This window comes from Mustela putorius, unplaced genomic scaffold (assembly GCF_011764305.1).
Source record: "Mustela putorius furo isolate JIRA1106 unplaced genomic scaffold, ASM1176430v1.1 tig00003870_pilon_pilon_pilon, whole genome shotgun sequence".
Taxonomy (NCBI): Eukaryota; Metazoa; Chordata; class Mammalia; order Carnivora; family Mustelidae; genus Mustela; species Mustela putorius.
This window is the reverse complement of record NW_025422022.1, coordinates 4780150-4987541: the sequence shown is the minus strand read 5'-3', so window position 1 is coordinate 4987541 and position 207392 is coordinate 4780150. Positions and strand designations below refer to the sequence as shown.

Sequence of the window (207392 nt, the reverse complement as noted above, 5' to 3'; positions counted from 1 at the left end):
AATCATACAATATTTGTTATTTTTTTGGTCTGGCTTATTTCACTTAGCATAACATCTTCAAGCTTCACCCATGTTGTAGCTGGGTTAAAACCCCCCTGCTTTTTAAAGGCTGCATAATATTCCACTGTATGTAATGAGCACATTTTGTTTACCCATTCATCTGTTGATAGCCTTTAGGCTATTATGAATAATGCTACAGTGTTGTTTTTTAAGTAGTAAAATTATTATAAACTTATTCTTTTCCTTACAACTTCCCCCTCCTCCCAGAATTCATCTGTACTTTTTTTTTTTGCTTAGTTATCTATTATCATTAATTTGTTCCTCAACTCTCCCCTAGTTGAGTAATATTTTCTCAACACAAAGATTCACACCAAATATTCTATTAATTTCATCTGCTTAAAAAAAGTCCTTCCTGGGGTGCCTGGGTGTCTCAGTGGGTTAAGCATTTGCCTTTGGCTCGATCATGATCCCAGGGTCCTGGGATGGAGTCCTGCATTGGGTTCCCTGCTCAGCAAGGGAGTCTGCTTCTCCCTCTCCCTCTATCCCTGCTCATGTACTCTCTCTCTTTCTCTCACTCTCTCTCTCAAATAAATAAATAAAATTGTTAAAAAAAAAAATCCTTCCTGGTTGGGGAGGTGGGAGGTGGGTGAAATCAGAGAAGGGGATCAAAATGTACCAACTTGCAGATTCAAAATAAATAAGTCATGAGGATGCAAGGTACAGCCTGGTGACTATACTTAATAATACTGTGTCACAATTATAAAAGGTGCTAAAAGAGTAGATCTTTAAATTTCCCATTGCAAGAAAAAAAATTTTTTTGTAACTCTGTGTGGTGATGGCTGTTCCGTAGCTATGTAATCAGAAAAAAAAAAAAAAATTCCTTCCTGAAATCTTCTGACTTGCTCTAATCTGAGCAACAGCTCTTCAGACGTGCTTCTCCACAGTCTACCTGGGAGCTCCCTTCACTTCTTTTCCCTGCCATGTTTGTTTGTACCATCTGTTTTCTGGATCCCATGCGTTTCACTCTCTTGTTTTATTCCCTCGTTTTGATAGCACTCACATTCCACCAGCTTTACTGAGAAGAAGTGCATGGGAAATACCTTCCTGGAGAACTTGTGTGTCTGAAAATATCCTTATTCCATGACATACTTGACTGATTATTTAGCTGGGTATAGAACTCTAGACTGGAAATCACTTTCCCTCAGATTGTCAGAAGCATTGCTCCTTTCTGTTTGCAGAGCTGCTTTTGGAAAGGTCCAAAGCCACTCTGGTTCTTTGTATGTTTTATGAAACTTTCGGTAATCAGGACATTCTCCAGATTTTAGATAAGAGATAAGATTTTAGATAAGAGCATCCCTCCTCCCACTCTTTCCACCAACACTCTTCTTGTTTGGTCCCCAGTGTAGGAAAAAAAAAGTGTATTATGGTTCTCAGAGAGTTACTGCAGAAACAAAGTCAGCGGTCAGTAAACATGGTGTTTATTAGAAGAGGAAAGTAGATATTTCTTTTAACAGACATAGTAAATAAATGAATGAATTCTCCTAAGGAGAAAAGAGTGCACTTTACTTTTTTCTTTCCTCCCTCTTTCTCCCTTCCTCTTGCCTTCCTTCCTCCCTCCCTCCCTTCTTTTTTCTTTCTTTCTCTGTGTTTCTTCCCAGAGATGGTTCCTTTATCTGGGAAAAATAATTTCCTCCACAGAGACAGACCTCTTTCTTGGAAATGTAAGAAGAACAAGCAGCTTGCTCTGACTCTACTTCCCAGGCTCCATCTGCTTGCTTCTGGTCAAATGAAAACAGAGTGGCAAGGAGAGGTCTACAAGACGACCCTAGTGACAGGAGAAGGAGGAGTGGCCCAGTCTGGCTCTCACCTCACCAGGCTTCACTTGTGCCCTCTATCACCAGAGAAGCCATCCAGCACCTGCTGTAGAGTAGATTGTGCCATTCCTTTCTCCACTCCAACCACACACCAGCACCAGACTAACCTTCTGGAAAGTTCTCCCCATATCATTATCAAACTCTTCACCGACTCCCCACTGTCAGCAGATAAGATACACAACCCCCAGCCTGGCATTCCATGCCCTCTACAACTGTATCCCAATCTACTCTCTACAAATATTGTGTTTTCTCACTTCTGTACCTTGGTTCACACCCATCCCCCATTCCAATGCCCTCCCACCTTTTCCACACATTCTTCTAAGTTCACCTTAAATATTGCTTCTTCATGAGCCCCTCCCAGGTCACCAAAGCTTGTAGTTCCTTTTCAAAATTCATCTCACCATCTACTGTCTACTCTTCCATTCCTTCATTCAGCAAACACTGGTTGTTTTGTTTTGTTTTTGAGTACTTATTATGAGTCTGGCATTGTGCTCCTGCTAGATTCTAGGGAAGCAAACATAAAGAAGTCATCCTTCTGATGCTGGCAGGATTGACAATCTAATAGAACAAATAGTAGCTACCGTTCACTTGGCAGATACTGTAGACTGGGTGTAGCAGAATGCATTGAAAACACTTCGTCATGGTCATCTTCACAATAACACTGTGAGGGAGGTATTAAAATCCTGATTTTATTGATGATAAAATGGAGGCTTAGCAGGGTCAGGTTATCTGTCCATGGTCACTCACATGGTAATTAGCAGAGCCAGGAATAAGAGTCTGTAAAAACCTGTCCTAACGTCCACACTCCTAGGTGACACACTCTCTCTCACCACATTACCCAGCTCTTTCTCTCTCTCTCTTTCCCCATTCCCTCCTCCCACTCTTTCCTCTGAGCTCAAAGCGTTCGACAATTGATCATGTACTACACGTTTTTTTCTTTGCATTTTCTTAGCTCATTATTTAATTTTTTTGCATACTTCTCCTATCTTTCCCCAATTAGAGTTGCAAATGCCAAGAGACAGGGGGAATTGGGAAACAATGTGGTAAAAAAAATATTGTGACTTTTACCCAGTAGGATTAATATATTTGTTCCATTTGTAATAGTTTTGTAATGTCAGCACCTCACTATTTTATGGAGCTGAGAGGAGCTCATCCATGAAATAAATATAAATCACTCACACTTCCAAACAATGACCGCCACACTTTTAAATTATGAGGACCATTTTATTGTTAAGAATTGCAAACCAGCACGTAAGCAAAGTTATGCTTCTGATAGCAACTGATGGAAGAAATACATAATGACAAAAAAACCTCTATGAATTTAATAATGCTTTTAAACTTGTGTATATTTTATTCATCACAATTTCATATCTTTATACTTTTGAAAAATAATATATGTAGGTATAAAACTTTCTTTATGCCATTATAGATAATGCTCGCAAATCCTTAACACACACTTCTCACCTCTGCGGGCATCCACATCCCACAGACTAGAAACCACTGATCCATGAGTTTGCTGACCCTGAGCCACAAGTGGACAGGATCATGTCACCTTGTAAAGGAGGATTCTTCCCTTCTGAGTCCAGAATTCTTTTATGGGGAGGAATCTTAACTTAGGGCAGAGCTCTGACATTTATCTGTCTTCCATATTCAGCAAGAATACAAAAAGGGCCTGGGGTCTCAATTCGCTGATTATCCAATACAATTAGTAGAAGTGTTAATGGAATTAACAGTAGTAGATTCAGTGGGTCGAATTTATAGACAATTCACAAGTTCATTTGAACTGGTGCTTACCTCTCCATGGTGCAGATCTCAGAAAAATCTGCCCTAATGGGTATGAGTTCAGTCAAGCCTGACAATGGGCCAGTTGTCAACTAATAACTCGCCACAGGAAGAAGAGAATCAACCCCCTTCCAACTCGTGCCTTGTGTTGAAACTTTCATCATCAATCTTTGGATTTTATCTAAAGGCAAGTCTATATTATCTGGCTAGAGAGTGTTTCTGAATGGACCAGCAAGAAATCATTGCAAGAATCAAATATACGATTTACTGTATACTAGGAAAAGTTTATTCAGTACTTTTTCTCGTACGGGAACCTAATACTTCCTTAAAGAGGCGTAAAGATCCTCCTCACATCAGACTTTAAACCATAGACAACACCCAAATGTAGACTGTGATTCTGACTATCCTGGTAGAGCTGAAAGTAGTACATCCAGTAAGCGTTTGCCCCCACAAGGAATCAGGCCCCCATTCATACAGGGCTGCACTACAATGTTGTACTTAACTGAGAACTGAGATGAGGTTTACTTTTAAAAGTAATAATGATAGGGTTTACTTAAATCTAACCAACCCAGAGCTAATTCTTATTTTTTTTTTATAGAGAAACGTGCACAAAATTATTATCTTCATCCCAAAACTGTGTTTAGACCTCTCATCAGGCGCATGTCATAATGAAAAGCAACGATCCTCTATTTTAGGAAGCCACGTGTTTCTTGTACTCTAAAGGTCAGATCTATAAATAATCCATTCAGGGTTCCAAGTCTCTGTACCATATGAAGCGCTAAACCTCTCCTTGGGAAGTCCAGCCTTAATGCAATGCCTGGCACATAACAGGGCTCAGAAAATGAATTAATGAATGAGCTAATGAATGGGATGCTTATGGTTTCAGCAAAGAGATGTATAAACACAGACATTGCACCATCATTTAAGAGCAGAGGCTCAGACTCAGGCTGATAAAACAAAAAGCCATACATGCTAAAAGCTGGTTTTCTATTCATTTTCCCCTTCGAGCCTTCCAGGTATAGATTTCTTACAGTTTTTTAAAAAACAAGTCCTTCAGGGTGCCTGGCTGACTAAGTGGGAGCATGCAACTCTTTTTTTTTTTTTTTTTTAATTTCTTTTCAGTGTACCAGAATTCATTGTTTATGCAAGGGCATGAGATTCTTGATCTTGGGTTATGAGTTCAAGCTCCACCTTTGGGTGTAGAGATTAATGAAAAAATAAATAAATAATCTTTAACATATGTTTCTTTCTCTTGTATGAAAATATACTATAATTAGTTTTAAAATGACACCATGGAATATTGAATTCACTGACTAGTTTTAATAATAGGGATTTAGACTAATCAAAGGTTGTCATTTTAATTGGAAAACTTAATTGATGGTGACATAATGGGTTTTCGTAAAACATGGATGATAGTTTTTTTTATTGAGGTATAATAGGCATAAATATCTCATTAGTTCAGGGGTACATCATAGTGTTTGAAATGTGTACACACTATGAAATGCTCCCCATGACAAGTCTAGTTACCACCTGTCACCATACAAAGTTATTAAAATATAATTGACTCTATCCCCTATGTGATACTTTTCATCCCCGTGACTTATTTTATAATTGGAAGTTTACACTTCTTAATGCCATACACCTATTTTGCCCAACCTCCCACTACCAAATTGTTGGTAGCCAACAAATTTGTTTTCTGTATCTATGAGTCTGTTTCTGTTTTGACTGTTTGTTCATTTCTTTTGTTTCTTAGATTCCAACTATAAGTGACATCATACAATATTTGTTTTTCTGTCTGACTTCTTTCAGTTAACATAGTACCCTCAATGTCCATCTACATTGTTGCAAATGGCAAGATTTCATCCTTTTCTATGGCTGAGTAATATTCCCTTTTCCATATCCTCACCAACACTTATTTTTTGCTAGTAGCCAATCTGACAGGTGTGAGGTTATATCTCATTGTGGTTTTGATTTGCATCTCTCTGATGATGAGTGATGGTGAACAACTTTTCATATGTCTGTTGTCCACCTGTATCTCTTATTTGGAAAAATGTGTATTCAAGTCCTCTGCCCATCTTTTTCAAAATTGGATGGTCTGGGTTTTTGCTCCTATGTTTCATAAGTCCTCTTTATATTTTGGACATTAACTCCTTTTAGGTATAAGATATGCAAATGTCAGATAGTCAGTTATCTAATTGTTTCATTGGTTTCCCTTATTGTACCAAAGCTTTTAAAATTGATGTAATTACATTTGTTTATTTTAGCTTGTCTTGCCCTTGCCTGCTTTTACATCAAAAACAGAAGTAAGGGGCACCTTGCTGGCTCACTTGACGGAGCATGCGACTCTTGATTTGAGGGTTTTGGGTTTGAGTCCCACACTGGGTATAGAGATTACTCAAAAATAAAATCTTAAAAAGAAAAAAGCAGAAGTTAAAAAAGGGGTTCCCCGAGATTGTATGTGTCTTTTGTGTGAGAAATAGTAGAATCGACTCAAGGCAGTGTATGCAATTGTGATTAATTCCAGAGAGCAGGATGTGTTGAGGAAGGTTCGTATGCAAGGACAGCACAGGGTAGAAAAAACTGTCTACTGAGGACATAGAAAGAAAAAAGAGAAGATGAACAGGAAAAAAATAGGAAGGTACACACGTGTGCACATCTTGCTTCCTCAGTGGCCAAATGATTAAACAAAAAAGACTGACCCCATCTGTGGGAAAGACTTTTCTTAGCCTTTGTGTTCTTCAGTTTTATATCAAGCTGGTCCAACTTACAAGACACAAACAGAAAGCAAAATAACTAGCATTCTATAGAATTGAGATTGCTAAGGTAAAAAAAAACCTAGGAAATTCTCTGTCCACAGGACCAGATTGAAACTGTTAAAATGGAAAAGTTCAATGGTAGAAATATTAGTATACGGTGTTAGGATTAGGGTAGTGGTTATTTGGGGGAGTAACCAAGGGAACATCAGAGAAGAGGCTTCCTCGTGTGATGGTAGGGTTCTATTTCCCTGGAAATAGAACTCAGTGTGTACGTGGGTGTGAAAATTCATCCAACTGTAACTCTTATGATTTGTCTATATTTATGTATGTATACTACACTTCAACAAAAAAAAAAAAACTTTCTTAAAAGCTTATTTCAAGACATTGTGTTGGTAATTGAATCCATATAAAGAATAAGCAATTTCAAAGCTATACGTATTTTTCTTTAAAGAAGATGCCTGAGGGATAGATACTAACAATTAGGATAAAAAGTGCCTATTCATGAATCAGGCATTTTGAGCTTCCCAAGGAGATGAGAAACTAGTCCCACGTAATTAAAGGAAGTATGGAGCTACACTTACTCTAGGGCCAAAACTGACTGTAGAGAGAAAAGTCTATGCCTCTGTAGGTCACAGGGTCAGCTAACCTGAACTTCCCTAATTGTTTTCTTTTCTAGTATTATTAAAGGCCTTTTGATGGTGCTGGTAAACAATGAATACAGATTAGAGGCCATTAATCAGGGACGTGGATCCCCTAATGGGGTTGGCTCGGGGGTAGTTTCTGTTAGTCTTATTTAGCAGTTGATTGATCATCAGGGATGACTGAGGTATGACTATAGCTATACCACAGCCATGTTCTCACTCTGAGAGAAGCATTTCTCTCACTCTCCACCCCACACTTAGTGGGTGAAGAAGGCAAAGGCAACATAGCAACACAGAGGTCCCACACTCGGACCTTCAGATTCGATTGCAGCCCTCTTCCAAGCTGTTCCGTACAGAGCCCTCCTTCACTGACCTGAACGGCAGCCTTGGAACAGCTGTCCTAGCTAGAAGCCTTCCCTGTCAGACACACCCCTTTACCTTGTTTTCTCCAATCTCAAGAATTGATAGAAGTAAATTTTTAAAAAATTTTTTAAAAGAACTGGCAGAAGAGACAAGTCATTCGTCTTTATGGAAAAAAAGAAACTCTAAAGGATTTTTATTATTTTCATACTTAAAAGGTAAAAATCGTTGCAATATTACATGGTGGGGAGACTTTCAAGGGAAGTTTATCAGCATTCCATAAAAGCATACACGCTTCAACCCGGGCTTCTTATATGAAGATTCTGTGCAAGGTTTCATGAATATAAAGGAGTTGAGTTATGTTTTTACAAAGTTTGAAACCAGTGACTCCGCAGATGCTGCACTGTCCCTACAAATACCCTGGTGCTCCCCAGCATAGCTTCTGCCAAGATGCCCAGAGAAAAAGGCAGTGCAGCTCAGAAGGCAGGAAAGGGAGAGTTCGAGAACCGATAGGCCAGACGTCATCTGAACCTTCTCATGCAAACATTGAAAAAAAATTTTTCAAGCAAAAACAAACAAAAAATACAGACAAAAGGAAAAGGGGGGGGGCAAAAGGGAAATGAACCAAGAAATTGAAGACTTTCAGGCAGTAAACAGAAACACTAAAGTCAGGGCAGGTTGGCCTCTGAAGAAGCAGGAGAGAAAGAAGCCAAATCTGATGAACGTCATGAACCATCAGTTTCAGTGGCATGTACCACCATTCTTGTACAATCCAGAAGAATAGTAGTTCATAAATAAAACCCCTTCATAAATGAAAGATTTTAATAGTACTAGAACACCACATTTAAGAAGTAAAAAACGATTTTTTTGATAAGTGTAAATACGTCTTTTTTTTTTTTTTTTAAAGAAGTGAGTTCGTTGGCTGGTTGTTTCTTTTTTAGTACAACTAGAAATTAAGAAGATATCAAATTAAGGGAGGCTTTGATCATCAGCTGGGGCAGCCTAGTGCATTGGCCTTTTATAATCCTGTAACAAGAAAAATAACCAAATGGCGATTTGAAATCATAATCACACATTTAACTTGTCGTAAATATCTGCTGTTACTTAACCTTACTCCCTTGTTGTCTTTGAGTAGAATTATTTCTAAAACTGCTCCCTAATCTTGGCTTCTCCTACAGAAGTGGATGTCCTCTGAGACCTCTTGTTCTCAGGTAACTCAGCTTCTCCTTATAAATGTGTTCATGTGCCGTGAAAGATGGGAAATGTGTGAGCATGTAACGTATGTGATATGATGTCATGAACTTGTGGAACTTGAGACCTAGCAGATTATCAGTGTTTTAAGATCATGATATTTGAAGGCCTCTATTTTTTTCCACATTTACTGAACTGTAATCAACATACAACATTGGGTGAGTGTAGGACACACAACATGACGATCTGATACACACATACATGGTGAAACGATTACCACAACAGGGATAGTTAACACCTCCATCATCTCCCATAATTACCTTTGTGTGTGTGTGGGGTGAGACTATTTAAGATCGGCCCTGCTCTCTTAGCAACCTTCATGTACACGACCCAGTATTGCGTTTGTGGCCACCATGCTATACGTTAGAGCCCCAGAACTTATTAATCTTATCACTGGACGTTCGTATCCTTTAACTTACAGCTTCCCATTTCCCCTGCTTCCAGTTACAGGGCAACTGTACCTGGAAAACACAACTGGAAAAACATAACTCAACTCCTTTCTATTCATGAAACTTTGCACGGAATCTTCATATAAGAAGCCCAGGTTGAAGCGTGTATGTTTTTATGGAATGCTGATAAACTTCCCTTGAAAGTCTCCCCACCATGTAATGTTGTAATTATTTTTACCTTTCAAGTATGAAAATAATAAAAATCCTTTAGAGTTTCTTTTTTTCCATAAAGACAAATGACTTGTCTCTGTTTCTACCAGTTCAGCTTTTTAGATTCCATAGTGTGGATGAGATCCAACACTATTTGTCTTTTTCTGACTCATTTCACTTAGCATAATGTTCTTGAGGTCCTTTTAGAGCCTCTTTTAAGAACAATCTGTCCCCAGATTTTAAGCTGGACAATCAGTAGAATAACTGGGGAGGGGAATTACAATCATGTAGCTTTATATAAATATATATATGTATTTATGTCTTTAACTTATTTATTTATATTCAATTATATATTTACAAATATATTAAGAAGTGTAGTAAATATATCTTTTGTGAGAAAAGTCTTCTTTTTCAAAACTTGAAATTGAATATGAGATACATAAAAAAATCTTAGCCTATATAAATTCATTGAATTTTTTTATTTTAATTATATATTTTTAAAGATTTTATTTTTTAAGTACTTTGTATACCCAACATGGGGCTTGAACTTACAACCCCAAGACCGAGAGTCACATGCTCTACTGACTGAGCAAGTCAGGCGCCACTAGCTTTTCCTAGTTTCAATACTCATGCTAAGAACTATATATAAGTTGATCATCCAGTTTATGTTCTGATCACAAAATAAAAACCAATAAAGCATCAGTTAAGGAAGAAAGTCTAAAAAACACTAGAATAGTAGCCATAATAAGCAGGTGGAAAGGGGCTCCTGACCCAGAGAGGTCAACCTGACTTGTCCGACATCACATAGCAAACGTTTTATAGCAAACCAAGACTAAAACCATGTCTTCAGTTTCCTTCATGACCTCTCAAGCCTGGGCCATTTCCATTACCCCAGATGGCCTCCTCGGCATAACTCGTGGTCCTACGCCAGCCATGCATGACTTGCAAAGCCAAGCAATCAGAAATGGGTTCAAATCTCGATTTTCCGCCCCCCTACCTAGATTGTTTATAGTAATGATTCCTACCCTCACTGGGTACCAGGGCATCCAAAAGAGCTTTGAAAAAAATACAACTGACAGATTCCTTTTCTGAAGATTCTGACTCCTTTGCTTTGCGGTGGGCATTTTAATTTTTAAAAACTCTCCCCAGGTGATTCTAATGTGTAGCCAAATCGATGAAAATCACTGCTCTGTGGCACCTGTTCTCATCCCTGGGTACATACTGGAATCCTTTGTTGGTGCTCTGAAAGCCAATCCCCTGTGTAGCAAGGGACGAGAACCATCGCTCCTGGGCTCCCCAGCCATCCATCTCCCAGGGAGGATTTTGGGAGATCTTTGCCATTCTTAAATTCCAGTGCTATCAAGCTTCCCATAAATGCTTGTTGATAGAGTTGCCGAATGAGGATCGGTGCTAATGGAAGAAAAAAGCTCTCTGAGCTGCAGAAACCTGCACATGTAATAAACAGAAATAAAAAACATTTATCAAAATATTAACCTCATCTTTGGATACAGGGGATTATGGTGACTTCTATTTTCTTCCTTACACTGTCCTATTTTTTCTTTCTTTTTTTTTTTTAAGATTTTATTTATTTATTTGACAGAGAGAGATCACAAGTAGACGGAGAGGCAGGCAGAGAGAGAGAGAGAGGGAAGCAGGAGCCCGATGCGGGACTCAATCCCAGGACCCTGAGATCATGACCTGAGCCGAAGGCAGCGGCTTAACCCACTGAGCCACCCAGGTGCCCTGTCCTATGTTTTCTAAGTTTTTATCAAGAGTGTGTAGTACTTTTTAATAAGAACAAAGAAATCAGTCTCTGCTCTATGCCATTGGTACCTACCCTGGGTACACATGGGAATCACTCAGAACAACTTTAAAAGTCACCTGCCTAAGTCCCATCTTTTTAAGAATTTCAAAGACCAGAGACCTGTTTCAAGAATTTACTTGTGCTGAAGCTTGGGGAATGATGGTCAAAGACTTTTCTCAACCTGTTGGTACACTGGTGAGGAGGGGCAGGTTTGCTCTGCAGTCTGAAAATTCAGCAGGTCTGGCCGTGCTTTCATAAGCACTTGGAGGTTTTGCAATCCTGGCCATGCATTTGCCAGGCTCAGCAAAGCTGGTATCAGACAGGGGAGGGACGAAGAAGAGGCTGCCACCAAGCAGGCCCTCTATCCATGTGTTGCCACCTCTGACAACAGAGCAATGAACTAGACACTTTTCATATGGGATCACCACCCTTGACTGATAATGTGAAGAACTCGGAGATGTAAGGAGACCGTGCTTGTAAAGATTCCCGGGCCAGTATCCCTAGACATTAACATTTGACCAAGTTGCCCACAACATGTGTAAATCAGGATGCAAATAGCATATGGTTTGAAAATCAGAAGATGCAAATGACACGTGGATGAGCCTTTCAGAGAAAATCGAGTGCTGAATTTATGTGCTTGGTTTATCTGCTAAGCACAGTGAATAAAATGGGCCAGTGAGGGGCTCCCGAAGAAAACCTCAAATTCAGGGGAACCTGGATGGCTCAGTGGGTTAAGCCTCTGCCTTCGGCTCAGGTCATGGTCTCAGGGTCCTGGGATGGAGCCCTGCATCGGGCTCTCTGCTTGGCAGGAAGCCTGCTTCCCCCTCTCTCCCTGCTTGCCTGTCTGCCTACTTGTGATCGCTCTTTCTGTCAAATAAGTAAATAAAATCTTAAAAAGAAAAAAACCTGAAATTCAGAGTGAGGTCCTCTTACCTTCAAGAAACAAGGTTCTCCTTCCTCAGAAATCTCTAAATTATAAAAGCCATCTATAGGCTACTTTAAAAAAAACAAACAAACAAACAAACAAACACCCTAATGCTCAGTTTCCTTTTCCTGTTCATTTCTTCCACCTCTTTCCAGAATTTTCCAGCCTGCCGTGTTACTTCACACAGACACTCTTCATTCAGTACTTTCCTGAAATGAAACTCTTTATCTTAACATCTTCACCCCAAATATCCCCCCTTGATACCCACCCCCCACTTCATTGCCATCAAGAAATCTTACAGTCAGGAAGTTCTATTTTCTGCCTAACCAAATGCCATCTATTACAAATTGAATTGTAAGCAACTTAAGGGCAGGAATCTGCTTACTCATCTGTATCCCTCCAAAAGCACATAACTACCGTAGGTTATTATATATCTGTTGAACAAGTGAATTTCAAACAACAACAGTAGCACTTGATAATGACATCATGTGTTTATTTATATGCCGCCATTTTGAAAGCACATGAAACTTGCAGCTCCAAATGGGGGCATCTCCCAGAATTGTGCAATTGACATGTTTTGGGAATTTCTCACAAATGCAGTATCTTAGCCTCCTGCTTCCTCTCTCTCCTCCCTCCCCCTACCCACCTTTTACCAAATCAGAATTTGAGTTTTAACAAAATCCCCAGACAATTCCTATTACATTGGAGTTTAAGAAACATTGGTCTCTCAACTTTGACTGCACACAGGAATCATCTGCGGACTCTAAAAATAGAAGATGCGCCAGTCCCCAAGATCCTGATTCAGTGCGTCTGGGGTGGAGCTGGGAATTAGGATTCTTAAAAGTGGTCCCAGGGGGAGCACCTGAGTGGTTTAGTCGGAGAAGCATCCAATTCTTGATTTCAGCTGAGGTCATGATCTCAGAGCTTGAGATCGAGCCTGGTGTCAGGCTCTGCACTAAGTGTGGAGTCTGCTTGAGTCTCTCACTCTGCCCCTCCCCAACTCACTTTCTTGCTCTCTCTCTCTCAAAAAGAAGAAAGAAAGAAAGAAAAGACAAGAAAGGAAAAGAAAAAGAAAAAGAAAGTGGCCCCAGTGTGCAGCCAGAGAGAAGAACCATTCTGAGTGTCCTTGCTGAAGCTTCCCCAAACTCCTACGTATTTTGTAAGCCCAGAGCCTCACCTATGCAGTGATTTCTTTCTTTACAACTCAGCCTTCCCTGCAGATTGCATTGCTTCTCATCTTCTTAAACATACCTCATGGTTTCATTTGTCTATACATGTGTATCGCACACCTAGAATCTGTGTAAGAACCAAGCCTGTCCTTCAACTTGCTTTCACCCTGGATTATCTAAATTCACTTTTCTGGTTTCTTTCCTCGCTACGCTGGTCTCTAATTTTGCAAGCATGTTCTGGTGCTAGTGTAAGTAGGGCTTGTTGTTTCCGGAGCAGAGGAAAAGAAAACAAATTACCTTCCTCCAGTTTTGAAGCAATGCAGAGATTATTCTGAGTCCCAGAGACACCAACAAAAGCGGATTATACTTAAAAGGAAATATATTCTGTTCTTTATAAACATGCCAGGGCTCGGCTTGGCCATCCTCCCTGTAATGGGTAGCCCTTCTAGAGAGTTTACAAGGCCCCCCAGCACTGTGCTTTCCCTGTCTTAACGATCTCAGTTCATCCACCCAATAACGCCACCAGGTACCGGATGCTGTTATCCTGATTTGGGGGCCGAGAAAATAGCAGCACAAAGAAGTTCAGAAACTCGCCCAAGGTCACACAGTTTGTCTCCTGAAGACAGGATTGCAATGCAGGGGATACAGAGCCTGCTCAGAGCCGCGCTGTTTCTTCTTGCGAGGCTGGTTATCGGGAACATACGACGATGTGGTTTCGGGTTCCAGGGCATGGGGAAGCCTCTTATTCTGCCGTGGTTCTCCACAGACCATTTAGTGCCTTTTTCCACACCTTTTTCCCACTTTAATCTGAGGCCCATAAAGCTGTTTCCCAGGTGTAATGCATTGTCAGGTTTAACAGGATTACATGTTTGGACAAATTCCTTCCGAAAGTTGAGCAAGATAAGAAACAAGTTCTGACTAATACAGTGAAGGGCTAACTCAAGAAGCCTTGATCGTTTATAATGAAAATTTCCCCTCCTAACCAAATCCACTTTTAAATGTTAATTGGGAAAAAAAGACGATAGATTAAGGTAATACACGTAGCGTCAGCTAGGAGATGATTTCTTTTCATCTCTTCCGGTTCTCAAAATTACATCTCTCAACCTTGGCACCATTGGCATTTTAGGCCAGATAATTCTTTATTGTGGGGATTCCTCTGTGTACCCTAAGATGTTTACCAGTACCCCTGGCCTCTACCCACTAGATGACAGCCGCACCCTCCCCAGCCTGTGACTTGCTACGAGCCCTCTGGGGGTAAGGAGTAGAGGAGCGAATCCTCGCCCCCACCCCAGTTGGGAACCATTGTTCTGAAAATATTCATTGGATTTGCAATACTACAATTCAAATTTTCCATGGTTCACCCCTAAGTTTTGTCTCAAAGCTCTCAAGTGTCCATAGTAGGTCTCCCTAGTATTTACCTGCTTTTCTCTTTGTCCTTGGCTACTTGAGTCTTCATCAGATGAACTGCCCAGGCAATCTGCAGAAGGCAGTGATCGGGCTGCTGCAGCAGGGAGCAGTGAGATGGCCGTGGAGGGTCCACAAATGTGGTTCCAGCGGGATGGAGGTGGGCTCTGCCATCCCTGCTGCCCTGACTACAGACCCAGCCTGATCTCTGGGGGCCCTCCTCCAAAGCTTACATGGACAGCATGGCAACACCTCAGACATTATTCCAGCAGCTCCTGGTAGAAAACAGATGTCTAATCTTGGATGGTGTTGATACATAAAACATCTCTGCCCTAAATGCCATCAGCCTAAGGGCCAAGCCAGACTCTGATCTTTTAGCAGAAAAGGCCACATTGGACTATACGAAATGAGTACGGTGAATGGAGATGTGGTCATCTTTCCATATGCGTGTGGGCCCTCATGGTGCATATATTTATGAATACGAATGCATGTGGTGGGAAATCACTGGTTCCCTGCTTTGGAGCCAGTTGAAAAGGACAAGTTACACAAGGCTGCCCACAGCCAGCTTCTAGTTGACCTTCAAGCATGATGCCTAGCACCCAATGGTAGGAGCAGCTACCACTGAGCTCTATGTACCAAACATGGGCTGAGTGCCTCACCTGGGATGTCTCACTGAAACCTTACAATAGCCCTGAAAAGTCAGTGTCACTGTCACCTCCATGAGACAGATGACAAAGTCTTGGGTTGGTCAAGTAATTCGACCAAGCTCATATTTCTAGCAAGGTATGAAACGGGGATTCAAACCCAGATAGGTTGTACCCAGGATGTGTGTGTGTGTGTGTATGTGTGTGTGTGTGTGTGTGTGTGAATTCTCCTTAATTGCAGTAACATGCACATAATATAACATTTGCATTTTAACCATAAATGGCAAATAGCCTTATAGCTCAGTGGCATGAAGCACATTCACAGTCCTGTGCCAACGTGACCACCGTCCAGCCACCGCAATTCTTTCATCTTCCCCAACTGACACACTCTATTAAGCACTAACTTCCCATCATTCCTCCCTCCCCTCCAGTCCCTGACAACCACCGCACTGTTCTCTGTCTTTGTGAAATTTGAGTCCCCTAGGTCTTCCCTGTAAGTATTTGTCTTACAGTGTTTGACAAACTACACAGCATTTGTCTTTTTGTGACTGCCTTCTTTCAAGTGGCGTAATGTCCCCAAGTCTCCCCTGTGTCCTAGCCTGTGTCAACCTTTCCTTCCTCTTTAAGGCTAAGTAAGTTCCATTGTAGGTATGGACCACATTTTGTTTACCTCTTCATCCATCAACGGACACTGGCGTGCTTCCGCTTTCTGGCTATTGGGAATAAAGTTGCTGTGAACATGGGTGTATGAATATCTCTTTGAGATCCTGTTTTCAATTCTTTTGGACCTACGTCCTACAATGGAATTGCTGGGTCATGCAGTGAGTCTATGTTTAGTATTTTCAGGACTCATCATACTAATTCTCCAGTGGTTGCACCCTATTTTTACATTTCCTAGTTCCACTTTCTCCACATCCTCACAAAGCCTCGTTTTTGTTTTTGATCGTAGCACCCTGATAGAAGTGAGGTGTGACCCCTAGGGTTTAAAGTTAGTCCTATGCCAAGTCTTTCCCTTCTAGACCTTTTCTTTGTCTTCTTTTTTTTTTTTTTTTTAAGATTTTTAATTTATTTTAGAGAGGCAGTGGCGGGGAGGGGCAGAGGAGAGAATCTTCAAGCAGACTCCCCACTGAACACGGAGTCTGACGTGGGGATCCACGTGGGGCTCGATCCCATGACCCACGAAATCATGACCTGAGTGAAACCAAGAGTTGGAGGCTTAACTGACTGAGCCACGCAGGCTCCCCTAGACCTTTTCTTCTTAATCCGGTAGCAGTTGCATACACACATGCATGCATGTATACACACACACACACAAATGGAAAGATTTTGATCATAGTCTGGTAACTCTTGAAGATTTCTGCCCATTACCCTCCTCACTGCACTCAGCTTGGCGTCTTGAGCAAGCTGGTTAGAAGGATGGGAGGGCAGGAATGCGTCATATAAACCCCCACCCCCACCCCACCGCCTCACCCCACCCCACCCCTCCACCACACACCCCCACTCCCCCACCAACCTCCAGCCTCCCAGATGTCAAAGTATGCTTCTTCCTCTTTTCTCTCTTCTACAATTTCAGGGTCCTCTCTCAATGCTTAGGAAAACAAACAAACAAACAAAAACAAAAAAAATCAAAAAAATACATAAACCACATTTTAAGATAGATCAGCTTATTTTGATTCCATTCATTTAATGGGAATGCTTTCTCGGGAAACCTGTTCTGACTTGATCAAGGGAGCTCGGTGTAGGCAAATTCTCCACCTGGCATTCAGAACTTGGGCCAAAGGTGTGGCTACCCCGGGAGACGGGAGTGACTCACACCTGCTTACGACTCAGCGGAGGCCCTACCCTAGGCAAGTCCCTTTCTCCTCCTCTCTGTTTTTCCTCTGTCTGCTCCATGCTCTCAGGCCTTCCTTGCTTCCAGGCATCCTGGGAAACAGTGGCTGAAATCACATGGTGATGAATCATAACCCATCCGACCACTCAAGGGAAGGCAGGAACCACTCTAGAATGACTCCTGCAGTTTCAAGATCCAAGGTCCCAACTCCCAGGCCATGATAACCTCAGAGCTCTTCCAGTTCAAAGGCCTTGGACCAGAGCTGCTTGTTCAAGAGAGAGGATAGCTCTGAATCTGGACCAAAGCCAGGTTCAATCAGGATGCCAATGAACTTACGCAGCAAGTGAGCCCTGTGAATTAGGTTTTGGATGTAACCTGACAATTTTTCTAAAACATCATTCAATGTCTGTAGCATTTTAAGGCCAAAAGGGACTTTTAGATCTAAATATAAAAGAATTTTAGGATTAAAATATGTGTATTATTGATCTTATCCAAAGTTGGAACTGACTGGTACTGTCTTACCCGAACCCATTGTTAAATTTTTAGGAAATTTATGAGCCTGTTGACTTTGGTGGGATAGTCACACCACAGAAATTAACAAACACTACAAGTCAGGGCTTTTTTCTCCCCTCTTCCACCATCAAGAGCTGGTTGTTGAAGATTTACCAGCACCTCGCTAATCTTATCCATGCCTTTCATTTGCAGGTGAGAGAACTGAGCCCCGTAGAGGGGACATGACTTATCTAGGGTCATAACTTGCATTAGCATCAGAATCTAGATTCCAAATGTTTTGCATCCCATTTCCATGAGTGGTTACCTCAGGCGTAGCCCTGACACCCAAGACCCAGCATTCTGCCAAAAAACAGAGCCACAAGGATGTCCGCAGCAATAAAGCACAGGAAGTAAGAGACAAATAGTTATCTTGAAAATAGGTTCTTGGAGGACAAAGACTGTCCACTACGGGACCCATCCTGAAACTTCCTGCAGGAACGAGGCTGAGTCATGAACACTCTTCTTGTCATACTTCCGTGGAACTCCACAGGGAAACCTGGACACAGTCCCTTCTTTGGAACGTCCTCACCAAGAAGAGGCTTGGTAGTTCTGGGAGCAAAAGTGGCATGTTTGGTAGATGGGGGAAACCAGCCTGGCTTCAGAAAGAAGATGTTAAGATCCGTAGCCTGAACATCCATCACTTGGTATACGTTATTTGATTCGCTCTACGTCCCTTGTGATAAAAGTGGTTCCAAAACAGAAGCAAATGAACATTTATGTTTGCACCTTTTTCCCCCCAGTGTGATTTTCCTGTCCTCGCACAGCTGAATTCGAAGACCTGGTTTAGGCCTTTCACAGGACAGCAAAGGTAGAGAAAGCAGGGCTCGCAGGGGAGGGAGAGTTGGAGAGATGGAAACCCTGACCGGGACGCACGTTCCAAATGGGCCTCAGGAGCTGTTTGGTGCTCAGAAAGGCAGAGGGCAGGGAGTCCGGAAGGCACAGCAGGCCTCCCTTTTGCCTGGCTGTCGCACCCAGACTAGTGACTGAGTAGGGACTGGGAGCCACATTGTATGGGATGAGGAAGAAAGAAGGAATCACAGTTCTTCCAAGGTAGGAGAGGAGAGATCAGATGCTTCCAGTCCATTGCCTCCACACTCCCTCTGAAACCCCTTAAGGTCGTTCTGATCAATCCTTCCTTCCCACCGGTGCCCTTATCACTTTCCAGAGGACGTTTCTCTGTCCAGGTCTCCTCAACCGCAACAATGTTTGCTACATCTGACTCTGGGAGAGCCCTGCCTTGTGCTCTCAGACACCCCAAGCCCACACCGTGTTATTTCATCCTTTCTAAGGTTTTGCTCTCTTTAACCCATCACTGTACACTTGGCCCCGAGTAGAGTCAAGGTCTCATCGGAAGACCGACGTGATTCCTAGGGTCACTGATCAAGGTGAGACATCACTCATGATGAGCAATGGAGGAGAGGACACAGGCCTGGGGTGGGCAGCCTTCCTGTCCAGATTCCAGATGCCAAAAGCCAGAGAAGGGACTCCTGTGTGAGGCGGGCAGAAGGAAGCCAGTCAAGTGGAAATAGCCAGGCCAATCCTTGGAAGAGAGAAGCGCACACAGAGACCCGAAGAAGCTATCCCACCGTTGAGGCCCTGCTGTGGAGAGCCCTACTGCCCTTTGGGAGGAAACCTATCAGGCCCTCAGAACAACCTGGGTGTGCTGGGTCAGAACCTAATACCTTGCAAATCTGCTGTTTGCCATATTCTCTTTTGGTCTCTGTTAGTACTTGGAAAAGTCTTTTTTTTCCCCCCAAACAATGGGTTTCACATATATACGAAACTACTGGTGCAGAAGCAGAATAACAGAAAAATCATTTCCCTGAAGAAAAACAAACAAACAAACAAACACGTTTGTTTTTCGGTAGCTATGACCTTTACAAAGTATAGAATAGGAGTCCATGACATTTGTGCAGCAAAAATGCGTGTGCCATCTCATGTACAATCCGTTATAGGCCCAGCTGGGGTCTTCTCCCATGTCTCCCCTTGGAGTTGTACCTGACTTTTTTTTTTAAAGACTTTATTTATTTGACAGAGTTTACGTAGGCAGAGAAGTGGGGTGAGGTGGGGGCAGGAGGAAGCCCGATGCGGGGCTTGATCCCAGGACCCTGAGATCATGACCTGAGCCAAAGGCAGAGGCTTAACCCACTGAGCCACCCAGGCGCCCCATACCTGATTTTATTAGCAGAATAAATTCTGCCCCAGTTCTCCCCTCCACCACCTCCTCTATCCATGGGCTGCGCCACAAGGCTGTTTCTAGCCCTTTGCTCTGTGTCTGTCCACTCTGCCCTCAACAATGCAAGCCCTTGGCAAGACTTCAGTTATGACCACCAGGGGGATGACCCCAAGACTTTATCTCTGGTCTTGAACTTTCTCTGGACTAACTTTCAACCTTCCTCTGGGCCACACTGCCTGGAGAGGTGATTGCTGTCATAAGTCAGCATTGCCAAAACCGGACTGAATTCTTTCAACCTGAGCTCAAAACTTTCAAAATGTGTTGGAGGGGATGTGGAGAAAGGGGAACCCTTTTACACTGTTGATGGGAATGCAAGTTGGTGCAGCCTCTTGCAGTGTGGTGATTCCTCAAGAAATTAAAAATAGAGCTTCCCTATGACCCTGCCATTGCACTCCTGGGTATTTACCCCAAAGATACAGATGTCGTGAAAAGAAGGGCCATCTGTATCCCAATGTTTATAGCAGCAATGGCCACGGTCGCCAAACTGTGGAAAGAACCAAGATGCCCTTCAACGGACGAATGGATAAGGAAGATGTGGTCCATATACACTATGGAGTATTATGCCTCCATCAGAAAGGATGAATACCCAACTTTTGTAGCAACATGGACGTGACTGGAAGAGATTATGCTGTTGAAATAAGTCAAGCAGAGAGAGTCAATTATCATATGTTTTCACTTATTTGTGGAGCATAACAAATAGCATGGAGGACATGGGGAGTTAGAGAGGAGAAGGGAGTTGGGGGAAATTGGAAGGGGAGGTAAACCATGAGAGACTATGGACTCTGAAAAACAATCTGAGGGTTTTGAAGGGGCGGGGGGTGGGAGGTCAGGGTACCATGTAGTGGGTATTAGAGAGAGCACGGACTGCATGGAGCACTGGGTGTGTTGCAAAAATAATGAATACTGTTATGCTGAAAATAAAAAATAAATTAAAAAAAAAACTTTCAAAATGATCTTGGATGACCTCCTCATCTTTAGTCTCACATCTGGTTCTGAAAGCACATCGACCTCATGTGCACGGATCTCTCACACTGCCCTCTTCTGTCCCACATCCGTGTCCCCACCCAATCCAGCCTCCCGCCCCCTTTCCCAATGCACCATTGCAAACCTCCTAGCTGGTCTCCTCGGGTCCATTCTCTACCCATCCCAGATCAACCTAGATCAACCCTGACAGATTTCCCTTCCCCAAGCCCAGCCAAGGATTTCTACTCCTCAGCCCAAAGAGCCTTACTCTGGCTGCCATTCAAGGTCACAGATGGTGAGCACACCTTCACCAAAATCTACCGCTGTCTCTCCCTCAGTATAACCTCCTGCATGCCTGTCTGTTTCTTCTCTCTAGAATGTTCTCCCTTGCAATGTCACCTGCCCAAACTGCTTTTATCCTCATCTACATTGACCTGGCCTGCTTGGTTGGACCTTTTCCCCAATACCCTTCACCAGATGCCCTGCCTCACTCTTGCACAACTGCTGGGGGCTTTGGGCTCCCCATGTCATCGACCCTTTTCTGCCCTGTATCAGCACACAGCTTGTGCTCCCTTCCTTTCTCCGGCTCCTTCTTCCTTTCCCCACCACAGCAAACGCCACCACCTCCCACAGTCCAGGCCAGAAACTTTGGACAATTCCAGATGTTTTCCTCTTTTTCACCAAGCACCTGGGTCCTCAAAAATCTGCCTCCGAGGTAGCCCTCGCATCTGTCCTCACTGGTCATCCTCCCTTGCTCTATGTTAGCTCTGGACACCCCCATCCAAGGAGCTGCCCTGAGGCAGGCAGCCTGCCGTCTCTGCCCTGCTTGCTACCTGCGTACCTCTGGGGAGGTTGCTTCAGCTTCTCTGAGCATCAGTTTTCTCACCTGCAAAAGATTAAAAAATTAAATGTTTATGAATTTTTTTGGATTGAATTAATAAAGCAATTTCCTGCCTGGCCCCTGGCTGCAGGACACAAGAATAAAGTCCAGTGCTCTCAACGTCCCCCATGAGTTTGATAAAAACCCGTGTGATCCCACCACAGAATAAAATTTTGTTATTGCTTGTGGGTTTTTTTTATTATTTTTGGTTTTTTCAGTTTCAGGTTTTGTTTTGTTTTGTTTTGTTTTGGGGGGTGGGGTTTTGCTTAGACTGTAAGGCCGTGCATGCCGTGGCACAGCTTTTCCTCTTACTGCTCTGAGGAGCCCCCCAAGAGAAAAGCAAGCAGTCCGCCAAGTGTGGCAAGCCCTTGCACAGACCCAAGCCTTGCACCAGCTGTTCTCCAGGCCTCTAATCACCCTGATCCACCTCCACTTCGCTCCCTGACGCTTTCTGCATCACCTCCTTGTGTTCTTCAAGACACAGCCCAGCCGTCACCTGCCTTGTAGGGTTGAAGCCTGTAGGGAGCTCTTCTCTGGATTCCAATCATCCCACACTTAGTCTGAGTGTGAGTCCCATGTGGGGGGGCTCGATCTCACAACACTGAGATCACGACCTGAGCCAAAACTGAGAGTCGGACCCTCAACCGACTGAGCCACCCAGGTGCCCCCAGATTTATGATTTTACAGTAAGGCCACATGCTACACGATTTCATCGTGTGACGTATTTATCATGTTCAGAACCCTCCCCAGGAAACGCTCAGTGTGCTCATCTATAAGATGATGTTAGACCAGCTGACCTCCAGGGTCACGTTTAGTTCTATGTTTTATGATTTCTTGTTAATAAAAATGACTCTTAGGCTAAAGGAATAGAACCCAGCACAGCAGTCCCAGGAAAGGGACCTCTGGTCTCTGTTTCAGCAGCACCGGGATAGAGTGGGCACGACACGGGAGGTTTGGATTCTTCACCGGTTTGAGCAGTTACCACTGCAATGACCTTAGAAAAGTCAGTAAAGCCCACCCAGGTCTCTGTTTCTGTGTGTCTAAAGCATGGGAGCTCCAGGGGTGGCTTCTGTGGTCCTTCCCATTAGAGAGTTTGAGCTCTACCTCATCCTTGCTTTCTGAAGGCAACTTAGACCAGTCTTGGAATAAAATGTATATTCACCCACGTCACAGATTTTAAGAGTTTTAGTAAAATTAATGCCACTGATGTTTTTCCTGCTAAAAATACATGGAATACTATGCATATTAAAGAGAATGTGGTGGCTTCTTGTCCAAGAAAATACGGAGTGGTGGATGATGCCAGTGCTGCACGAAGGAGGTCTGGAACAAGAGGTCGCAGAGGCAACACAGAGGACAAGGCCAAGGACCATCACCAATCTGGGTCACCTGGTCAAGGACATGAAGATCAAGTCTGTGGAGATCTGTCTCTTCTCCTGGCCCATCAAGGACTTTGAGATCATTGCCTTTTTCTTTCTGATTTTGGAGAGTATGCCTGTGTCAAGCAGACCCATGCTGGCCAGGCAACCAGGTTCAAGGCATTTGCCGTCATTAGATTTTACAATGGACATGTTGGTCTGGGTGTTAAGTGCTCCAAAGAGGTGGCCACTACCATCCATGGGGCCATCACCCTGGTCAAGAGCTCCATCATCTACACGCGGCGAGGTTACCAGAGGAACAAGATCGGCAAGCTCCACACTGTCCCAAGCAAGGTGACCAGCTGCTGTGGCTGTGCCAGGGCGCCTCCCACCCCTGCCACCAGAGGCACTAGCATTGTCTCAATCCCTGTGCCCAAGAAGCTACTGATGATGGCCAGTATAGATGACTGCTCCCCCTTGGCCAGGGACTGCACTGCCACCCTGGGCAACTTCGTCAAAGCCGCTTCTGACACCTTTCCAAGACCTACAGCTATCCCACCCCTGGCGTCTGGAAAGAGACCGTGTTTACCAAGTCTCTCTATTAGGGACTCACTGACCATCTTGTAAAGACCCACACCAGTCTTCACATAGAGGCCCCAGGCTCCAGCTGTGGCCACCCACAGTTTTTTTTGTTTTTTTTTTAAATTAAATTTTCTATTTAAATTCAATGTAATTAGCATAGACTGTTCTTATTAGTTTCAGAGGTAGAATTTAGTGATTTTTAAAAAGATTTTATTTATTTATTTGAGGGAAAGAGAGCACACAAATGGGTGCGAGGGGCAGAGGGAGAGGGAGAAGCAGACTCCCCACTGAGCAGAGACCCTGACATGGAGCTCTATCCCACCCAGGACCCTGGGATCATGAACCAAGCTGAAGGCAGCCACTCAACCAACCGAGCCACACAGGCACCCCTAGAATTTAGTGATTTATCAGCTGCATGCAACACCCAGTGCTCATTACTTCAAGTGCCTTTCTTAATGCCCATCACCCAATTACCCTATCCCCCACCCACCTCCCCTCCAGCAACCCTCCAATTGTTCCCTAGAGTTAAGAGCCTCTTCCGGTTTATCTCCTTCTTTGTTTTCATCTTATTGTTCCTTCCCTTCCCCTATGTTCGTCTTTTTATCTCTTACATTCCACATATGAGTGAAGTCATACATGATAATTGTCTCTCTCTGACTGATTTCACTTAGCATAGTACCTTCTAGTTCTATCCATGTCATTGAAATGGCAAAGCTTCATCTTTTTTGATGGCTGAGTAATATTCCATTACATATATCTATGTGTGACACACACACACACACACACATACACACATAGATATTTATCCACATCTTCTTTATCCATTAATCTGTAAGTGGACATCTGGGTTATTTCCATATTTTGGCTATTGCCCCCACATAATTCACATAAAGTGAATTAAAACTGGTAAAAAGAAGAATGTGGTAGATTTGTAAATACTACTTGGAAGATGTCATATGAGTATCGCTAGGTTAGAAAACTGAGTTACAAAACAATATGGACTGTAGTCCCCCCCTTATCTGCAGTTTCAGCTTCCCACAGTCAACCTCAGTCCAGAAGCATTTGATCCTCCTTCTGATATGTTGGCAGAAGGCTGGTAGGAGCCTAACGCTACATCACAATGCCGACATTCCTCACCTAACTTTATCTCCTCGCATACATATTTGATCATGTCACACCATCACAAGAGGAAGCAGGATGAGTACAGTAAGATATTTTGAGAGACCACATTCACCTAACTTCTGTTACAGTATATTCCCATAATTGTTTTATTATTATTAGTTATTATTAGTCTCTTACCATGTCTAATTTATAAATTAAATTTCATCATAGGTATGCATGTATAGAAAAAAAACATAGTATATATACAGTTGGGTACTATCTGTGGCTTCAGGCATCCACTGGGTTTCTTGGAACATATCTCCAAGATATGTTCATGGATAAGGAGGGACTACTGTATAGCATGATACAATTTTTATAAGAAAATAGTTTATACACATATAAGTACCCAAATCTTTTCCTCACTCATTCTTTACTATCTCACTGTGCACCACAGTCCACACAGCAGCTCAAGGCAAACATGCAGAAATCAGTCACTCTTGATTCCTTTCCTTCCTTCACAACTTTGCTCTCTCTCTTTGAAGGAGGTAAGGGGAAAGTCACACGAGCATTGACCTTGGGAAGTTTTATGAGCTTGAGGGAGAAGACAATGCACAAAAGAGAATGTGAGAATAAATTGGGATGGATGTTATGACTGAAGGAGAGAGAGCCCTGCTGGTTGGGGTGGTCAGAGAAGAGGCCTGAGGGGTTGAGCTGGGCTTGAGGAGGAAGTTGGTCTAGATGAAAGCAGGCAGAGGAGCAGACATGTGAGGGAAGTGGAGGGAATGAGTATGGCATGTGAAGGGAGAGGTGCCACTACTGAGGGACAACTGGCAACATGCCTGTGTCCAGCCTCTCGGGCTGCCACAACAGAGTACCACAGATTGGGGGGCATTTAAACAACACACATTTATTTTCTCCATTCTGGAGGCTGGGAGTCCAGGATCCAGGTGTTGGCAGGACTGGTTTCTCCTGGAGCCTCTCTCCCTGGCTTTGCAGATGACTTCTGCTCTCCAGATCCTCACTTGGTCTTCTCTCTGTGTCTATCTGTGTCCTAACTTCCTCCTCTCATAAGAACACCAGTCAGATTGGATTAGAGTCTACCCTACTGAATTCATTTTAATTTAATTGTCTCTTCAAAGATCCTGTCTCCAAATACAGTCGCATTCTGAGGTCCTGGGGGATAGGACTTTGATGTATGAATTTTGAGGGCACACAATTCAGCCAATCACACTGTCTGTGCCTAAGGTGTACCAGATGGCCAGGAAATGGGTGAAAAGCTGAAGAAATGTAACACATTTTAATGGCATGTTTATGGTCCAGCAGGAAGTTTGCAGGACACATAAAGTGAGAAAGGTCATGGAGATCCAACCTCTAAGACACTCTTGAGCAAAGGAACACCATGATGTTGATGTCATTGTAAGCACATTCAATGGCAATGTTCTGCCATGTGGTTTGGAGCAGAGGTGAGCCTGGGGCCAGACAGAGCAGGTAAAAGACCATCTCAGTCATTCCGGGTGTGGGGTGACAAAAGAGTCTTGACCAGGGTGGTGACCACAGAATAAAAGCGAGACAGATGGGGGATTGTTTCAAGCACCTGCACCCAGTTGATGTGACCATGAGGGCCAAATGCTGCCTTGAGAACAATGAGCCCTCTGGAAACTGGCTACCAAAACCTGCATAAGATGATTTCATAGGTCCTGGGACAACAATGACTCCAAACAATTCCTTCTGATTCAGGGCCCTCTTAATTTGTCCCCACCCTGCAACTTGGTCTACTCTGCACTTGAATATGAGTGGGCTGCACTAAGACAGATTCCTATTAGTTGGCAGAGGCATTAAATTCACTCCCACCATGTCTTGGATTTTGTGGTTATCTCCCCTAATCATATCTCTTGTACCTACAAGGAGCTCCCCTCCCTTCTTCCATACTTTTGGAAATTCTACCTGGCTTTCAAGACCTAATTCATATACTTACTTGTCCACACAACTCTTGGTGGTGCTACAGCTCCTGGGGCACTCTTGACTGAGCCCTAATCACATGTATTTATACTACAAGATGTGTATGATATTAAATAAAGTATCATGCTCATGTTTGAGATGTTTGGAACATTTATATGCCATGCAAACTCCCCTATGAGATTATAAACTCCTTGAAGTTATGAATTTGGAACTTCTTATGTATTTGTTATACTACAAAACCTAGTGCATATTAAGTGCTCAACAAATTCATGCTGAGACAATAGCCAACACCCCAAAGGTCCATGTAAATGGAGTTAGTGGATGAAAATGGCAGAGATAGAATATAAGCATATTCATTTCAATTCATAGACATGGCCTCTAAGTCCCAATCCCACCAGTTTGCTCTGCACTTCCTGAATACTGCTCAAAAAAGCATTAGCCCCAAGTCAGAAGAGATTCTTAAATCTCCAAAAAGAGCTTCATGGGTGGGAACTCAAAGTTGCCTCATCCTCATGTGTATAATGTTGATAAAAGGGTTGAGGGAACCAGACTCTTGGCAGTCTGCATCCAAGGAGATGATTAACCTGTCCTGGGAAGCAAGTGGGACTAGAACCTGTGATAAGGATCATGCCTGAGGGGAGCTGGCACCAGGGTGGCCCTCGGGGAGGAAGGCAGTTGTTCGAGTGCTCCTCAAGGGAAGAGAACAAAGGAAAATCAGCAAGGGTTTTTTGGAAAAATGTAAAAGTTGATTCTCAAGTGCATATGGAGTTGCAAGGAGCCATGAATAATGAAAAGAAACGTGAGAAAGAAGAGCTTATCACAAAACTTCAAAACTTATCACAAAAGTACAGTAATCATTTGAGTGTGGTGTAGGGATAAGGACAGGCAGATCAACCAACAGAATAGAATGGAGTCTAAAGATAAGTTCATGTGTCTATAGTCAAACACTTTTCATTGAGGAAGCCAAGTCCATTCAAAGGGGAAAGAACAGTCCTATCAACAGATGTTGCTGGGGAAAATGGATTTCCTTCCATATGCAAAAAAATGAAGTTGGACCATTGTCATACACCATACACAAAAATTAACTCGGACAGATCAATGACCTAAATTAGAAGGTCTAAAACCATAAAATTCTTAGGAAAAAAACACAGGAGTAAATTTTTACGGCTTTGGATTTGGCAATGGATTCTTAAGTATGACATCAAAAGCACAGGCAACAAAAGGAAAAAATAGATAAATCAGATCTCGCCATTAAAAAATTAAAAATTAAAAAATTTTGTGTACCAGAGACATTATCAAGAAAACAAAAAGACAAACTCTAGACTGGAAGAAAATATTTTCAGATTGAATATCTGATTAAAGGTTTGCTATCTAGATTATATAAAGAACTCCCAACACTCAACAAGACAAACCACCAAATTTAAGGAATGGGTAAAGGACTTAGACATTTCTCCAAAGAAGATACACAAATGACCATCAAGCACATAAAAAAATGCTCACCATCATTAATCATTAGGGAAATGTAAATCAAAACCACAGTGAATTACCATCTCCCATCCATTACGATGGCCATTATAAAAAATGAACAAATAAAAAAATTTAGAAAACAACAAATGTTGGTGAATATGTAGAGAAATTGGAATGAGAATGTAAAATGGTGCTACCACTGTGAAAAACTGGTGTTTCTCTCAAAAAACTAAGCACAGAATTACCATATGACCCAGCAATTGCACTCATAGGTATAGACCCCAAAGAACTGAAAACAAGTGTTCAAACAGATACTTGTCCACCAGGGTTTACTGCAGCATTATTCAGTAGCCAAAAAGTAGAAACAACCCAAGTGATTAGCCACAAATGAATAGATAAACAAAACATTGTATATATATACAATGAAATATTATTTGGTCCTAAAAAAAGGAATGAAGTTCTGATCCAACATGGAGGAACCTTGAAAACGTTATGTAAAAGGAAATAAGCCAAACACAGAAGGTCAAGTATTGTACGGTTCCACCTCTAGGAAACATCTAGAATAGGAAAATTGAGAGACGCGGAAAGGATAATCGGGGTTTCCAGGGGATGGGAGTGGGGGAATGGGGAGTTATGGCTTAATGCTTATAGAGTTTCTGTTTGGATGGTGGAAAAGTTTTGGGAGTCAATAACAGTGATCCTTCTACAACATTGTGGATGTGCTGAATGTGATTGAATTGTACACCGAGAAGAGGGTAAGATGGCAAATGGTGAATTCTGTTATTTACCTCTATTTCACCACAATAAAAAAAAACGTATAAAGTGAAATGAAACAAGAGTCGGCAGATGCAAGGAGGAAAGAGAAATGCAACGTGGATATGGTGCTCTTCAAATGGTAGTTACTGGGACAGTGTATGGTGATGGCCAGCCTTTTGGTTCAAAGATACTTTATGCTAGGCACTACATACAAAAAAACTAAAATAAAATAGGCAGAGAAGACTTGCTCCAGCCAATGTGGGAGAACATTGACCCTTGAAGCTATGAGACTGACCCATGGGCTCTCTGGGCCACCCCAAGATGCCAAGATAATGACTCTAAGGTCACTTTCTATCCCAAGTTTTATCATTCTGGTAGCACTTATTTCCTCTCTCATGCTGAAGCTAAAGTCCCCTATCAAATATGGGAGTATTACTTAAAAAAAAGTCTCAGCTAACAGGTGCCTGAAAACGTGCTTAGCTCAAAAATGTTTATTTTCCCAGCCTCTCCGAGGTGTCTGGGTGGTTCAGTCTCTTAAGCATCTGCCTTCGGCTCAGATCATGATCCCAGGGTCCAGGATCAATACCCATGTAGGGCTCTCTGCTCAGCAGGGAACCTGCTTCTACCTCTTCCTCTGCCTGCCACTCTGCCTGCTTGTGCTCTCTCTCTCTCTGTCAAATAAATAAAATTTTAAAAATACATATTTACTCTTCCAGCCTCTCTTCTGCACAAAAAAAAAAAGGAAAAAAGAAAGAGGCAGATGGCTTGTATACTTTTTAAAATTTACGTTTTAAGTCAAAACACGTCTGCTTTCTATTCTACAGCATTACAAACTCTGCTATCATGAGAGACAGTGACACAGAGGCATGCTCCCTTCATGATGGGATGTGACTTTAAGTCCTCCCCTGAGGGATTTCAGGGGTTCCCCAGCTTTATCAGGATAGCGCTGCTCTACTCCTCCCTCCACTCCTGGCACCGGCTCCCAGCACCTCAGTGTTGCAACCCGACTCTAGGATGCCATGAGCATCGAGATAAAGTCCTCTGCAGCGCTTGGCACACACCATCCAGAATCAAAATATGTCCATGGAATACAAACAATCTCAGCCCCTCTGAGCTGGGGAAAGAAGCAGGAGGAGGAGATTGGGAGGAGAAAAAGTGACCTCCGCAGAATACTAATGAAGTCTAAGCTCAATTTTAAGACGGGACACGTGTTTAAAAGAGAGCACACGTGACCCTTCATTTGCTTCAAGCTTCTTTGAATACATCTGCCCTTTCATCTGAATGATTTTAAACCTTCAGTTGGATCGGGAACCGATCTTCAAGGGTATCCACCGTAGAACTGAGGAGAGAGTTGCCTGCAAATCGCCCATGCCCTTAAATGTTTAAACGTCCTAAATGAAATAGGACACCTGCAGGGCGCTCAGCTGGCTCTGTGGGAAAAGCATGGGACTTGATCTCTGGGTCATGAGTTCGAGCCCCAAACTGGGTGTAGAGATTACTAATAAATAAAAAAGCAAACTTAAAAAAAAAAAAAAACCAAATGAAATAATCCACCTGGGAAGCATAAATAAGAAGTAATGAATCGAGCCATTATGATGAAAAATTGAGAGAGACTTAGAAAAAGATATATACGTCTGTGCAAGTGACATTTGGGTAAGTTTGATGTGATGGCTGGTTTGCTGACTTTTCTTGTGTGTTCATTGCTTTCTTCTGATTTAAATTGTACTGTGCCTATACCCCACAGCAGGTCCTAAATACTAATTGCTAAGAGACACTCTTGCGGGGAGATGGATTCAATTAGCATCACATCTTTAATGACCCGGCATATTACATACTTCCCATGTATAATTATATATTTTACGGCATCATGCCATCCTACAGATAAACAAAAAACTTTGAGAACATTTACTAGCTTTTTCGGGAGTGTCCCCCAAAGGGTGTCATTTTCATTTGAACCAACCACTGAGATGGAGTAACTCCACTCTTGAGGTTAACTTGTGGAAGTACCTTCGTTCAGAAATTTCCCTCATGAGTTTTTTTTTCTCTTTTACCATAAAATTGCATAAATGCCTATCACGCCCACTTGTACAAGGGACAGCATTTATATTCAAATATATTCAAATCTGTATTTGAGCAAATACATATACAGATTTGAATCATTTGTATTCAAGTGATTCAATGATATACAAATTTGAATAATCCAGAGATTTTGTATTCAGGGAACTCAAGATAAATCATGGGGTATTGGCCTATGAGTAAACCATTAAAACAAAGTCTGACAAAGGCACAGAGAGCAGAAGTGGACAGGGGTTGGAGGGTGGTGATAGCCTTCCTGAGAAAATGGAATGGGAATATTGAGCACTGGGTAGACATTTTCATGGCATACAGAAGTCGGGACATTGTTCCAGAAGAGTGAGCAGTGTGTGCCAAGACATGAACAGAGTGGCGGGTTTGGGAGAACTCCCTAGAGATCTAGGTTGCGATGAGAGGGAGGTGAAAATAAAAATGGAAAACTTGAGGTAAAGCCTAGGATTTTTCCTCATTACTTAATAAAAGATGTCACCACCCAGGCAATTCATCTTCATCTTAAAATACAAACATAAATTGGGTTATTGGATTGTAAAAAGTGATCGAGGTAGAATGAGCAGTCCTAGGAACAACCGAACCAAAAAATCTTCAAGCTCAGCTATACTCTTCTGAGAATCAGTAACCTCAAAAGAAGAATGTCTCTTGCCTTACCAACCCCCATCTCCATTTTTTAAACATTTTGTCAGTTTAGGAGTGCCTAGGTGGCTCAGTCGGTTAAGCATCTGCCTTCGGCTCAGGTCATGATCCCGGAGTCCTGGGATGGAGCCCAGAGTTGGGCTCCCTGCTCAGCACAGGGTCTGTTTCTCCCTCTCCCTCTGTTCCTTCCACCTGCTCATGCTAGCTGTCTTTCTCTCTCTCTTTATGGTGCATGGGCACACCCGAGGCACGCACCCACACACACACATACACACTCTCCCTCTCTTAAATAAATACATAAAATCTTATTAAAAAATTGTCCGTTTATTACAGGCAAGCCTGGCAGAACAAGGACAATCAGAAGTGGAGGATATTGGGGCAATTCCTAACGGGCCGAGAGACGCTGCTATTGGCAGCTGGTGTCCGGGGTCAAGACTGAGAAGGTGTGGGAGAATAAGGGGTGCGGGCAGGTAGATCTGAAGCACAAGGAAATGCAATCTGGAGAAGGGACGGTTTTTAGGCAATCGAGTTCTCTTCTCTGTTGCCTATTGGCTCTTCTGCAAGAAAGGCTGCTGCTGGCAGTTCTCATTCCACACCTCATTGCTTCCCCTGCTATGGATCTATTTTCTCTTCTAATGTCTTCCAGCACAAACATGTTTCTGGGTGCCTGGGTGACCCAGTTGGTTGAGGGGCCAACTCTTGATTCTGGCTCAGGTCATGATCTTAGGGTCATGGGCTCCAGTCTCAGCAAGGAGTCTGTCGGAGATACTCTCTTTCTCCCTCAGCCTGTCTCCCCTCTCAAAATCAAGAATGTTTCTGCTAGTCAAGGTCTCAGAATGACGATTCCACACAAAGCTTCTAGTGTCTAACCTGAGCCACAAGGGGTTTCCTGCTTCTCATTCCCTGTCCCCCATCTACCCCTGCTACTTCCTACCAAAAAAAGATTAGAAATTCTCTCTGACCAGGCAGGGCAAAGTTCATTTGCACATTCAACAAAGTCCATTCTTTTTGTATAACAAACATAGCTTTAGGAAGTTATCATAGCATCTAATTGAAGAAAGGGATGAGGAAAGGAGATAGTATTTACAAACCTGCCTGTGTTACACTTTGGTGGGTACTCTCAACATATTATCTCGTTTAATCTTCTCAAAGTTCCTGTGAAGGAGGCTCGATCAACCCATTTTACAGATACGAAAACAATCACCAAGTCCACAAACTCCAGCAGCCATCCTTACCCAGTCCAGTTTTTTAATACAGTGGCTTAGGCAGGTCTCCAGCACAGGAGATGACTGATAAATGGTAGTACTCCATGGGATCCTTGTCCCGTGGAGTAGTCCTGACTGAGTTGACCAAGGTTTACCTCGCTTTTCCTGCCCTGTGCTCTCACCCCAAGCCAGTTATCATGTCTCATCTCAGCACTCAAAACATATATTAATGGAGAACAGAAAGTTCTTCCTACTATCTTTGGCTCTCTAAAGGAAAAGTCAAAGTCTTACATGCATTTATTAATGGCCCACTTCTACCCACAAGGGGTTTTAAGTGATGTACCACAAAGAGGAGCACTTGGCTGGCTCAGTCAGTTAAAGCATGCCACTCTAGATCTCAGGGTTGTGAGTTCGAGCCCCATGTTGGGTGAGGTGCCTGCTTAAAATGAATAAATAAATAAATAAAGTGATTTGCCACAAAGATAGCTACAATAACATGACTGAGTATAAATAAGAATAAAATAATAGGATCATAGATAAAATAAATATAAGTAAAATAAAAGTTAATAACAGACAAGGAACAGAAAAATCATAAATTGCAGACTATAAGGAATTATATAGTTACTGTGATTAAGCCTGAATTTTTACTTTTTTGTTTACTACCGGTCAAACGGAAAAGGGAAACCTGGTCAGTTACATAGTTCTGATTGTTAAAGAAGAAAAGAAACTTTCTCAAGGGAAGCTTAGCTTTTCTAAAAATTTAGATTTAAAATATATACCTTATGTGTAATTTCATAGTCACGTCTACCCTCCCCAACTCATGATAGAGTACACACCACCCCTATCATACATTCTTATAGCAAAAGTGAAGCATTAAAGTAAAACTCTCTAGAAAAGGTTAGACCTTCTAAAACACATTGCATATCCATTATATACTGCTGTGTAACAAATCAGCCCAAAGGTCAGAACCACCACCATTTTATGTGCTCATTCTTCTCAGAGTCAGCAAACTGGGTTGAGCTTAGCTGGGCAGTCTTCTAAGAGTCCTCAAGCCTCATACTACGGAGGTTCTCACTTCACTGGTGTTGGATGGAGCTCTTCACTGGCAGCTCCCTAGATGATTCTTGGACTGCGAAGCTTAAGAACCACCGGCATTGTGCATAACCCTAACTCACAACTCAGCAAAGGCAGTTTCTCCCAGGTGAAGTGAAGTTAAAAGGACTTTAAGAAAGGCCAGATCCAGGTGACCGAAAACAACAGTGAAGACGAACAGACTCGTATTTCCTGATTGCAAAACTTATGGCAAAGTTACGGGATCAAGTTAGTGTATGGCATAAGGATCGAAATATAGAACAATGGATTAAGAGTTGAGAGTCCAGAAATAAACCCTACTTTATAGCCAATGGATTTTCAATTAGGATGCCAAGATCTTTCAATGGGGAAAAAGAGTCTTTTCAACAAATGGCATTGGGACAACTGGATATCCACATGCAAAGTAACGATTCTGAACCCTCTTCCTTCCATCATATAGAAAAAGGAATTCAAAATGGATCAAAGACCTTCAGGTAAGAGCTTGATCTATGTAACTCTTAGAAAATAGCACAGGATTCTATACCATGACCAAGTAGGATCTATCCCAGGAATGCAATGTTGTTTTAACATCCAGAAATCCAAGAACAAAACTCACTATATTAATAGGATAAAGGACAAACAAACAAACAAACAAACACATGGTCCTCAATACCTATGGAAAAATCATTGCTCAAAATCCAATTATATTCATGATATAACCTCTTAATAAACTAGGACTCAAAGGAGGCTTCCTCAATATGCTACAGGGCATCTATGAACACTTGACAGTTATCACTATACTTATTAGTAAAGACTGAATATAGCCATGAAATACGATTCAACCTTAAAAGGAAGGAACTTCTGACACATGCTACAGCATGGAGGAAACTTGAGGACATTACGCTCAGTGAAATAAGCCAGTCACAAAAAACCACAAATGCAGTATGATTCTGCTGATACAAAGCACCTAGAATAGTGTAATTTTTTGAGGCAGAGGGTAGAATGGTGGTTGTCCAGGGCTGGAAAGACAGGGAGATGGGGAGTTAGTGTTTAATGAGCACAGAGTTCCAGTGCAGGGAGAGTAGTAAGAATTCTGGAGATGGATGGCAATGACGTGTTGGAAAACATGTGACATTGTACAGTTGATGTGTATATTGTACATCACGTTGTGACAGTCGTACAATGTGAAGATATTAATGTTGCTGAACTGTCCACTTAAAAACAGTTAAAATGATTCATTTTATTTTATGACTTTTCTGTTTCACCACAAGTGAAAAAATAAAAATAAGTAAATACGACTGAAAAAAATTAATGTTTTCCCGCTGAGACTGGAAATGGGGAAGGATATTTTCTGTTGCCACCTTTATTCAACTAGACACCAATCTCTAGCAAGTGAAATACTCAAGAAAAAACAAACAGAAGGGTATACAGATTGGAAAGGAAAGAAGTATAACTGTCTTTGTTCACAGACAACATGATCCTGTATGTAGAAAATTCCATGGAGTTTCCCCAAAACCCACTAGAATTAGTAAACCACATCAAGTCTAGGATAAAAAGGCCAATACATAAAACTAATTGTATTTCAATATACTAACAATAAATAATCCAAAACTAAAATTATAAAACAATTGTATTCACAATAGCATCAAAAAAAATTAAATACTTGGGAATAAAGTTACAAAACAAGTGGAAGAACTATGCACTAAAACCATAAAACATTGCCAAGATATCTATCTAAAGATCTGAATAAATGGAGAGATGTACTATGTACATAGATTAGAAAGCTCAATATTGTTAAATGGGTGATCCTTCCTAAACTGATCTAGAAATTACATGAAATCCCTATCAAAATCCCAGCATTTTTTCATAGAACTGGATGACATGACCCCAAAAGTTATACAAAATGCAAAAAAAAAAAACAAAAAAAAAACAGTCACCTGGGTGGTTCAGTCAGTTAAGTCTCTGACTCTTGATTTCCGCTCAGGTCATGATCTCAGGATCCTGGGATTGAGCCCCATATCAGGCTCTGTGCTCAGCAGGGAGCCTGCTGAAGGATTCTCTCCCTCTCCCTCTGCATTCCCCTCTCTATCTCTAAAATAAACAAATAAATCTTTAAAAAAAAGAAATGTAAAAAACCTAGAAAAGCCAAACCATTTTGAAAAAGAACAAAGTTGGAGAACTTACACTACCTGATTTCAAAACTTGCTATAAAGCCATAGACATTAAGACAGTCTTGTATTGGTGTAAGTACAGACAGATGGGTCAATAGAACAGAACAGAATATCCAGAAATAAACCCTTACCTTTATGATCAATTGATTTTCAACAAAGAGGTGAAGGATATATATGTCCTTCACATCTTTGTTCATAAATATAAATATATATATGAACAAAAATATATATATATGAACAAAGATGTGAAGTATATATATATATCCTTCATATATATTCATATATATTATATATGTGTATATATATGCACATATATATACACATAATATATACACATACACAGTTTAGAAAACATATATACACACACATATATAACATATGCACACACACATATATATAATATATATACACATATATAAGAACATATATATATCTTATATTTGGTTATATATATATAAAAGAACAAAGATGTGAAGGATATATATATTTATATATTTTATTTTATTTTTATTATATATTTTCTTATTTATATATATTATATATGTGTATAATATATGTATATGCACCCTTAAATCACAGCATACACAAAATTTCATTAATAGACTTAAAATTTATGAACTAAATATTATCTATAAAGATGCCAAAATCAGGACACCTGGGTGGCTCAGTGGGTTAAGCCTTTGCCTTTGGCTCAGGTCATGATCTCAGGGTCCTGCGATTGAGTCCTACATCGGGCTCTCTGCTCAGTGGGGAACCTGCTTCCTGCTCTCTCTCTGCCTGCCTCTCTGCTTACTTGTGAGCTCTCTCTCGTCAGATAAATAAATAAAGTCTTTTTTTAAAAATGCCAGAATCTAAAAAAAAAAAAAAAAAAATCCTGACTTACTGCTCTTTGCTTTATTTCACTCAGGCAAATGAAGGAGGCTAAAGATGGGCCAAGTATCTTGCACGGCATTGTCTATTATTTTTAACACGTTTACCAATATTGTTGTTTCTGTGGCCAGATTTGTCGAGCTGAGTCCCTTGGCAGGAAAACCCCATCCCAGCACCCTGACAGACAGCTGCATTGAAAAGAAAGTCAGTGGGATTGTTATGTTGACCCTGAGATACTGAAAAATCCTAGATGGGTTCTAAACTCAGATTTTGTGTTATAGAAGAATAAGTTGTTTTCCATCGAGAGAATTTAATTAAGAGTTACACCAATAAATGCTCAAACGTAGCTGTAATCATTCACCCGAGTTTATTACGAAGACATCACAGGAAAGGAAGGGTTTACCCAGAGCTTTGGTTACTGTGTTTCTTAGGCCCAAAAGTGTTGAGAGGATCCACAAAGCCCCAGGTCAGCAGCTGTGGTTGGGGGGATTTTACCCACGAGGTTCCCAGGTGGGTATAATGTATGTCTCTCCAGAGAGCCTGGAACATTGCTGATCCAGGACTGAGCCTGCCTCCCTGAAATGCCTCCGAGGCAAGCAGTCCCTCAATTAATCTTCTCAAGGCTTCAATAGATCTGAGAAATGAAAGAACACAGTTCTCTCTCAAGAAAGACCTGCAGGTTTGCCCATGTCTTCTGGATCCCTTCCAGTTTCTGAGGAGACTTTCTTTCTTGCAAGTCTGGAATGGGTGTGGAAAACAGCAAGGCCCTCTTCTCCACCAGTGACAGGATGTGCGTTTGCTTGCCGACACAGGCAGCCACCTGTAAGACCAACACCTTGTTTCTTTTGTTTGGAGATTTGGTGTGAAGCAAAGCAGGTCCCCTTCCCAGGAGCCTAGTAAGAGGGAATTTGTATTTAAAACAAGGATCTGTGCCCCAAATACGATTTCCCTCTATCTCCCTACCAACCCACAAACACTCATTAAAACTAAATTTTAAGATTAGCCATGCATGTCTTTAAAGGATTAAACTCCCCTCTTAGCAAATTAAACTTAAAAACTCTATTCGGGTTACTAGTGACCTTTCTTCTTTTTAGAATATGTCATTCTCTCATCAGAGACATCAAATCTTCTTCTTTTCATGAATAAAGATGTCAGAATTAAGGGGTGCTGGGCGGGGCAGTCAGTTAAGTGTCCGACTCTTGGTTTCAGATTGGGTGATCTTAAGGCTGTGAGATAGAGCCCCAAGTAGGGCTCCCCACTCTGCGTGGAGTCTGCTTGAGATTCTCTCTCCCTCCTACTTGTGTTCTCTCTCTCTCTCAAATAAATAAATAAATAAATCGGGTTTTTTTTTTTTTAAGTCACAACTAAGATTTAGAACTCTTAATATTTGTTTGTCCTCACGCTATAATTTCAAGATGAAATTATCTATTACATTAAAGAAGTCATTTTCCAGTATGGTATGTGTGCGCACGCGTGCACACACACACACAGACACACACACACACCTGTCTCTCTCAGATCTATTCCTCAATTATATGATAAATAGTTTGGAGAAAATGACAGGATTATTCCCAGTTTGTGACAAAGTTAAGCTTGGCGTATGATCCCTGCTTATCCAGTGTTATTTCTGGATATTTCTCCTACCAATATTCAGTTTCCTACCATTTAAAAAAAAAATACAACATTATTCTCATCATCCTGCCCTTTTCTCATATTTCCTTTCATGTTTTAAAAATAGCATTTTTGAAAGCTGAAAATAGAGCTACCCTACGATCCAGCAATTGCACTACTGGGTATTTACCCTAAAGATACAAATGTAGTGATCTGAAGGGGCACATGCACCCAAATGTTTATAGCAGCAAGGTCCAGAATAGCCAAACTATGCAAAAAATCTAGATGTCCACCAACAGATGAATGGATAAAGAAGATGTGGTATATATATAAGCAATGGAATACTATGCAGCCATCAAAAGAAATGAAATCTTGCCATTTGTGACAATGTGGATGGAACTAGAGGGTATTATGCTGAGTGAAATAAGTCAATTGGAGAAAGACAACTATCATATGATCTCCCTGATACGAGGAAGTGGAGATGCAACATGGGGGGTATGGGGGGGGTAGGAAAAGAATAAGTGAAACAAGATGGGGTCAGGAGGGAGACAAACCATAAGAGACTCTTAATCTCACAAAACAAACTGAGGGTTGCCAGGGGAAAGTGGGTAGGGAGAGGGTGGTTGGGTTATGGACATTGGGGAGGGTATGTGCTATGGTGAGTGCTGTGAAGTGTATAAACCTGGTGATTCACAGACCTGTACCCCTGGGGCAAATAATACATTATATATTAATTAAAAATTTAAAAATTTTTAAAAATAAAAATAAAACTAGCATTTTTGGGGTGCCTGGGTGGCTCAGTTGTTAAGCATCTGCCTTGGGCTTAGGCCGTGATCCCAGAGTCCTGGGATTGAGCCCTTCATCGGGCTCCCTGCTCAGCGGGAAGCCTGCTTCACCCTCTCCCTCTCCTGCTGCTTATGTTCCCTCTCTCGCTATCTCTCTCTCTGTCCAATAAATAAAATAAAATCTTTTTTAAAATAGCATTTTTTCAGATTATAAAATTAATACTGTTTGTTATAAAATTTTAAAATATGAAAAGTTATGAAGAAGAAAATCAGGTTATAACACCTATTCTCCTGAAGCTGTTTCAAAAAATTGAAGCAGAATGAAAACTTCCGGACTCTTTCTATGAAGCCAGTATTACCCTGATCCCCAAACCAGGCAAAGACCCTACCAAAAAGGAGAATTTCAGACCAATATCACTGATGAATATGGATGCTAAGATTCTCAACCAGATCCTAGCAAACAGGATCCAACAGCACATTAAAAGGATTATCCACCATGACCAGGTGGGATTCATCCCTGGGCTACAAGGATGGTTCAACATTCGCAAATCAATCAATGTGATAGAACAAATTAATATGAGAAGAGAGAAGAACCACATGGTCCTCTCAATCGATGCAGAAAAAGCATTTGACAAAATCCAGCATCCATTCCTGATTGAAAAGCTTCAAAGTATAGGGATAGAGGGAACACTCCTGAACTTTATAAAATCTATGAAAGACCCACAGCAAATATCATCCTCAATGGGAGAAAGTTCACAGCCTTCCCACTGAGATCAGGAACACAACAAGGATGCCCACTCTCACCACTTTTGTTCAACATAGTATTAGAAGTACTAGCAACAGCAATCAGACAACGAAGAGAAATAAAAGGTATCCAAATTGGCAATGAAGAAGTCAAACTCTCTCTCTTCACAGATGACCTGATGCTTTATATGGAAAACCCAAAAGACTCCAACCCCAAACTACTAGAACTCATACAGCAATTCAGCAATGGGGGATACAAAGTCAATGTACAGAAATCAGTGGCTTTCTTATACACTAACAATGAAAATACAGAAAGGGAAATTAGAGAATCGATTCCATTTACTATAGCACCAAGAACCATAAGATACCTGGGAATAAACCTAACCAAAGAGGTAAAGGATCTGTATTCAAGGAACTACAGAACACTCAAGAAAGAAATTGAAGAAGACACAAAAAGATGGAAGACCATCACATGCTCTTGGATCAGAAGAATAAACATTGTTAAAATGTCTATACTGCCTAGAGCAATCTATACTTTTAATGCCATTCCGATCAAAATTCCACCAGTATTCTTCAAAGAGCTGGAGCAAATAATCCAAAAATTTGTATGGAACCAGAAGAGACCCTGAATCGCAAAGGAAATGTTGAAAAACAAAAATAAAACTGGGGGCATCATGCTACCTGATTTCAAGCTTTACTACAAAGCTGTGATCACCAAGACAGCATGGTACTGGCCTAAAAACAGACACATAGACCAGTGGAACAGAGTAGAGAGCCCAGATATGGACCCTCAACTCTATGGGCAAATAATCTTTGACAAAGCAGGAAAAAATATACAGTGGAAAAAAGATAGTCTCTTCAATAAATGGTGCTGGGAAAACTGGGCAGCTATATGTAGAAGAATGAAACACAACCATTCTCTTACACCATATACAAAGATAAACTCAAAATGGATAAAAGACCTCAACGTGAGACAGGAATCCATCAGAATCCTAGAGGAGAACATAGGCAGTAATCTCTTCGATATCAGCCACAGCAACTTCTTTCAAGATATGTCTCCAAAGGCAAAGGAAACAAAAGCGAAAATAAACTTTTGGGACTTCATCAAAATCAAAAGCTTCTGCACAGCAAAGGAAACAGTCAAGAAAACAAAGAGGCAACCCACGGAATGGGAGAAGATATTTGCAAATGACAGTACAGACAAAAGGTTGATATCCAGCATCTATAAAGAACTCCTCAAACTCAATACACACAAAACAGACAATCATATCAAAAAATGGGCAGAAGATGTGAACAGACACTTCTCCAATGAAGACATACATAGGGCTATCAGACACATGAAAAAATGTTCATCATCACTAGCCATCGGGGAGATTCAAATTAAAACCACATTGAGATATCACCTTACAGCAGTTCGAATGGCCAAAATTAGCAAGACAGGAAACAACATGTGTTGGAGGGGATGTGGAGAAAGGGGAACCCTTTTACACTGTTGGTGGGAATGCAAGTTGGTGCAACCTCTTTGGAGAACAGTGTGGAGATTCCTCAAGAAATTAAAATAGAGCTTCCCTATGACCCTGCCATTGCACTACTGGGTATTTACCCCAAAGATACAGATGTTGTGAAAAGAAGGGCCATCTGTATACTCCAATGTTTATAGCAGCAATGGCCACAGTCGCCAAACTGTGGAAAGAACCAAGATGCCCTTCAACAGAGGAATGGATAAGGAAGATGTGGTCCATATACACTATGGAGTATTATGTCTCCATCAGAAAGGATGAATACCCAACTTTTGTAGCAACATGGACAGGACTGGAAGAGATTATGCTGAGTGAAATAAGACAAGCAGAGAGAGTCAATTATCATATGGTTTCACTTATTTGTGGAGCATAACAAATAGCATGGAGGACATGGGGAGTTAGACAGGAGAAGGGAGTTGGGGGAAATTGGAAGGGGAGGTAAACCATGAGAGACTATGGACTCTGAAAAATAATCTGAGGGGTTTGAAGTGGCAGGGGGGTGGGAGGTTGGGGTACCAAGTGGTGGGTATTATAGAGGGCATAGATTGCATGGAGCACTGGGTGTGGTGAAAAAATAATGAAAACTTTTATGCTGAAAATAAATAAAAAATAAATTAAAAAAAAAAGAAAAGAAAATCAGGTTAACCATAATCCCTCCACCAAGGGTTACTCTTGTTAATATTTTTGGTGTATTTCCCTTTTGTATTTTTAGTTATGACTCCTCCCCCCCCCAAAAAAAATTACATAGCAAATAAATCTGAGGCAATTTTCCCATTCTTAATCCATATCCATTTGGCATAAGACCACTTACGTTTGGTCTTGAGTTTGTCCCACACTGTCTCCAGCCCTGATATTTGGGTCCCTGCCTTGTGTTCTGTTTCTCCATCCACCCTGACCCTGAGTTCCTCAGCTGGGGCCCCACTTACACTGGATTCCAGGTTTGAGTTTTGACTATTTGACTTCAATGCTGTTTGACCCCATGGGCCTTTGGGAACGTGAATTCTCAAGGCAAAAACTTCATGTATCTCTGTACCCGATATAACAAAAATCAAGTAAGACTTCATGAAAATCTACATTCTTTATTATTTTTGCCGCTTCTGAAACTAACTTAGAGTTTTACTTTGCCTTTTCTTTTTTAAAGATTTTATTCATTTATTTGAAAGGGAAAGAGAGAGAAAGAGTACAAGCAGGTGGAGAGGCAGAGGCAGAGAGAGAAGTAGACTCCCCACTGAGTAGGGAGCCCAACGGGAGCCTTTATACCAGCACCTGGAGATCATGACCTGAGATCTTGACCTGAAGATGGTTAACCATCTGAGCTACCCAGGTGTCTCTTACTTAGCCTTTTTTAAAAGCAGGCATTTCCAAAGACATGACATGCTAGAGAGCAGGCACCACGCTCATTTATAACTCCAGCACATGCCCCATAGCAAGTGCTCAATAAATGACCACTGAATGCTTAAATGACATTGAACTCTTGCTTCCTGTCTGAGGAAATATAATCAAAGCAACAGTAATGACTGTGGTCAGTGTCTCTGCATCCTTTATCAGCCAGAATCACTGAGCTTTAATCACTTAAACTTCTCCGTTCCTCCAGGCAGGGTCTCCCTTTCTTGGCCACTGGCCTCCTCCTCCTCCTGCCACCTTCATGCCTGCTGCTTCCCCCCTCCCTACCTCCCACCTCCTCATATGGACTGAGTTCCCTGGCAAGTAGAATGAGGTACCCTAATGTGGTTCCCATTGCCTTCAATTAGCCTTCAGCGACAGTCTTCATCAGCCTGTAGGTGTCTGCCACGCTATTCCACCTGCTTCAAGAGAGCTAAGAGCAAAGCCTTTCCACCCTCATACAGTGAGAAAAGGACAGGTGAACAGTGAGGTCATTAACAGAAAGCTATTTTCAAAAATTTTTAGGACAATTGTGACCTCTGATGAGTTACCTATGTTGGTAACTCAGTAGTCATGGGGCATCTGGTTGGCTCATTCAATAGAGCATTCGATTCTCCATCTCATGGCTGTGAGATCAAGCCCCACATTAGGCATGGACTCTATTTAAAAAAAATTTTTTTCCTAAATACTAAAAAACAACAACAACAAAAATAACTCAGTGGCTGCATCACATCGTCTGTGGTTGGAGAGGACAGAGCTGCGAAGGGGACAGGGATGGGGAAGGGGAGAAACACAAGAGGGGCCTTGCAAGACTCAAAATGAGACTGACCACAAACTTGGGCAAATAACTTCACCTTCCGCACCTAAGCTTCATCCCACCTTTAAAGTATCACCGAGAGACCCTAGAGATTTTATTACATCTTTTGATTCATCCAGTTATTTAAATTTGGGGCCCAAATTGCTTTTTGATAAACAGAATCACATTTTTAAATATTGCTGCTTGAAAGAACCCAGACATCTCACACCCATTAAAGTGACCTGGTTAAGAAAGAAAGAAAGAAAGAAAGAGAGAGAGAGAGAGAGAGAGAGAAAGAAAAAGAGAAAGAGAGAAAAGAACATGTTGGTGAGGATATGGAGAAACTAGAACCAAAACATTATAGTGGTTTCTCAAAAATGAAACATAGTATTACTTCCGGATACTAGAGTTCCGCTGCTGGACATTTACCCAAAAAGAATTGAAAAGAAGGACTCAAAGAGGTATTTCTGCACCCATGTTCGTAGCTGCATTATTCTCAATGCCCAAAAGGATGGAAATAACCAACATGTCCATCCACAAATGAATGGATAAATAAAATGGAGTATAATATTATGTAGTCTTAAAAAGAAAAAAAATTCTAGAAGAAGAAGAAGAAGAAGGCAGAGGAGGAGAAGGAGAGGAAGGGGGAGAGGAGGAGGGGGAGGAGAGGGGAAGAGGGAGGAGGAAACCGACACACGAGGTCTCTAGAGTAGTCATTCATAGAGACGGGAAAGTAAAATGGCGTGTGCTGGGAGATGGTTATTATTTTTTTTAAAGATTTTATTTATTTATTTGACAGAGATCACAAGTAGGCAGAGAAGCAGGCAGAGAGAGAGGAAGGGAAGCAGGCTCCCTGCTGAGCAGAGAGCCCGACGCGGGGCTCCATCCCAGGACCCTGAGATCATGACCCAAGCTGAAGGCAGAGGCTTAACCCACTGAGCCACCCAGGCACCCCGGGAGGTGGTTGTTTTTAACAGGTGCAGGGCTCCTGTTCTGTAAGGTCAAGTTCTGGAGACAGATGGTAAAAAAAAAAAAAAAAGGAGCCCTGAATGAGTCCCTTTGTTTTTTGTTTTTGGGGTTTTTTTTGCTTTTTGGGTTTTTTTAAAAGATTTATTTTATTTTGTTTTATTAAAGATTTATGTATTTGTTTGTTTCTTTATTATTTGAGAGAGAGGGAGGGAGATGAGGAAGTGAGAGAGAGAGAATCCCAAGCAGACTTTCTGCTGAGCTCAGAGCCCAATGCAGGTTTCGATCCCACCATGTCCTTGAGCTCATGACCTGAGCCCAAATCAACATCAGACACTAAACTGACTGAGCCACCCAGGTGCCCCTGAATGAGTCCCTTTGTAAAACCAAAGTATCCTGTGTAACGTGAGGAATCACAGCTTTTCCTCCTAAGCTGTTTTGGGAATTCAGGTTTATGTGTAAACCTAAAGTCAGTCACCCCTGAGATGTTTTGCTCTGCGAGCAGCCTGTCTGCAGTCACTTCTCCAAGAAGATTCTGTGAGAGCCATTCATATACCAACATTTGATTTCATACTTTTCTCTAAAGAATTACTTTGAGAGTCATGGCCATTCACTCACTTCCAGTGCTACACAAAGGGCAGCTTACTAACATCATTCTGTCATTGCCGCCACCACAGGGAGATGAGGGGACATGGATACACGACCCTCCCCCACCCCCACACACAAGACAGAAGTGAAGTGAGAAATTCCTGCTCCTCTCAGCCTGCGGTGGGAATGCTGGGTTGGGTGAATAATGGCTCCGCTGGCCACAGATGAAGCTTCCTCTGACTCATCGGGTAAATGAAGCTGCTTTATCTCCCTTGCCCCACCTACCTGCCTTCCCCATCCTTTCCTCCGGAGCAGCCAGGGACTGAGATAAAAGTGAACGTGCTGGACTCCTAGTGCAAGAAGGCTGCTGGATCAGGAGCGGGCCCAGCCCTTGCAGCATGGCCCCAATAACGCCTAGACCGTGCCTTTCATCCGAGGACCTCAAAGTCCTCAAGAGCATAAGCTGGTGAATCCTGGTGCAGGCCCTGGGAAATGATCTGGGCTATTTCCAAGTTAGAGAAACTAAGGCACAATGGGGGCCACGGTCGCACTGGGTATCAGCACAAGATCATGGTCCAACGAGAACTCAGGACTTCCATGTTATTTTTAACCACTACCCTCCCTCCTGCCTTTTTTTTTTTTTTAATTTTTTTGGAATCGAACTCACATATTCTAATGGGTGAGAAGAAAAGGAATAACAACTTTGTACAAAACGTAATCTGCAAATAACGCAGTGATTTAGGACATCTCAGAGAATCCCTGTTTGTGTTGCTTAAGCTTTTCTGCCTGAACGTCCCTGGGAGTGTCTCCCCTTTTGGAAAACCTTATTTCTCAGGATGCCAGCGCTCTTTTGGAAGGCGGTCACCCCAGGCTGTAAAACTGAGTATTTCCCCAAACCGCGCACTGTACAGAAGAGTCACGTGGGGGATCTATTAAAATGCAGAATCCAATCCAATAGTCTGGGTGGGGCCTCAGATTCTTGATCCAAGGACCACACTTTGAGTAGCAAGGAGCTAGACAGGGCAAGCTGCTCTCAGACAATGCCCTTCTTGAAAACGAACACTTGGAGCCTATCCATTCCCCCGCAACACACACACCCCTCAGCACCAGCTTTCTGGGCGCTTAATTATTCTGAGTCTTTAATCATTCTGAGTTTAGTTATTCCCGCTCTTTCGAGCCTAATTTGCAAACCATGCCAAGGTTGGCACATCGAGGCACTGGAGGGAGGTGAGAGAGTGGTGGTTGTTTAAAGCTTAAACAAACTAGAGAGACGCATCGTCTCTGATCATACTTAACCTTAGTTAACAGACACCATCCTTTAAGAGCGTGGGACCACATATAATTGTGTGCTAAGAGCATTCCAAGGCAACACTCCGAAAAAAGGAGAAACATTAATAGGAGGTCACTTGGGGGTGAAAAGAAAAATTACTCTCCAACCAGCCATCCGGGGTGTCTCAGGTACATAGTCCAGACACAGGAGAAGCTGAGCTGGGGATACTTATCAGTGTTTGACTTGACCTTTCGCCTCTGCAGTGTTATTCCTGGCCCCCACTGTTGTCATGGTAACGCTGATAACCCGGTGAGGCTTCTCCACGCCTCCGGAACGTGGGAGTCCTGCGAGCAGTCTCCGTGTTTGGGTCTCCCAGCCTGTAGACGAAGAGGTAGTTGAGGCCCCGGGGCACAATTTCTAAATGATAAGGTGTATGGCAAAGTCTCCATTCTTCGCAGACACCGCAGAGTTCAACCCACCATGGTCAGAGACGCGCGGGAGGCAGCCGCTGCCGGAGGAGCCTTACCCGGGTTTCTGCTGACCAGACATCAAGGATCAGAGCAGAGTGTGCCTCTGGCAACGTCTACAGCCCGCGGGGCGGTCCATCCGGTGTCCGCCCCCCCGCCGGGGAAGGGGGTTGGGGGATGGAGGGAGCAGCCCCTCCAGCTCTAGCTCCCGCCCTACAGATTCTCCATCTTTCCCTCTCAGCCTGGCAAATATTTCACAAGTCCTGAAAAGGGCAGATCATATTGCAAAATGTATATGCCAGCTTTCTCAAATATCGCCATTAAATTTTGAAAGAAATCCATGTACAGGTACAGTTAAAATGTTGGCCGTGTGCTCCTTCCTGGTCCTCTTGGTCCTCCTCTTTCCAGAGCTGATCATCATCGTGACTTTGCAATTTGTCATGTCCCGTGTTCTTTATCCCCTCACTCGACATGCTGCATGACGATGAACGTCTGTCACTGGTTTTGCGTGGCTTTCTATCCATGGCATCCCACTGAAGTCATCATCTTGAAAATGTGTTTTTTTCACCCAACATTATGTTTGGGACAGGTTTTCATGGAGGTACGTGTAGCTGATTCATATTAAGTTGGTGTATAGTATTCCGCAACATGGATTGAATTGTATTTATCTGTTCTTCTGTTTGTGGGCATTGAAGTCCCTTAAAATGTTCACTCTTACAGATAAGGTTGCCATTGAAAGACCCTTCCCCCCAGTTGTTAACTAATTAACTGCTCTTTTTGCCTTTCTGTAACCGCTTGGCTTTTAGGGTGTGAAATCCTGCACCACCCCAGCCTGGTGTGCTCAGCTAGCAGGAGCTGCTGACCACGCGCGCTGACCACCTGCAGGCGCCTGCGATACAATAAAGAACCTCTTGCTGTTTGGATCCTGTGGCAGAGTTGAATTCTTGGGTAAGGGGATCCGCAGGTCTTTCACCATGATCATTCTTGCAAAGGCTCCTTGGGTGCATGTCCCAGATTCTTTACCTAGGAATGCAGTTGTTGGGACACAGAATAGGTGTGCCTTTAACTTTACTAAAAGCAGCCAGTGTGCTCTTCCAAAGTATCCCAGCGGACATGTCCCAAAGCCATGGGGCAAGCTCCTATCTCTCCCTGCACATCTTCCTCAACACACGAAATAGTCAGAGTTTACTTTCTTGTCGGAAGGAAATGCTCCCCATTCTCCTTTAAAACAGCCTTATTGAGATACAATTGGTATACCGGACAATTCACTCATTTAAAGTGTGTAATTCAGGGCACCTGGGTGGCTCAGTTGGTTAAGCATTTGCCTTCAGCTCGGGTTATGATCTCAGGGTCCTGAGATCGAACCCCATGACCGGCTCCCTGCTCAGCAGGAGTCTGCTTTTCCCTCTCCCTCTGCCCCCACTTCCCACGCTTGTACTCTCTCTGTCAAATAGTCTTGAGAAAATAATGAAGTGTATAAGTCAATGTCTTTTAGAAGTATATTCAGAGTTGCCTATCCATCACCACAATCACTTCTAGAATATTTTCATTACCCCAGAAGGAGCTTTGGCTCCGTTTAGCCATCACCCCCCATTTTTAAACCCCTCCCTGTCTCCCTCGCCCTGAACAAACACTGATCTACTTTCTGTCCCTCTAGATTTGCCTTTCTGGACATTTCATACGAGTCACACTTTCATTCTTTTCACAGGTTCCTATAACCTGACAACATAGCACTTTGCCTCATGTCTTTTAATTCTGAAATATTTCAGTATGTGTTTGGTGCCCATCTTAATTTGAATGTCCCTAATTATTAGTTAAGTCTCGTGAGGTTTTCATATGTTTATTGGCCAACTAGAATTCCTCTTCTGGAAATTAGCATCTTCCCTTCTTTCATCCATAGGATTGTTTGTCTTCTCCTTGCTTATTTGTAGGAGTTAAATATTCTGTATATGAATCCTTTTTTGGTTACATAGGTTATGGATATTGCTGGTAGGCAATTCTCCCTGGATGTCTCAGTGTTCCTGTGCTGCCCAGATCTTTCTGAGACTCAGATATTGACATGCTACAAAGACAGAGACTGCTCTCTTTCTCCCCAGACCCATCTTCTCATCATTTTCCAAAGGTGATAAACCCTGAGCCACTGTTTACATTCTGGATGGTTGTAAAAACCCAGAGACCTTCCTTGCCTCTCCCCAGAGTGGATTTGTTGACATTGGAGAGCAAAGGTCTCTCCTTCCACCTCCAGGGTGGGAGGAACAGATGTGTCTGAGATCCATCATATTCGAGTTCCTCACTGCGTTTCAAGCCCCGGTACATGCAGGGTGCATCTGGCCCTCACTGCATTGTCTGTCGGGAATTGGCACCGAGACCAATATGTGAACAAATCATCAGTCCGTTCTCAGATCCAGAAACTTGATGTTTCCAGCCAGTATAAATAAACGTCTGCAGATAGAATAACTTAACAGATATCTCCTCCTGGCCTTTTCCCTTTGTGTAGGCTATATTCTTCTTTTTTTCACTGTGGTAAAATATACATACATTAAATTCATCATTTTGGCCATGTTTAGTGTACAATTAATTCATTCAATGACATGATAAATTCACAGTGTTAGGCAACTACCGACGCTATCCATTTCCCGAAAGTTTTCATCTTCCCAAACTGGAACTCTATACACATGAAACACTACCTCCCCATCTCCTCTCCCTCCAGTGCCTGGAAACCACCATCTACTTTCTGTCCCTCTGACTCTGACCATTCTAGGAAACTCTTGCCAGTGGAATCTTAAGAGTATTTGTCTCTTTGTGAGTGGCTTAGTTCACTGAGCGTAAGGTCTTTAAGTCACATCTATGCTGTAGCCTGCGTCTGAATTTCCTTCCATGTCTTTTAATTGTAAGGTGCAAAGAACATGAACTTGAGCCCCTTACCCATTTTTAAATGCATGGCTGAGTGGAAAGAAGTGGATTCACACTGTTGTGCGACCATCACCACCATCCGCTCCCAGAACGCTTTTCATCTTGCAAATCTGAAACTCTGTCGCCATCATTTAAGGGTACTTAAGCCCCATCCCCTCTCCCCTCCAGCTCACTCCTGTTTTGTGGCAGAATAATATTATAACCTCTCTTTAACCATAACATATTTCTTGAGCCATTCATCTGTGAGTGGATACTTCAGATGCTTCCACCTTTTGGCTAGTGGGAATAACGTTGCTATGGACATGGGTGTGCGCTTATCTGATTCTCCACTTGCTTATGCCTTCTTTTGATGAAAATGAAACTGAAGTTTTAACACATTTCTTTTCACCCTTTCCAGTAGGGTCTGTGTTTTTTATATTCCATGAAACACCATTTAAAAAATACACCATGCTTGGGGTGCCTGGCTGGCTCAGTTGGAAGAGCGTGCAACTCTTGATCTTGGGGTCGTGGGTTTGAGACCCAGGTTGGGTGTAGAGATTACTTAAAGAAAATTGTTATAATATATATGTGTATACATACATATACACATATATATTTATACACACACCCTATATATATACATACCATTTTATATATTTAAATATATAAAATATATAAATCATATAATTTATATTATATAAAATTATAATAATATAATATATGAATAGTATGTAAATGAAAATATTAAATATTATAATTTATATATGTATAAATAAGCATGCCATGTGTGTTTGTATAAATAACCATGGCGTGTGTGTGTGTGTGTGTGTGTGTAAATAAGCATGGCATGTGTATATACAGCTTGCTTGCTATAATGGCCAGCCTGGTTTCTGGCTCCCATTGCTCTGTAATCACAATGCTGAAGCTGTTTATCTCAACCTCAGGCTCCGGGTCAGCCTGCCCAAATCAGGACAGACGGAGAGCTTGCCTTCTGCCCTAGGCCTCCTGTCAGCACTCTGTGGGCCCAGCCCCAGTCCAGGGGCCCCAGCCTCTTCTCTGATTCATCCTGCTTAAGTCCTGTGCATGCTCATCGACTCTTCTAAAGAATGGAGCCTTGTGCCTGAACTCAGTTTCGGGGTCCAGGTCCTTGTTGTGTCCTCTGCCTGGACCACCAGCTTCCCACTCAGATCATCCTGTTGCCTGAGTCCTAGTCACCTGCCACAACTTTCTCCAGCTGCTTGTTTTAGGGATCTTTTGCAAGGCCCTCCTCAAGCCACTGACGTCTCAGACGACCAGTTGGGGTCAATGCCTCTTCCCCAGCACTGTTTAGATTACAGCCAGATGTGCGGACATTCCTTGTGTAAACAAACAGATCATTACTCCCTCTGGTCTTTTTTTTTTTTTTTTACCACCTACTATGCGCCAAGCACTGCTTGGATACAGACGGACAAGCCCTCTATCCCCATGGTGCTTACAGAGACCAGACCATAAATGGAGAGCAGACAGTAAATAAACATGGGAACGAATGAAACAATTCCAACCTACAATAAGGCTCTAAAGGTTAGGAACAAAGTGTTACACTACAGAGTGAGGTGGCCAGGGGGCTGCCGTGGTCATCGGGGAAGGCCTCATGGAGGAGGAGATAAGAGATCTCAGATATAAAGGAAGTGAGAGTGTTGCAGAAGGAGCTTGTGAATGAGGCCAGCGAGGGATCAACAGGCCACTGCCCGGAACTGAGCCTCAGTGAAGGGATCCTACCTCTCCAGCTGGGCCCCTCAGCTCAACGACCAGCTCTGTTACGCCCAGGACACTGACTGTGTGGTCCCCTTGGACCTCTGGGAATCTCTCCATGGTGGGCCTCAGCCAACTTACTATGGCCATTCCCACTGCCAAGGAAGTCACTCAATAAAATTTTTTTAACAAGCATTTATTGAGGAGCTAAAAGAGGACCAGCCCTGAAGATGCAAAAGTAAATAAGCAAAATAATTGAGAGCAGGGTCTTGAAGCAGTATTTGTAAATTTTTATGTTCATAGCAGCACTAGTCACAAAAACAAAATGGTGGAAACAAAGTGTCCATCCGTGGAGGAAGAGGTAAACAAAATGTGGTCTATACATACAAGGAGATGAACTGTTATTCAGCCTTAATAAGGAAGGAAATTCTGACACAAGCTACATTATGGATGAACCTTGGAGAACATTATGCTCTGTGAATTGAACCGGTCACAAAAAGACACTGTATGATTCCACTTGTACCTGGAGTCATCAAATTCATAACGACAGAAAGTGGATGGGTGGTTGCCAGGGGCTGAGGGGAGGAAGGAATGGGGGGGGGATTAGTGTTTCATGGGTACAGAATCTGTTTTGCAAAATGAAAAAAGCTCTGGAGAGGGATGGTGGGGATGGGTGTACTCCATGCCACTGACCCGTAAGGACTCCCATCAACTCTCTGCAGGAGAGACACCATTCAAACACCTGCACCAAGAGACTTGACCAAACCCTGACAGGGCTTCTGGCAGCCAAGGCCCTCATCTCTGGGCCAACCCAGCCCTCCCCTTGAGATCCTGTCTGGAAAAACTCAAGGTTGTCAAAAGAATTCGCCCTCAGTTTCAGCTAACACCTAATTAATACCTCCCTTTCTTAGAGTATGTACCAAAAAAAAAAGCTTCAAATTGTAAATCTTTCCTCCGTTGAGATGTTGAGATGTATGTTTCTGCTACAACCCGGGAGTCTCCTTCTCTAGGACCTAATGGCTTTTATTTATTTATTTTAAGATTTTATTTATTTGAGAGAGAGACAGGAAGAACATGAGCAGGGGGGAGGGGCAGAGGTTGAGGGAGAAGCATTCTCCCCACTAAGCAAGGAGACAGCAAATGGGGCTCGATCCCAGAACCCTGAGATCATGACCTGAATTAAAGTCAGACACTTAACTGACTGAGCCATGTAGGCACCCAAAAGCCATTTTTTTAAATGTCATCATCAAGAAGGATAGGGCCTCTGGTTTCCAGTCTTTAGAGAAGTAGAAGCCTCCAATAAATGTGATTCAAAGACACAGCTGGCCTAACTCCAAGTTCATTGAAAAATATTCTTACCAGCTTTTTGTAACATTTCACTTCCCGGCCCCTGCATGATTCTCTGCTGGCTTCCCTTCCCCACTCCTTCATTCTCCCTTTATTTTTATTTTTATTTTTATTTTTATTTTATTTTAATTCCAGCATAGCTACAATACGGAGTTATTAGTTTCAGGTGGACAATATAGTGGTTCAACAATTCAGCATATTTCTCAGTGCTCATCAAGATAAGTGTACTCCTGACTCTCTCTTTAAAATCCTGGGTCAAAAAATAAATAAATAAAATAAAATCCTGGGTCATCCCTGGCAAATTGGGAGGGAGGCTCAGCTGTTTCTCTAACCACAATCATTAGTGAATAAGATCTGTGAATAAAAATGCCCAGCTGTGTTTAGCTTTGATGACTGTACACTTACACATGTTTAAAATAGTAAGTTTTGGGGCACCTGGGTGGCTCAGTCATTAAGCATCTGCCTTTGGCTCAAATCACGATCCCAGGGTCCTGAGATGGAGCCCTGCATTGGGCTACCTGTTCAGCGGGAGTTTTAAGTTTTGTATATTTTACCACAGGAAGAGTTCAATTAAATTAAAAAGTCATAGTGGTAAAAAGTTTTTTTAAAAATTTTTAAATAAGTACACAGGTGGCTTTTATTGAAAGAGTTTGCTTTCCTGTAGAAGAAATACAAGGTCTGAGGAAGATCATGAAAAGTGTCATATTTGAGGTACAGAAAAGGGACAAAGGTGTCTGGGGGGTGGGAGGGAAGATGACCACTTCTAGTGGCAGGGTGGGGAGAGGGACAGAAATCAGGGATGCAGCCACAGGGACGTGTGAAGGCAGGAGAAGAGTACTCCAGGCCAATGAATGCCTGAGCCAAAGCTCCGAGGTAAGAAAGCTCCAAGGAAGTTCAGGTATAGCAGGTGCTTCTACCTGGTTGGAATTGGAAAGGTTCAATTTAAAAGTATCTACCAAGGGTGCCTGGTGGCTCAGTCACTTAAGCAGCTGCCTGTGGCTCGGGTCATGGTCCCAGGGTCCTGGGATAGAGTCCCTGGTTGGGCTCCCTGCTCAGTGGGGAGGCTGCTTCTCCCTCTCCCTCTGCCGCTCCCCCTGCTTGTGTTCTTTTTCACTCTATCTTTCTCAAACTAATAAATAAAATCTTTAAAAAGAAAAAAAAAATGTATCTACCAGAAGGAAATTTTTAAAAGTAGCAGAGAATCAAATCAGAAAACATCTTGATTTTGCTCTACAGGCCAAAGGGAGCCACTAATGGTGTTTAAATGGGAAAAGGAGTGATCTAAAGTCATACAAAAGACAGAGAAAGCCCGCCGCCTCCTGCTCTGTGCTATATGGAGTACAGAGGTTGGGGAGGGTGAAACCTCACTAAAACTGAGTCAGTGGCCAGCAGAGAGTGCTCTCACACACAACCACGCTCCACCGCAGACCCCCAACAAGGAGCAAGGATAGGACTTTACTGCCCTAGCACGAGGAAGAAAGCTTTCCTTCTTCCCCAGCAACAGCCCAGCCAATGGGAGGCTGTCACGACTCAGCCAGTGAGAAGCCATCACACTGGGAACTTACTCCAATGGGCTTTTAGTTTATAATAACTCCCAACCTCACCCCACCTTTTCTCTATAAAAGAGGGATCCGCTCCGTGCCCACCCTTTTCCAGTGGCTAGGGCGTCCCAAGTTGTGATTTTCTTCTCTCTCCGAATAAACTCGTTTTTGCTGGTGAAAAACTTTCATTTTGAAGGGTAACGGAAGAAAGTTTGAGGGCTAACACCATTGTCTAGGTGAGCTGATGGAAGGGAGCATAAGGGAGCATAGTGAGAAAGGCCACGGCTCAGCCTTCACATGTAGGTGATGGGAAAGATGGCTAAGGAAGGTGGAGCCAAAAGGAATGCCTGGGTTGAGGGCGGGGCAGTGATAGCTCCAACTGGACGATGAAATCCAAAAAGAGGAATATCTCTGAGGGGAGCTGAGCAGTTCATATTTAAACTGGTCGAGCTAGAGAAGCTAATGGGAAATCCATTAATTTATAATAGAAGACTAGTACTCATTCACCGAATAAGTTAAATCTGCTTTATTTCTGAAACTGGAAGGGAGAAGTCCATGGTAGACTCTGGAGGGTTAATGAATCGAAAATCCCTGCCCCCTCTACTGAAGCTGGATCCCCTGGAAACTGGGTTCATACTCCAGATTGAATGAGACACCCCCCCCCCAAAAGGAACTATACAATAACTGTTATTTGTAGGAGCTGCACTGCCAGTTCCTGAGTCAGAGAGTTTGGAGTTGTGACTAGACCTGTGGTTCTCAGGTAGAACTAGAGTCTCCTGGGGGTGATGCAGACGCTGCTTGGGTAGGTGGGTGGGGCTTGAAGCTCTGCTTTCCAGAAAATTCCCTCCCTGGTGATCTCATGCTACTGCTCTGGGAACCCTCGAGTAGTAAGACGCTGGAACACACTACTGAGATGTTGAGCAGGCAGGAGGGGAAGGGAAGGGACCTAAGAGGAAACCTACCTGCTCCGCCCCAGAAGTCACCTGAGCAACCTCCATCTGGCAATGCCTCTGAGTTTGAGAAAGCCCCCAGGGGGCTTGTGGACAAGTGGTGGGAGGGAAAGAGTGGGAAGAGCTCTGAGGTCAGACAGATCTGGGTTTTGGATCCCAGGGTCTGAGACCTATTACCTCTGTAACCTATGGCAAATTACTTCTTCCTCCAAAATGTCAATCTGTAAGGGACAAAGTCATGGCTACATCCAAGGATGTGAGGTATTTGAGGAAATAAGCATTAAGCCCAGTTCCTGGCATGTACTAGGGATTCTGCTGTAGCGAAAAGTGCTTTTCCTTCGAAATCTGAGAAAAGCCTATTGTACACAACCCCCAATAGACTTGTTAATAGACTACAAACAGGGCCAGGGAGATGTGGACAGGGGACAGATTAGATGCTGGCTAAGCTGGTGAGCTCTGGAGCCAGCCCATCGGGGTTCGACTTCTGAACTCTTGTCACTTATTCACCACCAAGCGCTCAGGCTTCAGAGCTAAGTGGAGGAGGAAAGAATGACGCATCCCTCAGAGACCCGAAATGAGCATGAAATGCACCATGCCCTTCCAGGTAGAAACCCCTCAATACATGAGAGCAGTGGTTATTGTTTGTTTCAAATTAGCACAAGTGACCTTTCAGAAGGAAGTAATCAAAGACCAGATGCCTTTGTGCCCTTAGCGGACCACTTGCAATTCTAGACAAGACTCCCAAAGGGAGTTGGAGATTGGAGAGATCAGATTAGCCCAAGAAAGAGTAGATCCTTCCTTTCCCAGCCCATGCACTTCTCAGCCACCTTCCTGGTGTCCTCTCTCCTCTGTCTGCTGATCCACTCAACTGTCCTTCCCCCCTGTGCATTCCCCGTACCCCCTTCCCCACACACCCTTCTCCCTCTACCTCCTCTTTTACCGTGCATTTTCCATTCCCCCTCTGTTTGCCAACATGAGCAATCATCATTGCCAAATTAATTCATCCTGGAAAAAGTTTAAAAGTTGGCACACCGAGCTTTCTTCGAATAGTCATTTTTGCCATGAGCTCTTTGCCTGCGGACCAAGAGGTTTGTTGAAACCTGCCCCATCCCTCTTCTCCCACAAGTGTGGATTCGTGGTATTTTTCAAGCCCAGGTTTACGGAGCACCCCCCACCCCCCGCCCCGCTGCCACTTCCAGACTCTCTCAACAGAGTTTAGGATCAGCTGCAGCTGGACAGTGTTTAGCTCTAGATAAGATCTGGAGAAGCAGGAGGGAAGTCACATCCACAAGCGCTGGGCAGTGGCGAGGGGTAGGGGTGTGTGTGTGAGCATGCACGCGCACACACACTCAGACTCATATTCCCTCCAGAAAAACCTCTTTGCCAGGAGTCTCCTGAGAGTCAGAGTAAGCACAAAAGATAGGAAGGAGCTCAGACTCCCCACCCCTTCCCCATCCACCCATTCTCCAGAGAGAATCCTATTGAAGTGCAGAGAACTGGCCTCACTCACAGGGCTGGCATCCTTAGGAGTGAAAGGTCAGAGTTTCAGATCAATCCTTGCTCAGAGGCTGAGATCATTCTATCATAGCCTGAATGAAACTTGTCTGGGTTTTAAAATTATAAATGTCATTGTCTGATTAGTGGCTAAAATGCTCTTTAGTGGAATATAGACACACACACACACTCTTACTGTATCTTTGCCTTTCTATTCCCACTCTGAGAATGGCCAGCACCCTGTCTTGAGTAAATATTTGCCCATCCCATCATCCCACGGTGACCCAGGTTGAAGTTCCACCCACGTTTCCCCGATAGCCAGCCCCCTGGTCTAAATCCTCCACATCTCCCTGTCCCAGCAGAACCAAACCCTGAGCCTCAGCCTGCTGCATGGACACGCAAGATGTGCCCCAATTGGATCCCTGTCTGTCTTTCACTGTTTCTCCCCCACCCACCCTCGACTCCAACCGAACAGGTTGATTCACTGTCTTCTGAATCACCCAAGCGCATTCCAGCCTTAGCTCAGACCACGCTCCTACTCTCTGTCCCAGAAGGCTCTTTGTTCCCGGCTTCCACACACGTTGACCAAGTCCCCACTATGTGCCAAGAGAGGAGACTTCCCATGACGTGGCTAGGGAGGGTGGTAGAGAAGGGGTCAGACTGTCCTGACAGTGTAAGAAGTGGATGGGGTGGGGAGCTGGGTTCCGGAGTGGGGGCGGGGGCAGAGTACAAGCCTGTGAGGGCGTCATGGAATGGAATGGGAAGAGTAACATCAGCCTTACTTACTGTTTCCAATAAGTGTGGGATACCCCTTGTTGTCCCCGTGCTGGAGAGGAGGAGGGTGAGAGCTTGCAAGGGGCAGGGAAGGCCTCCTCCAGCACCAGCACCGCCAGATCACACAGGGCTAAGGGACCACTCCAGGCAAGCAGGAGCTCTTCCCTTCTGCATTTCACTTGGCAAGCGATGGCACGGGCCCGTGTTCTTTGCAGTGTTTTTAAAACTTCGTGTGCATGTTGTATCTTGTCTCCCCAGCTGGCTGTGCCCCTGTGGGCAGGGCACTATTTTGCACAGAGTAGGCAGCCAATAAATACTTTCTGAATGAATAAGTGAATGAAGGTACTCATAGCACCTGGTTATCGACCCGAATCATCTGTCCCCAAAATTGCTCTACAGAACAGAAAACTGCTCTTTCCGACTTCAGAGGGAGGACGGCATAGATGGAGGTCATTGGTGTCCCTGATGAGACTTGAGATACTTCGGGTGAAAAAACACTAAATCTTCCTGGCTGGGGGAAAAAAAACAAACTTACAAAGTAAAATTGATGTCACTGGGGCCTTGATCACCCTCCTTTATGAAGCATAACATCGCATTTCAACTCAAAACGAAGAAAGTGGAGAACAGAGAATACAGGGGAAATTTCCATTTTCTTCTTTACTGTCCTCTCTCTCTTTCGCAGCCTCTAGAAGGATTTCTGAGTGCTGGGAGCGTACTCCCCAAATCAAGAGAAAGGTCCAGCAATGCACAGCTCAGAACTGGCCTCTTTCTGAAGAGTGGGTGGCCCGCCTCCCTCAGGGCTGGGTCACTCAGCAATTAGGCTGCTGGGGCTACACCCAGGCCCCAAGCACCCTCCAGCTTTTGTCTCAGAGAGAAAACGCTGCTGAGCCCTGACGAATCTGCGAGAGATTAAAAATAATTGAGGGAGGTCTCTAACTCTGTGCTCCTCGCCTTACCCTCGGGGCGGTGGCTCCCCCTCCCAGGGTGCCTTTGCAGAGTGGGAGGGGCCTTCTGGGGAGACACCCTCTCAGCGGGCCACACCTTGCTTTAAGGCTGTCCTCCCTGTGTGGAGGACTCTACACCTTTCCTTTTCCCCATTTCTCAGCTCCTTGGCGGTTTGCCAGTCTCCCGCACCTTCTCACACCCCATGCTCACTGTCCTACCTGGTGGCAAGGCTGAAAGCAAAATTCTCTTCCTTTGTCTACTCCTCCTGTAACAGAACCCCCAGACTGTCCCTCCCATCGAGTTTATCCAAATGGCCACCAGAGGAGGGGATGGGGGGCAAGAGGCTCAGAGCCGCCTCTGGAAAGGAAGAGTCGAGGATTTTCTTCAAGGCAGGAGGAACAAGGTCCACAGGAGGGGGATATAGAGGAATCAGATAAGGGAAGTTACTACATCAATGTGGGCTGGTCTCCTTTCTTTGGTCTCTAAGAGGAGGGGAGTGGTCCCAACTGGTTCCAGCTGGCTTCTTGAAACCCTGACTTCCCACAAAACCACTAAATGAACTCTTGGTTATTGGGAGCCTCAAGCAAGAATAGGATTCTTAGAGGCAGAGAGCATTCTGGGAAGAGGCAGAAATGGGAAAGTTGCAGCTTTGCTCATCTGCCCTGTTAACTCTTTGGTTACTGGTTTCCCTCACACTCTGAGCAACTCAGTTATTTCTGGGTTCAAATACCCACCCACATGGCAACATCTCTTTGCACACTTGTCCCCTGAAAGCACCAGCTCATTGGGCCCCCAGAGTATCTGGTTCTCTTCCCCCAAACCTGATTCCATTTCATCAAGATGGGTTGGGTCACTGTCTACCTTGCTCCTGTGGGAGCCAGAAACCCACACACTCCTCTCCTTTCTCTGAGCCACACAGCCTGCACAGGCTGCCAAGTCTAATCCCTCCCATTCAGACCGCCACGGCCCTAGGACAGGTGCTCCTCTCCGTCTCACTAGCCTCCAGACTGGCTTCTCCATCTGCAATCTCTCCCGCAGTCCAACTTCCACATTTTGGCCAAAGGGATATTTCTAAAATGCCAATCCCAATATGTTCTCACCCAACCTCAATTCCTTCCATGGGAATTGTACTGCCTAAAGCAGTTGTTTCTTTCTTTTTTTTTTTTTTTTTCAAATTTATTTTTATTTGAGAGAGAGAGTGAGAGAGAGCATGAGAGGGAAGAAGGTCAGAGGGAGAAGCAGACTCCCCATGGAGCTGGGAGCCCGATATGGGATTCTATCCCGGGACTCCAGGATCGCGACCTGAGCCGAGGGCAGTCGCCTAACCAACTGAGCCACCCAGGCACCCCAAAGCAGTTGTTTCTAAACCTGAGAGCTTTTGAAAAGATAGAGCTTGAGAGGACCTGAGAAAAGCTGAGTCAGGATCTCCAGGGACTCCTAGGCAGTGAGCCCTGCCAGGGAGCTGATACTGAAAATCACTTGCCCAAAGAATCAACTTCAAATTCCTTCAAAAGACTTGGCTCCAGCTGTCATCTACTCTTCAGACATTTTTTTTTTTTTTTAAGATATTCTTTATCCACTTGACAGAGAGAGAGAGAGAGAGGTCACATGTAGTCAGAGAGGCAGGCAGAGAGAGAGGAGGAAGCAGGCTCCCCTGCTGAGCAGAGAGCCCGATGTGGGGCTTGATCCCAGGACCCTGAGATCATGACCTGAGCCGAAGGCAGAAGCTTTAACCCACTGAGCCACCCAGGTGCCCCTACTCTTCAGGCATCTTTAACAATTTCATTTCCCCAGCGGGTGCCCCCAGGCTCTGCCCTGCTGTTCTGCTCTCCAAACACCCTCCCCACCTGAAGTCTTCCTTATGCCCAGGACAAAATCAGTTTCATCCGAACCTGGGCCTCCTCTGGACCTTGTAGTCAAGAAAACCCCTACTGTGTCACTTGTCATATTGTACCTAGATTGCATTTTTAAAGGATTTTTAAAGATTTTGTTTATTTGAGAAAGTGGGAGCACAAGCTGGGAGGACGGCTCAGGCGGAGGAAGGGGGAGGAGCAGGCTCCCCGCTGAGCAGGGAGTGGGATGCGGGGCTCCATCCCAGGACCCTGAGATCATGACCTGAGCTGAAGGCGATGCTTAACCCGCTGAGCCACCCAGGCATGCCGCCCGCCCATATTGAGTTTTAAAAAGATGTTTCTCTTTCCAGTTACACTGCAGACTAACTCCCTGATGAAAGTCTTAACTAGCTTTGCGTCCCTCGGCTCCCAGTACAGGGTTGGCACATCACTGGTTCTCAATAAATATGTATTAAAGGCATGACTCCATGGAGATGAATAGGAGGAGACCCTTCCTTTCCACATGGAGAATTTTATAGAGATAGAAAAATATGAAGAGTTGTGGACCATTTCTGCAGTTACTGCAAACTTCCCTGTGCTGGCAAGTCTAATCGATATGAGTTTGAAGGAGATGATGCCCTTCGTTTTCCTTCCATCTCTCTAACTGCTTCTTGCCAGTTTTCCTGTCTTCTTGTGATTCTTTTTTTTTCCCCCCTACCATCATAGGTGAAGATATGTATGATCTTTAAAGCTTTCTCAATTAAAAAGAGAGTGACCAGAAAAAGCTGTTGACTGACTTCTCGGTGCTACCTCTCCTTTGCCTTCCTTGGCCTGCTTGAAAAGATTCTTGAGAGATCATGAAGATGAAAGAATTAGGCACTCATTCAAATATAATATTTTTTATTTCCTTTCCTCAGGGGCTCACACCAATGAAATAAAAGATTTCTAGGCCATTTCTGCAGTGTTTGTATCTCTCTAACTAAACAACTCTGTTAGAATTTGCAAGGTAGTTCTGGGTAAAGATTGTGATAAGCGCGCGGGCACACACACACACACACACACACACATCTTATTTTGTTCCCTCCTGAAACATTAAAAACAAAGCAAACAAAACCTGCACAGGAACAAGGAGACAGAGAGGGGAGACAAACTAGAACTTTGGAAGCTGGAAATGGACCACTGGCAAGTGACTTAGCTGACCTGAAAAGCTGAACACTGAACAAATGGGAAATGCTGAGCACAACCTGATTTACACCTCAAGAATCCTAAAACACTCCAGAAATGGCAGCACCAGGTATCTCAGAAATTAGGGGTGAAGGAGGTATAACTTCCATCTGAGGGACAACTAGGTGAAAGCTGTTTAGGAAGTGGTTAAATCCATGGATTCCCCTTTCCCGCTCTCCAACTCTCCCCCTCCCTACCACCATCACCACAGCAAAATGTGGGAATTCAGGGGAAGGCAAAAAAAAGTTCTCTGGACTGGGGGACACCAGCCACAGTTAGGGGTGAGGACACTCTACCGAAGGGGGAAGATGGTGTGAATGTTTACACACTGATAATGAAACAATTAAAGGTGCAAGGCTTCCAGATGCTGGGAGCCAGGTTCTTACCACCAAGCAGGATGCTGGACTGTCCTAAGGGGAGATCAAGATATCATTTGTCAAGACAGCATCTTTTTGTAAACTATATTGCAGAGATATGGGGGAAAAAAAGTATATTCATGAAAGAACAAGATCATATGAAAAGCTGTGGTGAGAGAATTTTTCAAAAGCTATTAGAAATCAGGATGTTTTAAAAATGAAAACTCAATTTAAGATTGGAAACCTCCCAGAACAAAAAAGGCAGAGAGATGAAAAATAAGATGGAACTAGAGTTCCAAGGTAGGAAAGAAGTGAGGGGAACCCCAGGAGACAACGAAGAGACCCCAGGATGACAGGTGTGCACCTGCACAGGGGCAACCAGGCCAAAGAACTTTCGTGAAGATGAAATTGACAGGATATTTGATGAAAAGAAATATTTGGGGGAAGGGACCTAGACAATTGTAGAGAATTTGGGATGGAATTAGTCATAGCCAAGGAGACAAGTAAGCAAAAAAAAATTTTTTTTTAAAGATAGCTGTTAATATTGGGGAGGAAAAATTTCCTACACCCTTTAAGATTCTTTTGGCTGGTCTAAGAGTTAAATTGGCATGAGGCCAAATGTAATTACACATGCAAAGAGAATCCATATAAACAGAGAAGGTTCCAAAGACTGTCAGGCAAAATGAGGTATAGATCATCCTGAACAAGGAGAAGGGGGGAGGGGTCTGGAACTTCAAAGACAGGGAAGACAATTCACAGGAAGATGAAAAAGAATAAATGTTTGGTAAACACATGTTTGCTGCCGCCACTCAGAAACATTGGGAAGTGGGGAGGAATTTTAACAAACAGACTTTGCTAAGCTCCTTCCTGTCTCCTACACCTACTTTATCTTACATTGTAGTCGTCAGTGTTGACACTTCCCTTCCTGGAGCAGGTCCTCTGACTAAATACTTCCACGCAGTTAGGAGAAAGGCCAAAGGTTCTTCCCGAGCCTTCTGTTTCTTAAAAATAATAAGCCGAAAATGATCCACATGCCAAAGAGACACATTAGGGGGTGGCCAATTTTGCTCCTGTGCATTAGCTGAGGGAAGAACTAATAGCTGGAAGGGAAAGAAATATGGTTCAGGCTCTGCTCTGAACAGCAGATAGCCCCCCTAGCACACATATCAGAACTCATATGAACGAGAACTTTACTGGAGATGGGGAGAAGAAAGGAAGTGTGAGTGTGTGGGCTGAGGGAGCAACAAGACCTAATTCCCATCTCTTATAGAAGAAGGACAATAACGAATGCCTGGATCTGAAAATAAAGCAATAGAAATACAAGCTTGTTAACTGGAGAAATGGGGGCAAATACCCAAGAACCGACTTAAAAAACATAAGCAAATACCAAGGGAGGAATAATAGGGGAGGGGGAAAGCATAGGGCAAGTGAGCTACGACTGTTTTCTGTGTAACATGATGATTTACCTAACTTTTTAAAATAAATACTACATACACTTGACAAAAGGTACAACAGGTTGATTAGAGGAAAATATGTTTAAACTAAAGCAACTGATTAAAATAAAGTTTAGACTTTTTTTAAGTAAAGAAAGAATCCTCTGGCTAACACCAAAGTGAGTCAAACTCCTCACCTTAACCAGGTTGAATTATTCATTCTTTTCTTTTTTTAAAAGATTTCTTTCTTTCTTTCACAGAGGGGGAGGGGCGCGGAGAGACTGAGAGAAACAGATTCTCTGCTGAGTGAGGAACTCAAACAACCAACCAACAGACTAACTATGGGGCTGTGTCTCACGACCCCAAGATCATGACCTAAGCTGAAGTCAAGAGTCAGGCACTTAACTGACTGAGCCACCCAGGCACCCCTGGAATTATTCAATTGTAAGAAATTCACATTTTTGAAAGAATGGTAAAAATTACATAAACTATCTGTAGAAAATGCAATTCATGCTTAAGGAAGCATACTTTCTACTAATGATTTTACAGAACTAAAAGGCTTTGTAAAGTCCAATTTTTGAAAAGGCCAATTTTCCATATTTCAGTATATACATAAAACAGGATAGTCCTTAGGAGTTTTCAACCTTGAAAGAAAACTCTCCCCAAATCTCTTGTCCCAGTTGAGGTAAAAATTGACTTTCAAACTTCAAGAGTTAGAAGGGCCAGACTCTTTGAGCTATGAGTCTCCCAGCCAGGATTTGGGATATTGTGTCTTTGACCAAGCTTTCTCTGAAGAACCTCACAGCAAGCATGGTTTACCAGCCATGCCACAAGGCAGATGGAACTAAAGCTTTTCTTTCTTACCTTCGGATCAAGTAATTCTCAAGACTCACATGTTAAACTGGGTTTTGGATTGGTCTTCCCGCCTCACACCCTGCATCCGTTCCTCTTAGTTCAGAGATGTGGTCAAATCTCCCCCACCCAGCCATATTGTTACTCCCTGTCCTTTCCATACTCGGAGCTCACTCTCCCTCTGAATGACCTCTCTCCTTCCTTCCCCATGCGGCTCCCCACCCCCACATCCCACAAACACACACCTGGCACCTGGGACTATTTCTCAGACCAGTTACTCACAGAGCAAGTTTGAGAAACTCTGTAGGATGATCTCCTTCCTTCTCCCTTAAACCCAAGGCTACCTCCAGAACTCTAAGAACACAGTGACAGTTCTGGGGTTCATCTGCTTCTGCATATCCAGACCTGATAACTTTTTAATTTATTTCTTTTTTTATATTTTAAAAATTTTATGTCTTTGAGAGAGAAACAGAGAGAGAGAGAGAGAGGAGTGGGGAAGGGGAGCAAAGGGAGAAGGAAAAGCAGACTCCCCACTGAGCAAGGAGCCTGATGAGGAACTCAATTCCATGACCCCAGGATCATGACCTGAGGTGAAGGTAGACGCTTAACCGAATGAGCCACCCAGGTGCCCCAACTTCCTCATTTTTTAAGACTTAAAGCCCCCTCCACAAATTCAGAAGGCTACTTTAGTCTCTAAACACCAGCATTCCGTGTGGGAACCCAAGAACCTAGCGTTCTTGCGTTTTCAGGGAAGTTTCATAATTTGGCAATAAGATCCATGTTCCCTACGTGCCTATGGAAGTGGTTCATTCTTAGGGAAATGTTTGAAGAAGTGATGGCCACAGCATGGGGAAAACTACCAAAAATACTGTTTGATTCTTGGGGAGTTTGCCCTTTGGAAGAGACTGGAGACCACGTGGAAGACAGAGGGGAGAGACAGAGGTTACGCTTAGTCCAAACACACCGGGGTCTTGGAAATGCGTTTCTTCCTGGCTGAGAGGTGGGAGTGAAGATGAGGGTAAGGTGGCTGCCCTCTGAGCCAGCCCGCAGGGCCTGCCTGGTTTCTGCTGTGTACTGGAGAGGTTTAATCGTGACTCCGCCAAACCAAAGCAGCTGCGAGAACTCAAAGGGGATGCGGTGAAGTAGAATCCCCTGCTCGATTGCACTGACTTAAAGGTTTCTTAGCCATGTGAGCCAAGTGTGACTTAAAGGTTTCTTAGCCATGTGAGCCAAGTGTGTTCCTAAAGGCAACCCACAGCTATTTCTTCCTGAAAGGACCAAGTCACACACTGACCAACATTTTGGTCTAAGTAAGAGTCACAGATAAGGCCATTTGACAAAAGCATGGAAGTGATTATATCTAGAAACTGAACACTAACAGAACAACAAAATCCTCCATCCTCAAATCCTGCTGGGCTGAACTGGGTTGTCTGCAAATTTGGGAGCACCCCACCACCAAGGCTTGCTCCCCTCACCAAGCCTGATGCCCCAGAGCCATGTCTCCAGGTGGCTCCTGGCCTGGGACAGGAACCCCTCCAGAGGGCAGAGCAGCACACTGATGCCCCCATAAATATGTGCAGAGCTGACGACAGTGCCCAATGGTTTCAAGCACTGATGGTCATCCATTAGCATCCATCCATTAGCATTGCTCATCCATCAAAAACTCTGTTGGAACCTTACACTCACTTCCTACCCTTCCCCCTCATCCTGCCCCAAGTGACTAGCAGTAGGAATTGAGGCAAAACTTTTAGTGTAGGCATAAACGGGATTTTATTTTTAATGGAATATAAAATGGTTATAATACCTGTAAACTTTTAAAGTCATCCCATCCAGGAGGAAATGGTAAATTATATGACCCTCGCTTTAAAAGAATAAGTCAAATAGTTCCCAACCCTAATAGCTACCTGTCTTAGTCTGTGCAGGCTGCTATAACAGAATACCATAGACAGTGTGTGGCTTATAGGCAAAAGAAATGTATTTCTCACAGTTCTGGAGTCTAGGAACTCCAAGATTGAGGTACCGAAAGATTCAGTCTCTACTGAGGACCTGCTTCTTGGTCACAGAACATGGTCACACTGTGTTCTCACTGTGTCCTCACATGGTGGAAGGGACCAGGAAGCTCTCTTTTGTGAAGGCACTAACCCCATTCTTGAGGGCTCTGTGACCTGATCACCTCCTAAAGCCCCCACCTTGGAATACCATCAACTGGGGGTTAGGTTTCAACATATGACTTCGAGAGACTCAAACATTTAGTTTACAGCACTTTCTTTTTTTTTTTAAGTTTGTTTTTATTTATTTATTCATTTGAGAGAGAGAGAGGAGGAAGGAGCAGAGTGAGAGGGACAATCAGACTCCATGCTGAGCATGGAGTCCAACTCGGGGCTTGATCTGAGGATCCTGAGTTCATGACCTGAGCCGAAATGAAGAGTCAGACGCTTAACCTACTGAGCCACCCGGGCAGCCCTCTATAGCACTTTCTTAAACGATTCTTACAGGATTGATTAACTAACTGAAATACCCACTGCCTTACTCTCTTCCTCTCAGTAGTCCAAGAGAATAGAAACATTTCCTTCACCAAACCACTGGCATAGCTCTCTGTGAAGACCAGATAGGAAAGAACCACTATCCTAACATTGCACCAATATTTAGGATAATGATCTTGCTTTCTTTTTTTTAATTTTTTTTGTTTTTTTAATTAACATATAATGTATTATTAGCTTCAGGGGTACAGGTCTGGGAATTGCCAGGTTTACACACTTCACAGCACTCACCACTTGCTTTCCTTTATTTTACCATAGTGTACTAAATAATAGAGTTCTGCATCATTTTAAACTTCATATGACTGTACTGTCTGAGGATCCATCTGTGTGTATCTCCATGTCTTATTTCTTTTACTTAATCTTTTTGTGTGCTGTATACACCTCTCTTTATTCATTTTCATTTGCATCATATTTCATTATACAATTCCCAATATTTTGGGAATGAGCTGCTTTCCCCATTCTACTGCTGGTAGATAGTGAGCTACTTCTAGTCTGGGGTTAGTTCGAGCAACAGGGCCAGGAACATTCCTGTATACGGCTCCAGGGACACACGTGCACAAGTTTCTCTAGGGCAGTGCTATCTGGTCAAACTTTCTGCAATGATGGAAATTTCTATATCTGTGTTGGCCAACTCAGTGGCCACCAGCCACATGTGGCTATGGGGTATTTGACATATGGCCAATGCAACCAAAGAGCTTAATTTTTATTTATTTAATTTTACTTAATTTAAATTTAAATAGTCACCCAGAGCCTAAAGGTAACAACATCAGGCAGCACAAGTCCAAGGCTGTACCTAACACTGGAATTGGTGAGTCATCAGTATGGCAACTTTGACTCTTCTAGATAATGCCAAACAGTTTCCAAAGCTCCCGGTCTGGCTATCTATTCATGTATGTGCAGAAGAAAAATGGCAACTTCTCCAAGCCCCAAGTGGCAGCCAGACTTCTTCAGAGAAATACGGATGTTGAGTCTGCAGGACTCTCAAGTGATGCATTAATGTTGGTTTATGAATAACATGTTTTAGTGACATTTGCTAACTCCCTTAGCAGGTTATAGTGAGTGGCCTTTACCATACTAAACAATAGAAAATATTGGGAATTGTACATCATTTGCTCATGAAATCAAAGAATGGATTCAAGTTTTGGGATTAGGAAGATATCTGAAAGTGAACTAACAATCATTGGTATAGCAAAAGGAAATCTATGTCGGATCCAAAAACCTGACTTCCTATTCTGATGCTGCCTCTTGGTAGTGGTGCAACTTTGAGAAAGTCATGTAACCTGTGAGACTCTGTATATTCTCTCATTCATGGTCAGGCATTTGTTAGACACTAGGGATTTAAAGGCGAGACAAAGTCTCTGAAGTATCACACTGCGTACTTGAGGAGAGAGCCACATGAAGTATTTATTCAATCATCAATCTATTCAATTGCAGTAATGAGGATTAAAAAATCTTACACTAAGAAACAATCAGGAAGTGAAAAGAAAGCCAACAGAATGGTAGAAAACATTTGCAAATATCTCTGATAAGGAGTTAATAGCCACAATATATAAGGAATGTAACACAACCATGAAAATATAAACAATGTGATTTTAAAATAGGCAAAAGATTTGAACAAAGAAGCATGTCTTCTCCAAAGAGGACACACAGATGGCTAGCACACATATGAAAAGATATTCAACATGACTAATGATGAGAGAAGTGCAAACTGAAACCACAGAGAGATCATACCTCAGACACATTAGGATGGCTACTATCAAAAGAATAGACTAACAAATGTTGGCGAAGCTGGCATCCTTCGTGTACAGCTGGTGGGAAAGTAATTTAGTACGGCCATTACAGAAGACCGTATGGAGGGTCCTCAAAAAATTAAGACTGTAATTGCTGTATGATCCAGAAGTCCCACTTCTTCTGGATATATATCTTTAAGAACTGAACACAAGATTTCAAGGAGATATGTCCCGCCCTCCATGTTGACAACAGCACTCTTTGCAATAATCAAGAGGCAGAAGCAATTCCAGCACCCATCCACAGAAGAATGGATAAAGAATATGTGGTATGCATACACAATGGAACTTATGCTGACATTCTATTTATTTATTTAGAGATTCATTTATTTTTATTTGAGAGAGTGCACACTCACATGATGCAAGTAGGGGGGCAGTGCAGAGGGAGAGAATCTCAAGCACATTCCCTGCTGAGCACAGAGCCTGATGCAGGGATCGATCTCGCGACCCTGAGATCATGACCTGAGCCGAAATCAAGAGTCAGACACTTAACTGACTGAGCCACCCAGGCGCCCCTTATGCAGGCATTTTAAAGGAAATCCTGGCATATAATAGAACTTGAGGACACTATGCTAAACAAAACAAGCCAGAAGCGAAAGGACAAACGCCGTATTATTCTACTCCTATGAAATATCTAAAGTACTCAAGAGCACAGAAACAAAAGGTTAAAAGGTGGTTGCCTAGGGCTGGGGAAAGGGAAAAGGGGCATTAGTGTTTAGTGAGTATAGAGTTTCAGTTTTACAAGATGAAAACATTCTGGAGATCTGTTGCACAACAACGTAAATATACTTAACACTACTGAATAGCACTCAAAGATAGATAAGATGATAAATTTCATGTCAGGGGTTTTTTCACCACAATGGGATCCTTGTGAGAATGAAGTAATTAAACAACATACGCTGCCTGGTGGAGTGCATCACATTTAACAGGTGCTCACGATTTCATTTCACAGCGGTGCCTACCCTCAGCATATCTGCACATTCTTCCCAGAGCTCTCTAACTGGTACCTGTGCCATCAACCTCTCTCCCTACCTAAAGTTTCTGTGCAATGCTGAACCCAAATGTCACTTCCATTAACTGGCCTGCTCTATCACTCTCACCGTTTGCCTGTGTGACTCGTGCGGGGTGTGTAACCTCCTGGTGAATTCGGCATGGTAATGCACTTGACGTCTTTGAGCGGCACACCTAGTCAGTGCTCACTGACTGGTCGCCAACATGACTCTGATGGCTTTGCTGATTAAGACCATGTTTCTGCACTCAGAGAAGGCCTTCTGTAACCTGAGTCCCTCTTACTTCATGTAACCTCACTAGGCACACCCTGTTGACTGCCGACCCAGCGCCATTTCCTCTTTCCCCTTGAAAGAACCCCAAGTGCATCGAGTAACACGTCTTCCTCTGGGTGGGGAGGGGGTGGCCATGGGATTCGGAAAAGTGACCCAGCCCTAATCCCAAGGAGAGAACCACCATTAGTCCTAGCCATCTCCTGAGCCAGTGACTGGCAGTGAAATGCAATTCACATGGAAATCTGCAAGACCTCTGGTGAAAGTATTCTTAGCTGATAAAAGAATGATGGGGAAAAAGTCCTTTCTACCTCTGGGTATTGTAGTGAACATGCAATACACTGCTGATAGCAGGATGAGAATACCATGAAGAACCAGGTCCTGGATGAAGACTTTGGATGGCCAAGGGAAGCATCCAGAATGGGCCTGCCTCTAAACACACATGGGAGATAATGCATCAGGGCTCCTTCTCAGCACGTGTGTCTTATTCCATAAGGAAACAGTAATATTAAGGGCAGGAGCAGAGGTATAACCCTGGTCTATCCCCCAGTAGCATATCATCTGCAGGCTTAGAATGCTATTCAGTTCAGAAACACACACACGTGCGCGCGCGCGCGCGCACACACACACACACACACAATGAGCAAATGAGTAATACAGCTACTGTTGATTTTCATTAACTTTCTATTTGTTTCTAGGGGGATTTGTTTTTATTTGTTTGTTTGCTTGTTTTTTGGTGGGGGAATTGGTGTTGGAAAAATAAATCTAAAGTATGCAAGTAAATGTTTGTGGTAAAAATGGACTCCAAGCTCTCCAACGTCCCTTGTGACCTCAGAGCACACTTCACGTGGCCAAAGCCACTCTAAGAATGCGACATGAATGATACATAAACCAGAGCCCCAGGAAGGCTCTGGATGGCATATCTTTCTGCTGTCCACATCTTCTACTTCAAAAAAACCACCACCACAGAACCCAGAACAGACTCAGGGGGCCTAAGAGGCTTGTCAGGGAGTGAGGGAACCAGCCACCGGGCAGCCTGGCCATCCTTGGGGCGGGGCTGGGGATAGGGGGATAGTCAGGCCACAACAGCTGTTGCCCTCAGAACTAGAGCGGAGTGCTGGCAATCACATCTACAACTTTCCACTTTCCGCTGGCCTTCCTGGAATTGTGAGTGACAGAGAGCATCTCAAATCCCTTCAAGAAGCCTCCAACAGGCCACTGGAAAGTGGACCCCCTTTCCACAGCTGGGGCATAGACCCTGTGACCCGCCTCCCCTGAGCTGGGGACAACAGCCATGGCCAGGAGGTGCTTCAAGGCTCTCTCAAGGGCCTAGATCTCTGGACCTTCCTGGCCTGCTTCAGGGAGGTGACGTGATAGTGAGGAGCACGAATACCAAGAGGGAGCTGGGGGGCCAGACCACCACAGGCTGCCAAGCTTTGTGCACTTTCGACTCCTGCGGGCGTCCGGGAGCACTGGCTGGGCATGTTCCTAAATGCCAAGGAGTCCCGACGCATCCAGCCCCACCCATTCACAAACACCGGCGGGCCTTCTCTGCTGTCTTGTCTGGGGACACGTGGGTCCCCGTGGTGCACAGTCGTGCGCACGCCGCCTCCACATGACCACAGCATGTGCCCCGGCAGTGCCCAGCCTTCAGTTGCAGCAGCCCAAGCGCCCCGGAGACATCTGCTCTGATTCCCACCCCCCTCAAAACACCTGGTTCTGGAAAACAGACTCCTGTGCTTGCTGGGCTGCTGATGCTGGCGCAGCAGCCACGGTGAGGAGCCCAGGGCTCCCGGGGACGCGGCTGGACCAGACAGTGCCCGCAGAGGCTGGGCGGGGCCTCCTTGGGCTTGAAGATATATGGAGCTGAAATCCCAAACCCCAAATACAACCATTCCTTTTCTGCACTTGCCTTCTTGTAAAGACTTGCCCTTTCTTTGTTACCAAAATGTTTTCCCATTGTTAAGGCTGTTGGATTTTTTCCCCCTCTTCCTCCAGACTGCCTTGTTGGCAGCAAGCGCGTCTAGTCAGAGATCTGGATGTCCATCTCTGGGACACCTTGAGAAGGGGCTTCCCTCTGGAGAGCTGTCCCCTGAGAATCTGCTCTTTGTGGCCCAACCCTGGACTTCAGAGGCAGGAACATTTAAGCCCACTCTGGCCCACCCCGGGGACTCAGACCCACTCCCCAAGGTATAAAGTATCTCAGAGAGCTCTGGGAGAGTGAATCCAACCGACGCCCAGGTCGGCTCACTGCCTTTTCCGTGGAGACGCTTTCTTCCCTGGCAGGCGCAGGCTAAATTTAAGCAGCACCCACCATGCGTACTCACTCTGGAATTGGAGAAGCAGGATGGAAGGTGGAATCCTAACCAGAACCGGGCTATCCAGCCAAAGGGAGAGCTACTGGCTTTCTACCTCCCACTAAGCTATAGAACAGCCATGACCGAAACCAAACAGCCAAAAAGCAAAAACGAAAACCAAGCAAAGAACCCAACCCACAGCTCTACTGGAGAATCCCCGTTACAGCCTGGCCCGCATGCCCAGAAGGACTGGCGTGGGGGGCGGGGGGTGGAGGGGAGAAGAGGGCCAGACCGGGGTGTGGGGGTGCCGAGGTGGAGGGACGCCCTCTGTGCAGCTGATTTCCCCGCCTCCGCCACACAGCCAACCCTCTGGGGTGAGCACGCGCTCGGGCACCTGGCTGGGAAGGCCAGCTTCTCCCAGCCAGCTGTTGGGCGTGGGCTTCCTGAAGCAGCTCCACCTTACCCAGGAGCGCAGGCTGCCATCCCATGCTCCAAATTGGGAGCGGTTTCCTAACAGGATGAGCAGGTCCCCAAAGTTAACTGACTCCTCCCACTGTTTTAAGGGAGGGCAGGGCCAACCCCAAGTAAAACTGTGAAGTCAGTAAGTTTGGCTCTTGGACTTCCCCACCCTCCCTGCTCTGCACATTTCCCACTTCCCACCACACCCCAATGCCCTCCACCTCATTAAAATCTGCTCAACAGAAATTAGCCTTTTACAGTTGGGTGAGAATTGGTCTTGAATTGAAATAAAATCCCTCACCTGCTCTTAAAAACACAATCTCAGAAGCAGTGTTGGCGGTATAGGTCATTTCCTCCGAGATCCCCCTTCCTTCAAGGGCTGTGCCACGGCCGCCATGACCACTGGCTCTGGAGATCTTGACTTTGAAGTTCCAACTTATCCTGTGTGTAAAATTAAATATTTATTTTGGAAAATGGCACCAGAGCAAAACTGTGGCGCTGTCAGTCAACTTGCATTCGAACTTCCTAGAATTCTTCTGGGAAACCAGCAGCGATCCCTTCCTAAGAGTCAAGCATTGGACTTTTCCCCGACACCACATTTGATTTTCATACCATCTTCCTTTCAGGTGAAGGAACAAGTTCAGAAAGTTCGGTTTGTTCATCCTCTGATGAACACTGGAGGTGGCACTTGAACCCATCAGGATTTGTCTAACTTTGCAAGTGCTGTGCTTAGAAATGTGAAAGCCTTAGCAATCACCTGGTCCACTGGTCCTCCCCATTCTGGAGCTGAGCAAGACAAGAGCTTACAGCAAATGACTTCCCCAAGCTCACTGATCCTTCTGCCCAAAAGCTCTGGAAATTCAGCCGGGCAACAAGTATCTATCTACCCATAGGTTTTTGCCGTGACGACCTCTCCCTTCCTCCAAATGGCTTTGCCCTTTTTATTGCTAGGACTGCATATGCTCCTTACTGAAACCATTTTGAAATTCTTCATAGATGGGGTATAAAGTCTAAATAAAATAAGGAGGAATATTATGTCCCAGCCTAGAATTCAGTTTCTTTTCTTTTTAAGATTTTATTTATTTATTTGACAGACAGAGATCACAAGGAGGTAGAGAGGCAGGCAGAGAGAGAGGAGGAAGCAGGTTCCCTGCTGAACAGAGAGCCGGATGCGGGGCTCGATCCCAGGACCTTGGGATCATGACCTGAGCCGAAGGCAGAGGTTTTAACCCACTGAGCCACCCAGGCGCCCCTAGAATTCAGTTTCTTTATTCAAATCTGGGACTTTCTCAGTTACACCACGTGGCCGTCTACCGACACCTGTAAAACATGAACAAAACAAAGAGGGAAGCAGGTTTCCTACACATGAGGAGTCTGGATACAGTGCTATAACTTCATGTATGCTCTCCCAGTATGGCTTACAATTCCCAAGAGAAATCCTATAGCCTCTACTCCTTCATTTTATATGGAATGGGCACCTTTTAGGAACCACAAGAGAAAAATAACCAATACTTACTTTTTCTTATTAAACATTTATTGTGTGCTAAAGGACCTATCTGCATTTTATCTCATTTAATCCTTACTTCAATATAATGGATACTATTATCCTACAATTTTCAAACAAAGATCCTGCCGCACTGTTCTCACTAGCAACGGACTTTCAAATACAATTATGATGGTCCACAGGGGAACCTCAAGTTAAACTCAGGGCACAACTTCCTGGAGCATTCATGTTAATTAATTGTCATTTTAAACTTTCAAGAAAGTTTTTAGCAGGAATTTAGTATGAAATAGAATATAAAATTCACATGGATTTTTTTTTTTTTTTTTAAGCTAAAACGAGATTTGAAAATGTCGTGTCTGGCGGCAGTGTGGAAAGCAGCGTGGGGTCATGTTCTTCTGTCCCAGGGAGTACCTGCCGGAGGAAAGTGTTGGGAGCACACTAAAAAGCTAACAAAATACTGTGGGGAAAAAACAAGTATTTAATGCCTCCTTGTATTCATTTATTGAGAAGTCCCATTTTCCCCCCATGCATTATATATATTATCTGTATTTAAACCAAGTGGAATGGCAATTTTTTCTTCAGAAATAATAAATATTCCTGAATATGGAATTTTAAAAATATCTTCTAGAAGATTGATTTTGACAGATTTGGGGGAGTCCCTTGCTCATTCCTTCCTTTGTAGGCTGCTCTGTCCTACACACCACATATTCATGTATACAATTTAAAATTTTCTACCCCACAAAATATAGGTGAATTTAATTTTAATCTATTTTCTTTGACCCAATATACTGCAGTCCCCCTGGCCTGTATATCCACAGGGAAGACATTCCAAGACCCCCAGTGGATACCTGAAACCACGGATAGTACCAAACCCTGTAGGTATCCTCTTTTCCTAGGCATGTGTGCATATAATAGGTTAATTTATAAATTATGAATTAGACACAGTAAGGGATTAACAATAATAATGCTGTAACAGAAGTTATTTGAATGTGGTTTCTCTCCCTCTAATATCTTATTGTACTATATCACCCTTCTTATTGGGATAATGTTTGATGTTAATAATAATGTTTGATGATAAAATGTCATGTGAGGAGAGGGAGGGAGGTGAGTGACTCAGGCATGGTGACCCAGTGCTAAGCCACTACTGACCTTCCTAGCATGCGTGGGAAGGAGGACCACCTGCTTCTGGGCTGCGGTTGACCACAGGTAACTGGAACCACAGGTATGGGCTGGGGGTGGGGGGTGGCTACTGCATGCAAAAGATTAGCATTTCAACGTGTAATCAATGTTAAAAAGTTACTTTACATTCACTTTACATTCCTCTAGAATGTCACTTACATTCTTCTTTTTCCATACTGAGTCTTCAAGATTCAGCGTGTATTTTGTACTTACAAGCCCGCCCAGCCACATGCAAGGGCTCAACAGTCTCCCGTGACCAGTGGTGACCGCAGACGCAGCTCTAGGACTCCGGAGTCCTCATCAGTCCGATACCTTCCCTTCATAGATGGGAAAGCTGAGGCCCAGAAAGAGAAAGTGAGTCCCTAGCAAGTTCACAGCATGCCAGACTCCCAGTCTAAGGCTCTTCAGGAGTCTGTGTTTGTGTGATTGTTACTCTTTTCTCCAAGCCTGTGTGCTGTTTAAAGGAAAGCAACTCCTCATTAAAGGAGCTACCACTTCTGGAAAAAATGCGAACTCCTCAGTTCTTTAAGAGAACGGACTCAAAACTCAGCCGCCAAACATGCACCTGCTGTCAACAAGATGGGTTCATTTAATCCTTCTTGAAGGGGTACATAAAGAGATGATCTTGACCGGTCCTGGTCCTGTGCACCCTGGGCAGTCTGAAAGTCCTGGCAATCAGCAGCCTAAAGGCCTTTCATGCAGCTTACAGGACGGGTTAATAATTAGAACGCAAGAGCACAGCTCCCTCTAGAGGTGCAAACGTTATTGCAGGGACAAGGAACAGAACTCTATCCGGAAATTCGCATGGCACACAGTAAGAAAATGGGGCCTTGACATCATGCTTCATATAAAAAGCAAACCTGCCTTGTGGGGTCACTGGCCCCTTAAACCCACTGATTGTACCTTTAATAAACAAACTCTTTTAAGAGATGCCATTCTAGCTTGGTCCCTTGGCTTTGAAAGTTCTTTTCTAAATCATTGATCTACTACACTTTTATATATAATGGAATTGTAAATAAAAAGTCTTATGACTATGTGGTCTCTCAGTCTACAGATTAAAAATTTCCTTCCAAAGGAAAGTGACTCACCCTTTCCCCAGCCAAGAGAGGGTTCCCCTCAAGCAAGCCTTGACAATGTTCACGTGGTGGGGCAACAGGAGACAAGCTCCCAAGTAGGAGACTCCTGCCAGTACTGGTATCATTTTATGATGAACTAGGTTGGGCAGGACGAAAAAATAACAATCACACCAGTGTCTTGCAGCTGGAAAACTATTTTATGCCCTATTGAAGAAAAGGATCAGGACGGTGCTTCCCTGGGGTAGTTGTCGGCCTGTCAAGCAAGCAGAGGTCTTGTTTACACTCACAACCACCTTTGAAGATAAATTTATCGGGCCCCTGGGTGGTTCAGTCAGTTAAGCGTCTGCCTTCGGCTCAGGTCATGATCCCGGGATCCTGGGATCGAGTCCCTCCGTGGTGTTCCTGCTCAGCAGGGGGCCTGCTTCTCCCTCTGTCCACCATTCATGCTCATGTTCTTTCTCTCTCACACAAAAATGAATAAATAAAAATCTTTAATAAGATAAATTTATCTTAAAAACTCTCGGTCTTTATTTGGGAAAAGATGGCGAACTGTATAAATTCTAAGCCTTAGTTTCAAAGACTTCCACTGTCATTTATTGCGGTGATTTAGAATTGAATATTTCATTAGTCAGTCGAATTTTGGCTGAGCATTTTGGATAATGGTCAAACGGTCTCACACCTTCAAAATCAAAATAATGATCTAGTTTAAAACCCATCATTTCCATCGGCTTGAGTGCCACGGGGGCCCACAGACAAAGCTTAGGTCAACCACCTTAAAATGGACACCACTGGTCAGTGTAGGGCTAGAGTGGTACAAATCAGTCCACATCAACTCCTGCTTTTCACTGTTACAAACATGCAGGGTGCATATTGATGTAATACCCTCTTTTTTTTTTTTTTTTTAAAGAAACACAACCTACTAATCACTTACATATTTACTGAGCATTTATTCTGTTCCAGAGAGCATGCTAGGTGCTGGGATACAAAATTGAACAAAGGTAAAAATCTTTACCCTCATGAAGCTTACATTCTAGTTGGAGTTTGGGAGGTGAGCGAAGACACATGATACATATATCTGTAAATTCAGTACGTAAGTTTGTTAGAGGAGCCCTAGGAAAATAATGTGGAGAAAAGGCAGTACAGGTGTGTAGGGGCCGCTGGGAAGGGGGCAGACTGCAATTCCAAACCGAGTGATCAGGACAGGCCCTCTGAAGATGGAATCAGATTTTAAAACAAGGATCAGGCTTGACAAAGCTAAAACTTCCATTAGTCTTTGTTCAATATACAAGTTCCCGAACTGCATCCTACGAGTAGCATCTGGATTCAGAGCCAAAAGGTCATCTCAAGTGACACCAAGCAAGGGAAGCATCAGGAAGGCATTACGATTCATATATAGACACTACTATTACGTGAAAAACCTTGTGTGTGACATACTTTAACTCCTATAAAAAAGAAACCTTTTCTTATGGAAACTTTAATACATCAAAATAGAATACAATGACTCCCTATACACTGATTACTCAGCTTTAGCAATTATTAATGTCCTGTTGATCTTGTCTTGTCTACTCTAAGAATAGGGATAAAGATGAAAGTATTTTCTGAAACAAGACGGGATCGGGAGGGAGACAAACCATAAGAGACTCTTAGTCTCACAAAACAAACTGAGGGTTGCTGGGGGGAGAGGGGTAGGGAGGTGGTTGGGTTATGGACATTGGGGAGGGTATTCGCTATGGCGAGTGCCATGAAGTGTGTAAGCCTGATGATTCACAGACCTGTACCCCTTGGGCAAATACATTATATGTTAACTAAAAAAATGAAAAAAAAAGATGGAGTATTTTCGAGCAATCCCAGACATATTTGTTGGATGCATAAAGACTTCAGTCTATAGGAGGCACAATTTTTAAAATGGAACACTACTACTACTATCATATCTAATAAAATTACAATCCCGTCCTATCATCTAATACCTACTCCATTTAAAATTTTTTGTCTAATGAACAAAACAAGTCCATTTTTAAAAAAGATTTTATTTGTCAGAGAGAGAGAATAGAAAGAGGCAGGCAGAGGGAGAAGCAGACTTCCCGCTGAGCAGCTAGCCTGATGAGGGGCTCGATCCCAGGACCCCGAGATCATGACCTGAGCCAAAGGCAGGTGCTTACCAACTGAGCCACCCGGGTGTCCAAAAAAATCCATCTTTTTACAACTGGTTTGGTCTAATTGGGATCCAAACGAAGTCCCCAGCACTGGGATGCAGGTCTCTTCGACTGCCTTCACGTTTTGCACTAGCTCTTCCTTTTCTGAGACAGACCTTCTGACTTGGGTTTGGCGGACCGATTGCTCCCAGCATCAGTTATCCCGTCCCGGTGAGCAGTGCATTTCCTGTCACTGCTGATGACATCAGGAAGCTCCCTGGATTCGGGTTCGGTGGCTTCTGCAGGAGGCAAGGGAGTTCACGTGGTCATGTGTGCTTCTCCCTACATGGCAACAGAAGCCCCCATGGGCCTGGCTGCTCCCTTTCCAGTGACTGAGGCGGGGGTCCCGGCCTCCACAAGCTGCCTGCAGCTCTCCTCAGCGTCCCTCACACCAACTCTGTGAGGTGGGCACAGCTACTGTCCCCACCACAGTCACGGCATGTGCCTACTTAATGGAGCAGGTTCTGCGAATCTGAAGCCACCAACACCACCAAGGGGCCTGCACCTGAGCTCAGAGGCCCCTTCACACCTTTCTAAGTCCTGAAATACTCCCACAGGGCCTTTTGGAACTCCTGGTCAGACACCAGCAAAGAGCCCCGTGTCTTCGGCATCTTCTCTGCGGGTCCCCTCTTCCTTGTCCTATTTATACTCTGGCTCTCCCGAGGGCGCTGCTTGCCCTGCCACCCTGAATCTGAGGTCATCAGACACCACTCACCTCCCGGGGCAAGCATCAATGCCACCCACTCCTGGCCCACTTCCCTTCTTGCTCTGAGGATTCAAGTAGGGCCCTTACTGATGCTCTAAAGCGAGGCCTGTCCTAACACAGATGGTCCTGCCCAAGCCCTGGCCTCAGGTCCTTGACCTTCCAGTCTTCAGTGCTCTTGTCTGCTCCCTTCCTGCGGCCACCGACAGATACTACGCCAAGGGCAACCCTCCACGAGCATGACCTTCAGTATCTCTCACCTCCTCTCTTTCCAGCTTCTGCACTCCAGCATCCTGATTCCAACAATTCTTTGGCCTCAAGGATCTTTTTCAACGACAAATCTAGAACCCCATGACATTCACATACAGGATTTGTAAAGGCTGAAATTTCACCCGAAGTAGATGAAGTTGGTCAGCCTTTGAACAAAATTACTAAGTAGCACTAATGAGACATGAAAACCTCTCTAGAGAGCTAGAGATAGCTCTGCTTGCACATTAAATGACCCCCTTACTATTCTGGGGGAGGGGGGAACCCCCGAGGACAAGGACAAGGCTGTGTGATTAGACTACCCATAGGAAAGCCACCTGCTCATTCATAATCACGGCCTGCCAGCACTCAAAGCAGGATGTGGAGTGATGCAGAAAATGAAGGAAAGGAAAGCCAAAACCAGTCAAGAATTCCATCAGTTCAAGTTTTGGTTCCCCACATTCAAGTCCAGAGGTTTCCACACCACTGTCAACGGGGACTGAGATCTCTGGAGGACACAGATGCAAGAAAGGCATCTTCTCCTTTGGAAACTAGCTTAAATGATTTGATAGCCTGAACTACAATTTTCCCTGGGACAATTTTTTTTTTAAATGTTATTTATTTATCTGTCAGAAAGAGAAGAGAGAGAGAGGGAGCGCACAAGCAGAGGGAGTGGCAGGCAGAGGGAGAAGCAGGCTCCAAGCCCAATGTGGGATTCCATCTCAGGAACCTGGGATTAAGATCTGAGCCAAAGGCAGATGCTTAACCAACTGAGCTACCCCGGCGTCCCTCCCTGGGACATTTATAAAAGCCTTTTTATCCAAGGCAACATAAACTCAAAGGCTATGGAAGTTAAAAACTGCAAGCAAAATGTAGGGAATGTGATAACTCAATCTGATTGGAGACAAAACATAAAGAGCTCCTGCTTCCTGATCGCCCACGGCTGAAAACTGTGTCCATCTGATGTGGTCGCCAAACATCTTTCTAGGAAACTAAACTTGGAGAAGCTGCTGATCCATGCAACTCTTTCATCATCAAAAAGTAACCCCCAGAAATCAAGGCAGAGTTCTGAATGGGCATAGTCTCTACTTACTATGTACAAACAATGAAAAGTTAGAGAACCTGTCAAGCTTTTGAAAATGAAAGGATTTTAATGTCCTCATTTGGAGTCATGACATTGGAGTTATCCTGAAACTGAACTTTTACCAGCTTTTAGAAGAATTTTTTTTCAACTCTTCATTTTCTGAGCCAAAAGATTAATGAAATCATAGCCACAAAACGGGATGGGCCTGCTACCAAGAAACAGCAAGCTTCTTGCACTGAATTCAATGGAACATTCATGAGAAGAAGAGATGGTCTCAAACAACTTAGTACCAAACCATAGAGTTTTCCAACCTCTTGAGTCCATCTCCATTGAGCAGAGATAAAGCAGAAGGAAACCTGACAGCAGCCCAGAACCCTGGGTCCCCATTTGGTCAGACTGAGGCAAAAAGCTGCCACAGTCCATGTCTCTTCGCTGCAAGGCCACGCTCAGATGCTGGGGCGGTAGAAGTTCTGTGCCCAAACTGCTTTAGCAAAGGAAGAAGGACAACTGGAGTGGCACAGGTGAAAGCTGTGATTTTGTGCTTTAAAGAAATGGCCCCAATTTCTCACAGTAAACAGAAACACATTATGTGGAAGGATTAAATATCAACAAAATAGGACAGGAAATCAGACACATTGACAAGCTACAAAGTTATGCCCTAGCCTTTGAGTCAAGACCCAAACCCCACCTCCCCAGATGGAAGGTAACTGTACCAATAATGAAAATAATGAATCCATGGGCACTTCAAACCTGTCAAGCACTCAAAATTCAACTGCAGTCAAAGTCAGCAAGTAGCCCTCTAAGTTTGCTTAAGAAGAGGCTCCTTCTTCCAAGCCTTCAGGTGAGAAAGACAGGAATGGGGAAACACGGTTTCAAACAAGTTTGCCAGGAATATCAGCAGTGGTTACTGGTCAGTACAGCCTGCGGCCCTGAATCCAAACAAGGAAATGGACTATCAGCAAGACAGTTACCAGAAGAATGTTCCTCAGATTAGAATCCCCCAACAGTCCCAAATTTTGGGGTCTTACAAGCCACTTCCTCCCCGCAGCAATGCCAATGAGAATGTATTGTTCCTGTTATCTTGCTAACACTACTTCTGCCCAGGAGACATGGATTCCAAATTCTATAACTGTATTAGATTCAGAAAAAGAGAGCACTGAGGAGCTTGACCCCCCCAAGACCCCCCAAACACACTGTGTCCGAGAGTAAGATCAAACACGTGCGAGAAAGGGAAGATCCTGAAGATAAAACCCGGAACACGTAGAGGATTGCTAAGTCAGTTTCTCTCTGGCTAACTGTAGGCTATTTCAGAGGGGCTACTGTTGTAGCCCCAAATTTACATTTTGGATTTTGAACTTTTTTAAAGTCAGGAGGGGAGGAGACGACCTAAAATCAGCTCAGCTGATCGTGCCCCGCCCTCCCCTAGTAGCCCACCAACCATAAAACCACCAGGTGCAAGCTTCAGTTTCAGGGAAACTCAATTTATTTGTAGCAATTGTTTCCGATGCAAAGGCTAAAGTAGGCATTTCCAATAGAAAATATACGGTAAGAAAAATTAAAAGTTGATCATTTCTTTGGACTTCCATGCTCTGCTGCCCCAGCCACATAGCTTCCCAGCACCGGAAGTGACAACTGCGGTAGTCTCGCAGTCGCTTGGGTCATAAACCCTGACACCGTCCCTCAGTCATACGCCTCCCATATTCCCTTAGCGCATCCAGTTCGCTCCACTCTGTTAAACCTAGAATCACGCCACTGTCATGTCCGCTGCTATCCTGAGAATGGAGCCATCGCCAGCTCGCACGTGCGTTACTATAGTAACCGACCCGTCTCCCACCCTCGCTTCTGACTCAGGCCCCCACCAAGGCCAGAGAGAGCAAGAGCCTTCCAAAACACAAGTCAGAGCATATCATTCCTCTGCTCGAAACCCTCTAAGAGCCTCGCACCACCTGATCTCTTTCTCAGTTACGGGAACCTCTTGTTTCTGGAACATTTCAGGCACACTTCTGCCTCGGGGGCTTCACACTTGCTGTTTGCTTTGCCCGGAACAATCCTCTCTCCTGACACGCACATGACTCACATTCTCCAAGTATTTGCTCGAATGTAGCTGCTCGGTGCGGCCTGTTTTTCAACTGCAAACTCCCACCTCCCCAGCATTCGCTCTGTTCAGCTTTATTTCTCACCACAGAATTTACCCCCTACTGATATTGGTTTTTTTTACTTATCTGTTGAATGTCTTGCTTTCAAAATGTAAAGTACCTGAAGGTGGTAATTTTTCAGTCTTGTTTCCTGCTATATCCCTAGCTCCTAAAACACTCAAATATTCAATGAATGAGCAAACAGGCCAAAGAGCCGATGTGAAATAGCTCATAGACTGCGATGTCTTCACTCAAGAGAGTAATAAAGGCGATGAGTAAGGGCATCCCAAACGAGCAAGGGCACAGAGTCCCAGCGGATGATGACATCAAGAGCCAACTGAATCCTCTTACAGGCGAAACTCTCTTCTACAGAAACTGTAGCCCTGGGATCAGGGGATTTCAGATGGGTCCCTGGTAGGTACGAGCAAAGCGAAAACGATCTGCCCAAGTCTGTCCAGAGTGCCTTGAATTTTACATTTAGACTACAGATGCTGGTCACATTCAAACATTCATGAGGCTTCCAAAAACATATTGCAGGAGAAAAAAATACATATAAAAATAAAATTATAAAAAGCTCTTCATTAAAATAGTAGTTTAAATAAATCCTCTGTCAGTACCACCCGGAGGCAGTGAGAGGCTCTAGAGAGGAGAGCTTAGAGCTTGTTACGTGATTACATGAGAACACGTGACCCCGTCTTCACGACACCGCCGTGAGAACCCCTTCCAGACGCAGCTCATCGCGCGGGCGGGAAAAGCGACTGTGGAAGATTATTCTATGTCTCGAGTTCTCGTTCTATTTGCCCTTTTTCATCTTAGCTGTCTTCTCCTTTCTTTTTTTCACATGCTTTGGAATTTTGTTTTTTCTTTTCTCTCTCTGGGCTTCCTTGACCATCTTTTTTCTCTCCTGTAAAACAAAACAAAATAAAAAAAGAAAGGAACCTGCAGATTTCACTCAAGAGTATTCATTTTACTATTACAACTAAGTAAGAAGATACATGTGAAAGGATAAAAGTGAGTATAACAGGAAAGATGAAAATAATTAGGATGGGGCGGTACAGTTTGGTTCCAGATTTGTCTCTAGCATTTCTTAATAGAAATTTGAAGAGTGCCCAACAGAAATATCTGGGAGGACTCTTAAAGTTTGCAGCTGTTTCTTCACAAGCTTCATATTCTAATAGAAATAAAGGTTGGAAAGAGACAAAGTATTTGCAATAGACATAGAGAGAAAATGTGAGCATTAACTTGGGTATGTCTCTCAGAAGTTTTAGGGACCAGAACACTGTAGGGTTTAAAGACTTAAGCTAAGAATGAACAGGAACATTTAGACAGCAATCACGTATCATTCGTCTCATGCCAATGACTTAAGAGTGGAATCAATCTTTTAGATTCTGGAAATACCGGCTTAGTTGCAAATCCCCTGCGAAACAGCCGTTCAGTATTTCACTACGAGACAACTCCAACATCAGTTGTGTTTCAAGTGAATGACAATCATTCCTAATCAATGAATTCAGTGTGTCCTCTCTCCAGGCAGTGCCCGGGGAGCTCCTAACAGAAGCCCAATCTCCACACGATGTGACCTCCAAAGGCAAAGCTCACACGTAGAAACTAGCACTACAACTACAAGTACTTACTGATCAATAATGTTTCCAGCCCTTACAATCTACTAATCTAATCATCTAATCTTGAGCACAGATATATGAAACTGGCTTTGCTGCTATGCTGAAAAACAAGAGAAATTCCATCCTCGGCTCACCTTTTTATCAACTTCGGTGTCAACATTGGGTTTCCTGGAGCAGGCCTGGTCTTCCTGCTCTTCAGCCTCTGTGTCAGAACACTCAGAGCTTCTAGCATCTTCTGAATCAGAACAAGCCTCTCCCTTAGCCTGATTGTCTAGAAGGGCAGGGACCTTGAAAATATTACAAAACCACGTTACTCTAAACCACTATTGTCCAAAGCGTTAATGCTAAAATTCAGATTTTTCAGCCTTCCAGTTATACGGTGAACAACCACAACCTGTACTGAAACATCGAGAACAACAGACTCGACATCAGAGAGGAAGCAAGGAAGCGGCACATCGAGTGAGGCTCCAGAACACACCCAGATGAAGGAACCGGGGCTTCACGGGGTGACCCAGATCACCGACAGAACTGAGCTGCGGTTTGGAAGGATGAAAAATACAGATAGAAGTGAAGAAATAAAGATTTATTTGGATAACTTCACAGCTGTTTTCCTATGAACTGAATTTCAAGCAACACTTACTATTAATCTAATCGAGAAGGAAAACAATATTTAAATAAGAGAAATTTGTGCTTTTTCTCCCCGAGGAAGTTTAGCAGTTTTTAAACGAGCAGGAACCATTTTTTAAAAAACAGATTTTCCTTTTATAAGAAAAAATGATCTTTAAAAGGCAATTGTACAGAAAGGTTTTCTAGTCAGTTTTCACAAAACCTTCATGGGCTGGAATTCAAGGCAGGACCACCCCATAGCACTTACTAGATGTAACACATACCAAACGTTTGAGTTTTCCTAATTCAATTCTTCCAAAAACAAAGACACAGTAAATTTTTGAAAAGCAAACTATGATCCTTCATATTTAAGCCTTTAATTAAGAATATTAAAATAGGGGGCGCCTGGGTGGCTCAGTGGGTTAAAGCCTCTGCCTTTGGCTCAGGTCATGATCCCAGGATCCTAGGATCAAGCCCCACATCGGGCTCTCTGCTCCACAGGGAGCCTGCTTCTCCCTCCCCCTTTGCCTGCTTCTCTGCCTACTTGTGATCTCTCTCTGTGAAATAAATAAATAAAATCTTAAAAACAAAAAAAGAATATTAAAATAGGTTCGCCTGGGTGGCTGAGTCAGTTCAATGTCTGCCTCTTGATCGCAGCTCAGGTTTTGATCTCAGATGAGTTCGAGCCCCACAATGGGCTCCATGTTGGGTATGGAGACTTTCTTTAAAAGATTTTATTTATTTACTTGGGAGAGAGAGAGAGTGAGACAGTGAGGGGGAGAGAGAGAGAGAATGAGTATAAGCAGAGGAAGGGTGAAGGGAGGGGCAGAGGCAGAGGGAGAAGCTGGCTCCCTGCTGAGCAGGGAACTCAACTTAGGACTTGATTCCAGGACCCTAGGATCATGACTTGAGCCGAAGGCAGATGCTTAACCAACTGAACCACCCAGGCGCCCCACATGGAGCCTATTTAAAAACAAAACAAAACATTAAAATAAGCAAAAAGTGCCTTTATTTTTGCTTATATTAGTTAATCCACATAATTCTAAAAATGTAAAGAAAAACAAGATTGTTTCAAGAAAAAACACTACAGGAATCCAGGAACTGTAAGACTGCTAAACCCGTGAGAATGGTCTGCAACAGGTTTTATACTAGTAGGAGACCAGATTTCCTTGTTGTTGTTAACTGTGAAAACCTCAAGAAACACCTGGTTATCATTAAACATTCCATAAATAAAGACCAGGATATAAAAAGTATCAATGCCTCAGCAACAAAAACAGAACAATTGGGAGACAGAAATAAACCACAAGTTCCTATAATTCACTTTTATAGTTAAGAAAAAAAGTGAACACAGGGCACCTGGGCGGCTCAGTGGGTTAAGGCTCTGCCTTCGGCTCAGGTCATAATCTCAAGGTCCTGGTATCGAGGCCCGCATTGGGCTCTCTGCTCAGCAGGGAGCCTGCTTCCCCCTCCCCATCTGCCTGCCTCTCTGCCTACTTGTGATTTCTCTCTCTGTCAAATAAATAAATAAAATCTTAAAAAAAAAAAAAAAGTGAACACAAATACAGCATTTCTGAAAATGCCCATAACTTCGAAAGTATCTATAATAGTAATACTATTGTTAGTTTAATTCTAGCATGCAGTAGCTTTTATATGCTTCCAGAGAGTATTTGTGTAAATGAGGAGCAACACAAGTTCTTATACCTTCTGAACTCCAGACAGATCTTTCTTCAATCCTGTAACCGTCTGGTACAGAATCTTAAAACAGGAAAGACAAAAAGAAGAATCAACATAAAGCTAGACAGTGAAAAACACACATTGCAATATTACAAGTGAACACTCTGGGCTCATAATCTTCTGTGATTATTAAAAGGTGCTTAAATTTATCCCCTGGCTAACACAGCAAGTTCACAGTGTGGTGTATCATTCTTGCCCACCAAGCATATAGGCATGAGCAACGGCCCACAGCCCACACACAGCCTGACGGTTTTTACAAATGAACGTCTGCAACCAATTTTATAATAGAAAATTCTAACTTTGATTCTCAATTAAACGGAATGAATGTATTCTCCTCCCCCAAATAACTCCATTCTTCTCTCAGTATTCGGAATCATGAAAAGCTGTATTCAATTATTATTAAAGGACTTTTAATTTCAACAATTTTTGGAGAAAATTTTTTTCTTATCTTATAATGACCTATATAATAGCCTCAATTTTGCTTCTTAGCCTGCAAAGTCTAAAATATTTACTATCTGGCCTTTCCACAGGAAGAAATTTTGCAAACCTTAAAATATGTATGTTAATGGACCTAGTGTAATAATTATTTACAGCCCAGACTTTACACAGATCTTCCATTTTCTGCAAATATAGTCTGTTGGACTCAAATGTGCCATTTTCTTTCACAAATACCAGTGAATTCCCTTTACATCCAATGTGCACAGAGGATCTATTAATGCAAAGGGAAACAGCCATCTCAGTAGACCAGAAGCCAAGATTCAAGATGGCAGGTGTGGGACAGGAACTTCCTCTATAAATCTGCTTAAAGATAAATCTACGTACAAACCAAGCTACTCACATTGTCTTGTTGGGCATTCATGGCCATGTCCTCCTCCTTCAATTTCATCATGATATCCATATCCCTTTCATAATTCTTTACTTCATTCAAGGTTCTAGGAATATATGCTCGCTTAAACACCTAACAGAGAAAAGGAAAATCAAAATGGTTATTTACACGCCTCTCTCATTCCCTGAGCATCCCATCCCCACCCCGTCAGAGCAGTCCGTCACCATCTACAGCACTGATTCTCAGCCAGGCTCTCTGCACACAGGGGCGTTGCTGTGTGGCATCCCAAAAAGACTTTGTTACTAATAATGAAACTGAAATGAAATGATTTGAAGTGCCCTCTTTCCCCTCGTGTGCATTCCCAAAAGCTTTTGAGTGGGAAAGAAAGGAATGGAGCTGCAGTTAGCAAGTACTGCCCTGGCCATGCCTTACAAAGGAACATATTCTTACGTGGAAATCTCACCTACTATAGTGAAAATTCACAAGTGCTGATAAATACAGGGTACCTTATATTCATCCATCACACTAACAGTCTGAGAACTTTTGATAAAAAGTCCACTATAGGGGCACCTGGGTGGCACAGTTGATTGAAAGATGGACTCCTGGCTTCAGATAAGGTGTGCTGAGATCGAGCCCCATGTCGGGCTCTGTGCTTAGTGTGCAGTCTGCTTGATGTTCTGTCTCCCTCTCCCTTGCCCCTCCCAATTGTTCTCTCCCTCTCTCAAACAAATAAATAAATTTCTAAAAAATACCCTGATCCCCAAGATTAAAATAATTTTCTTTTTCACCACACATAAATATTTAAAGTCTACAATGGTACCAAAATCAACATTTAAATCATTTAAAAATTCACATTTGTGTATGGAAATGGGCTTTTCCTTCTTGAATCATGTTTCAATGGGTTCTTTAAAAATGTTCTCTATCTGAAGCGTGATATGCCCTAATTTCAGACTACACTGCAAAGCTATAATAAGGGATACCTGGGTGGCGCAGTCAGTCAAACGTCTGCCTTCAGCTTCGGTCGTGATCCCAGGGTCCTGGGGTCAAGTCCCCCATCGGGACCCCTGCTCAGCAAGGAGCCTGCTTCTCCCTCTGCCTGTCGCCCCTTCCAACTCCCCTGCTGGTACTCTTGTGCTCTCTCTCTCTCTCTCCCCCTCTCTCTTGCTCACTATTTGGTAATCTGCTGGCTCTCTGGTAAATAAATAAATAAAATATATTTTTTTAAAAGTTGTAATAATTGAAACAGCACATAGCACTAGCACAAAAACAGACATGTAGATCAATGGAACAGAATAAAGAGCCCAGAAATAAGCCCATGCATATATGGTCAATAAATTTACAACAAGGGGATACGAACATGTAACGGGAAAGGACAGTCTCTTCAGTAAATGGTATTGGGAAAACTGGACTGCCACGTGCAAAAGAATGAAACTGGACGACTATCTTACAAACAAAAATAAACTCACAAAAGAGCAAAAACCTAAATGTAAGATCTAAGACTTTAAAATTTCTAAAAGAAAACAAAGAAAGTAAATTTAAACACAGTCTTAGTAGTATTTTTTTGGACCTTTCTCCTCAGACAAGGGCAACAAAAGCAAAAATAAGCAAACAGGGCTACATCAAACTAAAAACCTTTTCACAGCAAATCAAACCATCCACAAAATGAAAAGACAAACTACCAAGTGGGAGAAGATAATTTGCAAATGATGTATCTGATAGGGAGTTAATATCTAAAAGATCTAAGGAACTCAAAAAACTCACCACCAAAAAAATAAATCGATAAATAAATGATATAAAAATGGGCAGAGGACCCAAACAGAGATTTTCCCAGAGACATACAGATGGCCAACACACCCATGAAAACATGCTCAGCCTCACTGTAGAGATACAGATCTAAAGCACAATGAGAGATCACCTCGCACCAGTCAGAATGGCTATTATCAAAAAGAAGTAAGTGCTGGCAAAAATGTAGAGAAAAGAGAACGCCCACTCACTGCTGGAGGGAATGCAAAATGGTATAGCCACTATGGGAAACCTTACAGAGGTTCCTCAAAATATTAAAAATACAACTACCACAATATTCAGCAATTCTATTTCTGGGTGTTTATCCAGAGAAAACAAAAACACTAATTCGAAGAGATACATGCACCCCTATGTTCAGTGCAGTATTATTTACAATAGCCAAAGTAACGAAGAGCCCATTAATAAAGAAAATGTGTGTATACACACACACACACACACACACACACAAAAACATTACTCAGTCTTAAAGATGAGTGAAATCTTGCCATTTGTGACAACATGGATGGACCTCAAGGTTATTATGTTTAGTGAAATAAGACCAAGAAAGACAAGTATCATGTGATTTCACTTATATGTGGACTCTTTAAAAAAAAAAAACAAATGAACAAACAAAACAGAAACAGGCTCAGAAAAAGAGAACTGGTGGGTGCCAGACGGGGAGAGGACGGAGGAATGAGAAGGAGGTCAAGAGTAGAAACTTCTATGTCCTGGGACAGAGATGAAATCACCAAGAGTGACAGATCGTCTCTAGCCATCTTCCCTTGGAAGCAAGAGCAACAACTGTGCTATTTAGTATATATGACTTGTGAATTTTCAGTCTCTGAGTTACAGTTACTCTATTTTAACTATTTTACTTTAAACTGATCACTACTTTTTATACAAATGTGTAAACATATGATTGTCCTTATGTTTTGTTTTATAAAAAATACAATTTAATAAAAAAAAAGAGTATAAACCTCTAGGTTTAAGATAAATAAATCACAGGTATTTAAAACAGCACAGGGAATATAGTCAGTAACATTATAATAATATATATGGTGACAGCTGGTAACTAGACTACTCAGTAATGTACAGAAACGCCGAATCACCGTGCTGCACATCTGAAAGTGATACAATACCGTGCGTGAACTATTCTTCAAACAAATAAGTAAAGGTCTCCGTCTAGGACAATGTGCTAATAGGCTGCTGAGTGGAATGATGTAATGAAATGTAATTTATCCAATTTGGTTCAGTTCAATTATGTACAAGGAAATAGTCTCATCATCTGAAAACTGCTTCTCTCTTAAAAATCAAGTTCATGACCTAGCATGTCCTTCAAAAACAAAAACTCAAAAGCATTTCCTGCGACTGTGGATAGATAATCCACCTTACCTCTTCATCCACATGCTCTTGGCTGGACCGTTCTTCCTTGGTCCTTTGAGATGCTATTTCCATGGCCTTGGAAAGAAATCAAAAGTTACATTCCTTTATATTAGACCTACAGAAGATGCATCCATTTCTGCGTTTTAGGATAAACCTGCTCTCATCTTTCTCAGTTTCACCTCTCACTTCTGAGAAAAAGGACTCCGAGGCCTGGGAATGGCTCTCTCTGTCAGACCTCACCAAACAGGCTGCTCTCAGCTCGGAGGTAACAGCGTAAACCAAACTATTTAGCCCTGGGGAATCCCTACCCCTTTCCTCAAGAGTGAAACTGCCTAATTTTCTTTTTCAAGATTTTATTTATTTGAGAGAGAGTGCAGGGGGAGGGGCAAAGGAAAGGGGAGATGCAGATGCAGATGCCCTGCTGGGCAGGGACCCCGGGACCGACACCTCAGCCAAACGGAGATGCTCAACTGACTGAGCCACCCAGGCGCTCCTAATTTTTTTTTTTTTTTTTTTTTAAAGAAGTCTTCACACCCCGTGCAGGGGGTTGAATTCAAGACCCTACTTTTCCTAATTTTTAAATGATTAGCAAAAATATTTACTAAAAAACAGCTGAGACCCAAAGAATGGAAGAACCACCCTTTAATTCTGTAGTAGTCAATGAAGGGAATCAAAGAGGAAAAGTGGACTGTCCTCTAGTTTCGAGCATGTGTGTCTAACGCTGCAGAAAAATAAAATGCCAGAGGAATCTCTTTGAGCAGTGGCTGCAGCTAAGGTGACAAAGATTCTATGAGAGTCTCTGGTCTTGGAAAACTGGAGATTTGTTCTCTACTTGGAATACATAGAAAAAAAGAATTGTACTAGGGTTTTTGGTTTTTTCATTCAGACACTAAAATTAGTGCTAAAAATTTTAGGAATAAAAACAGTATGTATTTATTCAATTAACACACATAATTGCTTAGTGAGTGCAAGGTACAGATTTGGTACTGGGTAATACAGGAATCAGCCTGCTGCCCCTTATGGGCTCGCAGTCTAGCAGAGGGTGACAACATTAAAAAGAATTTAATAACAAGAGTGCCAGGTGACTCAGTCTGTTAAGTGTCTGACTCTTGATCTCAGCTCATGTCTAATCTCAGGGTTGTGAGTTCAACCCCACGCAGTGGGGAGCCTACATAAAAAACAGAAAAAAAAAGTGGAAAAAAGATAACTTAATGACAAGTGAGGCAGTTTGACCACTTCTACTACTTAATGACAAGTGAGGCAGTTTGACCACTTCTACTATAGGCTCACAAGATCTGGGAAATACACCTGTAGAAACAATGATTTCTGCCTGATTTCTCCCTGAAAAAGTTCTGTGAATAGAGCTCTAATGTGGCCAACAAGCAGGTGAAAAGATGCTCAACGTCACTCATCACCAAGGAAATGCAAATCAAAGCTATGATACTCCACACCTCTCACCCGTGAGGACAGCTCAACACAGGGCAACACAGGGCACCTGGGTGGCTCAGTGGGTTAAGCCTCTGCTTTCAGCTCGGGTCATGGTCTCAGGGTCCTGGGATCGAGCCCTGCATTGGACTCTCTGCTCAGTGGGGAGCTACTTCCCCCCCTTCTCTCTCTCTGCCTGCCTCTCTGCCTACTTGTGATCCCTCTCTCTGTCAAAAAAAAAAAAAAAAAAAAAAATTAAAAGAAAAAAGAAAGAGCAACACAAAAACAAAACCAGAACACGGTGAGGATGTATGTGAAGAAACTGGAACCATCTGCACAGTGTTGGGCTGGAATGTAAAATGGTTTCACTGCTAAGGAAGACAGAATGGCAGTTTCTCAAAAAAAGTAGAACAGAATTACTAGCTAATGCAGCACCTGCACTTCTGGGTATCACCCAAAGGAACTGAAAGCACGGTCTTGAAGAGAGACTGGTGCACCCATGTTCACAGCTGCATTATTTGCAACACGCAAGGGGTTTCAGAAGCACCCCCAGTGTCCACTCGGACGGATGGGTGCACAGGTGTGGCTGTTCACCATGAATGAATCTTGAGGACACTATGCTAAGGGAAACAAGGAACCAGAAAAAGGAAACAAAACAGCATGATTCCACTTACGGGAGGTACTTAGAGTAGACAACCTCACAGGCGGAAAGTAGAAGGGGCTGGGGGCAGGGAGAAACGGGGTGTTAACGTTGACTGGGTACGGAGTTTGTATTTTACAAGATGGAGAAGTTCTCAGGATGGACAGTGATGATGGTGGCACAAGAGTGTGAATGTACATGATGCCATAGGACCATACACTTACACGTGGTTACAATGGTATGTTTTACACTATGTGCATTTCGCCACACTTGCAGAAGTTCTAGGATTCAAAAAGGCCTCTGAGAAACAAGGGAAAGACCAGAAGCCAAACAAGTTTCTCACTAAAGGTTCATGACCTTTGGTGGTCTATGTGACCTTGCCCAACACTTCAAGTCAAGAAACCTGGCTTTCCCACTGGCTCTTCACTGTACTTCTCATTCCCTATGTGTGAAATCAAAAGAAGGTCTCAAGAAGCTGTTGAAACGAACATACGCTGAGCAGTTGGGAGTCCCTGGAAGTGCCACGTGAGCACAAATTACTATTTCCTGTTCTTTCCTTTCCTCGCCCCATCTCACCTTTGAGAGGTAAGCATCCATGTTCTCATGTGTGATGGACGGATCTGTGACAAATTCAAAGAGTTCCCGCACCGTCATCACGGCAACACCGTGCTTCAGAAAGAAATCTGTTGGAAGGAAAATACAGTACAGCCTTAGGAGGGGAAAGATTATTATTCCAACTACTTTATGGAGAAACAAAGAGAGGAATAAAAATATACCATCTCCCGATCACAACTAACACCAAGGAAGTAGAAACAATCATCAAGTTATTATCAACAGTTATATGCCAATAAGCTACGCAACCTAGATGAAATGGATGCATTCCCAAAATTGAACCAGGAAGAAATTGACAACCTGAATAGACCAATATCTAGTAACGAGATTGAAGCAGTGATCAAAAACCTCCCAAAAAACAAGAGCCCAGGACCTGACAGATTCCCTGGGGAATTCTACCAAACTTTCAAAGAAGAAATAACACCTATTCTCCTGAAGCTGTTTCAAAAAATTGAAGCAGAAGGAAAACTTCCAGACTCTTTCTATGAAGCCAGCAATACTCTGATCCCCAAACCAGGCAAAGACCCTACCAAAAAGGAGAATTTCAGACCAATATCACTGATGAATATGGATGCTAAGATTCTCAACATGATCCTAGCAAACAGGATCCAACAGCACATTAAAAAGATTATCCACCATGACCAGGTGGGATTCATCCCTGGGCTACAAGGATGGTTCAACATTCGCAAATCAATCAATGTGATAGAACAAATTAATAAGAGAAGAGAAAAGAACCACATGGTCCTCTCAATTGATGCAAAAAAAGCATTTGACAAAATCCAGCATCTGTTCCTGATTAAAACGCATCAAAGTATAGGGATAGAGGGAACATTCCTGAACTTCATCAAATCTATCTATGGAAGACCCACAGCAAATATTATCCTCAATGGGAAAAAGCTTGCAGCCTTCCCGTTGAGATCAGGAACACGACAAGGATGCCCACTCACCACTCTTGTTCGACATAGTATTAGAAGTCGTAGCAACAGCAATCAGACAACAAAGAGAAATATAAGGTATCCAAATTGGCAATGAAGAAGTCAAACTCTCTCTCTTCGCAGATGACATGATGCTTTATATGGAAAACCCAAAAGACTCCACCCCCAAACTACTAGAACTCATACAGCAATTCAGCAACGTGGCAGAATACAAAGTCAATGTACAGAAATCAGTGGCTTTCTTATACACTAACAATGAAAATACAGAAAGGGAAATTAGAGAATTGATTCCATTTACTATAGCACCAAGAACCATAAGATACCTGGGAATAAACCTAACCAAAGAGGTAAAGGATCTGTACTTGAGGAACTACAGAACACTCATGAAAGAAATTGAAGAAGACACAAAAAGATGAAAGACCATTCCATGCTCTTGGATCGGAAGAATAAACATTGTTAAAATGTCTATACTGCCTAGAGCAATCTATACTTTTAATGCCATTCCGATCAAAATTCCACCAGTATTCTTCAAAGAGCTGGAGCAAATAATCCAAAAATTTGTATGGAATCAGAAGAGACCCCGAATCGCTAAGGAAATGTTGAAAAACAAAAATAAAACAGGGGGCATCACGCTACCTGATTTCAAGCTTTACTACAAAGCTGTGATCACCAAGACAGCATGGTACTGGCATAAAAGAAGACACACAGACCAGTTGAACAGAGTAGAGAGCCCACATATGGACCCTCAACTCTATGGGCAAATAATCTTTGACAAAACAGGAAAAAATATACAGTGGAAAAAAGATAGTCTCTTCAATAAATGGTGCTGGGAAAACTGGGCAGCTATATGTAGAAGAATGAAACTCGACCATTCTCTTACACCGTACACAAAGATAAACTCAAAATGGATAAAGACCTCAGTGTGAGACAGGAATCCATCAGAATCCTAGAGGAGAACATAGGCAGTAATCTCTTCGATATCAGCCACAGCAACTTCTTTCAAGATATGTCTCCAAAGGCAAAGGAAACAAAAGCGAAAATGAACTTTTGGGACTTCATCAAAATCAAAAGCTTCTGCACAGCAAAGGAAAAAGTCAAGAAAACAAAGAGGCGACCCACAAAATGGGAGAAGATATTTGCAAATGACAGCACAGACAAAAGGTTGATATCCAGGATCTATAGAAAACTCCTCAAACTCAACACACACAAAATAGACAATCTATCCAAAAGTGGGCAGAAGATATGAACAGACACTTCTCCAATGAAGACATACAAATACAAAAAAAAGACATACAAAAGACATACTATCAGACACATGAAAAAATGTTCATCATCACTAGCCCTCAGGGAGATTCAAATTAAAACCACATTGAGATATCACCTTACACCAGTTAGGATGGCCAAAATTAACAAGACAGGAAACAACATGTGTTGGAGGGGATGTGGAGAAAGGGGAACCCTCTTACACTGTTGGTGGGAATGCAAGTTGGTGCAGCCTCTTTGGGGAACAGTGTGGAGATTCCTCAAGAAATTAAAAATCATGACCCTGCAATTGCACTCCTGGGTATTTACCCCAAAGATACAGATGGAGTGAAATGAAGGGCCATCTGTACCCCAATGTTTATAGCAGCAATGGCCACGGTCGCCAAACTGTGGAAAGAACCAAGATGCCCTTCAACGGACGAATGGATAAGGAAGATGTGGTCCATATACACTATGGAGTATTATGCCTCCATCAGAAAGGATGAATACCCAACTTTTGTAGCAACATGGACGGGACTGGAAGAGATTATGCTGAGTGAAGTAAGTCAAGCAGAGAGAGAGTCAATTATCATATGGTTTCACTTATTTGTGGAACATAACAAATAGCATGGAGGACATGGGGAGTTAGAGAGGAGAAGGGAGTTGGGGGAAATTGGAAGGGGAGGTGAACCATGAGAGACTATGGACTCTGAAAAATAATCTGAGGGTTTTGAAGGGGTGGGGGGTGGGAGGTTGGGGTACCAGGTGGTGGGCATTATATAGGGCACGGACTGTATGGAGCACTGGGTATGGTGCAAAAATAATGAATACTGTTATGCTAAAAATAAATAAAAAATAAATTTTAAAAAAGTTAAAATATATGTATGTATATATACCATCTCCCAGCAAATGGTAGACGTACCACTACATGAAATGATTCAGTGCCATGATTTGGTATCAGCAGAACCAACAGACACAAACAACTTGGTAGGAAACTCCAATTTCCACTCACCGTTGACGTTGGCACAGTCCTTTCTTAAGAACTCCAAGGCATGTGGGTGGTCATGCTCTACGGACTGAGAAACATCAATGATGTACACACCTCCGCTATGGTACCTATGGGCCAGACACACAGGGACTTGGGATCGACTACTTTCCTGCATTTTTTTGTTCAAAAAAATTCTATCTTAAGAGCAAAGGAAATAGTCAATAGAACGAACAAGGTGGGTAAGGGTAAGAGGCCACTCTGACTAGCAGGAGATGAAAACTGAAACAACTTCCAAAGTCCTGTAAATCTGTTAAGGATCAGACGGTCAGTTCTGTGACTAAGGCCACTGTAGGGCACAGAACACATCCTACACTATGACCATGTGAAAGCCAACTTGAAAACTCTAGAATTTAAAAATGACTTGTTGGGGGCGCCTGCGTGGCTCAGCCATTAAGTGTCCGCCTTTGGCTCAAGTCATGATCCCAGGGTCCTGGGATGGAGGGCCGGGTTGGGCTCCCTGCTCAGGTGGGTGTCTGCTTCTCCCTCTCCTCCCTGTTCGAGTTCTTCCTGTCTCTGTTTCTCTCTCAAATAAAAAAATCGAAAAATAAAATAAAAATGACTCCTTGCTTTGGACTTTATTTTCTTGAAGGCCATGAAGTGCTGTACAGGAGGTTCCTAGGGGACAAAACACACTCACAGCATGTTAAATTCACTGAGATCTGCGTGGACGAGTCTGGCATCTTGATACATTCTTCTCATATACTGGATGAGCTGTAGATATAACTCCCGAGCCTTGGATTCTGATAACTGGACATTTTTCAACAGTGGCGCTGGCCTTAAATACAAATAAAACAAACTAAGATAAAATGCCCCAGAACGAGTTTTCTTGCTTTGTACCACACATGGCTACATGGACTTCTTTTCAACAACTCATCACTGAACAACTATATCACTACAGATGTACCAATCCAAAAAGCTGTCGAGAAACAGGTGTTCTCCCAGCTTACTGTGGAAAACATTCCTCAAATTTGTTATTCTGAAGTATTCTGAGACTTAAAAAGGTAGAATAAATGAATAACTCTCTGCACGAGTACAGTGGAAAAGATTCACAAAAAAAAAAAAAAATTCCAAGATGAAAGGAGCTATTTCAATGGGAAAGAGTCCTATATTGGATAATTCAAAGCACTTAAAAATATACTTCTGAAAAAATTTTTTTAAAAAAAATACACCTCTGAGCATGTAATTCTTAGCCTTCTACGTACTCACATGTCATCTTTACCAATGAAGCCCATGACAAGAACATGACTTCTCAGCAGGATAGGTTCTGGGCATGGGATCTGCGCTGTGTTCAGCCTGTGGTATTCAAAGACAAAAGGACAAGGGAAAAGGTGACCCAGTATCCAAAACAAATGACAGCAGCTATAGCACACAAGATTAATACAGCTGTTAGGAAACAGCATCAACATGTCTCAACGGTGTTACTGCATTTCAGAAACTTGAAGATCCCAGAGATTTTGGGTAGCACCATGATGCACAACCAAGAATGACAAAACACTGGGAATTAACCTACATCTCATAACCTCTAAGGCTCAGCCCAATTCCAGAGATGTGAAACTGTGAATTGTGCATCCTGGAATTGGTTAACTACAGCAGATCTGTCTTCTGAGTTGATTAGCCTCAACAATGATTAAAAAAAACACTTGGATTCAGGGCACCTGGCTGGCTCAGATGGTAGAGTGAACACGAGACTCTTGATCCTGGGGTAGTGAGTTAGAGCCCCACCCACGGTGGGTGTAGTTTACTTACAAAACAAAACAAAACAGTTGGATTCATACATAATAGCTAGCTGAACACAGGAAGATTTCAAAAGTACTTTCAAAACAAGTATTTAATACTAACATATCCAATGTATGTCATTAATGCACTGCAGATAAAACGCCAAAAAGGTATTTGAAAGAGGGGAAAAAAACTTCAAAAAATATTTTTTAAGATTTTATTTATTTATGACGGAGAGACACAGCAAGAGAAGGACACCAGCACAGGGGAGCTGGTGAGGGAGAAGCAGACTTCCTGCCGAGCAAGGAGTTCAATATGGGGCTCCATCCCAGGACGCTGGGATCACGACCTGAGTCACAGGCAGACAGCAAACAACGGAGCCACCCAGGCACCCCAAAACTTCAATTTTTTGAGAAAACTTGGTCTCAGCTCGATAAGTTGCCCTCACCTGATATAAAAGTGTCAGCACAAAGAATGGATAAATATGTCCAAGACTGGACTGAAACCAGAAAAAGAAAACCATGACAGAGTTGAGGTCTTAACAAAACTGTCTAAAACTCCAATGCCTATAAAAAATGACACATCAGTCTCAAAACCCGACTGTGCATTTCCCTATTTAAAATCTTGCAACAGCCCCTATCATCCTCAGTATAAATTTTAAATGCTTTCACATGGCTTCCAAGGAGCTTGGAATGACCCAGCCTTGCTAAATAAATGTAAATTTTTCCCAAAACAGAGTGGGAAAGTAATGGGTTCCCAAAACAGAGAAGACAAGGTAGTTCTTATTTGTCCAGGAATGTGCTGGATCTAACAGAAATGAACAGCACTCCAAGTACCCACTTTTGGACAGAACCACCCTGGGATTTGCCAGCAGGAAGGAGAGAGGGCCAGTATGGTTGCCGCAGCACAGCCACACACCTCCCCCCCGCCCCCCTCCCTGACAGTCACCTGATTAAGTTCCTCATTTCTTTTTCTGCCCAGGTTTTCACCATTTTTCTGGGGTTTCCTTTACAATAGCCATGACGAAATCTTGAACGAGAAAAATATTTGTTATTCCAATCATTCCATTATTCCGGTCTGTATTCTAGGATGGAGAAATTAGGCCAACTAGAAAAAGAATCGGAGCTTACCTGAATTCCCCACTTACATACTTATCCCGATCTTTGAATACTAAAATAGAAGTTTTGTAAATTTTGATTGCTCTGCTCTCTCCGTTTGCTGTGCTAGCGTGGTACACATTCGCCTATTTTGCATCAAAAACAAAAGGACATTTGTGTTAAATAGCTACACATGGCATTTCAATTTTTCACTCTATTTGATTCTATTCTCAAAAGTTAGAAAAAAAAAAGTCAAGCGAACTGAAGTAACACATATGAGAAACACCATCTTCTAAAACATCGTCACCAAACGGTACAGTAAGTAGGGCTCTAATTTACGTATATAGTAAGATCCAATTGATGTACAAGAAGCCGTTCCAAACATTTTTGTATCTCAAGTAGGTGAAAAATATTTTAAGACACTCTTACATCTCATTTATAAATTGAGTTTTACTGAGAAGTGCTTCCCATAGGATGAGTTGCTAATTTAAAAATGCTGTGTCTTTCTCCATATCCAAGTGCAAAGGAAAAATGGGAAAGAGATTGGCTGACTCACAGAAACCAGATTAAGCCCCTGCCCCCATTAGTAACTATGCAATAAGGACTCGGGCCAGCAGGAATCAGACCATCTGCACTGACCCTGGCACCCCTGGACCCAGTGATCCAGTATTGTGACGGAGGTGAAAAGGCACAGTTGTGTGCCCAACTTCCTCCCCACCCATAAATATTAATAAAGCTGTTTCTGGAAAGAGTAAGCTATTCTGACTTGTGTGTTTTTTTTTCCTTTCCTTTACTTTTTAAAGGCACCATTTATGTACCAAGTGCCTTAGTTCCTTTTGGAATCTGAAGTAAGAAAACTAACATGAAAACACTCAGGCATCCAAAGAAAAGCTCACTTCTTTTCCTGTGCTTATGCAGCCATTTATCTCAGATATGATTCCTCTAGTCAACATCTTGAATAATATCATTCGTGTTCTAGGATCCAACACCTAAAACATTGGAAAAAAAAGAAAAGTTCAGAGAGACAGTACCAAATATTTCTCACTCAAACAGGTGACCATTAATAATCTGAAGAGCTTAAGTACTAGGCCATCCTGGCTGACTCAATGAGTATCAACTGTGGTGTTTTTATTCACTCAGAATTTTAGTAAATAAAATGCGACATAAGAGCCAGAGAGACAAGAGATGAACCAACAAGTTCAGTCACAGAAATTAAAGTCTACCAACCAAGTCAAAAGGAAGCGGAATTGACCGTAGACTGACATTAGCTAAGAGAATATAATACAAGTCACATAGCTAGGTTTACATTTTCTAGTAACATTATAAGGAGTAAAAAATAGCAGGTAAAATTTGTTTTATTTTATTTAATCCAATATATCTAAAACACTATCAATTTCAACATGCAATTGATATAAGAAGTTACCAGCGAGAGATTTAACACTGCATTTTTTACACCAAGCCTTCACAGTCCAGTGTGTTGACATGGATGGCACGTCTCACTTCAGACTAGCTACATCTCAAGTGCTCAGTGGCCACTGTCCCAGACATGCAATTTTAAATCAGGGGTCAGCAATGGGACTGGGAGGGAGACAAACCGTAAGTGACTCTTAATCTCACAAAACAAACTGAGGGTTGCTGGGGTGAGGGGGGTTGGGAAAGGGGGGTGGGGGTTTTGGACATTGGGGAGGGTATGTGCTATGGTGAGTGCTGTGAAGTGTGTAAACCTGGCCTGTACCCCTGGGGATAAAAATTCATTATATGTTTACAAAAATTTTTTTTAATTTTTAAAAATTAAGAAAAAAAAGAAATCAGGGGTCAGCACCCTACAGCTCATGAGTCAAATGCAGGCCACAGCCTGTTTTTCTATAGCCTGAAGCTAGGAATGGCCCTTACATTTTAAAATAGTTGTTTAAGGAAAAAAAAAAAAATTGTGAGCCATAATGCTTAAAGTATTTATTTAACCCTTTAAAGAAGGAGTCTGCACACCTCTGCTACAGATGAGTAAATCAGGGAAAGGGTCCCCTTTGAAGTCAGCGCAATCAGTCTTGAGGCGGCTGCAGCAATGTTCTGACCCTTTCTATCACATTTTCACATCAAAAATCTGGGCAAATGCTAACATCCAATCACAATGTCTACATATGGGAAAACAAAGAAAATTCTTCTCCACTCTTGAATAGAAAGAATAAAAACAAGTGTAATTTCTAAACCAAGTAATGAATTTCTAATTGAAAATTACACACACACACACACACACCCCCACTTTGTGGCAGATACCTATCCTTTGTGAAAGCTCAGAAAAATTCCTGCTGACCTTAAGACAAGACAAGAGATTCCGATCTTACAATGAATTCTGCTTCCCCACAGAAGAGGGAAGCACTGCATGATGGCCAGAGCGGGACATGACTCTAATTTATCTGTTAACAGTCCTATTATAAATAAAGCAAAATGTAGATTTCTAAACTCAAAAGTACAGGAAGGAGTAGTTTTAGATAACATCAGCATTAAGCAAGAAGGATGAATGCAAACTATAACCCAAGAGAAAAGTAATGCTCATTTAAAATGAGAGCCTGCAGGGCATTTGCGTGGCTCAGTCAGTTAAGCGTCTGCTTCTGCTCAGGTCGTTATCTCAGGGTCCTAGGATGGAGCCCCACATTGGGCTCCCTGACTAGCATGGCAATCTGCTTCTCCCTCTGCCTCTGCCCAGCTCATTCTCTGTCTCTCTCTCAAATAAATACAATCAGAAAAGAAAAGAAAAGGAAAGGAAATGAAATGAAATGAAATGAAAGTGAATAAAATAAAATAGAGAGCTTGCAGCACATTGAAATTTTACCTGTTCCACAGTTGCTCTGTCCGCCTTATCTTTGATGCGATACCTAAGCAAAACCAAAAATGTATATGTGACATTCAAAATTTAGAAGCCAAAATAAAGTTTCCAAATGTATCATTCCTTGAAATTCCTATATGGGTAGTTTCTTTAATAACAGATTTCATAATCTCATTGTAGTTTCATTGCTCAATGATGATTCCTTCATGTCCCCTTAATCATCAATTCAGTTCCCTACAGCAAAAGGAGCACATCTGCCTATTTCATTCATATTTCTGTCCATATTTCAGAAGGGTTAGATAAAAAGAACAGCTGGGATAAAGTGAACTACACTGCAAAAGAGAAAACACCAAGTCTATTAATAATTGCCCTTAAATCTTTAATGATTCTATTAATACAGATTAAAGTCATTGATACTGCCTTCTCTTTAGAGTTCCTTTCTACAAAGACACAAGGTTTTATCATCTTAAGTTATTTCCTGGGTTCTACATTAAAATGCAAACTCTGGTTGGTTTCAGCTCATACACTTAGTGACTCTATTAGCACTCATCTAAACTCACAAAGATCCAAACAAACACTTCATGAAATAACAAGTGATTATGGCAGTTCTCAAAAAGTCTGTATCTTGGGGCGCTTCGGTGGCTTAGTCAGTTGAGTGTCGGACTCCTGGTTTCAGCTCAGGTCATAATTTCAGGGTTCTGAGATCGAACTTCCCCCTCCCCCCACCCTCCCCACCCTCTGCACTCGGCTGGGAGTCTGCTTGAGATTCTCTCTCTCCCTCTCCCTCTCCCCCTCCCTCCACTCCAGTGGGTGCGCACGCACTCTCTCTCAAAATAAATTTTTACAAAAAGAAAAGAAAAGCTGATTATCTCTTAGGTATAGCAATATAGCTCAGCATAGCAATAAACCAGAAGAATAAAACTGATTTTTAAGTTCAGTTCTTTTTTTTAAAAAAGATTTATTTTAGAGGGAGAAAGTGCACATGTACATGCACAGCCAAGCAGGGGGAGGGGCAGGGGAGAGAGACTCCGCAACCAGACTCCCACTGAACCCAATGAAGGGCTCAATCTCAAGACCCTGACATCACAACCTGTGCCAAAATTAAGAGTCGGACACTTAACTGAGTCACCCAAGTGCTCCTTAAATTTGGTTCCAACACTACTAGCTGTATAACCTTAAAATCACTTTTTACAATATATTGTCAATGCCTTAGAGCTACTACGATGGAGAAGTTAGCCAGATCTTAAACAACTGATTTTGAGAAGAATAAATAAAAACTGTTCTTAGATATATCACTATTCAGTTTGAAATCTTCCCTTGAATTTTTAAAAATATTTCATGGAAAGGAATAAATTTTAATAAATTCTTAAAAGGGAATATTTTTATGCTCTAACATTTTACTTTAATCTAGAATCTAGATTTTAGTTTAAAACCATTACCCTCTTGAGAGTATATTTGTGAATTTCACAAAATTATAGTTTGACCATACATATCTTAAGACTCAGTATTTTCAACTTATAAAGGAAAGGATACCCTCACTTAAAAAAAAAAATGAAAAAAATGGCTTAAGTATACAAAGAAATATCCTTTCCAGAAGATTTATAACCAAGATGCTACTTTGTCTCAAATTAGTCCCCATCAGCCATGTTTTATAGCTAAAATATTACTTACATATCTGCTTCCTTTTGTCTAGACTTTTCAGTGACTTTATTTATGACAGAATCAGTAACATTTAGCTTATCTGAAAATTAAAAAATACACAATGTAAACAACATTGAAGACAAAAAGACAACAGTCTGAATAGAATACTTCCTCCCTCTTCCTTATTTTCTAAATATTTTGTTGTATAGAGTATCTTTGAATACTAAAAAAATGTTCATGTTTTCAGAGAGGAGCACGATGCTGTGTCTCTGTAGTGACAAGCACGATGCTGTGTCTCTGAGTACCCCAATAAAAGGTTAAGAATCAATCACATTTGTGTAACAAGTGACAAGCGTTATCACTGTCATCACCACGGCTCCGATTTCTGAGCCACAGAAACTCGGACCCAGGGATCCCCCCCAAAATACTTCACCTGCATATGCTGTATTTCAGACACTTGTTCATACTTTACATGACTAATACAGACAACATAACTGCTTGAATTCCAAGTCTAATTCTAAAAACTTCAAGTTTCATTTTAAATTATAGCTCAATCATGGGCTTTGAGAGATGTGCTAGGTTTATAATGAGTTATCAGTGTCTGTGAGACAAAGATGACCCTGCATTTTTCAAGAGCTGGTGGTTCAAATCAGCATTCAACAGCTCACTAAATGACTGACACCTACACACTGAGTGTCTAGTAAAGCCAAATGTACTTAGGTTCTGTATTCTAGCACAGCTGACTCTTGAACAACATGCGTTTCAATTGCCCAGGCCCACTCACATGCACAATTTTCACAGCAAAGGACTGCACATGTATTTCCTCTTCCTTATGATTTAACATTTTCTTTTCTCTAGTTTCCTTTATTGTAAGAATGAAGTATATAATACATATAACATACAAACTATGCGTCTATCCACTATTTGTGTTATCAGTGAGGCTTCCCGTCACCAGTGGGCTGTTAGTAGTGAAGTTTTTGGGAGGAGCCAAAAGTTATACATGGATTTTCAACTGTATGGAGACAGCATCCCAACTTACACATTCCAGGGTCAGTATATTTTCAAGATCCTACTATTGGATAATCTTACCATAAAATCTAATACAAAACAGACAAAAACTTGAACAGGCACCTGTAACTTTATAATTCTACAACAGAGAAAAAAACAGAACTAAAAAAAATCTAAGCTAAAGTCTCTTCCTGAAGCCAGGCTTTTAAGTCACTGAGTTTTTATCTTCTGTAAACGTTATCAGTCAGCAACACTGAATACTCTCATTTCTTGATTTAACAACATTTTAATAACACTATGGCTTCTGAAGAACTTCCTCAGAGCCCAAATGTATTTTACGAACTCACCTAGATTAATTTTATTCTCAAATTTCCGTAAGACCTTGTCTGCTGGCGTAGACATTTTGGCTGAATTGCAGTTGGAAGTCTGTCGATTTGCCTAGAAGAAATGAGTTTCGGAGTTGAAAGCACTAGTTTTAAATAAAGACCTCGGGGTTCTTTATCACATCCCGTTTTCCTTAGCTCACAGTTAACTATTAAAGCATCAATACTTGAATGAGCACCCCAATAAAAGGTTAAGAATCAATCACATTTGTGTAAGAAATTTTTTTTTTTTTAAGATTTTTATTTATTTATTTGACAGAGAGAAATCACAAGTAGATGGAGAGGCAGGCAGAGAGAGAGGGGGAAGCAGGCTCCCTGCTGAGCAGAGAGCCCGATGCAGGACTCGATCCCAGGACCCTGAGATCATGACCTGAGCCGAAGGCAGCGGCTTAACCCACTGAGCCACCCAGGCGCCCTGTGTAAGAAATTTTTAAAGACATCTGAAATAGGACAAAATTAGTGGTTAAAGGAGTGTGTACCATCTGACTCTTTTTAACCTCTCTACAATGTATTCCTCATTATTAGAAGTAACAAATTAAAATTAAATGTATTTTTTTGTTTGCTTTATAGATTCAAAATTTGAAAATGCTCATTTATACCCGAAGTGTATAACAAAGAGCTTAGACCAACATGAAACTGGTTCTAAGAATCTCAGTTTGGGTCTACTATCTTAAGAAAGGGAAAGATTAGGTATGAGACTTTCTGGCACTATGCACAAACTTAAGTAATAGCAAAAAGAGAAGAAAAAACCCATAAATAAGAGAATATAGTACAGATAAAAGGCGCCCATAATAACTGCTGACTTAATCCTGTTATCTCAACTTGGAAGTGTGAAGCTGACTTGTTTCTTGTTTGCACAGACCTCTTTAAAGTTTTCTACTAAATACAATTTTTAAAAAATTTCTAAATACAGGTTCACAGTAGAAATCAAAGGTAAAATTTTAATCATGTATAATTCCCAACACCCAAGACAACAGTTAACATTTAAAGACGTATAATTACTTGTATTACTAGCTTTGCTCAAAGGGGTTACACTATTTCAAAGTTGAAATAGCTCAGTGTCTCACCAACAAATCAATGAAGGAGTTACCAAAACAAGACCACAAGTGTGAAATTCATCTGGTTATTTTTAATTGCTAGCATTCTAGTCCACAAAATAGCCTCAACAGTCAAAGAAATATTTTTGGCTTTCTCCCCCCTCCATCTCTTTCAGAAACTGGTATGTTCCAGGAAGATGTACCAGCTAATCCTAGGACTCTGCAAACTCCTAAAACATTAAGTACTTCCAGTTGAGATGAAGACTTTATGTAGTCTGGGAACTCACATTTTGTACATAGCAGAGACGGTAGATCATAAACATGTCATTAATATAGCTTTCCACTGCAACGTATCTTAAAGTCTCATAACATCCCATCAGGGATCCTATGAGGGAAATCAGTCCCTCAGTAATTAATCAAGTTTACTTCCAATGCTTCTGTATAAGCAATACTGGAGGATCATTCTTTTAACATTATTTTTGGCCCAATCCTAGAAGAACTGCTGAGTCAAAGCACTTATTTTATGTTTTAAATACTTTTTCTCATATACCAGTTTATCCTCCAAATAACTGTGCTTATTTACTCAATCAGCAATTATAATTTTGGGTCTTGGTCAGTTTCATAGGGGAAAAAAATGGCATCTCTGCGTATTTAATCTGCACTTCTCTAATTATTAAGCAAGTTGAACTTTTTTCTCCATGCTTCCTAACCATTTGTAGTAAACTGCCTGTTTACATCCTTTCCTGTGCACATTTTAAAGCTCGTCATCATAATTTAAATGACTCTTTTTAAATGTACTCATTATGAAAGGAATCTACATCCAGGAAATTACCAGAAATACGAAAAGGATGAAGAATGAAAATGGTTAAAACCTGGGGCTACAGGGCAACATAACCTGATGGAAATCTTTCAGTTAGTCAATCCGAGAATGACAAAAAGTTCTTTGAAAAAAAGATAACGTAAGCAGTAACAGATGCATAAAATCATTCATAAAATACCTGGGAGTTACTCCTTGCATTTGAGATGCAATTCTTGGTGAGCCTCCCAACTCCATCATCCCAGTCCCAGTCGTCATCATCATCGGACTCCTCCTCCTCCTCCTCCTCCTCCTCCTCCATCTCACCTTCCCCCGTCTTCTCAGACACATTGTGCAGGTCTTCAAACAGAACACCATCTTGTTCTCTGCTGGTCTTCAAGTCAATGCTTTCACTAGAAATAACAATGTTTCAGCATGTTTACACAGACCTCTAGTAGGATCTACACATGTAATTATTTGCGATACAACAGACTAAATCTATACCAATAGATGTAAAAGTTTTCCTTCCAAAGTACTTCCCCATAAACTCAACACCAAGTTGTTTTTCACAGTGCCATTCCCATTGTTTGCTTCTTCTCCTGGTCCTACTAAAGAAGAAATACACCCGGTATGAAACCCACTTTGAAGTTAGGATTTACGCTGTCACTTTCTCTGCTGAACAAACGGACTCTGACCAATACACCAGACCCGCCTCTAGGAAAACCATTCGCGGATATGCCTTAAGAGGGGGGAAAAAGGCTTTTTGACAAAATTTGAGAATAAGTCTAAAGCAGCCTTACCTTGAGCTTAGTGCCACTCCAACAAAAGGAGCTGTATCAAGATCTGGGTCACACAAAGAACTTCAAATCACCCTTGTTCGTGAAGGGAAGGAATGAACAACACAAGCGCCACAAATGAGACTGGGAGTATGCGTGTAATTCAGTATGAGAAGTGGTGAGTCTTGAAACCAGAGAACAGGTCCAGAGTAAAAAGGGAGCACAACCAATGGGGTGTCTTCTTGCCATGGGAAAATTCAGACCAAGTGCTACTGTATCTTCTTAGTTATTCAAGAGAAGCCAGAAGTGTGGATTTTTGCAGCAAATCCTACTTAACTGGTACATTTAATTTTAACAAAACATTGCATACCAAACAAAATATGTGTCCGCAGGTCATAGTCATTAGAGGAACTACCAGTTTTGACCTCTCATGTAGAGAACAAGACAGAACCACATAGAACAGCTGATAATGTGAACTACTAGCTTAAAAAAGTCAGACGAGAGTTTAGTAAATTCAGATGATCAATCCTGATTATTAATTAGTCACAGCTTACAGGGCTCCAAATCTCCATAAATATGGATGGGAAGAAAATAATCATTACACACCTGCTATCTATAGTTGCTATGATTCTGTAAACACAATCCTTAATTTGATCCTTTAATTGCCAGTAACCTAGAGTGGCATGTCTAAGTTACACTTCATTTGTACCAGAACTTCTCAACCTTGGCTGGACAATTTTTTCATTCTGGAAGGTCGTTCTGTGCCTCGTAGGATGTTTAAAATCCACTGGTTTATCCTCACAATATCCAGCCATGGTTGGTAAGCCAGTGCACACTCATTACCGTCAACTATTCACCAGCAACACTGGGCTGGGTTTCACCTTTCTACTTCTTCCCTAAAGCCTTATACATGTTTGTCTGGCAACAAAAATCTGCAATTAATTTGAAATAAAATCTTATTTTTCTGGCTAAATCCAATGTAACCTCCCAGTAATGATAATTTGCTCACGGAAGTCTTCCTTAATCCTCATCCGTTTTTCCTCTTTACTAGTTACCCGATTCTAATACAAATATCAATTGTCTAATCCTTTAATGTTTCCCCTCCTACCATGAAAGCCCTGTGTCAATCAGGGTGGTGTTTATCAATGCATCCCTACCCACGAATGTTAGATCTGACACACAGAAAATGATCAACATATATTTACTGAAAAAAATCCCCAACTGATTAATAAAATGTATATGTAAAGAATCCTTACTGTAAACACAAAGTAAAATCGGTACTCTTGGAATTCCAAAGGAACTCTCTATGTTTCATGTAGGAATTATCCTTAATTCCTTTTGCCTCACAGGGTAGCCCACATTCAATACACCAAATCTTATCACTTCTACCTAAAACATAATCCTGTTACCCTATATCTAGCTCCCATCAAGTATGAACTGAATTACTTTTGTCAATTTTTTTTTTTTAAGAGAGAGAGTGTACATGAGTTGGGGTGGGGGGTTGCAGAGGGAGAGGGAGAGACTCTTAAGCAGGGTCCATGCCCAGTGTGGAGCCTGAGCGGGACTCATAACCCTCAGATCATGACCTGAGCTGAAATCAAGAGTCAGATGCTTAACTGAGTACCCAGGCACCCCTACTGTATTAATTTTGAACTGCTTCCATCCATGCCTTCCAAAACCACCCTCTCCATAACAGAGCAATTCCTTTAAATCATAAGTTATATTATGTCATTCCCCTGCTAAAATCTCTCATATGGCTTTCTATTAATACTTAAATATCCCAACTCCTCAACACTTATAAAGCTCTACACCATCTGGCCCCATCTCACTTCTACATCGTACCTAGCCATCTTCTCAATCACTTCTGCTGTGCTCTAGGTACAATGGTTTCTAAATCTCCCCTTCACAGCCAAGAGCGATACCAACGTTAAGCCTCTGCACTGTTGTCTTTTGCTGAACGTCTGTTCCTTCTGCTCTGCTTGAGATTAGTTCCTTTTCGTCGTTCAAATCTTGACTTAACTCCCTCCTGACATTGTCGTTAGTCTACCAACTGATTTTAATTATTTACATAGTGTCTTTTTTTTTTTAAATATCTCTAGGTACTCAACTGTCAGTCCCTCCCAAGTACAAGGTAAAATTCACTGACAGCAGGGACTTAAGTCTTGTTCATCACCATCTCCAACGCTAAAGACAGAACCCGGCACACAGTAGGTGCTCAAATATTTCTGAAGGCTGAATAGAGTTAAAGAGCAAAAATCTGTGTTTCCTAACCGCTATCCCGACTGTGCGTGCCCGCGATGCTAATTCTGCCGCAAAGCAGGTTATAAAAGACCCGGCTGGGATGGAGAAAGAAGCGGAACAACTACTGGTCTCCCTCAAAAGCCCAAGCGGGCGGTTGGCGGAGAAGAGAGCAGAATCCCAGCGGAGTCAGTGTCCAACCCGCGCCCACCTGTCGGAGGCATCCGCGTCGTCGAACTGCCCCGGGACCACCCGACTCATCAGCAGCCGCCGGTAGTCCATGACGGAAGCGCGCAAAGCCTCGACGCCCGGGGAGGCCGTCCGCGCAGCGTTGGAACGGGAACCCCACAGGGACAGTCCTACCCGCCGCCTATCAAACCGCCTTTCGGCAGATGCCCGCCTAGCAAACCACTCAGAAGCTCCGAAGCTAAAAGCGAGCGCCACGTGCTAAAAAGGAGATACACCTGCTACGGCAGGAAACAGGATCTCCCCGACCGGAAACTCCCGCTCAACCGGATGTCTCAGTCCTGCCGGAAGTCCCGCCCTCTACAGCCCCGCGCCGGAGGGCGAGAGGCGGGGACGAGGGCGTGGGAGCCCGGGCGGCTGAGTTCCCCGCGGAGATTGGCTGGCGCAGCGGACTGACGTCACACAGGGTCGTTCCAGCCCGCCTGCCTGTCTTCTGCTAGGTTTTTAAAACGCTGAATACAGTTAAAGAGCATCTCCCATCTCTTCGGTGGGAGAACCCTTCAAGTGTCGGTCTTCCTCGCGCAAAACCGTACGCGGAGGGAGGAAGAACGAAACCGTTACTGCGGATCCAGAAGCCATGGACCCTGGAAGTGAGCACGCTTTTTAGACTTAAGGAGTTTGGTGCATTGTTTTGAGGGGAAAATAGGATAAGTGACTTTAAAAGTTTGTGATGCGACTGAAAAAATTTTAAAACAAAACTAGAATTTGGAGCGGTAACTCCCAATGACTTTTTTTAAACACCCATCTTAAAACAGCGTTAGACTGTCCCGGAATATCTATCCAAATATCTGAATAAATATTTTTAAAGTGTGGCATAAATCTGGTAAGGACAGAATGAAAGTGGAAAGCTTAACTTAAAATGTCAGCTGACAGATGGTGCCATATGAACAAAGTTCTAAAACTGTAATCGGAAGTGGTGATGTAAGAGGTGGAAAGAAAGCATGGGTTAGAAAAAACACTGTTAAAGGAGAGATGGATACGGCTTGGTAACTGGATAGCCCAGATGATGAGGTAGAAGGATACCAAAGGTGTCTCCCAAGTTCTCCAATCCAAGTGCCTGAGAGAATAGTGTCGGTCGGGAAAGTGGGAGAAAACTGATTTACAATGTTGGATTTGATTTAATAATGACATAGTAGTATCAGATTAGTAGTATAATGGAACCCGAGAGTCCTCGGATATTATTTTGAAAATATGTTTTAAGTAATTGAGGGGGCCCTTTATCCTCCTAGGTCTTTTAGGAAATTATTGGATAGTAGCCACATGTGTATTGACGTGTTTTTGTTCAAATCAGTATTTACTACCACACGAAGTGACCATGGTATACTCAAACTGAACATTTTTATTTTTCTAATAAGCTGACAATGGACATTTAAAATTTTAGGAAAAGGGGTATTGCTGCTTCCTTAATGCAAGGAGGGATGGGGGTGGAATCCTTAGTTTGCATATTCTAATAAACATTAAAATTATGTGTTGTTTTTTTTTAAAGAAGCCTTCCATCATTCAACAGTTAGGAACAAGGACTATCAAAAAGTTTGGTCGTCATCTTCAGATCCTGTGCATTTTGAAACGGATGTTTCTCATGAAAAATTAGAAAGCGTGTCAGAAGCAGAGGCCATCAATATCAGCAGTCTTTCTCAAGACTTAACCCACTCACATTCTCCCATCTATATGGAAACCAACAGTACCACTTCAGACTTGCCTCAGGTGTGCATTGCTTATAAGTTCTAGGAGGTACAGATGTATGCAGCTTTCACATTTTTTCCATATGAAAATTTCCTCAAAAATATGGGGAGGGGTACCTGGGTGGCTCAGTGGGTTAAAGCCTCTGCCTTTGGCTCAGGTCATGATCCCAGAGTCCTGGGATGGAGCCCCGCATCAGGCTCTCTGCTCGGTGGGGAGCCTGCTTCCTCCTCTTTCTCTGCCTGCCTCTCTGCCTACTTGTGATCTCTGTCTGTCAAATAAATAAATAAAATCTTTAAAAAAATATGGGGAACAATAAAAGAATTTCCAGTGGAGGCTCAGAGGAGGAGAATACAGGGTTTGGTTTTCCCAGTTCCCTTAGTGTACAAAGAAAGAGAGAATTGTACAAATAATGTTAAAACTGATCCTTTCAAACCTCCATGTGAAGTCTTAAGTGTGCAACCAGGGGACATGGCCATGACAACTAGTGACAGGGGCAAAAAAAGAGTCCAAGGGACCGGACATCTGGTCTAGAGGGTGTTCTAACACATCAGCATGCAAATGATTCAAATGTCATTCCTAATGGCATTGACAAGACGCTACATGTCAATGATTTTCTATCTTAATGAAAATTACAAGTGCCCTTTCTCACAAAATAAAAGGTTAGACTTTCCCAAATCAGTATTTAGTATCAGTATTTAGAACAACTGGATGTTGTTCTAAATGTTCCACAATTATTAGCAAGTATGTAAATAATAGGAGTGAATTAAGTTGTGCCATATGTAATTGACTTTTTATAGTTCTAAAATGGACAAATATTAGCAATTTCATGTGGGCTAACCCATAAATTGGCATAACCTGTCTAAAGGGCTATTTAGTGATAAGAAAACACGTGTTATTTTTCATTCTACCTCAAGGAAGTATGCAAATGAGATACATTCAGAATTACCCTTAATCAATAAACATTAAGGGTGCCTGATTGGCTCAGTCAGAAGAGCGTGTGACTCTTGATCTCGGGGTCGTTAAGTTCAAGCACCAGGTTGGGTGTAGAGATCACTAATCATTTAAAATAAAAAATAAATGAACATTAGAAGCAACCTAATTTTTTTTTTTAATTTGACAGAGAGAGAGATCACAAGTAAGCAGAGAGGCAGGCAGAGACAGAGGGGGAAGCAGGCTCCCTGCTGAACAGAGAGCCCAATGCAGGGCTCGATCCCAGGACACTGAGATCATGACCTGAGCCGAAGGCAGCGGCTTAATCCACTGAGCCACCCAGGCGCCCCAGAAGCAACCTAAATTTTTATCAGTAGGGGCCTAGTTAAATTATTTCACTGATGTACACCTTACATATGTAAGGTGTAAACCTTAAATATGGTAATACAAATAGAGTTAACCCCTGAACAATGCAGGACTTAGGGGTACTAGCTCCCCTCACAGTCGAAAGGCTTCATGTAACTTGAGGCACCCCAAACCGAAGTACTGACAGCCTACTATTGAATGGAAGCCTTAACAATAATATAAATAGTTCATATATTTCATGTGTTATATTTATTTATATACTGTATTCTTACAATAAAGTAAGCTAGAGGAAAGAAATGTGATTAAGAAAATCATGAGGAGGGGCACCTGGGTGGCTCAGTGGGTTAAAGCCCCTGCCTTTGGCTCAGGTCATGATCCTAGGGTCCTGGGATGGAGCCCCACATCGGGCTCTCTGCTCAGCAGGGAGCCTGCTTCCTCCTCTCTCTCTTTCTCTGCCTGCCTCTCTGCCTACTTGCCATCTCTGTCTATCAAATAAATAAATAAAATCTTAAAAAAAAAAAGAAAATCATGAGGAGTGGGGGTGCCTGGGTGGCACAGTTGGTTAATTATCTGACCCAGTTTCAGCTCAGGTCTTGAGAATGGCATCTGCTTAAGACTTTCCCTCTCAGTCTGCCCCTCCCCCCTGTTTGTTTTTCTCTCTCTCTCTCTGTCAAATAAACTAATTAATTTAAAAAATCATTAGGATAAAATACATTTACAGCACTATACTGTGTTTCTCCAAAAAAAATCTCTTTATAAGTAGACTTGGCCAGTTCAAACTCATGTTGTTCAAGGATGAAGTGTATATTTGTTGATATAGAAAAATGATCACATTGCTTCTCACTGGGTTGTGGGATTCTGAGTGGTTTTTTTTTTTTTTACTTTATTTTTAAAAATAATGTTAAAGATTCTTTTTTATAATGATAATTTTATCATATTTCTATTTTAAAAGAAAATTTGGTTATAGTATTATAATCAGGGTCTAACATTATATATCAAATTATAAAGAATGAGTGTCTTAAATTATGTAATGAAGTTCTTTTTCTTGGAATTCACTGCGTATTTTGTTCTTTATAAAAAATTTACAGACTAAAAGAACAAAAGGCCTATTTTAGTTAAAAATAGTATTATCATAGAAGGCTAGAGTTAGAAGTGAGCTCTGAAATTTGACAAGTAGTGGAGGTCCAAGAAATTATGTAAATATAACATCAATACATGTGAATAATGCTATTTTATTTTTCAAGTATATTGTTCTTGGTATTTTAAAAATCTCATTAGCAGGAATGGTCTAAATTAGCAAGAAGTCTAAAAAACGAATTGTTGTAAAATATAACTCAGTTTTTCTTGTACTTGAGGTATATTCAGAAACTGCAACAATGTTATAAAAAGCATGATTGAATAGAGATTTGTAACCAGCTGATGTTAGTAAGAGATACAATTTTTTTTAGAGCATCCTCAGGTCTCACATACTTGATACACTATCCATGATTAAACCAATGCTTTCCTCCAAAGTTCAAAATAAGACTTTCTTTACTATCCTACTTATACTATTAATTTACTTCACAAAACCTTTATGCTAGATAACATTAAGGTAATTTTGAGAATAAGCCCTCTAAGAATTTTTTAGATTTCTATCAATTGGAATCATATTTCAATTCATTACTGGAACCTTGTATCTTCACTATCAAAACCCGAATAACAAGTATACTAGAAGTTGTTTAGACCAGATTTAGCAAACTTCAAAGGATGAAAAGAGATATATACATTATCAAACATCCCTATATTTATAGTAACATGATTTGACTTACCAAAAAAACCAAGATATTAAAATAGCAAGATACTTGCTTAATGTCATTTAACATCATAACCCCATTAGCATGGTTTTACTAAAAAGGAGTTCAGATACACAGTAGGGAAGGGTACCAGAAAGTACATTCTACCCATGCAACAAAAAATACTAACAAGTTACATATCCATGTTCAGAAGAGGCTTATGATATTTATTTGAAATAGTAATATTAGTGCATTTTTTATTATTAATACAGAATGAAACAAAGAATGCTGAAAGGGAAGTTGAGTCTAAATTCACACTTTGCGAAGAAATGTATGGCACACTAGATGATTGGTTAGGCGGTGAGTATCTCTTTGTTGGCAGTATGCAAACAGAGACACTAAGATTTTGATATGTGTCCTGTGATAACAGCAATAATAGTAATAGTAATAGCCAAGTGCTAAATTATGCTTTAAATGCACAATTACATTTAATCTACAAGCAATCCTATAAAATAGGGCTTTTTTTTCCTTTTTGAATAAGGGTTGTTTTGTCTCTATTTTACAGATGAGACACCTGAGGCTCAGAGAGTAGCTTGAAAAGTAAAAACCATAAGGAACACATTTGACCCCATTAAAATTTTTTAAAGTTTCTATGTGACCAAATGATAATCAATAAAATAAAAAAACAAGACTCAGACAGATACCTGCAATATGTACATTGTCAAGATTCGTATTCAAGACAAAAACTCCAAAAAGAAAGAGACACATATAACTCAATAGAAAAATAGGCAAAGAATTCATATTAGCTTGCTAGAGCTGCCAAAACAAATCACTACAGCACAGGTGACTTCAACAATGGAAATGTATTTTCTCACAGTTCTAGAGGCAGGAAGTCTAAGATCAAGGTGTTAAAAGAGTTGGTTTACCCTAGACCTCCCAGATAGCCATCTTCTTGTGTTTTTACGTGGCCTTTCCCTGTGCCTCTCTGGTGTCTTTTGTTCCTTTAAGAACACTGGTCATGGGGTGCCTGGGTGGCTCAGTGGGTTAAGCTGCTGCCCTCGGCTCAGGTCATGATCTCAGGGTCCTGGGATCGAGCCCCACATCGGGCTCTCTGCTCAGCAGGGAGCCTGCTTCCTCCTCTCTCTCTCTGCCTGCCTCTCTGCCTACTTGTGATCTCTCTCTGTCAAATAAATAAATAAAATCTTTAAAAAAAAAAAAAAAGAACACTGGTCATAATGGATTAGGTCCCCAGTTTTATAACTTTATTCAACCTTAGTTACCTCTTTAAAGGCCCTACCTCCAAGTATATTTACATCCTAAGGTTCTGGGGGGTAAGCTTTCAACAAAATAATTTTGAGGAGATGCAGTGCAGGCCACAACGTGCCTAGCAATAGGCAGATCACAGAAAAGGAAACCTGCATGATTATTAAAAAGACCACAGAATTCCATTTCATTCATATCCGTTTAGCATGCCTTGAAGGATGTAGCAGAGCAAAGAAACTTTTCTGCTATTGGTGAAAGTATAAATTGGAATGGCCACTTTGAAGAGTAATTTTGCAATGTCTTGTGAAGTTGAAGATACATATTTTCTATAATCCAGCAATTCCACCCAGAATCTAAACAAAAATTCCTAGTATACATTGAAACTTGTACAGGGATTTTCACTGAAGGGTTGTTTTTAGTAGCAAATAGAAATGAATGTCTAACAAAAAGGAAAGAAAGTGTAATCCTTCAGTCAAATGAACGAGATCTACATGTATTTACATGGCTAAATCTGAAAAGCAAAATTTTAAGTGAAATAAATACCCTTATATGAATATACATATATATATATATTTTTGTATGTAATAGATAGGTTAGAAATATAATTTGATTCTAATTACAGAAAATTTAAAACACAGGAAGTAATACTATATAGCCACAGTTCACCCAGTGTGCTGCAGGATCTTTTGAAATATTTAGGAAACAGTGATATTGGACATCTGTGGGACCCACAAAATACTGCCTTGAGTTCATTCTTTCAATGTAAAACCATACTACAGCCCTTTCCATAAAATATCATTTGTAAAGCTGGGTTTTTGGAGGTTGCTACGATAAAAAGCAAGTATTATATGAAAATCAATGTGGAATAGAAAATGAGTGCTGATGTCATCCTATTTGATTCCAAGATTTGAGACGTGGTATCCAATAGTTCATCCAAGTAGTAAGTTCAGTTGTATAAGAATGGTATAATACATTGTGTTTTTCTTTCAGTTTATGTATATTTTCAAGTATCTAGTCAGGGATAATACTTACATTGAGCTTAACTACTTAATATAATGGAACTGTTAGGTATTTCTTTTGGTCTTTTGGTGCTGTGAAAAAACTACTGAGACAGTGAGATGTCACAAAATGAGATATTCTGGGAAGTTGATATGTATTATTTAAGGAACATGGGAAAGTAGAAAAATAAGTTCATCTGTAGTTGTCTCTGGGGAGGGGGGAAGGAGGGAATTAAGATAGAAGGGAGACATCATTAATTTTGTAACACTTTATTTCTTTCCACTTTATTTGCTTCTGAGTTTTGAAAACTTATTAAGTCTGGATAATTTATCATATTGAGAAACAGCATAGCGTAGCATTTAGAAATAGTATTCTAGATGGCTAAAATCAACAACACAGGAAACAGATGTTGGCAAGGAGGCAGAGAAAGGGGAACCCTCTTACACTGTTGGTGGGAATGCAAGCTGGTGCAGCCACTCTGGAAAACGGTATGGAGATTCCTCAAAAAGTTAAAAATAAAACTACCCTACAACCCAGAAATTGCACTTCTAGGTATTTATACAAAGGATACAAAAGTACTGATTCAAAGGGGCACATGTACCCAATGTTCATAGCAGCAATGTCCACAATAGCCAAATTATGGAAAGAGCCTAGATGTCCATCGACAGATAAATAGGTAAAGAAGATGTGGTATGTAAATACCCTGGAGTGTTACTCTGCCATCAAGAAAAATGAAACCTTGCCCCTTGAAACAATGTGGATGGAGCTAGAGGGTATTATGCTAAGTGAATTAAGTTAGAGGAAGACAAATACATGATTTCACTTATATGCGGAATTAAAGAAACAAAACATGAACATAGGGGAAGGGAAGGAAATAAAAGATAAAAACAGAGAGGGAGGCAAACCATAAGAGACTATAGTTGGGGAAAAAACAGGGTTGCTGGAGGGGTGGTGTGGGTGATGGGCGCTAAGGAAAGCACTTGTTGGGACGAGCACTGGGTACTGTGTGTAAGTGATGAATCACTAAATCTACCCCTGAAACTAATACTACACGATACGTTAACTAACTTCATGAGAGACTGTGGACTCTGCGGAACTAACTGAGGGTTTTGAAGGGGCGGGGAGTGGGGAGTTGGGTGAGCCTGGTGGTGGGTATTATGGAGGGCACGTATTGCATGCAGCACTGGGTGTGGTGCACAAACAATGAATTCTTGAACACTGAAAAGAAATTTTAAAAATAAATGAATAAATTTAGGAAAATAAAAAGAAAAGAAACAGTATTCCAGAATTGCGGCTGTACTGCTTATCTACTCTGTGACGTTAGGCAAGGAAGTGACTTAATATCTCTTATGTCTCAGTTTCCTTATCTGTACAACAGGGATGCTAAGTTCATGGGATTGTTGTGAGATAAAACAAGTTTATATGTGTTTGTTATCATTCTATTGTGCTTGTGTATTCTTTGGAAACATAACCAAAACTTTTTAAAATTACAGTATAACAAAAGAATTTTGAAGATACCTTAGGGTTTGTTGCAGTGGTATTTGACCAGAATCACTGTAACAAGCTTTTTTGTAGCAGTCATATGAGAACTTCCAGCCCCCATGGAAAAGTAGTTCTGTTTTGTTTGCTAGCACAGAATCATGCTGAAATCCACTCAATAAAAAATGCTGAAATTAATGTAATTTTAAATAGATTCCAGCAGTTTCATAAATGTAAATATAACTGTTAACATATAAGTTTACAGTCAGCTAATTCTTATTTCCATCTTTCTCTTTCTAATGAGATGTCAGCATTGGAAATGATTCACAGAACCTACTAACTCAGCCAGCCGACATTTCCTCCTTCAGGCAATTTGAACCCTTTTGCAAATTTCATCTCAGAGAAGCACTTAATAATGGAATGATAATATCTCAAAATCCAACAGAAAGCTTACCTTACACAGAGAAACCAGAAAGGCAAAGTTGTGTGTGTAATTGTGCAAAAGACACCAATGTGAAGGAAAATTTATTTAAGGAAGAAAATCCAGTGGGAACTAGCACCTCCACAAATGAAGACCAGCTTGCTCACGAGTGTGTCAGACAACCTTCTAGAAGCCCACCTCTAGTCCACAGCAGTGAAGAAACACTGAAATTCAGGGAAATGTCACTGCCTAAAAGTGCTCACATGGAGTCTAGTCAACCTCAAAGCTTCCTATATGAGGAGAATGTGCACAGAGATGTTGAAAAACCATTTTATCAAGAGAATAGCTTTAACCTCTTTGATCTGAGAACTAATTATACAACAGAGGAGGTAAGATTTTTGGTGGTATAATTTGTAGAGTGTTAAAATATGTGCTTTCCATATTATGCAATATAATCTGAGACTTGAAGTACTGCTAGATAATTAATCACAAGGGACATTGCTTCTCTGGGAAGATGTCTTCTGAGATCTTAATCAATTTAGAAACAAAATTTCGCAAATAAAATCAAGTCCATATTGGAAATTTAGCTCTACCAAATGATAATTTCCTTGAGGATCAGTATGTCTTGCTCATACTTTTTTGTATCTTAGCATCTACATAGTGCCTTGAATATAATAGGCTTTTATGTTTGGTGAATCAAATTGACTGGAATTCAGTTTATAGAAAGGAAGAGGTTGAAAAGAAGGAGAGTGATATTAGGTCATTTGACAAGAAAACCTTAAAATTTTTCTGATGAGGGATTTCTGTGACAAGCACAAAATAGTAATTTTTCTACCCAAGTGAAAATATTAATTTGTTTTTTGACCTATTCTTTCCCAACACACATGTAGTGTCCTGAGAACTCTGAAGATGCCAATAGTATAAATTCTACATACTCTGAAAATTTTTAAAAGGTAACAATTTTAAGGGCACCTGGGTGCCTCAGTCATTAATCGGCTGCCTTCAGTTCAGGTCATGATCCCAGCATCCTGGGATCAAGTCTCTCATCAGGCTCCCAGCTCGGTGGGACGCTTGCTTCTCCCTCTCCCACCCCCCTGTTTGTGTTCCCTCTCTCACCATGTCTCTCTCTGTCAAATAAATAAATAAAATCTTTAAAAAAAAAAAGTAACAATTTTAAGAATTGGTATGGGCAAATAGGTATAATCCTAGAATAGCAAAAATAGTACCTTTTTATTTTAAGTCTGATGAGAAAAGCTATGACTATTATGTTTCATTTGCAAGTATGAACTGTTTTTTTGTTCATTTATTTGGAAGCAGTATGTAAAAGAGAACTTTATTTCCCTGTATTGATTCTGGAAAAAGACATTTTAAAAATCTGTTTAATTAGTGTTTCTCAAGATTGCTCTTTCCTATTTCCGCTGCATTTAGTTATTTCTTCAGCCAATAAATTCTTTCAGGTATCTATTATGTGCTAGGCCCTGTGCTATGTGTTCGTTAATTGTTTTAAAAAAAATGTGGTTTTGTCCTCATAACATAACAGCTTACTAGAGGAAACTCACATTAATCATAAAAGTAAATATAAACTTTCATCTATGGTAAGTGCTATGAATAGTAATATAAAGTGTATGTAAAGTTTGTGTGTGTTATATAATATTACATATAAACTTCAAACTGTAAGTGTGGTAAATGCTATGAATAAAATGATGGGAATCTTACTGTTCCTAAGGTAGTGGTAATTGAACTTGGCTCTGAAGGATGAGTTAGGTGTTAAAAGAGTTCTATGGGTAGGATTAGCATTCCATGCAGAAGTAACATGTGGCTTCAGGGAGCATGGCACCCCCTGGACCTGGCATGAGCCCAGTGTTTTGGGATCGAAGGTGGCAGATAGTAGATGAGGATGGACAGGTAGCAGGGGTCAGGCATCAAGACCAGACATGAGCATCTTGTAGGCCTCGGTACAGATAGTTACCTTTATCCCAGAACAATGGTAAACCATTAAAATACAGGGATCCAGTATCTCTAAATTCTAGAAAGTTACACAGCCCACACCTGGAGATACCTTTTACAGGGTTTTATTTTATTTTTTAATATTTTATATATGTGTGTATGTATGTATTTCTTTATTTATTTGGCAGAGAGAGGGAGAGAGAGAGCATAAGCATGGAGAGCAGCAGAAGGAGAAGGAGAAGCAGACTCCCCACTGAGCAGAGAGCCCAAAATGGGGCTTGATCCCAGGACCCTGGGATCATGACTTGAGCTGAAGGCAGATGCTTCACCAACTGAACCACCCAGGCACCCCCTTTTACAGGGTTTTAAATATCATACTCATTAGAACATTTTCTTACTATCACTTATTATCCTTTGAAAAAGCCCCCAAAACCTGTACTGTGGGAGAAAATCAATCACGAGGCATGTTCATCTGACATTCTTACATTCACAGGAGTCATAGCAATGAGATAATGATTTCATGAGCAGCAAAAGAAGTCTTCATTCAAAAGAGGCATCACAGACTCTAGGGTAATTGATAAATTTCTTTGAATTCATTTGAAGTTAAAGAAAGTACCTCACATGTGTTCAGAAAAGTTGGTATCAAAGCTGAGTTTTTCTTCCGAACAAGTAAATGTGATACATACCTCTATCATATAACTACTGTTTGTGCTCTTCTGTGCTCTTGGGTGCTACATATGCATGTAGCAGTTACTACTTAAGAATGTCTGTTAAGTAGTTATTATTATTGGGGGCGCCTGGGTGGCTCAGTTGTTAAGTGTCTGCCTTCGGCTCCGGTCATGATTCCGGGATTCTGGGATGGAGTCCTGCATTGGGCTCCCTGCTTGGGGGGAAGCCTGCTTCTCCCTCTCCCACTCCCCCTGCTTTTGTACCCTCTCTCACTATTTCTCTGTGTCAAATAAATAAATAAAATCTTAGGGGAAAAAAAGAAGTAGGTGTTATTTTATTAGAAGAAGACATTATCACTGCTTTTTTATGACTGAGGTTTTAACTTTTATAACTAAACTAGAGGCTTAGGATTCAAAGCCAGTTATATTTGATATCAAAACTCATGATCTTTATACTCTTTTTCACACTCGTTTACTCTAATTTATAGATCTCAGTGTCTTCGAGAGGAATACAGACCTTTGGGGATATTCCTGAGATGCCAGTCTGTCACCATAAGGAGGTCGCTGTGGAGGGAATGGACAGGCCACGGATGGGCTCACCTTGGTCTCCTGCAAGCAGTACTTGGGGTCGTGGATCATCTCCAGATGAAGGCAAGATGCCTGACACAAAGCAGAGCTTGGAAAGCTTACAACTTCCAGAAGAGGATATGGCTTTAAATGAAGTCTTACAGAAATTACAGCACACTAACAAACAGCAACAAACTCGGATCCAAGACCTGCAGAGTAGCAACAAGTATTTAGAGAAGAAGGTCAAAGAACTACAGAAGCAGACTACCAAACAGCAGGTGTTCGTGGACATCATAAATGAGCTGAAGGCCAAGGTGGAAGAATTAATTGAAGACAAATACAGAGTGATGCTAGAGAAGAATGACACGGACAAGACACTGAAGAATTTGCACGAGGTCTTAGCTCAAACCCAAAAGCATCTTCAGGAAGCTGGGCATGAAAAGGAAACCTTAAAGCTGGAGCTTAAGAAGATCAAGGGCAATTACATTCACCTACAGGAAAGGTACATGACTGAAATGCAACAGGAAGATGAAACCGTCAGTCAGTGCCTAAAGATGGACAGAACCCTAAGGGAGAAAGAAGAGGAGGTGGAGAAACTGAAGCAACTCAAGGGGGAGCTGGAAAAGGCCACCACCTCCACTCTGGACTTGCTGAGAAGGGAAAAGAAGGCCCAAGAACAAGAGTTCCAGTCTTTACAGGAGGAATTTCAGAAGCATGAGGAGGAACACCTGGAAGAAAGACAGAAACTGAAAGCAACACTCAAAAAACTGCACACTCAAGTTCATCATTTGCAGTTCGTATCTGAAAACGAGAAGGCAAAGAACGCCCAACTCCAGCAGCAGGTCAACGAACTAAAACAGGAAAATGCAAGGTTTCGGCAGCAGGTGGTGAGGAGCCAGGAGCCAAACGATGCCCCTGGGTTTGACACGGCCTGGTTAACGGAGCACTCTGGAGAAGCGATCAAGGCCGATATCAAAAAGGTACCAGCACAGATTCGGAATTTCGAGCGCAGAATTTCATGAGTTGCTGGCAGTCTGCTGATGCACATTTAGACACTGCACTCACATTTGTTGGTAGAAAGAATTATTAACGAGAAAAAGAGAGAATGGAAAATGCACCACAGGTGTACAGAAGCTTCTGCGGTTCTTGGGTACCCAGATAAAGAAGAGCCATTTCTGGCCTATTGTGATTATTTTGGTAGAGGTGAAAGTTAATGTGGGAATTTTCTGGGTACCTGTGATCAATCATCTGAAGCATCCCTTGAGAAAGGATCTTCTAGGTGGGGATCTCGGTGTTTTCATGCCACATCTGCCTAAAAATGAAACTAAATAATGCAATTACATAGTTGGCTTACAAGGTCAAACAAACCAATATTATATCACGTGTTAATTTTGTGACATTATAAACTTGGTGATTGAGATGTAATTGACATATAAAGTTAGTTTCAGGTGTGTAGCATGATTTGATATTTGTATATGTTGCAAAATGATGACCACAATAAGTCAAGTTAACATATGTTTAAAAAAACAGCCTGGTTGGGGTGCCTGGGTGGCTCAGTGGGTTAAGCCTCTGCCTTCAGCTCAGGTTATGATCTCAGGGTCCTGGGATTGAGCCCCATGTTGGGCTCTCTGCTCATCTGGGAGCCTGCTTCCCCCCCCCTCTCTCTGCCTGCCTCTCTGCTTACTCATGATCTTTCTCTCTCTGTCAAATAAATAAATAAAATCTTAAAAAAAAAAAAAACAAAAAACAGCCTGAAAGCCTCATATCAGTAGGTTTGGAGAGGATATAATATTGTATTCTCCGCAGTTCAGATGGCTTTTTTGGAAGATGAGATCTTTTTCACAAGCCAGAGAACATCTATTGTTTTTATACTATTATAGTTTTGTAGGCCTGTTTTAAATTATTTACAGTTTAACCTTATTAATTCTGACTACTTAGAAAGAGGGCTAATCTTAACTAGAAAAATGTATGTTTATTTTAAAACTCTTAATAACAAGTTCAGCTGATTGTGTTCCCTTGAGAATGTCCTTGGAGGGCTTTTTTTCAGGAATCCTTAATTAGTATAAGTACTATTTGCAAGTAAATAGTTCTGTTATTTTTTAATGATTCTCAGGAAAATATTGTTCTCTTCTGTTTAAAGAATTCTCTCTGTAATCTTTTCTCCAGAGAGAAATTAGGGTTATCTAAGCCAATGCTCCTCAAACTTTAGCATTCATCAGCCTTACCTGTGAAAATGCAGATTTCTGGGGCCTGCCTCAGGGTTTCTGATTCAGTAGGTGTGCCATGGGGCCCAAGAATGCATGTTTCGTTGTGGGTTTTTTTTTTTTTTAAGATTTTATTTATTTATTTATCAGAGAGAAAGAGCACAGGCAGGCAGAGTGGCAGCAGAGGCAGAGGGAAAAGCAGGCTCCCCACCAACCAAGGAGCCTGATGTGGGACTCAGTCCCAAGACTCTGATATCATAACCTGAGCCGAAGGCAGCCGCTTAACCAACTGAGCCACCCAGACATCCCAAGAATGCATGTTTCTAACAGATCCTGAGTCTCCCCAGTGTGCTGGGCCAAGGGTCACACTTTTGAGAACCACCAACCTAAGCAGAAATGACCTTAAGTCATCTTAAGAGTCTGTATTTTGTCTTCCAAAATAGCTGCTAACCAAATCCTGATAAATTTAGTATTGGTTAACTCTGAATGAAATAGCACACCAGTATAGAAGTTTATCACAGTACATTATTTTTTTGGCGCTTTCTTTAAAAAAAAAAGAAAGTTCTTTGTTTTATCTTGACAAAATCAATTTCTTTAATAGCCCCAAATCATCCTTACTCTGCTTTTCGTTTTACTTTTATGAACTCTAGGTATGTTTTCTCAAAAGTGTGGCCTGGTATATCTATGAGGTCAAAGTATTTTCATAGTAATAGGAAGAATTTGTGAGCCTGCTACTCTCATTTTCAAAAGTGCTTCCAGTGGAATTTTCTAGAAACTGAATGTCATTCATTGCTTTTATGTCTGACCAATGTATGAAGCAGATGTGAGGATTTTACTGTTTCTATGAAGTCAGCATTATAGATATTTACAAAAATATAAAAAGTGAAACTCTTTTCATGAATTTTTTCTTTTGGAAAATGTGGTAATTTGATATTAAAATTGTTATTTATATTATACAAGGGATTTATTGTTATTTGAAGGGATTAGTAAGCAAATTTTTAAATGTTCTCAGTTGAAATATCTAATACAATAAATATTGGTAGGTATGACCCACATAAACAAAAGCCTTTTAGGATTCTTAAAGTTTTTGAATCTATAAAGGGGTCCTGAGAATCCAAAGTTTGAGAACCACAGCTCAGAGTTTGTTTGTTTTTTTAACATTTAAATCTATACAAATTTAAATTTGAGTGCCACGTTTTTAGGGCTGCTCAGAGGTTTTGGGGTTTCCCCCATTTTTTAAGTTTTTTTTAAAAATTTAAATTCAATAATTACCATGTAATGTATTATTTATTTCATGGATACAGGACAGTGCTTCATCAGTCTTATATAACACCCAGTGCTCATTACACCATGTGTTCTCCTTAATGTCCATCACCCAGTTACCCCATCCCCCCAACCCATTCCCTTCCAACAACCCTTTGCGTCTATGATTGAGAGTCTCTTATGGTTTGTCTCCTTCTCTGATTTTGTCTTGTTTCATTTTTTCCTCTCTTCTCCTATGATCCTCTGCCTTGTTTCTTAAATTCCATATATCAGTGAGATCATATGATAATTGTCTTTCTCTGATTGACTTATTTCTCTTAGCATAATACTCTCTAGTTCCATCCATGTCATTGCAAATGGCAAGATTTCATTTTTTGATAGCTGCGTAATATTCCAGTGTGTGTGTGTGTGTGTGTGTGTGTGTGTGTACACACCACATCTGATTTATCCATCTGTCAGTGGACATCAGGGCTCCTTCTATAGTTTGGCTATTATGGACTTTGCTGCTATAAACATTGGGGTGCATACACCCCTTTGGATCACTTCATTCCTATCTTTAGGATAAATATCCAGTAGTGCAGTTGCTGGGTGACAGGGTATCTCTATTTTCAACTTTTTGAGGAACCTCCATACTGTTTTCCAGAGTGGCTGTACCATGTTGCATTCCCACCAACAGTGTAGGAGGGCTTCCCTTTCTCTGCAACCTCAGGAACACCTGTCATTTCCTGATTTGTTAATTTTAGCCATTCTGACTGGTGTGAGTGGTATCTCACTATGGTTTTGATTGTATTTCCCTGATGCCAAGTGATGTTGAACAATTATTCATGTGTCTGTTGGCCATTTGTATGTCTTCTTTGAAGAAATGTCTGTTCATGTCTTCTGCCCATTTCTTGATTAGGTTATTCTTTGGGTGTTGAGTTTGGTAAGTTCTTTATAGATTTTTGGATACTAGCCCTTTATCTGATATGTCATTTGCAAATATCTTCACCCATTCTATTGGTTGCCTTTGGGGTTTTTTCTTTTTCTTTTTTACTCTTTCCTTTGCTGCACAAAAGCTTTTTATCTTGATGAAGTTCCAATAATGCCTATGTTTCTCTGGTCTTTGGAGATGTGTCTAGCAAGAAGTTGCTGTGCCCAGGGTCAAAGAGGTTGCTGTCTGAGTTCTTCTCAAGAATTTTGATGAATTCCTCTCTCACATTTAGGTCTTCCATTCATTTTGACTCTATTTTTGTATATGGTGTAAGGAAATGGTTTAGTTTCATTCTTTTGCATGTGGCTATCCAATTTTCCCAACACCATTTGTTGAAGAGACTTTTTTTTTCCCCACTGGATATTCTTTCCTGCTTTGTTGATGATTAGTTGACCATAGAGTTGAATGTCTATTTCAGAGTTCTCTGTTCTGTTCTATGCATCTATGTGTCTGTTTTTGTGCCAGTACCATGCTGTCTTGATGATTACAGCTTTGTAATAGAGCTTGAAGTCTGAAATTGTCACACCACTAGCTTTGATTTTCTCTTTCCTATGGCTATTTGGGGTCTCTTCTGGTTCCATACAAATTTTAGGATTATTTGTTCCAACTCTGTGAAAAAAAGATAATGGTATTTTGATAGGAATTGCATTGAATGTGTAGGTTGCTCTAGGTTGCATAGACATTTTCACAATATTTGTTCTTCTAACTCATGAGCATGGAACATTTTTCCATTTATTTGCATCTTCCTTAATTTCTTTCATGAGTATTCTATTGTTTTCTGAGTATAGGTCCTTTGCCTCTTCGATTGGATTTATTCCTGGGTATCTTATGGTTTTGGGTGCAATTGTAAATGGGACTGACTCCTTGATTTGTCTTTCTTCTGCTTAATTGTTGGTGTATAGAAATGCAACTGATTTCTGTGCATTGATTTTATATCCTGTCACTTTACTGAATTCCTGTATGAGTTCTAGAAATTTTGGGGTGGTGTCTTTTGGGTTTTCCACATAGAGTATCATGTCATCTGCAAAGAGGGAGAGTATGACTTCTTCTTTGCCAATCCAGATGCCTTTTATTTCTTCTTGTTTGCTGATTTCTGAGGCTAGGATTTCTAGTACTGTGTTGAACAGCAGTGGTTACCGTGGATAGCCCTGCTGTGTTACTGACCTTAGGGGAAAGCCGTCCATTTTTCCCCGTTGAGAATGATATTCACTGTGGGTTTTTCATAGGTGGCTATTATGATATTGAAGTTTGTACCCTCCATCCCTATACTGTGAAGAGTTTTAATCAAGAAAGGATGCTGTCTTTGTCAAATGCTTTTTATGAATCTGTTGAGAGAATCATATGGTTCTTGTCCTTTCTTTTATTTATGTATTGTATCACATTAATTGATTTGCAATTGTTGAACCAACCTTGCAGCCCAAGAATAAATCCCACTTGGTCAGGGTGAATAATCTTCTTAAGGTAGTGTTGGATCCTCTTGGCTAGTTATTTTGGTGAGAATTTTACATCCATGTTCATCAGGGACATTGGTCTGTAATTCTCCTTTTTGGTTGTCTTTGTCTGGCTTTAAGATCAAGGTAATGCTGGCCTCATAGAATGAGTTTGAAAGTTTTCCTTCTATTTTGATTTTTTGAAGCAGCTTCAGAAGAATAGGTATTAATTCTTCTTTAAATGTTTGGTAAAATTCCTCTGGGAAGCCATCTGGCCCTGGGCTCTTATTTGTTGGGATATTTTTGATTACTGCTTCAATTTCCTTGCTGGTTATGGGTCTGTTCAGGTTTTCTATTTCGTCTTGGTTTAGTTTTGATAGTTTATATGTCTCTAGGAATGCATTCCTTTCTTCCAGATTACCCAATTTGTTGGCATAAAGTTGCTTATAATATGGTATTATAATTGTACTTCTTCAATGTTGGTTGTGATCTCCTCTTTTATTCATGATTTTATTAATTTGGGGCCTTTCTATTTTCTTTTTGATAAGTCTGGCCAGGGGTTTATCAATCTTATTAATTCTTTCAAAGAACCAGATCCTAGTTTCATTGATCTGTTCTACTGTTTTTGTTTTGGGTTTCTACTTCATTGATTCCTGCTCTAATCTTTATTATTTCTCTTCTCCTGCTAGGTTTAGACTTCATTTGCTGTTCTTTCTCCAGCTCCTTTAGATGTCAAATGCTGTGCAATTTGAGACCTTTCTCTTGAGAAAGGCCTGTAGTGCTATATACTCCCCTCTTAGGACAGCCTTTGCTGTATCCCACAGATTTTGAACAGTTGTGTTTTCATTTTCATTTGTTTATCTGAATTTTTTAAATTCTTTTATTTCCTGGTTGAGCATTCATTCTTTAGTAGGATGCTCTTTAGCCTCCATGTATTTAAGTTCTTTCCAACTCTTCTCTTGTAATTGAGTTCCAGTTTCAAAGCATTGTGGTCTGAAAATATGCAGGGAATGATCCCAGTCTTTTGGTACCAGTTGAGACCTGATTTGTGACCCAGGATGCAATCTGTTCTGGAGAATGTTCCATGTGCACTTGAGAAAAATGTGTATTCTGTTGCTTTGGGATGTAATGTTCTGAATATATCTGTGATGGCCATCTGGTCCAGTGTGTCATTTATTACCTTTATTTCCTTGTTGATCTCTTGCTTAGATGATCTGTCCATTTCAATGAGAGGGGGGTGTTAACATCCCCTACTATTATTGTATTATTGTCAATGAGTTTCTTTGATTTTGTTATTAATTGGTCTACATAATTGGCTGCTCCCATGTTAGGGGCATAGATATTTACAATTATTAGATCTTCATGTTGAAAAGACACTTCAGTTATGATATGGTGTCCTTCCTCATCTCTTATTACAGTCTTTGACTTAAAATCTAGTTTTTCTGATATAAGGATTTCCATCCAGCTTTCTTTTGATGTCCATTAACATGATAAATCGTTTTCCACCCCCTTCCTTCCAACCTGAAGGTGTCTTTGGGTCTAAAATGAGCCTCTTGTAATTAGCCTATCAATGGGTCTTGCTTTTTTATCTGATACCCTGTGTCTTTTGATTAGGGCATTTAGCCCATTTACATTCAGAGTAACTATTGAAAGATGTGAATTTAGTGCCATTGTATTGCCTGTTCATTTCTGGTCTGTGTTAGTTTTGGGCTCTCCCTTTGCTTAGATGACCCCTTTTAATATTTCTTGTAGGACTGGTTTGGTGATCACAAATTTTTTTAGTTTCTGTTTGTTCTGGAAGCTTTTTAGCTCTCTATTTTCAGTGACATCCTAGCCAGATAAAGTATTCTTGGCTGCATATTTTTTCTTGTTTACCACCCTTGCTCAGAGTCTTTAAGAGTTGTATTTAATTCAGCATTTTACTTAAAGAGCAACCCAGATTCTTTATCTTTATCCTGACATGTCTGAATTGTGTACACATAGGATTCTAATTTGTTCCTGAACTGCTCACCTGGTGAAAAAAACTTGAGTCCCCCAGATGTGAAAAGGACTTCTCAGCTGGTCTCCAAAATTCACAGTGTTCCAACTCTGATGGTACGATTTCTCACATCCCAAGTAATTTTTAAAAATTCATATTTTTTATTGGGGGAGGGAGAAATATCAAGGTCAGACTAAACCAAAGAGGTAATCTAAAGCCACAGAGTTAAGTTATGGGATCAAAAACTGGAAGAACCTTCATTTAATACTTTTTATATGTCCTAGAAAGTCTATCAGAACAATAGTCTTGTCTGGCTCAGTCTGCTTCTAGTGATTGGTAAGTGGTCCTATCAGCAAGCTGCTCACCCAATCCAAAATTTAGCTTTGGGGCAGAGGGAGGGCAGTAGGGAGTTGTGTACATTGGTGGAATAAAGAACGAAGTTGGTGTCAGGTGAGTTCAAATTCTGCTTCACCACTTCCTGGCTGTGTGACTTGGCCAGCCTCAGCTTCCTTTTCCTAAGTAGGAGAAATGATACTTGCCACTGCCCTGGGAGGTGACAAGCACTGCATTTAACGAGAGAACATGTTACAGGGCATGGCATATGCTAGCTTCTCAAATGAACTATTATTTTTCTTCCTCTTATATTAATGTCCATCTTTCTGATTTTTTTAAAAGATTTTATTTATTATTTATTTGACAGACAGAGATCACAGGTAGGCAGAGAGGTGGTCAGAGAGAGAGGAAGGCTCACTGCAGAGCAGAGAGCCCGATGCAGGGCTTGATCCCGGGACCCTGGGATCATGACCTGAGCCGAAGGCAGAAGCTTTAACCCACTGAGCCACCCAAGCACCCCTCTGATTTTTTTAAACATTTATTTGAGAGAGAGCAAGGAAGAAAGAGAGCATGAGCAAAGGGGAGGGGCAAAGGAGAGGAAGAAGCAGACTCACCGATGGCAGGGAACCTGAAACGGAACTCATCCCAGGACCTGAGATCATGACCTGAGCCCAAGGCAGATGCTTAACCTACTGAGCCACGCAGGTTCACCATTTCTTTGATCTTAAGTGCAGTCATCTGAGCCAAATTTGGGGGGGGGGGGGCATGGTCTGTGATGTTCCTGATCCAACAGGAACTTTAGTTTCAGCTTAAGTTTGTTGAACAGTGCATTTATTTAGTGCTAAAACTGAGCCAAGCATTTTATGCAGAAGATTACAAAGTGGTGGCCCACCGACTATATCCACCTGAAATTTTGTTTTTACACGTGTGAGTCTGAATGTGGCACAGACCCTTCTTAGCTACAAACCTTCCCATCCCACTTTGTTCCTTTGAACATTTGCTTACTCACCATAAACCTTCATTCCCCACCCCCCACCTACATCATTGGAGGCTGCTATTCTTTCTGCCTCACTTGCACGCTGCTGCTTCTCAGTCATACCTCTTAAGGAAAAACGTGTCCTCAGCCCTCCTGTCAGTCTCATCCCACATCAAACAAACATTATGTTTGCTTGTTCTGGGTCTCCCACACCCACTAGAATGGAAGCCTTCAACATCAGAGACTTGGAACATTGTATGCCCTGTCCCTAATACAGGTTGAACCCTTAATCAGCACTCAACCTGTCCTTGAAGACTTTCAAGTTTACTGCTCCCTGCTTTTCATGGGTTATCTCCTCCAGTCCTTATACCGTTCTTTATATCATCAGGCTTTTTTTTTTTTTTAAGGGAAAAAATAAAAACAAAATAAAATAAGGGGCACCTGGGTGGCTCAGTGGGTTAAGCCTCTGCCTTCGGCTCAGGTCATGATCCCAGGGTCCTGGGATCAAGCCCCACATCGGGCTCTCTGCTCTGCAGGGAACCTGCTTCCTCCTCTCTGTCTGCCTGCCTCTCTGCCTACTTGTGATCTCTGTCAGATAAATAAAGAAAAAATCTTAAAAAAAAAAATAAAATAAATAAAACAATAGCATAGAATAAAATCAAATAAAACATGGAAAAAACAAACTGAGGCTTAGAACAGTCAGGTTTCTTATCCAAACTCTCACATAGGGTGAAACAGCAGAACTCAGACACAAATTCAGGCAGTCCAACTGATGCACACATTTTTGACCCTGAGATTATACATACAAATATCTTCTTTCTGGGTACCCTTGAAATATCTAGAGTTTCAGTGTTGTTGAGGATATCTGGCTCCTCTGGTGTCAGAGCAATTTGGCTGAAGTTTGGCTTTATAAACTGACCAAGCTAGGCTAAGCGGGATGTATGTGTGAATGTGAAAGCATGTATTGTTATTACAGATGAGTATTGACTTCCCAGCGATTATACTAGTCTGGCCCAATAACAGCTTATATACAAGTGTGAATCTATAAGAATTCTTTCCACACTAACCCTTTACTGGATGTCTTACGAGTAACTGAAGAATTGGGTTCAATATTTTATCTCTTTTGGTTTGGTCACTTATTGTGGAAATTTTGTGCGTGTGTTTTCTGTCCTCCCTTTAGCTTTACTGAAAACTTTTTAATACAGCTTCTCAAACTGTTCCTCTTAGGACATCACCACTCCCGATGTTGAACAAAAATTGAAGCACTTCCATCTTAAGAAGGAAAGTTTAGATAAAGAGGTACTGTATTTCTTGTTTATTCTAAAAATTGTATCATGTTTTGTGAAAAAAAAATCAAAGAAAAAGATAACATCACGGTATAAAGAAATTCTGCAAATTTGGGATTTTTTTAAAAAGAGTTGTTTTTGGCAGGGCACTTGGGTGGCACAGTTGGTTAAGCATCTGACTCTTGGTTTCCACTTGGGACATGATCTCAGGGTTGTGAGATTGAGACCCATGTCAGGCTTCTTGCTCAGCTTCCGGGTCTGCTTGAGATTCTCCCTCTCCCTCTGCCCCTCCCGCTCATATTCTCTCTCTTTCTCTCACTCTCTCACTCTCTCTCTCTAAAATAAAAGGCAATAGCAGGATGTTAACTTACACCAGTTTTAATGTGAGAGGAATACAGAAGTGGCAAGTTTATCAGCTAATGGAATAAAAACATTGTGAAATATGGGATCTTTGATTGTAGAAACAAATTCAGTCCAGTGTCATGAGGAAATTATTTCTCTGAACTGAAGTGGATAGAAAATTTGTTATGGGTACCCTGGGGAGTCTCTTTGTCTCCTAGCTAACCTGAGGAAGGAACAACAGGTACAGAGAAATTATTGTCCTCCATTTCTTAAACCAACCTTCAAAAATAAGCCCCATTGAGGGTTGGAGCATGATGTTAACAGAAACACAATTTCAGATATTTGTGTTGATTTGATAAATTCACTGAAATATTGCCAGGTGAAATGATGTAGTGTCTGTAATTTGACTCCGTGAAGGGGGATTGGAGGGAAGAGGGCATGGTCGGGGGTATAAATGATACAAAATTGTCCACTAGCCATCAGTAGTTGAAGCTGGGTGATAATTACATGGAGGTTCATTCCATTTCTTTTCTGTGTTTTTTTTAAATATTGGAAATTTTGGGGGTGCCTGGGTGGCTCAGTCGGTTAAATGTCCAACTCTTGATTTCAGTTCAGGTCGTGATCTCAGGTTCATGAGATCGAGCCCCAAGCCCTGTGTAGGGCTCCACACTCAGCATGGAGTTTGCTTGTCCCTCTCTCTCTCAAATAAATAAATAAATAAATCTTTTTAAAAATTAAAAAATAAAATAAATATTAGAAATAGTTCATAATAAAAATAATTCTGTGCATCACACTTTACCTTACTGATTTGGGGAGAAATATGAATACTTAATATTAAAATTTATTGTCATTTTCATAAAGGAGCAAATGAACAAATAAGAAATGATTATAAATTACATCTAGGAAAAGTTGGTAGTTTTTTTCTCCCCCTTTAAAGAATTCTGATAGCCTAACTGTAAAAACACCTGAATATTGGGATAAGCTCCCAGAGATCCCAAGCCCACCCTCAGGTTCCGTGATCTGCTAGGACCCAGTGATAGTCACAGCTATGTTTCACCATGAGAAGCTACAGAGCAAAGTCAGCAGAGGGAAAAGGGGCTTGGGGCACAGTCCAGAGGAAGCCAGATTTAAGCTGCCAAGAGCCCCTCCCCAGTGGAGTCACACAAGATGCACTTCATTTTCCCAGCAATAAGCTGTGATAATACATGTGAAATTTTTACCAGGGTCTCATTAGAGACCCAGCACCCAGGGTTTTTACTGGGGGTTGCTCACATAGGCATGTCCCCCTAGCGTGTACCAAACTGGACTTTCCAGAAGGAAAGAGGCATTCAGTATAAACGACACGTTCTGCACTGATAGGTTAGGCACAACGAGCCATTCAGATTACAGAAGGATGGGGCACCTGGGTGGCTCAGTGGGTTAAGCCTCTGCCTTCAGCTCAGGTCATGATCCCAGGGTCCTGGGATCGAGCTCCACATCAGGCTCTCTGCTCAGCAGGAAGCCTGCTTCTTCCCTCTCTCTCTGCCTGCTTCTCTGCCTACTTGTGATCTCTGTCTGTTAAAAATAAATAAATAAAATCTTTAAAAAAAAGAAAAGATTACAGAAGGATGGCACTCCTCCTGCAATGCACATTCCCAGATACCAGTCAGGGGGCAGCGCGACGAGCAGGCCTTCCTGAGGGGGTCAGTCTCTGATCTGCTGTGTGAAATTTCTTCTGCACAAGAACTATAAAAACAGTAGATCTTTGGAGACCAGGAACTGGACAGGGCATGGTTCAATGATTTTATTATCAATGTTATCGAATGTAGTCTTATTTCTTCTCCTTTTGTGAAATATAAAATGCTTTTTTCCATAGTTATTGGAACATAAAGACAAAATCACAGCTTTTAGAGAGCTAATTGCAAAAGAAAAAGCATTTCAAGATCAGGTTTTTGAGGTGAGTTTAACATTTCCCACGTACTGTCTTTAACATGCAAAAATACGATTTCAAATATTTATGTTCTCTTGGTATATTTGTCAAAGTCCTTCTAGCTCCAAGTTCTACATTTCTATTATTCTAGCCACTGAAGAGCTCTTTGATTGTTAAGCTTATAAGTATTTATTATCAAATTTCTCAAGGAATGTGCAAGTATTGGAAGTGAGCACAAATGTATTTAATCTCAGTTTACAGGTTTTGATTCAGATGAAGCCACAAGTGCTGGAGATATACCCGTCTTACTGGGAGCCAAACTGAATAGGTACCACAGTCTGAATGAAGAACGTGATTTCTTGATAAGACCTTTTGTTGATTTGCTGGCATTATTATCCACAGCACCATTTTATTAACAAATTTAAGCCACCACCATTCTTACTATATCAGACTGTTCATTAAAACAGTCACATACAGGCACTGTGGCAGTATCATTCGACCATAAAAATATAGAATTAAAGTTTGCATTTTCAGGTTTTGAAATTTTATATCTTGTTCTACCTGACTCTTGTTTAGACTAATCAGATTTATTTCTTACCAAATGCAGAAATCAAAAAAAGGGGTGCTGTTTTTCACAGAGATTGAAACACATTTATGCTACCCCCATTCTTTTTTTTAAAGTTTATTTATTTATTTATTTATTTATAATCTCTACACCCAACATGGGGCTCTAACTCACAGTCCTCAGATCTAGAATTGCATACTCTTCCGAGTGAGCCAGCCACCACCATTCTTAATATCAGTAGCTGTTTATAACAACTATGATTAAGGAGTACTTAGGGTAATAGTTCACTTTAGATGCCGTCTAAAGTTGAAGACATCAGTACAGAAAAGAAATGGTCATTATGTGATTTAATGGAAACGTTAGCTACTGCTGTGGTGGTGATCATTTTGCAGTACAGAGTGCATCAAATCAGCATGCTGGACACCTTAATCTTACACAGTACTCTGTGTCAGTTATATCTCAATAAAGCTGGAAAAAAATAAAGGCAGATGGAACAGGAAAAATATGTTATAAGAAAGGAAAAATGTGATCTTGGGGGCTGAGATCCTGGGGGTGGTTCAGTGGGTTAATGCCTCTGCCTTCGGCTCAGGTCATGATCCCAGGGTCTCGGGATCCCACTTTGGGCTCTGTGCTCAGTGGGGAGCCTGTTTCCCCTCTCTCTGCCTGTCTCTTGCCTACTTGTGATCTCTCTCTCTCTCTCTCTGTCAAATAAATAAATAAATAAAATCTTTTTAAAAATGTGATCTTGGTATCTAGGTAGTTACAGAGTTGCAATCCAACTGGATCTCACATAAGAAAAGGTGATTAATTAATATAACTTATTTTTAATAGCAGTTAGAGAAGTCTACCATATTAATAAATTGTTAAAAATTGGCATTCCGCAATAAATTCATAGCATAACCATTCCTCTTTGAGAGAAAAGAAAAAGTCCAATGTGGTGAGCGCTCAAAAGCTTCTCATAATTCACTATTCTTTTAAATTTAACAAGTAATTATTGACTTCTCACAAAAGGCTAAAAATGCTAGTCACTATGGGGGCAGAAAGCCAAATCCAACATGATCTTTGCTTCTAAGAAACCTGGAAAAGAAGATAAAATACATAAATAACTGTTCAGGAGGGATAAAGGGGAAGTTCCTTAAAAAGTGACACAGTGACCAGTGTCTAACAGGGGCAGTGTTTGTCTAATGAGAAGCTCAGATGAGGAACAGATACTGTCCAAGTCGGGGAGTCATGGAACACCTTATGAAGGCAACTGGACTTTGAAGACTAATAAAATCTGAGCACAGGGAGATGAGAGGAGCGCGCTCAATCTATTCTGTTGTTCATTAGTAGTTTCTGTGCTTTGGGCATAAAAATTAATACAAGTGGACCTTCCTCTTCCCAGCAGTGGGAGGCTGGAATGAGAAAGAGGACACAGCTAGAAGCAGGTCAGGCACACTATGTCGTTTCTAGAATGTGCCTCAGGCTACTTGTACAAACTGTCTCTCAGAGAAACCAAATAATTGATGAGGGAGGGAGAGCTCCTCACTGAAAAGGTAAGCTACTAAAAGCAGAAAAGAAAAGGGATCTTTTGGGGGCAATTATAATGGCTGCTAAACCTTACATTCAAGACTGAGGGGGAGCTTTATGCTTTTTTTTTTTGAGAGAGAGTGTTGGTGGTATTGGGGAAGCAGAAGGAGAGGGAGAGAGAGAGAGAATTCCAGGCAGACTCCAGATCCTGCACAAAGCCTGATGCAGAGCTCAATGCGAGGTTCAGTCTCACCACCCTGAGTTCATGACCCGAGCCAAAATCAAGAATCGGATGCTTAACCGACTGAGCCAGCCAGGCGCCCCTGAGGGGAGCTTTTAATGAATGGGTCAACCTGACCAGCACCTGAGCTTGTTAATCAATCTCAAGGCGCTAAAGGTGAGCCACGCACACCCCCCTGATGTGACGCAAAAGGACCGGCATAGCAGATCTATGAAAGTCTTCTCACCCAAACAGCTGGATCCAAAAGCAGCCTTCTAGACCGAACTACCTTGACCATGGATAAATATAGATGACACCATGAGTGGGGAAGATCTGCATCAGTAAACACTTGGCATGAGAAAAGAGAGGGAGAGGAAAGGTATAGTTGGTAGACAGTGGAGACAACGAACACATCAACCAAATGCAGTGTGTGATCTGTGTAGGCCCTGATTTGAACAAATCTACTCTAAAAAGGTATTTGTCAGATAGCAGAAAAAGGAACACATTCTGGTATTAGATAATATTTTAATATCATTATTAAATTTAATATTGATATCATTGTGCTTTTAGTTAATTTTTTTAAGTTTTATTTATATAATATCATAATACCCAATGCGGGGCTCAAACTCACAGCCCTGAAATCAAGAACTATATACTTCTCTGACTGAGCCAGCCAGGCACCCAAGTATCATTGTGTTTTTAAAACCCTTTATGTGTTACATGCAGAAAAGTATTTATGAGTGAATTAATAGAATATTTAATTTTGCTTTATTTTTTTCTTTTAATTTAAATTCAACTAATTAACATATAATGTATTACAAGTTTCAGAGGTAGAGTTCAGTGATTCATGATTCTTTTTTTTTTTAAAGCTTGGGTATAAGTGAAGAGGGTAACAGCCAGTACAGCTTCTTAGTTCTGGTTTTTTTGTTTTGTTTTGTTTTTAAGATTCACTTGTCAGAGCAAGAGAGAGAGGGAGAGAGCACACAAGCACAAGCAGGGGGAATGGCAGGCAGAGAGAGAAGCAGGCTCCCAGCCAAGCAGGGAGCTCAATGGAAGATTTGATCCCAAGACCCTGGGATCATGACCTGAGCCGAAGGCAGACACCCAATTGACTGAGCCACCCAGGCATCCCTCATCATTCTCATATAATACCCAATGTTCATTATATCACATGCCCTCCTTAATATACATCACCTATGATTGAGAGTCTCTTACGATTTTTCTACCTCTCTGATTTCGTCTTGTTTTATTTTTCCCTCCCTTCCCCTATGATCTTCTGCACGTATAAGTGAAACCATGTGATAATTGTCTTTCTATGATTGACTTATTTTGCTTAGCATAATACCCCCTTGTTCCACCCACAGTGTTGCAAAAATGGCAAGATTTTATTTTTTTTGATGGATGAGTATTCCATTGTAAATGTATACCGCATCATCTTTATTCATTCATCTGTCAGTGGACATCTGAGCTCTTTCCATATTTTGGCTATTGTGGACATTGCTGCTATAAACACTGGGGTGCATGTCCTCCTTCAGTTCACTACATACATATCTTTAGGGTAAATACCCATTAGTGCAGTTGCTGGGTCATAGTGTAGCTCTGTTTTCAACTTTTTGAAGAACCTCCTTACTGATTTCCAGAGTGGCTGCACCAGCTTGCATTCTCACCAACAGGGAGGAAGTCTCCCCTTTCTCCACATCCTCGCCAGCATCTGTCTTTTCCTGACTTGTTCATTTCAGCCATTCTGACAGGGATGAGATGGTATCTCCTTGTGATTTTGATTTGTATTTCCCTGATGCCAAGTGATGCGGAACATTTTTTCATGTGTCTGTTGGCCATTTGTAGGTCTTCTTTGAAGAAATGTCTGGTCATATCTTCTGCCCATTTCGTGATTGGGCTATTTGTTCTTTGGGTGTTGAGTTTGGTAAGTTCTTTATAAATTTTAGATACTAGCTATTTATCTGATGTCATTTGCTAGTATCTTCTCCTATAGAATGGGTAGGTTTGCTTTTAAATACTCCAGGGAAATGAAAGGATGGCAGAATTGGGGAGGCAGGAGGTTGGAGACAGATGAAAAGACGATGGAAAAATATTGATAATTGTTGATGTTAAGTGATGGACACACAGTGCTTCATTATTTGCTCTACTTTTGTATGTGTTTGGAATTTTCTGAAGTAAAGAGTTTTTGAAATGCAGAAGCGTGCTCCAGAAGGCTCACTTCTCATTCTCTAAGGAGCTCTAGGCCGGCCAGCAAAACGTGGTCTGCTGGAGCGAAATTTGATGGCTTATGTGTACCTTTACTATTGTCATGTGCTTATCTTGTGGCCCTTCTGACCCCTTGCTTTTGGTTCTTCACAATTCTGAACTTCCTGTTCCTTTCACCTCCTGACCTCCTCCAGCTTGAGACAGTCTTTGAGCCCAGCTTCACCTACTGCTGGGCTCTAATAACACCGCTGGTATTTAACCGTCAGGGACAAAAATGTCTCCTGATCCTAGGAGCCTTGGATAAAGTACACCAAAGTCAGGGATTTGGTCAGAGTGAACAGACGAGAGTCTAGTTAATAGTGCTGTGGTTTAGGGTTCAGGTTAGACTAATAATAATGATTCCTCAAGGTCCTCCTAAAGCCCATCTTCAGTAAAATAGTAATCTTTTTATAAAAATAAAAATTTTTAGGGGCACCTGGGTGGCTTGTCAGTTAAGCATCTGCCTTCAGCTTAGGTCATGATCCCAGGATCCTGGGATGCAGTTCCAGCACTCAGCAGGGAGCCTTCTACTCCCTCTCCCTCTGTAGCTTCCTGGCTTGTACGTACTCTTTCTCCCTCTTTCAAATAAATAAATAAAATCCTGGATCACCTGGGTGGCTCAGTGGGCTAAGCCTCTGCCTTCGGCTCAGGTCATGATCTCAGGTTCTGGGATGGAGCCCCGCATTGGGCTTTCTGCTCAGAAAGAGAGAGAGGTCACAAGTAGGCATAGAGGCAGGCAGAGAGAGAGAGAGGAGGAAGCAGGCTCCCTGCTGAGCAGAGAGCCCGATGTGGTACTCGATCCCAGGACCCTGAGATCATGACCTGAGCCGAAGGCAGTGGCTTAACCCACTGAGCCACCCAGGTGCCCTAATCTTTTTTTTTTTTAAAGTGGGCCAAAAGATTTTAACAGATAGCTCACTAAAATGATACACGGATAGCAAAGAAAGAGAAACTCGCCATCATTGAGATGCACGTTAAAACCACGATGAATACCACTACATACCTATTACAGTGTCTGTTAAAACACTGACCACGCCAAGGATTGATGAGGATGTGGAGCACCTGATGGGAATGCTGTTGATGGGAATGTAATATGGTACAGCCACTTTGAAGAACATTTTGGCAGTTTCTTAAAAAGAGAAATATATACCATTGGTCTACTCTTGGGTATTTACCCAAGAGAAATGAAAGCATATGTTCAGGAACTGTCCAATAATTGTCTGCCTTGGGCTCAGATCATGATCCTGGGGTCCTGGGATCAAGTTCCATGTTGAGCTCCCTGCTCAGTGGGAAGTCTGCTTCTCCCTCTCATTCTCCCCCTCCCTACCATTTGCATTTTCTCTCTCTTTCCCTCAACAAAAAAATTTTTTTTAAAAAGCGTATGTTCATATGAAGACTTACACATGAAGTTTCTTAGCAGCTTTGGTTATAATAACCGAAAACTGAAAGCAACTCCAATGCTAACCAACAGATGAATAGATAAACCAACTATAGCAGGTCCATACAGTGGAATACTACTGAGCCATGAAAAAGGGATGAACTACTGATACACATGCAACATAGATGAATCTCAGAATTGTGTGGAATGACAAGAGCCAGACAACAATAAATACTGTTTGCTTCTATTCCCTAAAATTCTAGAAAAGACAAATCAACAGTGATAGAAAGCAAAATTGGTATTTGCCTGGAGCTCGCATAGAGGGTGGGAGTTAGGGAAGATAGGCAAGCAGGAGGGAGGAATTACCAAGAGGCAAGAGGAGAGGCAGTGATGGATATGTTTATTATCTTGATTGTGGTGATGGCTAATCCTGAGATCAAGCCACCCTCTGGGCTCTTTGCTCAACACAGAGTCTACTCATCCCTCTCCCTTTGTTCCTCCCCATGCACATGTGCACGCACGCGCTCGCTCTCTCTGTCAAATAAATAAATAAATAAAATATTTTTTAAAAAGTAAGAATAAGAAAGTTACTGTTTCTGCTGGAAATTTATTTTGCCATTGCTTCTCCTAGGGGATTTCACTACAGACACATATGTATATCTAAAATATTAGAGGATTGATGGCCATTCTTTTTTAAAAAGATTCCATTTATTATTTGAAAGAGAGAGATCATAAGTAGGTGGGGGGGGGCAGGCTCCCCGCTGAGCAGAGAGCTCGATGCAGGGCTCGATCCCAGGACCCCAAGATCATGACCCGAGCTGAAGGTAGAGTCTTAACCCACTGAGCCACCCTGGTGCCCCTTAACATCGGTATTTAATGGGGACATTTTTGTCATTTTTCTTCTATAATTGAAAATTAAAATAACTGCTAAGGGAACTTGTGAATACCCTTTCTTGATAATCAATCTAAGATGTCACTTTTAGAAATACAATTTTTTATTTTTATTTATTTATTTTTGCAACTAAACATTGGATCTTAGGTCAGAACGTGACATATGAACTGAAACGTTTTTTTTTAAGACTTGCTGTCATTAATGCAAGTTGAGAATATTTATCAAGCCTGAAAATGCATCCTCAAGCACATCAGCACTTCAGACAGAATCAAATGTGTTTATGTATTGGTTATAAATGGAAAGAGGTTAAAAAAAAAAGAAAGAGGGTAGTAGGGTAGTAAAGATTTGGGTTGACATTTGGATTCACTAACAAGTGTTAAATTATTTGCAAAGCTGTTTCATAGTGTTAAACTGGAGAGAATTTTAACTAATTACAAAATTATAATTTCTGCTTATCTGTTCTAAATGCAATTTAACTAGGATTAGCATCTATTGATTCACTTACGGCACAACTTGGTTTAAGAGAGTCCTGGAATAAAGATTAGGTCACTGTTTTCATATATTCTCAGCCTATGGTTTCCATGACAGTTTTTAGGTTAGTATTTTTACTGATGTTTCTCCTAGATTGCAAAATTGGGAAATCTTCTAGAATCAAAAGAAGACCGTTGCAGCAGACTCATTGAAGAAAATGACAAATATAAAAGACATTTAGGCAACTTAATAAATAAGGTACAAATTTTCTTATAGAAATCTTGGTCTTTAAAAACTATGCCGGCTCAGTTGGTTAAGTGTCTGCCTTTAAGCTCAGGTCATGATCCCAGGGTCCTGGGATCAAGTCCTACATCAGGATTCTGCAGGGAGCCTCCTTCTCCCTCTGCATCTCCCTCTCTCTGTCTCTCAATGAGAGACATTCATGAATGAATGAATGAATGAATGAAGTCTTTTAAAAATAATAAAATTAAAAAACTAAATACTAAATGCTAAAATACTAAAATAATATGCCAAATACTAAAATAATAGAATTTTGGTGCTGCAAAGCATCTGAGGAGTGATGGAAATATTTATATTGATTCCTTTTACTTCTTAATGACATTATAAAACCCTCTCATTAGCTCTTTTAGCTGACAACCTAGCAAAGAACATTCTGTGTATCTTTACCTCTGCCATCAGCAATTTCAAGTCTTAGTATTGCGATTTCATTTTGAGGGTAATTATAAATTTTGCCAACTTAACATTCTAGTTTACCTCCTAAAAGCTGCATTAAATTTAACCAAACAAGCTCTGACCCTTAGTGGATACATCCACCGCTTGTAAGGAAGACAACTGGATTATAGTTGACCCAACAGTTATCCGCTTTCTGACACTTCACTCCTTCATGATGAGTAGGCACTTTATAATTCTATTTCTATTCACAGTCCTGATTTCAGAACTATAGGAAAGTTGTTTTGCCTACTGTAAAACTACTGGTGGGAGTCACATAATTGAATGTCAGTATGTAGAGATTTTTTTAAAGCCCAAAGTAAAAACTCTATGTCAGAGAATAATTTTTAGCTTCTTTTCTCAAGGTTACATCCTACGAAGAAATCATCGAATGTGCTGACCAAAGGCTCACGATATTCCACTTCCAGATTGCACAGTAAGTTGACAAAGCATAATTTTTAATTTTGTAAACATGTACTCATATTGGGTTTGCTCTCTGGCTTGCCAAGTTTCTGTTCTTAAACTCCTAGGAGGAGGGAAAATGTACAGTTTTTGTACATTAAGACCATTTCTTCAATGAAATAGTATGCGTAACATCTGACTGCTTGAATCACTGGATTTTCATCTTTCTTTCTCAGAGCTCCCTTTGATTTCAGGGAGGTGGGAGGTGACGGACTTAGTGAGAGATATCCAAAAATTTCAGAAGCTATTCCCTGGTATTCAAGTAAAATAACCTTGCAATGCTTAGACTTTATCCACAAAAAGTTTCTGAATGCACACTGAATGAAACATGCATGTATGTTGATCAAGAACAATTAAACTCTCACTAGAATGGGATTCAGCTTGAACGTACTCCAAAATTTGTGTTTTTAAATTCTGCATATTTTTTCACTCATTTCTTATTCTCATTTCTCATAAGCTGTTTCCTCATCCTTTCCACAATTTCATTTAGACTGTGCTAGCTATCACTAGAGCTTAAGCAACAGGTCTAATCTTAGATAGGAAGATACCCCAAATATGAAATTTCTACATGGCTAACTCACATTTGAGAAGATATAACATCTCCACTGTGGCTGAAAGCAAGGCAAGATGCAATGAGAAAAGCAGGCAGAAACCATATCCTGAAGATATGGCAGGGAGCCCGCTTCCCTTCCTCTCTCTGCCTGCCTCTGCCTACTTGTGATCTCTGTCAAATAAAATAAATAAATCTTTAAAAAAATTTTTTTTTAATTTTATTTATTTTATTTGACAGAGAGAGAAATCACAAGCAGGCAGAGAGGCAGGCAGAGAGTGAGTGGGGGAAGCAGGCTCCCTGCTGAGCAGAGAGCCCAATGCGGGACTCTATCCCAGGACTCTGAGATCATGACCTGAGCCGAAGGCAGTGGCTTAACCCACTGAGCCACCCAGGCACCCCTAAAATAAATAAATCTTTAAAAAAAAAAAAAAAGAGGGCTCTGTGATGAGCACTGGGTGTTATATGTAAGTGATGAATCACTAAATTCTACTCACCTGGGTCTGTCTTTGGCTCAGATCATGATCCCACCATCCTGGGATCAAGCCCCACATCAGGCTCCCTTCTCTGCAGAAAGCCTGTTCTCCGTCTCCCACTCCCCCTGCTTGTGTTCCCTCTTGCTGTGTCTCTCTCTGTTAAAAAAAAATTTTTTTCAAATCCTTAAAGAAAAAAGAAAAACAATGTAATCTTAACATTAAAACAGACAAGGACAGCCTGAGAAATAAATGATAAGCTAATTTCATCATAAATATAGATGCAAAAATTCTAAACAAAAATCATAAATAAACTGAATCCGGCAATGAAAAGAAAAACCGACAGTGCATCCTGAGCAAATTGAATTTATCGCAACAAATCTTTCAGTATTAGAAAGTCTATTAGTAAAGTCCACCGCATTAACTGATTAAAGGAGAAAATATCATTTCAATACATTCAGGAATTCTACAGCAGTATACAATAAGAATTTTTTTTTTTTAGAACTCATAACAAAAATACAAGAAAGGAAATCTTCTACTTTTTGATAAAAAGTTACATTCCCATCCCTCCATCCAAAAAAAAAACCAAAGCCAATATAATAATCAATTGATACACTCCCAAGTATTTCATCTAAAAATCAGCAACAAGATAAACCCATAGTTGTTGCCAATTTTATTTAGCGATATGCTAGCAGTCCTCACCAGTGCTATAAGAAGAGAGAAAAAAAAATCCTAAAGGTTGGGATGAAAGTAACAAAACTCATTATTTTCCAACGATATATAATTGCCTGCAAAGAAAGCCCAAAACAATCTACAGATAAATTACTGACATTTATAAATGACTTTAGCAAAATTGACAATTACAAGAAAAACTTCCAAAGTCAATTGAATTTCTGTACATGAGCAACATGTTGTAAATGAGTCCAATTTTTAAAACTCTCTTTATAATAGCAAACAAAAGTTCCCTACAAAAAAATATGCATGAACTTTGGGAAGAAACTTTCGTCCTTATTGGAAGATTAAAGAATAAGTTAGTGGGACACAGTATAATACCCATGGAGTAATAGGTAGAGGGTTATTTAAAAAAAAGTCTGTTCATTTCCTATCCTGGCCTCCCATATTCTCCAGCCATGCTACCTTGTTATTCTAGGTGATCTTCCATTTTTATCATCTGCCCATCGTGGTCCATCGTGGACCATCGTAGTCTATAGGCTTTGAAGGCATTTGTCAGTGTCCTTTACATTAATGTATTCACTGTTTATCATCCAGAGTACCTACTGCATCCTTGAAGCATACTTCCAAGGCCATGCATGTCTCTTATAGACAACACTGCATTCACAGATAAAAGTTCCTGCCCTTTCACAGCACCTGTGGTTTCTAGCCATGTGAAGTCCCTAGAAATGTTTTCCTGTGCAAAACCAAATCAGAAGTCACAGAAAATTCCAGAGTGTAAATCCATAACCTTTCTTCCTAATTCCATTATAGTCTAAACACAGTGTGATCAATAATATTTTCTTGGCTTGAACATGCGTTTAAAAATCCATAGGTTTTTTTAAATGCCCATCACCCAGTTAAAAATCCATGGGTGGCTCAGTCAGTTAAGCATCCGGCTCTCGGTTTCGGCTCAGGTCATGATCTCAGGGTGATGCTATCGAGCCCTGAGTCAGGTTCTGTGCTCAGCATAGAGTCTGGTTGAGATTCTCTCTCTCCCTCTCCCACTCCCCCTCCCCTCCAAGTAAATAAATAAATAAAATCTTTTTAAAAATCCGTGGTTTATATATCTTGATCACAGAGAATAAAGTGAACAACTGTTAACCTTTAAGACTTGTAACCCCAACAAAATAGCCACATTCATATATGTACATATTAAAAGAGCATTGACACTGCTCTAGAATCACAATTCCATTGTATTTCTTTGACTTCTTTTTTCTTTTTTTAATGAGAAAATGTTGGCATGAGAAAAAGAAGAGGTAAAAGTAAATGTCAGAACAGTAATCATGGCAGAGAAGAAATGGCTCCCTACAAGATAAAAACATCCTGATCCCTAAACCTGTGAATGCTACCTTATATGGGCAAAAATGGGGGGGGGGGTCAGCTCTATGTGAAGTAATCCAGTTAACATAGGACAACACATGAAAAATTAAAAAGGAAAAAACATGTGATCATCGGACAGAAAAATCATTTCACAAGAGCCACTCCTGATACAAACACCAAACGAACTAAGAACAGAAGGGAACTCATTCAATACGATGAAGAGAGTCCATAGAAAAAAATACCATTAAAGTCCTACTTGAGGATGAGAGACTGAATACTTTTTCAAGCTCAGAAATGATTTCTATTCATATTGTACTGAGAAGTTCTGCCCAATGCAACCGGAAGGAAATAAAAGGCATTCAAGTTAAAAATGAACAAGTAAATGAATTTTTTTAATAATAATTATTTTTTTAAGATTTTATTTATTTATTTGACAAGCAGAGATTACAAGTAGGCAGAGAGACAGGAGGAAGCAGGCTCCCTGCTGAGCAGGGAGCCCGATGTGGGGCTCGATCCCAGGACCCTGAGATCATGACCTGAGCGAAGGCAGAGGCTTTAACCCACTGAGCCACCCAGCCACCCCTGAATTTTTTTTTTTATAGTTTATTTATTTATTTGATAGAGAGAGAGAGGGAACACAAGCAGGGAGAGTGGGAGAGGGAAAAGCAGGCTTCCTGTAGAGCAGGGAGCCAGATGCAGGGCTTGATCGCAGGATCATGGCCTGAGCTGAAGGCAGACACAGTGACTGAGCCACACAGGCGCCCATGAATTTGTGGTGTTTTTTTTTTTTATTTTTTATTATTTTTAATTTCTTTTCAGTGTTCCAGAATTCATTGTTTATGCATCACACCCAGTGCTGCATGAAATATGTGCCCTCCATAATACCCACCGCCAAGCTCACCCAACCCCCCACCTCCCGCCCCTCCAAAACCCTCATGAATTTGTTTTTAAAATGACCTGATAATCTGTGTAGAAAATCTGATGAAATCTACAAAAAAGACTATTTTTTTATTTTTTATTTATTTTTATTATTTATTTGACAGAGAGATCACCAGTAGGCAGAGAGGCAGGTAGAGAGAGAGAGAAACAGGTTCACTGCTGAGCAGATAGCCTGATGCAGGGCTCAATCCCAGAACCCTGAGATCATGACCTGAGCTCAAGGCAGAAGCTTAACCCACTGAGCCACCCAGGCGCCCCTACCTACAAAAAAGACTATTAAGAGATTAACAAAGTTGCAAAACATGAGATCAATAGTATTTCTATATACTAGCAATGGGCAATCAGAAATCTAAATTAAAAAAATAAAAGTATTTCTAAAAGCACTGAAAATATGAATTACACAGGGATAAATCTGACAAAAAATGTGAAAGACTATACAAAGTATAAAACACTGTAGAGAGAGGATAAAGAAGACTGAGCTAAATTAAGAGATACGCCTTTTCATGGCTCTTCAGAATCGTTCTTGTGAAGCCTTCATTTCTCCTCACGCTGATCTACAGATTCAATGGAATTTCAATAAAAATTCAGCAGGCTTTCAAAATAGAAATTGACGAGCTGATTCTGAAATTCATATGGAAATTCAAAGGACCATAGAATGGTCAAAAGAACTCTGAGAAAGAAGGACAAAATGATAGATTCAAGCTGTTTGGAAACAGAAGGCCTATTTAAGATTGTCATCTCCCCCTGGATTGGACAATGTCTCCTCTCTAACCTTGGAAAACAAAAGCCTGATATCTCTGGACAGTAATACAGAAGCTTCAAAACGCCACCATGCATGTCTTATCCTGAGACATATGCTTTGTTTTGCCCAAATAATGCTTGTTTTTGAAATATTGCCAATATTTAAAAAGGAAGATTTCCAGGATGTCTGGGTGGCTCAGTGGGCTAAAGCCTCTGTCTTCGGCTCAGGTCATGATCCCAGGGTCCTGGGGTCGAGCCCCGCATTGGGCTCTCTGCTCCGTGGGGAGCCTGCTTCCCCCTCTCTCTCTGCCTACTTGTGATCTCTCTCTCTCTGTTTCTCTCTGTCTCTCTCTCTCTCTTGCTCGCTGTCAAATAAATAAATAAATAATCTTAAAAAAAAAAGGAAGATTTCCTATAAAAAAGTTCGATTTCCATCTCCTCTTTAAAAGTAAGATCTGCCATTGTTGCTGTAACATTCCCACTAGGCAACATCAGGCAAGAGGCAAGGAGCAACTCTGTCCTTCAGGCAGATAATAGGTGTGGTGTCTCTCCCCATCAGATGGGAGCCCCCAAACGTGGGGTGACCTGATATGGCGGAAGCTGGGGCTCTCAGGCTGTGAAGGAATTCACTGGTGGCAGAACAAAGGAGACAGGAGTTTATTCAGTAAATCCAACTGAATACACTGCAGAGAAGCAATAGGCAGGTCATCAAAGCAGAGCCTGCCTGCCATGGGTGGGAGCCGTATTTAAAGGAAAAAGGAATGAGGTATGGGACATTTGGAATTTTCCCTTTTTGGGAAACTGTGTTTGGTTGTAAATAGCCCATTGGTTAGTGAAGGCTTATGGATATTTCGAGGTGAATTGCCTCCTAGGCTTGTGTGTATTCATTTCAGGGGTTGGGGTCGCCTCGGGCCCTTTTGCCTTGACCAATTTTCTGTTGCTCAAACCTGTTGTCTAGAAGAGGCCTCTACAATAGGGGGATATGCTCTCTGGGTTTCCCCAATCCTCCCTTAGCTGGCTGCACTCATTTCACATACTTGCCTGACTCTTCCATACGCATTTGCATTTGCGGTTATGACTTCAGCAAGAGAATTTCCTATCTCTGTGGTAGGCTGAGTAATGGCTTCCCAAAGATAGCCACACTCCCTGGAACTTGAGAATGTGCCCTTATCTGGCAAAAGGGACTTTGCAGACATCATTAAATGATGGATCTTGAGATGATAAGATTATCCTGGATTATAAGGGGAGCCCTAAAGACAGTCACAATTGTTGTTATAAGAGGGAGGCAGAGAGAAATTTGATGAGGGAGGAAGGCATATGACCAAGCAAGCAAGCAGACAGGCCGAAAAGGCAATGTGCTGACGAGCCAGGAACCACGGAATTAGGACGGCAGCCAGACATGTTGGAAAAGGCAAGGCCAAGAATACAGCTTCGGAGCCTCTGGAGGGAGCAGGTCCTTGCTGACACCCTGATTTTAGCCCAGCGCATCTGATTTCAGACTTCTGACCTCCCGAATAAATGTGCTTTGTTCCAAGTCACCAGGGTTGTAGAAATCTGTTCAGCAGCCTCAGGAAAGTGATAAACTGTCTCTGGCTGGGAAAGCGAGTTTGGGAAGAGACTATTTTAATTAATTTGCCCTCCTAGAGGCAAGAAGGGAACCTGCTAGTATCGCTCTTATTGGAAGGCATTAAAGTAGAACACAAGTAAATCTCCAGCAGGCCCCCGAGTGCTGTGATCCTTCCTATGACACTGTTACGTATTTCCCCACATTCAAGCAGTTCACAATTCAGGGGCTGTGCTTTTAACATGCTACCCCCAGGATTATGTTGGCAGGGATCAGTTCTCTACCCACAGTGTGTATAAATGAATAGGATATCGAACTGTCACTTCATGGGTTTCCCACGGTCTGCTTTCCCTCCTCACTACTGGAACCCCTAAAGGGAGAGACGGATTAAATCATTGGAGTGGCTAGGAACAAATCCCAGATTGTCGTATACTGAAGTAGATGGATGAGAGACTTTGCCAAAAAGCTACCTTCACCATTTATATTCATCTCAAATCCTCCAGTGCATCCAACAAAATATTACTTTGGAAAAGTCAATTTTAGTCATAAAATTCAATTGTTCTTCCCTTCAGTTTAGAAAAGAGAAATAAACATTTGGAAGATTTAATTAGGAGGCCTAGAGAGAAAGCAAGAAAACCACGGTAAGTTTTTTTCTCTCTCTTTTTTTCTAAATAACAATGTCTTTAACTTTAAAACGTAAGTATAGGGGCACCTGGGTGGCTCAGTGGTTAAAGCCTCTCCCTTCGGCTTGGGTCATGATCCCAGGGTCCCGAGATTGAGCCCCACATTGGGGTCTCTGCTCCGTGGAGATCCTGCTTCCTCCTCTCTCTCTCTCTCTCTCTCTCTCTCTGCCTGCCTCTCTGCCTACTTGTGATCTTGGTCTGTCAAATAAATTTTTAAAAAGTCTTTAAAAATAAAAATAAAAAAATAAGTACATAGATAATACATTAAAAAAACCTTTTTTCCTTCTCTTAAGATAAACTATATGCAAGTTCTTGGTATTTTACCTAGCATGAAATAGTTGCTTGATAAATGTTTTTGGTAGGACTTGAATTGGAAAGTCAGAATACCTACCCTCATGGAATTTATAATCTCCTCTAAGGAAGATACCATAAAGATTATGATCTAAGATTTCATCTACAGCAAAACAGCTTACATTTGTATTTTATGACCAGACTTTCTTATACTAATGTTAAACTTACCACCCATTATTTCTGTGGATTTGATGCTGCAAGGGATATGCACAAACTGTATGGGGTTGATTAAGACCACAGTAGGATATTAAAATGGGATTCTTCCTGGCCTAGTCCTTGAGGTGTTAATAAAATAGTCACAAGTTGGGTTTTTTTTTTAATATTTTATTTATTTGAGAGAGAGAGCATGTGCACAGGAGAAGTGGAGGGTCAGAGGGAGAAGCAGACTCCCTTTTGAGCAGGAAGCCTGATGCGGGACTCCATCTTGGGACTCCAGGATCAGGACCTGAGCCAAAGGCAGTCGCTTAACCAACTGAGCCACCCAGGAGCCCCCAGTCACCAGTTCTTAAAGTGAGAGTAAGTTTTCCCCGTATGTAGGGTTTCTAAAGGAAATTTCAAAGAACCTGTTTTATGACTTGTATCTCTTGGCCAGATCCCATATATAAAAATTGTGGAGAGTAGGGAAGACTAGAAAAAACATTTCTTTGAATCTGTCATGTTGTGGACTCCCATCGCCCCCAAGTAATTCTACCTCTTATTGAAAGCCTGGTGAGGGGGTTTCCAGAAGATCACCTGGAGAGCTTTGATCTGCATTTCTTAAAATTTGGGGAACAGGGAATCAGTGATACACCCTGCCTGAGAAAAACAAAGCAAGCCATGGAAGCCCCCCAGAGGTGCTGTGTGGGGTGACCTGTTCTCTCTGAGCTTGTCCCCAGGACAAAAGATGTGTGTGATAGTTTGTTAAGAACCAAGCAGGAGGGAGTTGAGTTATCTTGGGCTCTGCCCAACGCCACCTGGAAGAACACCAGCAGCAAGAGGCAGCAAGGGAATACCAGATTCTTATGGGCTGATGAAGGAGTATCAAGTGACCACCAGAGGAGAGATGCATCAGCCTCAGTCAAGGGCAACTGTAGGACAGAGGTCCTTCGCCCTGGCTAGCTGCACAGAGAAAGACTCAGCTTAGCTACTTTCCAGGCCCAGGGACTCTGAAGCCACCAAGCCAAATAAAACTATCACCTTGCTGCTTCTCCCTCCTCCTGCAAATGGACAAGGTCAAAAACCTAGAGAGAGCAGAAGTTGACCTCCCATAGCAGATGGTGTCCACCAACTACAAGGCTTAGCTTAGAGGAGGGGATGAGAAATCCTACTTTTGAATGATGATTAAAGGATTCACGTTTAAGTCTTGGACATTCTGCTTACCAAATTGAGACTGTGTGCCTGCCTCACAGGGAAGACTGACCTTATCTCAGAGTAAGCAAAACCTCACTAGGCCTGCTGCACATTCAGCCGATGGCAAAGGAAAGTCTCCCCTGAGTGCGGAAAGTCTTCCCTGAGTGCAGAAAGTCTAAAGTAGAAACAGGAGGCAGACATTAAAGTTGCATTTGGACTTCGTTGCAAGTCATGAATGTTCAGCATACTATTTTGCAATACAACTACGTTTTGAAAATTAAAACTCCTTAGCAGATTTATACTCGTGTTTGCAAAGTGATAGGTTAACTATGAGGGGTTTTTTTCCCCTAAGATGAAAGAACATGATCTGATGCCTGGCATATTACAGATGCTCAGTAATTGCTGATTTAAACTGAGAATGAGTCTTCTCTGAGTTGCTGACAGAAAGTGTGGCATATTTTTCCCCCAGAATCATTTTAAAATAAGAAAATTAGTATATAAATTCACACATTTCACTAGTTCAGATAGTTGTTCACTGATACTTAGCCAATTATAAAGTGGATTTGAGGCCCTTTTGTATAGATTTAGACTGGCCTTGAAGCGCAGGCATGGGGGTGGGGAGGAAGCTGAGCCAAAGACCTCGCAAGGCCCTTTCCAGCTGATCAAAGCTGTTTGTTAGAAAACTGGAGACTTAGGGGAGCCTTCAGCCACCATCCTTGAAGCTTCTCATGGGTCTCAGGAAATTCAACTATGGGAACGCGCTTTAGACTACTTCCACACTGTCTCAGAATTACGGTACTCCTGGTGCTGATTGTGTTTAGGAGTGGAAGACTGGGAAATAGGGAGATAAGAGCGAGCCCAGCATGTTAATAATTTCAGATATTTTTTATTTATTTATTTATTTTTTGCCTCTAGTTCTTCATCACTTTCAAGGAGCCATAATCTTATGCTAAAGAAATCCATGAGAATGTTAAAACATAGCAAGACCGTGGCTCAGTATGTTTATTCAATTGCAATGAGACTGATCCGTACATGACATACACTGAAAAGCTTCATCTTTTAGGGTCTGATAGTTCTAGCCTAAGTGGCAATTTCTCCTTGAAAGTGAGGGCACGGATTTATCAAATAATGCGGTCCTTGTTCATTAGGTTCACTGTTTAAGCCCTTCTTGCCACCACCTGGTTTTTTGTTTTTTGTTTTTTACCTCATTCTCCTTCTGTCTCCTACAGGCCCAGAAGATTAGAAAATCACCCAAAGTCCTTGACCACGGTAAGTCATATTGATGATTGCTATAAAAAATGTTGTATCTCCATGTAATTTGACAGTAGCACAAGATTAAATTTCAGGAATGTTCAGCTTAGCTTTCCTTTCTGCCCTCAGACGAGGCCTCTTCGGCCTCTGATCATCATAAGTCCTGTAACTGGGAAGCCCTCCCTCTGAAATTTTCCTTGTATGTCTTCACATCATCCCTACAGCTTCTGCTTCATGTCGGGCCCTCATCATTTCTTATCTGGCGGATGACAGTCATCTACTGGTGCTTCTGCCTCCAGCTGGGGGCCCTTCCTTCCATCCTCCACCGAGCAGACTGCGATCTTTCAGAAGCAAATAAGATGAAGCCCCTTCCCTATGTAAAACTCTTCGATGGTTCCCTGTTGCATTCCGGATCAGTTTGTGCTCCCTAACACAGCACATAAGATCCTCTATGACCTGGCCCTTGCCTTCCTATCCAGTCTTCTCATTCACTGCTTCGTTCTCACCTTCTCACCGCCATACACCCAACCATATCAAACCACTTGCCCCTTTCCAAACTAGCTAGGTTATTTTCATGCCTTCCTGATATTGCCTATACAGCTTCCCCTGCCAAGAATGCCCCCTCTCAGTTCCTTGTGTCCCCTTACTTTAGCTCCCACCTTACAAACTTATCTGCCAGCTCAAGCTCGACTTGACAGGAACCCTTTGAGTGCAGGAATTATCTCATATTCATTTTGGTATTCCCAAGCACCTACCCCAGAATAGGTATGAAATAGGAGGGAGTGTTAGGCAGACTCAGGACCCATTACCAATGCTACCCATGCTGGAGTAATTCTTAATAGAAGTTACAGCCACTGTTGCCCTTGTCCCACCCTGGGTCGAGCGCATGTATTCATGAAAACCCATGATTTATATCTGGCATAGCTTTGTAGAAGAGGGTACAATCCAAGGGTATGTCTCTATATGCCCCCCTGAGCCCCAGCTGTTCTAATAGTTGAGTTATGAGAATACCTTAACACTACCAGCTCTCCGTTATATTGTACTGATGAGTCACTTCCTGAATCACATAGATTCTTGGTTCTGTTCCTTTGTCTTCGTTCTGCCAACTGGCAACCAAACTAAGGAAGAGGAAATTCAACCATCCTTGTTCCTTGTCATGTTCCTTAATGGAAAAAAGGTTGAAACAAACAAAAATCCTTATTAAAATATAGTATTGGTATTATCTGAGAAGTTCATCTATCTATAGGTTGTACCCCTTTTCCATGTGTTTAAGAATTAGCTGTTTATGGAATAAGAATTGTATGTATAATCAAGAGTTCCACATGGAATCAAGAATCAGCTGTTCTATCACTGAATGCCTGTGTTTCCTAAAAATTAAAGATATACTTTTTTCCTTTCATTTTTAGATGCCAGTTGTTTTAGAAGAAAATATAAATTATTTAGATTAAACAGGACTGAAGATTAAACATTAATCATTTTTGTCAACCAATCCAGGAACAGAGTCATTATTACCAAGTATAGAACCCAGGTCCATCATATAAATAATACATTAAAATCTACATAAATGATAAAAATTTTACATTCCAAAAAATGTGATTACTTTTCTTCTAATTTATTCCCATGAACAACAAAACATATTCTACTTTAGCACAAACAGGGGAATATGGTGGCTTCTTTTCCAAATGTCTATTTTCATTCACACAGAATAGCACTTCCATATTATCAATTCTCGGATGACACATAAAAATAGTAATTTATCTCATTTCAACTGTTTGTTTCCCCGTGGAGGAGATCCTTTTTCCCTCTAGGCAGGCAGGCTCTTCCTACTACCAACCAAATTTTAAGACACCAATCCTGAAATCCTCTGGAATTAAAACCCAGATGAAAGGAGAGGACTGGTCTAAGATGTAACCCTCATAATTCTCCTTTAACACAGTTTTTACGAATTAGTTCTGAATTTAAACAAAGGAACTGGCAGCAACTGATTTTGTGAGATGTATCAGAAAAACAAATATACATGCATGTGTATTATTCTTTTGATAAATCTTAAAGCCAGGATGGCGAGGTAGCTGTTGAATCAACTATTGGAAGGGAAGAGATGATTATAGCTTGCTGAAATTAGTTTTGCACTTAAATTACTCAGGTAAGTACAAGAGGAAAATATACAGAGAATATATATCTGGCCTTAAAGGAAGTACTGAATAAATAAAAGCTATTATTATTATTATTATCATTTTTGCTGAGGAATTCTGTAAGACAAATCTTAAATGTGAACTTCACAAAATTCAGCAAATTGCAACACCTTTTAAGATGAACGATGAGAAATGCATAGCCCATCTCAACTGCGACAGTGCTGTGTTTCAGAACATTAAGCACTGAAAGTTTTGGAAGTGATTCAAGTTTAAAAAAGATACACTATTGGGGCATCTGGGTGGCTCAGAGGGTTAAAGTCTCTGCCTTCAGCTTGGGTCATGATCCTGGGGTCCTGGAATCAAGCCCCACATTGGGCTCTCTGCTTGGTGGGGAGCCTGCTGCCCCCCCCCTCTGCCTGCCTCTCTGCCTACTTGTGATCTCTGCCTGTCAAATAAATAAATAAAATCTTTTTTAAAAAGATACATTATTATTAATAGTTTTAGGAGATCCTCTAAGAAAAATTAAAATACGATAGGAGAAGGGCAAATATTAACGTAAGGATGGCTAAGGCAGTTCTGGGATCCACACACAAATGTGATGAAGCACTTGGAAAGGAAGGATTAAGATCGGTCGTCTGCAAACGAGCGCATGCATAAGCTTTACATTTGCCGTGTACATTATTCGACATTTATGATCTTTTACCCACAGGTTGTCTCAACATGAATGTACCTCCTTTGGTACCTGACTGAAGGACACAGAGTCTAATTCTGTGCTTCTTTCAATAAACATTTAGAGACTTTTCAATAAATGATGTGACAGCATCAGTGTTAGATGCCAAGGACACAACATAACCAGGCAAAGATACTCAAGGAGTACGTCATCTACTGAGGGAGACAGACTCTATTCTAGAGTGGGGTGCAGGCGTACCTGCCCAGGGTGCTCTAGAAGCATAAATGAAATGGCTCAGGACTATGTATGGGAAACTCAGAAAGATTTTCCAGAGAGGGTGACACATGAGCCAGATCTATCGTGACTGGATAGCCCCCAGTCACGAAGAGGAAAGCCACAGCACACTCAAAACACAGAGGCACACTCAGAGCACGCTGTGTTACATCCCCTGAACCACAAGTCGTGTCTAAAACCTAGGTTTGGGACACCTGGGTGGCTCAGTAGGTTAAGCGTCTGCCTTTGGCTCAGGTCATGATCCCGGGGTCTGGGGATGGAACCAAGCATCAGGGTCCCTACTCAGTGGGAGCCTGCTTCTCACACTTCCTCTGCCTGACGCTCCCCCTGTGTGTTCTTTCTCTCTCTCTGACAAGTAAATAAAATCTTAAAAAAATAACAAATAAAACTCACGTTCTTCATGTGGCAGGAGATGAAGATGATGATGAATAGCATTGTATGCCTTGCCAAGAAATGTGAACTTTATCCTTATGAGAAGCTCTGAAAGATTTTAAGTCAAGGAGTGATGTGGTCAGATATGCCTTTTGAAAGTTCACCCTAAAAGTGGGGTGAAGGGTAGGGTGGTGACGGATGATGCCAGAACCGGGAGCACCTGTTGAGAGACATCTACAGGGCTCCAGGCAAGGAAAACAGATACCAGAAACTAAACTCATGACGGTGAAAATCAAGAGGAATATATGGATGCCCGGTGATGTCAAAGGTAAAGTGAAAAGGATTTGGTAATTGGTAAGCTGCAGAGCTAACAGACAGAGGATCCTGGGAAGCCTAGCAGGGTTCTGGTTGTGTTGTCCTAACTGAAGTAGAGAACCCAAGAGGGACAGCTGATTTGCAGGGAAAGATAGCACGCGTGTGAGGTTGCCGTGAAACATGTAGGAGAAGGATCCAGAGGTCAGAGACGGGACTGAAGATAAAGGGGAGAGCAGGGTTAATTGAGTCAAGTTTTAGGAGCGGAAAGAGAGAGACTCAGTTCACCAGCACCTCAGAAACAGGGACATCTCTTCTGCTGAGCATGGAAGAAAGAAAATCAGGATAGGCATACGCAGGGCAGCCAGGGGCTGTGCTGTCGTTAAGTGGGAGCTCATGGCTGAAAGCTTCACTCTCTTCTTGCAGCTGGAGGCTCAAAAGAGGAGGCGAAGTTTTGAAATAGGCACAGCCTCTACCTTCACAGAGCACAGCTTTGGGTCTCATCACAGGATATGACAAGGAGGTACAATTTCCTCTCTGCCTGACAATTTCTGTTTTTCTCTCCACTTGGTTCTCCTTCCCTCTAGTTCCTTGTTCCTGTGATTTGGACCCATTGCATCTTCTTCAGGACTTGCCTCGTCCACTGTTTTGATTCTCTCCCACCTTTAGTTTGTAACTCGTCACTAAATTCTTGCTCTCACCTGAAAAACATCCTGCCTGCAGTCCTCTAACCATGTCGTGGTTGCTCTTTTCATGCCCTGTTATACCTTCTGAGAAATGATTGACAGTTTACAAGGCACCTGATTTTAGCCAACCAGGCATCTCGACTCATCGTGTTTCTGGATGAATGTTCTTTTATATTGGCTCTCTCAATATGCCAGTCTCAATTTTAAAGGCTGTATAATATTTCATGGAGTGTGTGTGTGTGTGTGTGTCGTGTGTACCATAATTTACTGAATTATATTTTAAGGACGCAGTTTCAAATTCTTACTTTGTAATCCCACACCTATTGCTTTACGTGCTCTTGCCCCATCCTCCTTGTGTGCCTTCGCCCATCTTGTTACCTTTTCTGGGAATGCCCTTCCCTGCCCTAACTCAGCGAAACTTCCTCCGTTCCCCACCCCCACCAACCAGTTCCTCGTAGTTAACACATTTGTACCCTTCAATGCCTAATTTAAATATCACCCTCATCCTTATCTGAAAGCAATCAGTGTATTTATTTGTTTGTTTGTTAAAGGTTTTATTTTTAAGTAATCTCTACACCCAATGTAGGGCTCGAACTCACAACCCCAAGATCAAGAGTCGCATGCTCCACCGACTGAACCAGCCAGGTGCCTCTCCTCTATTTGATCTGAGACCCTCTTCTCTAAACCACAGCACATGGAAGACCGTGTGCTTCAGGAAAAAGAGCCCTCACCACGGAATCATAAGATCTAGTTTCAAGACCCAGCCTCCCCGTAATAGCTGTTGTAAGAAAGGAGTTCATAGTGACATTATGTTAAGAACAATTATAAGACTGTGTTAATATTATTGCAAAAATGTAAATATTTTGTATATTATATCTATCTTTAAAAGATATTGATATTTGCCTATAGAAACAAAACTCTGGGTAGGAGCCAGTGATGTGTGTAATTCAAACCTAGCAGCTCCACTCTGAAATACTTACAAAGGACTCTGAGAGTCAGTATGAATTCATGATGGTACCTCAGGTAAGCTGTGAAACTAAACACAGATCCTCTTGTATTTAGCAAGGCCAAGCTTGCACAAAGAACAATTAGAATATATATATTTTAAAGGTTTTTAAAAAAAGATTTCATTTGTTTATTTATTGAAGGGAGTGGGCTGGGACAGAGGGAGAGAGAGAATCCCAAGCAGAGTCTGGTCTGAGCACAGAACCCAACGAAAGAATATACAAAAGTTTCCGGTGCTTTCTGCCAGAAACCAGGGCAGAGGCCAGTATATATAGTCTCTATTATTTCACAAGTAAGTATAAAAACTACAGTGCATAAATGTACAAGGAATTACTACAACTAATAAATATATCTTTTCAAATATACTCTCCCTGGGATGCCTGGTTGGCTTAGTCCGTTAAGCATCTGCCTTCAGCTCAAGTCATGATCCCAGGGTCTGGGGATCAAGTCCTGCATCAGGCTCCTTGCTCGGTAGGAGCCTACTTCTCCCTCTGCTTGTGTTCTCTCACTGACAAATAAATAAAATCTTTAAATATACTCTTCCTTTTATTGAAGGATGATTTACATACTGTAAAAATTCTCTGTCGTTAAGTGTAAAATTCAGTGATTGACGAAGTAAATTTAAGGTCATGCAGTAAACACCATAAACTAGTTTTAGAATATTTCCATCACACGCCGCCCCCCCTCCACAAAGCTCCTCAAGCCTATTTGCAGTCAGTCACTGCTTATGGCTCCTTTTCCTCAGGATTCTGGTCAATCTTATTCTTGGGGAACATACAAGAGAAGGGTTAATAGGACAAACTATGATCAGCTGCGGAGCTAAAGCATGAGGCCCTGGGGCAGCTACTTGGTGACTTCTGTACTTCACTGTTACCTGCCACAATCCATCTAGTTCTCGGAGCGGCCAGCTGGCAAACTAAATTGGAACTTGACAGAGCCCACCACCACTATGGGAGTGGCACACACCTTCCCCTTCCCCTGGGATTGGATGTGCCTTTTTTTTTTTATATACATATGTATTGTATATTTTCAATCAGTGTAACCACAGTTTAGCATAAACTTTTGCATTTTTACATTGTTTCTATAATTATTTTTTTTAATTACATTTATTTTCAGCATAACTATTCATTATTTTTTCACCACATTGGGTGTGCTTTTAATTTACTATCTCTGTTGGAAAGGGAAGTGGTAGTGTCAGTTTGAGAAGCTTCCACTTAGCTTCTCCTACTCATTATACTCTTTTTTTTTCCTAAAAAAAAAAAAGATACAGCATGCATGAATGGGGGAGCAGCCAAGGGAGAGGGATCTCAAGCAGATTCCACACTCATCATGAGCTTGACTCGGGGCTCGAATTGATCTGAAACCAAGAGTCGGACAATTAACCGACTGAGCCACCCAGACACCTATCCCAATACTTTTGATGACTCCCCTAGGAACCAATGGAAGGGTTCTTTCAACCACTAAGTATGCCCATTCCATTTGTACTTTGAGGGACCAAATATGGGTGGGTCTGAGAACCTAAAGGACCCACTGTTGGCTGGACTCAGGCTGGGAATCCATTTACTGCCTGGCTCCCTTATACTTCTACCCTAAAATGGGGCTGTGTTGGTTCTAGATATAAGATCAGTTCAGACTGTATGTCCAACAATCCTCCAAAGGTCTGGGTGTTCCCCTTTACTCCATGCACGATTACTGTGAGCAAATGTCCATAGGCCCCCTTGAAGAAAGATGGCGCATTCACTAAATTGTGGTGTTTCAGGGCTCCTCATCATAGCACCCTGGCTTCTCTTCAGTTACAGGATTCTGGAACTGAAAATTGGCTCATGCCCTGGTGAGGAGGGGATCGTGACTTTACTGGGCAACTGCCCTCAGCCTCCTCTTTATCTTTCTTGATTTCTTCAATGGTATAAGTTAACATGAAGTTGGGTAGTATTATTGATCTTAGTAACCACTGTCTTTCTCCAGATTACTCCTCCTGCCTGTTCTCCACTCTTCTCCCCTGTTCAGACTTTGCAGCTCCTGGTGATTACTGAGCCCACCTTGTTTCTGATGGTCAAGGGGGGGTCCCACTTGGCCTCCATTCATTTTCATCCTCTCGTCCTCATTGTAATCAGCCCCATTCTGTAACAGCGTCTCTAACCCTCAGTTGGGCCCCAGAGGTCAGCCCACCACTCATCTCAGTGAGGCTGGAGCCCTTCTCACCTGTGCATTCCCTCTTTCTTTGGTAGACGGAGTGTCTTCCAGGCCCTCTCAGAGAATGGGAGCTGATAAGTTTTCCAGCCTTACACAGTATATCCGTTCCAACAAGCCTACATTTAGGGGGCAGGCAGAGGAGAAGGAGGGCCCGGTGAAGTGGGAAGAAAACTGGGGAGAGTAAGTTTGCACTGCACCTAGAAAAACAAGCGTGAAAGACGGCAGGGCTCAGATGAAGACTTTGGGGTTTAGCAAGATGGAGACGTTTTAGCGGTGAAAATAAAAGCCTAATTGGAAAAGTGGAGGAGAAGATTGAAAGGTGAGATAGTGATGTTTTACTGAATCAGAAAGCAGAGAAATGAGGCTGTTGCTGAAGGGGAACAGGGGCCACAGGGAGTTTTGTTTAAGATGGGTATGTTTGGATGTTGACCGGAACGATGAATTGGAGAAATAGAAATTTATTATGAGGTAAAGAAGAGAGAGCTAGTCTTAGAATCACACATTTCTGAGCAGGAGATAGGACAAAGACTACAGATGGTGGGTGCCCTTTGTGGGACTATAAACATTTCTAATCTTAACAGAATGGAGGTCAGAGGCCAAGTGTACAAATGGAGGTAAGTGGCGGGTTTTGTGGACGGTGATCAGGTGACTCAGCTTTTGTCCATCCGTTCTTTTCAAGGAAATCTGATCTGGGGAGGTCTGTGAATTGTGTAGAAAGAGAACCAGATGGGACGAATGCCTGAGAGGCCAGAGAGGGAATACAAGCCGGGCTGGAGAGCCAGGACTCCTTTGAAAGTCTTCCTTATTTTCTATTTCTTTTTCCTGTAGTGTCCTTTTTGCATGAGGATTTTCTTTCAGGGATAAAGGATAGCACAAAAAAGCCAATTCTTTTCTTCAGCCCTTGCTAGGTGAAAGAACACTTAAGTCTTTGCTACCATGCAATAAACATAACTTTTTTTTTTCCTTGATTTTTTTTTTTTTCATTTCCTATTAAGCCTTCAACTAAACTCAGTTTGTAAATTTGTGGAGAAAAGATGTCACTTGTTGCAATACAACAAAGTCAACAAATATTTTCTGAGTTACTACAGAGAGAGCACTCTTCTGTAACATTGACTCAAAGGCACAAAGATCCCTGGTCTCAAGATGTTTACAAACAGGACACATAACCAACTGTATATATTGTGTGAGAAATTAACAAGTGCTATGAATGAAGGAGAATAGAAAGAAGGGAATAGAGAGTGTGGGGGAGGAAAGGTTGGAGAGCTGTGATTTTAAATTAGGCAGTGAAGGTAAGTCCCACTAACAAGGTAACAGATGAGCAGAAGTTTATGGGGCATGAGAAAGTTCCTCAGCTATGTGGTGATCTGGAGGAATATAACAGAACAAAAACTGGTGCTTAATGATCCATTTGCCAAAGATGCTGAGGGAAACTCTTAAGTAATCAGGGGAAAAGATGGCTCTGCTTCTACAAATTCCAAGGGAATAAAATGCCAAAACTGGAAAATCAACTGTAGATCCGCCTAAGCCATAGGAATGAGAATAACCAGGATGTGGTATATTCCCGGAAAATGAAGATCTTTAGAGAGGTAGGTGCAGAGGTGAAAGAGCGGGAGAGCATGGGAAAATATTTGGAAAGATCTAAATAACTTAGTAGAATTTTTTTAAATTTTATTTTTAATTAATCTCTATACCCAACATGGGGCTCAAACTCACAACCCTGAGATCAAGAGTCACATGCTCTACTGGCTGAGCCAGCCAGATGCCCCTTACATTAGTGGAGAGATTCTTAATTCCACGAATCAAGGATTGGAACCAACTAAGTGGGAGAGCTCTGGGTGGGTACCAAGGGAATGCTTATTATAGGGAGACTGAAGATCATAATACAAGGTTTTTGAGCATGCAGATAAGGGTATTTTACTTCCCTGATGCACAGGCAACTACTTTTTATTTTTATACCAATTGGATAGTCACATATGTTTGTTTTCTGTTTGTATGTTTTTATTTTCCTTAAATTCTGCATGTCTATCACATCCGGAATAGGCACATTTTATTTGTCCCTGATGATCATTTAGCAGATGGTTATCTAAAATTCAAGTCCCAAATGAAGTCCATTAGTAATCATTTAATACCTGGTGTGGCAGTCCCAGTTTAAGCCTGAACTGGATTATCCTTACGGGTTCGGGCTCTGTCTAAACACGTCCTGAGAACTGGGGAGACAGACCTACTAGGAATCTCGTTTTAATTATAATGAGAATCCTCCCCACTGGAAATAAGTCCACTGAAGGGAAAGGAGTCAGTGAGCTATCCTTGGTCCAGAAAGGAGAGAAGAGGTAATTCTGAGTACTGTATAATGTCTATTTTCTGGAGACAGCAGCAAGTTAAATAGAAGGCTGTCAGACATCAGGCACTCAGAAAAGGCCTGATCTGAAACTCATGAAACAGAAAGCTGAGGAGGGAGGGTCTTCCCTTGCCTGTTGAGTACTCGGCAAGGTTCAGCACAAAGTAATGGCCGAGGCCTTTGTGGCTTTGGCACAGAGTGGCAGCTTCGGCAGCCGAGCATAGAAATGGAAGCAGCAGCCGAGTGGGAGGGTGCCCTCCGCTTCTGCCAGCTGCCTTAGCCATGTTAAAAAATCAAAGCTGAACTAAGGAAATTCAAAGATCTACTTGGCTTTATTGTGATTCATGAATTGGGCAGCATTCCATCTAGAAATAGAGGGTAGCTCTGAGGAGGAATTATTCAAAATGGAAGGTTTTTATAGGAAGGAGGGTGGAGCAAGAAGCTACTAGCAAAAGAAAAGAAAGGATTATTTCAGGCACAGTCTCTGGCTCCTTAGGGGGAAGGACAGGCCCTCTTATTAGGTTGATTATCTTCCCTTCTTTTGGAGGTTGGAGAAGGGCCCAGGTGGACAACATTCCTTATTGTTGCTGATCAGAAAATTCCTGACTGGTTAAGACTCCATTTCTGGGGGAAATTGAAACTGCAATTAAGTTGCTAATCAAATCTACATTTGGTGATTTGGCCTAAGTGATGCCATTTGGAGCCTGTGATTTTTTTCTTTTTAACAGCAGCAGGGGCAGGTCAGTGGCACTGGTGGCCTGGTGGAGTGGCGTGGAGCTGAGTTGGTTCAGCCCAGCACGGTCAGGTTGTGGTTTTAGTCAACAGAATTAGTGGCAACAGCAGCCACAAGCTGCTTTTACAGGGTCCCCAGGCCAATGAGCAGAGCCCGTGCAGGAGAAGAACAGCAGATGGTTGTAGGCCACGCAGTAGGAATCTCGAACCAGACTGCTACATTCAAATCTTGCATCTGCCTTCGACTAGCCTTTAAGCTTGGATAAATTACAGTGTCTGTTTTCTTCTCAGCAAATAATATCCAGCTCATAGGGATTATATAGATTATACATGAAAGCACAGCTCTAAGAGTGATTGACAAGAGGAAGCATGCAATCAAGGTTTATTTATTCCATTATCCGTATGACATCTCACACTGGCACAGTCCAATAGTACTTGGTTCACATTGCTTAGTGGCATGAAATGCTAGAGTAGCAACCTAAGGCCCAACCAGATGAGAAGGAAAGTGAAGGACAACGAACAACCATTGTTACCTCTATTATATATTTGCCAAATGTTTACCATATGCCAGGCACTGTTCTAGGTGATTTATAGTTCTGGAATGTCAAGAATTTAAGTACTAACTGTTTAACTGTGGGTGTGAGTGTGGGCAGATAGGAGTCAAAATTTTCCTCTGTTTTTTATGCTTTCTGCGTTTTTTGAACAATTCTATATTACAAAACATTTTTGCTTTTCAATGTCACATACGGTAGTTCACGTTCCTCTTACCACTTGAAATTATACAAAGACTACCGCCGCCAGGAACCAGGCGCATCGTCATTCAAGTAAAGTAACGGGCAAGCGGGGTGGGCCAAGCAACAAACCTCAGGTTGCCAGCCCGCGTGTACCGCAGGAGGCGGACTTTCGGGGGAATGTCGGAAGAGCGCGGCGGCCGGTCACGTGACTCCTGGTGCCGCCCGCGCTCCCCACCCCTCCGACCAAGCAGCCACGTTGGCGGCGTTCCTCGGCCAGAGGAGGGGGCGTGGCAAGGGCCCGTGCGTGATGCGTGCCCCGCCCCCTCCCGGAGCCCGGATGAAGAGTAACGCCATTACCGCCGGAGCCGCGGAGAGCACTGGCGGGCGGTGACTGGACACCGGACCGGCCGCGCCATGAGACTCCTCTCCCGCCTGCTTCTGCTGCTCTTGCTCGTATTCCCCGCTACGGTCCTGCTCCGCAGTGGCCCTGGAGGTGAGGCGAGGGGGGTGGGCAGCGGGTCTTGGCCGGGAAGAAGCCAGCGACAGCCAAGTTTGAAGCCGGAGGCGGCAGCGGATCCTGGGTCCGTCATCCGCTCCGCCGGCCTCTCCCCACCCCTTCCCCGACCCCCGGCTTGTAGTTGGGGGGTCCCAGCGCGCGCGGGGCGAATCCCCGCTGGGGCCTCCGCCCCTTTCACGCGGAGCGCGGGGCAGTGCCGGGCGACCTTGCTTGGTGGCCGCCCGTAGCCTTGCGTTTCTCTGTCCCGGGACCCGCGCCTGCTGCTGTGGCCGGAGTTGGGGGGTCTTGGGCACAGGGAAGGAGGCGAGTGGGCAGTGGGCACAGCTGCACCCGTGCGCGCCGCAGCCGTTGTATTTCTTCTGGCCGCCTCCGCTCCACCCCCTCCGCTCTGGGCTGACGTGTCTTTAGCTTCCACGTTGGGAGCCCTCCTTCATTCATTTGCTGAACCCGTGGTTTCTACACACCTAAACTCCTAGAGCATCTCTTCCCGCTCCCCCTTCGTGGTCCTCTCCCTGCTTATCAGCCCCTGCACCCTGTGTGTTACCAGGAGGCTTCATTTCAGAAAAACTCCCCATCTTCGCCTGCACTGTCCACCCCTACTCCCAGGCCAACTGAGGAATTCCTGTTACTTGAGCCCTCGTTTTCCTCCCCCCGCCCTTTATTTCCTGTAACTGTTTTTTGTTTTGGGGAAGCATCACATTTCCCTGGGGAAGAAACGTCGAATTCGACATTATACGTTTGTTTGTTCTTTCCAGCAGTTAATCTGGTGTGAAAATAACTTAACCCGACGTTAAAGATGGGGAACCTTGTCTTTTTGTCCTGGTTCTGTTACGAACTTCAGCTTTCTAATCTGTAAAAGTCAGTCTGACTAAACGATCACTAGAATTCCTTTCAATCTGTAAGTTTAAGCAAACTGTGTGAGAATGATACGATATGAATGATCATGGCAGGTATCCACCAGTGCTTTTGCAAAGAAGAGTGAAGGGACTGGTTGCTCTTTAGTGGATAAAAAACCAAGTGAGAGAATTAATCAAATCTCTTAATGAATTCATTTGCAGGCTTAAAGAGGGATTCTTTTTCTTTATGAGTTGCTTGCTGGTTTGTTCTTATTGGCTTTTTAAAAAATACTGGGGGCTCTTGGGTGGCTCAGGTCATGATCCCAGGGTCCTGGGATTGAGCCCCGCATTGAGCTCCCTGTCTGGCAGGAAGTCTGCTTCTCCCTCTCCCACTCTCTCTGCTTGTGTTCCCTGTGTCTCTCTCTGTCAAATAAATAAATCAAATCTTTAAAAAAAAAAAAAGTAAAGAAAATTTAACAATTGTACTTAGAATCTATTTTTTCAGTTTTGAAAACCTTTTTTTTTTTTTTTTTTAAGAAATGTCAATTGTATCTAAACCTAACTGGATAGCTTTAAACATTTTTTTGTGAGGAATGGTCTTTCTTTCAAAGGATATTTTTAATTTTTGAGAATTGCTAAACTTTCTAGGCACAGAATTGTTACTGATTAATATTAGTATCTACTGAAATGCAGGGTGAAAAGCCGTTGTACATATTGAGAACTCCTGAAATTTAAGTCCAACTTAAAATTATTATGTCAGGATAGGTATTTTTCTTATTGGTTTTACAAAGTGACTTGTAAATTATGAATGCGCTGTCTTTGTGCAGCAAACAGTAGAGGCTGTTTTTCAGTTCATGATGTGTGGTTCAGTGTTCTTTAATGTTTTACATAAATCTTAACAGCCGGTAAAAATTCAAGGAACTGGAAAAGGCTTAAAATGCAGAGTCCTTAATATATACTGTTTTTCCTGGGTATTGTAGCATGTACACATGCTTCCTTTCCCACATTTTTTTTCCCCATCTGAATTGCCACATCATCATTCTTTCTGAGAAATGTTGGAAGAGTCAGTAGAACTTTGAAATTTCTTTAAGTGACTCTCTTGTCTGAAATAGATTTAATATGACTTATTTAGAGAACTTGTGCCTATAAAATTGTTTCTTGGCCTTAATTATGCTTAATTTTTCAATGTAAGAGAAATTTTAAAAAGTACTTAAGACATGTTTGGGGGCACCTGCATGGCTCAGTGGGTTAAGCCTCTGCCTTGGGCTCAGGTCATGATCTCAGGGTCCTGGGATCGAGCCCCACATCAGGCTCTCTGCTCAGCAGGGAGCCTGCTTCCCCCCTCTCTCTCTGCCTGCCTCTCTGCCTACTTGTGATCTCTCTCTGTCAAATAACTAAATAAAATCTTAAAAAAAAAAAATGTTTGAAACCATATGCAAAAATAAGTGCATGCTTTCAGTGCTTTCAACCCTGAAGTTACCAGTATAGCTTTTATTTTACTAAATGTGCTTTATGCAAGCTAGTTTTTACCGTGGATGCCACACAAATATTTGTTCCTTGGACTTACATTGCTATCAAGTTCTAAGAGTTTGAGCTGTAGTTAACTTTAATAACAAATGTTTCTTGCCTAGTTACCGAGATTGCTGTTTTCCTTTAGACCCGAACAGGGTTTTGTTTCTTGTATGGTTAATAACAGGGATTAAATTCTGGAGCTTCTTTCTTTTATTTTTTTGTGAAATTTTATCTTTTGACAGAGAGCATGCCTGTGTGCACATACAGGCATGTGCGTCCAAGCAGATGGAGGGGCAGAGGGATTGGGAGAAATTAGGCTCCCCTCGCAGTAAGGAGCCTGCTCGGGGGAGGGGTAGCTAGGTACATGGATGTGGGCCTTGATCCCAGGACCCTAGGACCATGACCTGAGCTGAAGGCAGATTCTCAACCAGTTGAGCCAGCCAGGTGCCCCTGGAGTGTCTTAGTTTTAAAACAAACTTACTTGAGGCTTTTTATTCGAGCTTCAAGGCATTTTTAGTTTCAGCAGTTCATTTTCCCCAACAAGTAAGTGCTTTTGAAAATTAAACAGCATTTCCCATGAAAGTTAACATACAGTTTATAAGACTATTTTTTAAAAAAGTTTATTTATTTATTTGAGAGAGACAGAGAGAGAGAATACACACAAGCAGGGAGGGCAGAGGGTGAGGCAGGCTCCTTACTGAGCAGGGAGCCTGATGTGGGAGTTGAATCCAGGACCCTGAGATCAAGACCTGAGCTGAAGGCAGATGCTTAACTTAAGACTGAGCCACCCAGGTGTCCCTGGTAAGACTATTGCTAAGATAAAATCATGAATATTCTAGATGCATTGTAATTTGGCATCTTTCAAGGGAACTGGGAGATTGAATTACTCCAAGGGGAAAGGTGTATTGCCTATACCGGGGACTGAAAAACATCAGTATGCCAGCGGTAAAGCTTAACTTCTAATTTGTGTTTTATTGTTAGGCTCATTAGCTGCAGCTCAGGATCTCACAGAAGATGAAGAAACGGTAGAAGATTCAATAATTGAAGATGAGGATGATGAAGCAGAGGTGGAAGAAGATGAACCCACAGATTTGGTTAGTGTTCTATACAGTGTTCTATACAGTGTAATTCATGTTTATATCACTTCTACAATTTATCTTTTTTTTTTTAAAAAAAAAAAAAGATTTTATATATTAGGGAGAGGGAGAAGCAGACTCCCTGCTAAGCAGGGAGCCTGATATGGGGCTTGATCCCAGGACGCAGGGACCATAACCTGAGCAGAAGGCAGGCGCTTAACCAACTGAGCCACCCAGATGCCCCTAGAATTTATCTTTTTATAGACCAATTTGGGATTAAAAGTCTTGCGTTTAGAGGTTTGTTACTGTGATCAGAGTGGATTGAAGTTGGGAGAAACAGGCCAGTGACTGAGGATGGATCATGAATATTTTCTTGCACAAGGAGGAAGGCATGATACAAAGAACAATTAAAGATCATATAGACATGAACGTGAGAGGGTAACAGTGGGAATGGCACTGAACCAGTGTTGATAGATTTGGGTAGCATGCTACTTAGTTTTTTTGAGTAGCTTCTCGCTCTAGATCTCATCTTCCTCCTCATTTTTTCCTTCATTCAGTAAGAATATATTTACTGGGTCCCTACTATGTGCTAGGCACTGTTCTTAGTTCTGCAGTAAACAAGCTAGGTATTCTCTCTGCTCTCATGAAGTTTCTGTTCTTAGGGCGGTATATATGTGTTTTGGTGGCAGACAGTGAGGAGCAAGGAGTAAACAGTGTATAAAATGTGCCCTGTGAAGAGGAAGGGGCTTAGAGAAGATCTCTTAAAAAGTCCAGTTCTGAAATTTTTACTATAAAATTACAGTAAAACAGTAAGAATGTTGGGCTAAAATCAAGATCATTGCAGCATGCTTCTAGCTCATTTTATTTCCTCTCTTGGACTACTATAATTTATCCTGCACAAATTTTTACTCCAGAATCAGTCCTCTTCATGGAATTAGCAACACATTGCCTTCAGTGTCCGAAAACGAAGGGCATCGAGTATGAACTGTATCAAATTTCTACTTCTGAATATATTATTCATTCATCCTTTTTACGTTTTCTTCTTTAAAAAAATAGTGAGTTGTCTGTCTTTACTCTTTCTAAGGCTAGGCCTACCACCTGTGTTCTTGTCCCCATCTCGTCCTGTGGGATTTTGTATTATTTCCTTCTGTAACTTTATTGTTCTTCTCAGTGACTTGATTCTGATAAGCTATGCGTGTATTTCCCTATGCCACTTCATATTCCTCCACTTTAAGTTGCTACACGTTTTTTCGTTACCAGCACGTTGAAAAGAATAAATTGTACCACTTCACATTTGTAGTGTGGTTTCATCTGATGTAACCAGTAAAACTGTTCTTGCTAAATCACCATTGACCTAATTGCGAAATTCCTGGCCTGTTTTTCGTTGTTATCTTGTTTGAGCTCTTGGTAGCATTTGCGGAGTACCCCTTCCTTGAGTTCCTTCGTGTTGGTTTCTGTCCCCCTGCCCCTTTAGTTTCCTCTGCCCAGTTGCTGCTGCGTGGTCTCGCTACCACCTTTTCTCCCTCTGCTTGGCTCCTTCATGTTAATGACACCGTGGTGTCAACCAGCACCACCTTTTCTCGATTACCTTCAGATCCTATCTCTCTAGGTATTTACCTTCCTGAGCTCCATACCTTTATTTCCAGCTCTCCGCCAAATAGCACCATCTGGATACTCCATTCGTACCTGAAATTTTATATGTTCAAAATGGAATTCAGCTTTTACCATCCATCCCACCTCCGTAACTATTTTCTGTTTTGATACGGCTCTAGTGATTCAAGCTCTTGCCTCATGACTTTCTTTTTATCCCACACCCCATTAATCAAATCTTCAGGGTGATTTCTCTGAACCATTTCTCAAGTGTACTCCTTTCTCCTTATTACAGTTTATGATTCCTGCCTTCTTGTCTCTGGTCTCTTTCTATTTGTGGGTCTCTTTTCTCAAAAGTAGAAATTCACTAACTCTTACTAAATGAATAGTATCATTAAGGATATTTAATATATAACATCAAACAATTGCCCAGTCATCAAACAAATGTTTGTGTGTCTTCTCTTAAGTATACGACCTGGGTTTGAAGAATGTTTAAAGTATAAGACAGTCTTTGCCCTTGAGAAGTCTGTCTATTGAGGGAGAGAGTGTTTTACATAAGTGAGAGAAGCAAAATGCCAGTAAACAGTGGTGCCCTTAAGCATCTCAATTTGTTAAAGACCCGAACACTTCAAGTATATGACTATCTCTGTAATCCTGATTGATGAGTAGAGAAGTGCTGCACCAAGGATTAAAATTTTAAAAAAATTTTAAGGTAATTTTTTTTTTTTAACATTTTATTTATTTGACAGAATGATTTGGGGAAAGAGGCAGAGGGAGGAGGCGAAGCAGGCTCCCCACTGAGCAAATAGCCAGATGCTGGTCTTGTAAGCAGGACCGTGGGATCATGACTAGAGCTGAAGGCAGACGCTTAACCAACTGAGCACCCAGGCGCCCTAAGGGTTAAATTTTACATTAAAGTTTGTTCATATTTTTTAACTACTGTATGAAGATAGAATTTACATATCATACCATTAACCTGTTTTAAACATAAAATTCAATCTACAGTAAATGTACCAAGTTGAGCAGCTCTGAATTTTAGGACCTTTCCATCATCCCAATGTGATCCTGCTCACTTTTTTTTTAAACCACTTCTTCCAGGGCGCCTGGATGGCTCAGTTGGTTAAGTGGCTGCCTTTGGCTCTGGTCATGATCCCAGGGTCTGGGATGGAGCCCCACATTGAGCTCCCTGCTCAGCGGAGAGCCTGCTTCTCCTTCTCCCTCTGCCTGTTGCTCTGCCTACTTGTGCTATCTCTCTGTCATCTAAATAAATAAAATCTTTAACAAAAAAATAATAATAATAAAACCACTTCTTCCAAGTTGTGACATCTTCTCACAGGAAAATTGTTTTATTAATTTGGGATGATGACAAGGTTGTCTAGAACAAAAGTCAGCAAAATGGCTGCAGGCTGTGTCTAGTTGTTCTTATTGTTGTACATACGGTCTGTGGTTGCTTTCATACTGAAGCCTCAGAGTTGACCAGAGGGACCTCGTGGTTCCCAGAGCCAAAAATATTTGATATCTGGGCCCTTGGGTTGGTGCTGCTTTCAGAGTCCTATTTCCTTCACCCTTGTGGGAAGATGGGGGGGGGGGGGTGAGGAGACTGAGTTTGAGACTTTTTCCTATGAGGAGCTATTCCTGGCATTTAAACTGAGAGGGAAAATAAATACTGTTTAACTTGTGAATTAAGTGTTCCTCTGAAAGATGCTGTTTTTAAAATTTTTTCAAACTTGACAGATAAAGTTTACCAACCCATGTTCAAGAACCTTATAGTTCTGAAGTGTGGTTTGAGTACCTGCAGCCTTGGTATTTCCTGGGTGCTTTTAGAAATAGGGTTTCAGGCTTTCCCTGGAACTGAATCAGAGCTGCATAAAAGCCCCAGGGGACTGGTATGCATATTATTCTTAGAAATGACGACTATGGAAGTTTTTATGCTAACTGATAAGATACACTGAAATCCATACCACTCCTAATCCCTAATCCCAGCAAAGCTTGGGAGAAGCAATATTTTGTCCCAAATCTAGTGAAGTCGTTACTTTTAAATGATGTATTTTCCTCCAAAATTATCTTTTTAATGTTGTTTTTGTTAGGCTGAAGATAAAGAGGAAGAAGATGTATCTGGTGAACCTGAAGCTTCACCAAGTGCAGATACAACTATCCTGTTTGTGAAAGGAGAAGGTAATAGGGAAATGTTAGTTTTAACTCAGACATGGGAATTTTTCAGATGACAAGCTCACTTTTTGGGGGAAGCATTAGTACTGTTTAAAATCTTTATTCATTTTCCTCTTTCTTACAAGTATGGTATAAATACATATTTGAAAAAAATCCTCTTACATGTGTGATTACCCATATCCATAAGGTAGTATTCCTGGCATTTAAACTAAGGGGGAAATTAAATAGTATCTCTTTTAATTAGAAGTTAAATATTCTTTTGGAAGATACTGTTTTTAAACTTTTTCAAACTGCCACAGTAAACTGACTCATATCTTGAGTGTATAAATATTAGTGAAATATTAAATCTGTATAGTTAGACCTGGATTAGAGCCTAGTTTCATTAAAAGAAAACATAATGTCTTATATTTTTGGGGAGCTATAAACCAATACTGTTCTCAATATTTTGTGTGCATTCACTTTATCTTAACAGAAACTGTATCAGGATAGTTACTGTTAAATTGAGATTTAGAGAGATGTAGAACAGGTCCAGAGTTACTGCTCTGTTAAATAGATTATAAAGATGGATTCAGATGTGTCTGTCCCAAAGCCTCTGCTAACTGGGTAAAACTCAGTTCTGTAGGCCACATATAATTATTGAAGAATTTTCTTTTTGATGTTATTATCTTGGTCTTCTCAAGTTTTGTTTTATTCCCACATATATTCAAATTTTATGCCTACAAAAAGTATGATTTGATTAAGAGATTTCCCCTCTTTTTTATAGCTTCCTCATTGGGTTGTTACTTCAAATTTTGTGTTTTGATTGATTGCTTAAAATGGTATGGGTTACCTGGTTAATTTTATTTTTTCAATATTTTAAAAGATACTACAGTTTTCAGGTGGACCTCTTAGACTTACCTTTCTGTCATTCTTTTCTTGTCTGCACAGATAACAGATATAAGTTGGAGGTGACTTCAAGACAAGTAGTCCCACTGCAAGTTAATCTGACTGCTAAAATACACAGCTCTTTCTTTGACCACATAGCGTGGAAGTGATGTAGTCTAACATATAGATTCTGTGTTCAGTTATGAAGTTGGAGTGCTAGAGTACAGAGAAGCGTTCCAGTTTATACACCAACTGTAATCAGTTACTAGTTAGTAGGAAACTGGGGTGCTCTACTGAAAAGGTTCTGAAACCACGTCCATTTGTAGGAAAGTTTGCTCAGATCCTTAGTTATGTCTACTTATTTTGTGTGCTTTGAACGTTTTCTAATCTTCTGGTTTCCTTTTTTTGTTTCTTAGATTTTCCAGCAAATAACATTGTGAAGTTCCTAGTAGGCTTTACAAACAAGGGTACAGAAGATTTTATTGTTGAATCCTTAGATGCCTCATTCCGTTATCCTCAGGACTACCAGTTTTATATCCAGAATTTCACAGCTCTTCCTCTGAACACTGTAGTGCCACCCCAGAGACAGGCAACTTTTGAATACTCCTTCATTCCTGCAGAGCCCATGGGTGGACGACCCTTTGGTTTAGTCATCAATCTGAACTACAAAGATTTGAATGTAAGACCTGCTAAACATTTTTTTTTTTTTTTAAGTTACAGATGGATGAGAACAATTGACATTGTTAAATGAATACTCTTATATTTATTCATTCAGGCACCTATTTATGGTTGGAGCTGAGATGGACAACAGGGAGGCAAAAATAATTTGGTCATAGTTGTCTGCAGGTCTAGAATTCAGCAAGGCAGATAGATATGAACAGGTGATAGCCCAGCATAACTGAATCAGACTAGAGATAGGTAGTAGCCTATAGTAGCAAAGAGGGTGTGACTTGAGCTTGAGCTTAACAGGACAGTAAGCCACGCAGTGGAGTCTACTTCTTACTAAGATGGTAAAATATATAGAGTAATTTGTTTTGTACCTCCGTTCATTGCTTCTATTTTTCCCATTTTACTGCTTTAATTTTAAGTCTTAAGGGCTTTCTGTAAATTTTTCCATCATTTTATATACTCGTAGATAAAAATATAATTAAATATTTTTAGGATAGAACAGTGAGGTTTATGGTTTATGAGAACCAAATAGTCTTATACAAGCTCTGTTGTCTTTTTTGTGGTTTTTAATATATATATAGTATGTCCAATGAATGAATGAGAGAATCCCACTAGAATTTTACTGCTGGGAGTTGACCTCTAGGTGCCAGCTATTACATCCTTCAGATGAGAGCACATTTAAACCATTCCCTTCTCAAAAAGTTCTCAGAGAAGGAAATTCATTCTCTCTTGGAAGTTTACTCAACCTTTTTCTTCACGTAGTGTTAACATGTCTAGTCATGTCTAAGGTAAATCTCTCATGTTGCAATTAAGTTTTCTTTTGTTTTTAAATTAGTGGGTTTTTCATCCTTCAAAATAATATATTATTCTTCCTCAACATTATAGTTATGCATTTGAATAATTATATATTTTATCTTGTTTTCAAGCAGAATTAAGCTTAATCCAACAGACACGTTGCAGTTTTAGTACCATTTTGAATGTTAGTTTATATCAATGTATTCTGATTCTTGGAATTGTCATTGGAGCAATGCAGGTAGAAAGATTTTGAAGTAAAACTTATATTATTACAGTTTAGCAGTAAGTGACAGTTCTGAAGAGTACTGCCTTTGTGTGAAGCATCAAACACTGGAAATAGCTATCTATGTATTATCCCACTGATTCTTGTATTTGAAAACAAGTTCTGCTGAACTGACAAATTGTTCCAAGACTGCCACAGAAAAATATTTTGATACTGAAAATTACATTTATTGTAAATTGATTTCCAGTCCATTATAAATTTAGAGCATGGATTTGACTTCTGTTCAAGTCTAGTTCTTAAAATCTGCTACTGCAGCTGCTACTATATACGTTTTCATACTCTTCCCTTCTTTTGTGGAGGATTATACTCAGCAGAAGTTATGGTTTCTAGTTTATGGGTATTTATGGGCTTTGTTTCTATCTGTGCATTTTATCCCCTTTTTATTTTAGTTCCCTGGTTTCACACACATTTCCCCTTTCCCACCTTCACAAAAGCAGAGGACAACTTTAGCAAAGAAGGAGGCATTTTTTATTTTGTGGAAGAAAGTAATATTATAATGTTGAGTCTGAATTACTTGTATAGTGCAATTACATGTGACTTTTGAGTCCTACTGACCTAAGTGATGAGAAGGCTGTTTTATATCTATTAGGGTAACAGTTTTCAGAAATCTTATAATCTTCTATTTTTTTTCAATGCCGTTGACATTTTTGTGATTTATTAATAGGGCAATGTATTCCAAGATGCTGTCTTCAATCAAACAGTTACAATTATTGAAAGAGAGGATGGGTTGGATGGAGAAACGTAAGTGAAATTTGCAGTTTGTAGATCTTGATCTCACAGGGCAGGCCTGGAAGGCTTGCTCCTATCAACTTTTGTTTTAATAATGAAAATAGACCAAACTAAGATTCCTGTGAAATCCTGCTTATGTAAATCTGTATTTTAGGATTTTATATTTTATAACTATTAATAATGAGTTAAGAAAGATAATAGAAAATGACCAAAATTGTTTTAAAAAGGTAGTTGGCTTTCTGAATGTCCCTTCTTTCTAAATTCCTATCTATCTCATGCTCATGAGCTGATCACCAGCATCATCTAAGTTACATACCTCTTCAATTGCTGTTAAAAATATAAACTAGATGTTCTCTTAGAAACTGTGTTCTTGAAGGATAATGAGTCATTTGTCACTGTATACCCAAATACGTAGTTGACCAAAAGCAGTTTTTAAGTTAAATTATGCAAAATAATTTAATATTTGAGGGAGACAAAACCTAATGCAGTTATTTTAACTGAGCTTGAGCTTGAGTGTAATAAATTGTAATTTTATTTATTTTAGATCATATAATTGCTTTTTTTGACCAATTGTTCTTAAAGATAAATCTGTGAAACTTACTACCTAGACTTAAGTAGAATATAAAATATTTTTTTCCTTTGCTCTACAGTTATTTGGAAAGCATATATTGTGTTAGAATTTTAGTTGTGATTACAGCTATGGTATTGTTTGAGTTAAAGCAGGATTGTAGTTTTAATTAGTTGTGATGTTTCTTAAGAATTAAAGCCAGTTTGCTTTTTCCTTTTATATCAGAATCTTTATGTATATGTTCCTTGCTGGTCTTGGGCTCTTGGTTGTTGTTGGCCTTCATCAACTCCTGGAATCTAGAAAGGTAATTCTAGATGAGTGACTCTTACAGCCATACTTTAAAAGTTGTTACCATACTAAGTATAATCTGGTTATTTGTGGCTTTTTGCTCTCAACTGTGGGTTTGTGCATTTACAGGTTTATTGCACCTTTTTAAAAATAAAACCTAAATATGAGATCTTGGATACGTGACTTGTGTCTGTTCAGACTTCCATACACAAATGTATTAGGGTCTTTTGGCTACATCTTCCAGAATAATCTTTACTTTCATATTGTAATTCTAAATTATGTTAGAATTTTCATTCCTTAAACTCAGACATAAGATTTCATTGTTCTATTTGCTTTTTCATGGATGCTTCTATACCTTTAAGCAGCACAGCTTTTACATTTGCCTTAATACTATTAACTCTAGGAATAATTTCCAGTTAGCAATTAATTGAGGCTTTTCATTTGAAGAAGAAAGAATGAATTTGGCCGTATTCCATCAAACTTCTGCTTTCTTGTTAGGGTAGTAAAGTGGCAGCACTAATGGACCTGCCATAATCCTGGTTTCTCTTTCACTGTGTCTTTATCTGTCCTCCCTCTAAAGAAAACAGAATAGCCCATGTTCCTCTCAATGGAAACTATAACAAGATTTGTTTCAAAATTTGTATTAAGTACTTTAAAAGAGAAATACTTAGTGCTCAAGTATTACTTTCCATAACTTTCTTTACCTCATTTTCATAGTAGCATTTTTGCTATAAATTCGTGTTAGATACAAGGACATCTCCAGTTTTTTTGTTTGTTTGTTTGTTTTAGGGGGTTTTTTTGTTTGTTTTCATTTGAATGAAGCCAGTTTTTAGTTACTTTTCATGTATTCATGTAGTCCAGTTTTGGATGATATACCTAATACTCTTACATAAATGATTAGGTTTGTTGTTTAAGAGCAAGACTGAAGAAGGAATTGAATCACTTTCTCCCTAGTAGTTTTTTGTTTGTTTGTTTTTTTAAGTTTTATTTATTTATATGACAGCCAGAGATCACAGGTAGGCAAAGAGGGAAGCAGAGAGAGAGGGGAAAGCAGGCTCCCTGCTGAGCAGAGAGCCTGATGCGGGGCTCCATCCCAGGACCCTGGGATGCAGACCTGAGCCGAAGGCAGAGGCTTTAACCCACTGAGCCACCCAGGTGCCCCATCTCCCTAGTAGTTTTGATGCAAATACTCCAGGAACAAAGTTTGAGGTTGTTAGCTTAAATGAGATTTAAAATTTTTTTTTTATCTGTGCCAATTGTTTGTGTTTAGTTAGCTAACAGTGCAGAAATCTACCTGCCTGCGTGCAGCATTCCAGTAATTATCTTGAATTTTGTTGGATGTTAAGATAAATTTATGATTTGATTCCTAAAGGGAGAAAAAAATCACTGTATAAGTAGAAGTTCTTAGTCGGTCCACCAGCCCACAGACATACAAAGTTTTATAGCAGAGGAAATGTCCTTTAAAACCTGAAAATAAATCATTGTTATGAAGTTTTATTCCTTATCATCTATTCTTTATAATTGGAGTTAGGCATGAATTTATCCTTCTAATTAATAAAATACTTGACTAGGAATATGTTTTGAAGAGGACATATTTGTTAAGATATTTAAATTAGGTAACAATACACTTTCTTAAAAATTATAGTGACCATTATAATAGAACTCCTTTAAAATGTTTTTATGCTCTTTTAGCGCAAGAGACCCTTACAGAAGGTAGAGATGGGTACATCAAGTCAGAATGATGTTGACATGAGTTGGATTCCTCAGGAAACTTTGAATCAGATCAGTAAGTACTCAAAACTTAGCTGGAAAAATTTTCTCTTAAATGCAAATTAAGTATTTTAGGTATCAAAATGCTTGGTCAATGCTACTTAACACTCATCTTTTTCATTACTTGTGTAGAATCAAGTGTAATATTAATAAACACTTTAAAATTTTATTCTGAGTAGTATTTTTAAGCTTTAATTTAGAATGCTTCCAAATCAGCAGTTTTATATACAAATGTGTGAATTGTATGTATTCCTAATCCTTTCCTATCTCTTTTTTTCTGTTGCTTCAGTGCAGAGTAGAAGAGGTGAGGCAATTAAATTTTTTAATGGTGTTTGCTACGTATAGTACTGGATTTTGTAGAGCATATGAATACTTTACAGGACGTTTAATGAGTAATAGAAGAGTTTTCTAGCACTGTATTTATTAGAAAAACTAACTACTAACTGCCCACTGTAGTTTGAAAGAATAAAACTGAAACATAACTTGGTAGTTTATCTAACATATATTTCAGTTTCATTATGTATGTGATTACTTAAAATACTAATGTTTATGAAAGAATGAAAGACTTTTTTCCTCCAATTGTCAGTGGACTGTTGTTGTTTTATAAGATTTCTTTATTTACGTTAGAGAGTGAGCAAGTAAGCTAGTGCAAGAAGGGGCAGAGGGAGAGAGAATCTCAAGCCGACTCTGTGCTGACATGGAGCCTGATGTGGGGCTCAGTCTCACGACCCTGAGATCATGACCTGAGCTGAAACCAAGAGTCTGTTGCTCATCTGACGATGCCACCCAGGGGCCCTGTAAATGGACTTCTAAGAAACATTCATTATAAGAGTACTATGGCCTCGTATTAAAAACATTAATAAATAGTACAGAAATGAAAAACTGAGATCACCTCCTGTCTACACTAATTGCATTTTCTATAAATAATAGGTGTTCATTATTCTAAGTATTTTCTCTACATTTACCAGTACGTATGTCCGTTGTTTGTGAATATTTTATACAAATGACATTGTATTGCAAACACTGTTCTACTTTCTGAGTTTTCATGTCTTGGATTTTTTTTTTTTTTTTAAGATTTTATTTATTTATTAGACAGAGATCACAAGTAGGCAGAGGGGCATGCGGGGGGGGGGTCAGGCTCCCCGCTGAGCAGAGAGCCCAGTGCGTGGGGCTTAATCCCAGGATCCTGGGATCATGACCCAAGCCGAAGGCAGAGCTTTAACCCACTGAGCCACCCAGGCGCCCCTTGGATTTTTTTTTTTGGTAGTGCTTTATTTACCTCATTCTTTTTAATAACTGGATAGTATTCCTTTATCTAAATGTGTCATGATAAGTTAAACCTATTCTGTATTGAAGGATATTTAGTATTTCCAGTTTTTCTTTCTTAAATTAAAACTATAATGAACATTTTTATATAAAAATTTATGGGATAATTTATCATTTTTTAATTGAGTTGGTTGACATATAACAGATTCACATGCACAGTGTAATGATTCAGTATTTGTATATATTGTAAAATAATCACAGTAAGTCTGTTACCACACATAGTTAAAAAACTTTTTTTTTAGAATTTACTTGAATGCATGCTCACAGGCAGGGGGAGGGGCAGAGAGAGTGGGAGAAGCCGACTCACCACTGAACAGGGTCTCCAACTCGGGCCTCTATCACAGGATCTGGGATCATGACCCTTAACTGATTGAGCCACGTGGGCACCCCAAATCTTTTTTTTTTTCTTGTAACAAGAACTTTTAAGATCTACCCTCTTAGCAAACTTTCAAATACATAGTGCAGTATTAAAAACTATAGACGTCATGATATCCATTACACCCCCATGACTTAGTTATTTTATAGCAGGAAGTTTTGTACCTTTTGACCTCCTTCTCCCCTTTCACCCACCCCTGTACCTGGGATCCATAATTCCTTGAAAGTAAAATGGTTGGGTCTAAGGTTACATACATTTTTATTTTTATTTTAATGAAAAGTCCTATTTCCCTTTCAAAAGATAGTTTATATTCTCAGCAGTGCACAATATTGCCTGTTTCTTTTTCATTCTCACCAATCTTAAGTATTTGTTTTTAAAGATTTTATTTATTCATTTGAGGGAGAAAGTAAGAGGGGATAAGGTCAGAGGGAGAAGCAGACTCCCCGTGGAGCAGGGAGCCCAGTGCAGGACACGATCCCGGGATTCTGGGATCATGACCTGAGCCAAAGGCAGTCGATTGATCAACTGAGCCACCCAGTTGCCCACCAGGCTTAGGTATTAAGTATTATCAAATGTTTTAATTTGGCGGTATGGTATGGTACGAAATGTTGTCTTTCATACAGTTAATAAGGTTTGACTTCTTTACACATATATATTGGCCACTTAGTATCTGTTTTCTTGTGAATGGGCAGTTCATGTCCTCTCCAGGGTTATGAAGTGAATTGTTTTATTGTTCCTTTCAGGGAGCTTTCTCTGTTGAAACATAATTATGATATGGTAGTTCCTTTTTTAGAAGTGGGTACAAAACAGTAACAGCATAGGAGGGAGGGGCCTTCGTTCTCTAGGAGAGAGTAGGGGAGTCATTCATGAAAATGGACTTTTGACCAGAGTCTTAAGAAGTTAGGTGAGGGGCGCCTGGGTGGCTCAGTGGGTTAAGCCGCTGCCTTCGGCTCAGGTCATGATCTCAGAGTCCTGGGATCGAGTCCCACATCGGGCTCTCTGCTCAGCAGGGAGCCTGCTTCTCTCTCTCTCTCTCTCTCTGCCTGCCTCTCCGTCTACTTGTGATTTCTCTCTGTCAAATTAATAAAAAAAAAATCTTTAAAATAAAAAAAAAAAAAAAGAAGTTAGGTGAGAAGGAGTCTTCAGTTTTATGTACCAGGCTAAGGACTTGGCTTTTCTTCTTGATAAAAGGGAGCCATCAGATACTTTGAAGCAGAGAATTAAATTCATATTTTTTTAAAAAAATTATCATAGTTTTGTGGTGTATGGTTTAGCAAGCATAGCAAGCAGGAGCCACTAAAAGTTGGGATACCAGTTAGATGATTTCAATATAGCATCTGAGAAATCTTTAGGGCCTAAGCTAAAGCAGTAGTGATGTGGAGGAAAAGAAACTAGAAAGGTTTTTCAGGATTGGAGCAGATTGGGCTTTGGGTGGCTTTTTGGATGTTTGAGGGAGGAAGGAGGGAAGAGTTAGAGTTTTAGGCATCTGGATGGAAGATGATCCTGTTAGGGAATACGAGAAGAGTGGCACAGTGCATGAGGGGAGAGGAATTAGAACTAGGTCTTTTGATCGTGAGGAGCCCTGATAAGGATGTCCAGTAAGCATTTGAAAGTTGTATTTAGAGCAGAGGTGTATCAGGATTTGGAGACATTGATGGGGCACCTGGCTGGCTTAGTCTGTGGAGTGGGATTGTAAATTCAAACCCCGCTTTGGGTGTAGAGACTATTTAAAATTAAATTAAAAGATTTGGAGACATTGGGACATACAGCGTAAGTGGTAGCTGAGATCCCATGAAATAATTTATCTTCAAATTTAAATCTTTGCTGTTTAAGGACAAGTTTTCCATATTATCCTGATACGAATAGCAAAATATGGAATCGGGTTGTAGGGTAAACTGTGGTCTCTTTATAATGCATCAGAATTCCTTATGTAGTCTGGTATGTTTAAAATAAGGGTTCTTCATGAATAACTAAATTTTAAATATCTTACACAGAATTGTTTGAAATGTTGAAAAGCATTAAAAGTCACAATTGAAAAGTAAAGTCACTATAAGCTGTGGAGCCATCCCTCCCAAAGAATTTCTGCATGACAAATAGATTGTGGGTAGGGGAGTGGTTTTATAGTATCTTTCTCCCTGACATTGTTGTTCATGAACTTAAAGCTGAGAATTATTACACTTACAGAGTGTTTGTATTTATGATGGTATTTTCATTAGCAGGTATCAGGTGTTTAGTCTGTCATAATACTATGCTGTGTTCTCAGTGGGCATGTTGAAAAGAAGAATATTACTGTTTTTTTCAGAGTTTACATTTCCACCTGAGGAAAATAAAGCACATTTATGAAATATTTGAGTAATCAGAGATGGTATCTGATATGTGATAGAGTGAATTATATGGACAACTTCTAAGTTAGGAAAGGGGACCATACTAGGATCTAGGGAGGCCTTGTTGAAGGACTGTTTAGCACCTCCTTATACTGGGCATTCTAGAACACTCTGCAAGGTGAGGTGCTGTCTCTATTTACTGATGAGAAATTGCTACTGAGAAAAAATAACCTGCTAAGATCCTCAGCTGGATTGTCACATTCTGAAGCCCATGTGCTTTCCCAGGAAGACTTAAGACTCAAAGAAGGATAGCGTTAAAGTCCCTAAATGTTTTTTAATGGTACTGGTCTTTCTTGCTCAAAATCTGATTTTGTTTTAGGTCCATGTCTTAACCACCAAAGATACTTGTATTATTCCTTTTTCCATTTACATGAAACCCCTCATTTTGGAAAAACTTCATAAACAACAGTGAAACTTCTGAACAGCATTGATATAATCTGATTTTCCAGTTAGGAAGATGAAAGTTTTTATCAAAATCAGGGTTGTGATTCATTGCCGTCTACAGACTTATTGAGAGGCATGTTATCTATAAATTGTTACTAGAATTTGAAAATAGGTGGAAAGCATGTCACACTCTCATACATAATCAGTCCTTTTTCACCATTACTATTAGCAAAGCCTGGGAGCTAAGAGGTGCTAGTTGGAGCCTCATCCTGTGAAATCAAAGGAGTCCTGAGACCATTTCAGAAATTGGGTGCACAGTGACTCTTAATGATAAAAAACAAACGGAGGGTTGATGAAGGGCGGTGGTGAGGGACAGGTTAGATGGCAGATGGCCATTAAGGAGGGCACTTGTGATGAGCCCTGGGTGTTCTATGTAAGTAATGAATCACTGAACTCTACTCCAGGAGCCAGTATTGTTCTATATGTTAACTACCTAAAATTTAGGTTTAAAATATACATATATATTACTTTGAATAAAAGAAAAAAATCTTCAAAATTGGGAACACAAAAGTTAAAAAGGAAGAAGGGTATAAAAAAATACATGTGATTAATAAAAACATGATTATTTACCCCCCCTTTTAAAGTAGTCTCTACACCCAACATGGGGGTTGAACTCACAACCCTGAGATCAAGAGTCCAATGCCTTATTTATTTATTTATTTATTTGACAGAGCAGGCAGAGAAGCAGGCAGAGAGAGAGGAGGAAGCAGGCTCCCCACTGAGCAGAGAGCCCGATGCGGGACTCGATCCCAGGACCCTGGGATCCTGGCCTGAGCCACAGACAGAGGCCTTAACCCACCAAGCCACCCAGGCGCCCCGAGTCCAGTGCTCTTTTTGCTCAGTCAGTCAGGCATTCTAATTATTTGCTCTCTTAGAGTTAATTTTTTTTTTTTTTTTACAGTGCCACACTACTTCCAAAAAAATTCTGATTTGCAAAGAAATAACTCCCTTCCTGGTAGAAATAACATCACATTTAAAGAGTAATTAATTATTTTATATATTAATAAATAATCATGTCAAAATATCTTCAGTGGTTTCATAAATATCATTTACAATATGTAATTGTTTTTCCAATATGGGACAATGCATTGCACCTGGTAGCTCTGTCTTAAGTACCCCCCCCAACCTTTTTTTTAAGTCCCTTTTAATTTATAACAGTTCAAAAAGGTTGGCTTTTCGACCTGTGGAAAGTGGCTTTTCATACTTTAATATGTGTAAAGATCATTTGAAAATCCTGCTGTGATGCAGGTTCAGGTAAAGTTTCAGATTGGTGCAACACCGAATGGTGTTTCTAACAGGCTCCCAGATGGTGCCAGTGCTGCTGGACCCAGTTATCACCCTGAAGGATGAGACTCGAGAAAGTCCCATGTTCCCGATTTCTCTGATTGTTTTCTCTTGATGCCTTTTAGTTAAAATTTCTTTAACTTGGAAGATAAATCTATAGGTTTGATTAGATTGAATCATTTTTGTTTCATAGCATATATCATGAGTACTTCTCCCTGATCACATCAAGAGACAGTCTTTGATTGTTCCACCATTAATGATCCTGAATTGAGCACTAGATTAGGGTAGGAGCCACATGACGTTCCCATGTAACCAGGAAAGGGTAGTGGTTTTGCTTGTAACCTTGAAGTTTTCTCTGTGGCATTACTTTGGAATCACACAGATCCCCAGTTCAAACCATTCACCAGCTTAAATCCTTTCATGAATCAGTGTTTCAGAAGTTGTGTTGATTTTTTAATGAAATTTCTTTAATTTTTACTAACTGCCATTCTTTTGTGAAGTAGAGCTCTCCATCAACTGGGGCTTTTTGGTTACATTATAGAAAGTAATTACTGTTAGAAGAGGAGGATAAGTGCTTAATTTCCCTTTACTTTCCAATTTTCAAAGAGTTAACTTAAAAACCACCCAATGTGACAAAAGAGTTTTTCTAATTTTCTCTTGTTTTTTGATTATCATGTACCAACTCAGCTTTATACTTTTTTTCATGCTCAGATTGTTACAGTTTTGACTGCTGGCTGCCTTTCTATGCTTTATCTCAACCAAAGGGCTGAGATGGGTTTACCAGTTGCCTTTTTTGAACCACCTTCATTCTCACCCTTTGGATCTTTGAATGATCCCTTCCTTGCTGGCTCATCAAGATAATCCAGACATTTTGTGTTCCATGCTCTAGGCATGGAACAAGCTGTTTCTCCAAGGACTCCTGGATGATACTAGAAATGAAAATCTAGGCTTTAGGAATGTCACTGATACTGGGTGACATTTTTTCTAGGCCTGTTCTGTGAACTGAGCTAGAAAATACATATTTTTTCAAACCCTGAAATCATACTGATATTTGCAGTTCAACTTAAAAAATACTTTTACTTAATTTTGTATGCTTGTATTTTGTTTCTCTTAACACTTGATTCCTTACAGCAGTAGTTCTCAAAACTGTAGCACTCAAGAACCACCTGGCCAGCTTCTTACCCTTGCTAGGCCTCACCCCCTAGAATTTCCAGTCAAGTAGGTCTGGGTGAGGCCCAAGGATTTGCATATCTATTTTCTCAGGTGATTTTTGAGGCTGCTGGTCCAGACCATACTTTGAGAACCACCTTCGAACATGGTTTTCTCAGAGTAAAGGGGTTGAGCCAAATTAAAGATAATTTAGGAAAAAATAGCCCTATCTTTCAAAGATAAGACATGTGCTTTTCATATTTGAGGACAGAATGGAGAAAACCAAGAGAAAATTTAAAGATAATGAAACAGGAGGTGTGCATGGTAGTGGAAGTCTCTCAGGCTTCCAGGAATATTGGAGGGGGGCGGGTAGTGTGAGAACAGACAGGTTTCAGGGGCCAGTGTTTAATTTGGCAAGAGATTTTTCTCGTCTCCGTCTCACTCATCAGAATGTAAAGAAAGGAGGGGTGGTTTGAAACGATTTGAGCCTGCTACAAATACATTTTCTCCTGATATGTTGTGCATTTCAGATTAGGGTGCTTCTGTTTCCCTCAAGTCTTTTTAACTGTAAATGACAGGTTAGGTGCTATTAATAGAAAATTATAGGTCCTTTGTTTAATACTAGTGTTTTAAATGTATACGTAAGGCAACCTGATCAGAAACTTAGAAAGATGAAGTCTTTCATGTAATTTGACTTTCTTTTAATTTGGGGATCCATTAGAAAGCTTGTAATTTTTATATCATTAATTTAAGAAATTGATCTGACAGCTATTTATGTAATATGACTCCCCCAGGTGTAGTAGGAAATGGGATAGATTGTGCAGTCTGAGAAGGGGTTGGTGAGGGCAGGTTTAGGTTTCTGCTGACATTTTGCCTTTGTCTTTTTAAAAAAGAAAAAAGTTGCAGCTTTGCCACAATTAGGTGGTTTTCTATAACACCTTTCTTTTTAAATAAGGACAGCTGGGGCGTTTTCAGATCTGCCCCATTTACTGAATCTCATTAACATCATTTCCAGTGTTTTTTGTTCTTTCAGTTAAGTGATTTCTTATTTCATATAGTTTTAATCTTTGCTCTTAAAAGTTGAAGTATTTTGACCTTAAATAATATATTAGGTTTTTGGGTTTTTTAAGTATTTTTTTAAGGTTTTTGGTGGGGCAGGTGGTAAGAGGGGGTTGTTTTTTTTCTTGGGCTGAAAAGCATTACACACATCAGTTACTGTTTTTTGCTGAAGTAAGATAAAATGCTGCTTTCTAGGCCCTTGAGGAATTTGGAGCCATTATCCCAAAAGCCGAATGACTCTAGAATGCTGTCTTACTCTGTTGCTCATGTATCTGCTTCTTAACTTGGCTGTGCTGGGCTGGTGGAGGTTTTTAGATTTCTTGTTAAGGTAGGCAGAGTTGGCTGCCTTACTAGAGTCCAGTTGGGGTGTTGAAACAGGCATTAAAGGTCCTTTGTGGCACTTTTTCATGTGTTCTATTGAAAACCCTGCCGCAGATGGTTGAAATTGTTGTGAAGTGCTGATTACTGACTTAAGTTTGCATAGTAACCACTACATTCACACAGAGGGCTGTTTGATTCCAAAGTCCTTTTTTGGGGCATCTGGGTGTCTCAGTCAGTTAAGCATCCGCTTTTGACTTGGGTCATGATCTCAGGGTCCTGGGATCGAGCCCCACATCAGGCTTCCTGCTCACCGGGGAGTCTTGCTTCTCCCTCTCCCTCTGCTGCTCCCCTGCTTGTGCTCTTGCTCTCTCAAAGACATAATTAATCTTAAAAAAATAAAGAACATTTTGAGGAGTGCCTGAGTTGGTTAAGCGTCCAGCTGTTGATCTCAGCTCAAGTCTTGATCTCAGGGTCCAGAGTTTGAGCCCCACATGGAGCCTACTTAAATAAATAAAGCTCAAAGATAATATTCAGCATATTGTTTATCTTAAAATATTATCTAATAATTGGTCAGTTGCATAAAGGCAGTAGTTTTAGTCTAATCTTTCTGAAATCTGATGAAAGTTGCAGGCTTTTTCCATCAGAAAAATGCTTCTGTGCTCAGTTTTGGGTGAGTTGAGACCGCCCCCAAACACTTCATTAACTAACCTATCTTAATAAAGTATCGGGGTCAGTTTTCCTATGATTTGCAGACTCAGTATTTCATAGTCATTAAAGCATATTTTTGAAAAGGAATTTAGCTGCTAAGTATTCTTGATAGACATTTACTATATATTTTTATATTACAGTTTTGGGATCTGGCAATTTTAGAAAAATTAAGATTCTCTAGGTAAATTTCTTTTCATACCATTGTTCATGAAATGCTTACAAAACAAACCCCATACTTTGGTGTTAAATATTTTTTCCAGCCCTTCATTTTTTTTTTTTTTTTAAGCTGGAAAAATAATTTTAGTTTGTAACTTGTACCACGAAGGGTCTTACTTCCTAATATATAAAGTGCTACTAGAAATTAAAAAAGTAGTGGTCAGAGAAGAAGATAGCCTTACTTAAAGAAACATACAGGTGACTCCTCTTACTGGATCAAAGTAAAAACTCACCACCAATTTTAGCTTTTGTTTAATAGAACCCACTAGGAAGATAATGTAAGGAGATAAAGAGAAAAAAGTGTATATACAAAGAAGGCTTACGTTTGCAGGATGGTTTTGATACTGATCTTCTAAAAATTTCCTTTAACCTGCTGTTTGTTGCAGCTAAATTTGTGGAATTGCCAAAAATTAGCAAACTGCATGGCTTAATTTGTAGGCAGTATAAGTGTTTTTAAGCTGCAAATTTCGTACCTTTGACACTATCTCTAAAGCACTTACTTACACATGTATAAACATTAAATTGTTGAATTTAAGATTTTGCTTGGTTGCTTAAATATTCCAGTAACCAAGAGGAGACCTTTTCCTACCCTGGTCACAAAAAAGTTTTGTTTGAATTGAGTTACTTCTTGAAGGATTATTTTAAAAGTTAGTTTAACAACCTGTACTACACAAGAGGCATTTATACTAGGGTGTTTTTGCATGTGTGTTCTTTTGTTTCTTTGTAAACTTAGTGGTAAAGTTGAAGGAAAATGCTTTTTAAAGGTCTTTTGCATCCATCATATTTACAATAAGCAAGTTAAAACTTTCTCTTTTCTTCCAGATAAAGCTTCACCAAGAAGGTTGCCCAGGAAACGGGCACAGAAGAGATCAGTGGGATCTGATGAGTAAATGTTCCTTTGTGCAACAATTCAGTCTTTACTTAACCTGCCCTAATGTTTTTCGGCCTGATGGGAATTAGTGCAGAGAAGCCATATCACCATAGAAGGCAACTACTACTTATGTGTGGACTGAGCAATCAGAGTCTGTGGCGATAATATTACTGAAAATGCACTGCATTCATTTTTCTAAAGTAACAAATTTGGTTTTTTTTAAGCCATTAAAATCTATGTGTGTGCGTGTGTATGTATGTGAGCAGTTGGTGTTACCAGAATCATTGTTGAACTACCTGAAGCCTGCCTTTAGAATACTAAATATAATGCTATTGTGTCTCTTTTTGACATTTTCTGGTACTCCCCCCCCCCGCCCGCCAAAACTCAATGAATATTTGTCCAATATGATTGTAAATGTCCTGCCTTAGATTGTTTTAAAGAAAATAGTTTGTTTCTCTTTGAGAATTGCTCAAATCCAGTTGATGGAGCAAATTAGTATTCTTGTTGTTGCTGTTTTACAACTAGTATTCTAAAGGCACAAACAGGAGTAGCTGCTTTTTAGCAATAGAATTGTTTTGGTATTTTGCTGCTGTTTACCATAATGCGCATCTTCAGAAAACTTCCCAAATGAGTCCAAGGAATTTGGGGATTTCTAGCAACAAAATTGTGAAGCATGAGAATTCTGCTGATTTTGATATATAAAATCCACCCCTTTTTCTTTTTTTACTTTTTTTTTTTTTTAAGAAAATGGTACATTTGTGGGACCTGAGTTGTGTTATCCATTGTTTTTTTTTCTGATCCACTTAGGTTTTTTTTGTTTTTTTAAGAGATCATATTTTTCCCTTAATAGGAGTATCTTGCTTGAAAAAAAATTGCCTTGGTCTATAGACTAAGCAAAAAGTCAGTTTATAGGGGCAGAGATATATTACAAGTAATACTAATCTGTAAAAAAAAAAAAAAAAAGGAATTGGATATTTTTTTAAGTAGTTAACCATTTGGTTTTTATCTAATATTTTTGGGTAATTTGTTCAGAAAACCTTTTTTAAATAAATCTGAAGAATTCCAAAATTTTAAGCACTTAAGATCTCAGTACCAAAATTAGATTGGACTTTGTAAAATCCTATTAGAGTCACTCTTGTCCCAGGTAGTAAATGAAGTTTGGCATTATTGTCAGACTGGATAAAGAGTAAAGTAAAATAGTGTGAACAGATAAGAGGCTTTTCCCCTCTGTCTTTAAGCCATATTCTCCCACATATATTTTGTATAAAGAAATGGTAAATGAAATTCTAGTGGCTGTTTAATTCCTGATCTGTCTTTAATACAATGGATTTACCCCTCCTGCCCTCTTCTTTATAATCCCCGCCCATTCCCACACGAAACAACAGCAAAACAAGACACACAAACAAAAAAATCTTACCAAGTTCTTTAAGTATTTAAAAATCTGAGCCAAAGCCTATGACAATAGAATAGAAGTTATTGTTGTATAGTTGTTAATCACTTCGCAAGTAGGGGCTAAGGTGTCAAATTCTCTATATTGGCATTGCTGAACTATAAACTTTCTATATCTGTAATATAAAGTGTTTTGAGTTTTTAATTGGGCTGTATGATCAGTAGCTTATTTTGAAAAAGCTCTATGAGCTGTAAAAACTGCATGTTTTTTTGTTTAATGTAATATAGGAGACCCTCCACCTTCTCAAGGAATATATTTCAAAACATTGTTTTGTGAATTCCTAAGTTTTTGAAACTCCTAGAACCATAATGCAGTGAGGTGTAATTACAAAATTTAAATGGTTTCTGGACAGTTTCATTGACTACTTGGTGGTACTTAGGCAGTGGCAAAGCCACCGAGGTACAGGTGCCAGCCCTTCTGATTCCTAAGTAATTTGCCTTACATGCTAGCCTTTCCGCTGCTGAGGTTCAGATTAGTACCTCAGAAGTTATTTGTCATGTTGTTTCGTTTTTTAGCATTGATTGGGAACAGTTGAAAACTCTTAAATCCTCAGCTGCCAGGGTCTTCTATAGTATCAGTATGTGTTTAGCAGAAAACTAACTCCATAATGAATGGAATTCAATTCCACACATGGTTTGTTCAAGCACACTTAATAAGTAGCCTATTTTTTAAATGTCTTTTTTAAATGTAAATATTTGGATGAAGTTTTTAAAGTTTGTTTTGATATATTCATTTGCTACACCAACCATGGTTTCAGAACTTACCTTTTGAGCAAATTGGTTTCAGAATCTGTAAAATGAACCAAGAATCTTGTGTACCAAACCTGTCACTCAGACATGTGAGAATAATGTGTTCATAAAGCATGGATCTTGCTTTGGTTGTATAGCTTCATCATTCATTTCACGGTCTTACGTAGTGAGTGAGTTTTCAGAGCACCCCTGCCCTCTGAAGTGTTGTCTGAACAGTGGGGTGGAGCCGGAATGGGACCTGCGAGGTCCTGAGGAAGAGAGAAGTCAGAAGAAGAGGAAGGTGGGCTTGACTTTGGTAGTTTTTAATATTAAGTCAGTTTCAGGAAATAGTGACTTTGATAGGAGGGAAAGGCAGATTTAGCTCTTAAAAAAAGAACAACAACATTGAAATCCACTGCCTTAAAGGTATATTTGCAGTGCATTAGCCTCTAATTGTATTTGTCTCCGTTGAGGAGTAGTCAGTGGTGGTAATGTGACCTTGAAATCTTTATTTAATGACTTAACATTATTTTGGAGGTACAGTAATAGGTAAATGTAATATGTCAGTCTCATATAACATTCATCTTTTTTGGTAGAATGATTTCCATACCCTTGGTTGGAAGAAAAAAGAAACTTGGTTAGTGAATTTAAATAATGAAGTAATTTTTCTTTTTTTTTTTAAATCTTGAACTTGGCAATACACATCGTCTCTCACTGGGGTTTTGATCGGTTACAATTCTTGGTCTTTCATTTTTTATTTTAGTTCCAAAATTAGATGTTAGCTTAAATTTAAAAATTATAATCTGTATATCCAGCTACACTTGAAATATTCACCACATTTTTGGACGGCATGATTTATAGCTGTAACATCAATACATTTATTCTAGTTTTACTAAATAAAATCCTACTTTGAACTAATCTCTCCAGCTTAGTGAAGAGCAACCTTCAACTCCTCACTGCTAGCATAAGCAGCATTTTAGTGTAGTACGGGGCAAGAACAGAGCTGACCTGCAAACTTTCCAGCAATTTTAGGCCTCTTACAGAACTTTACCAGTTAATATTTGTATGCTTTTATTCTTTGTTTACACAAAAGCCTAGACTTTTATAGTAATTAATTCTATATATAACCTGAAGTTCTGGAGATTTTCCCTTTTTCAGACTTTGGATTTATTTAGGAGTATGGCTCTGAAGTTCAGGTACCAATAGCTGCCTTTTTAAAGGCAATAGAAAAGGAACTCATTTATTAAACATCAGCCGTGGACTGTTCTCTTGGGCCTCTCCTTTCATCATCTAATAAAGCTTCACAACAACTCCCTAAAGGAAGGTGATTCTCACTTTACAGAAGGGGAAAAAAAGGTTACAATTTGATTTTAGATTCAGAGCTTTTTCTAAAACTCCCACATTCTTTCCCCTGCACCATGTTTAAGATGGAAATTTTATAAAACCAAGCATTTGGGCAGCTTACTAATACTTGGTTTTCCAGAATTCAGCAGCCGAAAAGCTCTAATAAACTCAACATTACTATATCTCTACTTATACTATACAGTAGTATATAAATGCCACTCAACTCCAGAATACTAAAAAATAACCCCAAAGAGACTCTGAGCTGTTACAAATTGATTTTTGTGTTAGTTTGTGGTGTATCCATGTAATTCAAAATTTATATATGATAATTGAGTCATCCACAGAAACCAACTTAATCTCAATAATGACACCTCTTTACACTTGATTAACAAAACATGGTCTTTAAAAACTTTTTTTTTAAGATTGATACACTAGTTTGGCTGGATTTTTAAGTTTTAAAAGGTTGAAGATTCATCTTCATGTTAAAAGAGGAATGTGAAGTCCAGGTGACCTCTGAACAATGGGTTTGAACTGCTTGGGTCCACTTATATGTGGATTTTTTTTATTTTTTTTTTCAATAAACCCAGTTCTGTAAATGTATTACCTCTAACGATTTCAATCTTTTTTCTAGCTTTATTATGGGGGGTCGTATATAATACACATACAAAATATCTGTTGATCACCTGTATTATTGATGAGGGTTCTGGCCAGCAATAGGCTAGTAGTAGTGACATTTTTGAGAAGTCATAGGTAGTGGATTTTTGACTGCAGGAGAATCAGTACCCTGAAGCCTGCATTCGGGGGTCGGCTGTACTCGTGCTTTGGTTATACAACTACACAAAACTGGGATTGTAGGTTAAGCTTCTGTCTTCTTTCTGTTCAAGTGTGGATTTCCCTTAATGGGCACCATGGAGCATCAGAAAGAAAATCCAGTATTCTCTAGAAAACGTGAAGAACAACCATTACGTAGATTTTTCTAGTGCCTGTGATGATCTGTCCCTTCGGTTCTCTCTCTGTTTCTCTGCGGGCTGTGAATTCTGCATCTTATTTGACTTTTATCCCCGGTTTCTTGCTTGCAGTTTTCATGTGGAAACCTAATCACAAATGTTTAAAGAAAGAACGAGAAAATGTGGGCTGGTTTTCTTTTGTCATTCTTCCGTGGAATTGTGTTCAGAAGTGTTCTTAGTGATAACCCGGGATCATTGGCCATTCTGTGAGGCTGAACAGAGAGAGGTGGTTTGGTGTGCTAGCCTTTGAACTGGGACTGTAGTCCACCCTGGCCTCTAAGCCGTGTGAACCTGAGAAGGCAGCTCATCTGTGGAGTCTTAAAGTCTTTGTTCTTTTTAAATTGAGAGATACTTGAAGTGTCCAAATGGATTCTGTTACCTATAAACCCTTAATACAGTGTTACTAAATGATTCTTGAATTTAGTTAGCAAAACCAGAACTAAGGTATGGAATGGACTCCTCTATGGCTGCCTGGGTTCAAATTCAGCTCTTATTTAGACTCAAGTTACATCATCTCGTTGGCTTCCATTTTGGGTGCCTACCTTTTAGAGTTGGTAGCTGTTCAGAACTTTGCCTAGTGCCTCAGAAGCTACGTCAGTGATCGCTTCTGCTAGTATAAAGCGCCATATTGTAACATCCTGTGAAACGTGTCACTGGGAGGTGTACATGGTACTTTTTGGACTTCAACATGGACAGTAGTTAAATTCTACTGTAGAGGAAAGCTAAATAGTGGTATTTTCTTTCTTTCTTTCTTTCTTTTTTTTTTAAGCTAGAGAGCGAGCGTCTTAAGTTGGATGTGTAATGGAGCTCACGCTCTGGATGTAATGAGGAACCAGAGCAGTAGGGCCTCCAAGGGGAGTTTTATTATCATCTGTTAGAGCTTGCCCATCATACTGAGAATTCTCTTTTTCAGAACACTTGGAGCAGCTGCCATGTTTTCCAGTGATGGCATTGCTGTTCAAAACACTTTATACATTCTCCTCATAATTTCTTTGAGCTTCACACAGAGCTACCCATAGAGAATCAGTCTTAGCTGTGTATTTTCAGAAATCTATTTGTCTGGTCATCTTACATTTGTCAAAATAGGCGCTGAGGTTCTAAAAGCATGTGAGAAAGGAGTATGAAATATTTTCATCAAGAATAGTGTTCAGATCGAGCAGGTGTATGTATATCAAACATGTGCTCTGTGTTCCACATACATTCCTATTCAGTCCTCACAACTGCCCTAGATAACTCCATTATCCATCAGGCAGCTGCTTCAGGGAGCCCAGAGGCATCCATGGTGCAGATCGGGTCCATTGCTGCCTCCAGCTTTGCTGGAACGGGACCTGTGACGACTCGGAGCACCTTCGCATTCACGCACAGAATCTACTTACCTATGCTCTAGCTGCTCAGAGTCTAGTTGGATTGCTCGATACTTCCCCTGAAGCAGATACCTTCTTCTGTCTTTCTGTGTTATCACAGCCAAAAGTCAAGGTAGATTTATCAATACTCTGGACAGTGGCTTTTTTAAAGAGGACCTGTTGCCATCATCCAAGGTAGAAAATGTAAAGTCGTTGGTCCTCAGTATGCATGAAAACAGGACTTCGTCCCTTGAACTCTCCTGGATGGTTTATTATTGTTAGAGTCACGTGTGTTTTAAGGTCTTGTATTTAATACCTCAGACTGTTCATGATTGAGTGAGCTTTTCGTGGCTAAAAATATTGGTTACGTATTTCAGTTTACCCCTGCAAGTTGCTGGCATTCTGTGTCTCCACTCAGCAGGAAGCAGGATCTAGAGCAGGCTGTGGTCTGCCTGTCCTGAAGCCGCCTGCAGAGAAGGTAGTGGCCGAGGAAGGACTCCGAGGTGGTCTGAAAGTACTCTAGCTTGACGCAGTAGTTGCATTCCACCTGGGTAACCCACATCTGGTTTAGACTGAAGCCCCTGCCTGGCAGTCATCTCATTTTGGGAACCACAGGTAATATCCTGTGACCCTGTGGTCCCTGTGGTGACTTCACATGCCTGATGGCCTGATACTGGTTTCAAGGAAAAATCCTGGTTGGGTGCCATCTTGGTCTGTGCAGTGAGACTGCAGTGAGACCAGCACCTTGTCTTGGTCTGAACAAGGTGTTCAGAGCTGTTACTGGGCCTTCTTCATTGTCACCAGTCCCGTCTTTCAGATTCCTGAGACCTTCTGACCCCAGATGTGCACCTCCTTTCCCTTCGTCCTCACCGTCTATGACTTTTTCCCTTTTGTGCACACCTATACGAAAACCCTCCTGTCTTTTGCATGATTCTCTTGTCCCTCTAACTGCGTTCCTGTTTTGTTTTCTCTCTTTGTCCAAGTATCTCTTAAACTACTGGATTATTTTTCTTCGCTAGGCTTTCAGGCTCTTAAATTTCTTTTGATTTAGCTTCTGCCCCAAAAAAACCCCTTCTCAGGATCTCATGGTTCCCTATTTACCAGCCTTCTGCACTCTGAATTCTCTGGCCTCAGCTTGTGTGATTAAGCCGCTGACCACCAGCGTACCCCCAACCCCTGGCCCCGCGCCAAATTTCCTCTTCGCTTCTGTGATGCTCTTGCCTCCTTTTCTTATCTCTAACCCCAAACTCAACCTCATTGTCCTTCTCTCTGTACTAGGTCTGGAGAGCTTTATCAGCTGTTCATTACCTCAGTCCTTGCTGCTTTTCCTGGTGCCATTCTAACCACCTGTGATTGGTTTTCACTTAAACTTTCTATTCTAACCTGGAACAAACAAGTCACAGATGTTCTTTCCTTCTGTGAATCTCCCCATCTGACTGACTTCTCACCAGTCTCCAGTAACATGGCTCCCATTTGTCCAACATGAAATCTAAGTACAGTCATTTGCACATAAGCATTTAACAAATTCTTACTAATTTTAGCTCTGCTATGAAGTAAATTAGGTTGTAATTCTCTCTACTTCATAATCTAACAATTTCAGAACTTCAAAGACATCTGAACTCATTCATTATAGGCAAAATACCTCTTGTTCCAAATATTTCTTTTTTTATTTCCTAATTCATTGCAGGAGGTCTTGAGTTTGCTCTTTTAATTCTAGTGCTTTCAGACTCAGAATGTGATTCCTGGCATATTTTCATCAGATTACTTAGGACAGCTTTCTTCTTCAGGTTTTATTTGATGACTGTCGGGGATGTTCTCTGGCTGTCACTCAGGACTGCTTAATGAAAGTGGGCCTGATTAACCCATAACTTCCTTGTGCGCCTTTGAGAAATGTTGCTGCTCCATGAGTATCTGGAAATCACAGTTTTTCAGTTTGGTAAACCCAAGAGCAGCCGTTTTCTTTGCTATTTCCAGTGGTCTAGCCTGCCACCTAAACGGGTCTGCTGTCCTGTAAAATGCATTTTAAAATACACATACACCTCAATTAAAACTGGTCTTGAAAGTATTTGTACGCAGTACAGAATGTTTCCAGAATTGCTACTGCGTATTAAAGATGAGAAGCTCAAAGTGAATCTGAAATGCTAAGCAAAAAAAAGAGAAGTACAATATTGATATTAATTTCCCCCTGGAATTTGTAAAAAGAAAAAAAGCCTCCCACATTTTCTGCTTTTAAAATTCTGACATTTTAAGCAACAGAGTCTTGCTTTAGAATAAAAACAATTTAGGATCACTTTCACTTGTGCTGTTTGTCAGCTAGTTGACTTTTCACTTGATGGTCCTAAGTCACGCCCCCATCCCAACCCCCACCCCTGTCCAGTACACATTGAGAGTTTGGGTTCCCAGTAGTTGTACAGACTGCATATCCTGAGCTCGTGAACATTTTTAAGCAAGCAGAGAGGCATCTTTCAAATTCCTCATCTATGTTGATGAGTCCGTACCTAGAATTTACTTTTCAAGGTTTTTTTTTTTTTTTTTAAGATTTTATTTATTCATTTGACAGAGATCACAAGCAGGCACAGAGAGAGGGGGAAGCAGGCTCCCCGCTGAGCAGAGAGCCCGATGCCGGGCTCAATCTCAGGACCCTGGGATCATGACCTGAGCCGAAGGCAGAGGCTTTAACCCACTGAGCCACCCAGGCACCCCTACTTTTCAAGGTTTTATGGTAAGCAATAGAGCTGAATGAATGTGTTCTTCATAGAAAAAGTATGGAGGTCTCCAAAAAACTTTGAAGATGCAGTGTTTATAGCTATGTAACATTTTTAGTCTTTCCTAAAGGAAAAAATGAGGTATCAAAAAGTATTAGGACAAAAAAAAAAGTATTAGGACAGTAAGAACCAGCATTTTAAAATTTCTTGTCCACAGTGCTTAAAACACTCAGTATTAAGTAAATGTCAGATTAGTCCAAAGTCCGAAGACCAGTATACATACAAGATGCTAAAGCAGTTTTTGTGGTAGGGTGTTAGATTTTTTTTTGTCCCTTTTCAAAATGTTTTAAAAATGCTTCTATTTTATAATGGAAGAAATAAGTGTTAAATTTATCTGAGCCTCCTACAATGAATATAATAATCACAATAGTTGTGGGCAGCTTTGCTGTAGCTCAGAAAATGAGCCAATTTAAGAAACTTGGATGTATTGTCACTTTACATATTCAGAGAAAATTAAGATTATTGGTGGAAAATCCTTGAGAGTATTTTTCCTTTTTTCCTTAAAGGAACTCCAGCTCCCCCTGCATTGTTTTTTTAAATTAATAAACTACCTCTGCAGCTGGCTTTGTGCCAGGCCCCGTGTTGCGTGCTGCCCCTCCTGCCCCACTCTGCCTCCCAGTCCCTGTGCCCACGTTGACCCAGTGAGTCCAGTCCTGCCCCTCTGGCCACTAGTCACACTCCAGTGATCATGGAGACCACTGTCATCCACGGGCGATCTGGTCCTCCCCGACTTGCTCCCCTCGTCCGAGCCATCAAGGTGGCATCTGCGTCCCAGCACTGTTTCTGATTGTCTGTCCACCCTCACCACTACCTGAAACTACCTTGTCCTTCCATTATCTGTCACCCCTTTATGAGGAATTGTATTTACCAGATCACCAAGGCTTAAAATATTATTGTTTAGTATACAAAATACACAAAATAGTATACAAAATACAAATAGGATACAAAATACAAAATAGTATACAAAACATGGTAAATGTTTTAATAAATATGAATTACTATCCCAGCCATACAGTGAAGTATGTATATCCTCATTTAGAAAATGAGGAACCTGAGTACACAAGTAACTTGGTAAAAACCACTCAGCTACTAAGTGACAAAGCTGAAACAGGAGCACGCACATGTCTGTGTCCAGAACCTTCAGGATTCTCCTGCCTTCCTCATGATGTGGAAGGTTTCCAGGTAGGAACCCAGTCACTGTTCCCTGAAAACCCAGAGAAAATAGGTTGAATCATGGTGCCCGCGTCTTGGCATCATCTGTGCACACAGGCCTAAGACTTGCAGGCTCATGTGGCAGACAACAGCACCTGGAGGATTCTAGAGAAGAGGCCAAAATGGCCTCTTGCTTGTACATAGCAGCTCCCAGAGGGAGCATTCACCAACACAAACCTCAGCAGACTGCAAGCAAGTGCCCAAGAGTTGCTGGAAGGGCGGTCATTACACTGTGAAATCCCGTAGGTGAGTTCTAGAAAAGGAAGTGGGACAATAGGGAAATCACAGCTGTAGCTTCAAAATGAAGTCAGTTCCCAAACTGTGAGTGAATCATAACCTTAAATATTTCTTTGTTAAATTTTTTTGTATGACTTAGCAGACAGTTCAGTTAACTATTGTAGGTGCTCAAAAGCTGCCCACCAGCCATTATACAATCACCGTGAGGAAAGACAAGAAAATAGAAGTGCAAGCCCTGTCCAAGTAGTATTTCATGTCAGGAGACCAGCTGTGCTAAGATCTTTTCAATTACTAAGTTTGTAATAAGGGAATGATTCATTACTTCTGCATTTGGGTTTCATAATTTTGAATCCGTAGTACTCTTCTAGAACTCTCCGAATGATAGGAAAACCCTTGAAAGCCTAACCATTATTCCCCAGGCCAACCTTGGTGCTTGTCTGCCTGAGTGTGTTTTGCTGCCCTCTGCTGCTAACCGTTGGTACAGCAGTGAAGGTCCTTCGCAGGGCTGCCCCTTGGCATTGCTAGAAAGGTGAGGAAGAACTGGGAAGAAGCCAAGTCTGTGTTAGGAATTCTTCTTTCCTAAACAAACTACTGCTCCAGCCCATGCAACCCAGCCAGCCTCTGCATGCCCGTGCCCCACCCCAAAACAAACATCAAAGTGAAAAACTGCTTTTGCTAAGATGTCAACGGGATGATTCGGATTTTTAAGTTACTTGAATGATCGTGTCCGTGATGAATACTATAGCCCTGTGCGTCACCTGTGGTGCTGGCCAGCCACCGCTCTGCTCTGCCTCTATAATGTACACACACACATACACACACACACACATTTACTTCAGATGAACTAACCAAATATTTTTACTTGGACATCAGTGCAATATGATGGTTAAGAACTATTGGAATTAGATTTTGTTTGACTCAAGGCTCACCCATTCAGTGGCTGGATAACCTTAGATGAGCCACTTACCTGGCCGCAGCCCGCTTCTGTAAAATGGGATAATAGTACTGAAGTTATTAGTTACTAATATTCAGTGAATATTTATATAGCCCTCACTGTATGTCACGTGTCCAGCTTTTTGCCCAGTGTAGCCCTCTCTTCTGTATCCCCCTCTATGGACACCTCCACTGGGCCAGGACCCCACTCCCATCCTTGGACAGCTCAACTCAGACAATTCTTTCTTCAACCCAAATCGGCCTCCTCGTGCTATGTCACAGTTCCACTTTCCAGATCATCTTAGAAAAAAGATGCTTTCCCTTGGGACAGCCCCATGCATTTGAAAAGACCTGTCACTCCTTCCTCTATTGAAACGCACCCTTTAACCGGGTTAAAGTAAAAAGTAATAATCACTTCAACCTACCTGGATTATTTTTTTTTTTTTTTCTAAAATCGTCCCGTAATTTTTTTTTCAAGGGAGCACTGTCTTTATTAAGATGATGGGAAATAACGTAGCCACTTAAAATCTTACGTTTGTTATTGAATAATGCAAGGGTCCAAAGTAAAGATTTGTAGGAATTAAGGATGGAAAAAATTCCCTATGTTCTCTCCCTCCGAAATGCATCACCTCAACAGTTACTTGCCCTCAGGCAGCGTTCACGAAAGCAGTTGCCCAGAAGATCGCCCCAGGGAGACTGGCTTACAGCTCAGAGTTCCGGGCTCCGTCCCCAGAGCCTCTGACTCTTGCTCTGGGCCGGGGCCCAGGAATCTGTATGTTTGATAATAAGCCTACCCAGGGCTCCCACGGACTGCAGCGTGCCCCAGGAGAGCCGGGAGTCCCACGTGAAGACACTGCCGAGTGCAGAGTCGCAAGCCCATCTGCCCTGCTGCCTTTGGGAGCCTCTGACTCGCCCAGTGGCAGGATGACATTTGTACCACAGATGGCCATGGTTTGCGGGCCCTGACCACTCTGCTGGGGCTGCTTCCCTTGCTCCTTCCTGTGGCTCCTGCCCTCTTGCTGGATGCCGCGGGGGTGGGGGCAGCTGAAGGCGGCGGCGGTGGTGGCTGACCCTTGGAGCACTTCCTGTGATCCAGGGACTCTTCTAAGCATTTTACTGGTGTTTACGTGTGTCATTGTCAGGACCCCCCCCTCCCCCCGCCATGAGAAGCGTTCTAATCCCATCGTGTTGCAGCCCAGTAAAGGGAGGCAGAGATGGAGAAAACAAATGGATCTGTCACCCGGCTTTTGAGCTAGGCCACCCAGGATTCAGACCTGGCAGTGTGACTCCAAGCCCTGCCCCGGCAACCCAACCTCTCCTGGGGCCATCAGACCCACCGGCCAATTTGCACATAAGCATTTAACCAGTGCGTTGGGACCAGTGTCCCAAAGGCACCTCAAACTCAGCACAGAAACTGGTCATTTTCCTCTCTCAACCACTTTCTCCTCCGGTCTTTCCTGTCTCAGTTGGTGCGGTCACCGCCACAGGAAACTCCCTTTGCACAGGTTACCACCCCCCTTCCTACCTCTTACCACTCTCCTCTCCCCTCAGTTCCTGCACTTGACAAGCACAATTGCCCCATATGGGGGGTGGGGGTGCTGGCCTTGCCTGCAGTGCTGGGACAGCTCTGACCAGTGTCCTGCCGGGCTTAGTCCCTTCAAGCCGGCCACCCACGCACTGCGCCGGGCCGCCTGACCCCGTCACTCTGTCCTGCGTAAAACTTTGCTGCAGTTCCCCACAGCCCGCAGGACCAAGACCCTCTACTGTTTGTCTAACCTGACCTTCAAACCTGATCTCTCACTAGTCCTGACCTTGAACTTGGACCCCCATTGAACTGTCTGTTCCCTGCGTACACAGCACCCTTGCCACCTCCTGGCCCTGTCCCCAGATGGATGTGCCGACGCCAGGCCCCTACCTGCTGGCTGAGTGTCTAGCTGGGGTAACCTTTCATTCTGATATTTCAAACCTATGGAAAAGTTGCAAAATACTGTAGATTCCCTGTAGCCTTAACCCTCACCCTGATCATTACTCTTGAACATTTTGCCACATATATATACATGCACACACTGTACACCTGTTTGAGAGTGAATTGCAGACACGCCCCTTTGCCCCTGAACACTCCAGTGTTTATGTCCTAACTACAAACACATGCTCTTAGACAACCAAATGGCAGTTCTCCACGTCAGGAGAGAAACAATGGTTTTAGGAACTGTCTCAGGGATGCTCATAGATCACGGGTAGCATTTGTTATGTCTCCTTAATTTTTTTTAAAATTTTATTTACTTATTTGACAGAGAGAGGGAGAGAGGAAGCGTGCACATGAGCTGGGGCAGAGGGAGAGGGGGAAGCAGGCTCCCCGCTGAGCAAGGAGCCCGACACGGCTCGATCCCAGGACCCCGGGATCACGACCTGAGCCGAAGGCAGAGGCTTTAACCCACCGAGCCACCCAGGCGCCCTGTCATGTCATGTCTCCTTAATTTCTTTTCACCTGAAACCCCTCAGTCTCTCTGGGCTTTTAAAGCATTCTTAAGGAGCACAGGCACGCCGCTTTGCAGACTGTCCCCCAGCCCGAGCCCGCACACTATTTCCTTGCGAACAGGTTCAGATTATGCCTTCCTGGTGGGAATGGCACGGCAGCGATGTGGAACCTTCTCAGTGCAGTGAGGCAGGAGGCCCCTGGGGCTGCTGGCTTGTCCCGTTACTGCCACGATGATACTGATGGTTTGGGAAAGGTGGGGTCTTGGTAGTTTTTCAACCTCGGTTTTCAGGTCCCCTCTTCAAAGGAAGCTTCCCCCACGCCCCTTCCAGGCACCCCCCCCCGCCCCCGTTAGTTCTGGGCTCACTGTCCCCATGAGGCCGTTCAGTGCCATCTGATGGAACACTGGTGGCGGCGTGCCTGTCCTCCCCCTTCCCCTGCGCGCTCGGGGCTCCGGGAGAGCGGGGACCACCTCTCGCTCCGCTGCGGGGGCGCGGCCCAGCGCAGGTGCTCCACATGCTGCTGCGTGAGTGGAAGGATGAATGAAAGGATCCGGGAGCCCGCTCACTTACAGAGCAAAAACCCCAGCTCTCTCCGCGGCAGGCTTCGTGGCTTTTTCTGCTTTACTTGTGGAGCATGGCTAAGCTAAGTGCTTTATTTCTGTGTCCGCCGGGTTCTCACCGAAACCATGGGAGTCTCACTAAATTCCCGTCAACGTGTTGATCCTTCCTTTGTGGGACACACAGGATGGACCAATTTTAGAAACCTCGAACCCCACTTATAGATGCTCCCACTTGTTTCTTCCTGGAAGGCTGGGCAAGGGGAGGAGGGAGATTCTCCGGGTCTCTGATCTGGTGAAATATTCGTACCCGAACGAGTGGGAAGCGTCTTTGGGTGGGGGAAGGCGGGCGCACAGCCCCGTCCCCTCTGTCCGGCCCCTCACTGCACTGTGGGGAGGGGCGTGATTCCGGGCTGTCCTGAAGCCTCTCAGGTCACTCTCTCCCTTTGTTGTTGCAGACGCAGGAGGAAGGAGACGCACTGATGCTGTCATCAGACCTCTCCTGCAGCCTCCGCCCTCTCCCGGTGTCCAGGTGCCCAGGCTGCGCACTCTGCAGAGGCTGCCGCAGGAAACCCCCCCCGGACGTGCGGGTCCTGGAGACTGGCCATCCTTTCTGCACCGTTTTGCTCTCTCTGACACCTAGGACCGCACCGACCGCTCAGCAGGATCCTCCCCCGGCTCCCGCTGAAAAGTCACCCCCGGGAATGGCTGTGGGACCAGGGCTCTGTGGCTTCTGATTGACAGCTGTTGTGCGTTGTTTCTGGGTGGAGAGTTCCCAGGAAATTGGGCCTCCCCTGCCAGCAGGTAGGATGAGGGTGTGCGGACCCGCCGGCGAGGACCGGGAGAACCGGAGGACCCAAGCAGTAGATTCCTTTAGCTCAGCTTGCTCTTACCCCATTACATAGACAGTGGCCAACGTCAGGAGACCAGCGGCTCTGGGTGAAGGGACCTCACCAGCCCCTGGGACACGATGGTTGTGACACATACCTTAGCAGCTTCCGGTTTCATCTTAGGGACATGGTCAAAGATGAGCTGGGCCCAGAGGGGCCTCGGTTGGGGTTGGGCAACCGCAGCTTGCGGCTGGGCCTCGGGAGTGGGAAGAGCTGAGTAAGGCTTCCCGGGAAGGCAAGTCCCCAAGCCTTATCAGTGAGCGGCGTCCCTCCACCCCCGCCCCCAGGCCTGCTTTCCGTGTGCTGGGGCTCTTCCTAGGCTCCCCCGGGCTCTCTCATGACGCTGACACGAATTAAGTTGAATGGCTTTGAGTTGCATTGGACTGAGCTGAATTGGACTGAAAGGCCTACAGCCAAGTGTGCCTCTTGCTGAATGCCAGGCCCTGGGGAACTGCAGGCTCGTGGTACGGTCCCGTCCACACCCGCGGGGGCCTCTATAGCGATAAGACTCCAGACTCGTGGCAAGAATATGGGATGAGAAGGGGCAGGGAGGGCCTGGGAGGCTCCAAGAGGACACGCTCTTTGGGCTGAGCTTTCAAGGACGGAGTGGGAGCTTTGGAGAGAAGAATATGAAGGCAAGAAGGACGGAACAGACCGGGGGGAGCCACGCAGAGGGTGTTTGGGGAACAGAGGGGAGATGGCAGAGAAGCCGATGACCGCAGTTCCCCTGACAGATGATACCGACATGCACGCGCATAGGCAGAGTCACCCAGAGAAGATGCCTCACGACCGCCCAGAACATCCCCCACACCTAAAGCAGAATCCCAGGAAGTTAGCCCAGGAATCTGCATTTTAAAACGAGCGCTACAAGCGAAATCCATGTTGGAGACTCACGGTCAGGGCCTGGGGGTGAGCCTCTGCTAGGTGACCAGTTCTGGTGTCAAGTAGGTAACTGTCACCCTTGGAGCAGGTCAGAAACAGACAGCTGGCCCCAGCCTGAGGGGACCTGGGTATTTGCCTTGTTGGGCATATGTACCCAGGTGGGGGATGGGGTGCTGCTGGACAGCCAGTCAGAGGGAGACCCTGCTGACATGAGTTCCAAGAACTCAGCCCACGGGTCCTTCTGAGGCTCCAGTCCTAAGATTTGAAGCATTCACATTTGATCAGCTGCGTCATTGTCATCTTTTTTTTTTTTTTTTTTTTTAAAGATTCATTGATTAGAGAGAGGGAGGGAGTCCCAAGCCGACTCCTCAACGAAGCGTGGAGCCCGACGCTGGGCTCTAGCTCATGACCCTGAGATCATGACCCGAGTCGAAACAAAGAGTCAGGAGCTCAACGAGACTGCACCACCCAGGCGCCCCGAAAACCTTATTTAAACGAACTAAGGGTCCCACCCACCCAGAAGAGAACTCAAGTCACAGGCATCTAGTCCTAGGCCGTGGGAACCCTTTGCTTTTCCAAACAAAAAGAAACACAAAAAAGCAAGACACTTTTCTTATGTCTCCAAATTCTAGAAAGATACGTGTAATGAGAGGTGAGGGAAAGACAGTGAGACCGCGGCCGACCGAGCTTGGCACCGCAGGAGCCCAGCAAACAGGCCCACGTGGCCCAGAACTCACGGGGCCCAGTCTTGGGAACGCGAGCCTTGTGCTCTCCTGAACATCAAGGGAACGCTTCTCCCAGGAATGCTGGTGGGAATCCCTCATGCTTCTGGGGAGCTTCCCCCGTGCCTGACCCTCTGCTGCCTGCTTCGCAAGCAGGAGCGCCTCCGCGCCATGTTCTTCCCTCCCCCCGGGACCCTATCACGACCCGCATGTCGGTGGTGTCAGACACACACAGAAAAGCGATCAAGGGCAGCATACTGGCCTCCTCAGGTGGCCACCACAAATACCACAGCCCGGGTGGCTTCAGTGACAGAAGTTTATCTGCTCACGGCTCTGGAGGCTGGACGTCCGAGATCAGCCATCAAGGTTGGTTTGTCCCAAGGCTTCTCTCCTTGGCTTGCGGATGATCACCTTCTCCCTGGGTCCTCGAGAGGCCTATCCCTCCCGCCTGAGTGTCCAAATTTCCTCTTCGGGTAAGGACACCGGTCAGATTGGATTAGGAACCCACTTAGGGCCTCATTTTACTCTTCGAAGGCCCCGTCACCATAGGCAGTCACGGGCTGAGGTACGAGGGGGACATGACTGAACGAGCGAATCTGAGGGACACAATTCAGCTCACAGCAGGCCGGATTTCCTTTACTATAATCTTGCATATACGTGTGTGTGTGTGTGTGTGGTTAAGAGCTTTGAATGACGTAAGAAGCTCCATTCGTCAAGCTTAAGCTGTCCTTTACCTCACGACGCAGCTTATCGTCAGATAAATGTTATATTTGCAGCCTCCTGAAAACGTGTGAAGCCCCTTCCATTTTTAGGATTCGAAGCAGCTTCCTGGTGAGCCTCTCTCTAGTAGAATTAAAAACTGAATTCTGGGCCCCGAATTTCCTGGCTGTCGCCACCAATATGTGATGCCATAGAATGTGGAGGACCTTTTCCAACAACACTCAGGACACGAGACCATGACTCCCATTGGCAAATGTTCATCGCACATCCACGGGGCCTCAGGAACCCATGCCTCCCACGGGCAGTTTGTGGGAAGGAGAAGGGCTCCCAGCACCTCCCAGAGAGCCGACGGGATGTCTGGCAAGGGCATGACCTTTCTTGGGGTTTGGGTGGGGGGCACCACCGGAAGCTGCCAGCAGAGGGACTGCACCCCCAACGGCAGTCCCGCTCCCCAACACAGGGTCCTTGCTCCCTTTAGAGCATGGGCAACCCTAAAATGAATAGATAATAGAGGATTTTGTATAACATGTAGAAAGAGGCATTGAGGTCAATTTAGAGGAAACATGAATCCTTTTCTCTCTAATCAGAAGTAAAATTAAGTCCTCCCCCAGGCCCCAGCTCTGTGAAACAACTATGGCTCCCATTGTCCTCACCGGGAACCCCTTGAAGGGGCTTCATTGTCCCCACATAATCTTGGATATGGGAAACTATGGGTCTATCTCCAGGAAGGCCTTAAGTAGTCAAAGAGGCCTGGGGAGTATCATTCCAGGGGGCTTGTACTTGTTTGAAGCTCTGTATGCACCTTAAATTCTGAGTAAGAGGCCAGTTATACCCATTTTCAAGATAAGACATCAAGGTCCAGAGGATCTCAATCAAATGCAGGTAGCAGGGCTAGGATTTGAACCCAGGGCTGTTTGGCTCCAAGTCCCTTAAGCTTTGCGCTGTATCTCACTGCAGGATACCGGGAGAGGGGTGAGCGCCAGCCTTCTGCACATCAGGAAGTCCCAGGGAGCTTTTAAGATGCCCAGTGTTGGGCTGCCCGGGTGGCTCAATCGGTTGAGCGGCAGCCTTTGGCTCAGGTCATGATCTCAGGATTTTGGGATCGAGCCCCCCATCTGTCTCTGTGCTCAGTGGGGAGTCTGCTTCTCTCTG

General features: G+C 41.7%; 3 protein-coding genes, 1 long non-coding RNA gene and 1 pseudogene across 18 annotated transcripts; 4 read left to right on the top strand and 1 right to left on the bottom strand.

The window, feature by feature from the left end:
* The first annotated feature begins 23045 nt into the window (after nucleotides 1-23045).
* Nucleotides 23046-47544, top strand: LOC101674129 (annotated as a pseudogene).
* A 34696-nt stretch (nucleotides 47545-82240) lies between these two features.
* Nucleotides 82241-110785, bottom strand: RIOK1 (RIO kinase 1). Of its 2 annotated transcripts, none has more exons than XM_004753677.3 (17): nucleotides 110495-110785; nucleotides 107472-107682; nucleotides 105401-105491; nucleotides 104076-104145; nucleotides 102411-102453; nucleotides 100477-100569; nucleotides 99614-99726; nucleotides 99432-99512; nucleotides 97974-98060; nucleotides 97405-97542; nucleotides 96732-96835; nucleotides 93507-93613; nucleotides 90875-90940; nucleotides 87713-87832; nucleotides 86842-86895; nucleotides 84669-84821; nucleotides 82241-83819 (listed from the first exon to the last, which is right to left on the bottom strand). In XM_004753677.3, the coding sequence occupies exons 1-17, from the start codon at nucleotides 110563-110565 to the stop codon at nucleotides 83709-83711; spliced, it is 1713 nt and encodes a 570-aa protein (XP_004753734.1). In that variant the 5' UTR covers nucleotides 110566-110785; the 3' UTR covers nucleotides 82241-83708. The 2 variants fall into 2 exon arrangements, with proteins under 2 accessions (XP_004753734.1, XP_044922916.1); XM_045066981.1 differs by lacking the exon at nucleotides 110495-110785 and adding an exon at nucleotides 108070-109523.
* A 50-nt stretch (nucleotides 110786-110835) lies between these two features.
* CAGE1 (cancer antigen 1) lies at nucleotides 110836-156171 on the top strand. 13 transcript variants are annotated; one of them, XM_045066980.1, is made up of 14 exons: nucleotides 110836-111119; nucleotides 112016-112233; nucleotides 115553-115640; nucleotides 119326-119831; nucleotides 122546-123604; nucleotides 130475-130585; nucleotides 133006-133077; nucleotides 135262-135342; nucleotides 135570-135689; nucleotides 142748-142852; nucleotides 143689-143759; nucleotides 150659-150727; nucleotides 153679-153718; nucleotides 153925-155097. In XM_045066980.1, exons 1-14 carry the CDS (start codon nucleotides 111107-111109, stop codon nucleotides 154129-154131), a joined length of 2760 nt encoding a protein of 919 aa, XP_044922915.1. In that variant the 5' UTR covers nucleotides 110836-111106; the 3' UTR covers nucleotides 154132-155097. The 13 variants fall into 13 exon arrangements, with proteins under 13 accessions (XP_044922915.1, XP_012912256.1, XP_012912252.1 ...); XM_013056798.2 differs by lacking the exon at nucleotides 135570-135689 and having other exon boundaries at nucleotides 110837-111119; nucleotides 153925-155096; XM_013056803.2 differs by lacking the exons at nucleotides 135570-135689; nucleotides 153925-155097 and adding an exon at nucleotides 155107-156171 and having other exon boundaries at nucleotides 110838-111119.
* Nucleotides 156172-165481: 9310 nt separating this feature from the next.
* SSR1 (signal sequence receptor subunit 1) lies at nucleotides 165482-191295 on the top strand. 2 transcript variants are annotated; one of them, XM_004753675.3, is made up of 9 exons: nucleotides 165482-165661; nucleotides 169015-169127; nucleotides 172787-172874; nucleotides 174149-174411; nucleotides 176144-176220; nucleotides 177002-177080; nucleotides 178757-178850; nucleotides 179124-179138; nucleotides 188924-191295. In XM_004753675.3, the coding sequence occupies exons 1-9, from the start codon at nucleotides 165583-165585 to the stop codon at nucleotides 188989-188991; spliced, it is 876 nt and encodes a 291-aa protein (XP_004753732.1). In that variant the 5' UTR covers nucleotides 165482-165582; the 3' UTR covers nucleotides 188992-191295. The 2 variants fall into 2 exon arrangements, with proteins under 2 accessions (XP_004753732.1, XP_004753733.1); XM_004753676.3 differs by lacking the exon at nucleotides 179124-179138.
* Nucleotides 191296-197477: 6182 nt separating this feature from the next.
* Nucleotides 197478-206307, top strand: LOC123388054. The gene is made up of 2 exons (XR_006602589.1): nucleotides 197478-197566; nucleotides 203485-206307. It is a non-coding gene; the product is annotated as an uncharacterized LOC123388054 (long non-coding RNA).
* Nucleotides 206308-207392: the final 1085 nt, after the last annotated feature.

What these genes read in the sequence shown, in the direction of transcription:
- CAGE1 (XM_045066980.1), top strand. An exon ending in ACTAGATGATTGGTTAGGCG is followed by an intron (nt 115,641 to 119,325) that starts GTGAGTATCTCT and finishes CTTTCTAATGAG; the next exon opens with ATGTCAGCATTGGAAATGAT. An exon ending in AGGAAAGTTTAGATAAAGAG is followed by an intron (nt 133,078 to 135,261) that starts GTACTGTATTTC and finishes TTTTTTCCATAG; the next exon opens with TTATTGGAACATAAAGACAA.
- RIOK1 (XM_004753677.3), bottom strand. Translation starts at nt 110,565, where the DNA reads ATGGACTACCGGCGGCTGCTGATGAGTCGGGTGGTCCCGGGGCAGTTC. An exon ending in AAGAGCATGTGGATGAAGAG is followed by an intron (nt 87,833 to 90,874) that starts GTAAGGTGGATT and finishes TTTCTCTGTTAG; the next exon opens with GTGTTTAAGCGAGCATATAT. An exon ending in TGAATGCCCAACAAGACAAT is followed by an intron (nt 86,896 to 87,712) that starts GTGAGTAGCTTG and finishes TCCTGTTTTAAG; the next exon opens with ATTCTGTACCAGACGGTTAC.
- SSR1 (XM_004753675.3), top strand. Translation starts at nt 165,583, where the DNA reads ATGAGACTCCTCTCCCGCCTGCTTCTGCTGCTCTTGCTCGTATTCCCC. An exon ending in GCTCCGCAGTGGCCCTGGAG is followed by an intron (nt 165,662 to 169,014) that starts GTGAGGCGAGGG and finishes TTTTATTGTTAG; the next exon opens with GCTCATTAGCTGCAGCTCAG. An exon ending in CCTGTTTGTGAAAGGAGAAG is followed by an intron (nt 172,875 to 174,148) that starts GTAATAGGGAAA and finishes TTTGTTTCTTAG; the next exon opens with ATTTTCCAGCAAATAACATT.